Here is a 226,921-nt window from a genome sequence, read left to right as displayed (position 1 = left end):
CGTTGGCACTATTGAGTGCTTTGTGTGTTACATTCCTATTTGATAAAACTACTTGCATAGGTATAGTGTGAGTGACACAACGTGACATCTTGTACAGGTGTCCATTTTCTTCGTCAGTTGTACAAAAGAAAAGAAACATCTTTGTCTCTTTAATACGATTTAGACCTGGGGTGACCTACAGCTACAAGGACAACTGATGGTGGCTAATTTGGTTACACGTTGGTCGGTAATCATAAATCAAACGATGGACCTCGTCAAACATTCTAGATTTAATGATTTCTCAGAGCGGACATAAACTATTATTGTACTTAAAACGGATGGTTAATTGTCTAGTGGCCCTGACAAATCAATTCCATTTCATAAATTATCTTTTGGAACCGAATTAATTCCCTGCCATGTGCATCAATATCTTATCTGGCTGCTTATCTATGTGTACTTACAAAATTTTAATTCAAAAAACAAAAATAATATTCAAAGCAAATTATGATTATATTATTATAACAAGAGAATGCGATTATATATACAGTAGTTATAACAGTAGAGTCCGTTCAACATTTGTGGGCCTTTAAATAAGATGTATGGATACAGATAACAGTTGACCCAGAGAAAAAAAGACGCAGACAGCGTGAGAAATGGTGAAAGATAAAATATGCCCCCACAAATGACTTAGCATTCAATACTCAAAGACCAGTGCCATGACTCATTCGCGGAGATGTATCAGCATTCGTATAGTGTAATTAATTTAGACAAATTGTACGAGTTATCTTAAAATTATTAGTGGGATCTCGATCTGAATGGTTTGCTTAGCGTCAAAGTTTAGATTGAGATTGACATCCAAAGGAGACAAATAGATAGTCCACTCGATTTTGCATTAATCTAATTCTTCTTAGCAAGTTACTACCAGCATCTTATGGACACAAATTATCAAACGTTCATTATATGTTTTATTATATAACATGAATATTTCAATTTTTGTTCATATAATTAGCAGTAAAAAATAACAATACTAAGGACTTAGCATTTAGGAAAATATCAAATTGATAACTTGTAAAATATAATCGATTAGGTACTTAAAAGTTGTGTGTCACACACCCCCGTTCCTGTGACTCTGTATGAAGTGAGGGAAGAATAAGAAAAAAGAGAGAGAGAGAGAGAGAAGAGAGAAAAAGTAACATAATGTAATTTTTTCAAAAAAAGATAAACAAAAATTAATATCTTTAACAGATAATACCTATTCAAGCATGTTTAAATCTAAAAGAAAAAAAAAATAAAAAAGAGACACTGAAAAAAAAGAAGTTACATAGCCGATCTATTAATTCTACCTTTTGCAAATTATAATTTACATTACAACTGCTTAAATGTGCTTTGAACTTTGTATCCTCATGTGAGTAATTCTTCCTCTTTGATCTATTTTATAAGTTACCTTTAATTAAATTATACAAATTAATAAAATAAGTTAAAATTAGTTTATTTTTCATATATTTTTAAAACATATTATATGATGATTTTTATTTTTATCTTCAATTAATATCAATAATCTTAATTTCATTATTTATATTTTATTGACTTTATTTTTTAAAAATAAATACAAAAGTTTATATAAACCATAAAACATTCCATAAAAAGACTAATAAAATTTGTTAGAAAATACTGTTAAAAGAAGAAAAGAAATGCATAGGTCCAGCAGCGAATAACGTAAGGATATAATCCTGTGAGCGACATAATTAAATGTGAAATTTTATTTCTTTTATTGAAAAAGAAAAAAAGATAAAGAAGAAGAAAAATGATACTCCCTCTTTTAATTTTTTTATAAATATAAATTTTATTTTATAAATATCTATAATATAATTAATAATTTATATATTTAATAATATTAATAAAAAAATAAAAAAACTTAACAATTAATATATCTTAAATATATCATTTGTGAGGAAGTGGAGTGACCAAGTCAACAGAACCTAACCCGATCAATCCAACCCATACACATACACAGAAATTGCGGCAAAACCCATCCTTGCCCCAATTCAGACAAATTATAGAAGCAAGACAAGATAAAATAGACAGAGACATTAGCGGCTTCTTCTTCGCAACTTTTGCGGAAACCAACAGAGAGAGAAAGAGAGAAAGAGAGAGATCGATGTATTGCCATTTCATCGATCTCTACTTTGATCGACAAGAAATTAAATAAAATAAAAAATTCGATTCATTTATTCCTCTTCTCAATAACAACAGAATCCACAGGCGCAGTCACATTGCAACATGTAGAGCATTTCTTTCGCTATTTAGAACCGTTCCTTCGAAGATTTCTCGGACCGTGAGCATGGAAAGCGTTGCCGCGCAGCTGAAGCGCGGCATCTCGCGGCAGTTCTCGGCGGGGTCGCTGCGGAAGAACCTTTCGCGCCAGTTCACGCGGCAGGCCTCGCTGGATCCGCGGCGGAACAATCTCCGATTCAGCTTCGGACGCCAGTCCTCGCTCGATCCAATTCGGCGGAGTCCGGCCTCCGACCAGGCGAAGCTTACGGTCCCCGAGAATCTGGACTCGACGATGCAGCTTCTGTTCATGGCCTGTAGAGGTGATGTTAAGGGAGTGGAGGATTTGCTCGACGAAGGCATTGACGTCAATAGTATCGACCTTGACGGCCGCACCGCCCTCCACATCGCCGCCTGCGAGGGCCACGTCGAAGTTGCTAGGCTCTTGCTCACGCGCAAGGCCAACATCGACGCTCGTGATCGCTGGGGCAGTACGGTAATTTCATCTTCCCATTAAATATTTACTATTATTATTATTCCCGCTTTCTCTTTCTTGTCAATCCCCAGATTATTCATAGCTTTTTTATCGTGCAAAGCATTGTGTATGATAAACACTTACCTGTAATAGTTTTTTATTAAAAATTATAGAATTTAATGAAATTTAATATATTAATATCATTGAATATTATAATTTAAAAAATTATCATTAAATATTGTACTAGTTGTTTTTTTATTAATAAAGTGTGAAGAGGGCAAAATTTTGTAATAATATTAAATATTATATTTTTTAATAAAATTTATTATTTATCAATAAGAGACGTTTTCGGGAGATAACTCTAATTTTCAAATCAAATAACATGTGTTAATCGCTGATGTTTGGACAAGTTACTTAAATTATCACTAATATTATTATATTTTTATGATTGAAAACAAATTTATAATTATAATAATAATCTCTTGGATTTTAAAATTTTTTTCAGAATAGTAATTTCTACGTCGTCTTGTAAATCAAGACATAAATAATTATTACCGTTAATTTTATTAATAATTAGTAAAATTAATAATTTATTTTGAAAAAAGATAAATACCTTTTATTCTTTAAGATATTATAAGAATTGCAACTATCAATTTCACAGGATAAACGTGTCCTCTAAACCACCTTAAATTTGGTAATTTACCAATTTAGAGTCGAATTTTCAATTTGTTTAATTCGAATATAATGTGTCTTTTTTTCAAAATAAAAATTATTTTATTTTCTTTATTAATGTGTGATGTGTGGATATGCAGGCAGCGGCTGATGCAAAATATTATGGAAATACAGAAGTTTATTACATGTTGAAGGCCCGTGGAGCAAAAGTGCCGGTATTGCATCACCATTCTTTGCATGTCATGTTGTGCATAAATGGGTGTGTTTAATTGAGTTTAGAGGCTTACTGATTAATAATCTTTGACGTGGTTAGAAAACCAGAAAGACTCCAATGACTGTTGCAAATCCTCGTGAAGTTCCAGAATATGAACTCAACCCATTAGAACTACAGGTTCGGAAGAGTGATGGTATTTCAAAGGTATGCTTCTGTTTCTTTCTTTTGTTGGATCCCGGGGGGTTGATTTATCTTTAGTATTGTGGCATGTGAGGTTCACCACTACACATTAAATTAAATTTTAGCTTTGCCATATTTTGTGACCGATGTACTGATTTCTCTTTGGCAACGATCCGATCCCCAACCCCCACCCCCCACCCCCCAAAACTTTGTTTTTCCTGTTAATTTTTGTTGTTTGAGTTTATTTCAAGTGAATACCAGCAAAGTGGTATTTGTTGGTACTTGATGTGCTGATGCTTGTCTATTATAAACATTGTTGATGCCTGTTGGAATTGAGTTCATGTATCTATGAACATCTCACATTAGTAAGCTAAATATTAATAGTTTAATACGTGTTTAAATTACTTGCTTTTATAGTTATTCACCGTTGTTTGATCAATCAATCTATATGCAGGGAACATATCAAGTAGCAAAATGGAATGGCACAAAGGTTGCAGTGAAGATACTTGACAAGGACAGTTATTCAGATCCTGAAACCATGTATGTATACACCTCAGCAATTGAACATGTTTGTGTCAGTGTCTGGATGTTATGCTTCTTGCCAATCAAGTGGGTTGTTTGATGATGGTTGGCTATATTCTTGTCTGACTACATGTATCACTACTTTTCACTTTGATTTCTGGTCAAGGTGGTGTAGATTGCTGTTTGTTTCTATACTTTACTTGTCAGCCTTGGCTCTAAATTTTGACTATTTCAATAATTCACTCAGAAATGCTTTCAAACATGAACTCACAATATTAGAAAGGGTGCGACATCCTAATGTGGTCCAGTTTGTTGGAGCTGTCACCCAAAATATACCTATGATGATTGTGCGTGAGTACCATGCTAAGGTAACCTTACCCTCTCTGTCCCTTTCTATATTTGCAAAGTTGTACGTTTTTTGTATGTAACTCACTTTTCATTGCTCATATCCTTGTTGAATTTTCAGGGTGACCTGGCAAGCTATCTTCAAAAGAAAGGGCGTTTGTCCCCATCAAAAGTTCTACGGCTTTCTCTTGATATTGCTAGGCAAGTAATCATTTTAAGGAACTATGCTGTAGAAATATTTGTTAGTGCATCTTTGAAAAATTTCATGCCCTTTTCTTACTTTTTATTATATCTTATATCGTCATTGATTTCTAGTAGGTGCCTTTGGCCATTTTCTTAGCTTGCTAGGTTTACAATGCACCGAATGATTATAAATTTGTTAGACATTCTACCAGATTGTTTACATATCTCGATAATTTACTGTTAGCAGGGGCATGAACTATCTTCATGAGTGCAAACCAGATCCGGTTATCCACTGTGATTTAAAGCCAAAGTAAGACCACTTAATACAATCTGATATTTACTCATGACTGTGATATGAGTGCATTTTGAATTAGATTTTTTCTCATAAGATTACTGTTCCTTTAATATATGAAATTTGGTAAGGTGCCAGAAATATTTTGCTGGATAATGGAGGGCAATTGAAAATAGCTGGATTTGGCACTGTGGGATTTTCGCTAATCTCACCTGATAAAGCAAAGCTGGTAGAGCCCGAGGCTACCATTGACCGTTCAAGTACGTTTTTGAGTATTTCCAATTTTTTCCCTTGAATTTCATCTCCTTCAAAATTGATTGGAAGGTTTTTATTCTTCAGTGTCCCATTTTCTTTCATTTTTTTTTTATATTTGTGTTAAATGTATGGCATTTTGTACAAGCAAAAATTGGATATTGAAGCACAATAACTACGTAGATTACAGCATGTGAAACTGCCGTTATGATTTGAAGTTTCACTTATAAGCATCTCAACACCTGTGTAATTTTCTCCTTCAGTACTTCAATACTCACTCCATCTCAACTTGATGGTCCCTTGGCCCAACAAATGCAAGTGAAAGACAAAGTGCAAACTGCTGTTTTCTCCATATACCCTATTGCACTGAGTTTTATTTGAACTAGATCTGATTATACTTTAATATATATTTGAGTTGATTGAGAAGGTATCATGGTACAATGAATAATTAAATTCGAAGGCTTGCATGAAGGAGGAACTGTCATTTTAAAGAAAAAGTAAAGCAAATGGACAAGCATTTCATGAAAGATTAAGTGATATATTACATGTTAGTCTTGTAAAAATATGTCAAGATTAGAGTTGCTAGAAATATCTTTCATGATTCAATTTTTGACTGTATACATTGCAGGCTTGTACGTGGCACCGGAAATTTACAAAGACGATGTATTTGATAGAAGTGTGGATGCATATTCTTTTGGTCTCATTGTATATGAGGTACCAAACTTTTTAACACGCATAATGTTAATCTTTTATGAATTATGATGTTTCATATATCAGATTCAGAGTTTTCAAATTAGTTTTTTGTAGATGAGATTTTTGTTTTTATGGCTTTGGGCCAGTTTCTTGCCTTGACAACATGTGAGCCTGAGTTACATTGAACAGTGGCACTTAGGCTAATGCTCTTAAGTGGAAAAAGCTGTGTCCTAACTATTAGCTGTAGTTTTTAGCCTAGTGGTAATCACTCAATCTACAAGTGGTATTAGAGTTGAGACTTGAGATCAAGAATTGTTGCTCAGAAGGGCATGAGCTGGAGGTAGGTGCTGGGGGTTATGAATGAGGAATTTGATAATTGTCTTGACTCTTGATATTTCTTCATATGTTTTACAATATTGAAGTCACTGAAGATTATTGATGCACTTCTCTTTTCGTGAAAACACTTTTTAGTTATTCTAAATTCATTTAGATTTTTAAAATTTATCACGCTAATCTTCATTTAGTTGTCTATTAGTTGAAATTCAAGGAATTTCTTAATTTTATGTCTCTTTTATATACCCAGATGATAGAGGGTGTACAGCCCTTACATCCCAAGCCCCCGGAGGAGGCAGTGAAACTGTTGTGCTTAGAAGGGAAAAGACCCCCATTCAAGATCAAAACAAAACATTATCCTCCGGATTTGAAAGAGTTAGTCTATTTTAAAGTTAAAATTAGATAATCGAGCTTCAGGTTAATTTTAAAATGGTCTAACAATCATGGTTTATGCAGATTGATTGAGGAATGTTGGGATCCACAACCTGTTGTCAGGCCAACATTTTCTCAGGTCATTGTACGGCTGGACAAAATTGTTGCAAATTGCTCAAAACAAGGATGGTGGAAAGATACTTTTAAACTTCCTTGGTATGTTTCCTTGACTGATTACCTCCATATAGAATGCTGATTTCTTTGGAGGAATTCAAAATGGTGGATGTGTTCATATGTTCACCTTGAAATGCTAAAATCCATCATGCCTTGAGGTTGTTCGATTTGAGCAATGCTTGTTGCAAAAAGACTGATATCACTGTTCTACTTGTTATGAACTTTCTTTGCTGTCTTCTAAACTGGCATTACATTTCAATGTGTGCAGGAAATAAATATTAAGTTACATACCACATAATAACAATGAAGACATCAAGTTCCGGGTTGCATCCCCAACATCAATTTGTGAGCATCATGTTGTACTGTTAACAGCCATTGCAATTAATAATTTCGGAACTCGAATAATATTAACTTGAGCTTGGATTTGAGCATGAAAATGAGATTCAACGGCTCCACCTTTGTTCTCTGTCCACCAGAGGGTCTGGAACAGGTCCTCCTCGTAAAATGTACTATGAACGACATATATTATTTATTCTCAGAAATTTTCTAATAAAAATATGTATCTATGCTCATCGATCGACTACCACGTGCTCCAAGTTAGAAACGGGTGCTATTTGTGACTGTTGCACGATATATGTTGTGTGTTTTATATGGAGCTGGTTTTTGTCCCCCAATAGTCAAAGCCGCCAATGCCGTTGCTGTTGCTGTGGTGTTAGGCGAACGTTTAGTTGCTAAAACAATTCATTATATTTTGTGACATCATTCAAGCTCTTCAACGACCACTGCAGAAAAGTATATAACATGCAGAGTTTTTTGTGCTACAATAACTTTTGTGAAAATAGGTTTGATTATTTTTGCTGGGGGGATTTTAGTTTTTTCTCAAAACCCAAGCCAGTTTTACAAGATAGAGAAATTGGAATGTCGAAGTTCAGTCTCAGAATGCGTTCATCTCAGAGAGTGAATGACTCCTCCCGGCGTCGTCTCGTCTCGTCTCTTCTGCTTTCAGAGGCTTTGGAGTTTCTCTTTCGCTTCGTCTTCTTTTCTTCCCAGTCCTTTTGCTTCACATCTTCGTTGAATGCAGCAGAAGCATGTTCAGGTGTAGGGAATCATCTATCCAACCGGTTTGAGATTTGCTTCTCAATGCCGTGTCACGATTAGACAAAAACAAAATAAACATGCGTTTTGTGTTTTGTACTTTCCTCACTCTGCCAAACCAAATGAGCAATCTAATTAATAAAGTTTAAGTAATTTTTAATTTTATCCTAGATAAAGTTATTCAAAGTTTAATACCTTTTACATTAAATGTGCAAGTTAAGAAAGATATATATAAATCTGTTAAAAATAAAGATATTTATTACTTTTAAAATAAAATGCTATTTAATGTTTTTTAAGTAATTAAAATGTTAAAAAATGTATGTTTAATTTCTTTAACATGTATCAAATAGAAAAATATAAATGAATTAGATTGATTAATTTTTTATCGAAACGTCAAATAGGTATATTTTTTATTTTAATGAATTCAATTGTTGTTGTCATTAAAAATTATTTTCTCTTTTTGTGCTGTCAAATTTTATTTTTCTTATCGTCTCATCTAATTATTCTATATAATGTAATACTAATATATAATTTTTAATTTGTTAGGAATTTTTTTAAAAACATGTCTGAAAATGGAAAAATTAATATATCTAATTTATATATTAATAAAAATGATAAAAAATATTAATGCTTTCTTGTGTGGCCAATATTTATTTTAATTAAAAGTAAATATTATGAATTTTTAATTTTTAAAATTATTTAAATATATTTATTTTGATTATACATTTTAAATATACTTCTAAACAAGTTTAAAAATAATATGTTTTTCAAATTTTTAAAGTGTATATATTTTAAAGATAAAATAATAATAAATTGAATGAATAATGTGATAAATTTAAAAGAAATAAAATTTAATTAATATTAAAAAACAAAAATTTGATAATAAATAATTAAAATTTATATGAGACGTTATTAAATGAAAAAAAAATGAGAATTCATATAATAAAATTATTTAAACAATTTAATATAAATTTTCCCAATTAATGAGGACTTGATTAACAAGAAAGGTGGGGGATTGGAGCCCCCGAAATGAAAGGGAAGCGGTATGAATTCAAAGGGCAGAAAATGAAAAAGGTGTAATAAGTAAGGAGAAAGTGGTAATAAAAGGCAACCCAGTGTCCCCTCCCGCTGGTGGCTGCATAAGAAAGACGAACACCTTAAACCTCTCCTCTCCTCTCCTCTCCTCTCTTAGCACTCTTTTTCTCTATTGCCTCCGTCTTCTACGTTCCGCATAAGTATACTAAGCTCAATCACCACCTCACCTCGCAATAACACTAAGATCTAAGCAACACTAATTTCTTCATTCCTTTCTCATTTTCTTCTTCTCTTTGAATTCGTTCCACAATGGCATCCAGAGCGGTTCTGAGAAGAAGGACGAGTTTCATTCATCGATACCTCAGCAACACTAATCACTCTCTTGCACGTGCGATTCCTAACGCTTCTCCTCACATGCACGCAACGACGCCGTGCAGATTCGCCAGGTCCTCTCCTCGGGATGCTTTTTCGGGATTCAATGCGCCGATAGGTGTCAGGTGGCTCTCGCAGTCCGCTTCGGCTAAGCAAGCCGAGCCGGAGCAAGACGACGATATGGTTGCGAAGAAGCGGAGAGAGGCGTCTCCCGAGGAGTGCGATCAAGCCGTTGAAGGCTTGACCACCGCCAAAGCCAAAGCAATGGCTAAACGCTCGCAGGAATCTCAGAAAGGCGTGCAAACCGTTTTGCAGAGAGTGTGGGCCGCGTTTCTTGGAATCGGTCCTGCCTTGAGAGCCGTAGCATCTATGAGTAGGTCTGCCTCCTTTTCCATGCGCTTATTTGATATTAAATTGCAGTTACAGTTCCATTGCGATCGCCAAAATTGCAGCAATTTGCATGTACTGTTGAGAATTGCATTTGATTCTAATTTGAAGCTACGGTCGTGTTTCAATTATGGAAAGTGCAGAGAGTAGTGGTCATCTTTACAAAGACTTTTAAACTAGTGTTGTGGTTGCGATTTACGAATTCTAATTTCTAGTTTAAAACAGTTAAATGATTATTCGTTAATGATTGGTGATTTGGCGTTTTGGTTTGCTAATTCTTGCTGCTGTAGGGAGGACTGGGCCAAGAAACTGGTTCATTGGAAAGGGGAATTTGTGTCGACATTGCAGCATTATTGGTTGGGCTTTAAGCTGCTGTGGGCTGATGTGAGAATCAGTTCCAGGTTGTTGTTGAAGCTTGCTGGTGGGAAGAGTCTCTCCAGGAGGGAGAGACAGCAACTGACGCGAACTACTGCTGACATATTTAGGCTAGTTCCTTTTGCGGTTTTCATTATTGTTCCCTTTATGGAATTCCTCCTGCCTGTGTTTCTCAAGTTATTCCCCAACATGTTGCCGTCAACGTTTCAAGACAAGATGAAAGAACAGGTAATCACCAAGATTTTTTAGGCTGCTTGTCTGTTGTCTTTACTGACTATGTTAGTCCAAAATAAAATTTACATAAATATTTATGCATAAGTGATATATTTATTTTCTTGTTGAAAGTGACCTACTGTTAAAGGTCATTTGTTCCATTCCTTCAATACCAAGGCTAAGAGAAATTTTACAACTAAGCCACTACATGGTCTGTCCTAGCCTGTGTTGAACGCGCCCCAGGATTACCATCAACATAATGTTGATTTTTCACTAATCTTCATCTTTGGTTACAAATAGTGCATAAGCATGTCGTTATATGTGTTCTATGTTTTCTGGCAGCAACTGGTAGTGAATAGTGATGATCCTGATCACTAACTCTCTGTATTTTGAGTGTGCATTGATTGTTTTATTCAGCTAGTGTGAATGTCTGGGGTTAGATTACCCATCGTAGGGTGTTTGGGTGACTTAGTTATTCAATGTGTAGGAAGCATTGAAAAGGAGACTCAAGGCAAGAATAGAGTATGCAAGGTTCCTCCAGGATACAGTCAAAGAAATGGCAAAAGAAGTTCAGAACTCCCGTAGTGGAGAACTAAAGAAAACTGCCGAAGATCTTGATGAATTTTTAAACATGGTTAATAATTCAGTTTAAAAAATTGTTTATCTATCTTTCTTGCCAATTGAATTTCTTTTTTAGTTTGTCATTTGTACCCTTTATTTTCTTTCTGCAGATTAGAAGAGGTTCACGTGTTTCTAATGAGGAAATTTTGGGCTTTGCTAAGTTGTTTAATGATGAACTCACTCTAGATAATATAAGCAGGTTGGTCTTTTAACCTGTTTAACTTAAATATGTTGTTTTCCTTAGTTGTAAGGTGGTCTCATGACTTCTACTGTGTCTTAACTGCTTGTAGGCCACGATTAGTCAGTATGTGCAAGTACATGGGAATCAGCCAGTTTGGCACTGATGCTTACTTGCGTTATATGCTAAGAAAGCGTTTACAGAGGTATGATGCATTTTATCATACAAGTTTTTAAAACCTTTTTCTTACTAATTTTAATTGCAAGCTGATATTTTATTTAAAATAAATTGTAATACAATTTGGAAATTGAAAAATATATTTTCTCTAATATAAAGGTACCTTGTTATTGGAAAAGATTACCTACCCTTACTATGTCATTGGGGGAAAAATATAAACACAAAATGATTGAATACAATAAGAACATTCCTGTCTTGTAGCTATAACAACAATAAGTGAGACCTTATCCTTGCAGCCTTATCCGGCTTCATGTATCAAACAATGTCTTTGGACATGAAATTCCTGATGAATACACTGATGCAACACCTGATGGCCAAAATTAGGCTTGGGAATAGAATTGGGCGTACTTATTCATACTTTATGTTTGGATTGGAGTTTAGTGTCCCATTAACTTTTGAAAATTTTAAAAATTGGAATTATCATACATATTTTTTTTTTCCTTTTGTTTAAGCCTGAATCATTTGGCATAGTCTCTTTCCATTTGATTAAAGTTAAATCATTTGGAGAGGAATTATAATTAAAATATCAGAAGAGGATTTATTTCCTTTCATTATCTTGTTGGCCTGAACACTTTAGAAGCCATCTAATAAAAGCTTTGGACAAGGGAGGAAATGAATTTGAGACATCAGGTTTGAGCTCAACAAAATCTAAAATTATGGCCCCAAAAGATTTGGTATAAATCTAGGTTTGAAATTTAGGGCTTGTTCTATCTTAATTGCTCATTTATACATTGCTTCAAACTACTGTTATATGATACAGCATTCATTTTCAGGTGTTATGACTATAATTAGCATCATTTGTGACAAAAATTCAGCAAAATAGTTTACTTTTTCACCTTTTAAGATTCTATATTCAAATTACTATTTAACTCAACCAACCTAACAATTGCTTATCACATGCAACATATCCCCCTCTTGTTAGGATTAAGGAAGATGATAAATTGATTCAATCAGAAGGTGTAGATTCTCTTTCAGAAGCTGAACTTCGGGAAGATTGTAGAGAGCGAGGGATGCTTGGTTTGTTTTCTGTTGAGGAAATGCGCCAACAGGTTTTGTGTTAGGAACAAAGCATGATTGTTTGTGTTCTATTGGAATACTAGATCTTGATGCTGATGATGATATTGCAATCTCAAATTTTACTTTAGTATTTATATTCTAAAATTTGTCTACCTGCCTGTACAGCTTCGAGATTGGCTGGACTTGTCTCTGAACCACTCTGTGCCCTCATCTCTTTTGATACTTTCAAGGTAATTTTAGCAAGGCTTCCTCACTGGGGATAGATAATAACAATTAGAGGAAGAACCTACTTGATATGCATTGTGAAATCTTGCTTGATATCCTTTATAGGACATTTACTGTATCTGGAAGATTGAAACCAGAAGAAGCTGTACAGGCTACAATTTCTTCTCTCCCCGATGAGGTTGTAGATACTGTACAGGTTACATCCTTAGCCTCAGAGGATTCTGTCTCAGAGAGGAGGAGGAAATTGGAGTTCCTTGAAATGCAGGAAGAACTTATTAAGGTAAAATGTGGAATTCCATTGTTATTTATACTTATCCTGTTCAATGGTCTCATTGTTGCATCAGGATGACATTGACAAAGTTATTCTGTTTGATTAGTGTTTGATATTTGCTTTGGTTATATGATCAGAATCTACAAAAAATACTAAATGATCATATAAAGAACCATTCAAATATTTTGTTTGACAGAGTTCATTTGGAGTCTGATTAGTAAGGTTAAAGAATAAAGTGCTTAGTGTTAATTTGCGGAGTTCACCATAAAGTTCATTTTTTAAGTTTGAATAAGTATTGATGAAAATAAAATGTATTTCTTTTGATTCAAGATTTGATGGTTCCAAAAACTGCTAAATAACATAGTATTATAAATAAAATGTAGGAGGAGGAAGAGAGAGAGGAGGTGGAGCAAGCAAGAATGGAGAGTAATTCTAATCAAGATGATAGGGCCCTGAAAGAAATGAATATTTCAACGGCAAAAGAAGCCCATCAGCTTGCTAGAGCCAGAGCATTGGAAAACAAAGAGCAGCTCTGTGAACTTAGTCGTGCATTAGCTGTTTTAGCTTCTGCATCGGTGAGAATTTGATATTCCTTCAATTTGGTGAATTGCTTTTGATCTTGTATAGTCTATACTAATTAACAGTTAAACATATAACCTGTTTAATATGTGCTAATATATTCTACAACGGTGGCAGTCTGTAAGTACAGAGCGTGAAGATTTTCTCAGGCTGGTTAATAAAGAGGTATATTGGAACTTTCAGAATTCATCATTTGCTTTTGCAAACGATCAAATACCAATAAGATTAAATTGTTTGAAAAAGAAATGAAAGGTTTTTTTTGGTCCAAAACCAAAAAGGTGGAGGTTGCTAACATCCACCAATGAAGAATAAAAAAGAGGTGGGTGTCTGTAATGAATAAGTTTTTATAAGATGAACTTTTCACAAGATCTATTTTTGGATTGAAAGCTTGTGTCATGGTCATAAAATTTTATATTTGTTTAGTATCATTTTGGACTTCTCCATGGAATTGTATTAAAATTCATCTTTGATATGCTTTACAAATAAATGAAAACATTGACCTTTTTATTACAAACTTATTTTTGTTTAAATTTTCTATCATTTGGCTTGAAAGATATATTTCAATTTGTCATTTTTTTCCTGTAAGAAGTTGTTGAGCGGTGAAATCATGTAAGTGTATCAAATCTGGCACTGGTGTTAGGGACGACACAAACACTTGCTAGTGAGGCTGGTCAAGGATAATACATGCACACAATAAATAAATTTTTAGATATTGTTTACATAGAAAATATATTTATATAACTTAAGTAAAGATAAGTTTACAGTTGTTTCTTACACAATTTCTTATGTTTGATATTACTACTACTGACTAGTACTGCTTTCAAATATTCTTCTTTGTAATCTAAGAATCATCTACAAACAATTTATCTCTGACATTGTTAAATATGCAAAAATAAATCCTGAACTTTTAATGTATAAAAATGATTGATGTTATTACTTTAGTTTTATGATGTATAATTTATAAATTTTATATTACTACATAATTTAATGAAAACATTTTAATTTTTTAAAACAATTATTTTTAATAGTGATCAACAATATTATTAAAATTTATTAACTTTTAATAAATCTGTTAACACACTGGGGAACATGCCCCCACACCCTGTAATATGCATGCCTCTGGATGAGAACTGTGACACTAAATTGATGCCTACCCTCATTTTGTGTGTGGGTGCATATTTTTAATCCATTTGCCATCCTCATCTTTGGCTGTTTTGTATGTGTCCAGATAGAACTCTATAACAGCTTGGTAGAGAAAGAGGGTTCAAATGGTGAAAAGGATGCCTTTAAGGCATATAAAGCCGCCCGAGAGGAACATGAGCATGCTACTGAGTCAGGTGAAGGGGATAAAGTGTCATCAGCACTCATTGAGAGAGTAAGACCCTCTATAAGTTAGAAACTAATTCTCCACTCCTGAATTTGCGACTAATTGAAATGCTGTCAGGTTGATGTTATGCTTCAAAATCTTGAGAAGGAAATAGATGATGTGGATGCCAAAATTGGTGACCGTTGGAGGCTGCTGGACAGGTTTGCACTTGCAATTCAACATTGGTCTTTAACCTTTTATTTATTTATTTTATTTTTTTGGAGTTGGGGTGTGGGGTTCCTAAAGGAGGTCTAAGATCACGTAGAGAGGTACAGGTATGCTATAGTTTAGGCAAAGCAGCCTGGCTGAGATGGATCCTATGATCTAGCAGCTGTCCCTAAAGGGACTTGGTGCTTCTTGAGCCAAGGTTCTTATGACATTGCAATTTTTATAGGTCATGCTTTGTCTTGATCTTATCAAATCTCTTTACAATGAACTCCACGTTCATAAATTCAGTTACGTGAAAGTTGAACTATGATTGCCGCTGCATGCTTGAATATACTGTTTCAAGTAAGTTACTGAATAGGAATACTTGACTTAGTTGCTATTGATCACATTTGATTATTGGTTCGGAGCCTTTCATGCTTAGTATTTTCTCTTCCTAAGTGATTACAATTTTATGTGGAGATTTGTGGCAAGATATTGTAATTGTGTGAGAGCTGGGACCTTTCTTGGGTCAGAATCTGAAGTTGTAGTAAGATGAGAATCTTCTTACATGTACAAACTCAGTAAAATGAGTGTAGAAAGAATCCAGTGACTTTCCACCAAATGATACCATGCTGATCTTTCTCCTCCTTTTATTTACAAACCACCAAGCAAGGCTGTTTCCAATCCCATGAAGGCTTTCCACAATAATTGATATAAATTTCACAGTTTGCACTATTTTGTTGTGCTTTATTGTCTAGAAAAGGATTTGTATTGTATTATTGTTTAAGTTCACTAATAAAAGGGTAACTAGTAAAGATGTGAATATATTTTCATTTGATTTTGATAGTAGTTATAAGGTGCTGGCATTTGAATGGCAGAGGTATAATAGTTTGACTGCATTTTCCAAGTTGTAAGCTTATCAAACAACTCCCAAATGGGATGAATATATTTCTGTTAAAATTTCACATGATAATTTTGATTGGTCTTGTGCATGGTTTCTTTTTGTTTTCCATTTATACAAAACAGTTGTACTTTATTCGGATAATGTATGTTTGCAATGACATCTGTGCAAAGATTAAGAGTTGTTTTTGGGCCTTCTGCAGAGATTATGATGGGAAAGTAACTCCTGAGGAGGTAGCCTCTGCTGCAATGTACTTAAAGGATACATTGGGCAAGGAGGGTATCCAAGAACTCATCAGCAATCTTTCAAAAGATAGAGGTCTGTATTATATCTCTCACACACAGATATAGGTTTTTTTAATCATATGAAATTCCCGATTTTGCTTGCTCTGTATTACATTTAAAAATAGATTTGTTCTTCATTCAAATAAATTCCGGTGAAACTCATGGAATTTCACCTGTAGAGCAATAGGTGACTTAACAGTGTATCAGACCGATCAACCAAAAGTATTCCTTGAGTGTTAGGTTTGTGGTTATATATTAAATTGTTATTTGCAGTGGGTTATCAGAATAGTTTAAAAATTCCTTTCAAAATGATAGCTTGAGAGATTACTAAACCAGTATTTTAACATTACTTAAAAGTGGCAACTTGTATTTAGTTTTTGAAAGTATGGGCTTATATAAATTTGTCTGTAGATGTGTCAACTTATTAATAAGTGTAGCCATTAGCCAACCAAGTTAAGAACTAGTAGACAGTTTCATACAGATGAAAACTTTTAGGATCCAAAACAAATTAACTTTCCATATGTAGATCAAATTGTCTATTACTGAGAATAATGCTCTGGCTGAGGGAGGACAGCATTTTTAGTTGAATACTCTGGCTACTTATAATGTTTTTCTGAATGATTTATTCAGTGATTATATTTATCAAAGTTATCTATTCTTTATGAAGATTAGTTCATGAATACAATAATTACTGCAGTCTTCTTTTGTTGCTACAGATGGGAAAATACTTGTTGAGGACATTGTAAAATTGGGCAGTTGGAGAGAAGATGGCAATGCACCTGAAGATGGGACGGAGAGGGTGTGATCCGTCATTTGACTTCTAAATACATCTTGTTTGCGTTTGATGCCATAAAAAATGTTGCGCAACTATACTTTAGGCCATTGGGATCTTTTTAGTCATTGATTTTGCATTCATGTATTAATAAGTAGTTCAGTTGTAGCAGTTAGATTAAAATGAAGAGTGTGCAAGCTCTGTAAATTTTTTATAGTTGATCACACGAATATACTTACATATACACGATACAACACTTAAGCTTTGCTGATTATTGGGATACAATAACTGTACGAAAATTGAAAGTTAATCTCGTGAAATATAAGTGAAACAAAATATTATTTTTAATTACTTTATTAATTAATAGCTGAAGTACACTTGTTAAGAAATTAAAAAGAATTACTAAATGAAAGCTATATTATTTAACATATAGAGCACTAAAAAAACAAAAAACCCTTTATTTTGTTTCAAAGATGTTTCAAAGATGTTTGTTAACAATTCCTTGTGTGAACATTCGCGTCTCTGGTATTCTTGAACTAAGGTGAATATGCGTAACATTTGGTATGATTACATTTTTAAAATACTCACATCTAATAGTGAATATTACAAGACACAAATACAAAGCTAAATTAGTGGCAAATTAATTTAATTTAAATCCTTGAAGAGTTAGGCCAGACTCGTTAAATTTAAACAATGTTTACGAGACTCATTTTATTTATTTGAAATATCTTATTATAAATTTTGTTTTTAGATAGGCTTATAGGGTATGTTGAAATTATGAAAAATCAGGGCAAACTTTAAAGAATGATTCATATTAAGTGAATATGTTAGGCTTGGGTCTTTACTTTAAAAGCTAGGCCTAATTCTGGTATTGAAAATTTTTACTGATTTATATAATTTCTTTCCTAATCATAAATAAGTTAATGAGCTAAGTTTAAGTTCTAAAATTTCAGGTTAATTATCTTTTTTTATCTTTTAAAATATATTAAATTTTAATTTAGTTCTTATAAAGTTTTCTTTTAAGTCTCTACAATTTGAAAAAAGAGACTAATCTGGAGTTATTTAGATAAACTCTTCAGTATGCATTTATAAGATAAAAAAAATAAAGTTAATAAAGGAAATATAAAATAAAATAAATTTATTTTATACATTGAAATTAACTTATATAATAGTATTTTTAAAAGTTTGTTCATGTAATATATCTATAAGTTACATGAACTATTTTAAACATTAAAAAAGTTTATTGTTTTTATTTTTGAATCTATAAATACCCATTGAAAATTAGCTACAATTTTTAAATCTCGAGTTTTATGTTCATATTATATAGAATTCGGTCGCATATCTTCAGCAAGTTTCAAATTTATAATATCGGATGTGAAGATATGCCGCTAGTTAACTGTGTTTGTGTATATTATGTCTAGAAGGAACAGTGGAACCATAAGAATATTTAGAGCATGTTTATTTTTTAAAAAAAATATTTTTGTTTTTAAAAATAAAATAGTATAAAGTTTTAATATATTTTATTATTAAAAACAGTTTTCAAACACACTTCTCATACAATCCATAATCAACGTTACTTACAACCAATACGGATATTTAGTTTAGGGTCTCTTCAGATTGTTAATAAATTCATTGATATTGTTTGAACTGAAGTACCACCGTGACTTACTGCTTCTATAGCCAATTCCTTCCGTTTCATAACCTTGATCCTCATTTCTCTTCCATGGTTCCTTTCCATTACTTCCCTGATGCAATGCTCAATCTCTTCTCTACTCACAATGCCATCCTCATTTTCCTCAACTCTGATTCCCACCTTCCACACATCCTCAATAAATTTTGCATTCATGGGCTGGTCAGTCCATTGCGACATTGCAATCATGAGGACCCCCAACCCCAATCGTTCAAGTGTTGAATTCCATCCACAGTGTGTAAGAAAGCAACTAATATCTTGGTGTGATAGCACTTTCATTTGGGGTACTCAATTCACTGTCAAGCCCTTCCACAAGCACTAATTTCCTCCTCCAATGGGATTTTTTCTCTCTCAGGATCAGGATCACGCACAACAGATGAAACCAGTTCCCATTAAGCCCAATGCTATTTCCTCCATCTGCTCTTTCCCAAGGCAAACCATGACTCCCAAATGATTCATAAGCAACTGACCCAGTTGGCTTTTGTTTGAGTCAGTTCATGTCATTTGGGACCGTCTTGTCCATGTACAAGGATGGAGCATAGCTTTGACATGGAATTCACAGCCTATACATCAGTAAGAAGGAAAATTATGAGATTATAAATTGTTCAACCAAACATCAAAATTCTTTTTTTTTTTTTGTCATAAATCAGTTTAAAATACTGCTCAACCACGTTATTCAAGACCTGTAACTATTAATTTAGTTACTGCAGGATGAAATCGTATATATATTACCGATAATTTAGTCATTGTTCTTTTCTCATTTTTGTTACAATTATTGGCATAACATTTTATATCAAATTACACAAACTACTGCATAATTTGAGTATACATATACTCAAATAAAAGAAGAAGATGTCGATTAAGCTAGTGTCATTAAGAAAATAAAAGGCATTTATAAAAAATAAAGATTTATTATATTAACAATATAAATTTCATTTAACATATTTTTAAAAAATAATTAATGTTCTTTAATTTAGTATATATCTAATACTAATTAATTAATGTTCTAAAGAAAAGTGGTTACTACCCTCAAAAAAGTCTTTTGGAAGTAGGTTGAAAAATACCAAGTTTGACAAGAAAATAAAGATAAGATGACCCAAAAACCTGGTCCTCTAACTTGTAGAAGGGGTTGACAAGAAGGACATCTGCTTTGTGGATGTTAGAAAATTGATTCATGGCCAACTCAAGTAAGCTGGATAGAGTCCGGGCTCGAAAAACATGGAGGGTATGTCTTTTAGTTGAAGCAAGGAAAGCCCTTGAATAGAGAGAGTGGTGCTGAAGATATGGAGAGTCCACGGTGGACATATTATTGTATATGCAATTGTTTGTACACATTTGGGTGAAAAAAGCAGTTCCTACCAACCCAAATTCTTTGGCTACATTCATTACCCCCACTAACAAGGGATCATATACTACTCAATCTATGGAGTGATTAAAAGAGTTGTGTTTTTTGATGAGTTCCCTCAGGTTGTTGGTCTTCCATGTGAGATAGATAGGTTTGTATGCTTTCAGCTCGAGAAAAGCCACCTCGGTCGTAGCCATCTGAAATGGCATCAAATTGAAGGGTGCCTTGTAAAAATGGTTGTGAGCATGGTGGCTCTCACTCCTTTGCTACTCAAGCGCTTGCTGAATTGGAGCATTGGGTTTATGTGGCCTTGGCTTGGATATGGAATCACCAACACGTGCCTACTCCATCTTCTGGATGTACTGTTGACACGAGAGCAGGTGGCGATTAATAAACGAGAAATGTTAACACTGTATTCTCCTAAATCGATTGTTTTTTATGTATTTAAAAATATATTTAATAAAAAATTAATAAACAATACATTTTTATTATACATCTTTCGACAAACCTTAAAAATATTAAAACAACCGATTATTAATAGCATGATAAAAAATATATTTTAAAAAATTTACTATTATTCACATCAAAATACATTGTTATTTACTATTACTAAGCATATAGATAAGCTGAATTACTATAATTTTAAGTTTGAATTTAAATATTTTAAAAAAATTGTTACTTAACTTAAAATAAAATTATCTTAAATAAAAGATACTTATGATTTGAAAAAAAAACGCATACATTATTACTAATTACTAATTGAACAAGACATTACAATAGATTGTTAAATTGTCGACTACACCCTCAAATTATTAGTTATATTAATTAATAAAATAAATATTTATAGTATAAAATATGTAATTTTAATTGAAAATTGTTTATGATATCTAATATTTTGTAATAAATTTATTATAAAAAATACCATATTTGAAATTATATATAATTTAAAACCCCTACCGTTTGCAACCAAGCATTTTCTTACCCCGACAACATCGTACGACTCACAAATATTGACATCGTTTTCTATGTTTCGCACGTTGTGAAATATCAATTTACCTGATGAAAGAAATTGCAGTTCTACACGTTTTTCACCTGATGAAGCATAAGATAAAATCTTTATAATGAAAAAACAATTTATGTATAAATAGATATATTATTAAGATAAAGTGTAAAACTATTAATAGTTAAATCCACTTATTAACAAATTTATAATTATTGATTATTTTAAAAATATATATTATCATATTTAAAAAAATTAATATTAAATATTTTCAAAATTTTTTAATTATCCAATAAAATAATTTAACATTAATTAAATATTTAAAATTTAAAAATGATTATTTCTATATATATTAAGTAAATTTCGTCAATCCAATCATTAAATTAAAATGTCTTTTTTAACCAATCATGTCAATAAAAAATCATACAAATAAATTATTATTAACAATTTATATATTTTTTTTAATTTAATATATATATATATATATATATATTTTTACAATACAATGAAATATTAAATATAAAAAAACATATTTATAAATGTTTGATTTATTTAAAACTTTTATATGCATAATCAACATAAATATATAACTTTATTCAACAGTTAAATGACCAAATTCAATATTTATGAATTATTATTAAGTAGAATAACTCTAAAAATTATTTCTAGAATAACTTCATCTTGCTGAATATTTTTTAAGACAAATATTTTATCGAAATATATTTTAAGAGGGGATTGAGACCCATCCTTGATTCCCTATGTCACTATCCAACAGCAAGGGACAAGAAAGAGTTTGTTGTGAAAGATAGAAAGAGTATAAATTTCAGGTGAGTAAGTAAAAAAATGAGGGAAAGTTTCAGTGAGAATATGCAGAGTCAGGTACATTTGTATATCATTGAATTGTTTATTTGTAGTAACTGAGACCCACGTAATCCAGTGATTTCTGTATAAATTTCATTAAAAGAATGTTTTTTTACAAATGTGTCAGAAAAAAAAATGTTAAAAGAATGTGTTACAACTACGTCTACGTCCTCTTGCATAGAATCCAGCATCACTGACAGAAGGAAAATAAAATTTTACATACAATATATAATATTATACTATCAACTAGTTAAGCGTGTCTATGTAAGTTTACATACAATAATACAATATATAATACATTATCAACTAAATAGAGGCACCACTGACAGAAGGAAAATATAATTCTAATACAATCCAATTCCAAAGCCTCTCCATCAATTATAATTTTTTAAGGGAATCTATAATCAACATTAACTGAAACCAATAGGGATATTTAGTTTAGGATCTGTTAAGATTATTTATAAATTCATTGATGTTGATGTCTGAAGTGCCACCCTGACTCACTGCTTCTATAGCCAATTCCTTCCATTTCATAGCATTAATCTTCAATTCCTTTCCTAGGTCCTTTTCCATTACTTCCCTGATGCAATGCTCAATCTCTTCTTTACTCACAATACCATTCTCATTTACCTTAACTCTAATTCCCACCTTCCAAACATCCTCAACATATTTTGCATTTGTAGGCTGATCAGTCCACTGTGGTAATGCTACCATTGGCACCCCCAAACACAAAGCTTCAAGTGTAGAGTTCCAACCACAATGTGTAAAAAAGCAACCAACAGCGTGGTCTGATAGCACTTCCAATTGGGGTATCCAATTCACTATCAAACCCCTTCCACATGCATTAATTTCCTTCCCTAACTCTTTTGGGAGATTTTTCCTCTCCAGATCAGGGATCACCCACAAGAAGTTGAAACCAGTTCCCATTAAGGCCAATGCTATTTCAACCATCTGCTCTGTGCTAAAGCACACCATGCTGCCAAATGATATATAAATAACTGAACCTTTAGGCTTTTGTTTGAGCCAACTAATGCCTGATGAGTCTAATTGAAAGAGATTCAAATCATTGTCTGAGTCATTTGGGACTGCCTTGTCCAAGTGAAAGGATGGAACTGTTGGCCCAATCGTCAACAGTGGACATAGCTTTGACATGGAATCCACCACCTATATCATTGTTGATATGGAAAATGAAGAGATCATAAATTTTTCAACCAAACTCTGATCACAGTTTCAATTTTTTTGTCACAAGATTACTTTTATTAATTACAACTCACCATATTATTTAAAATCTATGACTAATAGGTATGTCTAAGTTATCTCATGAGATAAATAGCTCCATCTTAGGTGGACTACTGAAATTCAGACATTGTATTAAAAAGTGTATCTACTTTTTATTTAACATTTTATAGAGAAAGCTTTATTAATCCACGTAAGATAGGGTTATTTATACCATGAGGTAACTTATACAAATTCATGACTAACACGCATACTACCAATTTCCAGTAGTTGTCATTATTAATCATAAATAGGGACGAAATTATAGTTTTGGCTAGCTCTATAATACCCCCAATATTTATAAATGGCACACGATAACTCGTAAACACGTTGGTATGACATCTTTTGTTACAATCCTTTACACAAGATGACAAGAATTAATATCAAATGAATCATAAATTGCTGCATATTCTTGAAGAGTGAAAAATACTTTGCAAGTTTGACAAGAAATATGAAGAGAAGGAAGTGACCCAAAACCTGGTCCTCTAGCTTGTAGTAGGAATTGACAAGAACGATATCAGCTTTGTGGATGTTAGAAAATTGATTCATGAGCAAATCAAAGTAAGCTGGATACAAGCCAGGCTCGTAAACAAAGGCTGGTGTGTCTTTTAGCTCAAGCAAAGGAAGCCCCGGAATAGAGATTGGTGTTGAGGAAATGGGAATCTTTAAAAGACCATGGTAGAGATAATAATATATGTAATTGACTGCACACATTTGAGTGAAAAAAGCAGCTCCTAATAAGCCAAATTCTTTGGCTACATCCAATGCCCATACCAACACGGCGTCATATACTACACAATCTATTGGGTGATCAGAAGAGTTGTGTTTTTTGATGAGTTCCCTCAAACTGTTTGAGCCTATTGTTTCCATACGAGACAGATAGGCTGGTACGCTGCCAACTTGATCAAAGCCACCTTGATCATACCCATCTGATATGGTATCAAATTGAACTGAGCCTGGTATGGATGATGATTGGAGATGCATGGATTTGGATATGAAAATGGTTGTGACCATGGTGGCTTTTTCTCCTTTGGTGCTCAAACGCTTGCTGAATTGGAGCATTGGGTTTAAGTGGCCCTGACTTGGGTATGGAACCATTAACACATGCCTACACCTACTTACCCTCTCTTCCATCTCTTATTCTTATGTGTTGACACAAGCTATGCAAGAGAACTAATGATGGAGGTGATGATAAACAGCTCTATTAGTTGAAATCAATGATTTGGGTGCAACAGATCATGATAAAATCTCTCACTTTAGTCTTTTAATAATAATAATAATAATAATAATAATAATGATAATAAATTAAAGTTAGGTAAGAAATTTAAAATAATGATTTAATAAAGTCATTGATTAAAATGAAGAATGCATATCTCAAGAGCTAAAGTGCTAACTCATCTTGGGACAGGAGAAGGGAGAACCTCTATGATGAGAATCTACGAAGGCTAAGGGGGACCAGTGAGTGGGTGCATTTGAAACTCTTCTGTCCTATGATTTTGAATCGGCTGCAACCAAGTATTTTCTTATCCGCACCACATCGTACAGCTAATACAAACACTAGGCACGACTTTCTACGTTTCTCTCATATTGTACAATAGTGCCACCTCTTTTCGTCAAGGGTACTATTTCATATTTTGTTTAACTAGAAAAAATTAACTTAAATAGCATGCTAACAAGAGAAGTATTAGTCTTGTATCAGTTAACACATCAAAATCCATGAAATGATTGGAAAAACTCATCAAATAACATGCACATGTCAACAAATTTTAGCTAACAAATATTGTTTGATAAAATGTATTAATTGGTGTGTTATTAACATTTTTTTTTCTTAATAAAATCTTCAATTTTCAATTTCTTATAAAATTTTGTCCGTGTTTTATTTTTGTGTCCATATACGTAATAATCGCAAGCACAACAAATGACGAAAAAAGTATATGTAAATTCAAGTTGTCCCAGTTCAAGTAAGTAATGGATTCAGCTAGTTATCCTAAAATAAGCTTGCGACTATTCAAACCTCTAAATCTAACTTTATCCAGATAGTGACATTTATGCGAGTTGGTGTGCACAACGACTCCTTTTTATTTTATTTTTGGGTCAAAAAATGTTTTACATAGTTACACCATATTTTCAATGTAAAGATTTTAAAAAAACAACATATTCGATCCAATAAATTTAAAACAAATTAAAACTTAACATCGTCAATCCATCTAACATATTAAAAATAAAAAAATATCATCAATTAATCTAATAAATTTAATACAAATACTATACGTAGTCTCGATAAATATATATTGAAAGTAACTATATTCTACCAATCGAATGATTATCTGTTTTCTACCAATCGAATTTTCAGTAACTACATTAAAAAGAAAAGATAAGAATAAGAAAGAAAAAAGAACCTAAGAAATTTTGAAATTAGATTAGAAAAACATTTGTACAAAATTTTCCCGAATGTCAATAAATAATAGGAATCGATAATTGTTGATGTTTGTACAAATTTTTGCAATTGTCAAAACAGCAGCTGAATTTACAATCAGTCACCCAATGCTTGTTACTATACCATCCCCCACCTTCCTTCCGTCCATTCGAACCAGGTGTTAGTAATTTCCTACTTATTTTCAGCTATTTCTTTTCCTACTTTGCTTAAATGGTTACAAGTATACCCCTATAGTACCACTTTTTATGTACACAATAAACACCCCGAGAGCCCTCTTCAATGCTGGCAGAAGCATGGTTCAAGATGATGATGAATCAATCAGATTGAAAGACCAAGTGTTTATGCAAGGCTCTACCTCATCTCTTGAACAGAATGCCATATCATTGCCACCAGGAATAGTATCTCAATGCTGTGAGGCTGTCCAACCATGTAAGAAACTCAATCTTTAAAAGAATTATATCATCACAGGCTGTGAAAACATAAATAACAATGTTAGATGACACACATCTGAAAAGGATTTGACTCCTCTAAAAGTAATAAGTGTGTAAAGTAAAAGGGTAAGAATGTCTTCACCGTTAATTTGACTTAAGTGCCTCGCAAACTTAACTCAAAATCAACGGTACGTGCAACCGTGCTTCCTCACTTTACACATTCGCTTACTTTAGAAGAGCAACAAATCCATATGACTGTTTTTGGGGCAGAGAAGGGAGATTAAATAAAGAAAATTACCCAATTGTTCTAAGCAAGGCTTCAGCAGTGCAAATACATGTTCCCCCGAGAACCCAACCAGAGAAACTTATCAAGAGGACAAGATACAACATGTAAGCTATCCCTAGCCACTATAAAGCTTCCGCACTATAAAGCTTCCAGAGTTATTGATGCCTTGGTGAAAACAGAAAGTACAAATGGTGCTTCCTCCCCAGGGTGTATAGTAGTGGGAACTATAGTGTATCCCTTTGGCTCAGGTTCCAGAACCATTTCACATGATATTTCTCGAGAATTAACATAATCTGTTCCACCAACTGACTCATGTAGGTATATATTGAAAGCAGCACGTCTGCCACGAGTTTTGAGTATCCTCATTCCAATGTAAAACATCAGTGAATCATGGCTGGATTGATAATTTCTGAAACCAGCTGTTGTTCTTGAAAACCCCACGCCCTATAAATATGATGAAATGAAGTTTTAAAGAAATTTCTGGAAAAGTTATTTTCAATAAATGCACTATTAAATATCTAAAATTCTAAATACCATTTGTACCTGAGTTAAGGTAATGAATACATGAATTGGAAATGATGCATCTTGCCCAGTTGCAGTCAGTCTGAACTGTGGATTTTGATGCCAAGTATCATAATCCTGACAGCCCCCGGCACTGTAACCACGCCATTGACCATGAACAGAATGGCGCATCTCTGAGGGATAGACACGACATATATATATTGAACGAAAATGAATCTGAAAATCTTGCCAGGACATCCAGAATATGCCATCTTTTGACTGTCCAAATAGTGAAAAAAATAAAAAAAAAATTGGTTACTTGGGAGTCACAAATGTTAATAAAACTGGATGAGTGCAAATACTCTGATAATTCATAAAGAGATGATAACGAGTCAAGGACTAATCCATAGCAGGAAAGCCTAAACAAATACCTGCGGAACATGCTTCAACTTGTGCTTTATCCTATCTGTCCATTCAGGCGATGAGTCAGACCAGGGACCATTCCACTCAACTTCATTGGCCCATGGATTTCGGATCTGAACAAGTTTATGACCATCCACCTCTCTAACCTAAAATTGTACGAGACCAGTGACCATTAAAAATCATTAGGATTGTCAAGGACCAACTCTCCTTAAGGCTTGAGTTGTGTTGGGTGAAGCCGTGAAAGGCTCATAAGTCATGCATGACTATACAGCAAAAACACACACTCACACAAGAGCCTTTTGGGCTTAAAACGTGAATAATGCACAAATATACTGCCTTGTTATACAATTCAACTTTATTATTTCAATTAAGAAAATAAGGGTAGCAAGAATAAAGGTCCTGACTACTTGATCATAAGAGGCTTTGTTTCCATTTCAAGGAGCAACTCTCTTAAAAGCAAAAAGCTTAAGTTTTATATCTAACAATTACATAATAGAATATAAAACATTGCCCCATTACCTGCAGTATTGAGTATGCATGTCCTTGCACAATGCCACTAGAAGAGATGTGCACATCTGAACCTGAAGGACTTCCTGCACCTAGAAGAAAACCTTCTTGTTTGAAGCGTAATAATTGAGACCACAATCTACCACTCGCAAGGTCAATCTGGGCTTCACCGCTCCTCATGTCAATTTCCTCCCCTGCACCCCCAGTAAGATCCACCAGAGCATCCTGAACAAGCCCCCCTTCTAGTGCTTCATAAGAGCCATGCAACTTGGCGTATGCCTTCTCTAATATAGAGACCCAAAGTTCATAGCCCTTCTTACTAGTAGCAAATGCAGGTTTACCCGGTAATTCACAAGGAATCCAATCATCAACAACCACAGGGATCCACTCACCCTAGATATCATGAACCAAAATATGATAAATAACTAAGATGTCAAAATAATACAAAAAATATAGCATATCAGATAAATTTGCAACTAGAAAGAGGAAAAGAAGAGAAGGGGTCTTTTTTGAGAATTTGAGGTTGTATTGTGAGGAGAGACCAGGCTCACAGCCCATGGAACACAAATAATTCATTCTTTTTCTGTCCTTTCAGGCAGCTATTGTCTACAAAGGAAGAGCTTAACAATACAGATTCTATATTTTTGCTCCATTTACTGTCCCAGTATCTAACCACATCATAACAATTGTCAATCATTTATGTGATTCAACTCTTTTTATATGCTTATTACCTGAACACAAAAGCGAACGGTATAAATTCCCTCCTCGTTGTATTCTGGAGTGATTATTACCTCTGATATGCGTGAAACCTCTGTCAGAACAGCAACAGCACTCAAGAACCAACAATCACCTAAACGGCCCTGCTCAGTACACATAACTATTTATATAAATTGCAAAACCCAAATACTATCGGAATGAACAAGCATTTATTTCCAAATTCTTGCAAGTGAGATGTATAACATGAGACCTGACAAACATCTGAAGGATTTGGAGCTCCAGAAAATAAGCATGGATGACAGTCTAGATGATTCTGTCTGGCAATTTCACCAGGCCTCAACCACTCAGATACAACCTGTATATAAACAATAATAAGATTGTAGAGAAAAAATACAGTAAAATAAATTGAAGTTAATAACAAAGAGAAGGACCTGTAACTTTGAAGGGGGGTTTGCAGGGTCCACAAACAATGAGTGATCATTCGGGGGAAATTCCTGATCAGTAAAACGTCTCTCTCCTCTAGCAAAGAGAGCTTCTTTGATGGCTAATTCTACAGATAGCATCCGTTGATTAATCTCTTCTTGTGTTTCAATTCTAGGTTTTCTATATTTCCTAGAAAAAGAATCGATGTCCACCACCATGCCTTCTCGCTCTGACCTTCTTTTCCTCCCACTAGAATACTGTCCATCCCAATCTACGTCATCTCTGTCATACAGATCTACATCAGCAGGATCACTGTCCCAACCATCAACCTAGGTGCAAAATGTATTAAAAAGATTAGGCAAACAAAGTAAACATACTAGCTAAAACACCATTTGTTATGCATTTTTTACCTTTTCAATGGTACAGGAGACAGAATAGTATGATGCTTAGTAACGGTAAAGCATGATAAGAACATGTGCTATATGTTAGAGCATTTAACAGTATTAGGAGAACATCTTGTTTTGTTTCTGTATTTATACAATTTGTTCCATACAAAAAGGGAGAGGCAGGAAAGGAATAAGCAGCAGCATACCCTAGAGGGTGAATCAGCCCACTGCCAATTATCTTCAGGGAAATCAAGTGCACCAAAGTCTGCTGAAGCCATTGAGGTATAGAGAGCAGAAACCTCATCATCAGTTAAGCACCTTCCCCAGATAAAAGCATCCATAATATGCATCTTAGATTCAACTCCTTCACTGTCTGACCTACCGAAAGCATCAACATCTGTTGGTGGTCTAACACCAATCCACACTTCCGTCCCCTGTTCCCAAATGCTGCTACCCACACACAGTGGTAATCCATTCTGGTAGCCATCAAATCCACCATCTAAATAACATGTTGCTTCACCTAAATCAGCATCAATTGTCATTGTCACAATATGCCACCTGCAAGGTATTTATTTACACAGATGTTAGAAAGTACACAAGCTGTGCATTGAAATGACATGGTCTAGACATCCAAATATACCATGACAAGCACAAATCATATAAATATTTTGTTCCTTAAAAATCCCATGTATTAAATACTGTTCGAAGTTGCAAATTTACAACACCAAAATAGTAAATGTCAGAGCTAACTGCTAACAGTCTTTAAATGTAAACCTAGTTATCTTAAGCATCCCAAGCAATCTGGCAGAGAGAATGAAATTTTGACTTTTGAATACTTAATTATTGATAAAATTGTAAAACTTAATCTGGAGGGAAGAATTGCAAAACAAGTAATAAGAAAGACTGAAACTATATAATTACAAAATGCTTTTGGATAAAATTAGAATAACAAAATGTTAAACTAAACATTTCTGATAAATATTTGAAAATAAACATAAGATACATAAAATAAAGAGAAAGACCAACCTTCCGTCTGCAATACTAGTTGCACTGATACTCCACTCTTTTGCTACAGTTGTTTGCCTATCACCTTTAGTAATCAATCTAAGCCCAACTTGTCCAGCCTCAATACCTTGTTCAGATCCAGCCACAAGAATTTCCCAGCAAATCTTCTTCTGAAACTCAGTGCCCAACAGACAAACAGGACCAGACTCAGGTTGAATCATCAATGCAATGGAGAAAGTAACTTTTTGACTTAGACATAGACTAGAATCAATTTGACCACAATGCCTGCCACTGGCTGTTGGCTCATCATCAAGAACACATATGGCACCTGCCACTCCTGTCTGTCAAAGATACCAAACCAAAAGGTCACTCATGTCAGGACAACATAAACTAAGAAATCTCCAGAAGAGTTATTCTTATTAATTAAAATACGATAGACAAGTGCAGTCAACAACAACAATAGCCTTATCCCATTAGATGATGTTAGTTACATGGATCACACAATGCCACAAGACTCAGTCAAAAACTAAATAGTCAAATAAGGAAAATAAAAATTGTAGACTTTGTTAATGGATAGTTATATAATTATCAATCGGAAAAAAAAACCCATTTCTTTTAGTAACATGTCAGAGCAACATTCAGTAATCTCCGGGAGAGTTATCCTAATTAGTTAAAATATGACACCACAAGTTGAGTCAAATAAAAAATAAATAAAAATTTTAGACTTTGGTGATGAATTATTATATAAACATCAATCAAAAAAATAATATCCCTTCCTTATTTTCAGTGACTAATCCATCAGTCAAACATAAAGGTGAGCAGTGCAGAAATTATATAAATAGCCAATAGATGATATTTTTAGGAAAAAATCAGCTAGCTGAAACGGGATAGTGGAATGGAATGAGCATGCAGTGAATCAGAAGTTTACTGAATACTTTGGACATGAATAAATTTGCTTTAATAAATAAAATGATGTATTTAAAAACATATGTCTGAAAAAGAACACTATATTATAAAATTAAGAAACTTATTTTTTACAAACACGTGCTTCAAATATATTTTTAACTTAGAAAGCAATACTAGAAATTTAAATTTCATCAAATGAATATATTTTGTTTAAACAATAATTCCAATAAAATAACATCAGCTTTTACAAATCATCAAAAACTATAGGCAAAAAATTTACTTTATAACACTTTTTCCATTACAATCCTGCTAATTCTTGAAAACGAAAACTCAGAATGGAAATCATTCCATCAAATACATAACAGATGATAGATAAAACGAATGACCATTCCATTGCATTTTTTTGCTGATTCTTTTTCTATTCCCACTGAAATACCTCCACTAAACTAAATAGGCTGTCAGAAAAACTGAAAACTTATCCAACCAATAGCTGTCCAAATTTAGAAATAATATCAAAGACAGTTAATAAACCTGAAGTGCACGCCGAGATAACTGTGAAGCACGTATTCTACGTGCAATGCTTGAAACCCTCTCTCGAGCAAAAGAATCATCTAGAACTGAATCACCTCCAACAGCACGTACTGCTGCTGCCATGGCAGCAGCCTCTCTGCTGCTAGCATTAGGAATGGAGGAGAGCAGAGAAGCTTCTATCTCCTTCCATTTGCGTTCCTCTTTTTCAAGTAGAGCCTTCCTCCTTTCTTTGCCTCTCCCCTCCTCTTCACGCCTCTGCATGAAGATTTCTTCTTCCATCTCCTTTTCTCTTATGTAACTAGAAAATTCATTAAAAAAAAAATAGCATTTAAAACAAAACCGTGGAAAATATACTACACACATTTTAAATACTAATATCAGATATTCAGGATAATACCTCTCCTGAATGATTTCAAATTGTCGGTGATCTTCTGGCATCCACTTCTTTATTTTCTTAGCACTTAGGTCAGAAAATCCAATGCTATCAAGAAAAAGTCTCAAACGAACTTCATCCTACAAGAGAAAATGGATTATCATTGTCACATGAAAAAACAACATATCATACATTACATGCAAAGCAGCTCTGACTGTCTTTTTACCTGTGCTCGTTCTGCCTTAGATGTCAAACCAAGCAACAAGAGTAAATAACCACCAAACTTGTCCCACATGTACACCCACTCAGTATCAATGGCCTCTTCTAGAGCCAGGATTCGAGCATGAGCACACATTACTCTTCTATGATCTACATCACTGGTTGGCTCATGCCGAAATGCCCTTTGATATCTTAATCTACTAAAGAATGAACCTGCAACTAATTCTTCATTTCTCAAACGGTCTCTCAATTTCATGACATCAGCTCTGGGAAGCACAAAATTTCCTGCCCTATCACGCATAATGGTAGGATCTCCAATCAAAAGTGCAGCAGAACTAGCCGACCTCTGTGGTGCTGAGTAAGTTCCAGATAATGCATTTCTGGTCTGAAATGCAATAAATAACATTAACTTCAAGCTGAATAACATTGACACATGGAAAGGTAAGTTTTTTTTTCCCAACAATAACATTGAATAAAGTAATCAACAAACAAATAAAAGGTGAACAGATTCATTAAAACAAATTTTAAAATGTGAGTATCAAGATCACAGAGCACAATTCAAGTAAATAATGACTTCATAAGTATAGAGGTTAGTTGGGTCAAGGTATTGAAAGAGATATTCCTAATTTTTTTTCAAAGTAAATATGCATGCGCAAAAAAATGAAACACAGACTGATTGTTTAAAGAAACCTTATTTCATTGACAAGTTTCTGCTTCAACTACAAGGGCAGATAACCTATATTTCAAAGAGATAGGAGTTGCAGTTCAACTGAGAAAATGACAGAAGACAGAGATACTTGTAAAGTTTTTCAGCATATTCTATAATTCAATTCACACAATGAACTCGGAAAAAAGCTCTCATGTTTCTACTGACAGTTTTGATTCAGAACCTAGCATTGTTGTCAAGTCTTGTGTAACAAAATTAGCTTTTAATCAGATGTAACAGATTCTGGTAACAATGTATGAGCATAACATATCAAGTGATAATGAAGCAATTTTGAAACTGTTCAAGAAAACCACAATAGTTTAGCAAAGATTATGTTAGGAGTCAAGACATGGACTATTAGTTCAAACAGCAAAAGCACATATAATTATACTCAATGTCAATAATAATGCATAAGATAAAACCAAATTTATAGGAAAAAACAATAAAAATATCTCCAAACTCAGGATGACAGAGTACAAAGTACTTCAAAATAAATACAGTCACATCAATTTATGATAATCGGTGGAAAGTTCCGTGCATATATGGAAATATTAACTGCAGAGCAGTAAAACAAATTTTAACTAGAAATTTGTTTCCGTAAAAGTAGAAGGCCTACTACTACAAGCAATGCTAAGATCACTAGAATAAAAAAAAAATCGGTACAACAGGTTCCTGCAATCTCATCAGTGAATCTACACACCTTTGTAGCTGATCTAGCAATTGCTTGAATAACAGTCTCCTTACTGAGGAAATGTACAGCATCTTCAATCATCTATAAATTATAGAACAGATAGCACTTAGATCTTCCATTAGAAGGCATTTTCTTAAGAATTAAGTTGACACATTATTACAAGCCATTTTCTTAAGACAGATTTCAATGTAAATAATAAGTCCAATCATTAGAATTTTGAAGTAGCTTAAAAATTAAATCCAATTTGGTCACAATTACTTCACAAACCTTAAGAGTTAGGCAAGGACGAGATACAGCAAACCCAAACGAGACAACAAGTGTAATTGCTGATACAGCTGCACCAGCAAAGGGTGGATAAATCTTTAAACTTGCAACAACCCCCCATCCTTCAGTTGCCAGGGCAATCCCATACAGCATGAGAAAGGCCACACTGTAAATAGCAGATACAAGCAATGAAAACATAAAGTATTAAATCAGATAACATATAAATTCAAAGAAATAATTAATCAACATATTTAAAAAGATTCATAATCAAGTTTAGTGTATGGATAAACCTGACATTCTTTCCACAATCTGCATGAGCATCATATACATACACTGGCAAAACTCGAGGTGAATATACAACAATGGGATTTGAAAGTAGAACCTAAGGAATAGATAAAAAGGTAAAGGAATAAAACGTTTGAGCAAAACAAAGATGAAGCTTTAATGCATTCAAGATACAACAAAATGCTAGTTTTAAAAGATTGTAAATCAGAATGAATAACTCACTGTCAATGCCCGTCCAGCAAGAAGAAAAAGAAATGAAAAATAACCAACCGATGCTCCAACAAATGGTTTATCTGCAAAAAAGAGAGAATAATAGATAATGTTAATATATCAGCCACTTCCTAGTCAAGATATGCACATCAATGCCAATATAATGGATTTGGCTAGCACCTTCAAACCATCCAACAAGAAATGCTGCCAAAGCCAACAAAAAGGCAAGGAAGCAAACAAAGATCATCTGTGTCCGGCTCAAATAAAAATTGTTTGACGCCCAGTGATGAATGGCACCAATTGCTAATACCATAAGGAGAAGAACCAAGAGAAATGCTACCCCTATCTGCAGTAATGGGAAAGAAGTTCAGCCAAAAGGTTTGACAGGGGAGCAGGAATGAGATAAGTACACAGTTACAGTCAAAGAGATTAAATTCAACACAATGAAGTGAATTGCACTTACAGTCCAAGGCTTGACAACAACTATCAAAGCTGAAATAGCACCAAGCAGAAGTAAAAGACCAATTACAACAAAAATATATACACCACGAGAAAGCTTCCAATCATCATCCTTCCTACAAATAGACATTTTAAAAAGATCAGATACCTATCAGACAGCCAAGTAACAGTTATGTCAGTTTACCATAAAGATAAATTGATAATCCAAACAAGTTTTACCTACCACTTAAGTAATCCACAGCAAAGTGACAGCAATGCTGGAATGCAGACTAAAGGAAGTAAAGCAGCTAAGAAATCACCCTTTGTTGGAACTTGGTTATCCCGAGATTTGATAACTTCTAAATAAGACACACCACAAAATGCTACAAGGATAACTGCAGCCAGAAAAATAGTTTAAAGAAATTCAGATATCGGTAGCAAGAAAAGCAATAAATATACTCGAGTACATGTGTGCATGTCTAAGTGAGAACATACACAAAATGAGAAGATACCTGCAAATAGTCCAATAAAGATAGCAGAGGAAAGGGAGAACCGATATGTTGCAAACCATGAAATTATAGGAAGCACACCAGTAACAACTAACCCAATGGCAGATGCCATTGCCCAGCCAAGAAAAATAGACGATGTGTAAGGGGAGACCAAGCTTTTCTGATCACCATTCCATCCCTTGTATCTTAAATCATCTAAAGGCTTTGAAGAAGCAATTGCTCCCAAAGCCAGTACAGATCCAACAAAAACTGACATACAAATAATAAGAACTATACCCTGTAAAAGGAAACAAAACAAACTTATGGATGGACAAGGAAATTTAAGGTAAACATAAGATCATAAACTTATGCATAATAGTAGATGTTAAGAGAAGAGCTGAAAGAGAACGTTGACTTTGTAAACTACGAAGTTAAATTTGAGATTCTAAATCACAAAAGTAAACTAAGTTTCTTAAAGAATCATCAAACCCCCTAGCTTTAATGAATTTGATTAAATATAACTATCACAAAAGTAGAAATTAATCTAACTAAATACATTATTATTTTCTAAAAGAGAACGATAATCACCTTAAAGTAATTCACATTCAAGATAAATCAACAACTAAAAAGGGTCTATTTTGATAAGTTCCCAATTCTTATCCGTAATCAAACTATAATTCCTAGAAGCTTATTAGAATTTGAATTATTTCAATTCACTTAATCAAGTTATTAAGTCATTATTTTCATCTTTTCTATATTTCTTTATTTTGTCTTGTTGATTGGATTATTTTGATAGTTGAATTTAAATTATTTGGCACTTAAAAACATGATATTCTAGAAACGACTTTTTAATTATTTCACAAAAATTGTACACTAGCATCTTATTGCTCAATTAAAAGACTAACAGATTCAGCAAAATATTTTAATTCTAAAGAGATTTGATGATGATCTAGATACATCAAAGATATTTTGACGCATTCTAACACTCTCCCTCAGGCTAATGTCAAGGAAGAAGCAATATTACTAGAAATACACGATGTGGAATATTAACTAAACAGTTGAAGGACCTAGCACCATTTACCTAATAGAAATTCAATACAAGTGATTGTGCATTTATCTTGAGCAAAACAGAGAGATTTTTCTGTGTCTCCCCAAAAGGGAAAAGAATCCTTCAAGTTAAAAGACTGGCATAATAAGAAAAACAGGAGGAAAAAATAACGATAATACATTAAAAAAAGGGCAGATCCAAACAAGAAGGAAATGCATAATGATTATAGAACATATACAACTGGCAATAATAATTAGGTACATATGTCATTTTAAAATGGAAAACAAAGTGATGAAGCTAAGAGACACCAGAAAATATAGAATTGTAATACCCTTATAATAAGTAGGGAACTAACCTCCTTTGTGCGAGGAATTCGATCATTTCCAGCACTTCCAGTACAATTTACACGGGGAACCCAAAATTGGTAACCATTACAAATCCATATGGGAATGGCAACAGAAAGGCATGCCACCATTAGTGGCACAGTCAAAGATAAACCAAGGAGAACAGATGATTTGCTGCACAAATTATACAAAGAACAATTTATATAATGCAAACAAAGGCATAAGCACTTATGATGGTGGAGAAAAGGCATTCATATGCAAGAAGCCAAACAATGCCATCAAATGAACTGTATTACATGGTGGCCTGACTAGCAATAAACTAACTGGAACTTGTTTTTATTTACTTGTTAATTATACCTTAGATTGATGGTGACTGTCTAGACTGTAACCTATAATTAATGGTGATGTCTTTAATTTAGGTAATTTTTTATTTATATGTATGTAATGTTACATATTTTTTTTCCATTGTCTTCATTATCTGTGCGTAGTGTTACACTGCTATTAAAGATTGACAACCATGACTTAAATCATTTTGGACCACCATCAGTCTATAATCAGATTGTCATACTCATCCTTGGTTGGTCCGCTAATTGATAATATTGGCAACAGGCATGCATCAACCCAGATAAGTAAAACAGGAAAAGAAAGCATCAAACACAATCAAGCCATTCGAGTACTTAAAACTTGAAAACAGTCACCTTGAAAATATCCAAGACATGAAAGAACACAAAGCCAAGAGAGACCACAATGATGAGAAAATCACTCTTGACCATTCATAAACCTTATTACAAAATCCACTAAACCAACCGGAGACTACAAATTCCATACATTTGAAGTGCAAATCTCCCCAAACCAACTTGTGCACCACTTTTCATATGACAATAACAAGCAGTTATGTATGTAGTGAATACACAGTTAAGTATTCAATTGCAATCATAAGAATAAAAAAATAATCATAAAAACTGCAGTAGAAATTTGGTCACAAATTAAAGCTTGTAGGAATAGAAGGCCTTACCTCAAAAAGGAGAGCAACAATCCAACACAAGTGCTGAGTAGCCAGGCAATAAAACCATACTGAAGACAGTGAATAATGGAGAGACACATACACATATTATTAGTTATTCATTTAAACTTCAAACAAGTACTTCATTGCATATCATCCTAAAATAGTGTGCATTCACTGAAACAAAAGGTAACAGAGTACACAACAGACATATATAACCAGGCAAATATAATATTTGATGAACCTGCAAAAACAACACAAGGGCTAAAAGAAATCCCTCATTCTAGTTAACTATACAATAATTGTAGTAAAAATCACTCCCTAGGAAGGATGTCAAACACTTCTACTTGTAGCCTCAATGAATCCTAAAATTTTCATGGAGGCTCACAATCCCAATTTCACAGCACATAGCAAGTTAGTGGGATCAACTGGGACATGAACTCTTACGAACTGCTAATCTTCATGAGATGGGTGACTGACAACTCTGACAAGTTGGGAAAACATACAATTGAATTCCAACTCAAGTCCAAGTAAAAAAATCTAGATGCAAGGTTATCAAAATCAAAATCCTATTCAGGATTGAGTAGATAGTAAATTGATGATCATAAATTGTGTGAAAAAATGTAATATCCTACCAACAATTAAAAAGTCTAATTTAACATAAAAAAAATGATGATATAATTGAATAATACACATAATTGTACTGCTAAAATTCAACTAAGAAAAAATAAATATTTATGTTATAGTTATAATAGTTAATAACTCAATGTCTATTTAATATTATATAGCAATTATAGAAAAAAAAACACGAGAAAAAGGAAGGAGAAGCCAAAGATTCAGGAGACCTTTGCATTTCAAGATAGACCCAAAAAAAGCCCAAATCATGGGTTTAAGAAACCAAAAAAAAAAAAAAAAAAAACTTTGCCAGATCAAAGTGATCTGAGTCTTGAGGTAGAGTTGTAGAGGTTGATGAGGACTGAGAGAGACACAAGTCAAGACTCAAGAGTGACCAAGAGAGGGGTCAACTCTAAGAGAAAACAGGAAGGTCAAGTGATTCAAAGAGGCTAAGACAATGCGGATATAGGGATTTAAGGTTCTCAAATCTCATATCATGGATTGTGGTTTGCCCAACTCCACGCATCACAAAAAGGCTTGCTCAGTTGGTCAATATCTCAAATCACCACCATTAGCCAAGTAGACAAAACAAACATTAGTAGCTCAGCAAGCTAAAAACTTAATGATTTAGTCCATCCATTTCAGTAGAAGAATTTAGAATTCTTAATCCAAAAATAGCCAGTATCAGTACCTTCCTTGGCTTTGATGTCATGGTCATTTCTTCTGCGGTAAGTGATCGAAGGAAAGCCATAATTGAACATATGACAGGAGACAACAGGAGCACTGCCAAGCCAAACTCAAACTACATGCAATAAAGGTTCAGAAAATATCAAGATGAGTATTGTAACATTGACAATTAAATTTAAACAATCACCATCCCAAGATCAAACAAATGAAATACAGATAATAGGCTTCCATATACAAGTTTGCATATATTTAAATAATCGCCCCAAAACAAACTCGAAATAATCTGGGAAGAGACTAAGCACTCACCTGCTGGTGTGTTGCATTAATAATCTTGATTGTTTTTGGACGAAATATAGCAACAATGATGGTTTCAACTATGAAAATAAAACTAAACAGAACCCATGCTCGTTCTGGAGTACCCATAATGTGATGCAATACAAGTCTGCACAACTGAAGCCACTTTTCAAGCCCTTGTAGCCTCAGTTCTTCAGATAATGAAATTTGATTAGGCATGGCATTGTCAACACTGGTATTATCAGTATTTTCATTATGATATCTATCTGCATCCAGGCTACTCCTTTGCAACAATGCCAGGATGGTTGGATCTAATTCTAAGCTTTTCTCTTTTAACATCATAGCAAAATTTGGATCCAGTCCTTTATCCTGTAATAAACTACTAAGTTCTCGATCACCCTGTCTTGCCCTTCTTTTCAGCATAGTTGCAATCCTGGGGTCATTCAACCTTTCTTGGAAAGCAAGAGCCAAATTCAAATCCAATGTTTGCTGATTTGCAGAGTTTGATGCACTCGAGTCATTCCCTTGACTATCAAGACCAATACTAGAACAAACCACCAATGAATTATTGTGATACAAATTTCTATCATCCGATGATGTTCCAACTTCTGGCTCATGAACAGCTGAGCGACAGGAACTACTATGTAATGCTAAACTTGACCTTCCACTATCTATGCTTTTGTCACTGTTGATTCCATCTGGCAAACTAGCAGTTTGAGATGGGACATTATTCCAATTGCTCCCATCACCTGCAGTCATACCCCTACCAGTTTCAATGGCATTACCAAGATTACCAGCTTCAACACTACTACTCCGTTTCATACTTGAGCCACAGCCTTCAGAAAAGCTAGATGAACTGTTGTGCTCCTTTCTACGAAATCCTTCTCTGAGGCGAAGTACAGTGCTTTGTAAGGCATCTCTCCTTGCAGCCAATGGATTTGTGGCTGATAAATGGCGAGATACTGCAGCCCCTAAAAGTACAGAAGCCATTACAGCATAGCTGATACAGTGCCCTAAATACCTGTGAGCAAAGTAGAGACAAGCCAACAACCATTAATACATGCAGTTCTGGTAAAAAAAAAGCCACTTTCAAAATAAGGCACTAACCAATATTGCACTCCGAAACAGATAAGAAACACCCGAGATGTTCCAGCGACAAACAATGCTGCAACACGACTATCAAGAAGTTGAAAACCATACAGACAAGCTCCCAAATTCCAGTCTACAGGACAGGACAATTGCACAGAAAAAGAGCAAATCAAATGAACCGAGCTAAAAGTGCACAAGAATTATTCTGTTTAAATTAAAAAATGAATATAATTAACAACAGAAAGAGCTAAGTAAATCACCAAGAATAATAACAGCAACTGATGTAATTGCTCCAAGCCAATTTTCCTCCTTTGCTGTTAGACCATACAAGATGGAGTATACTAACAGAACAAATAGTGAGCCAAGATACAGCAGTACAAGATGTGAAGCCCTATCAAGACAAACAACAACTATAAGAAAATAAAAGCAAGCTTAATAAAGTAGCACTATACCCACATAAATATTTGAGCAGCATCAATATTAGAGATTCATCAATCAGCCAATGTCAGAAGAAAGGGAACAAATCAACCAAAACAAGATAATTAGACCCATTAAAGAAATACATGACAAAGTGGGATAAGAATAAGAGAAAAATAAATGTATGTCTGACTAACAGCTAATACTGAATGCCATAAGAACACCTTACAATTATTTTCTCTCTACTAGGATAGTCAACAGTGAGAATAGAACATACCTTCTAGATTGCCGAGGATATAACTCATTGGGGTCTGGAGGTTCAGGTAAACATGCCACAGGACCCACTTCAATACAATCAGAATAGGCAAATTTGTATGCCCTTCGCACATATTCATCCATATCCAAGCCATTCCCTAATTTGAATAATGGTAATAAGAATATTTAAATAACGAGAAAACAAAACAAAGAGAATCAAGCAAATAGTAGTTGCCCGTAAGTCCAACATGAAACCATCTATTATATAATATTATTTATTGGAGTTATAGCACAGCCAATGTGTTTGGAATATAGGGACCCCATATACTATATTTTTGGTCACTATGTTGTCATTTTTTAAATTGATCCTTATATTTTAGGATAACTCAATTTCAATACCACACTATTATAATATCAACAACTGTTGTTGGTGTGTGTGTTGGGGGGGGGGGGGGGGGGGGGGGCGCAAGTTTGAAAAGGACTGTATGTATAGAAACTAATTGAAAAAATTTATCATACAAGGACAACATTGAAAATGACTATCATGTATAACAAGCAAAAATATAACTTAACCTTTAATAATAATCTGGAGTAGCAATTTGCAACTGAACTAAGTGATTCAAAAGCATACCATTAAACACCATTCTGCAAATAAACAACATGTTGATTGCTAAAGCAATTGCAGAGACTCCAAAAAAGAAACCAGAAGGAGAATAACGGTCAGATGCCCGTGATCCAGTTGTAACATATACTGCACAAAGTTCATATGCACAGAGTAGAGCGACAGCCAAAAGAAGCAGGATAGCAACAGCCCCTGTCAAAGAAAAATGAGAATATTAGCTATAACAATTGTAACAACTGCCAACATGAAAATCAAACTTAATAAACCACATAAGATGCCAAAACATACTATATCTTTACATAAAACCAGGTATAAATATACTTTCACAACTAATCTGTACATCATCACTGTTCCTTGGTGATATCAATTCACCTTCTAGGTTTTTGCAAAAACTTTGGCACCCAAAAAAGTAACATTGAGAACAAAAAAGTTATGAGCAATATATGCATCAATAGCTTTGATCAAAGACCTAACCAGATAACATGTTCTGTGGCTTGTTCCATTATATGTAACATAATTCCTATTTATAAGCAACTTATTTCACTGCTGATGGGAAATGAAGAAGTAGGAACAGAAGCCCCACATCGTGTACAAGAAAAAATGTAAGGAAATATAAGCTAGGAGTGCAAAATCCAAATGGCAAACAAAAATTTTTGTTAAACAACAAATAGGCCAGAAAATACGTACTTGAGCTTTGCCACTGTGTTCTCCACCAGAGCATAATTGAATAAAATGCCAGTAGAAGAGCAGTGCCAGCCATTATTACCGCCAAACCAATCAAGTCTCGACCCAATATTACAATCAACCAGGAGCCCCAAACAATAACCACCAGAATTGGAGAAATAACAACCACCCATGCAGAAAGATTCAGGAAACCACAAAGCAAATGGAGTTGAGGACCTTGCAAGATATTTGGCCATTTCCGAGCAAAGATCCAACTGGAAATAGAATATATATGTGTATATATATGTGTGTAAAGATCCACAAATAGATAAAAATATAAATGTAAAGCCCAAAACAAGGCCAGAAATTAGAGTGCTTAAATTGCATGACAAAAGCAGCATAAAAACAACTTGTATTTCTTCTCAAAACATATGTTACAAGATGACATGGAAAGAGTCATCGATGTAGCAAAACTCACCCTTATTTGTTCTTGAAAAGCAGTAAAGAAGACCATAGTAAATATTATTTATTGCTCAACAATCCAGTAGCTATCACTAAGGGTGCAACACATTTTAAAAAACAATCATAACAGATCACATCAAAAGATGAAGTACAATTATCCAATTTTGGGAACAGGAATAGAGACTCCATTCAAATAAAGTAGCTCAAATCCTAGATATCAAGACAGGTACTTCTCATCATAGAAAATTTGAAATCTATATTATATTTTATGTTAACACTTGATTCCTTACTGAATCCATTAATAACTATAAAGTGGGGTTTCCTCAAGTGTCTCTAGTTGCAAAGCAGAACAGCAATAGAGATGAGAGGAGGGGATGTCGAACAGAGAAAGGAAGAAGAAAAACATGGGGAAAAGTGAGGTTAGGTTTGAAAACTAAGAAGACTATTTTACCCTTAAAAAAACCTCAAGAATGTATCATTTTAGGGGCAAAAAGGAATGTTCAGCTTATTTCTAAAAGATTAGAAGTCTTTTTTACCCTTAAAAAGCCCAAAAATTGCTTCATTTAGAGGGTAGAAAAGGAAAGTTGATATCTTTTCCTGTGGCCACAAATACAGCTGTGATGACTGCAACAGCAAAACGCTCTACTATGCTAGATCCGAGGCAGCCAACGGCCTCTCTGCCACACACTGCTCCTATTGCGCACTATTGACAACTGTGAATTCAATTATATTAATCCTCAATTTGGTCATAGATGCTCTAATATCATATTAAGGATCAAATCCCTCAAAAGATTAAGCAATTTGATGAATGCTCATAAATGGTTTTATATCTTAGTTATTTGAATTGGTGCATTTTCTTGTTTCTTTCAGTTGCCACTGTTATGGCTAGTTTAGGACAACTGCTAATCCTCTTGATTTGCACTTGATCCTTAATGGATTTCAGTCTTATCCAAACAAAGAAAAAATAAAAGAATTAAATGAAGGATCAAAATCCTACATCATTCAGAATCCTAACTAAGTGAATAAATTCCTATATCATTCAGAATCCTAAATAAGTAAAAGAGCAGCCTAATGTACAAGCAGCTACCATTGTAGGTTATGAGGAGGGTCTGATCTACGCAATCTTACCTCTGTCAGTGGACAGGTTGTTTCCTTGACTTAAACCATGACTTGGTATCGTGAGGCAGCCACCTTATTGTCAAGCTGAGCCTTACACTCCCAAAAAGAAGTGAATAGGCCAAGAAAATTTGGACATTGAGTGCAAGTTTGGTTTAATTTATTTTGAAGAAGTAATAGCTTATATTTATCAGCTTTGTGAGAGAGCTTTTGAAAAATGAACAATTATTTCTTAAAATTTAACTGTTTTCAAACATGCTCTAAAGGTGTTTGGTTCAGCCTTTTTTTTTAAGAAATTTGTTTTTGGCAACTTTCTCAGGGACTTTTGAAAAATAACCAATTACTTCCACCAAAATAATCGTTACCAAGCATGCATTAAATAAGTATTGGATAGAACTCTGAGTGGAAGAGAAACAACAAGCGGAGAGAGGCCTCTATATACCCTGTTCAGTAAACCTTCCAAAACCAATGCAAGAATCATTGCTGACCTTTAGAGGAAGCAGGGGCATAAAAGGCACATATCTTTGGGTAATTAATTTTCAAGAACTAAACTGAATCACAGGCAGCCAAATGAATGGATTTGTTACATCAACAGAAACAAAATTGAAACGGAATTTATGTAATAATTAATAGAAATCACATATGTCATATGTGGACCACAAAGAAGCGTGTAATCTGAAATCTATGATATTTCATCAATTATATTCCTTAATCAGGGCTATCATTTCAACAGACCATTGATACATAAGATTCCAACCACCATAAAAAATTATAAACCTAATATATACAACTATAAGTTTCTTGGGAATTTCCATAACACTGTTTGGATAGTCTTTTTTCTTCTACTATGAAGCAGTGGGAAATTCAGATAAGTATCCATTTTAGCACAAGACATCGATAGATACAACAGGTTATTTTCTAAGAAGTCCAAAAATATTGCATTGAACATTTAAAGGCTAGGCTTCTCATCTTACATTTGGCATCCATCTGGTCAACACTCCTAGAAACCGACACGCAACTTCATACGCAACCCGACAAAATCACTTAAAAAAAGCATAAAGCAAAAGACATCGAAGCACTAGGGATCAGGAAGCATCAAGCTCATGACACGCCAGCAATTTCCATGTATGGAATTTCTATGCTACCGGCTCACACGGTGAAATCGGCACTTAAAAAAAGCATAAAGCAAAAGACATCAAAGCACTAGGGATCAGGAAGCATCAAGCTCATGACACGCAAGCAATTTCCATGTATGGAATTTCTATGCTAACGGTATGGAATTTCTTTGCAACCGGCTCACACGGTTTGAAAACGGCTTGAAATCGGCACTTAAAAAAAGCATAAAGCAAAAGACATCAAAGCACTAGGGATCAGGAAGCATCAAGCTCATGACACGCTAGCAATTTCCATGTATGGAATTTCTATGCTAACGGTATGGAATTTCTTTGCAACCGGCTCACACGGTTTGAAAACGGCTTGAAATCGGCACTTAAAAAAAGCATAAAGCAAAAGACATCAAAGCACTAGGGATCAGGAAGCATCAAACTCATGACACGCCAGCAATTTCCATGTATGGAATTTCTATGCTACCGGCTCACATGGTTTGAAAACGGCTTGAAATCGGCACCAAACGACTACACTTAGCAGAACACCACAAGAAACTAAAAAGTACCTTAACAATTTACACTTAATTCACAAACTGATACATTTTTTGAACAAATGCAGCTATGTATTTCACTAAGCACACCACACAGCAATCAATGCCAGTAAATGTCGATTATTTTAATTCAAGTATCATTTTAACAGCAACCATATAACACATCAATTAACAGCAGGTAGCCAATTTGAGCTCAAAAACTATAAAAGCAAAGCACCAAGTCCAAATGGATAAACAGAAAATCTCAAAGGGATACCTATAAATTCGCCAGGGCCTCCAGTTCACAAACCAGAGTATGAAGAAGGAAGCCAACCCCAAAACCGAAAAGAGGGCTCCACAAATCACGCAAGCGAGGAGAACCCCACGGTCCATGGCTCTCTCTCTTCCTCCTCCTCCTCTCAAACGAAGCGCATGCACCTGTGTGAATTAGAAACAACAGTGATGATTGAATTCGATTATGCATGCGAAAGACGAGGGCTTCGGAATGCAGTAAGAGAATGAATAGAAGTTGCACTTACTTGACTACTGTGGACTGAAATGGCAACAGCATGATGGCGAATTCAGCATAAATGAAGCATGGTTCTGAAGCTAGGGTTTCAAAGGGAGGGTTGAGGGAAGCTAGGGTTAGTGAGAACGAAAATTGAAAGAAGAAGGGTTTGTGATTTTGGCTGTGTGTGTTTTTCTCACACTTCGATTGTTTGAGAGTTCAGAGGGAAAAGATTAGTAAAGATTAAAACCCTACTCTGCCCCCTTCTTCTCTCAGCTCTGTCTCTGTGAACTATATAAGTAAACATAAAAAAATTAAATCAAAAATAAATTTTTCTCTTTTTCTCTCTTCTGCGTATGACAGAGAAAGTAAAAAAATCTGTAAAGACAAACGATCTGCGAACAAAATGAAAAACAATTGCTGTTATGTTTTTTTATTACCCTTTCAGATTTCAATTTATACCGTTGACCAAAGCAGTAATCCACTTTTTTAACACGCTTTTCTTTACTAATTAGTGAGATTTATGTGACTTTTTACATAAATTTTATATGAATTTATTTTATAGTAAAATATATTTTAAAAATACAATAAACAGTGTATTGTTAATTAACATTGTAATATAATACCTTTGCTGATACATGTTTTCCGAACACTTGTTTAAGAATATATAACTCACTGTATTAAATGTTTTTAATTACTATAAGAATAATCATTAAATAATGTTTGTGTCGCTGTTATACTAAATTTCTTTACTTAAGCAATCTTGTTTTTGTTTTCTTCGTCAACGCTTGTAAAATTTTAGTTTGGACATTAACATTTTAAATATTATTTTTTACATTATGTGCGGTTAATTAAATATTTGCGGTGTAAATAGTTTATAAATAACTCATCAAAATAAAAGAAATAATAATAACAATAATAATATATTCTTTAAAATATATTTTAACATAATTTTTATTGTTTATTTATTTAAAAAGATAATTTTAACACGTTAAGTTTAGTTTAAATAATTAATAATATTAATATTTATATATATATATATTACACTTTTTATGATTTTAATGTGATAAATATATTAATTTTTAACAAAAAATATCATTTTTGGATATTTAAATTCATCTATAAAACTTGAAATTAACAATATCTTTTTAAAGACAATTAAACATTTGTTTTGTTAATTGATCTCTTTAAAAATTACTTACACTTCTTTAAAAACTAACAAATTATAATATTGTGTTAAAGAGTATGCTTACAAGAATTATTAATAAAACTCTAAAAATAAGTTATGAATCTCAATTTTTTATCCTATATACTTTATGGATATAATTAAATACATATTTTAATTAATAAATTATTAAATAAGTTTTTATATTACAACTTATGTTGTATATTTAATTGTAAAATTTATTGCAATAAATTAAAAAAATTATTTAAATAAAATATCAATAAATAAATGAGAATCATAACTTTTATAGAAACCCATCATTAAATATAAGTGGTCATCTTCAAATAAAATAAGACTTGCCCACGAAATCAAGAAGGTGACATGGCACCCATTCATAAATCATGTGCTCCTATTTTAACTAGTTGTTTTGAGACTGCCAGTATTCTTAATTATTGGAAGCCCCAGATTCTCATTTTTTTATTATTTCACTGTAAATATTAATTGAAGAGAATTATGTTTATCTGTTTATTTAATGATGATTATGTCATGAGTTTATTAAACTGTTTGTGTAAACAAACTGGTATTAAACTATAGTATTAATCTATGATTTTCTTTTGTTACAACTTGACTACATTTTGTCAACCATCGAATTATAAAACCATTTTTATTGTTAATATTTACGAGTATTCAGCTTTCAATGTTCACTAATTAACTGTTTAATTTCATTTAAACCGCAGATCTTTATTCTTCTGTTGGGACTTTGAGAATTAGCAATTGTTGGAAGCTAAAAATTTTTTAGTTATTTCTTATTTCTATATTAATTAACAAAACATTGTTATTTATAGTATTAATTTTAATTTTTTATATAAATTATTAGTTTAGTAGTTTGTGAAATGTATATGTATTTTATTTTAGAATGAATTGGACATATAATTTAATAAAAATAAATTTTTTATATATTTTTAAATATTTATATTTATAAAAAATTAAGATTTATTTTAACTTAACTCTAAAATTATAAATACTAGTATAATTCAAAATTTTAATTTTAATTTATTTTAAACCAGTCCTTTCATCAAATGATACAAAAAAATTATAGTTAAATGTCAATAATTAATTTTTATTTATATATATAATAATAATAAAGTAAAGTCAAGAAACATTTTTAATTTTTAAATTTTAGAATAAAACTAATAAATATGTGAATAAAAAAAACTATTATAATAAGAAATAATATAATTCAAACATAAAGATAAAGTTAAATCAGATTAATAAGTTTCAAAAAGTAAATATAATCTATTTAATAATTTTAGAGTTTAAATCTAACCCATTGTTTATCAAAAACTAGTTATTAAATTTGGTTTTTTTTTTTTTGAGTCTCATTTAATTTATTAATTTTTTAATGGTTTATTAACTTAAATATGACATATTTAATTAATTAATACATTTTGAAAAACTTAAATTTATTATAAACGGGTTAAATTAAACTCAACTTTAATTAAGTCAGATTGTAAGTTCATTTGAGACAATTTGATTTATTTATATATTATTCACAATCAAATTTAACGTTGTTCTTGTATTTTTTTTATTATAAGGTTGAACTTTTTCTAAGGGATAAAGAAAACTTTATAAATACTTAAATAAGAAAAGTTGAAAGCATATAAACTTTACATGTGTATATATATGTAAAGTTAAAAACAAAACTTGCAATTTTTATGTACAGAAATTAAGAAAGATTACGTTTGTAAGTAATAAAAAAATGTCATATATATTATAAGGAAAATTACAAAAAAAAATCAAAATATTAAAAAGCATGATATCCAATATAGCTTTTATTATGCACACTAAACATTAAAAAACGAAATTTCCTTTAAATATGTAGTATGTTAGAATTCCATTCATAGTATGAGTAATTCCAACCCTTTTTTTTTCTTCAAAGAAAGAGAAATTCACTACTCCAAATAGAAAGTAAAAAACTTACCAGAAACAAACAAGAGGATCTGTGCCTAGAAGAATGGTTTCTAGTACACATTGTCATGTTTTCCAACTAATAAAAACTATATTATTTGTGCACGAAATCAATTTCTTTAATCGCAACACACACATTTTAATTAAATTAATATATATATAAACTATATTAAATATCTTAAAATTAGTACTTTTATATTAATTTATCAAATAAAAATTAAAAAAATCAAACTTTAAATCAATAGACCTACAACTTCAGAAATATGTATTTTTTTCCACTATTTAATAAAAAATAGTCATTGTTCTTCAGTTGTCCATTGCGGTGGATACAGTGGTGTAACTTTATTTCATCATCAAAGTAACATGAATAAAGTTGGGATTAAGTAGTAGTGTTAGTATCTTGACTAACACTTCATTTGCTAACCAACATTGATTCAAGCACTATATATCCAATTTCTTTTAAGATATTGATTTCAAATATTGAAATAATTAATTTTACCATGCTGTGAATGTTTTAATTGTTCTGTTTTCGAGTGAAATAGAAGAAAACCTATGATATTAAAAGAAAAATTATTTGGTCACACCATTAACATCATGTCCATGTGCATATAAGCACAAAATATTAGCTATTTATAAATTGACAAGTCAATGGATTGTGATATCAAAGCAAAACATATAGGCAAGGACACAACTTTTAATGACTATGATATGGGTTGTGCTTGGCATCACCGACATGTACAAGAGATAATTTCTAATTCATATTAAGGATATAGAAAAAAAGATCACATCTTAATTAAAAATTATAATATTTAACTATGATAGAATGAGTATGGAAAGAATATAGTAGCATTGTATAAAAATAGAAAGTAAATGATGAAATCACAATAAAATATTGTTTTATGATATATGTTTAAGATATATTAGATTTAAAGTTTCGTAAAATAATATTTAAATATATTTTATTAATTCAATTGTTGAACTTAAATTTTGCATTTTGCAATGATTGCTTATATTTAAGTGCATTGCATTGTGTAGGTTAGGTTTTAACCTTACTCATTGCTTTGTACAGATTCAGAATATGGATCAGCAACGATGTGAATTGTGCCTCTGCTCATCACTGACTTCAACTTGCTTGTTATGTTAGCACTTAGCATCTTTTTTTTTTTCTGTGTTGCTGAATGTATGTGGATTAAATTTTAACCTTTCAAACACCATCCTAAAAGTGTTTATGAAATGATTAAGCATGTTAAAATTTTTAAAAAACTAATTAATACCTTTAAATACTAACTAAAACACAAATTATATTAAAATATATACTCATTTTTATGATTTTTGAGAACATTCTAAACATATTTTTAATAAAACTTTTTTAGTTATTAATTTTCAATCAGAATTCTAAGAACATACAGTTTTATATAATTTAAAACTCAACATTTTATTGTAAAATTGGCACTATTTTACTGCTAAATCATTTAAAATTAAATACAAATAATGATAAAGATAACATCACATAATTTAAAAATACAAATTAATATAATTTAACACCAAGGATCGATCTGACACTAATTTTACAAAACTCTGTCTGTATGACATCAATCATCACATTCATAAACAGCTAATCTAATCTCTAGTGCATGTGTAGATAAAATTATTTCCAACACAATAATCACTTATTTTTTTTGTAACAAATTATTATTATTTTGTAAAAAAAAAAACATATCCAAATATGATGATTTTTTTTCTTTTTTCAATTTAAGATGACAATAAAAATACAAGCAAATAAAAAAAAAAAGTGGACCTATGACTTTTGGGCAGCGCGTGTTAACAGGCTTTAATGGTATACAACGAAGGATTTGCAGATGGTGAAAGCGATTGAAAATGTGAGGGGGTGGAAGTGGGGCCACTTTTACAAAAAAAGTTGAAATGCAAACAATAGTACTGTCAGCCACTCACATGCAACCTTTTCTCAAGCATCTTTTTTTAAGGCAAAACACTATTTTTCATTGGTCACCATTACCTTACTTTTTTAATTTGACTGATTCTGCAGGCAGGGCCATGCCCATGGTTCCCATTCTATGATTAAAAATCATGGAACAACAATAGTGGACTCATTCTGAGAGCAATTTCTAGTTTTGGTAATCACAAAAGACTAGTTCCATTGCCATTGACAAACCCTCCTTTAGAGAGAGGAGTGGACAAACAAATAAAATACAAAGATAATGTTATAAAGGCCTGTTTCTTTAGGCTTTTGAGAAACTTGGCCACACTTCCCCACTAGTTTACATGGAGAATCTTTCAATATAAAATGAAAAACAGTCAAAACTTTCCACTACAGAAAAAGGGTATACAAGGTAGAAGGAGAAGAGCTTTGGGCTTTAACACTAGGGATTGAATGATACAAGAGGGGTTCCAATTTTTTTTTTTCTTTTTTCCTTCACTTCATCTTCTTTATCTCATTGACAATTTGGATTTTTACCAGGGCCGCCATAATAAAAGTAATGGCCCCAATCCCCATTACTACCTGTTTGGACATCATAACAGTTTGACTGTTCAGTGAAGGTGCCAATGCCTTTGGGAGCCTTGAGATTATTTGAGCTATCAACCACTTGAATATTCCTGAAGTAGCTTGCTTTGCCAAATCCCTCTTCAGGAAAATGACCACTACCCATTTGAGTTGAGGTATGTTGACCATCAGGTTCAGAATTAACAACTTCTCCTCCCCACTCAATCATGGAAGCACTATCAGCCAAATATGAGAACAGAAAAGAAGGCCAATAGCCCAATACATAGTCATTTCCAAATTGCATCCACCAGTGTCCCTCCTTCGGATCCTACAGGGGGTAAAAAAAACTTAGTACCAGTACCAAAGTTAAAAATTTCAAGTATTTTGTTTAGCAATACATTAGGAAATAACACTTTGTATCAATATCCCATGTTTTGATTCTAGAGAGGCTACCTTGAATTCTAAAAGGCATAAAAAAGAAGATAAAAATGCAAACATGTGCTTGACAGTAGGAGGAATGAGTACAAGCAAATATTGACTTTTTACAAATTTCCTGAAGGTTTGAGTTGTTTCAGTGTCCAATCATCGATTCCAATGGGGGTCCATATCAGAAGAGATCCCTAGGATCTGTACTAAAAAGAAGATTCTAACTATGGCGCCACTGCCACCAAGAACGCTTTCTACACTAAGTAAAAAGCTTTTACTAGCCAGTTAATAAGGGAAAATTTCAAGATTCCCATTCTAGCTATGGATCTTTACGTGTCATGTTTAATACAAATGAGAAGAAAGGTGAGGTTTTGCAGGATCCAAGCACTGGGGAGTTGGGACATCACAGTGGTCCACATTCCAAACACCTAGTTGGAGGAATGATGAGAAGAGACTCACGATACCTAAAAGTGGTTTATTTTTGCACATTAATAATGAGAATTCTTGGGATTTTACCTTCCAGATAAGTATACTGATATCGAACTGGGAATTTCGGTATGCAGATACAGGAGAAATGCTTGCACCCATTGCTATTTCACTGTTGACTTGAATAAACCCTGAGCAAAGAAGGTTGTAGCAGCCAGTAGCTTGGTATGCATCACTCTGCAAAAAAGCAGAAAATTAGTTTGATCGAAAGACTATTTTTGAACTAACATAAAAATGGAACAAAAGGCAAGCCATAACATATATATATATATATATACTTGGCACGTATAAGCTTACCGTCCAGTAAGTGAATAGCCGTGTGTTGTTATCACCGTATAAATCTGGGCTAACCTGTTATCATGCACATTGCGCATTACAATTTACAAGGATAGTACTTCAAAATTAAAGATGGAAATCTTAGTTTCCATGCTCGGAATAAACGAATACTGATCCTCAGTACCTGCCAGCCAGCTTCAATGCTGTTAAGATCTTGACCAAAAGAGCCACCTAATATCCAGAGCTGAGACAAGCTGAACTCATTAGCCTGCTGTATCTTGGGTTCCCATACATTAATAGTGGCTTTTGCTCCATAGTACTTATCTCCTTCAACATAAGCTATTGCATGCTGATCAAACAACAACCCATAAAGACATACCATTAGGAAAGCAGGCCAAAGACTACTTAAAAGATGAAACAGGAAAGCCTGATATAAACAACACTACTCTTTACATGGCACTCAAAACTATTATTCACCTGATGACCACTCTGGTTAATTAGATCAGGCTCCGCTGACCTGGGCTTAGGGATTGTTCTGTGCTTCTTCCTACCATATCTTTTGACTGAACTTGCTCTCAAAACATCATCCTCCTTTGTTCTCCTAATGGGTATTGTGTCCTCAGGGCATCTACCATTTACATGCCACAACTGAGTGATTGGAGGAGCATTTGCTTTTTCCTTGGGCTTTTCAGACAACTTGTTCTCATCAAAAAGCCCCTCAGGGTGGAAATTAGGCCTCGTCTATTTAACCAAAACATAGTGTATTAGAATAAAAAGAACTACATAAAAATGAAGAAGGGAGAAAAAAAAAGAGAGAACAGAAACACAAATCTTGAGTAGAGAAATGCACCTGAATCTTGTGATCTTTGAGAAAAGGATGATCAAAGGCAGGCTGCTTTGAAACATGCACACAGTCTATTATATCCCCATCTGGGCTCTGCAACAATGACAAACCATACCATTAACGTTTGAAATATTATTTAAACAAAAATCACAACTAAGTTAGTATCATTCTACTTTATTAAAATCCAGTAGCTCATTAAAAAATAAAATGAAAAGGCAAATCATTACATAGTTTTTTCTTTCAGTACTTTCTAGTTACTGCTTCAAAATCCAATCAATAGTTTCATCAAAAGGGTATGATTTTTCTTTTAAAGGGGGGGTATATGTAGGAAAAAATTAGAATATATAAATTAGAAGGCTTAAGAAATCAGAACATCAAAATAAAAGATCTATACATTTTATAAAATAAAGAGGAAAAAAATCACAAAATACTGAAAACCAAAAAGAAAATAAAAGAAAACAGTAGCAGCAGCTTCCAACAGAGGGTTGTTTGATTTTAAGTGAAAATGCTTGAAAGATACTGAACCATTTCAGCAACATCACACCTCCAGCAAACAAGAGAACAGGGGGCACCAAAACAAAACAAAAAAAAAAAAACTTTTTTTTTTCATTTTTTTCAAAAAGTAGGCCATTATATTGGGCACTAAACAGATTAAAACAAAAAACAGGAAAATGAGGGATGAATAACTACCAAAGAGACACACACACACATAAAGTTAAGAGAAGAGAGAGAGAGAGTTGAAGGAAGAACCTGAATGGTCTTAACAGCAGGTTTGTTCAAGCGATTCAAATGCTTGGTGACCTCAAGCTTCTGCCTTGAAGCACTGAGCCTTGCAGCAGAAGAGAGTGAGATCAAGAGACCCCAAAAACAGAAAACGAGAAGCAGAGTGACACCCCAACCTGAACCCATAACAACACCCTTCAAACCCACCAACAGAACAGAAAATGCAGCCTCAGCCTCAGAATCTGAAACTGAAAAGAAAAACAAGCTCACAGCTTCAAAACCCTTCTCCTTCCTTCTTCACTTGAACCACAAAAATCCAATGAGACTAGCCACTACCCCCCTTTCTTACTTTCTATGAAGAAGGGGTACCCACTAAACAGCAGCACTAAGCTAACCCTCCTTTGTTTTATTCCTCTCTCTCTCTCTCTTTCCACTTTCCATTATAGTATTATGTTATTCACATTAATTAATTAATTAATGAAAAACCGTCACTTTCTAGCTCCCTCTTTCTTGTCATTTTCCCTATCCTTTTCCTCCCAGTTCAGATTAACACATTATCATCCCTCTATATCATATTTCATTTTTAATCATTTTTATTTATAATTTTATAATAATAATAAAATTATAGTAGAGGTTTGCACGAGGGCGAAACCAAAAAGCGTGGGAAAAAGAATAATAAAAAGATGAAAATTCATTGTGGGTCTGAATTTGACGAATTCTGCAGTGTCCACACGCTAGTTTTGTCGTTTAAATAGACACACTCTGATGTCAATTGTGAAATTGTTCGTTCCTGTTCAACTTTGAAAACCAGTTTACCAAAGGAAATTATTTTTTTTATGATAAAGTGGGAAAGCTTTGTTCTTTTTTATTTTCAAAGAACATTTTTTACACAAACATAATAAATAGTATTATATGCAACATTAAATAGGACATCAGTTATTTAATGTTCAAATAATGAATTTGACCTTTCAAATTTGTCTACTTTTCACTTTCACCGATCTCTTCTTTTCCATTATTCAATTGTTATACTCGCATAGATTTACACTGTTTTTTTAATGTTTATTTAAGTACATATAATAAAAATTAATACTAATATAATATCCTATAATTTTTAAAATAAATTGCATTCACATTTTATAAAACATGCATTTTTATATTAATTTTCTATTTAAGTTTACATAACTCTCTTTTTAAAATAAATAAAATGTAAAATAATTTAATTTATTTTAATTTTTTTGTTAAACTTTTTGTAATGCATAAAATGGATTTCACTTTTTAAGCAACCTGGCCTGAAATTTTTCCTTTTGTAGGCAAAAAGACCAACTTTTGTCCAAAGTCCTGACCGAACTATCCGTTACCCTTCTATTTTTATATTCATCCCAAAATAAATATTTGTTTGAATTTATGTTTAAAAATCAATCATTTACAATGATTATAATATTATAAGCTCTAATTTTTATAATAAATTTATGCTAACATGTTTTAAATATAAACTACTGCCGATAATGATAATTTGAATTTATATTTAATTTCCACATTTTTACAAGCTTTTTCTTACTTTTAAAATTGACACAACTACGAAATCTTAATCATCAATCGTCTTAAATAAAAATTTTATATTAAAAAATCAATAAATAACTGAACTAGTCACACATTAAATAAAAAAATTTACTGTAACTTGTATATTAAAAAATCATTTTATACTTGGTAATATATAAAATAATTATCACTATTAATTTTAGTAAAATTAATAATCTCTCAATTTTACAAGTATAAATCACTTAAATTAAATGATGAATTGAGCGCTTCGATTGTTATATTCTAAAATATTTATTTTTCAGTAAATTTTATGATATTTTTGTAATTAAGATAATTTTATATTTTTTTACATGTAAAATAATTGTCACTATTAATTTTACGTTAGTAAACAGTAAAACTAATAATTTAATTAAAAAACATTAATACCTTTTTATTTTAAAAAAAATAAACAAAATCGTTAGACTAAAACTAATATAAAATTTTAAAAAAAAATTATGGATATAGACACTTTTATTTTTTCCACCGTATCAAAGAGGATAATGTTAATCAATAATTCATCATTTGGTAAATGAATAAGTGGGTCCATTTCTCAGTAAAAAAAACGATGGATTATGTTCAATGATTCGCAAGGGAATCCGATGAAAAATATATATATATCGGCAATATTGCATGCACATATATATAAACACACACAACTCTGAGAGTATCATGAGCTGCAACTTGGCGTCTCATCCACGATCATGTGTTTCGTTTATTTTATATTTTGTGTTAATCAAAAGACAAAGATTCGTTTGTTCCAATTCTAAAATATGTTTTCCTTTATTTTCCCTCTTTTTAGGAATCCTAGTGCAGTTTTGCCCCTCCAAATCCAATAAACAAAGCATCTCAATATATCATCATGCTAGCAACTGTCAACAATTAAAGCATTAATTTTACTATAGAATGTTGTAGCCTTTACAATGAGTTTATAATTTATGTGAATAATAATTTTGGATTACTATTAACTAGCAATGAATTAATAGATTAGTGTCTTAATTTTGTTGATTAATTTGAACTATGCAACTTTTGAGTTCAAGTTTATAAAAATGTCTGAATGATACAGATAAACTTGGTTGAGAAAAAGAGTAAGTTAGAAAAGTGACAGAGGTTTCGTCACGTTGCTTGGTGGTTAACGTATTGGAAGTGCACAGTGACCCTACACGTGTCCAATCACGCATCAGAGACGCAGGCGCACCCGTGACCGTCACCGAATCCACAGTGTACGGTACGAGGCACTCGCTTTTTTTGAATGGTAAATTAAAATAAAAGGAAAATGGGAATTACGCAACGGTTGAATCTTCCAAACTTTGAAATGGAATCCAATGCTCACTCGCTTTTTTCCCTCGACAATTGAAGCTTAAATTGTAACTTTAAGTAATGGTTCATACAACATGGTTAGTCATCAACATAAGTTTATGACCATAATTAGACATGACCCTGTGAAATTTTCTCAAAAAGACTAAAATTAAATGTGATTATAATAATAACGAGACCAAATAAGCCTAAATTTATAAGACTTTTACACCTAATCTTCGATGGCAAAAAGAGATACTCAAGTGAGAGTAATATAAATAAAACTGGGCTTCATTGTTATATTTTGGACAGGTTGAAGGTCCATTGTTGATCTTATTGAATCAAAGCAACTTTCTTTAACTTTCTCCAATTTCTTCTTTAATTTGTTCTTTTTATGTTTTTTTATCTTAGAATAACTTTCATTATTGTTCCTTTACACAAAAATGTGCTTTTATTTGTTATTGCACATTAAAAGATAGACTCTGCCTTTCAATGAATGAATCAGAAAGCGTTTTCTTAGAATAAAAATGTGCATTGCCAACAATATGTGGTGTTGGTTTTTCAACATCATCTATAATGCATAAACAGAGCATGTTCTTGTGTCAGTGTCGGTGTTCCTCTTGAAGGGCGCATTTCCATTACCCATCTTCATACAATATGAGATTCATATGAATTAAAATATGTCTGGTTCTAATATCCCAATATAAATGTGAGCCTCAAAGACAAATGCAACAAAAGATTGGACACAATAAAGAAAAGGCAAAGCCGTAAAGGTATTTATACAAAATAGACTTCATCAAATTATTGCGCTTTTAAGGTCCTATAATGGTGGGCAAGTGGGAAACTTTTACTAATGGTCCTAGAAAGCTTCTTGATAGGATTGAAATAACTTGTATTAGAGGTGCATATGGTATATGCCATATGGAAAAAGGGTAGGAATACATGCTGGAATTTTTCATCCTTTTAAGGTTCTTTTATTGGTAAAATCTTTTTAAGTTTGCAAATGATCGCTTTACCCCCCACATAAAATAAAAAGGGTCCATAAGGAATCATGATCACAGTGTCTTAATGGGTCAGCTCTCACATGATGACTGCAAAATGCATAGACTTCTTTTATGGGTACTAGATGGATTATATGTTAGAAAGTAGCAAACCAATTCAACAAGGTGGGATATCACTTAATCATTAACAAATATGGAATATTTGGTTGGAAATGAATGATCTATAGAAAAGCACAGCGAAATGGGATATTGATAATATACTCTTAACTTGTAATCCCCATGAAAATTTTTAATCAAATGCAAGTGAAAAAACAAAATATAATGTAAAATATTTTCATTTTAATATTACATTATTTTTCATGGGGTATGATGGAATATGAAAAGGCATGTAAAGATATGACATATTTTTGAAGGTTGTGGATACATTGGCTCTCTGAATAAACATGTTAGACTTCGGAGCGTAATTTAAGGGAGCTTTTCTGGCAACACATATCCACAAAGGGAATACACACAACAGAGTCAGCAAGACTTACCCCACCATCGCCAAAATTCTTACTCAAACCAAAAACAGAGAAAAAGCAGAAGCCACACTCAAACCATTAACTTTTGACAATTATTTTTTTTAAGCTTTTCTCAAAAGAAAATCAGCATAAAATATATATTTTCTTTTAAATAATCTAAACTATGCAAGGACTCAATTTCAATTAACACCAAGAAAATGATGTGTACTATTTTGTGATGTGATGCACTAGAATCTAGAATCCCAACTTTATATTTAGTATGGTTGCATGTGCTTTCTCTTCACCTACCATTTTTCTTTTAATATATATATTTTTCAACATTCAACTCTACCTATAATTTATGGTTTAGGTTTTGTGCTGCATTGACTTCTATACGTGACATGGATGAATAGATGATATAATTAACGTCAGCAATGATCCAAAAGATTAAGAAACTAGGGTAAGTATTACTTATCTTCTCAGGGTTCTTATTTTCAGGCAGCCGTATTTTTATTTTCTTAAAATATTCTTAAACCATTTTCTTTTTGCAGTTCTTTTAAGTTTAGATTGATTTTTATTTTTTTTGCTTGAATGAGATTTTAATTTTGTATGTTCATTCATTCAGTTTTTCATTTTTTAAAATAATTTTAAAAAAATTATTTTTTATTCTCAAGTCTCATAATTTTTCTGTTAGTAATTTGTTAATTTTTTCTATTATTTAACTATCTAAACATTAAGTTTGATTCTTATAAATTGATATAAAATTTACAAAAACAAGAACAAGGTATGTATACTTTTGTTCTTTTTATATTGGCAAATTTTTAATTTTATAACTTTCAATTTTATTTAAAAATATAAAAATATGATATTATTAATAAATTATATAAATTGACTCAAATAACATAAATGAATAATAAAATAAATATACAATTGGAAAAAATAAATAATAATTTTCGAAAGATTAAATTGAAAATAAATAAAAAGGAAAATTGCATTTTTTTAAAAGTCCAAAATCTCGATTAAATCAACATTTTTTTTATTGTGTCGTTCACGGTGATAAATTTCAACATACACGACAACGTCTTTTATTTTAATAAAATATTAGGTTTAAATTTCGACAAATTAAATTCACAAATGATGTTTAATGAAACTTTTTTTAAAAAATTAATATATTTTTATTCATAACTGTTGTGTACAAATTTTATAAGAGGTTTATAATTTTGAAAATGATATACGATGCTAAGTTGTTATATAAATCAATAAAAAATATATCGAGTAAAACAATGAGAGATAACAGTTAAATTTTTTATAACGTAAAAAATTAAAAAATATTTATTTAAAAGCATGAGATTAGGAAAAAAAAAACATAAGACAATTTCCAAAATCATTAATATTTTAATTATCATCAATGATCAAGTTATGTATGAGGATAATAATAAATATTCTTAAATTCAAGAAAAACATTTTTATTATATTGTACAAGAATAAATTTTAACTTTAAAATGTTTTTAAATTTTGTGAATGTGATTAAATTTGATTTGTATTCTTATTTTTTTAAAATGACATTTACTCATCATTTAGTCATAATATAACATGCATTCGTATATGTTATGTTGGTAATTATTTAAAGGTAACATGCATGTTGCGTTATTAATAAGTGAAAATAAAACTATTTCATTGTAATAACATATTTTTTAAAGTACGGTGAAATCACACATATACACACGTGTGTATATATATATATATATATTATTTATTTATTTATTTTTAAGTAGGTTTTTTTTTGGGTACTCGTCTATTAATACTGATTTCATCTGTTCGTGCTCGATATAATGAAGTTTGGGCTACTTATTCGTTGGACCAAGTGCAGTCACACCCACAGAGAGCTATTACAGCATTACTGCAGTGTGTGAATCTTACAATGTCCATGATAACGATTTTAAAATCCCTCTCAAAATGCTGGGTTTAGTTGCTCTCGTCTCTCATTAAAGTATGTATTTAATTTGAATTTGGGAGTTGCAATCAAGTGTTAATGAAAACTTAACCGTTTAATTTTTTTATAAAACACTTGTAGCAGGATGGCTAATTACAGTTAAGAAAATAATTTTAGGTTTGTAATTTCATTTTGTTGTATTGGTTTAATTTAGGTGAACAAGGTAGTATAAACTAAATATATTCTGTAAGACTTGCTCCATTTAAGATGAACACTGCACATGCTGGTTTTGAATTTAGCTACCATTTACTCTTTAGCTTCATAAGCAAATGAGCCTCCCAAATCCCAACGACATCATGTTGAATGAAAGAAATAAGTATGGAAAAAAGCCAAATTCTCAGAAATCTATGTGATGATCGAAGGTATATACATATACAATACAAAGTTCTGTTCTGAAGTAACTTATATCACAACGCTCCCTTTCAGGGGCAGTTTAAAACTATATTACCACTCACAAATCACTCTTTACAATGATATAAATTGTGAAGATATCAATCAATCAACCACAATAATCTAAGTGTTAAAAAGATGCTTTTATACAACGGAGGCAGCTTAAACACTACTGAAGTCTTCGGTGTCATTCTGCAAAGACGCTTTCGTCATACTGAAAGAGAAACCAGAGACTGTAATTGAGGATCTCATGTTTGTCTTACAACACAAAGTCTACCATTACATCATTTCATGAAGATAATTAGCAGGGAAATTCCTATCAAAAGAGCATTAAAGCAGAGTCATCATAGACGTAATATTTAGCAGTAAAATATTACGGATCATGCATGACAGCAGGTTTCTTCATTCTCTCAGAATTTGCAGAAATAACAACCACGAATCCTTACTGTAACTTCTTATAATCCCAAGTCCAAAAACAGAACAATATTTCAAAGAAGAACTAATGCTAAAAGAAAGTAAAGCACTCGGAATTTGTAGCATAACTAAAGTTCCAACTTCCCAAATTTTGTTTAACTGCAGGAAGAATCATAAAAGGTAGAAGTTCAGATCTATTGAGTAATCAATCAAGTTGAACATGTACTGCAGAATATTTGACAATATTTTCAAACGAAAAATAGCAGCTTTTGTGATTCAATAATAACATCGATAACACTAGGGAGGAAGAAATTGTATTCTTTGGATTTCTATCTGAACAATTTAGCCAAGTTTTGGTTCACTAGAATGGTTTTGACAAGGATGTAAATGGAAAGAAAAGGAATGAGATCATCATTCCTCTTATCATGTTCGGTATGGCCTGGAATAGAATTGATTCTAAGTTCCAAGAGTGGTGGTGGCAAAAGATGTTTTCCTTATCTTACAAAATAAATCGGTGTAATGCCCATTGAACAAAAGTTTAGCGGAATGATGGCCATTCCCTCCTATTAGGATTCTCTCATTTTGAGAGAACGACACTCTCAAGAGTCAAGACAATGACCAATTCCTTCCTATAATTGTTAACAAGCACGCTTATAGCTCTTTCCAGAAAAACCAACTGCCAGTTTATTGAAATACAAATATACAAAAAGTTATTGCATCACTCACTCACTAGATAAATTTGGGAAAAAGAGGACAAACACAAGCCAAAAAGGGACACAAAGGAGGCCAGGAATAGGAGGAAATACTAATTTCAAAATAATTATCGGTCTGCGAAGGCCATTGATGAAGAAGGACTAACTTCATCTTTAGATCGGGATAAATCAGGTTTTCATGGATTCATAGTGCACTTAAAATTCTTGTGCTTACTTGGGCTTCATAAATATTTACCGTACAGTAAGTAGATGTTTATTAATAAACAAGGCCTAACTCCCTAAAAAAAAACTAGGTATTGCCTAAGCTTAATAAAGAGTATTTTGGCCATATTCCTAGCTGGGACATCTTAACTACGTTCTATCCTAAAATTCATTAAAACAAACTCAAGTACATAAAATCTAGCCAAAGGATATTCAGAATGGCAAAATGAATAAACATGTAGGTATGGCAATGCAGAAATCGTTCTTCATATCGCACCATAATCACAATAATAAGCATTGTAGAGACCTTCTAAAGTGACATGATTTTCCTTGCAAACAAATAACAGACTTTGTAGATAGTGAATCATGACATGGAATTTAACATCAGCAATAAATACATTAGAAAAGATGGTGAATTGCATCCAAGATAATAAATCTAAGCAAGCAATAAGAAAGAAAGAAAGATGAATACTTTCGAAGAATCGAGTAGAGAGTGAGTTCAGTCGGAATGGGAGTGGTAGTAGTAATCGGAAGAATCATCGGAATCGTCAGAGTCAGAAGAAGGGAAATAGGAATAGGGATAGTAGGAATCGGGTTGAGGGAGGCAGAAGAAGGAGCAGAGACAGAGAGCGAATCTACTCAGTTGATGGAAAGGGAAACAGCAAATCAGATCCAACATCTGCTCGCTGCTCAACGCACTTTCCCTATTCCCAATGCATGACGCCCACTGCCACGCTTCCGCCGACACACGCGCCACCGTCAGCACCACCATACTGTTCAACACCATCTCTCTCTCTCTCTCTCTCTCTCTCTCTCTCTCCGCGTTTACACTTCCATGGATTTTCCTCACTTTTCTCTACATAAATACGCCGATTAGAAATTTCCTAAAAAACGCATTTTTATTCTACCTTAAATTAAAACTCTAATTATAAAGCATTTCTTAATTTAAGATTTTTTAATTTAAATTTTGACAATACTCGTTTAATTTCTTTTAATTTTTATTTATATATTCTTTGACTAAAATTTATTAGAAAAAAATTGACAGGGGTACTGCTTAGCAGAGTGGATAGTGTATTTCAATGTTCATTAGGGTTGTGTGATATTAAATATCATAGGCCAGTCAACTCCAGTTAGGCACTTGGCAATTTACATTAAAAAAGTAGCCCAGAGCCCAGCCTTTGTTGACTTACAAATCCACACAAAAACTTAAATTTTCTCTTCAATTTCATTCTGTGATTGAAATTGTGGAAAACAAGTGTAAGGGAGTGAAAGATATTGATGGAATCACAAATCTGTCACACAGGATGTTTCACATACATTTTTATAAAACTTGACGTTTAAAACACTTCCCAAATCCCTTTCTGCTAGTCATTTTCTATTGCTCATTTAAAACATCTAAGGTAGTACTTGAATCTTTATTTTGTAGATTGTGGAATTTGCAGGCTTTGAAATTAGAGGATTGTCTATGTCTTCAAATGACAACAGTTGGTTGAGGGTAATTGTTAGAATCGTAGATACACATGATTTTTTAAACTTGGATTATATCAAAGGATACCTTGATTCATGATCCAATAAAGTATATAAAAGCATGTGATATTCTTTGAGTAGATTTTTGTCTATGACCGGCTATTTTAGAAGACATCATATTCAAATAAGGTTGTTTTAAGATTTGTTTTAATGTGTGTTTAAAGACAACATTAAATATATTCTATCATATGTTTTAGATTACCATAAAATATATATTTTTAATTTTTTTAAATGATTTTAATAATTGAATGGATGATAGTGAACCAGTCCCCACTCCAAAAGAACATATGGAAGGAAGACTCCTATTTAAACAGTTATCCCATATTTAACAACAATTGTTATTTGTTATGTTTTCTTTATCATGTTATCAAACTTTACATTAATGTCTTTTTTGTTTATCCATGTGATTAAGTAAGATAATTAGTAAATATATTAAAAAAAAGCTCTAAGGTAGATAAATGAAAATATAACCCATCCATTTATCATGCCAAAATGTTTAAAGATGTTAATAGGTTTGTATATTAACAAACAAATCGTCATGCGGGGATAGCTCAGTTGGGAGAGCGTCAGACTGAAGATCTGAAGGTCGCGTGTTCGATCCACGCTCACCGCATTTTTCAATTTTTTTTTCATTTGTTTTTTTTTGGTCCAGAAATGCTTTGTGATCACTTTTTTTTTGTTTGTTTCTCTATTCAGATTGCAAAAGTGGGACTTGGGCTTTTTTCTCTTTATGGTGATAATGTTGTTTTTTTGAAAGCTTCTTCTTGAAGACCAAAATATTTTTTTTTTTCTGACCCTTACTTTCTTGCTCTTGGGCCTTGTGGCTTTGTAACGTTATCATCACATTTTTAAGCGGCCATGGTCGTTATCATCATGTGCATCGCATTAATTGCTGCATGCAATGAATGAGTTCTCCTTACTAAGCATGAAATTGGAGAGGGGACTATACAGGGCAGAGCTATAAAATTTTATTGGGGTGGCCAAGTAGATAAAAGATTATTAAAGAAACAAAAGGTTTATATATATAGACATATAACAAAGGAAACAATTTTGGGAATATAGTTTTCTTTGAGTTACGTACAACTTTTTTATACCATGATTTTGATTCCAAATTGATTTAACTCCTTATTTTAGAAAACAAAATCCTAAACTCAAATTGGAACAAGTCAACCAAATGATTTTTCACCGCACAAATTGGAAGGAAAATTCCATTTAATTTTACGTTCATTTCGACACATTTCCTTTTCTTTGGCACATAAACTAATATACAATGGTTTACAAAACCTTGGGTGTGGCAGTGATGTTGTTGTTGGTGGTAGCTGCAGGTGCAGACCCAAGTGACAAGTTACTCTTTTCTGCTTGTTTGAAAGAATGCATGTCCATGTGCATGAAACTAACGTACTCAAAAGATTCACAATGCCAAGAGGCATGCGCTATGGGATGCCACCAATTGCAAGGCCAAGGTTCTGTGCTTTTTACTAAGACAAGTAACAATCCATAGATAGCCCATAATAATGTATTACTTTCATAATAATGTATTACTTTTGTTTTATGATTTATTTCTATTATGGATTTCTAATGCCTTTTTGCTGCGTCTTTCATCATGCTTTTTCGACTCACAACCATTGTACTCATACAATCCTCAGATCAAAATGTGTTAAATGTTTTCTTTTACAGAAAATTTCCACATTATCTTTTACTAATATTTTGGATTACAAATTTAAATTACAATTTCTTTAAGGCTTACAATTCCTTGAGTGGGTTATGATTTTTTCACATCTAACAATTTGTTTCTCTCCATCTTTCTCATTTGTCATTAAACCAACCCTTTTGTACATAATTTTTTTAATGTATATCTCATGAATTAAGCCCCCAAAATGGATGCAAAAGAACAATTACTCATTCATAATAGTGGAGAGAATTAATCCGTATCCATACAACCCCACACCTCCACCAGATAATGCTTACTAAGCATTAAGAAAAAGTTGGGAAGGAATAAAACTTAAACGAAGCCTTGAAAATAGTCTCAATAGTGGGGCAGTAGGTAAAGGCACGCTATTGTGGAAATCCAGATTTAGTACCTGAATTGTTGCTTGAAATGGTCATATTCCCTAATTAGACAAATGATGAGAACATGAATGGATTATATTTAGATATTTTAATAAAGCTTCCTCCAAATTGTGAAGATAATAAGAACATTTCTTCCTCACATTCATGATGTAGAGATTGACACGATACCATTTGTTTAAGATAAAACAATCTTAATCACACAGGTTTCAATGTTGAACAATATTTTCAAAACGAAACTACTCATCTCTTTCTCGCCGCCTTTGACTAGGAACAACTCTAAGAGCCTCATAACTTCATCGTATAATTTGATTCAATTTATAACACTTCCACAATCATTTTATTGAAAAGAATCGGAATATATACTAAATTATTCACGTTGGAAAAGACAAATCACTTGTTAAGAATGTGGGTATTTTTGCAGTTTTAAGGTTAAAACTACAATAACACTCTATTTCAATCCTTTGAAAGAGGTTAATTTAACATTTAAAAGTGAAAAAATATCTGAATAACGACAAAAGAACTCATCATGATCGAAAGAGAATTAATACTCTTCACCATTTTATGATAAAGTCAACCGCATTCTTGAAATTTTAAAAATTTAATATTATTTACATAATGACTCATCCCATAGAATTTGAATCGACAGAATTAAACAGGATTGAACCTGCAATTAGGGGCTAATTACGTGTGTGTTGGAGATAAAATATAAAATATTTTAACACAAACTTTGAAAATACATTTTTATAATTCTTGAAAGCCACTGCTATTTTTATAAACAATAAGCTTTATTTTCAATAAAGTTTTATTCTCAAATACTTTGGTTATTAACATAATTGTTTAATTAAGACGTAATGAAAAGGGTTTTAGAAAGAACAAATAAACGAGATGATGAAATTATTTATGGATTGAAACAATTGTGTCCACTTCATTTATTGCATGAAATAATGATTCAAGGTTGAAAATAGAATACCGCAAAAACAAAGTATACGAATGAACACAAGCTAACACCACGTATCTTTACACCACCAATCAATATCAATATGACATGGTTTCACAATTTTATTTTCAATACTTCAATAATATGCACTCTCTTGTGGATAACCACTCTTTCATGTTTTCATTTTATCTCATTCAATTTTTTTAAAACTTCCAACCTTTTATACAATTGTTTTTTTTTTTCCAAATAAATAAGTGTGCATAACTTAGTTCGTGTTTAATTTAATTTATTTTTAAAAATATTCACTTTTTTTTTTGTAAACTTTTGAAAAAAATTATTTTTTTTGTTATTATCCCCTTAAAAAACTCTCCCCAATCTGCACATAAATTTTCGTTAATGGCTTAAATAAATAACTATTAGTTTATCACAAAGGTTGGTTGACAATGGATTCAGCTAAAAAATGAACTAATCTAACCTGACTCATTTTATAGTGAGTTAAAAAAATGTCAACATGACTCAATTGGCTTGTCAAATAAAAAACTTAAAATAAAAAAATTAAAATAATAATATCTCATAAAATTTAATTATTGTCGCTCATAAAATATTTTAAAAAGTTAAAATAATATTAAAAAAAAGAAAATATAACCTATAAATTGACTTGACTCATCACAAGTTAGCTCACCTGGTTCAAAGACTGAGTGAGTTGGATAAAAAATAATTTGAGATTCTTGTTCATGATATCTTTTTTAATCTGACTCATCTAAAATTTGTAGGAAGTTAGATTAACTCACGAGTCATGACTCATTTTGATAGCATGGTTTATATATATATATATATATATATATATATATATATATATATATATATATATATATATATAATCTATTGCAAGTTTTTTTGTATTAATTATTTTTTTGTAAAATTATTTTTAGAAGAAATAAAGCAATTAATTATATAAAAACAGTATCACAGCGAGTCCAAGAATTTTAATGGTAGTCTTGAAAAAATTATCTAAATTACTAATAAGTTTAATGTCATTAATAAAGATAATCACATTTCTTAATTACTGATAAGTAGTTAAAATGATATTATATTTAAATCAAATATAGTAAATTATATAATTTATAATATATTATTTTATACTAAAAATTACTCTTAATATTTTTAATATTTGTTAAATTAAAAAAATAGTTAATATTAAAATTAATTTAAAAGAAAACTCATGATAACTATCTCTTCCTTATCCCCCTGGCCCTCTAATTTGGGGAAAATTTTATTTAGAGTGAGTCACATCATTTTATCTACATTTCCTTTTCATCTTTCCTCAACAAAATAGAAAACAAGATTTAGGTTAATGTGTAGATATCTTTTTCACCATACATCTAGTTAGGAGGTTAACATCAGATGTGGATCCTCTCAAGTGAAGAATTTTCAGTCATTTTATTTAAATATTATATTTATTATTTTAATAAAATAAATTAAATATTTAATGGTCTTGATTTTATTCAGTGGTTCATTCACTAGAAAGGATCTTCTTCCGTTTAAAATCAGAACACTCCAGATGCGTTTGTCACCCATTTGTCCACATCAAAACGTGTCCTTACATCTTTCACTGAAAAAAAAAATATAAAACTAGATTTCATAAAAAAGAAGAAACTAGCACTATTTCCTTCTGTTTTCCCCTTTTTTATGCATAAACAGTGTAAAATAACATATGCAAATTTAGGTATAGACTACAAATTATTCACCACTACACATGAAATTGATTTTAAACTGTTTTAATTGAGATACATGCATAAATTAATCTGAAGTACAAATTTTATTGAAATATGTACTTTTCGTTAGAAAGTAAGATACTTAACTTTTTTTTAACTTTAAACTAAACAAGTTATTGTTATTACAAGTGGTAAAAAAGCAATTTTTCTTCTTCTTCTTCTTCTTCTTATTATTATTATTGCTGCTACACAAGGTTATGGTATAGCATTCATCACATAAAGTGTCTAATGGCAATGTTATATAGGATACCGTCCCAAGAAAGAGATAAGTGCATTCGTGGCTGTGTGTTATGTATCCCACTAAGCCTTTGCTACTGTTTTATATATACCCCTTTTCCTTTAGTGCTTCCATTTGTCGGTTCACTTGGAGTTGGAGATCTTATATCCATATATACAATACAACTTTGGTAACGTAATGTTTTACCTTCTTAAATTATTGACTGAATTTCACAATACCAAAATTAATCAGTGCTTTAGGATACTGATTTAAAAAATTAAATTTATTTTTGTTTATTCATTGCTTTTTATATTATCATTTGTAGGCCATAAGTTTTATGACATTAATACGAAAGTGTCACTTTCATGAGGCGTACCAAATATTTTGTTTTAAAAAAATCAGGATGAATAGAAAATGAAAGAGAATATGCTATAGTTGTTCAGAGTTTGAAGGCCTTTTAAGTCTTCCTTGTTGATTTATATACAGTTTCGGTGGTTCAGTCTACAAAGAGCAAACTCGCTCTGTATTTCATCCATCTTAAACCTCAGTTTTGCTGGTTCCTAGATTTGTCTCTAGTTTGTCCTTTTTTTTGTGCCCTTCTATCAATAGTTAAGGACTATATACTAATATAGGCTAGCTATGGTGGTGACCAACCTTGTAGTCTTGCCAGCAGTTATACTATTCCTTGTCCTTTGTCTACATTTCATCATAAAAATTGTCAAATTTAGAAAGCATGCAAACCTGCATCTTCCTCCCGGAAGTTTAGGATGGCCTATTGTTGGAGAAACCTTTGATTTTATGCGTACATGTCTTGATGGAAGCATGTTAAGGTTCATAAAAGAGAGAATGGACAAATATGACTCAAGGGTGTTCAAGACTTCAGTGTTTGGAAATCCTATAATTGTGTTTTGTGGTGCAGCTGGGAACAAGTTCTTATTCAGCAACGAGAACAAGAATGTCCAAGTGTGGTGGCCTAGCTCGGTGAGGAAGCTGCTGAGGTTGTCTCTTGTTACTAAGGTTGGTGATGAAGCAAAGATGGTGAGAAGGTTGCTCATGAGCTTTCTTAATGCAGAAACACTCAGAAATTACTTGCCAAAAATGGATAGCATTGCTCAGCGCCATTTAGACAAACATTGGGAAGGTGAGAAATGTTGTTGGGTAGGTCATATGAGAATTATGTTAACAAAGATTTTCAATTAGATTAATACAAAATGATACTTAAATGATACATTATTGTTTAAATTTATGAATCAATGATCAAGCGAAAGATTGGTAGCGTGATTCCACTCCGTGTCAGAGGCAACTTGCTTTTGGTGCTATTTATATTAATCAAAATTATACTTTCACCTCAATAATACATCCACATTTAATATTATCTCATGTTACAGATGTGAAACTCTAATTTTGATTAATAAACAACACTAAAAACATAAAATGAACCAGTTGAGTTTTGGCCTTTTTCAAATCTCTCACATCTCCCACATATCTTCTCAGTCTGAAACAAAACTTGACATATCTATCGATATAATAAATTAATTGTCCTCAAAGAAATTTGGGTTACATCCATCACGTGTAACTGCATATATTATTAAGCATTAGTGGGTAGGTACATAATGATTAAGCATTAGTAGACAAGTAGAAAGGGTTCTTTTACAAGCTAGTAAATTTTGCTTTTCACATTTATCCTAAAAAGAAAAAAATTATTAGATTTCTAAATTCTTAGATCAGAACTAGTCATAAGAGGGTCACCTGATTGATGCACAAGTTTTTTTGTGATGAAACAATGTTGATTGACTATACTATTTTGCTTTGGCTACTAAGATTGGTTATTCATTAGAAATCAAAGGGAGAAATAATATCATGATCAATGGTTTAATACTTTTGTTACTTTGCAATTTGAAGGAAAGGAGCAGGTGCATGTCTATCCCATAGTACAGCTATACACGTTTGAATTGGCCTGTTGCTTATTTTTAAGCATCGAAGACTCTATCCAGATAGCAAAGCTTTCATTAAAATTTGATGAATTTCTGAAAGGGATTATTGGCTTCCCCATCAACATTCCTGGAACAAGGTTTCATCGGGCAATGAAAGCTGCAAGTGCAATAAGGAAAGAAATTAAAATGATTCTAAAGAAAAGGAAAGTGGATTTGGAAGAGAAGAGGGCATCACCAACCCAAGACCTTCTATCACATATGCTTGTTACGTCTGACACCAATGGAAGGTTTATGACCGAAATGGAGATAATTGATAACATACTTCTTCTACTTTTTGCTGGCCATGACACTTCTAGGTCAGTGTTATCACTGGTCATGAACTATCTAGGACAGTTACCTGAAGTTTATGAGAATGTGTTGAAAGGTTAGCAATAAAATCCTTGAACTTGTCTATTTTTCTAATGTATAAAATTATGGTAGCATGCTGTATACTCTTACCAAAAACATGTTCATGATGATGTTGAGGTTGTCTTTATGACAGAACAACTTGAAATTAGTCAAGGGAAAGAGGCAGGGCATTTTTTGCAATGGGAAGATGTTCAGAAAATGAAATACTCTTGGAATGTTGCATCTGAAGTCATGAGGCTGTCGCCACCTGTAGGTGGTGCTTACAGAGAAGCTATAAAGGATTTCACCTATGCTGATTATAACATCCCTAAAGGGTGGAAGGTATGTTTCATCTCTTTTGTAAAGCTTTTTTAAACTATCATCATGCTTTCTGCGCTCTGCATTCATTGGAATCACAACTTGTGGCTTGAGAATATTTCTTGTTCCTGATTGCTAATGGCCAAATAATTGCCCATCTGTAACTTTTATTTCACATTTACGCATTGAATTTGTATTTTCACATACATCGTTAAGCTCCAAGTGTATCATAACATATTTGAACATCAAGCCTACTGCCAACTATAAGTATTTGCTTACATCTGACCAACAACTTTTTTAAATCAAGCCACTAATTCAGTTTCTAGAAACTTTTTCATTAAACTTCTGCAAAAGCTAGGATGCATAACTTGATTTTTAGAGAAATTTTATTCATTTTCCTCCGCTTCTTCGCTTTCAATTTTTGAGGAGGTTTAAGCATACTGATTGTTGGTGATAATAGCTACTTTCATCGTTACTTAAGGCAATGTTTCCTTACAAATCTAAGACCGGTAAAACAGGAGCATGTGTGCTAAAATGATAGAACCTTGTCTGATGTTGCTCTGTCATATAAAATGATTTTTTGGGCAGTTGCATTGGAGCACTGGTTCATCACACATGGATCCAACACTCTTCTCAAATCCTGAAATTTTTGATGCCTCAAGATTTGAAGGAGCAGGGCCTACACCCTTTTCATATGTTCCATTTGGAGGAGGACCGAGAATGTGTTTGGGGCAAGAGTTTGCAAGACTAGAGATACTTGTGTTTATGCATTACATTGTGAAACGGTTCAAGTGGGATCTGGTGAATCCCAATGAGAAGTTTAGGTATGATCCCATGCTAGAACCAGAAAAAGGACTTGCACTTCGACTTCACCGCTGTCATTTCTAGCCAAGTTCCTTCACCATTCACATAGTTGAATTTTGTTTTTGTATCTGCTTCCACATGTTCTACAGTCTAGTAGCTTCAATAGAACTTCAATTATTTTGATATGTACTCAGCATACATAGTTCATATCTATGCTTTCTTAACATTGGTTTTGCAGGAAGGAATAATAGAAGCAGTTAACAATGTGTTTCTGTTGTGTTGTCTTTGTAACTGTGCACACAGAAGTTGATAAATGATTTTGTTTGGACAATGATTTGGCAAAAATTAGATTTTGAGTATCATATCTCAACAATATCGTCATTTCGATGCACAAAAGAAGATTAGAGTAATTTTGTCGACAGCAAAAAAATAAAATAAAATTGAGCATCAGATCCTAACAACAACAAAAGCTACATATTATGCCTATGCATTTCATAACCATGTTGTTGTCATTGGACTAAAGAAAATAAATCCCTTGATTCAAGCCTCCAATACCTGGCCGCTTCTGAGTGAACCGAAGAAATAATATCCAACAAAGTAAGAGGAAATTGACAATTTTATTGATCATAAGTTTCTTACAATATAACTTTATTATACTAAGCCACTAGTACATAAAACAAGATCCCAATGAAGGGACAAAAAATGAGGGACCTGTGGTTAACTATAAAGTAGTTATACATTGGAAATAATTAGCATATTGCTCAACCAACTCCTTAGTCAGCCAAACTATATGCTTGTGTCCACGTAATGGGTTATTTCTTACCAAATCCAAAAAGAGATTTAATGGCATTGATGGCATTCTCATTGATAAATGATTCATCGAATCTTTTCAATAGTAGGTCAAAATCTTCTGATGCCCTTACTTTAGCCAGATCAGGATCAGTTCTCATTCTCTGTTAAAATAACAACAATGTTAGATCGCTTGGCCAAAATGAAAAATTGATAACGTAACTTGCCTTGGATTGATCACCTTAAAGTCTTCAAAACCAGCATTCAGAGCTTCTTCCAGTGAAGAAAGTGCTGCTTGAATCTATTAGAGAAATTTATTACCCCATCACCATGTTAACAGATAGAGAAATCATAGATCAACCGAATCGTTAGCTGACAAGAATAATGGAGTAACAAAGTATACTGTCCTTAGTAGCATAAATATGGACATATAATACAAATATATATACTAAATTTGATGCTTTAAAAATAATAATAGTAATAAAATTGAGGAATCAAATACTTCCTCAGGGACTAATCCAAGACCAAATTTCATGTTTCAAGCAGTGAAAAGCATCAAACATATACCTGGTCTAGCTTAGAATAACAACAAGCAACATTGTAACTTGCAACTGCTGCTTCCTCAGGTTCTGGCTTTGATCCCAAAACAGACTCAAATTTTTCTAGTGCTTCCTCATATTTGGCATTCCTTCAACATTTAATCCAGGAACAGAGTGTATAGTAAGAAAATTGGTGACATAGGATCAATTCTTTTTAGTCCTTTGATTGATATATAATGCAAATTGAAGCTTTTTCTTTAATCATTTAAACATTTGTTCCCACCATGTCACTTGTCAAACAAAAAGCAAGTCTCCTGTCCCTAATTTTATATTTTTAATTTATATGCAACTGAGTTATAAAGGAATAATTTACTTAATTTAGCACAACCTTGAAGAATATACTTGCATTATGAAATGTGAAGGGATAGAAAAAAAAAAAAAGGAATACAGGACAAACGAAAGGGGATCAAAAGAAAATGATTTTGAATTGCTAAGTCATACTTATATAGTCGTAATCCTTCTCTCAAATCCCTTGCTCTGCGCTCTTTCTGTTCCTTTTTCCTCAATGCATTTTGCAACTGAAAATTTTACAAGTTTGAGAATTTACAGTGGCGTTTGTACCCCAATGGAAGTATAAGTGACTTTTTCTATAGAAGAGAAAAACTTACTTGAATTTCCCTCACTCTGTTACTGATTACACCAGAGTTCCTCTCAGCTCTGATAATCTCCTTTTCAGATAACTCACCACCACTATCTATACTCTTTCCTATCAAAAAGAGCAGCCATGGCTCAGGGATCAGTGAGTAAAGTTCACAAGCACTTTCAGGACACAGAAGAATGAACTAACCATATCTCTTCTGCATTCTCATAAGTAATGGGCCAATTCTTTGGCGAATAGTGTACATTGTCCTTCCATATTCCGCAGCTGGCCAAATTTCGGTCCCAAAAACTGCGCTGCAGATTTTGAGCACTTTGATCATATCTCAATCATCAAACATAAAGTACATAATTTTACTTTTCAAATTTCATATCACATATATAAAAAGACAACCCATAAATAAACACAAGATAATTTCCTGACCATACAGAAACATGAATTGCTCTAATATGCCTAAATTATTTTGAACTTGAAGTACTGAAGTCATATTCAAAGAGGTAATTCATCACAAGATTTTTAATGCAATATCAAAATCCACAACCTTAAGCCAACCCTGATTAAATATCTTGAGCGTCACATGCTAGCACTAATCTCCAAGTTATACTAGAACATCTATAAAACTTCCATCTAATTTTCCCAAGAAAGAAACTTGTGGAAAGAGCAAACTATAATGAAAATAGCATACCTTGTGGCAAGTACTTTATCCCCAACAGCGACCACTCCAGCCTTATCAGCTGATCCTCCAGGTGCAATAGCATCAATGTAAGTTCCACCATCCCTACCCTTTGCAAATTTGAGTCCAAAGGGCTGGTCCAATTCCACCTCATACTCTTCATATGGTTCCTCTTCTCCCTCACTGTTTTCACTCTCTTGTTTGGATGCTTCTGACCCAACCTCAGATGAAGAAGCCTTAACCGCCAAAAGGAAGGGTCTTGACAAAAGGGTGTTTGAGAAACAGCAAGAAACAGCCAAACATGAGTGGTTTCTGGAAGAAAAGAACTTGCTTGTGGGAAAAAACAAGGTTGGGTGGATTTGGGTGGTTCTTGGCAATGTAAGTGCAGAGTAAAGAGATGAGTGACCACTAGTGGTTGTAGATAATGACATGGTTATGCACAAAATCTTTGCTAGTTTCTCTTTTCAGCTCTATGAATTGTTGAGAGTGGTGAGTGGAACATCCTTTGACGATTGAAGTTGTGCATAGTTAACAATGAGAGCCTCAGTTGTCGGGGCCACAAACACTTGGATGAGAGGTTGTAAATGGAGATTGCTGAAGTGGTTTCGAAGGCACATCCACTCAGTTCACTAGCATGATGCCACGTGTACTTTTTCGATTTTGCTATGTTTGAGACGTGGCTGTACCGCTACGGCTCCAACAATTTCGATTAGGGATTAAGAACATTGATCAGGATTTGTCTATCTTTTCATAGACAATCATTAAAACTTTTTTAAATTTTTATTCATATTACATTCTTATGCAATAAGATTTTCTAGGAATAATATTGAGTTTACACTTGTAAAATCTTTAATAATTTGTTTTTACTTAAATCATTTTGATTATTTTTTAAAGAATTTTATTAATGATTGGTTTAAGAAATTTAAAATTTTGCTTTTCTCCGTAACAATTGCTGCTGTCTTTTTTATGTCCTAAACGTTTGTCAAACAAATCGGTCCAAATGCTAAGAAATTAATAAGTCCTTGTAATTGTTTTATGTTAATATGATTAGTGCGTTTTAAATTAACTACTTATGGTCACTACAACTTATTGCCTATTTTGATTAGTTATTTACTCTGGATTAACACAAAAATTAACTATTTGAAAGAAAAGTAAAACAAGATAGTTCAAATACATATTAAATATTTGTAAGTTAGATTAAAAGGGTTAAAATATGATTTATTTTCTTAAATCATTTTTAATTTATTTTAGATTTTACTTTAATTAAATATACACATTTTTATATTTTAATTCATATATTAATATTTTTAATTTAAAAATATCTGTGTAATGTAAATTACCTGCTAGTTTCACACACACCCAAAATAGAGAATTAAAATCAATTGCTTTAAACTTCTGTTCCAATCGATCATCAGTATGGTAGGTAGCGCTTTTTGGAAGAAATGGTGTGGAAAAAGTACCCAAAAATTGTATAACATGAAATTTGTCATATACATGTTCATATGCAGCCACTCCCAGGCTAGGTAGCCTCCAGAAATCTGTTATTTTATGCAAGAAATATTCAGATAAGATATGGACATAAAAAAATTGTTTTCTCCAAATATATTGGAAAGATATTAGATTTAAATAAAACAAAAGGAGGCCTAATAATATATCATGTTTTGCTGCTATTGCTTGTTTGTTTCTGTTTAAATTGACATCATCAGTTCAAACAGTGATCCAGTTGCATATATGTAACAACCATGTAGAAAAGCAAAGAAAGGGGTAGAATAGAAAGAAATTGCCTATATGTCATGTTAATAAACACAAGAAGTTAAGGCAAAACCTCTCCCTATGAACATGAGAAGGGAAATTGATAACCTACAACAATACCCAGTTTCAGTCATTTTGCATCTTTCCTTTTCAAATCAGCATCAGGAACCTCACTGATTATGGTCAATGTTTTTTCAATAGAGATCTCATTGTGTGCCTGCAAAGGCTCCAATGAATCTACAATATCTCGCATTAGAGGCCTTGCTTTTGGATTGCGGTTCAAGCAATGATATGCAAGCATTGCAGCCTTGTGAACTGCCTTAACTGGATAATCACCATCCAGCCTTGGATCTATAATGTTTAGAAACTTCTTCTTTTCCTTCAGCAAAGGAAGAGCCCATTCTGCAAGGTTCTGCTCTCTAGCCGGCCTTAACTTCTCTAAAGATTTTCTTCCTGTGAGAAGTTCAAGAAGAACAACACCAAAACTGTATACATCACTTCTAGGAGTTAGATGACCTGCACAACAGATAACTATGATGTCAACTTATATTTATATTGAACAACCACAATTTGTTTTTAAGGAAAAATGATTTAATTTTTGATTGATCTATTAGTGTTCGTATGATTCATGTAACTAACCTCATTCAATGCGTTAAAGCTTAGTTGTTGTTAGTTGTAACCACAATTGCTCTTATTAGAGACGAATCATGCTTAACTCACTCTCACAAGTAGTTTAAGAGAAAATGATTGCTCAAGTCTTAATCATAAGGACTATTCTAGTCAAACTCTAAACTAGTATATTTAACTGACATTGAATAATTTTGCACAAATGAGTACTGAATTCCACCTTCAAAATTTGCTTTACCTGTCATTATGTATTCAGGTGCTGCATAACCATATGTTCCCATTATTCGAGTAGAAACATGGGATTTGTCTCCAACTGGTCCATCCTTAGCAAGGCCAAAGTCAGAAAGTTTTGCATTATAGTCCTGTTTTTGAAACACAAAATGATTAGTTAAAAGCTGACTTATTTTGGAAACATTGTAGCCTTTTCTGTACAAGAGTAGAAACTAAAACTTACTATGCAAAAATTAGGCATGTATATAGCATTATTTTGCACACATTGTGCTATATATTCATTATAAAATAATACCTTGCTAGGGTCATCTTTCTTAGCGCATGTGTGGTTTACAATGAAAAAATATGACAACACAAACTACAAGTATGATCTATTTTTTATCTTGAAGAACACTGCATCATGACCTCAACAATAACTTAATAGTTTTTAGTGGCCTTATGAACAGTGAACATCAGTGCATGTCAAGATTACCTATTCTGTGCTAAATCCAAAATAACAAGCAAATTATGGAAAAATTTATATTATACACCGCCCAAAATATGTTAAATTTTAATTGTCCATCTGTCTACATATTTTCATTATATAAATACATATTCAGCGAAAGAAATTGTATGATTTCTTGAAGTGCACTGACCTGGTCCAATAAAATATTTGATGTCTTAAAATCACGATAGATGACAGGTTTCTCTGCTTCATGAAGAAATGCAAGTCCCTTTGCAGCGCCAAATGCAATCTTCATTCTTATGGACCATGGCATGGGAAGCAGAATTTCTGCAATATTTAAGTAAAGATACATTAGATAAAAAAAATCTCTTGTTTTGTTCAATAAAGACACACAGTTTTGAATATAACTAGTGGACTTTATGATCCTATCATGGAATATTAAACCAAAAAACAAAAGCATTTAATATTTAGAGACTCCATAAAGCCTTTAATGCCTTTTCCATTAGTTAATTAGAAGGATTTAAAATTTTTCATCAGCTAATTAAAGGGTGAGTCTTAACGTAGCGAGGTCATGATTTCACAGTCTCTTTTACTTGTAATGATAAGAATTTTTTCCTAATTGTGAGATGTTCTACGTGTGAAAAATGACATGACCCATGAATTCCTAAGAGTGAATGCTAAGTGTGACAATGAAAAGTATTTATAGTGGAAGCGGTGAAGGACTTCAAATGATCCCCACAGTCACCAGTGGAACCATTGAGTCATTTTTAGGTATAGTTGCTAGAAGATAATATTCACTTTACCACTCATTTTGATTTATGTGTTATATCAATTACCACTCATCTTTGTAATTTAAAGGTTGTGGATTAAAGTTAAACACATTGACGATCCATATAATTGAAATGGCATACATTGAGTGGTTCAATGTAATAATATTATCTTACTTAGATTCATTAAAAATGTATTAAAAGATAGTTTTAAATTTGACTTGATTTATTACAAATTCCTAAATTATTATTTGACGTGTAAAGTTGTAATTTGTAAGAATTATAATAAAAATGTACTTAAGGTATTTGGAATAGTAACTTATGTGGGAAAAACTCTATTTGAAGTCCTTAATGGGCCTCAGCAAAATGGGGAATTCGAGCCCATAAGAAAACACTTTTGAAAAGGTGCCTTGGACCATAAACAGAAAAAGGGTAACTCGAACAGGAATCTATCTTCTGACCAAAAACAATAAAGAACAACAATTTATCTACCCTTGGGCTTTTTCACTGATGATCTTTTGACCCAAAAAAAAATAAAGAATTAATCTTTCATTAAAAAAGTTTTGTAAAACCGAAAAAGTTCATATTACTACTTGGCTCATTGCAATGATAGACAATGGGGTAGAATCTACCTATTTACAGTTAGAAATCTCAGCTACTCACGGAGGTAATTTCAATGATCAAATCATAAAGGAATTTTGAGTTGGTCAATTAGTCACAATCTTCTATTATATTGACATCTAATAAGGTTGTAGTATATCTAAATAACACTTTTTTTCTTCTGTTGCTATCAAACTAACGTCCTTATCAAATCCATCTAAATTAGATGTCTTAAAGAAGTGACAAAGAACCATACGTCTTAAGCAATAACTGGGCATGTTTCCACGAAGCTACAAAATGAAACCAAAATCGTTTCATATCTTATTTTCTCTGTCAACATTGTCGGAGACAACTTAAAGAAGGAAAAAAGTAAGGGGAGATGTATCTGCCAAAGCAAAATAACAAATTTCTAGACGTTGTGTAATTAAATTCCTTGTTAACCATGGTTATATAATATATGTAATGGCACCCTAGTAACATGTTCCATCAATGTCCTAAGCTTTAATATCAAAAAGGGTATAAAGAATTTCAATATACAAAAAAAAGTGGCATAACATACTTACTGGAGAACAAATTGTGTTCCACACTTCCCCGGGACATGTACTCATATATTAGTACCCTATGCTCGTCTTCGCAGCAGTATCCAATTAATTTCACTAGATTTGGATGTGAAAGCTGCCCCAAAAATATGACCTCTGCCTAGAAAGCAATCAAAATCTTAATTAATCTTACAACACCAATAATATAATTTTATTGTTACATCAATTTACCAATATTAGAACAGTTATAGCATTATTTTTCAATTAGATAAGTTCATATAAAAATAATGTACATAAAGACATAAACAATTAATACCAGCCACTCTCTGTGCCCTTGATGACTGTTGTCACCATCATGAACCTTAACAGCTACTGCAAGAGTAGGAAGGCCCTGCCTTAACTCCTCAGAAATAAACCCTTTATAAACACTTCCAAATCCTCCTCCACCCAACACACGATCTGGCCTAAAATTTGCAGTGATTATTTTAAGCTCATCATAAGTGAATGCAATCAACGGATTTGCAGCTGAGTCACGCCTTAGGTCTTCTACTTCTTCAGGATTCGATGGTAATTTACTATCATCATTCCTTTGTTTCGTTGCCTGGTTTTGTTCTTTTGGTGAATCAATAAGAGAAATGAGAACAAATTATATGCACATTTAAACTCTTAATAGAGAATATTTGTGCCCATTTATACTCATCAAAATATTATCATAAAAACCAAGTTAAAAAACCAAGGAAAACCAATAGGAAAGGCGAAACAGTTAATCTAATGGTATATTATACAGAAAATTATCATCAAGCTCACCACCTATAAATAAAAAATTTAAACTTTCATGGTGGGAATATATTATAATCGTGAAGCAACCAATTAAAATTTTAAAACCCACCACCAGTTTTCATAGAAAGTTTAATTAAGATAATACTCAACGCACTAGAGTTAAGAGGTTTCCACTATCCACGTGAGAACTACAAGCCGACCCACTTTTGAAGCAGACACATAAGGAAAAGGTGATCAGGGGTCATATTAACGGGTTCTACATTCAAGTAACTTTAGAAAAGTTTAAAGATTTGAAGACAACATGTAACTCATATATGTAGATTTCTGTTTTAATGTTCTCTTTGTCTTTTAATGTTTTGCAAGAATATCTACTTGCCTACAAGGATGAGATATTTGAAGCTATCACTAAATTCAAATGATTTAATAACCGTAACATAAAATTTTTCAATGGAATACTACAAAACATGAGAGGCTTAATAATAACATCCATCAAAGACAAAATATAATTAAAAAAGAAGAAGAAGAAAGCAAGAAGAGATGAATAAACCATTTCAAGAGAGAGAACAGAATCCAGAGGAGGAATACAGGATCTATAATCAAAGGTCTAACATAACGTACACCAAATACACTAATTCATCCCAGTCAATGATAAATAATGGATATCAAACTCCAGATAATCATTGGATGCAAAGAAAGTCAAGTTTTTTGGCAAGAAACCAACCTGATTTTGCATTGGATGAGACTCTATAATCTGATGACTCCCACCTATACCAGCAATTACCCATTATACCAAATCCAAACACAGCCTTGTTGCAGCATGTACCAGCTCCTTTATCAACACCCCATCACAAAAAACATAACTTCCTTTCGTTAATTTATTTTCCCTGTGTCGTTTTCTCACTCCTCAAGAAACATGATTTAGATTTAGGAGCAAGGAAGAGAAGAGAGACAAAGACAACAAAAGCAAACAAGTACAGATGAAAAAAATAACATGGCATCTAGTGGTTAGTGTTATGATCAAATGTCCATTGACAGCAGTGTGAAAAGGGACATGTCTTTTTATGGCAGAAAGGGAAGAGTGGAAGATAATTCAGTGATGGCAATGATGGGTTGAGTGTGAAGTGTTGATGAGGTGGGTGTTGGCTTGGCTATGGGAGAAGATGGAAGGGCCCACAACGACTGGGATGTAGTGATTCAAAATATGGCTTGGTGCACTTTGATGTTAGTGCGCATAGAAGGTGCATGTTTTTGATAATGGATATCCACCAATCTTTTTCCATCACTCTCTATTCCAACACACTTTGTTTAACTTAGCCTTTGCCTATTCTCTATTCTCTTTGTATCTGTTCTCACTTCTCTCCAATCCTTTCTCTCTACACACAAACTTGCAATTGCAACCACCACATCCAACCCAACCACTCTTGTTTTCATTCTTAACCTTTTCGTTTCTTCCTTAAAATATTTCCTTCTTTTCCTCCTAAACCAATTAAAAGGGTTATAACCAATAAAGTGAGTTTATTTGGTTACAAAATCATATTAGAATAACTATTAGTGTCACAACTCTTACTAAATGCAGAAAAAAGACATATGTCCACTAATTATGATGATGAAATTGTATTATCTTTTTTACCGTAATTATTTAATTAGAATGCATCCCTTAAACCATATACCTAATATTATTTATAAGCATCCACCATAGAATAACCACCTATAATTTTTTATTTTAAATATGATAATATACGCATAATCCAATAATAAACGGAAAGAACAGAGAATTGAATAACATTATTCGATTGGAATAATGTTGTTTATTCTGCATGACATTCTCATGAAACATTTTGCAATAACGAGAGAAGAGATTTAAAAATATTGTAAAGAAAGTGTTTGAATTTTTTAAATATTATATTATTGGAATTTTCATCCACTTTAGACATTGTAATTGTATTGATCAGACGAAAAAGAAAATACTGGCACTGTAATTTTCTTCCATTAACATAATAACGTAAACTTCATACATTACTTATCAATTTATTTTATTTGTATCATTAAATTAAAACAAAAATCATTAATGCATATATTGGCGCTGCAATCTTGTTTTAACTATTAAATAGGGTGTATAAGCAAAGACCTGTACCAATAAAGGTATTTCAGCACCCAACCATTAGGTTTCATCTGAAGTAGTAGTCACCGCCACATTTAACAATTTTTGCCTAATGCTTCTCCTTATGGTAAGTGGTTAATTATTGATCAAATTGTTTAAGGAGAAAGAAACCCAAGATTTACATAAGAATGATTGTATCTCACCTCAATGAAGCTAAAGTTCATAATTTTGTATGACTGAATATCGTCAAACTGATTTATTATTGTGTTTGATTGCCTCTTTTTATCTACTAATTATAAACTTTATATTACAATTTTATTTTTTTAAATTTGAGTCATTACTATTTTAGATAGCCCCTTACTTGCACAGCTGATAAAGTTTGAATTTGTATAAAGTGATAAACATTAATTAAATCAAGAAAGCAAAAAAATAATAATAATTAAAGCTCGTGCTAATACAATTATGATGTTAATAGAACTTGTCTTACTCTTGACCATCTTAGTTCACAAGTCGGCAGGTGATTCAAATTCAAATAAAAATGTAACCTTTAAATTGGGTCAATGTTATATACATATTTTCCAATGCTTTATCTTCGTCTTAGAGTTGCTATCAAGTAGGGTGGAATTTTATTGGTAGGTGGGAAGTATAGTCTTTTTGTCTCTCCCTCCTCACTCTGTTTCTTGCCTTTTGCATTCCCAAATCTTAATCTTACCCAGAAAAAGTCTCTTCAGTTATGGTAAAAAGGGTTGGGGTGCCCCCCTTTGTACGGATAGGCAATGTTTAAAACAATGAAAATACAAAATAAAATAAAACTAAACAATAACAAATTTATTATTTATATTAATTCTAATAAGATTACTTGTAACAAAATTTAATAAGGATTTTTTTTTATTTAACACTTTTTATTCTTTTTTCTAAGTTATTGTTTAGCTTAATGTTTTTCTTTTTTTAACGTTATAAGCTATTCAAATTTACTTTTATAACATTTTGTTTATTTAAACTATAAGTTTTTTTTTAAATCACATAGTTAGATCAAATTATTGTAAATATTAAAATTCTTTCTCTTTTATAATAAATTATAATTTTTGAAACTTTTTTTTATAAAAAATATAACACAACTCATTTAGCATTCATATTTGTTAAGGTTAAACTTAGCTTGGGTAATTAATGTCTGAATGTTATATTTAATTGGCATTATTTTTTATGGGATATTTTTATCGAAAATATAATACTCATTTAGCATTAATATATTAATGCTATCTTTAATTGGAATTTTGGAATATAAGTTTGGAAACTGAAATATACATTAATATAATGCTCATGTAACGTTATTTTTATTTAATTATGAATTCACCTTTCAACTTTTAATAAAAAAACCTGAATAATGTTTATTCTATTAATTTGTGTATGTTTCACTGATCATACATTAAATAGTATCTTTTATTATTATTTAATAATAAGAGATACTACTTTTAAATTTCATGGAGATTAAATCTAATAAAAATTAAAAAAAAATAATTTAATTTAATCATATTTAAAAAATAAAAAGATACAATTAATCCATATATAATCTACTCAAAAACATATATTTAGATAGGACCATTTTATATACTGGCAGGGTTGAATACCCTGCTTACTAACTAATTAGATGTGGTTATGCTAGTCAGAAAATCATGTATTTATTTAGCAAGAATCCAACTATAACGAGTTTCTCATCCATCCAAAGTATAAAAAAGGCAAACTACAATAAACGATGAAGCAGTAGAATAATTTATGGCAGGGAGCTATTTATAAAATTGCACTGGTTGCACCATCAAAGTAATCAGCCAAGTTCTTCATCATATCTTATAATTTATTTATTTTTATTAACGAGCTGACCCATTAATTTGCAAATTCACACTGAAATGAACTGAAATAAAAAATTAAACCTACTTTAAAAAATAAAATAAAATAAAATAAGCTGACACAACACTAATATGAGTGGGGAAAAATAAGGAGAGGATGGATTGTTCTCTCTCTCTCATCTGGCTAGCCTTTGAAGAGACACTATCATTGTGGAACCAGGATGGTATCTCAGTGCTATTTCACCTTTGAAATGCTTTTAATTGGATGCACATGCACTGTAAATCTAGCAAAGACAGTTGAGTCAACCTGTGGGACATCATAAGTCAACGCACCATAGAACACGATACATATTATCCTTTAACCTCATGTCTTTGGATTGGTTCCTATCCAACCGTGTGATTCTTCCAACGTAGATTTCACTGTTATCTGGGCCTCCTCTCATTTTCACTTCATTTTGTTCAATCAAACATCAACTGCTCAAGTAAAATTATTTCCACCAAATGTTTCATCATGTTTTTGCCCCCATCTGCAGCAACAATAATATATCTTCTGTTTGAGCCACAACCATATTCACAAACTCATTTTAATATATATACTGCTTTCTTCCAAAACTTTGTTATGCTGACGTTACATTATATATGGGCATGCATTAATTGTATATATGATATGTTATATGATCACATGCTTGTTTGACACTTGGGCTTGATTTCAGGATCATGTTCTTTAGTTGTTGCATACACTGTGTAAGAATCCTATACTACTGCTGAGATAAATAAGAAAATAAACTTATGTTGTTTCTCTTAATATTATCTATCCTCTTGGTAGTTGTTAATTATCCTGTGCACTTATTTATTTATTTATCTTTTGTTAGTCATTTTTCTTGCTGTGGGAAAACGCGAAAGCTATAAACTCGACCTTTTCTTTCTTGGTGTGGGCTCAAAGCATGAAATGACAGATAAAGCTTTTGAGTCAAGTAAAATTTGTTTCTTAAATGAGCTTTTATTTAAACTAAAAATTGGAGAGAAGAGAAAACACAGGGTAAACAAAGCGATCAAATTCTGAAGAAAATCGCAAAGTCTGTTCTCAGAAATGTGCCCAATCAAAATTTTTAGCTTAAATAATCCATTTTACTAATAAACATTTACTTTTTTAAGTAGCTATAAATACTCAGTTATTGATAATTTGAAAATGGTTTGAATCGGAGAACCAATGAACAAGACTATTACTGTATTAAGATCTATTGAACATAACCTGGATTCTATTGTCATATGGTCGAAAATTCTTGTTTTGTTATTCTTATCATAAAAATCTGCATGAGCATGATCCACTATATAAGTAAAACTTTGCAAGTCCGTTCAATTGCGTACATAATAGCCCAACTCGATCCAATAAAACCTTTATATACTTGTTCATCTCAATGCAGGTTTCTAGAAGTTTCTTCCTTTAACACATTACACTTTTTATCTGTGGGAAAACTATGCTTCTCTACATGAACGTCAACAATGGAAAAGACAAAAACAAGTTTTGATATGAATGCAAAGATTAGCCTTTTCTTTTCCCTCTGCACATAAAGATTAACGTCAATTAATTAACAGACAATAATAAATTTATTTTGTTTGTTTCGTTGGATGAAAAGATAATATAAATGTTGAGACTATTTTTTATCTATAAATATGGTCTTATTAAATAGAAAAGAAAAAAAATGTTATTTGAATGGATAAAACTATTTTTGTATTCACTTTCTCTTATATATAGAAACATTTAGACATATAGTTATATATCTTATTTTTCAACTCTTATATTTCTGTATTCACTTTCTCATATATTTTTTATAATTGTGTCTATCTTTCTTCTTTTTTTTATTTATCATTTCATACTTTTCTTTCTTTCTTTGACCCATTTTACACTCTAAAATGAGATATGAAATTAACAAAAATATTATAGATTTTTTGGTAGGCCCTAAACCCAATCTTGCATTTTCCCTCTCCCTCTTTCTTGAACTATCTTCTCCTGAGTCTCCAGCACCTTCTCCCTAGACCTGAAATCTTGACCATACATTTCATTTTCTTTCCTTGTTTGTAGTGTAATAATCAATCCAACACTAAAAACTTTGTAGAATATCAGCTAGACAAAACAACAGAAGATGTGAGGTGTCTCACATACCTTCTTTTTCTCCCTCCTTCTTCCTAACTAAACACGCCTACTATCTTAGTAGTCAATAATCACATTTCATCTCAAAAAGTCGTGGCAACATTTTCCCACTTTCTTTTTATGGTTATCACAAAAGTTTCGTACCAAGTTACCTAATTTTAATAATTTTTTAGAAGTTACATTTTTTTATAGATTAAAACGAACCCTTGTTTCTTTGTTTTCTTATAAATTCTAATAAGTTATTTCGCTTAGTTTTTTTAAAATCTGAAAAAATAAGTTATTTTTATTTTATAAAAAGTTTTATTTATTTTTTATTTTAATTTTTTCTTGTCTAAAGATTTGTCTATAAATTTGCTAAAATTATATGATAATAACTTTCCTTTTCATCCACCTTTAAACTAAGAGATTAATTTAGTTTATAATCTATTATAAAACAAATTAGATGCAAAATTTGACAAAACTCATACAGAAAATTGAATAAAAAGTAAAAGATAAAGGTATAGATAAAGCAAATAAAAGCAGATGAAAGAAATTTAAAGTAAATAATAGATTTTTAAAATGTCTACTTTGTGTTTTGGATGTTTTAGAATGCTAAAATTTATTGCAAAGTAATTGGCACGAATTTATAGTATATACATTTGTTACATGACGCGTAACTATAAATTATTATAATAATAAAAAGCATTGGTTCTGTGATTATTAATTTAAAAAATACATCTAGCATGTATTATCGTTGATTGAAAATGTAAATACTATTACTATGAGTCTATGATAGTACAATATTAAAACTAAACTTTAGTGGTTATCAATATGTTTATGCAAATAGTTGTTTATGTTAAACTTGTTTATCTCATCTTACTTTCCATAATCCCACACTTTATGACGATGTAAAGCTTTGGTGTACAATAATGGTATGGTTATATAGTTGCCATGTTAGCTAATCTTTGATATTTGCTTCTCACTGATATTTAAGATTTTCTCTTCATCTTAGCTTGAACATTTAATCACAACTTCAACTAGCATATATGTTATTCTCCAATTGATTTTGATTCTCAACCATACTTAACATGTAAAGGTTGACAAGGAAACTACTAATTTTAACTCAATCTTATATATAAAACAATTTTCAGTGACAACATTCAAATGCATATTAATATAGTTATAAAATTGTTGTTTTATATAAGTAACTTAGTCAGAATATTTCTATTGATTGCACTTGTATCTTATGATTAAATTACAACAACATAAACTTTATTTGTTACAAGCAATTAAATAAAAAACATATAAATTTATTGTTTGGCTGTGTATTCGAAATTGAGTAAACACGTGAAATTTGTTTGTATCATTTTGTGATGGATGTCATACGAACACAGTGTAATATTTTTAAAATGATATATTGATATAATATTCTTATAAACACATGATATAATAATATTTTTTGTTCGTATGAAAACATTAAATGTTTCCTAAAATAAAATTTTTACCTATATAAATTTTAAAATTTTTCAACGTCTCTAATTGAAAGTTCTATTGATTTCTGTATATAAAAATATAAAATAAAAGTTCAAAATAATCATACAATGAAAAAGATGATTACAAGAGATGACATTTGTTTAATGCATCAATCACGAGCATTTACAATTTATTTCAAAGGAAATAGATGAAAAGAAAAAAAAAAGTTGGCAGTGTTTTTGTTAACAGATAATGATTTATAAGGTGATTTATTCATAATAGATGGATTTGATTATATTTTTTCTTTTTCTTGTCAAATTTAAATTAAATTAACTCAATTAATAACATTTTATTTTGTTTGAAATACAGAGTTTGGATGACAATCTCTTTTAGTCAAAATGATATTATACTTTTTTTAGATAAAAGGAAATCGGATTTTACTTATTAATAAAAATAAAACAAATGAAGTTTAAGAATTAATTTGAAAATTTTATAAATTAATTTAATAATTTTATCAAATATATATTTTTTAACTTGTCAAAATAAAAAAGCCTTCCTCGCACACGCGCTCGCACATTCGCACTCGCGTGCCTTCCTCCTCTTTGGTAGGATACTTTGCTGTTGGCGTTCATTTTACTTGTAAGATTAAGTCTTAACATTAAACTTTAAATCTTGTGATTAAATTTATAATATTATTTTAAAAAATGTTTAATTAAGTTATACATTTAAACACATGCAAAATTATTCAGTAAAAACTTAAGATTCAGTTTAAATTTGTTGGTATAACTTATCCAAATGAGTTATTTAAACTAATTATAATAAGTTTTTTTGTTAATTTTGAATATAAGTAATTGTTTTAAAAGGAATGTATTGAATAAACATATAAATAAGTAGTTATTTAAGCACACCAGTAATCAAGTTTTAAATTATTGAACCAATACATTAAACTAAATTTTCAATTATTTTGGTTAGGCAAAAGAGACAAACATATAAAATAAACTTAAATTATTTTATTTGATTTTTTTTAGTGTTCATATTGGTCTGAATCAATGGACCCTCCTAATAATGTATAGACTAGTTTTTAAATATTATATTCAAATTATTACTAATAAAATTATTGTTATAAAATAATGTTTCACCTCTGTTTATAAATAAAATAATAATAATAACAATAGAGTAGAGCAAAGGAAATGGTTATTTTTTCGCCCGTTCTATCTTCTGCACAGTAAATGAATTATTAGCAATAACATTTTTACTGTATTAAATCTCATTATTTTAAAATATATTAATATGATATTATTTAATTAACTAATATAGTTTAATGGTTAAATGTAATTCTCCGTATTGAATATGACACTTAAAAAATATTTCAATTTCTACTATAGATATATAATTATAATTGCAACAAATAATAATATATTAAAAGGTATTTACTGAATTTTAAACTTTTAAAAATGCAAAAAGAAATCACATCATATGTTACAATCTTGTCAACAAATGGTGGAACACTGGAAGCCTTACAACATTTAAAATTATTTTTAAATAATATATTAAATTCAATTACATGTTTTATCATAATTAATTTACATAAATGTTTATTACATGGATAATATATCAATTTTTCATATTGTTGTTATGTGTTATTTATTAAAAATATAAAATGAATAAAAATTTCATATATATATATATGTGTGTATTGGTATGGGATATCTATCAACAAGACATGTATTTAAATGTCCACCCCCTCTATTTATGAAACTCCCACCCCGAAAGTTCAGATAGGTATGGGATCTGATCTTTCTTTTGCAATTTCTAAAAGAAATATTAATATTACGACTCTATTGTAATTTAAAACATTTTTTAATTCATTTATATTAAAAATAACAATATATTATAAATTTATAGTTTACTTTAAAAAATTCACAATATTAATTAGTATCTTATATATTAAATAAAATAATTTCTTAACTTATAGAGATACAGAATGAATATATTATTAGCACAAATCTATATATTAAAATTATTTTTTATATTATAAAAAATATATTAATATTTTTTTTTTATAAATATGATCAAATTGATACTACTCTTATATAAATGTTTATATATAAAATATAATATTTTATCAAATCATTAAATCAACAATATTATTATTTAAATAAAAATTTAAATGAATAACAATAGTATGCATATAAAAATGATAATAAACATTCGTTGCATCGGTACCTCGTACTGTATGATAATATTAAATTAAAATACAATTTTAAATATATTATATAATCATTTAAATTTTATAATGAAAAATTATTATTATTATATAAATAAAATAAAATAAAAGAGATAAAGTTTTTCAGATTCAGAAATGAGTTATGGGAAAATTAAAATGAAATTGAGATAAAAAAATGCTGAAAAAGTCATATGATATAATAAAAAGATAGAATTAAAAATTAATAAATTATTATTTAAAATAATTTTTTAAATAATTTTAAAAAGTGATCGTATTAATAGATATAAATAAAAACAAGGTGAATATATGGGATTGGAACTAATCAGGTCCTCTATATATATCTCTCTCTCTCTATATATATATATATATATATATATATATATATATATATATATTCGATTTTTAGTTAATTTAAATTTTATTTTTGTAAAATTTCCATGAATCAAATACAAATACCCAGAAAAGTTAGCCTAATCAATTGTATGAGTTCTCTAAAATGTTTTTTGATATACATAAAAATATATACCTATATATAATTTAAACAAATAAATAGAAAAAATAGATTTAGAATAAAATTATGTGAAGTTATCTGTAGTGTAAGAAAAAATAAAATTACAAAGAAAAAATAATGAGTAATGTATTGATAAAGATGAATAAAGAGGCGATATGTGGTGGAGCACATGACAGAAGAAAAAACCGAAGAAGGGTTACCACAAGTCCAGCTGGACGAGGACATCCGTGTCATTTTCTAATTAGGGTTTCCATCTTTTGCCCAAAGGCCGCATCTACAAGATTCACAAAAGGAAAAACTAACCCAACTCACCGCCTTAAAACAGCACCCACAACAGACCAATAGTAACGCAGCAATTCAAATTATTTAAGTGATACTGCGTCCAATGGAGAGACACCACGTGTTCGGATCCGCCAATGAGGAACATGCAATGAGATCACGAGGTGACCCGCGGGTGAGATAGGGAGAGTGCGAAAAGAGAGCGTGGTGGTGCTATTTGAATCACTGCTTTTGAAGGAACAAAACCCTCTCTCCCCAAAACCCAAACCCTTGGCGGCTGCGAGACCCGTTGTGTTCTCTCTCTTTCTATACCCCTTTCTCTCTCTATTGCTTCTTTTAGGGTTTCTCAGCTCTTCGATTTGGGGCTTAAACCCTCGATTCAGATTCGGATTTAGGGGTTCTGTTTTTGGATTTTGCATCTGCAGAAGAACCAGATCTCGTGGTTGATTCGACATGGCCACCGTTGCTAATCCCGCAGATCGTATCCTTCTTTGCTCTGCAATTTCTCTGCCTTGCTATTTCTTTCTTGATCTGTTTTCGTCAACTGTGGATTAGATCCGACGGATTTTTGTTTCTTATTTGAATCTTTGGTTTATGTGAAGGGGTGATCTTTTAGGGTTTGTTCAGTTATTTGCTGGTTGATTTATTGATTTGTGCTATGTGCGTTGCGGTGCTTTTCTGTTGTTAATCTGCTTGAATTTTTTTATTGGTGTTGACTTTATTGCTCGAAATCCTCTGTGAATTGAGTCGTCTGAGGTTGGCTTATTAACTTTGATTTTTGTGAGAGGTTTGTTTTCCTTCACTGTCTTGTTTGCACAGAAGCAACTGATTTGCTACAGAAGCTATCGTTAGAAACTCAGCCCAAGGCCTTGGAAATTCCTGAACCTACAAAGAAGGTAAAAACTGGTGTTTTTTTTTCTGGATGTTGTTAGAATTCGTGATTGAACTCACTCATGATAGTAGTATAACTCCTGACATGTTACAGAAGTAGCAACTGACATTGAAGGGAGACAATTTATACCTTGTTTTGTGTTTTCTTGTGGATTGTGTGGTACGAAGTTAATTTGTTTAATTCTGTGTAGGCTACTGGCAATCAATATGGATCAGTTGATTCGGGAAATGCTGCAAATGGCCAGATCCCTTCTTATGACCGGTCTGTGACCCCCGTGTTACAGGATTTTATTGATCCCACCATGTGTTACCTCCCAAATGGTTACCCGTCTACTGCCTATTATTACGGTGGTAAGTTTTTGGACAAATGCTGCTGAAAAGTGACATGTAATACCTGTCAGAAAAAAAGTTGTATATGCAATGTGAACATTGGCTGAATTGTTTGTTTCTTGTAGGTTATGACGGTACTGGTAATGAGTGGGACGATTATTCCAGATATGTGAATCCGGAAGGAGTTGATATGACTTCTGTAAGTTACTTTCACTTTTTTCCAATTTTTTAATACCTTTTGACCCCATTGCTAATGTTTTAATTTTGCATTGTTTTTGACATCATGTCAGGGAGTTTATGGGGAAAATGGGTCTGTACTGTATCACCACGGATATGGATATGCACCCTACGGGCCCTATTCACCGGCAGGGTCTCCAGTTCCAACCATGGGAAATGATGGTCAATTGTATGGCCCTCAGCACTATCAGTATCCTCCCTATTTTCAACCGCTAACTCCAACCAGTGGACCATTCACGCCTACCCCTGCTGTCCTCCCTCAGGGTGAGGTTTCTACCTCTGTAGCTCCTGATCAAAAGCCTCTTTCTGTTGAAGCAGGCAATGGAAATTCTAATGGAGTTACAAATGGTGGAAATGCAAAAGGTAATGGTGCTTGTCCTTTTAAATAGGCCTGTTAGGATTCCTCTGTTAGTATCTTTACTTAATATGAAGTTGCTACTGTGCCAGGTCGTGGTCCTACTTCAGGTTATCAGGATCCAAGATTTGGTTTTGACGGAGTACGCTCCCCTATCCCATGGCTTGATGCCCCATTATTTTCAGATGGGCAGCCAAGGCCTGTAACTAGCACAACAATCTCCTCCTCAATATCAGGTGGCAACAATTTGACTGCCTCAAGGAACCAGACTTTCCGCCCTAATTCTCAATTTATGGTATGCGTAATATTTTGAAGTGTCTTTTGTTAATTCACTCACCTGTTCAATGGCTTTATAGTTTAAAAGATTTGTTACTTGTTCCATCAGTTGTGAGGGAACTTTCCACCCTAATATATATTGGAATGTTTGTTGGCTAGGGCTTGCACCATCCAAGACCAATGCCTGCCATGGGAGCTGCCCATAGCTTCATAAATAGGATGTATCCAAACAAGTTATATGGTCAATATGGGAATGCTGTTAGATCTGGAATGGGTTATGGAACTCATGGGTATGATTCTCGCTCAAATGGACGAGCTTGGTTAGCTGTGGAGAGCAAATACAAAACTAGGGGAAGAAGTGGTGGCTACTTTGGCTATGGCAATGAAAATGTAGATGGTTTGAATGAACTGAACAGAGGACCTAGAGCCAAGGGTGGTAAAAACCAAAAAGGTTTTGCACCAACTGTTCTGGCAGTCAAAGGTCAGAATTTGCCAGCAAGTCTAGGCACAGATGAAGAGAAGGACAAGATTAGTACTGTTCCAGACCGTGATCAATATAACAAATCTGATTTTCCAGAAGAATACACTGATGCCAAATTTTTTGTCATAAAGTCTTACAGTGAGGATGATATCCACAAAAGCATCAAGTATAATGTTTGGGCCAGTACACAAAATGGCAACAAGAAGCTTGATGCTGCATACCAGGAGGCACAGCAGAAACCTGGTGGCTGCCCTGTATTTCTTTTCTTCTCAGTAAGCATCCTTTGCATTGTGTTGATTGAATTTCCGTTGTTTATTATTTTGTAATTTTTATCTCATCTATTGGGTGCCTGTGCAGGTTAATACCAGTGGGCAATTTGTGGGGCTTGCTGAGATGATTGGTCCTGTTGATTTTAACAAGAGTGTTGAGTATTGGCAGCAAGACAAGTGGAATGGTTGTTTTCCTCTTAAATGGCACATTGTTAAGGACGTTCCTAACAATTTGCTGAGGCACATTACCTTGGACAACAATGAGAACAAACCTGTCACTAACAGTAGAGATACACAAGAGGTAGTTATGTTCTATGCATGTTCTTGTAAATTTCGCATAAAATGTTGTCTTTCCATATGATCAACCAAAGTTTATGTTTGCAGGTAATGTTGGAACCAGGGCTGAAATTAATCAAAATTTTTAAGGAATATAACAGCAAGACATGCATTCTGGATGATTTTGGGTTCTATGAGGCCCGCCAGAAGACTATTTTGGAGAAGAAAGCAAAGCAACAATTCCCAAAGCAGGTAAGACACATCTCAACTGGTATAGTTTTGTGAAACTAAACCAATCTTGTATTTTTAAGAATTTTTTCTTATTTTATTTCTATTGATGCAGGTATGGGAAGGGAAACCTACTGATGAGAAGATAGAGGTAAATGGGGAAGTTAATACTCAAAAATCGGAAGTTAGCTCAGAATTGCTCAAGGAGGCTACCCTTGCTGATAAGGATAGTGACGACCATAAAGTACCTGAGAATGGATCTGTTGCAAAAACTGGAGATGCCCCAAAGGGTGCTAAACCAGTTGTTTCTGAGAGTAAAATTGTAGCCAATGGGGTGGTTGCTAATGGTTGCTAAGCTGTTCTGTGTTTAAAGGTGGCGGGTCCAATCCATTTCAGCGGCATATATCGGTCCTTAGAAATATATTACTCAGCAACTTGGTTCCGCCTGTTGTGATCTGTCTTGCCTTCTCATGCAGTCTGAAGATAGTGATTGGTTGCCTAGTGAAGATATAGATCTGTATATTGAGATTGGCATGGCGGAGTTAGTTAATAGAATGCTAGCACCAACCCCTTTTCATTGGGTTTTGTTTACAAGTGGTTAGCTCCTAACAGGATTTACTCCTAGGGTTTTTGGGTTTTAGGGTTCTGCTTAAGATGCTTATATCTTTTGGGTTTTTGTCCGGGCTTTATCCTTTTCTTTGCCTTTTTTTCTTTTTCTCTTTTTTTACTTGGTTGGTCGTTTCCTGTCTTGTAAATTTAGATCTACTTCGTTGCAGAGCAGCTTACTTTGTTACTTTCAGCAGGGGTAGAAGCAAGGTGGGAAATACTGAAATATAGTTGGCTTTTTAAGTTTTTGAGTTCTTCGGCTTAATTTAGTCTTGTTTATTTTCTATCTGATGATTGACTTGGGCATACTGGAGAAAGAATTACATTTGTGGACAATCTATTATGTAATTGGGTGTTTTTCTGGCTATGAAGGTCACCATATTGTTTAGTTCGATTAGTCTTCCTGCTCTTATTCGACCATTTTTCATTTATTTTTTTCCTTGCAGCTATTTTGTCAACTTCATTTAGGTTAAATACAATTGCAGATAAATGGGCCTAAAAATTCTTCCGTTTGGCTCAATTTTTATTTTGTGATCCATAGTAACGTTCCTAACAATAAGCTATACACATTATTAATGCGTCCCTAACGAACTACCCTAGGTCGTGAAAACAATCCTGCCAATAACATCCATTTATTTGAGAAATTTTGCATTGGTGCATGGAATAATTCGTGGAAACAGTTAATTAATTAATTAGTGAATCAGTCGAGGCAGGTTTATCAGAACAATTCATTGTATTTTTTGTTACTTATTTTAAATTTACTGTAATATCATTCTGTTGACTTCGTGCTATACTCGCAAACTACCTACACAAGGTTATTAGCAAAATTAAATGGACTAAATATTTTGAAATATTGTGTATGGTCAAGAAAAGCATATATTACACATAAGGAAATATAACTTCATATCCCGTCTTTGTTCTCATGTGTTTCAATAACAGCAGTAGTTACTTGGGCAGTTCCAGATCTGGTCTCCTATCAATCACTTCTCTAGCTGAGTCTTCAGGAAAGGCGTCAGGATAGGTTGACATGATTTTTGACTTCATACTTCTGCGATAAAGAGTGAACCAAGTTTTAACGTTTGTTTTCATAGGCATATAGTGTAAATAAATAAGAATGTAAGCCAATTTCATTACCTAATATAGAAATCGCCTATACTTTTCTAAAATGAAGATAAATTCATAACATCAAAACTTAGATACTGTCAGTCTAGATTAGGAAACTGTGCTTGTTAAAAATTTGAAATGACACTTCATCTCTTCATTTATTAGGAAACCTGTGCTGCATTAACTTCAGCAAGGAGCTAAATGGCTTGCCTTGCATGAACTAGAAAGGTGTCCCTAAGGCTACAGAGTATACACTTCACTGAAGGAGCGCCTCAACCTGCAAGAGGTGCTGACCCCTTCAGGTGCCTTGCCTCAGCACCTTTGGCGCCTTTGACTACAGCAGGAAACATGTAAATAAAGACATGCATTGCTTGTTTACGTTTGATAACAAACATTATAGGGAGGAAACAAATAAAAAAAAAACATGTCTTTCTGTACACATGACGTCAGGTGCTGAGGAGTTTTCATTCATATGTATTATATTAGGAGTTTTCATTCATAGAAAATATTTAACCATATCCTTTATTATATTCCAAGCATTATGTTATCATTGAACTTGAACACAGATCAGGTGCATAGATATTTATAAACATGCATAGTTGCACAAACATTACACATGCACATACTACACTTGAGTATTTCTCTCACCACCTAAGTAGACCCTGGCCATTTTTTCCTAAAATCACAGCCGCTGATTGGTTACAGTAAGTTAGTTAAACCTGATTTAGGGGCACTGCTCTTTGAAACTACTGACCAGCGCCAGCTAACTGTTAAGCCAGATCAGGTCCATCTCAAGAAAGTTAGGAATCAAGTAGAGAGAAGGGAGTGTTGAAACGGTGAAACCAAAAGATACATCCACTATATGAACAAAAACTGAAATAGCATCCATTCCCTTAAAGAATGAAGCTAAGAAACCTTAGAAATACAAAATTTTAAAAAAATTCAGTGCAGAAGGAGAGAAAGAAACGGAAATCAGGGAATAAAATAATTAAAATAAAAGATATAGAAATCTCAACCACTTAGGAGTCAATAAAGAAGTGGAGAAGCCTCATGCTTATGTGATCACTATCAAAGTCCCCAACTCGAGTATAACAATTCAACTAAATTAGAATGTGGGATAGGGACATCATTGAAATTTATTAAGAAACTAAACTTAGTTGTTACACAACAGTAGGAGACAAACATGATTTGCTAGAGACCACTACAGGTGTAATAACAGGAGGTAGAACAAATAAAAGAATATCAACCACAGGAAATAAGAGGGACCACTACAGCGGTCTATAGTAAGGAATTTCTTTTCAGGCATCTGAAAAAAGATTATCCGAGTAAAAGGGGGCTATGATATGTTGATCATGTTTGCTTCTTCCTCCTTTCTCTCAACGATCATTTTCAAATCCCGCGTGTTAAAATTGATAAAAAAAAAACTTGAAAAGAGATGAAACAGAGCAAAATGGTACTAGGTTCCACTACTTGAAAAAACTCTGCACTCGATTGATCCAATTTTGCTTTCCCCTATCTCATCATAAACATATCCAAATAACAAAATAGCCATTTCATTTTCACTTACCATTACATATCCAAACATAACGTGTCAGATGCGAAAATAATGAACGCATTACGGAGTAAAATCAAGGAATACACAGCAACAAAAAAACTGAATGGAAAAAGAAAACCTGAGTTTCTGAAAGATATAATCAAGGTCAGATTTGACAGATTTCACGACACAAGTGTTTCGAGCGATGTCGCCAGAAATCTCAGCATAGCAATGCTGAGAGAAGTCATTGAAATGTGACAATACCGCATTGCTATCTTGCAACCTTCCCAATCTGAACCACGAAATCAATCAATTAACATTCGTACATACACATCAATTAGTTGATTATAACGAAATTTGATCGCACGAAATGACGCGTACATGGTGTTCTGCATGTGATTGAGGGAATTTAGGTCATCGGAGCTAACTAGGGTTTTGAACTCGCGTGATATCTCTTCCGAACCCAATTTCCTCGATTCTGATTCTGATTCTGACATTCTCGTCTTACAATTCTGCACCAGCCCCGTGTCTTTCGTTGCAGAACATAACCACCCAAAACGCACCGTTTTATTAGCACAATTTAATGGGCCTCTGGGCCTAATAATGCAGAGGCGGTAAATAGTGTATATGGTTTATTGCTTCCAACCTCTATTTTTTAGTGTGTAGTTAATTTAGTTTATTTTAGCTTTTTACAAAAAAAAAGAAGGTTGGTTTATTTCAAACACAACTACTTTTTTATTCCTTGGAAAAATTATTTTAAAAAAATAAACTGATCCTAAATAAAGTATTTTAATAACTAATCAGCATTTAGTTAAAACATTTTAATTGAAGGCTTATACATGTATAACAATAATGACATATATGTGTGTGATATGTTACAATTCAATGTAAATATTTAAGATTAATATTTTAATTTTGAAAATATTACAAAAAAATTGTCTCTTTTAATTATTGAACGTTGGTCATGAAAATATAATTAAATAGTTGATGGTTGCTGAATGCTTATGTACATAACGTGGATTCAAGAATCTGTGTATCTGTTATATTTAAGTGAAACCTCACAAATCACAGTTTTCTATTTCTCTATAGGCCTCAACTGTTATAGATTTCTAACATATTTAATTGTTGTGATTTTTGGTGACTAGTTAATATACGATATAAAATAGTGAAAAGTGTTAAAATAAATGTAACTAAAATGTTATAGTAAAAACTAAAAGTTGATATGGTGACTTTTCGAACCGAAAATCCCAAAAAAAAGAATTTTTAACTCTACAATCCAAACAAACGCAACAATCCAAAAAAATCAATCCATGGCATCTTACAATAACAACTCACCAATTCTCACTCTATCAATCACAATCAACACATATTTTTTGACTTCTCCATCCACTTTCCAATTTTTACTTTTAATAAAAAATACACGTTTCTCTATAAATTTGTAATGAAAATTAATGTAAACATAGATTTTAATCACATGACCACTGCAATAAATTACAAGATGAAAAGAACAGACTCAAATTAAACAGAAAATTTGAGGAATCATTTTTATGTGTGATGCTTTTGGGAGCAATCCTTTTGGGAGCAATCCTTAGGTAGATGCTGATACCCTTGTTGTAAATAGCTATAATTTATTTTAATATTATAATATCAGACTTATTTCAGTAAAATTATATATGTATCTATATAAATATAAAAATATTTATATTTTATAACATTTAATTTTAACACACTAATTTATCTCTCTGTGCTCTTTCTCTGTAATTTCTACACCCTCTAAGCCATCACAACACTTTTCTTGGATTTTGAGATGCTGAAAGATCTTTCACACTGTTGAGGAACCAAACACAAAATCCTGCTCATTTTGTTTTTTGATATCTCACTATTTTAATCTATTAATATTGCCAATTATTAAAGTAAGATATTTTAAGGTGTGTTGTGAGGAAGATAATTGGTCAAAAACATTACCACAAAAAAACACTATGATTCGGATTTTGTATGGAAAACAAAATTTAAAACATCTCCTGTTTCTTTGTATTTGTGTTAAATAATATATTGCTATATTATTTTAATTTTAGTTTGCACTATTGATATTGAATTGTATGGTATTATAAAAAAAATATTAATGATACACCCAAATTAAATTCCTTTTTAGAATAAATTAGTCTATTTATTTAATTGGAAGAATAATGAGATGGTCAATTTTATTCTTAATTTCAGCCTTATCATTAATAAAAATAACAATAAACTGAGAGAAATGTTTCAAATAATTCAATAAAAATTAGTTTAAATGTATTTGTTTGCATTTATTATTATAATTTCTAATAAGGTTCTTAATTTGTTTATAATTATTTTATACTACAAAAATAAGGTCCTGTAATTAAAAGAAATAAAAAAAAAGTGCAGCTACATCATCGATTCATCATACATGATAATATAGAATGATGCATGGGGTGTTTGTGACATGCGCATGCATAAATATATGGGGTAATGGTACTTAAAATGGCTGCTATTACTATAACTGCAGCTGAAGGGTGAAGATCCAGTGGGGCCCACTCCTCGGTTCAAAATCTTTTTTGCATTAAATTTAATTAACTTTTTGTGGCAGCTAATGCAGATGCTGCATTCTGGGTTCAGGAAAATTAAAAATGAATTAGACACTTATTTTTGCCTAAATAAATATGATTGTGTTATGTTTTTGACCATATGAAAATTATATATGTTTAATTGTGATTGACTTGCTAAATTTCTTGATCTAAGTTTAATTTGATTTGTTTAAATTTCCCTATTTATTATTATTAATGTGTTTAAAGTATATTAATAATATGTTGTCACTAGTTTTAATCAATGTTAAGGTTCGAATTGAAATACTATTGTGGTTCATATGTAAGAAAGCTCTTATTCTAGTTTTTTTTAAGTGTGTATAGTAGTTTAAAAACTTCTTTTATTTTTATCAATATTATTCTTAGGGATGGCAATGGGTAAATTACCCGATGGACACCTGCAAAATTTACCCACAATGGGTAGGGTATTTACCCGCTATATGGGTACGGGTATGGGTGTGGGTAAAAACTCGCAAATTTTAATAGGGATGGGTGCAGGTATGGGTATCTAAGTACCCACCCTGCCCCATACCCGCATATATATATATATATATATATATATATATATACTTGAACTTTATTCTACAATTATGAATTGATTTTATGTATTATTATATTACTTATGTGAAGTTATATAAGATTAATATAAAAATATATTTAATAATAAAGTAAACCAAAAAATTTATTTTGGTTTATATTTTTAATAGAAAAATTTATTTACTATTTTATATCATTTAATTCGGCTAACACAATTTAATTATTACATAGTTAATATGAGATTGACTTTTTTTAAAATATTATTTATATATGACACACATAAAATATTTTTACACAAATATTTTTGTTAATAAAATTATATTGATGTTTCAATCATAAAGTAAATGATAAATAATAAATATATTATAAATATTTTATAAATTTTACAATCACCTACTATTACCATAAATTTATTATTTATTAATAATATTTAAATTTTATTTTTATATTTTAATTTAAAATAATAATTTTCTATGCAACATATGTATTATAAGCACAACTATAATTTATTGAATCTAAATAATATTATTCTTACTATTTATTCACATTCAAAGAAGTTTTTGAAAAGATATAAATATAAAAAATTATTGTTAATTTTTATTTGTTAATTCTTTTAAGATAAAAAAGTATAATTTTTTAATATACACGTATATTTCTTTATTATAAAATTTTATTGTAACTATTTATCTTTTATTCATATCCTTTTTTTTTAATTTATATACATTAGAAATATTTAATTCACTAAAATAATTTTTCAAAAATTTATATTTTTGATAAAATACTTTCGTATAGTATATGAGTTAAAAAATACTAGTATTAATATATATATATATATATATATTCATTATATTATATTATTTTAATTAAATCTATTATTTTTCTTACAATTTCAAATTCAAAAGTTAAAAAAAATATTTTATGTATCAACTTTCTATTGTTAGTATTGAACTTCTCTACTTTAACTCTATTCTCATTCTCAATGTATGTCTCACTAAAACTTAATAACTATGAAATGTTATTCATTAGAGTTAGTTGTTAATGCCGTCACAAGAGGTTACTAAGTGATCCCACACGAAGAGACAACCATTGTACAGATCTATTGCATTGTTGTTCTGACATTACCAATCAATCAAATCTCACACAAGATAAGATTATCACTGACAAATAACTTGTGGGTTTAGTTTTGCTTATTGTTTCTAAAAATTTTAGTTTAGAAAATTATTATATTAAGATACATTTAACATTTATGATCTTTGAATATTTATTTTTTTATCTATATTTGTACCTTGTTCGACAACTACATATTGAATTTTTGTATTATTATGCTACTTATGTAAAATTATATAAACATATTTTTCTTTATAAATATTTTTTTCTCAAACAAGCGCGGGTAATGGGTACAAGACGGGTATGCGGGTACTCAAAGGGTACGGGTACGGGGATTAATGTTCATACCCACGCGGGTATGGGGCCAGGTACGGGTATTTTTTTAAAACGCAGGTATGGGGATGGATACTGTAGTACCCTACCCATTGCCATCCCTAATTATTCTAATTTCAAGTTAAGATAGAATTTGATTTAATAATTATTTTTTAAGTAAAATTTAATTTGAAGTGAAAACAAAAATTAAAACATTTATTTGAGAAGTAGACACGAGTTATGTTTGGGGCTGAACTAAGATAGACCAACTTTTCTATTCATCTTCTATTATTTTATTGCATTCATATTATTTTTACATTATAATCTAAGGAATCAATTATATGATGATAAATAAATGCAATAAAATAACAGAATACAAATTTATTGCAGCAAGAATTTTCACCATTTTGTTTTGTACAACACAATACAAATTTTGGGTATTTTGTTTAATATGATATTTGAAAATATTTTATAAAAAAATTTAGAAAAAATTATAAAAACATGAGAACTGAAATGTTATCATTAGTAATTTTTATATTTCTTTAGTTTTTTACAGTATATATATATATAGGAGTGGGTAAAATTTAGTTAAAAAAGTGTAATTATTGAAATAAGGTAAAATGCTGAATTTTGGAGGCATCGCATCACAGCCCAATGAATATTGTCAGACATCACTGTACAACTAAGACCGTAACAGTAATGATATGTAAATAAATAATTTTATTTGTAAACATATTTACACTTTGTTGTGCAAATTGCAAATTTGATAACAAAAATAAGAAAAAAATTATATGAATTTTTATTCTAGTGAATTTTTTATGTACTTTACAGATATTCTTAAACTAAATTATTTTAAAATAATGATAAATTGTACAAATAAACTTAATAATTTATTTGAATTTAAAATTAATTATTTTAATATTTAACGATAAATATTTTATAAAATCAAATTTGAGGAAATAGAATATTTAAATATAAAAAATAAAAAACTTTAAATTAAATTAAAAATAAACATTTAATATAAAAAATGACATGATATAATAAAAAAAATAACTCTTTAAAATATTTTACTAAAAAATAAGTTTTGAAGAAAAATAAAATAAAATAAAAAGTACCAATTTTGTAGGATGGAGGGGGAGATTCTATGGGCTCCACAAATCTCTGGCTATGCAGGAGCGTTCAAAAGTCAAATTCCAGCACTGAGAAGTTCGTGTTTCTTCATAAAGTAGATAGTGGTTCGTGTAATAAATATATCATATAATATTATATACATTTTATAAATTTAAACTCTGTTGTTAATTTTATTTATTTTTTTAATTAGGAGTAAAAAATTAAATTAAAATATTACATGTTTAATCTTAAGATTTTTTTGTCCTATTTTAAACTTTTAGTTTTACTTGAATGAATAATTTAACGAATTAGGTTAATAAAAGAGGGACTCATTCTGGTTCGTGTAATTTTTCTTCACAAATTACGATGATTAAGATTCGAATCTCAGCTCTTGAAAATCATCATATCCCAATTAAAACATTTAATACAGTAAATCTAGTAATCTTAATCAACACTTACCATGATCTTTAAAAATTATGTTTGATGTAAGATGTAACTTGAAAAAATATTTCATTACATTAGCAGAATCTTTTTTACATCGAATTAAATTTTTTTAAATATATATTTTAACATGCAATGTGCTGATTACACGGCCACCATTATTAGCCACTTTACCATTCCTTGCCTCCAATTAATCGTGTCATTAAATTTGGATCAAATTTCTTTACCCCCAAAGAAAAAGTTGGGTAATGGTTATCAACGTTGAAAATACAAAGACCAAAATAGTACAATTGTATTTATATGAGTGTCGAATTATAAATACTAATGATTTATTGCAAGAAAAATTAGTATGATTGTATATATGAGTTATCTGACAAGTTAAAGGGTTCATATTTAATTACATAATCCACTGACAGTGGACTAATTTTACTTGCATGAAAAGAACGAGCGATGACAGATACTTTAAAATGAATATTTTGTGACTGAAAATAGAGATGAAAGTGATAAATGTGTAAAAAGTTAGTCATAAAACATTCCTTCATAAGACCTCATTAGATTTCTGTTGAAACCAAGGCACACTTGCTTCACAAACAAGTAAAACACAATCATGACATGTTTGGGGAAGAATAATAAAGCAATCCTGCTGGATCTGTTGTCAAAATCAAAACGCCTCTCAAAAGTACAAACACAAAAAATCTCTATCAAGACATTACACCTATAAATCCAACATAGCAAGTAACCTATTCATTAAATCTTGCCCCTAATTTTAAATCATTTTCAGGCACCTTTTCCTAATATATAACTATATAATGCAATACATTTTAGATTCCGAATATAAGTTTTCTAACTGTTCAACCTGTGTATTTATACTTCTTGCATCCATCATTTAGGCTGGCGTAGATAAATTGGCAGATATAAAACCAAACTGCTAATGAAGAATAATTTCTAGGATTGAAGACCCATTTAATTTAAAGTTGAATAACATTATTTTCAAATGATTGAATGAAATTAAAATGTTCGCATAGATTTAACAGTCACATTTTACACTAAAATGTGTGCGTAATGGTGAGGATTTGATCCTTGATATAAAACAAACAGCTGATGGTTAAAAGGGAATTTATAATGAGAAAGGTACACACTGGAAAAAAGCATAAAGTAAAGCTGACGGCACACGCAACCATGCATTCATGGAATCCAGACATTAGTTACATTTGTCTGCGTACAGTATCTGACAGTAATAAAGTACTGAACATAAATTAATAGACATAAGCATTAACAATGATGATTTTCTCCATTAGACAAACGACCAATTCATGAACATGAAGGCTAAGCAGTGATTGGAATCATCATCATCCAAAACTTTCCATGCAATTGCTTGCTCATAGGACACTGGTCTATTCATACTGGACACACACATTCCTGCTGGCAGATATGCAAACCCCTGAAATGAAAAAAGTGCATAAGAGTAGTAATAATTACATTTATGGCTCTTAAAACATAGTTGTTAAGAAGAGAAAGATATGCTAGAAATCGCATATTCTAATGGTCTATTTGAAACTGCACAATTCACAAAGTTGACCAGAGTTTCCAAACATCAAGTATTATAATTGAATTTGTTCAGAGTTGGATGCTACAATAATGCAGAACCATTTTCATTTCAATCCAGCACTCATAAGACTATGGCTTTCACCTGTTGCATTATTTTGGAGAACTCAATGCAGAGAATCTTTCTTCCAGCTTCATCAAGAACTTTATCAAGCATTATATCTTGAAGGGCAACTAGGGTGGTTTCAAGCATGTCGAGTCCAGCTTGGTTTGCAAAGGTGAACACTGGAGATGCCTGCATTGTTTTGCAAGTCAATAGATTACTTAATAATAGAGTTTATGGGCTAAAGACAAGTACTCTGAATACTCATTGGTTAAGTGTAGGCTTATAATGAGACTCGGTGATTACATTTGTCTTAACAGAACAACACAATATTGCATCTGAATGGTGCCAAAGTTGCTTCAAGATTGCATCACCAGCTGTGGACTCTACTCGAAAAAGCTCTGTGCAGGTGAGGATCCTGAAAGAAACATTATTTAATATCAGACCTGACACGGGGAAATTTTCTCTTATTAGATTCGTGCAATTTGTGTCTTAAACTGAACCTTTTCCAGACATTAAAAGAACACAGTTAAATGGCAAATTGCAAGTTGTCTATAAATTATGACATTTATAAGTATTATAACTAGCCTTCAAGATTAAGAAAATCAAAGCTGTTGAGGAAGCTACATTAACCACAGAAAAATAGGCTAGCACTCAAAATTTACAGAATACAAACCTGTAGCTTGTACAGATCCATCGGGCTAAAGTAAGAGCCTCTGGTGGACCAGGAAGTGATTTTGGCCCCAACTGGGTACTGAGTCGAGAGGGAGCAATTGCCATGGCAACCCTCTGAACAGACCGCACAACACTACGCACATATTGGCGGGCCATAACAGCCACATTGTCCCGCAAATGGTTCTCAAAGGTAAATTGGAATGCAATTGTAAGGACTGATCTAATATTGTAGTCATTCAAATCACCTTCACCAGCTGGACGAGTATTACCAGATCCTATTTCCAGCGATGATGCTAAATCCAATGTTCTACTTGAAGCTGGACCATCCTGAAATGCAAAATATACAAAAAAAAAAAAAAGGAATCTTGTTAGCCAACATATGCATATAGGCTTGTGATTACCTAGCCAAATCACTTTATTGAAACAAATACAAACTAAAACTTCAAGATATGAATTGCAAGAAAGAACCATCAAGCCATGAAAAATTTAAATTTTCATAACCTGGATAGTTCTAGATTAAGACCCTTGTGTTAAGTCACTAAGGTAGTAAAATGACAATGAAATATTAAAAAGCAATCTAACAAAATAACTTCACGACCAAACTCCTTCAAAACTATTAAGTCACTAAGAAATGTCACTGAACTGCTTTTGTATCCAACGGTATGACACGGAAACCAGAAGGCAGTGAGAGAGCGTCATCCGCAAATGATTCATCAATAGGCGCAAACACAAGCTGTGCACATGCTCCAATAGCATTTTCATCAACTCCACTGCACAGCTGCCAAATCAAATACCATAATGAGAAAGTTAAATGACAATCATCCACAGGAGATAGGCAGACCAATGGCCAAGACATACACATAAACGACTTTACCTGCAGTAGAAACATATCACGTGCCGAAGTCACATCTTCAGGAGAAAATGCATGACCCTCAATACGAACTACCTCCAAGAACTGAATCATTGCAGAGAGCGGCAAATGAGCATGTGTAATAGGAATATAAAATAAACTTCAATCAATCACTTAAAAGGAGTAATACCTCCTCATGCTCAATAGTATGAGCCAGTGGTAAAATGACCTGGCTGCTGGGGAAGCCACTGGGTCTAGCACAAGGAACTGCATAAGGACTAGCCTTATGACAAGCTGCAGAGTATGCATCAACCCCATAATCAGCCCACTCTGAACGATGCTCCCTCAAAAAACGAACAAGCAATGGGGGAGGAACATTCTGCAGACCACCATTTTATAATTAAGAACAATGAAGATAAAAACTACGAAAATCCAGAAGAATCTGGCAAGTAGAGACACGAAAGTGAAAGAAGGGAGAGTTATTGGAATTGATTGCTATTATTCTACAGTTAATTTAAGACAAAAAGATAATTTCAACCCAGATTTGTTAGCTTAGGAAATACCTGCAACAGCATCGATGCCTTGGCACACAGGACCCCACCTCCAAAGGCTGGAAGCATTGATGAATTGTAATGGGAGCCAAAAAACTTGTTAAGAGAAGAGTTTATGGCTAAGGTCACATCTTCCACCCCATCATTACTTATCAGGGACCAACCATCATCCACAAATCCATTGACAGCATCATTGAACCCTCTAAGAATCAAATATAAAAATAATTATTGGTCAATAAGGTATAAGGATTGAGGAAGACAGAGTGATTACTCAAAAGCCCAACATAGCAGTGATCCTGGACACTGTATGAAGGGGCCTTACCTGCAAAGTTTCTGACTAAATGTCCTCAACACAGCAGGCTGACGACCCCCACCATAATGAACTTCTCCACTTGATTCTTGAGCAATTTGTCTCACATGTCGCAGGGCCTGTAAAATATAATATGAAATGTTAATCAACAAATTTTGACACGGTCAAATATATATAAATGATGTGACTAGCAAGAAAATGTACAGCAGTAGTCAATTTCTGAGCCAAGAATTTTGATGATTCATAGAGTGGCCTCAGTACTTCAGGAACACTCCAAACCTACATCAATAACAAAGTAAATATAGTTGGAAGAACAAAGCTCAAAGTTACGTAAACTTCAAAAATGATTTGAATTGCATAATCTCCCTTACATCTAAATCAACGTGATCAACAATGTGAACAATAGATCCACCACCATCACAGGATCTAATTAGATAGCCACTAGGAAGCATTTCAGCTCTTACGAAGTTTGATGCAGAAGGCCCTGAGGGGCCACCAGTTGAGGAAGTCAAGGATCTCTCACAAATCTGCAAGGCAAATAAAAGATATATGTCATTTTGTCAAGGACAATACTTGCTTAAAAGAAGCCACATCCTAAACCAAGAAAACACAACAGTGAAGATTCTGCTCAGTACCACAAGACTTCCATCTTCTAAACTTGTAGTGTATCTTATTGTCCAGAAATCTCTTGCTGCTGCCAATGTTGTAGGTGCATAAGTCTGATAAAAAGCAAATTTGAATATCAACACAACAGAGCAAGGAATTAAAGAGCAATTTAAACTGCAGTTCAACTTCTTTTGTAGATTAAAGTAACCATTAGACCTGCATGTACATGAGCTCTATTGTACCCCCATTTCCTGTGGGGACTATGCTCAATACATTGAGGCATCGACAGTCACGATACCAAGATGGGCGATCTTTAAGAATCTCGGCTACCTGAGACAATTCAGTATGCATTGGTTTCATTTTTTGGCAAATGAAAATAAATATGCAATAAACAAGCATCGGTACAGCTACTTACCTTCGTGGGATCTAGGCTCACAAGGCCACAGGCTCTTGCTGCTATCCCACTACAGTTGCGGGAAACAGCGATGATTCCAATAGAATCCGGACCAGGCTGGATAAGGTAGAAAAAGTGACAGAGAAAATATAAATATACAAATTTATAATTACTACAAGCAATGACCGTGAATAACTATTGGGTAGGTCATACCTTCATCCCAATCATTTGGACCCAGTTGACAGCAGTTCCAGTAGCTTTGGAAAGGAACTCTGTCAGGGTCTCCTCAGCAATTGAGAGAAGACTGGAATAATAAAGAATTAGGGGATCATAACACAAGTAAACAAATATATATTCAACAAAATTTGTTTGCATAAACACTTACCCAGCTGGATTGTTGGCATCCCACTGGGGGTGGGACATTTTTGGGTTTTGCTGTTGATTCTGACCACTCATTACTACAGACTCACAGCTATTGTCTGTAGTAGTAGATGCCTGTTACAAAACCAGTAAATGAGATTCACCAATAACAATATATACTTGTACAGTATATAGATAGAATGGTGGCATCAATGAGCATTCAGAATGAGAATTGAGAAGAGCAATCACCAAGAGGTACTTACAGTCTGTATTTGTTGTTTCATGTATCCATTTTCATAAACCAACTGTGAGACCTGTTTCTGCAGACGGTCATTCTCTTCCATCAACAACTTATTCATTGCAGTCAGCTTTCTATTAACTGTCTGCAGACGAGAGGCTTCCTTTCGCTGCTTTTCCCGACATCTACGGAAGAAAATTAGTGATATCAGTCTCATTAAAAATAAAAAATAACGTTGAAGGTTACATGCAGCAATTAAATTTCCATTAGGAAAAGCATGCCATGTAGTTACTCTTCATCACAACACTGTATGACAGTCATTCATTTTTGTTCTTTAAGTTTCCCACTTAAGTTTGGATAAAAATTAAATCAAGTCATTTGTATTCTACAACTTAGTTCTGAAATCAAACACGTGAATATGTTTTTTTTCAAAAAAGATTACGTGCATTGTTTGTTTTGAGATGTATGTGTGTGTGTGTTGGGGTAAAAACAAAACAAAAATTTCTCTGTTCTATAATTCAGAAGGAGAAAATATTAATTAAATGAGAAAAAAATATTAAGGTTGAAAACTAATTAATCTAGCGCGGAAAAGTCATCCACATCAGCTGTCATTATTATCCTTCATATTATCCAAAACCAATTCCACCCCCTTTCCAATAAAAAAAATCAAATGATCATATGGAAATTTCTGTTACAGCATCTTTCACAGAAACATCATAAAATGGTCTAAATAATGTTAGCTCAGAAGAAAGAAGATGAGAAAATAGTTCAACAACAAAAGTGATCAACTAGCTGTCATTGTCTTCCATTTTACTCTCAATTCAAGAAAAGAAAAAGCTTTGTGAGGAATAAAAAAATCAATAACGATCGATCTTGACAACTAGGATATTTAGAAGGAAAATGACAAAATTAAGTACCTTTCCCAGTAGATTTTTTTTTCTCAAGAGGGAATGATATCCTCTTTTCTTTCTAGCAATTAAGAACATTTCTCTAAAAAACTGAACCCAAAGAGCATATATCAGAAAAACAAAAGGGAGGGGGGCGGGGGAATGAAACACCCCTTCATGACATCCCATGTTGCAAAAGGGATAAACAAAGCCAAGAAAAAAAAAACTAAATAACAAATATACTAGTTGGGAGAAACAACCCAGATAAAAGGATAAAATACTTCATGCTAAGAAACTCAACCTCACAAAGAAAAAGAAGCTCAAAAATACCCTTTGAGCAAAAGGATACACAAGGAAGAAAAGAAGAATGTCATCTAAAGAAACACACATACAAAAACAGAAAATAGTTGTGAAACCAAATAAAAAAAATGAATGGCAAGCACTATCTAAGTCTTTACCTGCGATTCTGAAACCACACTTTGATCTGTTTTGGTTCAATATTAGCAAGGATGGGGCACTCCCTAACGAGTTGTTGCCTTCTAGAAGAACATGGCTTGGGACATTCAGCATACACTCTCTCCAAAGCTTCCACTTGTTCAGGTGTATACCTCACATACTTGCTAGAATCCATGTGCTTATTTGATGAAGAATCTGTGTGCATAGAAAGTGCCATAACAACAAAGTGAAAATGGAAAATGGGATTTCAGAAAGAAACTTGTTTTGGGCCCTCTTCTTCTTTGGTGTTAGTCTCTGGTTGGCCCTCTTCCCCAAGAGAGCCTTCACTCTCCTTCATCAGAAGATACTGAAAAATCGAAACTTGGAAGAGAGTTTGAAGAACGAAAGAGATGGGGTTGCTATTGTGACCTTTTATCTTGTTACTCACCAATCTCGAGACAGTGAAAGAGATTGAACAAAGAGCTTTTTGTGTCACAGTGAATGCAAACACGAAAAAACAAACAGCCACTACAAAATAGAATAGTATAGTTGTTGTGTGGTGCCTCCTTTTCCTTCTTAAATTCACTTGGATTTTCTGCAAAACCGCTCTATCTATTTTTGCTAGTACCTTTCTCTCTTTCGTACTGTGTTATGCCAAAATGAAAAGCAACAACTTTCACGAGAGAAAAAAAGGGTATTATTTTAATTATAAGAAATATAATTTTTTTAAAATTAATTATTTATATTTATATTTATATTTTTGTTTTATTGTAAAATTTTTATCAAATGTAAATTTTTTATTTTTATTTAATAATTTAATATTAAAAATATTTTAAAATATAATATAATTTTGTGACATATTATTATTTTTATTTTTTGTATAACTAAATAAGATATTTTTAAATGTCTTTTCTTTAATTTAAGATGTATTTCTAAAATACATATATGTATAATATTATATACGATGTAAATCTTATAGTGATTAAAAATAAATTATGAAGTACAAATTAAATTTCTTCTGTCTTGATGATTATGTATCATTTAACATGTATTACTTTTTTTAATACAGCTAAAATATAATTTGATTAAAAATAATAATGTATAACACAATTAGGATAATATATACGCAATAAATAAATGGAATAAGAAAGCCAACAAAAAAAAAAGGTTAACATCATCTACGAGCAAGTATGTTGTCCATCGACCAAAAGCAATGGTGAGCACACAAACATTCACTAATTCATTAATTAAAGATGTTAGGTAAGTAGTTAACTCAAGAGTGTGAATGTTAACAAAGAAAGAAAGAAATGGAAGCATAAGAATTAAGGGTAATTGTTGGATAATATTAATTTATTAATGATGATGTGGGATGCATGCATGAGATGGAATGGTATGCAACTATGCATGCATGCATGCATGAGATGGGATGTGATGTGATGAGATGAGAGAGTAGTACGTTCAGCGTGGAGGGAGATAGCAGACAGGAAGATATGGACAAGCGTTTGGTATGCTGGTTGTTGCAGATTGCAGAGTGCAGAATGCAGATTGCAGAGTGCAGGTTTCCAACCTTTGACCCCCAAACAGCATCTACCCCTTTATACATACCCCTCCATGGAAGAACACCCCACAATACTTAAGGGCTAATTATACAAATTTTTCTTTTAAAAGTATCATACATATAAATTTTTACTTTTTAACCCTATAATAATAATATTAAAAATTATAATACATATAAATTATAAAACGAAAAATATTAAAAATAATTTATTTTGAATACACTTTTATTTGATGGATGAAACTTATAAGAGAAATCTTAAATAGTACGAATTATAATATCAAAGAAGTTATATAACGTAGCCATGACATGATTAGAAACTTAATAAATTCATGATTAATCACATTTAAACGTAAAATTTATAACTTGTAACATTGAAATATATATCCATTTTAAGTGTTTACTTTTTCTAAAGCATCTAACCCATCATTATAAAATCAGTAAACTTCTGTGCTGAATTTATATTCGTATCATATAGCAAACCTTAAATTATAAAGAAAAATACAACGAAAACCTTTTGACGACTTGACCAATAATTAAGATGATAGAAAAAAAAAATTATTGACATTTTATTTTGAAGTGTGAAATGGATGAACAAAGATATATATAAAGATTAAGAATGGATGGCAGTTTTAGACCAAGTTTATGAGACCAAATTTTGTTGTTACAACAATTTAATGGAAGACAACTTCACAATAGCAGCGTTGTATGTTTATAAAACAGAGAAGGAAAAATCTGAAACCCAAACATTAGATGCGAGGTTGATGACAATAGACTCACTTACTTTGAAGTATGGAAATCTAAAGGATTAACATTCTGTAACCAAACTTAGAAAGCATAATAATAATCTAAAGCTGCTCTACTCTCTGAAACAGCTTTCAACCTCTCACGAACGTGTCCAAGTTGAGTCTCAGCAGCTTTGAATCGTTGCGCCCAATATTCCAGAGACTTGTTAAGTACACCAACATTCTCCCTTAAACGTTCCTCGGAGCTCACCACCTCCTGCAGAGACTGAGCATCAAAACAAGATTCAGCAACAAGGCGTTGTTCAACGGAATCCAACCAAGGACCACTGAAATCGTAGAAGATCGGCAAGGCAACAATAGGCATTGAGGCGCATGGTCTTGGAGGAAGGATCTTTGTCATTGTAACGCAAACATGCTTCAGGATGGGAACAAAGGAATTGTGACACCAAGCGAGCATCTTCCACAGGTAAGAACTTTAAACAATCATCGCCATCACTACCGCTGCACACCTTACCTAGGGTTCACAACTGCACCCCATTTATACATCTTTCAACTAAATTTCTCCATCAATTTCAATCAATTAGTATTATTGTCCAATTTCTAATATATTTAATAAATTAATATAACTAATTTAATGTGTATATTTAATAATTTTTATATATGTAATTTATTAATTAATCTATTGTTAAATGAAACATGAATATTATAAAATTTATTGATCATTTTTATTATGGATTTTCAAATTATAAGTCGATTTTTATTTGTCATGCAGGCGATTTTATGAAGCTTCGAAATCTGTCCATTTGGCTGTTATACTTCATAAAAATGACTCAACAGAATAGCTGAATGTATAATTATCACGCCCTTTAAATTAACTTTACAGGAAAATATCAAACAATGTTTGATAAATAACAAAAACTAATTCACACCAAGGCATGATTACATCAACATCTATAAAATACCCAATGCCTTTAAAATAAAATTATTATGAAGTACCACCAATCATTCCAAAATTTGAAAAGCAATAAAGCATTTCGGCTCAGTAAAACTATTCTTCCCAAAATACTACAGTTGTTTACATAATGTGTAGACCCCTGGTGGCCTAAATTAGATAAAAGGAACAGCAAAAGATAAACCACGAGAATTCTGAAATTAGAGGAAAAAGAACTGAATATTTGAGGTCTCGGAGAGCAAATAAGGATCCACATCAGTGAAGTATCTAAGATCCTCAAAGAAAAGTTTCAACTAAGAGATGTTCTTGAGAAGGAATAATCACCAAGCAGGACTAGTCAAGAGAAGATTACATTTGTACAATCGTGAGGAGAACCATGACTAATCAAATGCATTCAGCATTGAACATTGTTGCATCCAATACTGTATTACTTCATCGAATTCAATAAATAAATAAACTGCACATTGCATTTCAGTCCATTCGCAGAATTTGAAATGCTAGATCATAAACAATTAAATGCCAATAAAAAAGCATTGCTAGTATTCATAGAGAGAAATTTAACTACAGGTTTTCATAAACTATGTGTGCATTTGAAGATGTTTATAATGATATTGAAGTTGCCTATCTATATTTGACACACAAGATCCCACCATGATGAGAACCCCGAACATTTGACGGGCCCTTGATAAAAGATTGCAGTTACAATACAATATCTTCTTATTTTGTTTTTCCTTCTATCCCCCTAGATAAAACCCCATGACGAGAACCCCGAACTTGAAAAGCTACGTCATAAATGTTTTTTCTTATTAATTCGTGAGTAAACATAGTTCACATACAATACCTTATTCAAATCTGGAAGCAAAATATGCTTTGCCTATATAAGGCAAGAGCATGTAGTAACATGGTAGACATAGCAGAAAAAGAAAGGAAGAAATAATAGAAAAAGGAGAAAACAAGTCTTAAGCCAATAGCATATATTAAGATGACATAGTTATACACCAAATGACCAAAAGTTTTCCCAATCGAGCAAGGCATATTGGCCTGTTCATATTCAGGTATTTCTCAGCAAAGTAGTCCAAGACATAATTTCAACCAGGTTTTTATGTTCAACCAATAAACAAAAGTTGTAGTAGTAAAGTAAAATGAAATCAGGAATACGAACAAAATCTGACATTAACATTATTCAAACATAAGCTAATGAAACAATCATGAATAAATTCCCTGTAGGTTCCATCTCAATTCGGTACAATTTTCAGGCACATAAATGCACTGAAATATGGCAGGAGATATAACAGTCTAGACGAAACTGAATAAACTCATTATTTAAGAAAGTCGTGAAAAGAAGCAACATGATATGATAAACTCATACTCTACTTCCTTAACTAGTAATGCAAGCTAAAGACACAATTAATAGATGGAATAATTCTCACTAGCCCCAGGCCAGAAGTTTTTATAGATAGCCCTGGCAATTGGCAGAATAGCAAGAAGGGCAATCTGAACCTGGTCTGAGCTACTTGTTCTCACAGTAATCTGTCCACTGAGCTTGTTGTTCAATGCTGCACGAACAGCCATCTTATAACTCCGCCCAACAGAAAATTGGGACTGAAGATTGGCCCCCAAAGCCAGGTCTCCTCTCCACTTGACCAGAGAAAAGCTCAATGCAGACTGATCCTGGCCAATTGGAAAATCAGCTTCTCTCAACCTCACTTCAAAGTTGGCTCCACAAGCAGAATCAGTTTGAGACCGCACAATCCCTGTGCTACCCACTAATACCAAACGTTTCCCGAGAGCAATCTGATCCTCAACTTTCAGCCCAGTAGACACGTTTTCACCTAAGAATGTCATAGAAACCCCAGCAGCAGTTTTATTTCTTTTGAAATTTTTGAATTTAGTCTCCCCTCTTACAATGTATGCTAGCTGCTTTCCAATATTTTGAATGTCAAAGCCTGCCATGGCCGATCCATTGTCTGCAAGTTTTGCAGCAACTGAGGAATCCAAGTGGATGCTGAAGTCTTTCTTATCCTTTGTTACCTGAACCGTAACAGCTGCTGGGAATTGATTGATAATGGCTAGACTCTGTTCAATGTTTACACCATCATAACCACAATCATGGTCCCAACCATGGTTGTCTAAGACTGGCCTTGTCAGGAGCTGGGAAGTTGGCTCTAAGAAACGGTATCTATAGGCTGGATTGTCACTGTCAAAGGATGGTGGTAGGACCATATCAGGCAATGGAACTGGCACTGCAGCTGGAGCTCCATTCTCTTGATCATCTTCTTCCATGTAACCATAATCACTTACTTTGCTCTTACCTTTTTTCTTCATATCTCTCATCCTTTTCAACTCCTCTCTCCATTGCTTCTTCTGTAGAAGTTTGACCCGATAATCATACTCCTCAAAATATGCTTTCTTCTGCTCTCTATTAAGCTTAGCAATCTGAGATTTCTTCAGAGGCTTAAATGGTGGGAGCTGGTCATATTCGTCCTCATCTTCATCTAGATCAGAATCAGACAAGTCAGCCATTTCAATATCAGAATCACCATTGTCAACCCCACCTTGATCAGCAGGGAGTTTTGGGTATGTACGTGACTGCAATAACCAAGACAACAAGTATGGAAGTGGTGGGGAGCGAGAACGAAAACCGAACAGCCTGCGGTGATCAAATGATGATTCTTGAGATTTTGAAACGTTACCAGCTTCAGAGAGAATTTTCATAGAGTAGCATAAGAGCAACAAGAGAGGTCTCCAGCTTTGACCATTAGGAAGCACCTTCTGGCCATCTCTGTTTTTTCTACAAGAAGGATGGTTTTCAACAAGGGAAACTGGATTCATTAAACTTGGATTCATAAGTCGTAGGTCACCAACAGCTTGTCCAATGATCTGTTGAACTATATGAGATCTTTGAGCAACAAATACATCATAACTCAATGGAGCACCGGATGGCCCATCTGGAGGAGCAGAGGCACCATGGGTCAGAGTGACTATAACATTTCGCCATATTGATGGACCCAGGGCACTTGTAATTGATCTTAACATTGGCAGATCATTCATATCCCTAGTTTGTAAGTCCAGGCGATCCACATAGAGGACAATATCAGGGGGAGATTTTTTAGTCAATTTCTTCACCATAGACAACACTTTTCTGTTGGAACTCTGTTCAAATGCAGAAGACTTCAGGCCCGGCGTGTCAAACATCCTTATCTTCACTCCATCAACCACCCCAACAATTTCTGTCACAGCAGTAGTAGCAGGACCATATGCATTAAAGCTGGTCTTTGTTTCACCAAAAATTGAATTTATTGTAGCACTCTTGCCCACACCTGTTTTCCCAAGAACCAGTATATTTATAGAAAAATCAAAATCCTCTCTTCCCTCAGCTTCAAGCTGGGAAGCAGTCTCCTTTGCAGCATCTAGGCTAAATAATTGACCAGTTTGCCTGCCTGCAACAAGTGACAAGCGGTACAGCACCTGTGCTGCAATTGATTCATCTGGAGTAAAACCGAGTCTATGAACCAGTCTTAAGTATTTTATCCTAATCTGCTGCAATTTCTCCAGTTTCTTTTTCTCCTCATCAGTCAAATTGCTATCAGAAACAGCACTAGCTCTACTAATGGAAGGATTAAAAAGACTCGGACGATTTGGCCGCACGGCAGGTTTACCTGACTGGAGTGATGATCCCAAACCAGCCGGGCGCTCAACAGAGAAAAGCCTCGATCCATCCTGAGAGGTTATTGTGATACTGCCACCATCCTGGTCCGCACCAGATGCTGCTTTCAAAAGAGCTGCCAAGGTAGCAGTATCAAACAGCTCCTTGCCATCTCCCTCATCATCACTCTCCTCTTCCTCATCCGAGTCAGTAACAATCTGGCCATCAATTCTCGCATCCTGCAAATTCCCACCGCCAGCCGAGTGCCGTTCCAGCTCCTCCAAGTACTTACTAGCAGCATCAGAGCTTCCAAATACCACTCCTTCATCCTTCCCATCCGACATGGAACCATCAATCTCCCTGTCACCACCATGAATAACTTCCTCTTCATCATCCTCACCAGCAGCCTCAACCTCCAAATGGCTCCCAATTTCCCCCTCAACCCCATGACCCTCCACCTCCATGTTTATCCCATCTTCCTCATCCTTCATACTCCCACTAGCAAATTCTGAACCACCACCTTCTTCAAGAGGAACAATGTCACTCTTGTGTTCATGTCCATCATCAACACCAACGTCAACATTTTGACCAGACTCATCAACCTTATCAATAACACCCTTCTCAATTGGATCAAAACCGTTATCCAAACTCACCCCACGCGGCGGCGCGTCCAGCCCCTTAATCTGAGACTCCTCAACATCCACCTCATCCCCAACAACAGCAACCCCAGAGTCCAACACATTAACCTGCACGCTATCAACAAGGGAATCTCCACCATCAACAGAATCCGAATGATTGGTTCCACCATCACCCGCATGTGAAAGCTCAATGCCTTGCTCCTCAACAGCATCCTCTTCTTTCTTCGTTGAGTCGTGCAATTCCACACCATTCTCCACATCAACCCCTCCTCTAGGCTGAAACCCTTCACCATCGTCGTTCTTCAATTCGACGCCGTTTTCCACAACAACAGGTCCTTTATCATCGTCAGCAACGCCGGAAGCCTCAACGAAAACGTCGTTAGTATCACCGAAATCAGCGTCAGCACCTTTCTCTTGGACGGCCTGGCTGAGCTTCTCTTTCTCATCGTCGGCAGTAACGGAACCGTTATCATCGTCTTCGTCATCGGCGGTTACCTTGGCAATGGGCCTGTGGGCCTGGTCGTCGAGAAGAGGGTCGTCAACATCAACGGGGGATTTGGAAGGAGGGTAAACGAGAATGGGCCGGGTGGGCTCAGGGTCCAAGTCACCCTCTTCGCCGCTGAGAAAGCCATCGCTCTCAGAGTCGGTAGCAGCAGCACCGTTGTTCTCGTGAATTTGGGATGGCTTAGTTGATTGGTCAGAGATTAGAAGCGAAGTTTGGGAAAGAGAAGGGTCAGAATCCATTTCTGAGATACAAAGGTAGAGGAGATAAGGTTTTAGGATTGGGTTGGGTTGGGTTGTGTTGTGTGAGGCGCAGTGAAAGGGTTTTAAGCTGAAAGCAAAACTTCGTATGCAGCAATTGCAATTCCAATATATATCTCTTAGTGTTATCGAATCCAATCGCCCAACCATACAACACTTTCCCCCTTTTATTTATTTATTTATACACAGATATTTTAACTCTATCATTATTTCTAACTTTAACCACCCACTTTTTGTTATTTACTAATAAGGTATTTGGCCCTTGTACATTTTTATTTTATAATATCATAGTTTTATTGATAAATTATATATTAAATAATAAATATATCTATTTATTTAAATAATGAGTGATAAACTAATGAAAAGTAAACTCATCTCAAGTACAAGAGTCAAGAGCTTTACACTTTGCAGGCATCTTCTTAAGGATTGTTACTCAAGAAGTATGTAATTTTGCATCTCAGCCTCCAATATTTTTATGATGTTAATGTGATTACCAATAATCACTCATTGTGTCTTATGTTTGTGAATTACCGCTGTTGAAGTTATAAAAAAAAATTTGTGAATAAATAGCTATAAATGATAAAAGGAAAATGTATAGTTAAACAAATTATTTTTAAAAAATTATTTCGCCTGTGATAATAAATAAATAAATAAATTATATTGCAAAATACACATATCTAAACTTTAAATTTTGAATAAAATAGAATATAATTTAATTAATTTGTTAAGTTTAATGATTTACAAATATTTCATATACTTAATGTTAATCGAAAAATTTTGAATAATGATTGAAATTACTAAAAAATTATTTTTTTCTTATTAGATAACTAATTGAAGAAAAGTATAATGATTTGATAAAAAAAAAAAAAAAACTCATAAAATATGTGCCAATAAATAAAGAAAAATGTGATAACATAAAAGTAAAATTATAAATAGAGATCATATCATCTTTAAGAAAGAATTCGATCTTATAATATACTAATTAGTATATTGTCAATTTTACAAATATTTTAATTTGAGTAAAAAGGAAATTGTTTCGTGGTATGAAAATACAAACATGAAAAATTGATACGAATTCAACTACCCTTATTTTTGCTTTTATTTTTAAATTTATAGTTTTCATCTAATGGAATATAAGCAAGTTCTTTGCACTCTATTCGTGTGGAACATTTTTTCTACTAACTAGCATTGCTCAAGTGCAAACGGTGTAAGTATATTAAACATATAAAAAATAATAAATTTGAAATTTAAAATAAAATATTTTTAAAGTATTATTAAATAAAATTTAAAACACTATTAAACACGTAAATCAATCAATAAAATTTGTTCTAACTAATAACATTATTGAGTTCGAGTAACATTATATGTAATTATTTTAAATATTTGTAATAAATTAGTAAAAAAAATTCTAACTTAACATCTAATCTTAAATTCAAATATTATTAAATATAGCTGTGTTAAATAATTAAAAATACAATTTATTACTTAAAAGTAATTTTACCAACTTGATCATGATCGGATCAGAATTGTGTTCTTCAGTTCAAGTTATTCATTTGAAAATAAGTTATCTTTCAAAAATCTTAAAATGTTAAATTCAGCCATCTGATTTAAAATTTGCTTGGAAAATCGTACCTTCAACTTGTTAGAAGATTAAAGCATATAATAATTTCATGTAAAATATTGATCATAACACAATAGAGTGTTATTGTATAAGAGATTATTACATAAATTTGAATTAAAATTTATTAAAATAAAATTTAAAACTTATTTTAATAAGATATATTAAAAAATTATAACGGTAAATTTAAAAATATATATAAAAATTATAAATTGCTTTCATAATCTCTTCCAAATATCTTATATATCAGTATTCTTAAATTTAATTAAAATATAAAAGATAAAATAAAAATTAATCTAGAGAAAATTATAAAATTAGAAAAGAGATTGTAATTATTTAAAGAAATAATAAAAGATACTTTGAAAATTAAATTACTCAAAATATGCATAATTAATTTTAAAAATTTATTTTTTTTAAAAATAAAAAAACACTGATATTATATTTTTCTTACACGTTTGTCAAATACTAAATTATTGTATCAACGAAAATTGTTGGCTTTATTGATAATTAATTTAAAATTATATTAAAAATACATTCTAATCGATCAAAATTTAAGACAAGCTGATTAGAGGAGCTATAATCCTTCACAAGTCACAACTCATCCCAATTCCACATCTCGTCACTTCCATAATGTGCCCACAAAATTTTATAAAAACAAGTTTATAAGTAAAACTTTATGTTTAGTATATTCATTACATGATTTAATTTAATACTTGTCGATATACATTTTTTATATTATTAACTAATTCAAAATTATTATTGTTTTAATTTAACAATAAGTTAATGTAAAGACGTCATTAATATATATTTAGTTTTTATCAAATTTAAATAAAAATATATTTTATCAAAAGATCTTTTAATAAGATTTTAATCACAAGTTATTTAATTAAAAAAATAATATGAATAATGTGTTTTATAAATTAAGAAGGTATTTTATGTCTTCTTACATATGCATCAATTATTATTGTTAATTTTCATTAATAATTTAATTTTTAAAATATATAAATACTCCTTAATATCCAAAATATAAAATAAATATATAAAAATAAACTTTAGTTTACGAATATTTTTAACATCAATAATATACAGACACTTGAATAAGCTCCTTTTTTCTTGGTTAATGTTTCCTTGGATTTGTCACGCAACCAGAAAGAGTAGAATTTGGTTTATGTTTGGTAGCGTAGAAAGGATAACGTAATGGATGTGATTTCTTATGGAAGTTTTGTTTTGATATGTTTGTGTTGTTTTTTTGGGGTTCGTACGTGTTTCTGTTTCCTTCCTCTTATTCCTCATCCTAATTGAAAGGTCAAAATTATATATTTTAAGAGAGTGTAATTACATTAAAGTATAAATTGTAGGAGTTGAGCTTTTCTTTAAAAAAGGGAATTTTGTTCCAATAAAGATTTTTAAATTAATATTTTTTCTAAACTAAAAGAAAAAAAATGATAAACTATCATAAATTTAATGTTTAATTTTTTATTATCTTTATAAACTATATAATTATCTTCATTTAAAAATAAAAAACTCGTTCTCTCTCTTTCAAAACTTCATTCTTAAACATGCTACTCAATTGTGCAGAGTCAATGAATTATTTATTCAAATTACAAATCGACTAAAATGTAACAAAAGCATATTAACTGAACACTGCTATAATGGGACAAGAACATACTTTATTTTAATTGCATGAAATATAATTCTTATATATTTGTTCAACGAACGTACCTATTTATAGTTTTTGAAACATAACACGGTGGTATTAATGGGCTTGGGTCCAACAACACAATCCAGGAAAATTTGGCCCATGGATCAGAAGTTAGAGAATAATGACAATGGGCCGAGTCTAAAAGTATATGGAGTGTTTGGGAATCTTGTAGGTTCTCCAGGGCATGCTTCAGTGCTAGTTCTGGTTGTGGAGCCAATTAACATAATTTTAGGACATATACAACAAATGCCAAACTATCAAATGTGTTAAGCCTAGCCGTTGAAAGAACTGAGAGTTCGGTCTCAGAATTCAAGATAAGTTTATCATGAAGAAACTGAGTTTCCTTATTGTAGGAATTTGCTTCTTGTTGCATATGTAAGTGATAGTTGATGGATGTAATAGTTAGAAGTCATTTGAGTTACAGAGGAGGGTAATTTAAGTTTTCAACGACAGGGTATTCTTTCGAAGGAATGTAAACTATATCAGTTTCAATGATATAGATTAGGATTAAAAAGCGAAGAGATACATTCTAATTCTGACCAAAAACAAGATTCATTTCAACATCAGCAACACATGTGAACCTTATTTATCTTTCTATCAGCTATTGAACAAACAACTACCAATATCCATCATCAATCTGGTTGAAAGTCTATAGCAAGGTATAAACATGATCCAAACAAACGTGGCTTCGGACAGTCTCTAATCTCTCTGCGGTACCAAATACAAATAAATGCTCACAAAAAAAAAAAAAAAAAAACCGCCTACCAAAGGCTAGAAAAGACAATATTTCATAAAATTACTTCAATTTACATTTTACCTGCATCATGCGATATCCTAACGTTCCTATTACACAAAACCTATGGGATTGTACAAAGCCAGAATGAAGCACTAGTGAGATATCTGAGGCAGGTATTATTGATCTTGGGGCATACAGTAGATCCCTGCTGTCTAAGGTATCATCATTTCAGCAGTTTTAGGATGTCCTATCTGACGAAGTAAGATCACTTTTATCAGAATTGAGATTGATATTCGATTGTGATTTATCTGGTGATGCCACATCATCATGTTGATCATCATTTTTCTTTGAATTCAGAAACCGACCACCACATCCTCTTGCTCTTCTCAGTGCATGCAAGTGTCGAGATTCATGCAAGTATGGCTGCAAGATACATTATAAGAACAAGTAAATACCACCACAAGAGGCAGGAGTGGATGCATGAAGCATGCGGGTGTATTAATCTATGGAGACACAATTTTGATATTTATTAAGAAGCTAGCAGCTTAAAACAATAACACAACTTTGGAGATCCTTCATCCCTTTTTCCTGTCTTTATATTTTTCAATTTTCTTAATCAATTTTTGATGTCATTGAAAAGATCCATAGCCGATACAGAGAATGATATACCTTCCGATTTCTTATAACTTTATTTTCTGATTCAGCTTTGGCACGCGATTGTCTACGCCTTAATATACCGTGATATTGTTTTGCATTAACAAACACAGGCTCCTCAACTGCATCAGTTGGCAGAGGAACACCAGCTTGCTGAATTCCCATTAACTGAAGATGGACCTGGCACAAGATATCGTTCAATAATTAGAGGATCAGAAAAGGACACAAGATGCCACCGCAATATAATAAAATCAGTATTGAAGAATTAAAGCAAACCATTGGCTGTCCACCATAGGTTTGTGGGGGATAAGATTGTGTATCATAGGGCGCAAAGATGCTTCTGTAGTAAGGATCTGGATATGGATACACAGGTGGTACCTTCATTTAGATAAAAAGCAATATAAATTGGTAAATGCATAAAAAGTTTACATTACAATATTAAATACCATGAACAATGTCCAAAAGAGTTTAAATCCCCCTCCTCCCCAGGATGCTTACAGTAATTCAATGGCGTGACAAAGTAAACCAAACTCCAAGCTATAATTACTGGTGCAAACAATGATTCTGAACAAACTTCTTTAATATCACATCTAAATAACAAAGTGACACCAGTACTTGCTTGGGCATCTATTCATTTACCTTCAACAGCCACAAAAAAAAAACTCTGGTTTCTTAAAAATCAATGTCAATTCACCAAACGCAACTTCTGAAGAAATCTTTTTTATAAGAAAAACTTCAGATTGCAATGTAACTCATCACTATTTGTCACACCTACTGGTAAGAAACACAAAAGGTAGTATTTCATATAATATAACTACTTTTAAAATAACTTGTGGCACATGAAAAATACCCACCTTCAGGGATAAAAAAAAATGTAGTAGGAAAGCCAATTTATTCATGGATTAGAGGAAGAATAAACCTGGGAAAATTTTCATCATGATTTGCTAATTGCTTCAATGATAAAACAACAGCAATGTATGTCTATCTTATATACCTACAACAGGTAAGACGCATCAGATGGTATCCAATGGATATGGCCTATACAAAACAAAACATTCCTCAGTATTTCTGGAACTAATTAAATATTAGGATGCTGATTCAATGAGGAATGAGGATGTCAAATCATTGAAGAACCATGTTTTGTTTTTTAAGAAAAAAAGTCAGAAGAAATCCCAAAGAAACTTGAAGTTCATACCATAGCATGCCCAGTTCCAAGCTGGCCAGGTGTTGCATACTGAACTGTCTGCGTACCAATACCTGGATCAGAAATTCCATTTGCAGATGAGGACTGCATTTGTGATTCTGACTGCTGCTGCCCATCATCTTCATTATCTGAATAAGCATTTTGCCACACACATTCAGTCATTCACAATTGTGCTTCGGATGGAGTGAAGGAACAAGTAAAATGCACCAAATAAAAAAAAAAACACCAATAGGATAGCAAACAAGCTCAATCTAAAATTAGCTTAAAAATGAATCTAGAGAAGCTAAATTTGAAAATAAATGGTTACAGGATAAGAGGAGCATGGGACATGCTAAATTTGAAACAAGGGAGTTTTGAAGTTCAAATTATGAAGCTAAAATATGATACTTCAAAGATAGAGTAATATGTAGCTGTGTGCAAAAAATCTAAAATCTAGGATATCTTGATTGTAGTCCCTGGGCATGACATCAAAAGAAAGATGCTTCTAAGAAACCCTGAGCAAACACAGTTACAAACAACATCAAGTTCCATGAGGTTTATAAATATGCCAAAAAAAAAAAAAAAAAAACAAATCATTACATGCAGCTTCTTTGGAAGACTGCAAGAGTATGAGCTCAATGACTTACATGATTAAGAAAAACTTAGGCTAACCAAAAAGATGTGGAGTCTACTCTACAATCCTGAGTGGTCAAAATATACAAAGAATATTTTTCACGAGGCAACAAATACAGAAAGGGGCCAATGAATTGCAGCCAACATTAGAAGTTACTGGACAGCAGTGCAAGAAACATGAGTTTTTATGTGAATTAAAAGCTCTAAGTTTCTGTACCAGTAAATTATCATTTTTTTAAGAAAGGCACTTTATACCATATCTTATGATTTTGACAAAAGGATAAATTCCATCACACATTACTGCTCTCACAACAGTAGTTATTCATCTCTTCCATTTTCAAGTTAACGGATTTCTGTTGAATAGAAAATTCTCTATTAACAATTTCATTAGAGACAAGAATACCAATGACATTGCTCCATAGGCTGTTAGCTAAACTTGCAATATGAATGTAATTCACTCATTATAAATGGAAAGATTACATTAAAATAATAAATTGGATCAAGGAATTTGTTTGTGTAAAATACCAGTAAGGTCATGAGCAGAGGTCATGATTTCCTAAATCACATGCAACACCACGCCCAAATCTGGAAGCAGAACAAAAATTGTTAACATAATTGACAAGTATTCAGCTACATGCTACACAGAGAAAACAGAATGGTAGAAAGAGAAATGAAAACAAAAACTCCAGAAGCCAATCAATAGCATTTACAATTATAGTTCTTCAACAGAAAAAATGTATTTATGAATTAACTATACCATATGTTAATATATCCACAAAGCCAGAATACACACACATGTAGCCCCACATGCGTGCACACATTTATGGGCGTAAGACAAAAACAAATATCAAAGATGGGATGGACAACGAACAACACAAATCAGATTACAAACAAGATGTGGGTACGGTGGAAAAACATTGATTGACAGAATAATATAATCAATTTGCTACTATTTGTCATAGTTGTTTGTTAACTCTTAGCGTAAGTAGAAGGAATAAAAACATACAGATTCCAAATAAAAATAAAATAAAATCAGATAATGGAAAAAAATATAAAAGACACAGGAACATACAACAAAATGTTCCATTAAAAATCTTCGTAGTTCTAGATACTCATTTGCATTTATTATGCATGCCACAATAACAAAATGGAAGCATATAGAATTCCTTAATAATGGCAATCTAATTTAAACAAAAAATGACATTACTTTGCAATTATATCCTATAATCTGGTTTTCAACTACTTGAGATGAAATGAAATGTACTTCTTGGTTGGAGTCGCAGCTCAAATAACATCTTTTGGAACAAGAATTCAGAACTTGTTGGCAGAAAAGTATAGGAGGGCATTCAAATTTCAAACAAGCTGAAGGACTAATGGTTTACAGCATCATAATCCATCAACTTAAACCTACCATCTATCAACTTCTCTGCACTTTCACAGATAACTACGCAATATTTTAGGTCTACTGAATTTCTAATTCCTTTACTTCGCAAAGCAAGTTTGACTACCAAAGCCCAAGCATGCTTTTGTCTTACCTCTACAAGATTCCTGTAACAGAAATATTCAATTATCAAAAAGCAAAGTATATCCCGGTGCATGTGGCTCAAGAAATACATTGGCATGAGTAAAGACCTGGAAGCATGCATGCATCTAAAATGCTCAACGTTATATACTCTGATTGTAGCATAGTTGTTCCATGTACGTTAAGAATAAGAACCCTCTTGCCACACATTGATGCATACAGCATACTTAGCAATCGTTCCCAATTGCCAGGAATCATGAAGAATGTATCTATCCAACACAAGAGGTGAAGGAAACTTTTTCACAACATCCCAAGCATAAAAGCAAATCAACCTTGATTCTTCACAGTAAGTTTTAACCTGATAAAGTAAAATCAGGGCATAGACTTACCAATCTCATCACAACCAGAGACAGAAATAACAGAACATCCTAAACAAGGGAATCCCACTAAACAAACAGCGAAGGTCAAACACTGTAAATGAAAACTCAGCGATTTGGACTCCATTACCAAGCACCCAGAATTTCAAAATAATAATTAAAAAAACAAAATAATAATAAATAAAAGGTAAAGAAGAAAGACAACAATAATTCTAGAAACAAAAAACTTAAAAGAAATCGAAAATGGGAAAACGTAATATCTTTTGTGGTTGCTTCAGCTGAATTGGAGGAGAAATAGGGTTTAGGAATTGGAATTAACCTCTTGATGTTGGAGCAGCTGAATTAATGTTGTTGAGGAAAAATGGGTGTTGCGTAGCGAGGAGTGAACCAACACTGAAACTGCTACTACGCTGGACCCTCTCTAGTCTCTATTTCTCTAATCCCTAATCCCTATCCATTCCCACCAAATCCTCCATCTTTCTTTCTTTTCCTTCAATTCCCGGAAGATTCTTTTCCTTTTCCTCTCTCTCTCTCTCTCTCTATCGCTGTGTGTGTGTGTGTGTGGTTGGATCGATGCTCCAAATCCCAAACAATATTCTCTACGAAATAACTTTTATCGTTAGGCTTAAAATTTGCATTTGACGGTAGAAATATGCAATTTTTTATGCCATAGTAAGTTAATAATAATGTGATATTGTTCTAGAAAATAATAGCTATAGCTAAAAATTATAACACTATTCTTTTAAATTTTGACAAAATTCAACCTTAACTGTTTTGTCTTAAGTAAATATCTATAAGTAAAGGCAGAGGAAAAATCATATTTAATTCGACAGAAAAGGGCATAGGGGTGTATTAAGGTTCAAAATACTTTAAACAACATTAATGTTTCACACAAATTTTTTTTTTGATAATTTTATTATTTTTACATGCACATATTTTTAAAAATTATATAACAAAAACTGTGCTTAGCTTCAACACCAATAATTCTTTATCAATATTCGTTCTATTTATGGTTCATTTGAGCTGGATCAATCAAACTACCAAATATGTTAATTGCACTTAGCTTAAACATTTGTCATTTCAGCAGCACATTTTATTGATCAGTTATTTCATTGCTAATTTAAATATCATGGTTTACATGTTAAGCCACACTAAAGATAAGGTTGAAGTGTCATTTCCTTAAAAATAAGGACACTATTCTGTGGTTAGTTTGGAATACAGATTGAATTTGAGCTGTTAAATGAAACCTTAATTATAAATCAGCTGACATGACAATTGGTCTTACTGTTTTGTCCATCGTAATTTTACACTAATTGCAAATGTGGATCTAATGGGTGTAGGATATAGAATAGACAAGTTTGATGGGACTAGTTACTTGTATAAATTTATAAATATTAAGCATATATATATATATATATATATATAATAACTTGTAAAATCTCTTGCACACTCAGCTGAAAATAATATATAAGACAGAAATGAATAAACAACTCTATAATTTTTATTTAAATTTCTCAACAAATTTAGTTGAGTTTCACTCTAAACATTCTTTGTATTAATGTTTAGGAATACAGGTCTTCTGTAGGCTTAATTTTATTTTTGTTTAAATAAAAATAAAAAATAATTTTTTTTAAAACAACAACAGAAAAAATGTTTAACCTTTTCTTTTTTTTACAAAAAATATACAAAATTTTATGTAATTATTTTTATTTAAATAAAAATAAAGCTAAACATATAATTTTTATTATAACAGAAAAAATTCAGATCAAATATTTAAAAATTTATATATTATTATATTTACAATCGTTTAATTTGTTAGTTGATTAGTTAAATTAATAAATTTATATATATATATATAAATTATCTCATACTAATATAAATTGAATTTGAATTTTTTTTTAATTTATATATAACAATGAGTCAATAAAATGATTAATTATAATCTGTTAAATATAAATTAAAAAAAATAAATAAAATATAAAATAATTTAAATTAAACATACGTCACTTTAAAACGCTATCAACATCTTACGATTCTTATCTATCTAAGTGACATATGCCTAATTCATGCTAACATAGCGACTACTTTCCGTATGAAAAATTGAACATCGTTTATCCACAAATAATTTTGGGTCTGGAAACTACCAAATTAAGCTTCGTCTGTGAAAGTGGGCCCCAACAATATGCACTCACTGCTCATTTCGTATACTAAAATGGAAAGCTTTATAATACTTTCATTATAAATTTATATAACAATAAAGTTTTATCCTTTTTTTTGTATATATAACATTTCTCCGATGAAATAAATAAATAAATTTGGTTAATAATATTTAAAAATGTCAATAAAACAGTCGTGTTCTTCTAAGCTTGTTATCTCATTCTTTGGTTTTATTGCTTTTGTGCGACTTTTATTTCAGCCGATTTCTCACTTATCTTTTACTTGCAGGAAATATATTTAGTATTTTTAAATATTCTATTTAATCTAATAAATCATAACAAGTCAATAATCTTACTCAATCTCGAATAAAATTCAATAGATTTAGTCTCCTAAAGTGACATAATGTTATTTTTTTAAGCTATTACTAATACATATTATTCTACAATTTATGTTGAAATTTTATAATATTTATATAATTTTGATCTATATTATATAATTAATATTATTAAGATATGATATTTGATATTAATTATAAGTAAAAACAGGAGAAGTTAGCATTTGTCTCTTGAACTTTTAAGATAACTACTAAGTAATTATTTTTAATAGTTACTACTTAGTAGTTATGTTGGTAACTATTAAGTAGTTACGTTTCATGATCTTTTCTAATAAGTTTCTCTATACATATAGAATTTATGTTATATTATAGATAATAATAAAAATTATAAATTATTGTTATTAATCTTCTTTTTATCAGATACTTGCGCTCTTATAAAAAATAAAATATTATTTTTAAAAAATATATATTCATAATCATATCGTTAAGTATCAATTATTATAAATATTATTTTCTTTATTTACTTAAAAGTTCTAACAATTTATTCTATTTTAATAGTTATGAATATTGTTTAAAAGTTAACTTACAAGATTATAATTACTAATTAGAAAATAAAAACAAAAATTTATGATTTCATAATTTATTTTATATATTTTTATAATTTAAATTTTATCTTAAAAGTACATATCTCAACTAAGGTGAGTTAAATTTTTTTTTTTTACGTTGAGACGAGGTGAAATTTAATAATTATGTACATTAAAAATTATAATCAAACCTTTTATTTTTCGTTTATTTTTCATTGCGCTTTTTAACTTTAAAAATATGTTGTTTTTTTAATATACAGTATTTGGTTAGAGAAAAATTGAGAAAAGATAAAGATAGGAATTTTATCTTTATTTTTTGTTTTCTTTAAAAAATTTTAAACCAGGAAAATAGCCGACACCAAAATCCTGTTTTAAATTTGACTTTTCAAATGTTAAGATATTTTTTAAAAAAATGAGAAAGTAAGTTTAAACTATTTAAAATATATTAACGAAATTATTTATATGGTTTAATCCTTAAAAATATTTTAAAAGTACAGTAATAAATTAGTTTTATTTTTCCTTCCTTTCTTCCCATTTGTCCAAATTTGATAATTTTTTTTATCTCCATTAAAATTTCTCTCCTCAGCTCATTTCAATCAAACTCTCGCAAAGATAAATAATAAATATATTATTAATGCATGGGTTCAAGCGATAATACCAAAACACAAATACCCATCAAAAGATCAAGGAACTTAAAAACATAAAATTGTCAAATTCTTTTGGATAAGACATTGACATACACTATGTGCTATATATAGGCCTTGCTTTGTTCTCTTTTTATCTGATGTACTGCAAAACAGTGCCTTTTCTGGTGCTATAAAGTGAACATTCTGTGCGGACAACCAAATTTTCTGGTGCAGCTACCTCTCAGCCCTAACAAAGTTTCCATCTACAAGCCAAACCAAATGGTGGTTGAATTAGAAAGCATATAGAAATAGTGAGACAAATGAATGGTAGCTTGGACATTTGGTTAATTTGAAGTGGTTGCAATCTGCAAGTGAAAAGCACCATCATCAAATAACAACAACATTACTTCCTTCCATGCACATAGAAACAAGGAAACAGCATCATGGAGAAAATGCATGGCAGCTTTAATTATGCTTCCCATGTGTTATATAATCAGCATTCAGCAGCATATGAGGTTTATACGTGAATATATATATATATATATATATATATATATATATATATAATGCATCATAACGAAACAAATCAATGCTCTTATATGTTGAGTGATCGTCACCCAACCAACAGTAATGATTGTTTATATGACTATTTCAGTGATGTTTTGTCTCGTTATTTATTTATTTATTTATTTTGCTGTAAATTACAAGTTTCTCTTTGATTTTGACAATTTAATATTCAACACAGGCTTATTGTTAAACTACTTGGAAAGAAAGAGTTATTATAATTCAAAACACTCGTTGAATGCACGAATTACTAACTAGTAAATGTAAAATGAAATAAAACCATATATTCATAAATATATTTATATTCTGTATAAAATACAAATTTTCCGTTAATTATAGCTTTATATTTTTTAGTTATTATTGAGTTTTCATCATTTTTGTTTGAAAACTAAACATTTTTAAAATTTTAAAATAAGTAATGTAGTGACTAAAATAAATCGTATAATATTACACAAGAGATTTTATACTAAAATAGTAAAAAATATTCTTATTAAAGTATCAGAGATAAAAATAAAATAAAATGTAAATTATAAACTATAAGTTTAAATATTACTTTAAGTAATAAATTTTGAAATATACTTGCTTCTCATTATTTATTATGATCAAAATAAATTTGTTAATTAAATAAGTTATAAAATAACTATTTAAATATATATTTTTTGTCCTTATGTTTTTTAAGTTTTAATTTATCTAATAATTTTTTATTTTAAATTTGACACAATTGATTATTTATTAAATAACGAAGTGACTAATTGAAAAAATGACTATACATAAATTTTGTGTGAAATTACATCAATGAAAAAGCCTTAAGCTTAAAGTTCATAAAGATATAAAAACTAAATATATAATTAAACTTGAATTAATTAAAATAATCTCTCAAATACACTCTAAAATCATGAGTAATCATGTAGGGAGAGAGAGAGAGTCATGGAGGCACCCACCACGGATCAATTCTTTATTTGATACTTTTTAGGGGTACATGAACACGGATCCATTGATGATGTGGTGTAGAGAGAAGAAATGAAGAAAGAAGAATGAAAGAGCTGGTGAGGAGGCAAGTGGAATAAAGGCCATAGACATCTTTTATATATATGAAGCATATAATCTGCAAAAATACTTGATGACACTAAAACTAGTGTTGTTGAACTTGGGAGTGTATCTTCTTTTCTATTTTGTTTGATACATGTATTGTATCTTTTTAATTCATATTCGAATATGGCTTTGCTTTGTTACTTTTTCTTTTTTATTTGTATGTTCTTTTATCTTTTATACTATTCCTTCCTTCCATAACTTTTCTTCACAAAAGCAATTCTATAACAGGAGTAAAACCCGCCAGCATCTTAGGAATTTTCCTTTGGAATTTATCGTCGCATTCTACCTTTACTTTTCATATTTTTCCCTCTTTCCTTCTTGGTAGGTTCACACTTTCTTCTGGTCATGGCTGAAACTCATCTTCCTTACATTTTTCATCCATATGGTATAAGAAAAAAGTGCACACTTCAATTTTACTTTGAATCTTTATTTTTGTCTGTTCGTCCAGCTGGTAATCTTTTGATGCATTGCAAGAAACAGATCTTTTGATGCATGGCAAGAAACGATGGCAATGATCTGCTAACATGTGATTCAAAATTGGTAATTATTCGTATGTTATATACTCGTATTTAAAATTTTAAAAATATATTAATATAATTAAAAGTATAAACTAAAGAGTATGCATAATTAATTCAAGTAAAACTATAAATAAAAAATAAAGTATAACAATGTATAGTTAATTTGTTTAGTCAATTGCACTAATCATAAAAAACAACCTTCAACAATAGAAATTAGTGATGGCTCCATCCATCCAATTTAGGAAATAAAAGTAAATGGATTGGATAAATTGAGTTATTGTGATCATGTATATGGCTAATGGTCCATTCTCTTTTATTTTTCAATTCATTGAATTATTAAACTATTAAAAATGAATAAAGTATTTCTTGTCTCTCCATTACTATATATATGATTCATTGAAATATAAAATATAACATGCTTTTAAATGAATAGATTGAACATTCATTCATTTTTAAATTGATTAATAAATTGTTAATGGTTTCAGTTAAATAAAATTTAATCAAACATGGGGTTATTTTTCAATTTCTAAGGGATCATAATAAATTATTTTCTACTTACCTAAGCCAAACTTTATCTAAAGCATACAATTGACACCCCTAGCTGAAGTGGTCTTCACCTTCATACTCAGATAAATTGGTCTTCAAATAAGAAACAAAATGTAAGGAGTCAAAAACCAAGTTACGTATCATATTCTTCATCTGCCCCTCCCACTAACTCGTTGGTTACTGTTTGTTTTACCTTTTTCCTATAACATCGTTCTTTAATGTAGAGGAGGATGCAACGATTTTGGCCTACTGTGACTGCAAATTTTTCCAAAAACACCATTTTTATGAGGCGCTTAATTACAATATCTAAGTTCTAACATTCGTTGCAGTCACTGCTTATTTAGGTTTCACATGCTATTCCATTCACTCATTTGTTTTGTATTATATCCAATGTTTATAAAACAATTAACCTGACCATCATGGACCAAATTTCAACTCTAACACATCAAAATCACCTAAAACATCTAGAGTAGATAAATTGCTATTCAATATTTTAGAGGGGAAGGATGAGAAGAATATATTTTTTAATTTTTAATTAAAAAATTATACATGATGACAAATGCATGATTAATATATTAAATTTATGTCAATATATCAATTTATATCTTTTATTTAACAAAAAAATTAATATAGAGATTATAATAAATAAGATATTTCAATGCTTATTCTTTTTAAAAAAAATTAAAAAAATATTTAAACATAAATTTATACTAGCTTGGTAGCAACTTAAAATTTGTACCTTTACCTACCAAGTACATGCACACACATGAATTCATTAACTACAATTTTTAGTTAACAAACTAATAAAATATAAGGGTTCGTAGTACTCATTTATGAAATTTTATTAGTAACTTACCTGTATATATAGATCCAAACCATTTAATAAGCACAGTTTTATTATTATGAATATGTTGGTTTATTAAAAATGTGTGCTGTAGTACATCAAAAGTTTTTTTAATTATATATATATATATATATATATATATATATATATATATATATATGTGTGTGTGTTAACATTATATAATGGAAGATCTAAAAACAAATATCTTTTTGCAATATATAAAAAAATCATAAGAAATAAAAAGTCAAAATATTTTGATAAACTATGTGAGAATATTTAAGCAACTGAGCTTAAAGAGAAAAGTGAAGAGTAAAAAGACAAAGGAGAGAGCGGCGAGAGGAAGGAGAGGACCAACCTTTTCCTCCGACAAATTGTCACACAGTTTTCCATATTCAAACAAAACGCACTGTTCCTCTTTGACGTTCGTTAAAACCACTCACTCATCACACTCTCGTCGTCGTTCATTTCCAAACGACACCGTTTTCTCCATCAGACTTCTTATATATGTATGCTTCCTCTTCCGCTGACACTCTAAATTAACCAACCCAGCTTCATTCTTTAATTTTCATTATGCCTGTTCCCTACTCCCTCGCCGTCTTCGTCGTGCTCATTCTCGCCGGAGACTCCTCCGCCAGGGAGCTCCGGCCATCGGATCACGGTCTCACCTTCCAGACACTGTCCCCGGCGGGGGCGCATTCCTCGCCGGAGATGAGATCCTTCTTCAACAGCGCGAACTCCTCGCCGACTATGTCCTCCTCCTCCGACGTGGCGCTGCCGAGGGCCATGGATTCCGGCGAAGCCTCGCCGCCGTCGTGGTGGAGATCCGGAGGCGGAAGCGACGGAAGAGACCACGTCGGAAAGGCACTGACGGTGGCGAGCTTAGTGTGTGGAATTGCAGGTGCGGTTCTGCTTGTGGCTTCGGGTTTGATTTATGCATTAAAGTACCGAAACAGAAAGCAGAATTTAGACGCAGCGTTTTGCGGTGAGAATGGGAACGAAGGTGAGAATGACGATGACAATAACAAATTGCAATTAGTGGTACGCAACCCTTAATAGTGAATAGTGTTCTTCGATTTTGCATTGTTTTTTATTTTTAGTGTTCTATGATTCCACGTTGCATGTAAAGAGAGTAGCGCTTTTAGATTTATGATTATATAAATGCGTTATATTTATTTATTTATTTCACTTTTCTTTTTCTATTGATCTCGTGCTTCTTTTCTTTAGATCAGCAAAACGGTGGTTTGTTTAAAAAATTGGGTCACGGGGTGTCTTGTATTGATTAGGTGAAAATATATTTACATTTATAGTTTAAAATTAATTTTACTTTACCATTTTAACAAAGTGAACTAATTCTTCTAATTTCACTTTTAAAATGGGTTACTTTTGTTAACGGTGATTATTATAAGATCTTGAATTTAAAACATTCAAAGCCTGAATTTTAAGTTACTCGACCTGTAAAGTGCATTGCTGATGAATCCACACTTTGTTTAAATGAACTTTTGTTAATAATACGATATTATATGATGATTGGATAGTAATAATAAAAGATTTTATGTAAATTCATCGGAAATCAAAGTAAAAATTCAATTGTAACAAAGTAATTAAATTTTCATTTCATATATGGACCAAAATTGCTAACTTATGCTCCTGTTCTTTCTACAGTTTGTAGCAAATAAAAGCATAAATCATATCTACAGTTTTACCTAAAAGAGGCATAAACTTGAAACCGTGTCAATGTAAATAAATTTATGTGAACGGTTGATGTATATATATCATATTGATTGTTTTATTTCATGTTTTTATTTATCTCTTTGTATTTCAACTTTTACTGTAAAAAAAAAATAATTATAAAAAAATATTTTTCTTTGTCAAAGTACCATGGAAAATGGACAGTGTAATCTAAGTAGATGTAAGGCACGTGTCCCCGTCACATGTATTATTGTAAAGGAAATTGATGTTATGACACCTTAAAACAGAGTGGAAGAGGAGGAAAATAGGAAAGCAAATAAAAAATAAAAATAGAAAAATATAAGTACGCTATAATAAACTCTCAGTTGTTGTCCAGCATTTCTTTACAAAACATAAGATTTTGCAACTGCTGGCTTCAACAAAGAAAAATTACAAATCTTCATACGATATTTTTCATCAATTTTTTAAATATTTAGATGAAATATTATATTTTATATTTTAAAAATATCGAATATGTTTTTTAATAAAATATTATAAAAATATAAAACCACATAGCATTAATGTAAAAAAAAATAAAAATACGTCAACACTATCAATCATTTCGCATTTTATATGACTATGATGAACCGTAAGACCATCAATCTTAGGAGATTTGAATGAAAATTTAAAGTCATAATTATTTTTTGTCAACAAATCTTTCTTGATGTGGATAATGTTGTTGCCCACCCAAGCTGCAACTTGCAAGTATAAGGAGATGTAAACAAATTTGATGTGGTAATGAACGTCGCAGACAATGTCGGTTAAATTGAAGCTGAAAAAATGAGTTAATCCAACCAACACTCAAGACAACTTTGTTAAACGTATTAAAATATAAAATTTGTACTTTATTTTGTTTGAATTATTTTTTTTCAATTCACTTATATCTTTTCAACGAGTTCAAATTAGTCTAATTTATTTAAATCTAACTCCAAAAATTTGATTAAATATAGGTTTTTCAGTCCTTATTCGTCAGAATCAAAAGTCTTGAAACAGGTGAATAACTTATTTTCACTGCTCTTACTAGTTATTAATACATACTTTCACGTTTATACTCGAATCACGTGTTCATATTCCGACCAAAAAAATCAATCGCGCGTTCCTATGAAAATGGTAGTTATTTAGTCAAATATTTCTCAAAATTAAAGATATTCAAAGATTTTCTTAATCTTTTAAAAATTCATAAATGGCTAATATTTTGAAACAAAAAAAAAATTACGAAGCAACTTTGGGAGAAACTGAAAATAGTGTCCTAAAAGTTTTCATATTTCACTCAACATAAAACATGGATTAAAAAATCAAGTGTAATATAATTACAGAATATATCATGGTTTTGATTGAGAGTTAACATCATATGTTTTTTTATATAGACCAATTGAAACAGATACATGCAGACCAGCACGTGCGCACACAAGTTTGGTCGAATAATTTAATTGTAAAAATTAATTAGAGAAAAGGACATAGAAAGTTTAGTAATTCATTATGGGATGATAGGCCAAAGTGGAATAGAATTAGATAAATTTCTTTAAGAAAATGGGTAGATTAATAACAGTAATTTGCCTAATGAACAAGGGGTATCCACTCGAGTTCTAAGTCTAATTCTCCACATTCGACGTTTTGGAGCTTAAGTGACATCTCTTGTTTAACCTTACCATCAATAATATTGACTGAGCTATCATCTATAAGTGCATTGTCATGGGATTTCAGCCATTTTCCTATCTGCATATCATCAAACATTCCAGCATCTCCAAATGCCAAAGCAGATGTAATCAGGGGCTGAAGATCAATATCTGCTTCCCCCATTATATCATCAGCTGAAAACAAGTCATGATCATACACTTTCTGCAATGCAATGCAGCCAGCTGTTAAAATAAAGTACCCTGTTCTCATACCAGAAATTAATTTTGTATCTTTTCGTAGCCAAAAATAACAATAATAAAAAGAAACACACACAAAGACAGACAGAGACAGCTAGCCGCATCACACATGAAGATCCAAATATCCAACCACCAAACAAGAAACCCAACAGGAGGCTATGAAGAGAAACCTAGCTCCAAACTAAGAATTTGATATCCAGGAAAACTTAATACAATTAAGGTAAGATTTTCATTGAATACAAGCTAGAGAAAAGTGAAACAAAAAAGAGGCATGAAGTCGGAGGTTGTTTTAGTAGTTTGTAACTTTTGTGCTTATTATTTTCTTGGTTTTTTCAGACATTTGAGCATGTTTATCTTTAAATTAGAAAGTGGTCAAGTTATGTAAGAATGTCTCAGAGTATTTTATAATATCTTAGTAAATCTTCCTAAAATCTTTAAACTATATAGTGAAATCAATTATTTATCTAACTGAGGAGGCAATTTTAGCATTTATTTGTAATTTCACTATGTTTTATGGTTTGTGTGCTTATTTGACTAAGGGATTAGGTTTGTACAAGTGCCGTGTGATCCATATAATCGACCATAGTCAAATAAGGCTTGGTGGTGGTTGTTAGATTTGTATCACTAATTCTAGATTAGTATTTTTTTTTTTTTTTATTATTATTATTATAAATAGTAATATAAGTAAGACCATAGGGTTTGAGGATGGTTGATGAAGAGTAGTTACTTGATAGCCAATGTTGAGAAAGGATGTAAGAGAGAAGCATTGAATAGGGTTTGGTTTAAGTATATAATACATGGATTTGGTCTTACAATCATAAAGGTGTCATGCATCGTTGAGGAATTGGGAAGGCCTAGATTTTCTTCAGTGATTTGGCTGTATATAGCAGGATACATAAACAATTTGTTTCTGTTTTCTAACAAGATCATAAAATTCAACCTTACCAAATTTAATATTCCATATTGCTGAGGTACGGACAGCACAAGTTCCTCATTCCAGACTGGATTCAAATTACTCTTTATTACCGTTGTCTGAACAATCTGAGGGCATAGCACCAAAATCAACTCAGAAATAAAATTATCAATGTCTATTACTATTCAACTAAAAATAAAAGATAACGAGCAAAAGTTTCCCTAGAATATATGCCAATGAGAACAACCAACCTGTTGGCCAAGATTCAAGATAACATATGGATCACTTGTCATTATATCTCTGATAGCTAAGTCTGTGCCTTTGATCACTTTAACCTTCAACGTTCCAATAAATTCTACCATTCCTTCCTGTTTTCACCGTAGGTAATCAGTCAAACATCCATGAAAATAATTTCATTGTATTTACTACCAAAGTAGTAAAGTTGGATGCATACAGCAATCATCGTTTAAATAGAATTATCTCAATTAGAAGACTTTCATCTGGGTACAACATCAAATTTACTCTTTGGATTTCATTTATATGCTAACTCAACTTATGGTAAACAGACAAATACATCTACTCTTGAAGGAACTAAAATATAAAATATAATTACCATATTCTGTGAACTACTAGTACTTCGAAAACCAACCACAATCCCTTTGGAAAAACTTGATGAGGTATTGCTTTTTCCTGACACAATGCGCAAACTAGGTTTCAAAAATTCTTGTTGCTCATACTTTGATCTGCAGTCAAAATTGTCACAGTTAAAATGACACTCTTAACTTGAGCATTGATAAGATTGGTATCATTGATGATGCTACCATGAACAATATCTCAATGCCATGCTGATTAATCGGTGGTCAACCAAGGACAAAGTACTGTGATTAAAAAGAGTAGCAGAAAAGAGCAGAAACTCAAGAAAATAAATGACTCAAGTAAAGCCCATTGGTTAAAAAAACATGAGAAGAAAAAAATTGTGTCGAGAGCACAGAAATTCATATCAATATCATCCAATGTTGCCTACAGCTTTACCCACTTTGTGATGATTAGAAATATAATAGATTTCTAAAACATGCCAAGTGATGCTAAGTTTGGTAGATTACATACAGTGCAAAGTGGAGATGAAAATATATCTAACCGGATGAATTTTGCACGCTCCTCATGACTGGCATCTGGTCCAGGTTTTGTATATCCTTCTGGAATATAAGCCTCATAAATTGAATTGGCAGAAGAATTTCCTCCAACTTCAATCATTCCATCTATTTCATCAGTTGACCAGTCATCCAATGTCACAGACAAAATCTGAGTGAAAAAAAAAACATCCCAAGGCTTTAATGCATGACAAGACAAACGTAAATAATAAAGTTCTGCATACTATTAACTTGATATACACAACTTATTAAAAAGAGAGTAGGGGTATAATGTGATCCAAAGAAGCTCCTTGCACGTTGACTTAGTGGTTTTGTTACGCCTTTTGGCACCTTTGACTTTATTACATTCATTATATGAAAATGTTAAATCAGGAGTGAAAAATTGGAAGGGCTGTGAATGCACCGGGTAGAATGATGGTACTACCAATCATTTGGTTATGTGTGAAGTTTAATTTGGCCTAATTTCATGTCACACAAGCTGAAATTGAACTGTAATTGACATGACAAACTTTCTTAAAATAGTCATCAAACATTTCATAAAAAATCCAATTCAATAACTTCAATCATCAAAATAGAAAGTTTACTTCTTACCCAAGAATTACAGAGAATCCTTTCTCACTTTTCACTTATTACAGCTAGAAACTGTACCTAGTAGTTGAGTAGTTCTATATGCTTTAAAATAAAAATTCACTAGCACCTTCTATTGAATGAAAAGTGGACACACTCAGCATTAAGATGACCTAGTTTGCCATATTTTTATTTTCACACATAAAGAAAAATATGCATATTTGACAATGATACCCCCAAATTTCCTTTGTATAATAAAGACCAAGAGAAACTCAAATAGCAAAATCCAGTCGCAGAAGAGCACAATAAATTGAAATTTCACATTTCACTATAAAATATATTGGATATACGGGCCTTCAAAAATTAGACATGATGAGTTAAAACACCTTTGATTTTCAAAGAATAGGCATGAGAAGAGACGCCTTCCTTGTGATAATTTAAGTTATAAATAAGACATTATTTTCCATTCCTACCCTTATTTGCAAAGTTTTAACTTCAAAACTCATAGATCACTAATTTAGTGTTTCTTTTGTTTAAATTTCACAAGATATCACATGTCAATTCGGGCTAAGAATAGGCTGTACATCAAGCATGTGCAACATTAAAAAAAATGCACCCAAACACAAAGCGTTCACTAGACTATTTCATGGGTATAGACATATAAGAGTGATTAATTCTTTCTCACCAAATCAAGCTGAACCAATTTCAAACACGTTATAGAAAATAACTCACCACAAATAAAGGTTATTAATCTTTTGATTTGTAAAATCTTCTTTCTTAAGTAATTGGATCATGAATGGGGCTACCTTTGATATATGAGTACCAAGACTTCTGTGCACACCACAACATTTTAAGCATACAAAAACTCCAATATTGGCTGACCTGAAGAATCAATTAGAAAAATGTATTCATAAGAGGTAGTATGCGCATTTTTCATCATAGTACAATTCATGTAGCTAGTTCCTACAAATTAATTACAAGGATGTCTTATAAATCCTTCACCAAAACACTAAACACTCCCAAAATATAAAAGTGAAAAGGTGAATAAACTTACGCCCATTTAGGATCTGGAGAATTACAATCAGCACAGAAGCGATTATCTTTTTGAACCAATAAATCCTTCAATCTTCTTTTACCTGTAAGAGACCTGCCAATCATTCAACTTCTCAAGAAAAAAAATTGAAAACAACTTTGCATTCACAATTAGACATGGAAATAAGCAAGACAAGCTTTGTCTTTAATGGATTGACCAATTTTTCAAACATAAAGCTTGAATACGGTTTATTATCAAATACAGGCCTTTCCTTTAAGTAAGAAAATGGGCCTAAGCGTTGGTTTTCAAGATATATAATAAGTTGAATTATTTTTGTAAATTGTAATAATATGTTTTTGATTAATATAATGAACATATAACGTGTTGGCCCTTGAGCGTAAAAAGATACATTAGAAGGCCCAAGGCTTAGCCAATTTAATTAAATTGTTTTTCTTTTTGGTTAAAAAAGACTAAACCTGATTTGTTCAGTAAACAGGGTCAAGCCAAGCCTATTGCATGCCAAGCTATAGGCTTATCAGTAGGCCCTTGACAAGCTGTCTAGCCTATTTCCACCTTTGTTTGCAATATCTCTTTATTTCTATTTAAAATTCTAAAGAATCATAAGCTGCAATGCTTAAAATCAAGCTCACTGTGAGTCCAAAAAAACAGTAAGACCAAATATCCCCAATAAAGCATGGTATCTCGTCTCTGGATGCAACCATCCAGTCATTATTTGAAACCACATAGGTATGCACAAAATATAAAAAATGGGCAACCACAAAAACAACAGCAAAATGCAACCTAATAGAAAAGATGGGAAAATCTTGTTTTTTAAGTATTCCCTCAATGGTAGGGTGAAAAAACACTCATCAAGGAACGTGAAGTTTGTCAATAACTACTAAATAAACCAGACAAAAAACAATATCAAGGCATATGTCATCAGAAGAACCAGTGGTGATTGAAACATCATACCAGGATGAATCATTCCCAATTTAATAAAGCTAGAAAGTAGTTGTTTTGAGATAGCTATAATATTACTGTCAGTACTGAATTAAAACATGTTGATACAAATCCTCCAAAACGAGCTTATCTTTAAACTTATCAAGTAAATTTACACTCACTATTGACTTAATTTAAAGTGCATCATAATCTTATCCACTAAATTTCTTAGTGCAAATACCCTTATTCATTCAATTTAGAAACAAACCCAATCAAGGTGAGTTCTTCCCGAAACATAGTACTGCTTTTTTTAGTTCTATTTTTCTTTTTTAAAATTATTGTCATTCTGGATTACCAATGAAGTATTGATTATTACTTTTTCAGTCTCATACCCATATTTATTCTTATCCTTAATGAAGAGGGAGAGCGAGTTAGTGGGGAAAAAAATAAATTACATGTAAATGAGTTTAAATTGACTTTAAATAAGGGTAAATCAAATTAAATACAAGAGAGAATCAAATTAAGTATCATTGCATACTTGAGACAGGCCTCCCAAATTCCAACCGTTTATTACTCATTGCCACCGTTGAAGCCCACAAGGATCCAAATGGACCAAGCTGCAGCTCCAATGATAACAGCCAAGCTAAACTACCTGGAATGAAAGAAATATCTCGTTATAGACTAAAAAGATAAAAGCCTCATGAAATCCTATAATAATAAGACTTTTCTATTACAATAGTCCTTGGTTACTTAATCCCCACCCCCAATAAATAAATATTTGAATAACTATATGATCAATAGAATAACTCCTTGCAGATTAGCTTTTGAGGGGAAAACGATTGATAAATGATAAATCAAACGTCCAAAGTGAGAGTTGAAAAAACAAAATAGTCAAACTCTGGTATTATCAGCAGACATCAAAATTGTAATGTCGTATAGGTGCAAAATATTCAACCTTTTTAGATATATACACGCATTTGGATACATTAATCATTCAAAATCAATAAATAAAAAAATATATTTCAATGAGGTACCATCCATGTGATGAAAACCCCAATTTGTTCTAAACAAAATACTAAAACCAAAGCTACCATAATTTTTTCTCAGCAACCAAACCTTAAATTTGAGATATCTTCAGTAGGAGCAAATTGAAGAAGAACGCAGATGCTTGTAAAACTGTCAGAAAATGTTGGATTCTGGTGTTAGTAAAAGAAAAAAGATACATTGACGAGAGCGAAAAAAAATTCAAATATCAACGTTGGCATTAAACGCAAATGTTCACGTAAAGAAAGGAAAAGGAAAAGGATGAAAGAGAGAGAAACAAACAATTGGGTGTCAGGTAGAGAATACAGAGAAAAATAAAAGAGAATGAAAATTGGGGGGAGTGAAAGAATTGAAGGGATGTGTTTTAAATGCAGAGAGAACGAGACACACGAAGGTGGCGATGCGTTTTTCTCATTTTTTTTATGTCAGAATTTGTTGGCACCAACGTGGAAACAGATAGCTCTTTTTTTATTTGATTTTAATTAGTCTTGTTAATGCATGTTTAAAACGGAATAATTTCGATTAATGACGATAATTTTTTAAAGAATCTATTATCTATAATACTAAGCAAATAAAAAATGTAATATAATCAATCACATAATACAATTACGTTTGGTCGTTTGTATAATGATAATAAAAATAAATAAAATTTTTAAAATATTAAAATGTTAAAAGTCATTAATTAAATTTATTAAAATGTAACTTGTTTAAATATATTTTTATTTCTTATTAGTATTTTAATTTTAGTCTTTTATTTTTTAAATTTACTTTTGATCCTAGTATTAAGGTACATCATCAATAAAAATCAAAAAGTTGAATTTTAAAAAATTTAACACTAAAATTTAAACAATTTTTTAAAATATTAAAATATTATAAAATTTTAAATACATTTTAAAATTTTATAAAAAAATTAAATATATTTAAGTTAAATAAATATTACTTTTTTTTATATGTACATATTTTAACTCCTCATGGAGATAATGTGTGCTGACAGATCCTTAATTGTATCAATAGAATTAAAACTTTCGTCAAATATTTTTTTTATTGAAATAATGTCCATACATGAAAATAAATTAAAATTATGCTCACTTGTACTTGTAATAAATATGTAATTTTGCAATCTCAACTATGTAAATAAGTATTTTTCATTCACGCAATGCCACACATATTTTATTAAATATTATTAAACATAAAACTCAATGTATTAAAAATATTTTGCAACTTTGTATTCTATTCTTAAAGCCTAATGAAAATGTTTGGTCCAATAGAAAAAGAAAAAATGATATTACTATTATACACTTATAATAACAAGTAAATTATAATACAAATATTCTCATAACTTTATCGTACAACTCGAGGCTACCAATTGTATGTCATAACTTCTATCTTTTGTTTTTATTGATAGTTCAAAATTATTGTCACTCTTATTTCATTTTTTTTTCTAAATTTATGTGGGTTTATCTTTATATTATATATATTTTTTGTATTTATTTTAATAAATAAATGATTAATTTATTATTGTCTTAAGTCATCCAAATAAAAAGAAGGAAAGGAAGATATTTTCATATTAAATTATATTTTTATTGATTTGATGAATAGGATGCTGTATATATGTTCTTCCAATTAGACCAAAATTCAGTCAATTATGAAATCGTATAACAGGTGAGAGAGAATGACATACTGCACCACCCCAACATGTTATATATAAAAAACAACTATTGTTACAATACATTTAAGATAACAAACGCATTGTGTTAATTATCTGTTTAAAAAATGCACAACATTCTTCTTATTGCGGTTAAATATTCTGAACCTTCTAATGGTTTGTGGTAGCCAGATAACTTTGCATCATCTCAAATGACCTCCACTATAGGACACTTGATCTCTCATACTCCATTAACATTCCACTGTGAAGACTTTGACCTTGTTCATGACACTAATTCGTGCTTCTCATCTCGGATCTTCTACTCTTTCACATACAATGTTCTTGTTGTTCTTTGCATAACTAATAATCATATCTCTTAGTTAAAGTTCAGACAATTGACAAAATGTAATAGGGAATTTTTCTCTCCCACTTTGTTATCAAGGATCTGCAGAGCAGAGCAAACAAATATTTCATAATTTTTTTCCTTAGTTTTTTAAGAATTATGATGCCCCCGGCGGAATAAATTATCATAGTGCTTTGCATGAATAAACGATGTTCTACCAATAATCCCCACAAGAACATGTTCCATTCCTAAAGTGATGAAAGCGGTTAGAGTCTCTTACTACAATCTCACGGTCAACAATCTTTGCGATAAGCTTTATTGCATTATGACAATCGCCACATACACGTAGATTTTTCATTACTGTAATTGTACTGCCTTCCACCGTGCTAAGCAACCCAAATGCAATTGCAAGCCTTTCACTATGGTAAGACAGCATTTCTTCTTTTTGCTCAATTTCAACATCATGTAAAGTGAATTGTTGATCAGGAACATAACCTAATTCTTTTAACTTCACTCCTAACCAGTCTAGCTTTTGATAAATTTTCTCAGTAAGAGGATGTGACCTATCTGCTGAGAGAAATTCATGCTTTAGTCCTTTTATGGTTAGCCAACTGGATCCTGGTTGTTTTACAACTCCATTATGTTTCATTGTTTTTCGTATCTGAGCCACCTCAGCCCATCTGCCTGAAGATGCATACAAGTTTGATAGCAACACATATGCACCACTACAACCAGGCTTCATTTCGAATATCTGTTTTGCAGCTCTTTCAGCTATATCTAAATTAGAATGAGTCCTGCAAGCACTCAGTAAAACCAGCCATACCATTGAATTTGTTTTCACAGGCATGCTCATCACCAGTTCTTCTGCTTCCTCCAGCTCTCCGCAGCGGCCAAGTACATCCACCATACTTGCATAATGCTCAATTGTAAGCGTAACAGATCTTTTCTGGCTAAAGTATCTGTAGAAGCACCTTGCTTTTTGTAACATCCCAGAACGGCTACAAGCAGAAAGCAAACCAGTTAATGTTATTTCATCTGGCTCAACCCTTTCACGCAACATTTGGTTAAAGAATGCTAGAGCCCACATCCCGCACCCATGTTGTGCACAACCAACAATGACTGAGTTCCATGAAACAATACTTTTCTCACTAATTCTCTTAAACACAGACACCGCATCACTAACATAACCGCATTTACTATACATGACAACAAGAGAACTTCCCACATATGCATCAGTTTCCAAACCCATCTTAATTCCTGCAGCATGGATCACTTTCCCCCTCTCAACATCCTCTAATCCACAAGAAGAATTCAAAGCACTGGTGAAGGAAGATTCATTTGGAAGCATCCCGATTCTCATCATTTCTCCAAACACCCTTAATGCCTCATGATGCTTATCATTGAAACCATACCCCGTCACAAGAGCTGTCCATGCCACCACATTCTTACAAACAGTCTCACTAAAAACCTGGCGCGCTGCCTCCATTTGTTTGCAACTTGCATAAAACGTGACAAGTGAAGCAGAAACAAATTCATCAAAACACCAGTAACCCAGCTTAAACACAGAACAATGAATTTGAAGACCCACACGCAAAGCCGATATTGAAGCAGCAGCAGATAACCCACAAACCAAGCTAGTAGAAGACAGGGCGACACCGGAAGCAACCATGTCACAAAAAAGAAGCAATGCTTGTTCACTCTTCCCATTGTGGTCAAGTCCAGCAATCATGGAAGTCCAAGAAATCACATCCCTTGAAGGCATTTGGCGAAAAAAGCGCAAAGCATCATCAACTCTACCATTGGTACAATACCCATGAATCATGGCATTCCAGGCAGCCACGTCCCGATCCATAGGTGGCATAGCCCAGAACAAGGTTTCGGCTTCCTTTACAATTCCCAAGCGCAATAACCCATCAATGAGGGTAGTCCAAGACACAACGGTTGGGAGGGGCATTTGGTCGAACAGTTTCCTGGCGGTGACGAAATCACCGCAATGGAGACACCCCTTAATGATGGAGTTCCAGGAAACAATGTCCTTAGAAGGGATTTGATGAAAGAGGTTTAAAGCTTCGTGGAGTCTATGGTTGCGTGCATAAGCAAGAAGCATTATAGTGTAGAGTGACACATGAGGAGAAGGTATTTGGTCGAAGATGGCACGTGCTTCGTCTAACCTTTGATTTTGAATGTGATGAGAGAGTATATACTTTTGGGATTTGATATTGAAGGAATTTGGGGCGATGGTAGTGAAAAACAAGGATCTTGAGTTTTGCATATCTATGTGAACCGGTTGTACCCTGCTAAACGGTGTCGTATAAGAGTTCGACTTGGTCCCTTGACCAAGGACAAACAGTGGAAGCACGAATCGTGTTTTAGCATTGGACATAGAAGAAGAAGGTGAGGTTCTGGTGAAGCAGGATTTGATGTGTGCATTTGTAATTCAATGGCATATTACATTTTATTAATTGGTAGTTTCTTTAATATTCTAATTTTATATAATTTCGTGGGAATAACTTACCCTAATATAAAGAATACAAATTCTTCTATATAAAAAAAAAGAATACAAATTCATCAACCGAAGGGCAGTATTGGAAATTTGAAAAGATAAGGCCTTTATACGATTTCTCCCACGCTAGCGACTGGCTTCGTACGTTCGCTTTGCGTTTATCCCGCGACTCCATTGACTTGGCTTGTCCGTTCAGCGTTGGCGTTCATAATTTTCATTTTGTATTTTGATTTTATTGTTTGCTTATCTCTTCCGTAAAGATGAGGGTTAAGATCCGCATAAACTTTCTATGATATTGTTATTTACTTATTTTCATATATATATATATAGCAAATCTGATATTTATTAGCTTTTTAATTGTTTGTTATTATTCATGGTATAAATTCTCAGTTTTAATTAGTAAATTTATATACACTTTTTCATGCTCTAATCTATCTGTTACTCTCCTCAGTCTTATCTTCTAGATTTCTCACTACTTAGTAATTCAATCCGTTGACATGATTGCTACTCAAATCAAGATCTAATCTAATAATCAAAGTTGACCATGATTTAGAGAACGGTTCTATCATGATGCAGAAGAGGAGACATCTCAAGCCTTATACAGGTGCGTAGATTCTGGTATTTATCAAGTTTATCAGCTATAAATTTAAGACATATTTGGTTATTAGGTTACTATTTTAATCATAAAGCCTGGATTGTTGCATAAACTAAATAAACATGTAAGTTTAATAAAATAAAATTTTGAATTGTTGTAAGTAGAATTTAATTATTGTCTAATTATAGTTCACAAATTTCTATTCTGTAAAATTTCTTTAGTTCATTGTAAAATTAATGTTTTCCTTGTGTTGTATTTTTCTTCTTTTCTTCTTGTAATAAAACGATACGGCGAGTTTCTAATTTAAAGATAGAGATTTTTCTATAAATATTCTATCAGAAATAATAAATATTGTGATCGTATAATGATTATATTCACGATCCGCATGAAAATCTATCATCATTATCATTGATATTGTGAACTAGTTTTTCAAGGAGGCTCGACATGCAGCACATGAATCCCTGTCTGGGGAAGGCACGTGATTTTCTCAAAAAAGAAACAGAGGGAACATCGACAATAAAAGATGAATTTTCATACAAAGAGGAGCTGTTAAGTTTGATGAGGATAAGGGATTTTATAAGCCTGTTGTTGACTTACCCAGTCAAATTCGAAGAGGAAGGTATATTAAAGGCTTGGACTAATGCATTTTCTGAATGGAAAGCACAGTTATTGTCAAATGATGACGATGCAATGGTTAAAAAACCATGGCGGGTATTGACCGAGAGGGCACTAACATTTATCGAAGGGCTCGTGCCAGTGGAAATAACGAGTCAAATAAAACGTGGGGAGAGATACATCTTCAACCATAATTATGCAGTACCAGAATCTGTTCGTCATTTAAGCAGTGATCTCGCAGTAGAGCAACTGATTCAAACTTTGTTTTCTGGAGATGATTATGCACGCAGCATGCGCCATGTGAGGCTGTCAACCAGAAATTTTGCTGAAAAAATGGATGTGGTGAACAAAATAGCGCAAGCCTTAGAAGACAAGCACCACAGGTTTGGAATTGATAAGGATTTTCCTAGAGCCCTGTGGATCTATGCCTCAACATATGAGAATGAGAGTAATGCAGAGGATCGAATTCAAGAAGAGATCAGTTTGATGATGACAGAAGAGATGGAAAGCAAAAGAAATTTGGTGATTCTAGTAGACAGAGAAGGTGAGAAAAAGCTAGACCTAGACCCCCAAAAAATGTGTTTTCCCCCTGGAATTGTGGTGTGGATAACAACTGAAGAGGAGGGTAATGAACTTACGAATACAGTCACATGCATGATGGATTTGAATATCAGGACCCAGGATCATCTATTGCCTTGGGAAGTCTCCTGTTACTATGTGGGTAGAATCACAAGCAGATTTTCATCAGGGATCATTCCCTTTTTGGCATGTGAAATAGTTGAGCTATGTGGTGGCCATCTTCTTGCCATTGTTCTTGTAGCTAAGTCTCTAAAGAATGTGGAAAATCTTCAACAATGGGAACGTGCCCTCCAAAAATTAGGGAATCCTTGCTATGATTATATTTACCATTGGAGTGATCGAATTGGCATTAGAAGAGTAATGGTCAATGCATTCGTATATTCTGTTTGGGAAGGCATTAACAAGACACAAAAGCTTTGCCTTGAACTCAGTTTGTTTGTTGACAAAATCAAAATTGGGGTGCCAAGTGAGACCTTGATGTTTAATTGGATTAGTACTGAATCAGCACACGTACAGGAAACGGCACAGCCTTTCTTCACAACTGATTCAGATGATGATGAATTAAAATCCACAAAAGAAGCAGATAATCACATGAGAGAGTTTCTGGATCGTTCTATCTTGTTGCAATGTGAAGGTAGCAGCAATGTGCGTTTGCCGATAGAAGTCTATAATATAATAAAATGGTTACACATCTTCAATCCTTCCATCATAAGGTGTGGTGCATCAGCATTGATAGAGCTACCCTACATTGGACGATGGCGTGATCTTATTAGAATTGAATTGATGGACAACAAAATATGCGAGCTACCACTATCCCCAGATTGCCCCAAACTCAAAGTGTTATTGTTGCAAGGCAACGTTGATTTGATGGATATCCCAGACTCATTTTTCGACCACATGCCTCTGCTTCTATACTTGGACTTATCCAACACTAGTGTAAGGAATTTGCCTCCCTCTATCTCCAAATTGACAGAGCTTAAGAAACTTTATCTCAGAGGTTGTGATCTCTTTATGGAACTTTCACCAAGAATTGGACAACTGAAAAAGCTTGAGGAGCTTGATCTTGATGGGACTTTGATAACATATCTGCCAAAAGAGATTCGAGAATTGATCAACTTGCAAAGGTTGAACCTCTTCTTTGATCGGGAACTTCGTCATGAAAAAGGAAGCAAGCAAATTTACAAGTCAACAATTATTCCTCCGGGAATAATATCAAATCTTACTCTGTTGAACTACTTAAGTATCAATGTTGATCCCGAAGATGAGCGATGGAATGAAAATGTTACTAACATTCTAGTTGAAATTTTTGAATTGGAGAGGTTGGAGACGGTCAATATATATATCCCAAAGACTGATTTATTGGAGCTCATACCTGCACACAAACCAATTGATTTTAGATTGGTAGTTGGTCATCACATGCGGCGTTTCATATCGCGTGTAACACCCAAAGAGGAGGAAAAATTTAAACAATGTGACCGTAGTTTAAAATTTGTGAATGGCGAAAATGTACCAAATAGAGTGAAAAAGAATCTTGGACGATTCAGGGCTTTATACTTGGACCGACATATGACAATCAAGAGTCTATCTGAATTTGGTTTGAAGAATTTACACAGGTTGCAAGTATGCTTGTTGGGGGAATGTAATGAAATGGAAACAATCGTTGATGGAAGTTACTCGTACGATGGATATGCACTTCCAAATTTGGAGTTTCTGAGTGTATTTTATATGAAGAGTTTAACAAGTATTTACAAAGGGCCTCCTCGAATGGATCCTTCCTTTTTACATTCCTTGAAGTTTATGGCACTGCACACTTGTCCCATGTTAACTACCATCTTCTCCTTAGATTTTCTTGACAACCTTTCCTTATTGGAGGAGCTCATTGTCGTAGACTGTCCAAAAGTTACTACTCTGATTAGTTATAACTCAATAAAGCATGTCACACGTGTTTTCCTTCCTAGGCTGAGAAATATATCACTTCTCTATCTTCCTGAATTGGTCAGTATTTTTAATGGATTGCATGTTGGAGGGGCTTTGGAAAAAATGGGATTTTATTATTGCCCAAAACTCCGAAGTCTTTCAAAGACGGAGTTGTCAAGCAAATGTTTGACAATCATCAAAGGAGAAAATAGGTGGTGGAAGTCATTAAAATGGAAAGAGGCTGAATGGGGTGCTGTAGGTAGGCCTAATTTTCTTGATCTGATCTTTTCCCCAATAAATGATGATACTGACATAATGACCCAATTAGCTACACGTAACCACGAAGACCGGGTAATTACTCTTTCCCTTCCTTTTATTTATTTACTTTGAAAGGAAAATTTATTTTTATTTAGTAAACTTCCCTCTAAAAAGAAATAAAAGTTTTACCTATAAACTTTCTCCTCTTATGTTTTCACACAGGGTTCAAAATCCATGGCATGCCAAACAAAGCAGAAAATCCCAGAAACCCAGGAAGAGGTCTTGAATTCTACTAAGCAGGCCTTCGAATTGGTACCAAAGCTCCAGAAGTTTGATGTGATAGTCGTACCTGAAAATAATATGGTAAGTGGTTGTGGGGATGTGGAAGGTTCAGATAGATCAACGGTGCCTGAAGGAGAAATGCAAGGAATAGAATCATCACCCTCGCGACCAAGCAAACGGTATGTAAACTTACTATTATTATTACTGCAATGATGGTGAATTAATCAATGCAATTTTCTCTGCATAATTTTTTTTATTTTTAATTATTTGTCCAGAAAGGAAAAATTATTTATTTATATAAAAATTTAAAATGATATTAACTATTATTATTCAATTAGTATTTATCTTTTCATTTTAATGTATATCCAGAAGTGCACACACAATAGAAATCAATAAATAATAATCTTTTATTAAAAATTACGATGTAGTAATAGTAATACATATTATATTTTTAATATATATTAAATACATATTAAAAAATTGATAAAATATTTATACTATTTGAGTAAGTTAAAAGTAAAAAAGAAACCTATTAATAAAAAACAAATCAGTTAAAATGTTTATCAAATAATTAAATTATTTAATTTGTATATTTTTTTTCTGTGTGTATAAATTAGCAGCAAGAATAATGATGAGGAGAGAAAGATATTGGTTTGCGCACCGGTTGGAAGCACAGAGATACCTCCGGAGGATGGTTTCCCTTGGAGAAAATATGGCCAAAAACAGATACTTGGTTACAAGTTCCCAAGGTATATGATTAATTAATTACTCGATACCAAAACTGGACCCATACTTGCCTATGATCACATGAATGGTTGAAAACATATACTAATTAGTTAGCAATCTACTGCAAAGTTACCTTTTATCTTTCTTTCTATTATCGAGATTTCTAGCTCAAGTCTGAAAACGTTGACTGGTTATGTGCATTTATTTTAGCCTCTTCACCTCACTAATTAATCAGTACATTGACTACTTGGTTAACAACTAGGCCCATTTTTAATTACAACTAAAAACTAGAAGAAAAGAATAAACGGAACAAATGCATTGCTGATGTATCAATAAATTAATTGATTCATGATTGTTCATCTTTTCTTTATAAGAATTAACACATTTTTTATTAGCTTAATTATGTTTTTTGTCCCTATAAATATATGTCATTTTGTTATTAGTCTCTACAAATATTTTTGTTAAGTGGTAAGTAATTTAGAAATTAGTCTGCCGTTAACTCCCTTTCTGTTAAGTGCTGAGCTGACTAAGAGAGAGTCAGCTCAGCACTCTATATAGCGCCACATGGTCATCTTGAGGTCCAGACATAACCTACGTGACATGTTACGTTATTTATTATTTTTTATTTAAAATTAAAATTTACAAATAAATCCCTAATCTATTTTATATAATTGCATAAATTTATTTTTTTTTCTATTTCTTTTTTCTTCTATTGGCACCTCTCTTCCACCCCTACCCTTCCTCTATTCCCCCATAGCCATTTCCTCCCCTTCTCCTTCCTTATGCCGCTACTCTCTTCCCGTCTCCCTCTTTGCACCCATCACTCCTTTTTTTTCCTCCCCGCACTCTACCTTCCTCACCCCAATCCCAATCCCAACCTCCACTCCCCCCTCCTCTCTCACTCTTTTTCGACACTTCTTTTTCTTTCTATATTTTTACCTTTTTTGGCAATTATTTATTATTCTTACCCTTTTCTTACCTTCACCCAGCACCCCTACTACCTGCATCTAGTTCACCACCAAAGTGAGTGAGTACCCAAGCTTCTCTCGCACACCAAACATATTCCAAAATTGATTGCAGATCCGTGCAGAACCTCTTGTTCTCCGAATGCAATCAAGATGATTAATTATAGGTTTCATTTCTCTTTTCCCTTTTCTTTGACTTTTATTTTCGAGACAAGGTAAGGGGTTGCAGATTCAGAATTATAACATAAATTTATATTTTTATGTAGTTTGATTTAAATTTGTGCAACTGCCATATGAATATAGTGCCCAAATCATCAATCATTTGATTTGTAACGTGAATTTATACTTACTTTGATCCCATCTCGTGTATAGTTATTAAACTATTAACATCTGTCTTTGGACATAGCAAGTGCTCCTTTTGCAAGGCATGTGTTAATGATGAGGGGAAGCATTTGAGGATTGGGGTAGATGCAACTGAGATCGTGAAAAAAATACTTTTGCTCAAATCAAGAGATGTAGTGTAATTTATCACAAACATGATTGTAACAACTACTAGAATAATAGAAATAAGCAAGTAAAATATCCATCTGAGACCCTTTTCAAATTCATCTGGTAGCTTCTTCTTCCAACCTTTTGAAAACATGGTGCTCATGTAAGTATTGGATCCAGTTAATATAACTAAGCCTGTTCTGGTACCCGATACCACGTTTATGCCTTGTAATGTTCACAGCTAATCACTCTGATTTTAATTTGGCGTAATGATAGTGGCATGCTTTTCTTCCCAAAAGAAGGAAGGTGAGAAAGGAGAATGGAGCTTTTTAAGTGTATTTTTTAATTTTATATCTTTCTTGTCCATAGTTATGATTGAAATGTTGATTTGTTTGTTTGCGTCATGTAAAATTGAAATTTTGAAGTTGAAAAAGAAAGTGCAGAGCGAAGGAAGGGAGAATTAAATTGGAGTTGAAATAAATTACTATTTGCTTGGGATATTTCTGTGAGCAATGAAACATTAGTCAGGATTTACGGATGGGTTTCAGTGGAGGTACTACAATTTGTCAGCTATCACCTCCTCTTTACTACTTTCTTGAGGCCACAATCTTACATAATCTAAAACAAAAACTACAAAATGCTAATTCCAAGCTAAAAGTTCTTAGCTTTGTGCATAACCTCATTTGGACACAAGCTTTTGCAACAACGCAATCAAGTAAATTTCTTCATTTTTTGACAGCACTAGTATCGATTTTATTCCTCATTGTCATGGGGTGTGAGTGAGAGAGTGTGGGTGAAGGAGAGGAGTGATGGTGCAAGGAGGAAGAAGGAGAGGGAGTGGCCATGGAGGAATGGAGAAGCGGTAGAGGTGAAAGAGAGGTATCGGTAGAAGAAGAAAAGAATGGAAAATAAGAAGAATTTTTATGTAATTATATAAAATAAGTTAGAGATTTATTTGAAAATTTTTATGTAATTATATTAAATAAAAAATAATAAATGACGTGGCATGTCACGTAAGTTATGACTGAGCCTCAAGACGGCCACGTGACGTTACGTGGAGTCAGTTCAATACTCAACATAGAGAGAGTTAACGGTAGAGACCAACTCTTAAATTACTTACTTTAGAATGACTACTTTCTAACAAAAATATATATAAAAACTAATCATAAAATGACATATATTTATAGAAATTAAAAACATAATTAAGCATTCTTTATAATTATAAGTTGGTATTTATTAAAACATATAAAATTATGTGAAACTCATTTAATGAGTCTCATGTGATTTTGTAAGTATTGAAAAATTTTAGTCAAATAGCAATGAGAATGTGCTAGCATCTATATCTTTCTTTCTTGTTTTGAAATGTTTCTATTTTCCAGGAACTACTACAGGTGCATCTACCGATATAAATGTGAGTGTCTAGCCCGGAAGCTGGTACAACGACTTGACGATGATCCTAACATGTTTGAAGTAACATACCGAGGTGAACATACCTGTCACGCGTTATCAACATCAGCATCATTTCCATTAATTACCACAAAGTTAGGTAATATCTCAAAGGACATGACTCAAACTCAAAGCACCAGTTCTCAAGAACCATTTAAGAGAGATTGTCCACAGCAACAGTGACGGTGTTGATTCCCCTACTTCAAAATGTGGTACTGATTATTTGGGGACTAATATGGCTGGTGAGGTGCTCAGCCTAGATAACAACATAGAATCTCTCTTTCCTCCAACTATAGATGAAGGGGAAATAGATGATGAGATGGGAAGCTGAAAAAATTGTAATTAATTTTAACTATAATTCACTTTCCAAGGATTTTCCCTTATTAATTTATAGATATACCATGGCTTAACAAGTAGGTCAGTGTTTATGCTATATATGTTTGTGTTTAATACTTGACCAATACATAAAAGAGATAAACAAAGTTGGGGTTTACAATTTTTTTTACTCTCATGTAATATTTAGTATTTTGCACAATAAATACTATATGTATTTTAGACAGTTTATACTGACATTAAAATGATTAGGGCAATATCAGTTTATTATTATTATTATTATTTTGTAATATTGATTTATGAACTGTTATTTTATTTTTAAGTGTTTTGTTAATCTTTTAATCTTTTAAAACTTAAAGATAAGTAACTAATAATAGTAAAATTTTAATAAAAAATATTTATTATATTTTTATAATTTTAATACAATAAATATGTATTTTCATAAAAAATATGTTTATGAATATTTAAAATAAAAAAAATCCTATTTTTAATACTATTTTAGTGTTTTTCAAATTTTATATTACTATAATATCACTGTCTTATTATTTTTCATGATTTTTTACAGTACCGAATGACAGTTACTTTTTTTTTTTGTAGGCATAAAATAAATGACGCTATCGTCAAAATAAATTATTATTTTGACAGTGTTTTAATAAAATATTCATTAATTTATACAAAATTATTGTATAATTATAGAAATAAAATATAATTTATAATATTTTAATAATATAATATTATTATCATATATTATATTAATTTAGCATTATATATATTACTATAACAATAAATTAATATTACAAGATCAAAATACATTCATACTTCTTGAAATTTAACATTTTTTTACCCTACAGAAAATCCTTTTAATTTATGTAATACATAACGCTACATATCCTTTTTATTACACAAAATATTCCTAATTTCTTATCCAATTATATTAATTAGAATAAGTTAAAGTGATGGAAAAAAGAGAGAAAGATTTAATGAAATTTTGTTAAATTCGTGAAAATTTTTTAAAGAGAGCGAGAGAAATGTATAAAACAACAATGCTTTATTTTTTATACGAGAATGTGAGAATAAATTTTAATTATTGAATGTTATTATAAATAATCAAGATTAAAAACATATAAGATATATGATTTTTTTTAAAAATTACTAGTATTTTTTTATTTTAAAATTGAACAAAATTAAATCACAAACACACTTGAAAAATATTATCCTTAATTAGATATTAAACACTACTTAAAGTAGTGACTAAGTTTATAAACCCTCTTTTTCTTTCATTTTTATCTTTGTTGAAGGTAAACTGTGTACGTCGTTGGCTAGTCAGGGTCTTTGGCTTGTCAAGCGGGGCTTGTCAAGGTCTTTGGCTTGGTATGTACGTCGTTCTATCAGGAAACATTGTTGATCTCAGAAAAAAGATGGCTTAAACTTACATTAGTGGTATTGTTCGCTCCATCCCAATGACTGTAACTTAAATGAAGATCTGATATAGTAATCAAAGGGGAGCATGATTTAGGAACCCCTTCATGTATCTGATTGATACTCTTTTTTGTACAGGGAGGCAATCTGCAACTTGCTAAGCTTTTCTTCTACTCGGTTTCGTTGATGACGCAGAGGAACTCATCTCAAGTTTAAGATAAAGTGAGTAGATCCTTTTAATACCACTTTGAAGCCTTCAATTCAAAGCTATCAAATTCTGTAGATGGCCCATTTTTTCTGCTATTAAAGAGAATTTTCAATACATTCCAACCCAAGTTTTCTTTCTCTTCTTCAACACTCGTTTACTTTAAAGTTAAATAAAATTAAATTTTAGTTATTAATATATATATATATATATATATATATATATAATTTAGATCATATATTTTCATTAAAATGTGTATTTTTATTAAAAGAAGATGAAAATCTTTTTTTTTCCTAGCTTTTTAACAAATTTAGAATTCACTATTTCCCTATTGTGATCCACAGTTTCTCAAGTCATTGATCATTGGCCGAAGACAGTGGCGGTTTGAAATTATCAATTCAGTGCGATAGAAAATAATTAGTGCTACTTTATTTCAAAAGTAACATTTCAGGTGTGTGTTACCCTAAATTTCTTTTTATGAATATCTTATCAATTTCTTTTTATTTACATAAATTTGAGAAATAATTTTTTTTAGTATAAATTTAAAAATTTTTACAATCAATCTGAATCTTTCATTTAAAATGGTCATTGAAATAATAAATTATAACTTATTAAATTTAAGTTAAATAAAAGATTCAGATTGAATGTAAGCGTTTTTAAATTTATAACCAGAAAATCTTGCTTATATATATATAATTGAATTTTTTATTTTATTTTTAAATTTTAATTTGTTTAATTTTTATTGTGTTTTGTTTTTATTTGATGATTGAATGAATCTTTTTAAATGTAATAAATATAATATTTTATTATTTAAATATGTCTTAATATTATTTATTAAAAATTTTAGTATATAATATTCTAATAATTTTTAAAAGTACTACAAAATTTATCTTCGAATAAAATGTGACACCAAATAATTTTTAATTAAATTAATTTTAAAAGGGTAACAGTTTTAATAATAAAAATTAGCAAAAGCAAAAAAATAATTCTTTCCATTTTCATCGTATGGTTCCATATTAAAAAACATTTTTTTTTTGTGAAAGATAGGATAGTAAATAATCTAAAAAATCTAAAATAGTATTAATAGTTATAAATATTTGTTCCAAAAAGTGAAAGAATTAAATAAAAATAATTGATTGTCAATTAATTAGTAATTTCAAAATTTGTCATACATAGGAAGTAGTAAAGTTACATCATGCTGTTAGTGCATACTGGGAAAAACTCATTCAAGAGGGAAGACACTCTGATCTAAATGTGTAAGGGATGGTTAGTATTAAAAAAATTAAAAAATAGTATTAATTAATACTCTATCCTAAAATTAGTATTAGTAATTAGAAATATTTGTTATTAAAAAGAAAGAATTGAATTGAATTGAAAAAAATAAGTAATCAAATTTAGTAATAATAACAATAAATTGATAAAGTTTTAGTAATTATTAGAATTATAATTATCTATATTTGTTTGAGAAAGGAAGAGATTAAATGGAAATAAAAATCAGTTAATATTTTCTAAAATTGTATTTATCATTCACAAGTAACATACTGTAAAAGACTCTAATTTAATATATAAAGGTTTAGAGGTATTCGTTTCCATCATTATTTTCATTTTGTTTTGTATTTGATGGGTTAATGAATTTCTCAACAAATGTAGTGCTTTGATTTTTTATTTTATTTTTTACTTTAATATGACATATAAGACAAATTGATATGGAATATTAAATTTATAAAATATTATTTTTAATAATTTTTATTACAAATAAATTTATTAATCTAATTATCAATTTATATATTATAAATAAGAGTTAATCGTTTAGAAAGTGAAGTTATTTCTATTGTTGGAATGAACTTACTTTTTGCTCATTTTATTAATTTCGTTCTAAATTGTGGAGATTAAATTGTTACTTAATCTTCTGTTATTATTTTATATAAATTTTAATATTTTTTTTGTGAATACTTAATTTTACATCTATAAAAAATATCTTCATTTTTTTAAATTTAGTTTATTTTTATATTAATTATTGACATTTAATTTTTTTTTTGAAATTATACCTTAAAAATATTTTTTTAAAATATCTAATTTTTATCATTTTGATATATAAGATTCATAGTTATAAAGCTAAGTCAAATTATCATTTTCGATATTTTTTATCCTATATCTATATAATTATTTACAAAAATATAGAATTTTATTATTTTATTATTAAATGATATGTATATTTATTATAAAACAAAATACTTGTGAATTGCACGGTTACTAAACTAGTTAAATATAAAAATTTATAAAGTAAATTAAATTTAAAAAATGTTATATAATTGGAAATTTAAATTATAAAAAATTAATTCATAATTACTATGATAGTATTACATAATTCTTGATGGATAAAATTTATTATTTTAATATATAATATATATTGTATGTAATAGGTAGTTGTTAACTAATATGCTCAAGACATTGTACAAGGACTGGATAAAATAGAATTGGAAATGCATAAATGATCAATTCAAGAGTGGTAAAAAGTAATGATTAGCTTTTTATATTAACTAAAACAGATATATTATGTATGGTTCAAAGTTCTATAAAGCTAATGTCTAAATTTGTATATGTTCATTTGGTCCATTATATAATTGTAACCTCCTCTCTTTTTTTTTTTTTCTTGTTAACATGTTATAGCCTTGAAGTATCACAATGTCTGGGATTGAGCTTGTCGTAGACCCTGTTCTAGCAAAGGTTGCGGCATTTGGTGCTGCAGAACCATTTACTAAAATTCGTGACAAAATTGCATCTTCGATCAGCTTGGATAACCACTACAACACTTTGGTCGAATATACGAAGAAACTAGTTGCAATGAAAGAGGATAGAGAGAGGGAAGTTCAAAGGCAGAACCATAAAGACACCACCAGTGCTTACAAACTGTGGACAAACATGGTAACAGAGGTTGCAAGAGAAGTGCAGCAGTTGAAAGTTAAATACGACGCAAAAAAGCTACCTTGGTGGTGTATCCTACGTCGCTCACGCTTGAGCGAAGAAATGGCTGAAAGGTGCAGAGATATTTATAAACTTTTGTACGATGAAAATTCAAGAGATTTTCTAGTTGATAAACCTCCAGAGTGTGTCCTAAAGCAGTTAAATGTTCCACAGATAAATGGATATCCAACCCTTCAGAGTGCCTTCGAAAGTATTCTGGGTTTCCTGAAAAATGGTAAGATCAAAGTCATTGGTGTGTGTGGGACAAAAGGGGTGGGGAAAACAACAATCTTGCGGAGCCTAAATAACAATGAAGAGGTTGCTAAACTGTTTGATATTGTCATTTTTGTCAAAGTTACAACTGATGATCATAAGCTTCAACTTCAAGAGAAAATTGCTAATCGATTGATGCTGGACATAGAAAACATCAAGGAGCAAAGTGATGATGTCGCAAGAAGAATACACAGAGAGTTAGAGAACAAGAAGTATTTATTGATTTTGGATGAGGTTGAGGACGTCATTGATTTAGAGCTGTTGGGAATTCCAAGTAATAAAAATGGCAGCAAGGTGGTGATTGCCACTCGATTACCTCGCGTTTATAAGTTGAATAAGGTGGAGAGGGTGATCAAAGTGATGGAGCTATCTCACGATGAAGCATGGAAGATGTTTAGAGAGACAGTTCGTGCCATTAGTCCTGTGGTCGATTCCCTTGATATTCAACCTATTGCAAAACTTGTGTGCAAAAGGTGTTCCCGTCTTCCACTTCTCATTCACAAAATAGCAAATTGTTTTAAATTGAAAGAATCTGCTTCTAGTTGGTGGTCGGGACTTGAGGATCTTCAACCATGGCCAGAACTTCAAAATCAAGGTTTAGAAGAGTTGTACTCATGTTTGAAGTTCTGTTATGACGATCTCAGAGATAAAAAAAAGCAAAAATGCTTTCTATATACATCATTGTATCCTGCAGATAGCAAGGTTTACACTAGCTATTTAGTGGAGTGTTGGGCAGCACAACGCTTACTTGGTGATATAAATGATACAAGGCGATACCAAAGTGCACGCAACTGTGGTGTTGACATACTGGAGCACCTTGTTAATGTCTCTTTACTGGAGAAAGGGGAGCAGATGATGTATGTTAGTATGAATGATTGTACGAGACAATTTGCTTTACACATATCATCTAGAGATCCTGAGTGTAGTTTTTATCTCCAAGATGGTGAAGAGTATGAAAGTCATCCAAATTCAAGAGCTTGGCATGAGGCTAGGTGGGTCTCCATGGTTCACAGAAAATCACTTGATTTACCAAGGCAAGATTGTAGCATGGTTTTGACATTGCTGTTGCGCAATAATTCAAAACTAACTACAATACCACCAACTTTTTTTGAGAACATGAGTGGTCTACTTCTCTTAGACTTGTACAATACCAGGATTGCAAAGCTGCCATCGTCTCTATCAAAATTAACTGATCTAAGGGGTTTATTTCTGAACAGCTGTGAGTTCTTGGAATCATTACCATTTGAAATAGAATCACTTCAACTTCTAGAGGTACTTGACATTCGAGATACTAAGGTGACTTTCATACCTCTACGTATCATGTGCTTAACTAATCTAAAATGCTTGCGAATTCCATTCATTACAAGTGACGAACACAATGAAGCTCAAAATGTTCATGTGATTTCAAAGCTTCATAGGTTAGAAGAATTAACCATTCAAGTCATATCCTATGAGCGATGGTGTAGGGATGCTATAAATGTCCTACAACACGTGGCTTCTTTGGAAAATCTGACTAATTTCAAATGCTTCTTTCCCTCTGTCATCATTCTTGGAAATTTTCTTTCGAGAAGTAAGTCATGGAGAAGTTGTAAGCAAAAAAACTCATTCAAATTTGTTGTGGGATGCCAAGACTCAAGACAATCTCAAATACTTGAATGTTTTGAGTATAAAATTTCTAATTATTTGAGGTACTGCCACGGTGGACAGAAGGATGACTTGACAATCAGTGAGATACTACCAATAACTGATGCATTTGAATTAGTTTGCCATAAAGATATCAAAAAGTTGTCAAATGTTGACATTAAGTGTCTGGAACGCATCCGTGGTCTTTTGATTAAAAGATGCAACAGAGTTTCAGCACTTGTGTCAGGCAGTACAAGTGGCAACCGCATTAATGGAATTCAAATTGAAAACAAAGCCATGTTGCCTAATTTGGAGCAATTATATTTAGAAAATTTGCTCAGCTTAAAATGTGTTTTTAGTGGTCCTCTGCCTGGTGGAACCTTTTCCAAATTACAGACTTTGTCATTGAAGAATTGTCCATCCTTAAGTAAAATTTTTAAAAATGAAGCAATTCAACATTTTTCAGAACTACAGAAGCTGACAATTGAAGATTGTTCAAAAATTGAGGAACTTATCACCTTGAGAGGAGACACTGAAGGAGAAAAGGAAGTGCTTCCAAGGTTAGAGATGCTTCAGCTGGTTAACTTGTCTAGCTTCAAAATCATATGCTCAACCCATACATTGGCTTGGTCCTCTTTGGAGCAATTAAGGATACATAATTGTCCTGAGTTGAAAACTTTACCGTTTGACACTGCTAATGCAGCCAACTTAAAGTACATTAAAGCTAAACAAGAATGGTGGGATGAATTGGAGTGGACAAACAATGTGGTGCATCAGCGATTACAGCCCATATTTGTTGCCTCTAATGAGTATTTTCCTTAGATATTATATTTCATGCTTGTAATAATTAATGTTAGATGTAAAAATAAGATGAGTTTGTTGTCTTCCCTTAGCTTATTGCAAGAAACTAAAGAAAAAATGGCTTGGATTGCATTTTTCTTTTTATGGTTTGCTGTGTTTTACAAAAAGTTTGTTGTAACCTATATTTGTATACATGTGTTGTTAATATGATATATTCTGCTCGTTGGTGCCCTTCCTTTCATATGACATGAAGACTTAAGGGAGATTCACTGTTCAATATTCAAGTTTGGATTGTTCAATATTAGAAATCCGATTTGAGAAAGGATTGTATTAAGTGAGAAGTGTGAACATTAAATTTTTGTCTAAATAATAAAAAATATCTCAAAAATGAAAATTGAAAAATAGTTAATCATTGATTAATCAATTTGCATCATTGAAAAATCCCATCTTTTAATTGTTTTTTAGGTGGTGCCCACCTTGGAAAATTTAACAATTGGTAGCCACTGACTCTCTGCAACAAAGCTGCTTTCTTTGTTCTTTTGTGTCATTGCCATGTAGGATTTTTTTGTCTGTATAGGGTTAATGGAGAAACAAATTCTCCATATGGGGCTCTTTTATAACAAATTCTGTGTTTAGGGTGGAGAATGACAGGTGAAAGCAAGGTCGGAAGATACATGGCCGACACAGGAATTATTTTTTTTTTAAATTAATAGTGTCGTCAAACTTAAAACTGATACTTTAAAAAATTTTAACGGACAAATTTTTATAACACTAATTTACGGCTGCGAATTAGACACATAGAAGATCTCCAGTGTGTTGGACGGCTCAGATCCAACTTTAGTGTTGGAACTGTGTTTGACAACACCAGTGTCGGCATGTTCAGGATCGACACACGTCCATTAGTCTACGTGGCAATCTTGCAGGAGTAACGCCGCTCGCCCCTCCATTTCTCCCACTTCTGCTGTGTTGTTCATCTTCTTCATTGTGCAACTGTAAAATTTTAAAAAATTTGGCAAAACGAAAATGCAAAAGAAGGGGCGAACGGTTTTGGCATTTTTAAAACTTTAAAAGGTAAGAATAAAAGATCGTTTTGTATATTAGATAGAAATATGAATATTTTTTTGAAGAAAATATAATTTGTTGCATACGTTTTTTGTTCCCATTTCAGGAAGATTGCAACTTGCGAAAAGGGACTTTGGGTGTGGTCCAGCGTGATCCAGGGTGGTCCAGATTCTCAGCTCAAAGGTTAGCAAAAATTTATATACTAATTTTATGTATGTAAAAAATAAGAAAATACGAAAATAGGTAAATAGAAAAATAAGAAAATATTTAAATTAAAATATATAATTTTATTGTTATTTATGTAGAAAACTGTATTTAAAAGTAAAAATAATGATGATATTATTATTGTTATATAGATATTATTATGTTAAAATAACAAAATAATAAAATTAGAAAAATATATAAATATAAATTAATTGACAAATATAAAAGAATTAAATTAGATAAATATATGAAGAAGAATTATGTGTGATTATTATTATAAGGTTAATAAAATGTAAAAATAATTATAACAAAAAAAATTGAAATAATAAGAATGAAATATAGTATAATTAATAAATTTATATTATTGAAAATCTTATAGTTGTTAAATTTGTAATAATATTTCAACAAATATTATGTCACATAATTAAGAAATAGTAAATAATTTAACATTGTGAAAGATAAAAATATAGTTATTCATCACTTAATTATAAATTGGTTTAATTTGAGAAAAAATTTAGAGTAAAAGAATAAGGAATTAAATGAAAAAAGATGAATATATAAAATTTTAATTAACATTTTATTGAAAATGTTATTTTAAAATAAAAATGACTGAAAATAAAAATATTAGATTAATTATTAATTTAGACATTTGAATATTTTAAAAATTTTGTAGTTATTTATATGATTTTAATGAATAATAATAAATTTGTAATTTTATTCAAGCGAAAAAAGATTTAAATACATTAGTAAGAATTTATAGGTTAAATTTTCTATAATGATATTTTGAAAATATAAATTTTGTTGCAAGCTATTATTAGAACATATACTGTAAATGTACTAATTGTAGATAAATTTAGTTTGATAGAGTATATTTTAAGGTACAAATTGTTTAATAATAAAATGAAATTGTTTTTATTAAATTTTGTTACTTATATTATAGATTTGAAGTTTATTAAACAAATAGTAATAAAAAATATTACAAAAAAATTAAAATAAAAAAATTTACATTTATATTTTCAATAATATTATATTAACATTAAATAATTTAATTAATTCCTACAAATATTTTTAATTTCATCTATTTATAATAATATTAAAATTATTAATTCAAACTTATTTGTAATAATTAAAAAATTTAAAACAATAAATTAATAAAATTCTAACTTGAAATTTCTTCTACCAGACCTTGCTTCAAATATTTGCAACCAATACATATTCGTCTTGCTATATATATACATCTTAATTGGATAAAGACTTTTGGATAAAAGCATGTCTTTTGTTTTGTTCGCTGGATGAAAGAGTGAACGAGATATGTGTCGGCATCAAACCAATTAACACAGAGTGAGTGTCACCATTCTTTTAGCCGACACATGAGTGTCGCCAAAAACATAACTGACACATGTGTCAGACCACTACCAGCGGACACATGTGCCACGTGGCATAATTTTCAATTAGTGTCGGCATTTTCATTGACGACACTTATCAATGTGTTGTCACCATTTCTTACGACACTCGTAAATCATCCCAGGCAGCAAATTTCTTACCAAACAATCCCTAAAAGAGAATTTGTTTCTCCATTAACCTTATGTGGGCAAAAAAGCCTTGCCACATACCTCTGCGGTCCTTTCTTGCAGTTTTCAGTGTTATAGAAAATTGAATCAAACTATTTTTAAATCACTAAATTCACCAAACATAAAAAATCAATTAAACTAAAAATTAAGTAAATTTAAAATAAAAAGCCACATTTTATATTATGGATTGGTAACCAAATTCAACCAAATTATATTTATAATAAATTTATATTAATTCTTATCATTAATATAAAGTTATTTTTTTATCTAATTTTATTATCATATTATATAAATATATCGTACATCACTTTTATTTACTTTAAATTCTTAATTTTTTAATTAAATATATTTTTATCAATATTTTTATTTGTTTAATTATTATTTTTCTCTATTTTTTATTTTTTAGAAATTATTTTAATTTTTAAACTATTATTTACTCTAAATTTAAAAATAGATTAAAATTCATATAATAATAAATAATTTTGAAAATAAAATAATTTAGTAATAAATAAAAACTAAAAAACTTATCTAAAATAACTAATATTTTACCGTTCAGTTTAATTTTATTTTTAAATTAAATTAAATCAAATTACATGCTACTATAATATATAATTCAAATTATTTTTTTACTGAAAACATAACTAAAGCGAACCGCAAACACTCCTAAACCAATTAATGCAGCAAAATAAGTAAAATGAAGGTGGTAACTGAAGAGATAAGCAGTAAACAGTAAAAAAGAAATAAAATTTAAAATTTCTTTCTCCACCATTTTTCAACTTTTTTTCCTCTTCTCCAAAAATCATATTCACAGCACCCTAAATTTAATATCAAATCAAACCATTTTTAAATTATTAAATTAAACTAAAAATAAATAAAAATTGATCAAATTGAAAATTAAAACATATATTTTATAAAATAATTTGTTCAATTTTAGAGAGAAATTTAAGTTAAATTATTTTTTTGATAATTTTTTAATTTAATTTTGACTATCAAACATATGCATTAACTTACTGGGCTTATTTCTTTACAAACAATCACTTCTTATTTATAATCCATTATATGGGCTACCTGCATATGGGCTGAAGGGTTAGATCACAAGTTGCTCTTACACTGTTTTTTTAAAGTGAATATACTTTTTGAAATAATATTTATTTTAAATTAATTTTTTAAAATATATTTTATAATATAATTTATCATCATAATCAATATATGATTCTAAATTATGATAATGAAAATAGTAATGACGGTAAGAGTGAAACAATTATAATTGAAGAAATAAAACTTTATTAATAAAGTTAAATAATTGAAATGCTAGTTGGAATATTTATTTTAAATATTTTAGATGACTCAGAATATATTTTTTAATGATATTTTTTATTTTAAATTTATTGGACAAATATTTGATATTTTAAATTATAATATACTTAAAAATATATATATTATTAATGGTGATGTAGTAAAAATAATCCTTAAAAAATATTTTTGAACGAGTCTATATTGAGAAACAGTTCTAAAATCAGACCTATATTAGTAAATAAGTTAAAAATTGACTTGTGTTTTATTATTTTTATGTTTTATTGTGTTTATAAGATTTGTAACAAAAAGTTTGTATAAGTTTTGAAGACTTTAGAATTGTGAAAAAGATAATTCCAAAGATTTTCCAAGAAGCTTTAAGCAAGTATAGCAATGAAAAATATATGAATTTAGTGAAAATAGAACTGAATTCTAAGTGATTAGCTCCATCTTCAAACAAATATTTCTGCAATTAGGAATGTAGTAGTTCTTGCTAACACTTCCAACATTGTTGAGTGTTGACTCAGTCTGAAGGCTTTCGTCTAAGTAGATCAAGCAAATCAAGCTTATCAATCTTAGCAGCAAGAATGAAGTCATTTTCTGTCAGTCCCCCTGCACCAACATGAATCTGTTGGATGAATGTCCCTATATGATGAACTTTAGCAAAATAAATATTAAAAAACAACAAGGACACATGCTTGATGGAGAGAGCAAATTAATGTTAATCTTGAAATATTGTATGGTTAATCTATAACATTGTAGAAATCATCTATTACATATGCAAATGAGTTGAATACATAGCTACACTCAAAAGCTTTGAGGAGATACACATACATATGAACAATATTAAAGCTTTTAAGCAATCCATCCAAATTTGTTGTAACATATTATCATTTACTACCATCTATGCTACACAATTTTAAATTTCCACCTAAGGTATACAGGTGTTTTTTCTGCACAAGTTAAATTAAAAAAGGAAAAAAGAGGCAAAAAAAAAAAAAAAACCTGGTAAATTGTAATTAGCAACCATTTCTGTTCATTCCTAATGAAATATTTCTACCCAATTACCCAGGACTGAGATGAAATTGCATAATACTAAGGTGAGATGAATACAAATATCCAAAATATGTAATTTTGACCATTCCTCGTCTTCATTAATCTTAAATCCAATATACCATTTGATCTCAGATTATATTTTCTAATTTGTCTTCCCTTCTCATCATTGATCATCCACTATGAAATTTCTCTCTCTCTCCAAAGAGAGGGAAATTCATTTGCTTTCCACAGAAGCAAGTGGTTAAAATTAGAATCCTATGCAAGTATTTGGGCTAACATCTTTGACATCTTGAAGTTAAATCCAATGGTTCCATAATGAAAGATAAATTGGAACGAAGTTAGAACTGTGTTGTTGAATTAACCCACAATGTTATACGCATGCTAGGTTTCAAATTTTTTAAATGAACAATCTCTTTTAATTTCATTGAAACACAATGCTGCCGAATGCATATTACTATGATACTCTTTCTCATCAACCAACTTTTTATCAAATAACTTGAACAATGAATAATAATTCATACCAACAGCATGAGTCCAAATCTCAATGGTAACATTATTCCAGCCAGCAAGGTGTAGATCAGGATGATGACCTGCATTATAAATTTATTGTTTACATTTTGTAGATACCCTTTAAAATCAATCAATAACAAGAAAAAAAAAACGTGGTACCTTCATTTTCAGCAAGAACAGCTACTTTCCTGAAAAATTCCAATCCTTTGGTAAAAGTCTTTACTGTCCATGATCGCCTTAGCTTCATGACACCATCTTCATTTACCAAATTCCACTCATCAACCTAACCACCCAATGTCAATATCCAAGGCAATGAGACTTTAAAAACTTTTTTTTGGCTCAAAAGACTTAAAAAGCTTGATTTGACAGAAACAAACCTGTGGCATTAGAGTGTGAGCTGCACCCTCAGTCATGGGTCTCAATTCCTTTAGATTGCATGGTACACACTTCTTATCTGTCAGACCTAAAAGAATTGAGGAAAATTTATTACACTGCAAGAACTATGAGAATTTAGATTTGAAGATGTGAAGAGCAAAGTAAAAAGGAAAATGGTTAGTTAGACACGATCGAACAAAACGGGCACTTTATTCTAATAAGCAACATCAACAACACAAGGCATGAAGAGAAAATAAGCAGTTCAATAGTATCTGTCTGGTTCACACCACTAGGACTACAGTACCCACTTTTTCTAGACATGGTAAGTACAGTAACTATAAGCAGGTTATGAGTATTTTCAAAGAGTTAAACATTCGTGACAGAACCATGACAAGTGAAACCCATAAACCTTTGAAAATAAGCATTCCAAAATGCATAACACATGGAAAAAAAAGAAGCAAAAGTGATAAACTAATTTAATGCATGAACTAACATGAAGGCGAGAAGGTAGAACCATCCATGATTGGAGAAAAAAAAAGTAACAGTAGGTTGGAGAGAGGGGAAGGAGAATGAATGTATAGATAAATTGATTTGATTAAACAGATAATTGCAGCGCATAATGTGCCGCTTAAATTTGATAATCAACTAACTATATATTGATAGTTTCTCACGGGAATGGATTTTTATTATTTGATTTTGTTTAAAAACCAATGCATGTGTGATTATTAACGTTTAAAATTTATTATATAAAAAATAATCTTGATAAAAATGATATTGTTTGGATGTGCAGATAATAATAAACTATTAGAGTTTGTAATTTTAGTCAAACACACTCATCTAGATTGGCTGTTGTTGGCTAATGTGTTTTTAGATTAGGCTTAGCTAAGTTAATTAATAATTAATAATCTTCTTTGTGGATGAACATGTGGGTCGACTTGTTTTTTCTTTTCTTTTTAATTACTTCACAGTCATACAGATAATATAATGAATTATTACTCACTAAAAAAAAATGATTTTATTAACTATTATATTAAATATAATGATTTGAAAATATAATATTTAGTGCTATACCGATACATTTTTGCTATACTTTATGATAGAAATTATCTTATAAATATTTTATCATATTTAATTTCATAAAAAATACTTAAGAGTTCTCAAATCAATCCTTTTATATTGCTATTTTACTCATTTACGAAAATAAATATGATGATGTTTTAATTCCTTAAGAGATTAATTTATTAAATACAAATCTTTAAAATTTTGATATGGTGATGGATTGACCTTTTAAAGATTGTTTTCGTAACAAAAATATTTGAAGACACATTTCAATTATATCAAAATAAAAATATATTTGAATAAATAACTTTTGAATTCTCTTTTCATAAAATTGGTTTTTTAAGTCCAGCTAAGTTTTTCTGCCTTGGAATATAATACCATCCTCTTATCCTCAAAATGTTTTTAAAAAATTAATTATCTTTTAATTTTATGATTATAAATTTAGGGTCAAACTAACCAATAATTAAATATTTCTTAGTATTTCACCTGGCATTAATATTATTTAAAATGTTTTTATACTTATACACCTTAAGTGACCGCCAAAGCCTAAATTGTGTGAGAGGTGGTGTAGGCTTTACTAGTAACAAATATGATAATGCTTAAAAGCATATGCATGTTTAAAAATTTATGAAATTAAATCATATCAACTTTATTTACGTTTAAATCACTTATATAAAGATCATTTTTAATTATTAAATTATATTTAGTAAAACACAATTGATAAATTAGAAACTATTGTTAATTTCTAAAACTGTAACATTAAAAAAATTAAAAATTAATCAGAAGATAGTTAACGTTTTAGCAAAAATATTTTATAAAAGTAGAAACAAATACAATTTAATAAAATAAAATAATAAAAAGTACAATTGTTATAAGAAAATTGTATAATATATCAAAATAAATTATAATAACATTAATTTATTTTTTTCTTTAGTTGTGTATGTAAAATTCAAAAGTGAGTATATTTTACCTACCATTGTAGTCAAATAAAGTAAAAAATAACTGCTTGAAATGTCCAAATTAGAGTAATAAGTTTTTAATAAAATTTTTAATATAATTTATCAAAATTTAAAGCAAACATAAATAAACAGTTATTTAAATGTATTTTAAATGCTAACTTGTTAACTCTACCCAAAAAAAAAAAAAAAAAACTAACTTGTTAAAAAATTACATAAAAAGATTATATAAAAGTAAAATAAATAACATCAATTTGTTTCAAATAATTTTTATTAAATTTAATATTTTAAGATATATTTTTTAAAGATGCACTTCAATTCATTAAAAAAAGTTGGCAACATATTTTATAGAGTGAAAAGAAGCAAAGATTTTAAATAAAGGTAAAATTTACCCTACCTGATTATTGAGGGAGCTTTTATTGTAAGATTTAAATTTTAAAAATGAATATTAGACACGACTTGTTGTTGGTCATCTCCTCTTCTACACCGCCGTTATCTCCGTCTGGGTCTCCATTTTGCAATTAGGGTTTATAGTTGGTGCTTGAACTCTTCAACTCAGGGCTCGTTGGTTTTGTAGTTCTAACAAGTGAAAAGCGGTTAAGGGTTAGCTTTGGACGACGACACTACTCCGCCATGGCACTCGTTGCGCAAACCCCTGACATTGCCGGCGAGCGACACTCCGGCCAAGACGTTCGCACCCAAAACGGTGTCGTCTCTCTCTCTCTCTCTCTCTCTCTCTCTTCCGCAACAAATATTGAAACGACCATTTCTAATACGATTGATTCTGTGTGAATACAGTGGTGGCGTGCCAAGCAGTTGCTAACATTGTCAAAACCTCATTGGGCCCGGTGGGCCTTGACAAGGTAGCGTCTCTCTCACTCTCTTTCGTTCTCGAGAGATAGATCTTGTATGAAAGTTTGCAAGTAATGTGTGTTTGATGCGATTGTCTCAGATGCTTGTGGATGACATTGGCGATGTCACTATCACGAACGACGGTGCAACCATTCTCAAGATGTTGGAAGTGGAGCATCCTGCTGCTAAGGTCTATCACGAGTTCCTCTCGTTCTTCGCATTTTCTTCTTCTCCATGTTACTCACTCACTCGTGCGCTTTTTTCAGGTTTTGGTTGAACTCGCCGAACTTCAAGATAGGGAAGTTGGAGATGGTACTACTTCTGTCGTAATTGTAGCTGCTGAGCTTCTCAAAGTAACTGCGATTTTCTCTGTATTCCATTTTATTTTCATTTTGTCTCAGATACTCAGGTATAACTTTTTTTTGGGTTTCTGCAGAGAGCGAATGACCTTGTTAGGAATAAGATTCATCCCACCTCAATTATTAGTGGATATAGAGTAAGTTTCTTTTATTTATTTTCTAAATGTGTCTGCAATTACGAAATTTGGATTTCTGGCACATGAATTGGAATTTTGGATAGTTTAACTTCTCTACGCTGATTATTTTTTATAGCTTGCTATGCGAGAAGCTTGTAAATATGTAGAAGAAAAGCTAGCAGTCAAGGTAAGCTCTCCTAAACATACCTTTTCTTTTGCATGTTTGTGTATATTTTGGGCTTAAGTTATCAATGCAGGGACTCTACTTTTTTTGTCTCGCTTCTCCTCTCTCCCACTCTTGTTAGATTGTCAATAGATATTTTTGAAAGGCAAAGGTGCAGTCATGGCTGTGTAGTGTCATTGTATGCAATTGGGCAAGAATATCATACTACTTATATGATATCCTTGTTCCGGTCTTCCATTTTATGTCAATGTTAAAACTGTAAACTAATGTGACAAGAAGTTTGTGACATGAATATGTATTGACTATTGATGAAAGCTTTCATCTCTTGGCTATTGGTTCTTTGTCTTGTTTTCTGAGAAGCATGCTATGGGTCAAGTGGCCGTTGTTTGGTCAAGGTTAATGCATTTGCAAGTTGTTGCGTATCATGTATTAATCAATCGGATTGTTCTCTTGACTTGTAGGTTGAGAAGCTGGGAAAGGATTCACTAATTAACTGTGCCAAGACCAGTATGTCCTCAAAGTTGATAGCTGGTGATAGTGACTTCTTTGCCAATTTGGTATGCTTGTTATTGGAATGACTTTCTATTGAATGTTGAGAGTGTATATCACATTGGATTGATGCACACCATTTCTACAAATAATAGTTAGTTCATGTGCAACTGTATAAAACTTATATGCATTTTTCTGTTTCATGTCTCAATATATTCAGATTAGTAATTGAAATACTCAGTTCAAGTCTGATTATTTTTATAACAAAAATATCACATCACATGGCCTTCTTACTTGATATTATACTTTCTTTTTGCTTGAGAGGAAAGGATTTTAAATATTTTCTTGGTTTAATCACATTTTCTACTGTGTGATGAGTGCATAAAATTGTTAATTGTTGAATGTTGACCATATTGGTTTATTCACATTGAATATTTTATCGTATGTATTGAATTTCTGTTTGTATTTTGGTGTTATGGTCCATGTGATTTTCAAAAGTTCTGGTTCTTATTAGATGGTTTATTGTTTTGAAGATATTGATTAGTTGTGAACAGGGAGCTAACTGTTATTTTTGAACTAGTTTTTTGTCTGTAGGTATAAATACTCATCAATTTTTTCAGTAGTGAAATTAATTTGTGTGTAATTTATACAGGTTGTTGATGCAGTGCTAGCTGTAAAAATGACAAATGCTCGGGGTGAAGTCAAATATCCAATCAAGGTTGGTAGTAGATTCCTCTGAGATCAGAAGGTTCTTTTCATGGACGAAAGATGTCTATTTTGATTAATATGATGAACATCTGTAATATGTAGTTGAATCTTACTTCTTACCTGCTTTAACTTTCATAGGTTTTGAATGGGTTTAATTCTGTTTCTTTTGTGACTCGCATTCCAGGGAATCAATATATTGAAGGCTCATGGAAAAAGTGCTAGAGACAGCTTTCTGATGAATGGTTATGCTCTAAATACTGGCCGTGCTGCACAAGGAATGCCTCTTAGGGTTGCCCCTGCAAAAATTGCGTGTCTTGATTTTAATCTTCAGAAGACAAAGATGCAGTTGGGTGTTCAAGTATTAGTTTCTGATCCCAGGGAGCTAGAGAAAATTCGTCAAAGGTGCTGTCAGTATGATCATATGGCTTTTATATTACTATGATACCCAGCCTTTCTGGATCCATTTTCCTTAAATATAATGATAATAAATCTGTTATGTTATTGAAAATAATCTATGAAAAATGGGCATAACCTGAAATATTCTGGATGATAGGCATGAAGTTAATCCAAAGCCCTGTCAAGCAAAATGCTTGAAATACTATGGTAAATTTTTGAATTTGTAGTTCGTACAAAAGAATACTGTTCTAAGTGTGTAAGCCACCTTGTGTTAAGTTTCATGGTGGGAGTTTGCTTTTGCTTGATCTGGGAGAACTCTCAGCCCATATCACCTTGCAAGATAAAGTAATATGTTTATTATATTTTAACAAATAGTCATTCTTTTCTAATTTCAGAGAGGCGGATATGACTAAGGAACGCATTGAAAAACTACTGAAAGCTGGAGCCAATGTTGTTCTGACTACTAAAGGAATTGATGACATGGCACTTAAGGTATATTTCTCTTTGTTACCTTTTTAATGGTATCTTTTTTTGAGCAAGAGGATTTTAGTTATAATCTTTCATTTTAGCTTTCAAAGAAACTGTTTATCTTTCTTTCTGTTGACTGTTGAGTATGTCATATTTTGATTCTTATAGTATAAACTACTCATCTTGATATCCGATATAATAGAGCAAGCAAACCAGTGGACCAACACTATGGCATCTAATTTAAGTGTTTTTTTAATATTTCTGCTGATGATATCAGATCTGGTTATGTGACAAGATTGAATGATGTAAAAGAATTTGGATTTAGGAGACAAATTAAATGAGGCATTCAACCAAATGATCATGACATGCCATATCAGCTAGGTTTTTACTGAAAATTTTCTTTTTCATTCACTGTATATTTTTGGATTTTGTTAACCTTAGCACTTAGAGTTGAGTTTAAACATCCAAAATTAGTAGGTTTTTATTAGTTGCTTAAACTCAGTCCTAACCTCAATTCGTAGGACTCATAGGGGTTGAGGTTAATATTTTTCTATATATATATTTTAAATTTCTAGATGTGTCACTATTTGTATTAGACTGTTGTTAAAATTGAAGACCATGTAGTACACAAGGCTCGGGTTGTGACAAACTTCTACTTTGATGAAACAAAACTCCAAATATGATAGCTTTAACCTCACATCCACACAAGGCCTGTTTAATCTGAATTTATTAACTTACTACAAAATGATAAAATTATTAATTACTAGACACTATGATTAGAACCCCAATACTGAAGTTACACCAATCCTGTGACATCGATGGATCTTTGAAAATGACTTGTGCTTTCTGCATTAACAGATGTCTTTGTTAAAACTGATGGATGTTGTGGTTACTGGCATAAAAATTCATGAATTTAACTATTTATGTATTTCTTTCTGACTATTTGGTCATGTTTCAGTACTTTGTTGAGGCTGGGGCAATTGCTGTAAGACGTGTGCGGAAAGAGGATATGCGTCATGTTGCCAAGGCTACTGGTGCAACATTGGTAGGACTTTTTATTGATCTAAATTGCGATTTGAGTAAATTTGCAGTTAATCTGAAAATTTATCACCCTCAAGTTTTGATTGACAATGCAGCATTCGTTCTTTCTTATCTCCCTTTTTAGCCAAAAAGAGAAAAGTTGACTATTTTATTAACAATTGCCAGGGATGAATTTGTCATAAATAAATACTACAATGAGTCAAGTAACCATGATCCTTATTTCTAGTTGTTTCAATTTGCATTTACCCTTTCCCCAATTGTATCTTACCTTCCTCAAAATTAATGCCAAACTTCAAGGTTAAAACTCGATTTTATATTTTCTTGTTTCATATTGCATCAACAATGTGTTAGACTATTTTAGTAGAACGAGATGAGATGCAATTATTTTTGAACTGAATTTTGTAATGCTCTTGTTTTGTTGATTGGAAGGATGGAACAGTGTTTATGAGGTGGTATTCATTTGGGTTGGTATGAGTAAATTTTATTATACACACAAACTAATCATAAAACTTTCCACCTTCTTCATGATTAAAAATTTAATGTATTAAATTCATGTGTAATGGTCTAATGGAGAATCTCAAAATACCGTATTTCAAGAATGTTGTCCGTCTAATGAATCTCTTGCATCCTATCCCTTTACTATGCTGATTCAAACCACATTTTTCTTTCTTGTTTTTAATTTAAGCATCTTTATTCATTAGATATTTAGTGATGGGCTTTTTTCTTTTTGTTAAGCAACATCTGTCTTGGTCAGAATACTTTTTTTAATAAAAGTTTTTAATACTATTTCTCTTTATCACTTTGTGTAATTGGCCTTGATTTTTACTGTGATTGGTTCACACAGGTCTCAACATTTGCTGATATGGAAGGGGAAGAAACATTTGAACCATCTTTTCTTGGATATGCTGATGAGGTTGTTGAGGAGCCTGTAGCTGATGATGCTGTAGTTATGATCAAAGGGACTAAAACTACAAGTGCAGTAAGTGACTGTGTTGAACTTGAGTTTTCTTTTTCTATCTTTTTTTTGGAGTTTGGGGGGGGGGGGTGATAAAAGAATACATTCATCAAGACAGATAAAACAGAAGGAATTTGGAGGATCAAGAATTCTCAATTGCCTGAAAAAGGAGACCCAATCCCTTTGTATTTCTGTTAAGAAACTCCCATAAAAAGACCATATGTTTAACATCAAATTGAAGCCAGTTGCCTAATCCTATCACAGATTAAATTGCATGGAATTCATATGCATGCTCATCCAGGTACAAATGGTGGGCAATCACAGTTTTTTTAAAAATTGGATACAGAAAATAAAACAAATAACTAAGATAAATACCATTTTCACAATATTCTAACTTCAGACTATTACTGACATCCATAAAATACATTCATTAAGCAAGCAAAAGATGACACAACCTTTGAAATGGGCCTTCATAGTTTATTGGTGTAGTGTATTACATTTTCGTTAACAAAATAGTAGCAAAATGTGGTCTTGTACTTTGGTCATAATTTCCTCATTGTGATGGCAACTAAGTTGTATCAATACGAACTTGATAGAAGTTTCTTTTATCTTGATGAAAGTCTTTTATGAAAAACAAGAATATAGTCAATGTGACCCAAAATGAATCATGTTCACATAATTCCCTATCATGGGGGAACATTGTAGAAAGTGTGGATGGGAAAGTTATCTGAGTTAGCAAGATGATATTAATAAATTTTGAAAATTATCGGTGATATGGCCGTGAGAAAATGTTTACTATCTGGTGCTCATTGTGGATGCTTATATTTTCACCTAATCCTGTGTTATTCTTCTATAGGTCTCTTTGATTCTAAGAGGTGCAAATGATTATATGCTTGATGAGATGGATAGATCTCTGCATGATGCCTTATCAATTGTCAAGAGAACTCTTGAATCAAATACGGTAGCCAGCATTCTCTAGCTTTCATCTTACTTTGGTTGAATTTGTTGTTTCTTTAGATTCATTTTTTCAAATGTCTTTTTATTTTGTTGTAGTTGTCTTGATATGATTTCTCTTATTTGTTCTTTTATGGTTGACATTTTGTATTCTTGCATGCTTGTACTGTTGATCATTTTACTAAAATAGGTCTCTTTATTATATTGTGAATGTAATATTGTGACTCTGGGTGATGAGAAATAAATTCTCAATTGAATATACACAAAAAAATATCAAGATGCATATATAAAACCAATTTTTTTGAAAATGTGCCCAATCCTGGTGGCTTACAAAAAAAATATTGAAAAATTGTTTTTATGTTAACACTAAATTGAAAATATAGCTTCAGAATAACTACTAATTTTGTAAGGGTCTCTTATCATTTGGAATGTGGCAAATCATTGGTTTGAGAGAATCCAGAGTGTGCTACAGTAAAGTCAACTAATTAATTTGGTTACTTAAAATTATTGCAACCATTCCAAAGTACACTATATGAAATACTAGATTTAATTGCCTGAGAGTCAAGATTACATTTCCATTCATAATGAATATTTCAAAGTGCATCCTATGTTTTTCTGGGGTTTAGGCCAAACATGTTACCTAACTTGAATGCATGGACCATATGAGACTAGACAAGTAATTTTCAAGTAGATTTGTGGTGGAACCATGAAAGTTCAAGGATAAACTTTTATGCCAGCAATTAGGTTTTATAATTTATGAAATGTCAGCAACAATGAGGATTTTGGGTATAGGTACTCCGTCTTTTTATTTCCTATTTCATCTGCCTTGGGCTTGATCTCTCAACATATATAATTCAGGTGGTAGCGGGTGGAGGTGCTGTTGAATCAGCATTATCAGTTTATTTGGAGTACCTTGCTACAACTTTAGGATCTCGGGAGCAATTGGCTATAGCAGAGTTTGCTGAGTCTCTGCTAATCATTCCCAAGGTAAGTTACAAGCTAAATTAGTGGCTCAAGGTTTTGGGTCTCTTATTTTACTTATAATTAGGGTGGTAGGGACTTGTTGAACAAATGGTGTAAAGTTTGATCGTCATCCCCAGTTCAATAATTAAATTTTAGTATATAATTTTATGTAGTGTCTGCACAAAAAAGATAGTTTTCTGTAATTTTTATCCATATATATTATCCTAGTGGGCTTTCATGTGGTGTTAATGTGATATGACAATTAGTTTTTTGTCTCATTATTAAACTTTAAATGTCTTGTCTTTTGTGTTAACCGGGTTTAATAGACAAGATAAGTTCTTGTTTCCTACCAATTTAGCACTAAAAATGTATGTATTGGTACACCTGTTGTAGGTGCTTTCTGTTAATGCTGCTAAGGATGCCACTGAGCTGGTTGCAAAATTACGGGCCTACCACCATTCAGCACAAACTAAAGTTGATAAGAAACACTACTCAAGGTATTTGCTTATGAGTAATAGTAACTATAGTTTCCTTAACTTTTGTGTATGTCTTCTTCATAGCAGTGGGGCAATATGTAGAATTTATCTGTTATGACTTATGCCATATGCTGGATAATGTTTTTTTGTTTGTGTATGAGCACATGTACTGTTTCAAGTTCTAGCATTGCCAATTTTTTCTATTCCATTACAATTACAATAACGTTACATTTTTTGCTCTTTTTTTTTTTTCCAGCATGGGTTTGGACCTTTCACAAGGACATGTCAGAAATAACTTGGATGCTGGAGTCATTGAGCCTGCAATGAGCAAAGTCAAAATTATCCAGGTACGTATTTAGTTACATATCATCAGTGGTTGACTTCCAGAAACAGCTTATACAACTGTCTGAGCAAAATTGCCCATCTCTATTTATCAGTTTGCAACTGAAGCCGCCATTACTATCCTTCGAATCGATGACATGATCAAGCTTGTGAAGGAAGAAAGTCAAAATGAAGAGGATTAGAATATAATTGGATTTAGAAGACATCTACTTCCCAGTCTTACATGGCTTTTGCAGGCTGAGCCGGTGTGGATTTGAAGGCCCTTGATCTTCTTGAAGGGAGAATGCTGCAGTAGCGTTTATTTTATTTAAATATTAACATTTTATATTCCTATAAATTAGCAGCTAATATTTTTGGTCATGCATTGGCTGGTTGCATGTTTGTACATGTCTTTCTGAGGCAGTGTTTGGGTTGTGGAATTTTGATATTTCGTTGGTGACTAGGGTTTTAATTTAAGAACTAAATACATGTGCAAATGGGATTATGATGTCATTTATGGGTTCTAATGGGTCAATGTTTTGCAATTTGCTCTCTTTGCAGTGATAGTTAATTCAATGAAGGAGCGTGGTGAATACTTTTTTTTAATAGAATTTAATTATTATTAATTGTTGAAATTAATATATATATATATATATATATATATTTAAAATTTTAAACAACAATAATAAAAGTTTTGTTTTACTAGACGAGGATGATTAAATTTTCAGAAATACTTATCATGAGTTTTTACCCGTGAATATGGGTATGTTGTTCGAAATCACTAGGAGAAAAAAAATTAGAGAATGCTATGTAATTGTTATCTACCTCTATAATATTAAGGTGAATATAAGAATTAGTATTTTTAAGAATTGTTTTAAATAAGTTGCTCTTAAAATGTAATTTTTTTCTCATTATATCGTCTGTATTAATTTTATAAATTCAATCTTTGACTTAAAAAATTTTATTTTATTTTTTATAATTTTAAAATTTCAATGTCGTTCATTTAATATAATAAAATATAAAACTGGTCATATTTCTCCAATTATAGGAAGTTCATTATTCAAAGCAAATGTATGTCCACGGAATGAAAAAGTGGGCAGAATTTGCATTGTGAAGTGCAAATGCAGCAGTTACCATTGAACACTAAATTAACTTGAAGCTTAAGAAAGTTACCATTTATCACCGCTATCTTAACTTGAACCTCAAGAAAGCCACGAAGAGTCTACTCATGCATGACAGTGACAGAGAGTCACCCAACTTTCATGTTTCAATATATTAATTTTAGATTATAAATTTAAATACACGTTATAGAAATGATCATTTACTAATTATCCTTTAATTTTAAAAAAAATTATATTAAAGTTTTCTCAGTGTCGAAATTCTAAAATTTCAAATCTTAACTTTATTAATTTTGATTTTTATATCTTAATTCTTTTTTTTTTATTTCAAATCAATTACGTTACTATGAAATTTTTGTACGATAAAAAAATCTATATTGCTATGAAATTTATTGTTTTCAATTTTCTCTTTTTCTCCTAAATCAATCTATTTATATTTTGTCACCTAAATTTTACTTTTCAGGTTTAAAATTACACAACTGAAAAGAAAGATTATTTTAAATTGAAATTATGAAATTATAAATATATTTAAAGATAAGAAGCATAGAATATTTTAGATGGCATTTTTTTTTCCTTCTTTTCTAGTCATGGAGAGGGCCACAACCTCACAAACCAAACCGTTTCTTGATACAGTTAGCAATTTCAGCACGGAAACGCCTAATCTTGTGCCCCAAGGTTCATGCTCGTTTTCAAACTACATAAATATTCAACACTTGCTTTCTTCCATTGCTAATACCATATTGAGATTGAGGAGGTACAAGTGCACTGCACAAAACTAATATAACTCAATTACATAAACCATCTTATTTTAGAGGAAATTAATAAAAAAATATGCTGCCAATAGAAAATTTGGTTAAAAAAGGGCTAATGAACATAGAAGAAGGGAGAGATGAATACCAATTCATTAAGAATGGTTTCTTGAAGGGTATGGGATTTATGGGGCATGCCACAATGGTCATGGCTCTTTACAAGAACAATGTTTCCTTTAGTTTGGCAAGGCAAGCTCGTTGGGATTCGTTTAAGATTTTCTCTGAGGCGCTGGCAATTAAATGTGGTGGGGATGCCAATGTGAGGTATGCTTGGTATGGCGGCTCATTGGATGAACTCATAGAGGTTGTCTCAGTTGGATTCAGTGGATGCAAAAATCATGATAATGATAATGATGAGTGTCATGGTGTTGGGATTTCCTTATTTTCTGCCAATTTTTCCATTGATAGGTAAGTGTAATAATATTTTCTATGAACTGATTCTTTTTTTTTCTTTGATATACCAGTTTTATATGACAAAGTTTCTGCTTTATGATAAAATAGAGTTAAGAATTTGTTCATTTCATTCACAGTGCTATGTCTACGGTAGCAGATGAACATGGTTTGAGGCATGTGCTGCTATGCAAGGTAATATTAGGGAATGTAGAAGCTGTTCCTGCAGGGTCAAAGCAGAGCCAGCCTAGTTCTAAGCAATATGACACTGGGGTGGATGATATTTCAGCACCTAGAAGACATATTATATGGACTGCTTTTATGAATTCACACATTTATCCAGGTTATATTCTAAGTTTCAAGTATAATTACATGAAGGGTAAGTGGGGTGACCTTTTTCATCTCTAGCTTTAACTCTTCGAGGATGTATAGTTCATATTCTAACAAGTGCTTGAATCAAAGGATAATCATTTCTTGGCTTTGGTGCGCAGATCAAGAGATAGATGGGCCACTAAAACCTCGATCGCAATATGTTTTGTTTCCCAATTTAGTGGCAAGAGTTTCTAACCATTTGAAACCATCACAAATGTCTCTGTTACTAAAAAGCTACCGTATTTACCAAGTAATAGTCAATATTCTTATCATAATCATAATAATTCTTTGCTTTCAGGTTCTTGTGTTTGTATCTTGTATGAACTGTTTTATCGTGTGAATTTGCAATTACTGATTAACATTAATTGTATTGTTTGGGCTTAGGAACAAAAGATTTCACGAGAAGTATGGATACATAAAGTGAGATTGATAGTGGGGGACAGATTGCTTTATTCAGTGATCACAAATGCGTAGCTTCTTTAATCCCTTTTTTGTTGTTTGTTACCAGAAATTTCTTGGTTTTCTTTTTCCTCTCCCTTGTGTGTGTGATTTAGTTTCATTTTTATACATAGAATACAAAAAGTTCACAGGAAAATTAACGTATAGTAGATATATAGAATGAAAGAACCATAGGAGGAGAGGACAAACTAACAATGTATTTAAATCGTGTATATCCTTATACGTGGTTTCTCTCATCTGTTCAAATGCATTTTTATCCTATCTTGGTCCTTAAAACTTTTTAAAGTAGTAGCTTAAATTGGTCTTCTTCTCTATACAACTTTCATTTCACCGTAATATACTCTACCTGATCTCTTTGATGAGTACCAAAAAGCTTTTTGAAATCAATTATTAAGGATTATCTCAGGATTCACTTACAAAATGACAAATCATTTTATTAATAAGTGACAATTTTTTTAAAAAATACTTCCCTAATTTCTAATGTTATAAATAACTTAAAGTGAAATTTTTATAAAAAATGAAATGAAATTTGAAATAAATAATATATTTAATAACATATTTAAATCATACTTCTATTTCTAAAATATTTCCCTCTTCTCATACCATAAAAGGATATCTATCAACGAAGTCCTTGCTAACCCCAAAAACCAAAATCCATTTCAAACCATTTTCTTTGGTCCACCCTGAGAAACCCACTTCTAATCCTTGACCAATTTTACTGTAAGGGCAAAATCTTTGGTCATTGCTTATTTCTGCAACATGTCAAAATAAAGGAGCTGTAACAAATTCATGTTCCAAACTAAGCGGATCCTGGTACCACAAAACGCTTTTGTTTCAATCAATGTAAAAATGTGCCTAGATTCATTTTCTCTATATTTGATATGGAATTTTCTGATATAGTGGGTTGCTTTGCAGGAGTACTCATACAAACCATGACTTTACGTATTTTGCTTATTGACCAAGAAAGAGTCTTTGAGCCTTTATGAACGGGTTACAACAAGAGGGTTTTAGTCAGAATTCAATGAAGATTATTTTTCAGAACTTTGATCTGGTGAATTTCAGATAAAGTTTGTTCTACCTCTTTCTCTTGTTAGACTGCTTGCATATGTAGAGAGGAGTATGAGAACATGAGTTTCTGTTTCACTATTACATATACATGTCCATTTATAAATATAAATATATTCTTATTTCCTTACTTTATACACTTTTTTTTCTGTGAGGTATGTAGATTGGCGTTTTTTTGGTTTCTCAAAAGAAAAAAAAATTGTCACACTTTGGAGGTGCAAGTCCTATGCATTCTAAGTGCTGGATAACATCCATGAGCTTCTCACCATTTGTACAACAAGGAAGTAACAAGGGGAAATTAAGTCATACAATTTTGCTAAATCTAGAATAATTTTTAGATAGCCATTATTTATCATAAACACTCAAATCATTATGTGAAACATAAATTTATTGGAATTATAATAAAAATACAACTTACTGTATAAGTATTTTCGCATATACAAGTCCATAATTATTTGAGTGCCTATCATGGATAATGTAATATATAATTAATGCCTATTTAAAAATTTCTCCTAAATCTACCCACGGCGAAATCAATATGTTCTTGCCGTCCTATAGAACCAGGCATATATGCAAACCAAACATTAATGTCATACATAAGTCATAATTAAAAAATTGTGCCATGGCCATGGGGGGTGCCAAAGCCAAAAGGGGACCCATATATATATATATATATATGAAGCCTTTAGGCTAAGAGCCAGAAATTTCGCTGAGTTTTTGTATTGAGAACATAGCCTCCATTTTGACCCTTTCTCTGGACAGCAACACAGGTGCATGGGCTGTTCTGGATCAAATACTCTGCTGTGTCAATCGCTTTTATCCCTTTCATTGATCCTCCTGTGGGTCGCTTGTATCTGTCTCCATGCATTCAAATATGGAAGAAATCATATTATGACATCTATAAATCTATCTCTTTAATCAAACAATTTATTCTTGAGAGATGAAAGAAATGATATTAAAGAAAATATGATAAGGCACTGTGACACACAGGCAAGAAATAATACCATGCAAAGTGAAACACAGAAGAAAATGAATGAGTATACGGACCCTAATAACGCTGAAGAGAAACTGCGCTTCTGGCCTATAACTATGACATCAACAGCTTGCGTTTTGCTTTGTGAAAGGATAGTGGTAGCTCTATCTTTTCCATCCATTTCCACCCTCAAAGAACGCACACGAATTTTAGGTTGAGAAACTTTGCATACATTCTTCATTTCTTCAAGAAAATCAACCCCTTCATTATCAGCAGCAGCAGGTCCTCCAAACTCAAACGATACCGTCGCTGAGCTTCCCAATGAAGGCATTTTCAAGAACGTTGAAATAGTGTTACGCCAAGAATTTGGGTTCTCAACATGCAACAGAATCAATTCATCTTGCTCAAGCACTGCATGTGAAAGTGCGTATTGCAATGCACCCGCTGATTCCCTTGTTGGGTCAGCCACCACCATTACCTTGCGTGCTTGTGCACTACGATTATTTGCCATGCCTATTCAGAGGGCTAAAGAGAAAAAGGAATATCAGAACCCAAATATTATTATATGAGACGCTCATTTTTTTGTGATCACAGTGAGCCACCGATAACAGCTAATAAATTCGTTAGCTTTTTTATGTTTTGATTCATAATTAGATCCTTTCTTTGTTTTCATCTTCTATGTTTAGGATGTGTTGTTCTTGTTAATCACCATCCTTCAGACTCGGTCAAATCTCAAATGCCATCGTTAATTATTCATTAATTCATATATTAACTCTTAAATTTCATATAAATTTTGTTAACACATTTTACCAATGTAACTAATCACATCAGACTTTTATTATACACATTAGACTTCCATTTATAATTTAAGTCACAGTGATAGTTTTTAAAAAGTTCTACAATTAAATAACCTTTTATATCTAAAAATCAGCTTAAAAATTAGTGTCAAGTATACAAATTAAATATATGTTTAATTTATTTTATTAATGTTACTCTATTTATTTAGGATCTCTTTCAATAAATACTACAAAATGAAAAAAAAAAAAAATTAGAAGAGAGAAGATAACATTGGGATGAACTATATAATTTGGAGCAAACACACAAAAATAAACTCACATTTTGAATCAAACGATGTCCTGCCCAACTTTGATGAAACGATACTTCTAATATTTTTTTTACCACAAGTAAGTTTAATTAATTTAATTTTTTTTTATAAAAAATGAATTGAACAATTAAATTAATAAAAATTATTTATAAATAATTTTTTTAAAATCATATTTTATTAAGAGTATACTTTGATTTTTCCTTATATATACACACACATGCTCGTAACTATAATTAGATTAATCCTTCCTAAACAATAGTTTAGATAAAGCAGTACAGAATATTCCTTCAAATAATGTTGAGTTGAGATTTGTTGAAGTGCCAACTCAACATAATATTACAAATAAAATTTATCTGAAGTCAACTCTCTTTGGCTGTCACTGTTATATATATATATATATATATATATATATATATATATATATATATATTTATAATTTACAATGCAAAGATAATTTTTTAAAAAACATAAAAATGTCAAGTCAAATCTAAATTTTAAAAAAATACCACTCCTACATCACCCATGTTTATAAAAATAAAGCAAAAGACATGTTGCTGTTTGATAAATCTCTTAATTGCAACAAATATCTTATATTGATTATTATATCATAGGGTGATTTCAATTAAAATGTATTGATAATATAAAAAGTTACATTATTATTCAATCAAATATTATTATATTAATTAAAAACAATTTTTAAATAATTTAAATTTAATTTATGGTATATTTTAATTGATTGCTGATATAAAATTTAATACATTTAATAATAATATTGCATTGTTTTGGCAAACATATATACTGAAGTTAAAAATCATATATTATTTTAAAGTCTTGGTCCACCTACATGTTCTGATAAAAGAAAAAAAAATGAAAAGGTGTAACTGAAAATAAAAAAAGGAATTCCAGAAAAAAAAAAGTCAAAAGCACACTTTAAAAAAAAATAAAAAATTACTCTAAAAAAAAAAGAGTAAAATTACTAGCGTCATTAGTGTCAATATTGTCAACTAAGTTTTGTTTAAATAATGAGGATTGAGGATAATATAGTTATTCCACTAATTATTATATTTATTGCTTTTTAAAATATAGAAAAATATATGAAAAACAAATTATTTTCTCTGAATAACGATGAAAAAATTGATTGTCATCGTCTCAAATATAAATAAAAACATATACACTTATTACATCATTATGAGTATTATATTTATTTTACCCATTCATATTTTTTATATCTATTTTTTTACTAAATTTCAATCAAAATAATAAAAGAGAAAACATTTTTTGTTTACTTTTATTTTTTATATAATTAACTTTGAATCATTAAAAACCATATTTTAAAATTGGGAAAAATGACATTTGTAAGTGTAGATTCTGGTCAATGGTTTGAAATTGGGATATCCAGAAAGTTGTTATTAATTCTTTTATTTATAAAATATTTCTGTACGAAACCGTACCGTTCCGTACTAACTCCGTAATAATTTTTTTTTCGTTTAATTAAACATCAATTAGAACTTTTTAATGAAAAAAGTAGTTAGGTAAGACAAATTAAATTCAAAGGATTAAATTTCCATTGACCCGGCAATAATTTTAGTAATATATTGATTTAACGTTTTACAAATTTAAAAAGTAGTTATTATTGTATTGTAAACTTGAGTAATATTGTATATTCTTTTTGAATTAATAGTTGTAATTTTTATAATATTTTAAAGATTAAAAATATATATTTTTTAAAATAAATTATTAATTTATTGTCTATTAATATAAAACTAACAGATATAAAATATTTTTTAATTTATAAGATTTAGTAAAAATTACTAATTTAAAAAATATCTTTTTTATTTCAGATATATTTGAAACATTTGTACATAAAATAATAAATATTAAGATTAAATGAGACTAACTGTCATGTCTAATAATTTTTGTCCAAAGTAAGTTTGTATTCTTGTAATAATAAGTGTATATAAAATTCTATACAATTTCAATAATTATAGATATGTAATGTAGTTATAATTATTTACTTACATTTAAATAATTTATCCTCTATTAAAATACAATAAAACAATAAGATATTGATTAATATTTAAATTATATAAAATTTTAGGGACTTAATCTCTCTTATAAAAATTTTAAATTAATAAAATTAAATTTAATGAAAATTGTTAAAAATAATATTTTATACTTGATGATATTTGATTTTGAATATTTTTATATTTAAATAATAAATTTGAATAATATATGTAACCTACGTTTTTTTTGTCTTTTTGCTCTTGCATTGAAAGGTACATATACGATGGTTGACGATACAAGGTAAATTTTTTATTAATATGATAAGTTTTAGCATTCCACATTGCTTTGATGACACCTTAAAAAGGGGTATTGAAGGCCAAAATAGTATGGTTATGACATGTATTATGATAAACAAAGTGTATTGTGCATAATTTAATAATGAATAATGAATTGGGAAGCAACAAAATATGAGTTTTTGTGGCTATAAAAAGGGAAGCAAAGTGGAAACCTAGTACAGATGAATTGAACAATTAAGGTACAACCATGGAAGGCACATTGAAGAGTGACAATGAGACAGCATCATATTCATGGGCAAAGGTTGGTCATGTTGATTCCCTCAATTTGGAGGCTGCAAGGATTCCCTCGTCCAAAACCCATTCTCTTAAGGTCTGGTCATCTTCTTACCAGAGGGACAAGTTTCTTAATTTTTAATTGCATGTGTGCATGTGTCTATGAAATTATATATATATATATATATATATATATATATATATATATATATATGGGAATAGATTTTAATTATTATTAACGATAAATAATTAAGATTGCAAATATTAAGTTACAAAACATTTCATTATAATTATTAAATATTTTTATTTTAGTATTGTATGTATAATTGTATGATTATTATTTTTTATTTCCTAATTTTCACACACAAAACAATGTATTGGACTATAATCACTAAACAGCCAATATAATGCTATGATTTAAACTTTTTCGTTGTGTTGGGTCGTTATGACAGCATAAACTGGTAACGTTCTACTCTCTCTCTTTTCTTAACATTGTACTTAAATGCATATAAATGCATTTACCAAGTGCAAAAGTGTGTATTGTTGAACAAGAACGTTATTTAATTTAAATATAAGATTTTATTAATTTCAGCCTTTAGTGTTGATTTTAAGTATTTATAAATTAAAAAAATTATAAAAAAATATATAATTATTTTATTGAAATTATTAAAATATAATAATTTTTTTAAAATAAAATTTTATTATTATTAGCTATTTATTCTCTGTCTTAAGAGTTAATTAATAAAACCCTTAAATATATTATAAAAAAAACACACACACAAATTTATAGGTCACATTAAAATGTTTATTTAATTATAATCAACAAATTATGTTGAATATAAAAGAAAATGAAAATAAAGTTTCATGGAACGACATTTATACTATAATTAAGAATTTTAAGTGTACACTTGATTTTAATTCGTATATAAAATATTGATAGAATAAGTAAAAGTTATTTACCTACACGTAATTGATATTTCTTAATGAAATTCAATAAAAACTTACGTTTTATTTTTTTTAAAGTTTAGTCTTATTTACTTTATTTAAATAAAAAATTTAATTTAAATTTTTTAAAAATATTAATTAATTAAATATGTTATACTTGATTTTAAAAAAATTTATTAAATTTAATAAAATGACTTATTTAAGATTCATAAATTAATAAATTAAATTTTAAAATAAATAAAATATTAAATTAAAAAAACTAACTTTATTTGTTAGAATTAGAAAATACCCTTATTATTACATGCCCCGAGAGAAAGATGACGTCATATTTGTTTGAGTTTTTTATATTATCATTGTTTGATTTATTTATTTTATTATTATTATTATATTTTACTTTGTAAAACTTTTGTTATTTGTGTATTTCAAATTTTTATTTGTTATTAATTTTAGATCAAACTTATTTAGTTGTATTATTATGTTTATTAATTTAAGGTATGAAATTTTATACTACTAAATTTATTTTACTAAATTTATTTTACTTAATGATTTATAGATTAGTGTTATTTTAATTATGTTTATTTTATATTTAGTAATTTACTTACTTAAATAAAATATGTAGTTTGAAGTGATAAATAGAAATATATAATTTTATTATAAATATTTAAATTATTTTTTATGCCATATTTAAATATAAGATTTATGATCTTTATAGAGACATATCTCTTTTAATGATGTGATAGTCTATTTATTAAGAGATTTAATAAACTATTAAAGGTCTCAATACAAAGTAAGTAATTAAAAAAAATTAATAAATCAATTTATGTTTTTAAAGTTAGACTATATATAACAACAAATTTATGACAATTAATAAATTATATTTAAGTTTTAAAATTATTAAATAAGATATACCTACTCAGTGCAAATCTAGCTTATCATAACATTATCCCTACCTAAGATTGCTTTCATTTTGACTATCAAAATGCATGTTACTCCTAAATAGTTAGCTTTAGTCAACAAATAAGGAATAACTCAATTAATATAAAAAAAAAAAATTAATTTAAGGGTTGAATATGATTATTTATTGATGAATTATTCTTAGAAATTTTTCTATATATGTACTTCTATAAGCTCTTGATGAGATTTCTAACATGTTCCAACTTTAAAAATAAATGGATCAATTGCTGTTCTATCCCGTAACTTAGATTTTAGAAAGGTAAAATTAACACTAACTTTTAAGGTTGATTTTATATATCCAAAAATAGAAACTTATTAAAAAAGTTTATTATATACATAATATGATAAATACTTTTTAAAATAAAAAATTATTACTTTTAAGAAGTAATGTTAATAAAACCGTTATTTTGATTACAAAAAGATCATAAACATTAGAGTTTTGAGCTGTATAATTTTGAATGTGTAACAGCCAAATTGGATTACGACACTGAGCTTAGCGTTTCAAAGCATCGGGATCATATATGGAGACTTAGGAATTTCTCTTTTGTACGTCTATGACAGCACCTTCAGTAATGGTATTCAAGATACTAATGACCTTCTTGGATGCTTGTCTCTCATCATCTACACCATTGCACTCATTCCATTCGTTAAGTATATCCTAATTGTTTTGTGGGCTAACGACAATGGCGATGGTAAGTTCACCCATTCAATTAATATATGTATCATTTTTATCATCATTTATGTTAATACTTTTGTATGGAATATTAGGTGGAACATTTGCACTATATTCTTTGTTTTGCCGGTATGCCAAGGTCAGCTTAATTCCAAATCACCAACCAGAAGACAGACAACTTACCCATTACAAACTACACATACCATCCAACCAAATAAAGAGGGCACAAATGATTAAGCACAAGCTAGAAAATAGTAAATTTGCTCAACTTCTGCTTTTTCTTGTCACTATCATGTCAACCTCTATGGTTATTGGAGATGGAATTCTTACACCTTCCATTTCAGGTAAAATCATTTGATCCTATTATCTAATAAAAGAAAATTCTTTTCAATGAAGTACAAGCATGTCAACAAAATGCATCTGTCATGAACAAAATTTCAGTCTCTTATATAATGTGATACAATTGTTTGCTACATTTGCAGTACTGTCAGCAGTGAGTGGCATAAAAAAAAAGAGCCCATCACTTGACCAAGGTAGATGCTTTTTTTAACCTAAAAAATGCATAGTTTATTAACTTGCAACAGTTAATTTTTAGAAATATGCTAAATGATATGAATGCATTTTCGTGGAATGACTTGAGGAGAAATTTTGTTGCATTTTCAAATCTTATGTAAATATTTCTTTAATTATCTTTTATTTAAGTTGCAATTTAATCAAAACTACATGAGGTTAAAATAAATATATTTTTCTAAACTGCTATTGAAACTTTATTTGTAAGTAACCCTAAATGAAAAATGTTTATGATCTTAAGTGTGAAATATCTTGGGTGCTACATTTACATTCAATGTTGTAATATCATGACATTCAACATGTTCAGGTGCTGTTGTCGGGATCTCAATAGCAATCCTGATCGTTCTCTTCGCTGTCCAGCGATTTGGCACAGATAAAGTGGGATTCACCTTTGCCCCTATGGTGGTCGTGTGGTTTTTATTCATCGGAGGCATTGGTCTTTACAACTTGTTCAAATATGACATTGGGGTATTGCGAGCTTTCAATCCTAAGTATATTGTTGATTACATGAAAAGAAACGGTAAAAATGGATGGATTTCTCTAGGTGGAATTTTTCATTGCATTACTGGTTAGTACTAATTATGCTGTCATCATGAAGTGTTTTGCTTGTATGGCTTTTTTACGTTCTTTATGAGTCTTGTTAATTATGATGAAACGTGGAATTTTGTTAAGAAATTAATAAATATAATGTTTATTTTTATTAAAAATACTCTAAAGATGTATTAAAAATTACGATAAAAATTCTCTAAAGATATAAATTTTCATGAACCAGGGAGTGAGGCCATGTTTGCAGACTTGGGTCACTTCAACGTGCGAGCAGTTCAAGTATGTAAATAAATGTAGTACGATACTCCGAGCAATATATCATCACGAATTAATTTTTGTTCATGTTGTTATTGCAGATTAGTTTCTCTTTTGTTACGTTTCCTGCACTAGTATGTGCATACAGTGGACAAGCAGCATATCTTAGAAAGTTCCCGGAACAGATAGGGAATACTTTTTATAACTCAATACCCCGTAAGTTTCTAAGAAAATGATGCTAGCTCTTGCTGTTTAATCGTGACAATCTTTTTAATAGTTTTAGGGAACCGTTTTTAATGTATATATATATATATATACACACACACCACACAAAATAAAAAAATAAGTTCAATTTTCATTTGCAGTAATCATAGAGATTCTTGAATCATTAAGTTAAAAAATAGTAATCATTAAAATCACTTGTAGATCCAATATTTTGGCCAACATTTGTTGCGGCGGTTGCTGCTTCTATCATTGCAAGTCAGGCTATGATTTCAGGGGCATTTTCCATTATCCAACAGTCTCAAAGTTTGGGATGCTTCCCTAGTGTTAGGGTCATACATACCTCTGCAAAGTATGAAGGTCAAGTGTACATACCTGAGATCAATTACTTTCTTATGATTGCTTGTGTCATAGTCTGTGCCGCTTTCAGAACCACAGATAATACTATTCATGCTTACGGTATGCTTTTTTTAAGAACTTTAACATCTCTACAAATTAAATACTACAAAATCAACCCATTATTTTATTTACATGTGTTACTTGATTACTTTTCATCACAGGAATTTCTGTGTGCATGGTAATGCTGGTCACAACATCCATGGTCACTCTTATAATGCTTGTTATATGGAAGACAAGCATCTTGTGGATTGCTCTTTTCTTTGTTGTATTCAGTGCAATAGAGATTGTGTACTTATCATCCTTGCTAACTAAATTCGTTCAAGGAGGCTTTCTTCCATTGGCACTTTCTTTGTGCTTGATGTCCATAATGGGCATTTGGCGTTACACACACGTAAAAAGGTACTTGTTTGAGCTAAACAACAAGGTCTCTGGTGAATATCTAAGAGAACTAGTAAGCAAAAAGGTTATATCTCGAATTCCTGGAGTAGCACTTGTGTTCTCAGAGCTAGTAGAAGGAGTTCCACCACTATTTGCTCATGTTGTTTCCAACATACCCTACATCCACTCTATTGTTGTGTTTGTTTCCTTGAAGTCCATCCCTATTGGCAAAGTTGAATTGCATGAGAGATTCCTTTTCAGACAAGTTCAACCAAAAGAATATAGAATCTTTCGCTGTGTTGTGAGGTGTGGCTATAATGATGTCATTGGAGAACCAAAGGAGTTTGAGGAACACTTAATAGAACATCTAAAAGAATTTATACGCCATCAAAATTTTACTCATGTGGTAGTAGTAGAAGGGGTTGATATTGAACAGACAGACTATCACTCTTTTAAGGATGGAAGAGGTTCTTTCAAGCAAATAACCCCATTACCTTCTTCACATCAAGAAGTGGAAGATGAAAGGGTGAAATCTCAATCTGCTCGACTGCATCCAAAGTCTAACACTGCTGTGAATGTGTCACGTGCTTCATCAGATTCTATTCAGTCTTTCGGAGTACTAAGTAGAATCTCTAACCCGCATGTGCAGGATGTAGAAGAGGAGATAGCTTTTGTGCAGAGAGCAATGGAGAGAAGTGTGGTGTATATGCTGGGAGAAGCCGAAGTGGTGGCGGAGCCCAACTCATCTGTGCTTAAGAAGATTGCTGTTAATCATATTTACAATTTTTTGAGGAGAAATTTCAGGCAAGGAGAAAATTTAATGGCAATCCCACGTTCAAAGCTTCTCAGGGTTGGAATGACATATGAGATATGATGGCACATTAGGAGAAAGGTACAGCAGAGAACATCGTTAGTAATAATACACATGTTGTGCGTGCCATTGGGGTTACATATAGCTCACTTTCTCTGTTTTACTCATCAAAGTTGATTGATTTGGATGCGAATGTAGAGTTCTCTGTTTGCTTATATATGATATGTAATTTTATTAAAGAAAATGCTAACATCAATATTTAGGACTGATTTTAAGTAATTAAAAGTGGTAAGATTTTATTGAGGAAAAAAAAATTATTACATTACAAATATAAAAGTGTAATAATTTTTTTTTCTTAATAAAAACTCGTTACTTTTGAATAGTTAAAATCACTTCTAAAATATGGTGTCAACAAAACTAAATGTTGTAGTTAAGTTGTAAAATGTTTGATTGGTGTGGAATAATGAGTATTCAAGTATCATTTCATTTACTAAATTCTTGAAATTGACATAAACATTCAAGATTAATTGTCCAACTACCACTAACAAGCTCGTTCACACTGAAATGAATTGAAATGTACCAGACTAATCTCACAAGAAAAGAGTAATTTTTAAGATATAATTACTCTTTTTGTCTTATCCTATGTCCGTTATCCAGTGAATAATATAACCTAGAGGGCTAAATTTTTGAAGCTGCTAACGGCATTTTGCATGTTTTAAGGAGCATGCTAGAGTAACAGTTGGAAGTTCCGTAGTTCGACCACCTGGCTAAAACGCTGTCACTGGTTCCAGGCTGCAGCATACATAAGCGCTATGAATATGCGAAATCTTGATCCTGGTGTACAATACTGAATCATATATATACTTTTAAAAGCAATTCTATTTTCTTGTTTAAACAAAAACAATTTTCAACTCATCAACAAAAGCGATATATGTTGACTGCATAACAAAGAAGCGCAAGGATAAAAAGGAGCAAAATAAGAGACAGATTAAGGTAGTTAGCATCCAACAAACTTTCCACTATAACCAGATGAGAAGAATGTTGCAAAAAAAGGGTATTGTACGTTGTACATAAAATTAGCACACTTAGTACCTACGTTAAACATCACGAGCATAATTATATAGCATACAACGCACAGGGCAGCGGCCTTCGGACCAAACAATGGTACATTAAATTATTAGACCGCGGAAATGCCTGTGATCGGTCGCTTTCAAACTCACATCAAGACCCTTAAAAACCGGGAGGTGAATAAGATTAGTAGCTGTTTTGCCATATTTGTTGGGATTGCTTAGGTGGTTGGTTTTGAGAACCAGCAAGGGATGCTTCCCTAGGATTCTGCTGCTGATGTTCCAGAGAAATCCCAGTCTGAGAATGGTAGAAATTAGGGTACCCAAGGGGTCCAAAATGCTGTGAAGGCTGCTGGCTTTGCCTAAATCCACCTGGTTGTTGATTCTGTCCCTGGAAGCTGTAATACGTGCTGGGAGGAACTGCAGACATTGTTCGAGAGCTAGGTCCCTGAACCCACATGGGAGAATTCTCATTCTGACAGAAGAAAATACAAAATCAGCACATTCCTTATTCAATATGATTAAACATAAAAAGTGGCACCATTCCCTATTCTTTCCTCATCTTGTGTACTCCATTCCCTCACGACATATGAATGGGAGTAAATTCGAGGACAACAAAATGAACCACATGATACACATCTTAAGTAAAGCCTCAAATTAGTCATCGAGATTATATAAGTCAAGCATTTAAATTTTAAAAACCCTTTAGTAGTCTCTAACTTTGTAAAATGACATTCACTTTAATTCACTTCAGCACAAATGATAGTAAAAAATAAAATGAAAAAAAGACTAAATCAAGTGACTTTCAGCAAGGTCAAAGACTAACTTGAGGGTTTACTCCATCTTAAACCTTTTGTTTACATGCCTTTAAAGGAACCATGGCTTTTTCCATGCATAAATATAAAAAATTCACAGATAACTCCACCCAGAAAGTAAAAAGAAAAAAAAAGGTTGTACTATTGACACCATATTGGCTCAGCTCCTAAAAAATTGTACAAAGAATGAAAACAGTTAATGTGTAAATTAAAATGAAGATCATTCTACCTGTTGCAGTGAAATAATATGATTGTTGTCCTTAAACTGAGAGTTTACAACATCATCATATCCAATGGTTGTACTAGTAGGCGCAGCAGGTGGATTCAAAGGATAATTTCCTCCAGGAATGCTGGTGGAACTTCCAAAACCATATCCAGATGCAATAGCAGCAGACTGAGGCAAGCTACTGACAGAAATGCTATTTTTATATTGTGGAAGCATGGCTGCCAGAGATTGGTGATATGTACTATTTCCAGCAAAAGCCTGCTGAAATGCTGATGGCATGTAGGTATAGCTCTGTGGCATGAACGGATAGCTAATCATATTAGCAAAATGTCCCAGAGGAAGAGTAGGCTGGGAATAGGGATGCACAGTAAGGTGTTGAGGAAGTGCAGGTCCAGTGGCAACATTTGCACCAGGCAGAGCTTGCGGATTAGGCTGAGGTGTCGAAATGCTATTTGTTCTTAGAGCCTACACATTGACAAATAAAATTATCCAGACTAAATTTCCATGTTCTCCCTCTTACTAAACAATAAAATCAAGATACAAAAATAACAATGAACTATGCAAAATAATCGTTGCCAAATAATGTTGATACAAAATACACAGCGCACATGTAATGCAGAGACACTCTCTAGTTATCTATATTCAATACTGATTACCAATAAAATACATCTTCAATTATACAATTCAACACCCTCAAAGTACTTGCAAACCTCAAGTTTTACATGGACTTGGCAGAGGGTAAAAAGGTGAAGCTTGAGTTAGGATAAGATAATCACATGTAGATAATTTTGATGTAATATTTTCATATATAACCACACTAGGATCTTAATATTTTCAAAAAGACACAAGCCATTACAGATACAGTACCTGTCAACATATAAATACATATATTGATCATAAATTTTTCACCCCCTTTTTAAGGGCATACCAAACTGACTAGTAATGCAAAAAGGACAGATTTGTCTAGTAGTATAATAACTTTCCAGCAGGTAGATCAATAGCAATCTATCAGGCAAAGGAACAAGACAGCACTGCATAAATACTTTGATCAAATCAAACACAGAATTTACACAGGACATGGTTGATGCTGACAACTACACAAAAAATCCAAACTCCCTATCTAATAAAATACACCCTCTTAAGTTGATAACTATTTAATATAAACTTTGTAATTTCATATGAAGAAAAAAGTGATTGGCAAAAGATCAGTTCATACCAAAACATTAATCAGTAATCACTCAAGTAGCTCAAACCAAAACATGCAAAATGCCTTTTTGACATAAGTGATTGAACAAGGATATCATCTTCTCCTTTGCATTAACCACTGTATATAGGGCCAGAGCTTTAACTAATATCACATGGTGGTCAACTGAACAGTTGGTATGTAACACATACAATACCACCATTAAAGCTTACTGTTAACCAAAATATCAGTATGTAAACAGCAGCCCTCAAATATAAGGTACATGTGAATTCCATTACACATTTCTTGACTAAGAATAATCAAACATTCTGTAAGCCATAATACTAAATTTAATTATGATTCAACCTATCTCAAGTTTGAATATAGCAAAACTAAAATAAGCTAGAGCAGAAGCATACCTCTGACATGTTTATAGCAGGACCACCAATTGAAGAAGCAATGTTGCTATATTTTGCAGGCATTGATTGTGTTTCAGGGAAGGGTGAGTATGGAATATCTTCTCTTGCTGTTTGAACATTCGAAGCCAACAGAGCACTGGGCAAGGAATTGGTGTAAGCCTGCTAAAAAACAGCACCATAAGTTTGATGTAGACAACAGAATTGATAGACAGTATTAATATTAGATGATAAAAGAAACTACATTGATATCAGTTGTTAGTACTGCACTAATACAATGAATGGTCAGCACAGTACTGCAGTTTTTGGGGAAAAAATTACATAGTAAAAATGGTATGGCTCATTGTCTTACAAGTTTATTCAGTAAAGCAACTGAGGAGTGAAATTTACACTCAGCTCAAATACCTACACACTGAAATATCGTGGAGAAGGTATTTATATCCCTATTTCTCAATTCCATCATAAAATATACTGTAAATTTGGCCATTCAATAAGTAATTTTAGAATAAAACCGTACTCAACCACATGTTCTTTTGGAGAAAATAAACATGATCTACTCTCAAAGGAATGGTTAGCATCACAGAACTGACCATCCCCTAGTTTTTAGCCCTACATGAGCTAAGATCATTTTAGAACTAACTCTGATTGAATGAACACCAAATGGAAGACCCAGCCTTGAAAAACAATATATATTGCAAATCCAAAGATCTAGCAATTCTATGTATTACCATTACACTAGAAAAGGGAGACAGGTTCTGGATCTGCGAGCTTGTCTGTGAATGAGGATATGTAACATCTGGCTGTTGGACATTTTCATAAGTAAACTCGTGTGAAGAAGAAGGAAATGAATATTGATTTTCCTGAGCAGTTACAGGGGGTTCAGATTTTAAGGCCTCTGATTGTGGAATGGAGGAATGCTCGTATGTCCCAGTATCCACACCAGTTATATGAGTTAAATTCCCATCCGAGGTAGTAGTTAGATGCTCATCTCCGTAATAGTCAGGATTTCTGCAAAAATAAATAAATAAATAAACACATACTTAAGTAAACTAGGAAAAACGAGAATGTTGTAGCAAAGTATATTGTTGTCTAAGCACATGCCTAGCATCTGAGGACCCTATTGTTGAAACATCAGTTGCTCCAGATGTATCCTCCAAGTTACTTTTCAAGGGCCTAGATGCATATGGGCCTGATCCAGAAAGAGAAGCATTGTTTGCTGATCCAAAACTTCCAAAGCTCAGATTTAAGCATTCTGGAGAATGAAGTTGAAGGTGATTTGGAATTACTACAGAAGAATTTTCCTCCTCTTGTTCTGTCCCTCGATCATCAGTGTGTAAATTTAGGTGCTCTAAGTTTGCAGCCACTGATGAATCACCATCTTCAGCTGAAAGGAAGATGATAAGACATTAAGACTTAGAAACTAATGTATGAAGGCATATGTCTGATACAATCATGAACTTCAAATAAAATTGGTACAAATTACAATAATGCTCTCTAAACCATTAGAGATCATACACAGGCACCTGACTATATTAGTAATACAATGATTCCTTCTAAACCATTCACATGTATGGAGGATGAGAAACAAAAACAAAAAGAACCAATCAGAACAACAAGATAACAACAATGATGATGATGATAATGATGATGAACACATCAGATTGACTTGTCAAAATGATATCACAATAATATTTCATTATGCTATTTCTCTGATTCAGATGATTCAAGGCAAATCTAGCACATGTAATTTTAAAACCACTCACTTAGACAACAAACATAACATGAAAATTGAAGAATTTCAAATCCAATATATGACGGCACTGATACCATCAATCTAATTACACGATAATTAAATGAATTTATGGAGAACATGTGTTCAATAGAAATTAAGTCAAAAGACCTGCAAACCGATAAATATCATACTCACCTTCATTATTATCAAATGGATGCCCATGAGTTTGGTAGGAATTCATGTCCTTGTACAAGCTACCATCAAAAACAGAAGTATTTTCTGGATTATCTTCAGATATACTTTTAGCAGATATAGATGCAGGTCCAACATTATCTGGATTCTCAACAGGACCATCTTCAGCTACAAATTCACTTGCATGGGACTTCAGTTGCTGATTAGCTTCACCAGAGTTAGATGAGTTTGTATGGTACTCAGAATTTGGATGAGCATCTACAACAGAGGATCCGCGAACAGCTGGTGGGTGCTCAATAGATGGCCATTCATCATTGTGTTGAACGTTGGAGTTAATAGCAAAGCATTGATCACTATTTGTCTCTGACACCTTGGAAGCATGACCTTGCACTGAATGCAAATTGTGATGTGAAGCCACAGGAGGTGTAAAAACATTCTGATGATTACCACTGTGAACAGAAGAATTAGGCACAGATGCCTTGGCCTGTGGCCTACCCATCCTGACAATGTCAGCCATCGACACTTGACCCGAGTTCACTGTCCATGCAGATTGCAATCCACCTTGTTGTGATGAAGAAGAGAGTCCATCACAGACACGGATGGAATCACTGCAACAGTTTTTGACATTTCATGAGGTGCTAAAGCTTAGCATACATACTAAATGTTTTTTTGTATCTAAGTGCTTACAGGCACAATATCATTTGAAAAAAAAATAGACAAAATGAGTAAACACTTGGCCCCTATAACTATACATGCAATATTATATTGGTGCTTAAACAATAATTGATGTCATCAGATTTGTCATCAAAAAACCAATTTGACAACAAAAATGTTGGTTTGAAAGATTAATTTGATGTTACATATATCTTCAGAGCACCAATTTAAAAAATATTTATAAATAGAGGGGTTATTTTATTAGTTTGGTGTCTATACAAGAACAAAATGGACATTTACTCAGTTATAAATTCCAGGCCACGAGAGATAAAGCAGAACCATAAACCAATCCAGTGAATCAATGGTACAGAATGCACCAACTCTTTGAGAAAAGAATAAAAGTGAATATACATTGAAAAAAGCTTGCAAAAGTTGGATGCTTTAACAAATTACAATTGACTAGCTTTACAGAGAAATTTGAGAAACTGTTTTTCATAAACACCAGAAGATAATACAATTGAATTTTACGCTAAACAGAGGTGGCCATATTTATTTTCTCTTTAAAATAATCAGGTGTCATTCACAAACAGATCATAACATAATCACAAGAATTTCTTCAGTTCTACTCCAATTGTGCAGAAAAATTTTGACGGAAAAGATACCTGTAGGATGGTGGTTGCCTGTTCACATTATTCTCCAACACACTCAATGAAGAAACCGAAGAACCTCCATAAGCAGGTGTTCCGTTTTCCTTCTTGGATATAGGTTTTCCCTGCATCAGACCATAATCTGACCTCCAAAAATAGGTCAAAAAATTAAATAATAATAAAACCAATAGATACATTCATAAACTTGATAGAATCCACAACATTAGACAAATAGCAAATTATTTATGACATTCAAATTAACAAACAAGCATCCACATACCACTACTACTACTGAATTGGATGGCGCCCCCACGCCCAGCATAGCGGTCACTGCCAGCCCTAACACCACCGCCGCCGCGGCTAGAGGTATTGTTTGTCCCACGAGACCTGGAATCTGCCGTGTCCTTACTCTGAACATTCAAAAAGAGCCGAGAAATGAGCATAAGAAGCAAACAAAAATAAAAGCAATCACTAACTCCTCATAATATGCATCTACAAAAAAAGCTTAACAATAGTGACGAAACGAACTCAACAAAACAAAAAAAACGCACGCACGCACGTACCTCTTTTTTCTTCTCTCGTTTGCTCTTCACCTCATGAAAAGGATCTACACAAAGAAGAATAAAGTTATATAAGATTAAATATATGCGTAAAGGAAAGGAGAAGAAAAGGAAAAACCCTAGTATACCTTGGGAGAGAAGGCGACTAACAGCTTCGTTAGGGTCCATGTTACAGTCTTTGAGGGTGGCATAGATCTCGTTTTCAGGGATGTTGCTCACTATTTCCTTCAGACTTTGAACCATCTTCCGACTCGCCGGAGGAATCCCTGCCTTCTGGCCGCCACCGCCTTTGCCGCTCATCCTCCTCACTCTCACTCCGATCTGCCACCGCCCCCGCCGCTCTACTCGCTAGGGTTCCGCCGCGATGTAAATATCTACGCGCGCTCTCGCTCTCTCTCTCTCTCTCTCTCTATGGATTTGCACCCGAACGGAAAGGAAACAAAACAAAACCCCTCCTCTCTTTTTCTCGCTTCTGAGTTTCTCTTTTTTTCCTTTTTTCGCCTTTTTCTCTGCAAACAAATAACCATTAATCAATTGTTAAAATCTTCATCCATGTAAATCACTGATTTCCTTCTGCTTTTTAACATTGATAAATTGATTCATGCGTGTCCACCCTATCTTTCTCTTTTATTTTATTTTCAAACTTTTTTTTTAGAGAATCGATATCACTGTTTATTCTGAGTAAAATATAATCACTTCATTTAATCCGGTCGTAATCTACATGAATAGCTTCATTTCATGATTTTTCAATTTAATTTGCAAAAATCCATATAAAACATGGTAATTAAGTTGGTCTGAAGGATTGTAAAAATTTGATAAATGAAATCGGATATTGTATTTTCTTTTAAACTAATTCTTTATTTGATTGATATCTTTTACAAACAATTGTCAAATTGTTTTTCAAACCATTTTTTTTAATTTTAAATAATTATTTTTAGAAACTATGTACATAAAAGATAAATACAATTGATATATTATTCAAATAAAAAAATATTTGACCTTAATATTTAGGGATGACAATGAATCATATATTTGTGGAGTATTTATTAAAAAAGTCATAATAAATACGGTAATTATTTATTTGATAAATTTAAATTTGTATATGAATAAATATTTACAAAAATTGATAGACACAAATAGGCTTATTATAGTATATGCTTCTTGGTCATATTTTTGTACGCAAAATGTGTGTAAATAGAATCATGATTGTGTTGTGTTGCTAAGTAGTGGCCTGTGCATTTATTAGCGTAGCTCTAAGGTTGGAGCTGAACAACCATGGGACTGTCTCCCTTTGATATAACTGACATGCTTCTGCTTGAACCATTTATGGTTTGATTCATTCCGTGGCCAAGGTGGGGGCTTATTTCTAAACACCACCTGATATGGGTTCTCACTTGGATAACTTGCTTGTACCATTTTTCCCATCAACTTCTCAACCTTTAGTATTTGTAAAGGCACGTGTATGGGTGTTAAGATAGGTTGAAGGTGGATGGGATGATCCACATGATGTGAGGTTGGCAATAGTTTGGTTGGTTCCATGAATACGAATATGACTCACAATATGGTGATACCTTCAAGTGGTGTCATACACTGGGTTGGTTGAGTGGTTCTATCAATGCATTATTATGAGAATTCAAGTTTTAATCTTTGTCGCTACATGTGGGTTGCCTCCTCCATTCAGATTTGGAACACATTAGGATTACCAATTCAACCACAACATGTGGATTGTTTATGCTATTTTGAACAAACTTATAGAGTATTGGGAGTTGTTGCCATGTTGTTGGTGTTAAAGTTGTTTTTTGAACCATTGTTGTTTGGATCACATTTGTCATTCGTTGTTCCAGCCTTTGGTGGAGGAGATTGGATAGGTGTTGTATGGAGTCCTGAATCTTGATGAATTACGCATCATACATTGTTGCCATAATGCCAATCTTTTGGAATCCAGGTTGTGAACTTGTTCTTCTAGCCATGTGCAGACTTAGGTGTTGAAAATGAAGAAAACATGCGAAGGATCTATCACGCCAACAAGAAAATATGAAAGAACCAATGGATACATACAGGAAACAAAGGGAAGAATAGTAAGAGAAAAAACGAGGAATATTTTAGAGAAGTATCACTCGAGCCAATGATTATTCTACTACTCTATATCCTCTAAATATGCATGTACTATTGCAACCAAAAGTTATCCAATATCTGTTACGTATCAATTTATTATTATTGTTATGCTTTATTACATCGCGTGATTCGTATCTTTGTGTGTGAATGTAATTATAAAATGAGAGAAAAATATAATATATAAAATGTGTTGCCACCTCACTCTTTAATGTGAAGATTTAAATTTATAATATTGTAGTAAATTGTAATCATTTAATTTTCTTACTATTAAAAGTGAATATTAATTGGATTAAGTTATGCTTGATAAAGCATAGATTTAGCCTGTTTTCCAAAATAAAAATTCAAGTTGAGCTTATTTGATACAGACTTATTTGATATACTAATAATAATAATAATATTATTATTATTATTACTATTATTATTATTATTTTAGTTAAACTAGTTTATTAAGCTTGAATGTCTTTTTAAATAGCCTAAAATCAGTCCTTTTAAATTAAATATTTTTTAAATGACTTTATTTAGTAAGTAAATTCACATTGTCATACAGGAAGACAACTGATTCATAAAATTTAAGAAAAATTAAAGCATTTGAAAAGTTAATATCAATCACATTAGAGAAGCTAATAAATTTGTTAATTTTTTTGCTCACTTCAGTTTTACTAATAGATCAGGCTTTAGGGTAATTGTTTTCCTCCTTTAGAAATGTCTCAAGTACCTTTTTGCTGAAGTATTAGGAGTTTCTAATCATCGCTCTATCTCATGTTAATTTTCTGTTTTTAGGCTTAGACCCCCTTTTTTGTTACAAAAAAAAATCACATCAATTTGAATTATTCTTGAAATACATTCACATAATTTTCCCTGTATTTAAATATAAAAGCGTATAGCTGCAAATAACCTAAGCATTGCTACGAAATAATAAAAAAATTATAAAACAATCTACGAAAATATGGTTGTTAAACCAACTTGAAGATAGGGTTTGTACTTTGGTCATTGAATAATCAGGAGTGGGTTTCAAATATTAGGCAAAGGAGTAAAAATGCAACCCACATGAATATTAATCCACGAAGAGTACAATAATGATTGATGCTATTATATTTATTTCGTATACTTGACTATCTGCGGAAAGCCCATTACTCAACTGACGCTCATACGTCTCCATTTCGTCTTCTCTATTTTTGGGTCGTGAATTTTGGGTCTTGCATTATTATGACTGCTGCTATCATCTGGCTCTACATCCAAACGAGATAACTGCAGCCACATTTGAGTCTTGAAGTATACTTTTCAACGTAAGCATTCAGGCATCAGATATTTTGTAAGATAAAGGCCTGCTTTAAAATACAATTCTGATATATAAATACCCGTGTCACTCATGTGATATCTCTCATCTATTTCTATTCTTCTTAAATCACATCATAAGTGTTACATCTATCACTTTTCCCTCTTCTCTTCTATTGTTTGCATTCATCAGGGACAAGGATTTGGAAACCTTGAATGAATCTTGTTAATTTCTTCTATTACTTCATACGAGAGCTCGATCTTGCATGCATTTAGAACCTCTTGGAGCTGCCATGATTTGGTTGCCCCAAAAACAGCACTAGCAACAAGTGGGTGTCGCAAAACAAAGGCTGTTTAAAGGGAAAAAAAATAAAGGAACATGATAAATAAGACAGGAAATCTGATACAGAAGAAGGGAATAAACAAATATTCCGGAGCTCCTCACGGATAAGCTCACGGACCCCAATCAATAGCATGGACAATGGACTTGAAAAAAAAGAAAGAAATGAATAATGAAATGCATGAGCAATTTGCAAATGATGAATAAAATTGCATTATCCGTGTGTCATCAATGACTCTTCAATGCTAAGATCACACTAAATTAACCATTTTTTGGTGCCCTTTTAAAAGGGTAAGATATAAAACTCACAACATTCTTTTTTTTTTAGAAAGAGAAGCAAATGCATGGTATCCGACATAAAAAGTAAAGGAGCGATAACTTCAGCTTTGAAGCTACGACTTGTACGAATTTACCAAACCTCTATCAGTATTAACAGACTGCGTTATTGAATTCTACATAAACAGCGATTACATGTGTGTTTTAGTTAAACCAAATGCATAGGATTGAAGAAAAGCAATGCAAACGCATGCGCAACTACCAAACTACTTAAGCTGTTAGCATCCTCTCCTTGTATATGGACGATGTCAAACAATATGGCTGGCCACCATATGATTTAGGATTGCTAATAACTGAGCTATAATTATCACACTCAATTAAAAGGGGGAAGGGGGTTGCGCATGAAGATACAGGAAAAGATTAACAAACCTATAGCCAGGGATACAGGATGAAGACCATACGTTTTTGCAATGTTAAGGTACTCCTGCAAAATGGGAAAGATACAGATATCGTGATTAAAATTATTAAACAGAAGAAACACGAAATAACTTGGAAAAAGAGATTCCAACTAACAACAGTCACCGTAATGTTCTGTTTTAAATGTCCACATCTATGATAAATCAGCATATCGTGAATAAAAAGGCAGAAGAAAGCTGGAAGTCGATATATTCTTAGACCAATAAAAACAGATCAATTCATTCAAATTTCTCACTCAAATTTGGTAACAAGAGTGTACAAAATTTCTCAAATTTTAAATGATAGTGCCCGGCTAGTGCATGTTTTAAGATCTAACGTGATTAGTCCAAATTAAACAATTTCCCTCGTTCAAATAGCATCAAATGCTCCAAAATTAGGCAAACTTTAAATATTCTAATCAGAACAACAAAAATGTGCTTTACAAAACAAAGCAAATATACATTCACATTCCAATAAGCTAATAAAAATATTAGCATTGCAACAATGTTGAGGAGAATCCACTTACCACAGTAGCTGCCTTTATAACTCTATTGGACAAGTTGTATCTGGACTCTCCTTCTGAGTACTTCCCTGTTAATGATGACAATAGTATCAGTTGGATAAACATATACATACCATGAACTTGTCTTATTTTTTTCCCTTTCTTTCCTTCTTTCATGTTGGGAAGGATGATAGAGGGTGAAAAATCTTGATAAAAACAAAACATGTCTCACAAAATGTCAATCAACCTTTAAAAAGATTTAATCGAGCATCTGTTGGACCACCACCGGGGGAAAAATATTTCCCTGAAAGTATACCCATTGCCAGGGGACTGTAGGCCAACAAGCTAATGCTGAAAAGAGAAATCAATTATCCAATGATGAGGCTTTCCAATGCACGAAAATTATTTAGGACAACAAATGCAGTAAAATTTATAAACAAGTTTCCATCCATTAAGCTTTCATTGTTCCTTCCATTCAAATTAAATAAAATTTTACCACTATGTTTCTATTAAAGCTGATAGATTTAAATAACTGTTATGAACCAAATATTCAAAAAGCTTAAATTGTTGGTTGAAGGCACATGAATGATTTTATATCTAACAACCCTTATCTGCAACCTTTGGGCTTAAAGTGTGAACAATGCACCAAGCCTCTAGAAGAATAGTGTCAACACAGATCGAACTCTAGATGTCTTAGTCAGAGGCTCGGATAACTGGGAACACCAACTATCCCAGAAGAAAGTTTTCGGGTGAAAAAGTAATATTAAATACCTCTCCTGATGGCAGCATTCAGCCATTGCAGAATCAAAAGTTCTACATAGCAGGCTATATGAATTCTGTCACTAAACAAAAGAAAACTAGCATCAGAAGTAAACTTTCATAGAGGGAATTGTAGGTCACGTGAGGTTTCCATACTGGAAATAAAACAAATGAAACCTGCAAAGATACTATCTTCGGGCATGAAGCATATTTTTCAGCAACTTGAATAAACTTCATTAAGCCATATGGCGTTTCATTACTAAGACCAACATATCTGATCTGCAAAGAAAATGCAGCGATTTTCATACCCATGAATTGTGATATTGACAGGTTGACGATTGAAACTATTTAACAATAAAACTTACCTTCCCAGCTTTCACAGCTGTGCCGAGAGCTTCAAGTTGTTCATCTATACTGATTGAAGAGTATTGTCGGACTGGGTCATACTTGGTTTCCCCGAACATTGGAACATACCTACAAAGTTTGGTGTAATATTTCAAAGTTAAGTTCTATATAGGTATATGCTCATCTGGGAAAAAATTAGAAAGCTGACCCCCACGTAGTAACGGAAACAAATATACAAAAATTTAAGCTAACAAAAACATACAAACCGATCAGGCCAATGAATCTGATAAAGATCAATATAATCCATTTGCATCCGCAACAAACTGCATAAACTCAACAACAAACCCATCAGACTTTGATACCAGACAGATAATCATAAAATGCAAACTTAATATCATATCTCTTCCAAAAAGGACAATCTTGATATAAAACAAAATTATCATAACATAAAAAATAAAAAAAAATAAAAAAAACAAGGATGTGAGAAAGAGTGAAGAAGGAGAGGAACTATTAACTAACCTATTATCTATGGCTTCAGTAATATTGGTTGCATCCAAACATTTAGGACCCCCTCTAATCCAAGTCATTTGGCCCGACGGGCCAGCAACCTGTGCAAAGTTGAGACAATAAAAAACATAAAATAATAATTCAACTAAGATATCTGTTGATGCATAGAAGAAGAGAACCTTAGTTGCAATTACGAGACGATCCCTAGGGATTTTTCGGTGTCGAATCCAACGGGCAAGGTAGTCCTCGCTCCTGCCACACGTGTGAGAGCGCTGAGGCACAGGATACATTTCTGCAGAGTCGAAGAAGTTGATGCCGGCGTCGAAGGCTTGGTCGAGAATGCGAAAGGATTGAGGCAGCGTGTTCTGCTCTCCAAAAGTCATTGTTCCTGGCAATGGCAGATCAATGAATGATTGATTCGTTCATTCATTGAATGAATGGTTAGAGAATGAAAAAGGTACCTAAGCAGAGCCTTGAGACAGTGAGATTCGGAGCCAGGTTGAAGAGAGGAACAGCTGCCATCTACACTTACAACTACAATCAAACAGAGATGAGTAAATGTGAAGAACATATACACAACAATACGGGAGTTCACTCCAACCAAACCGTTATAGATAAAGTAACCCAGGAATTTTCTGAATTAAATAAAATTTGGATAATTAAATTAGAAAAATAAATTAAGAATAGTAGAAGAATATTTTTTTTTTAAACACAGGATTTGAAATATATATATATATATATATAAACAAAATATGGTACTTTTAAAAAAATTACAGAAATGTAAAATTTAAAAATTATTACTGACAATTTTTTAATGATACAATGAAAAGTTATGAAGTTTTAAAATTTTGATATTTTTTTAAAAAATATATTAAAAAATAAAAAAATAAAAATTGCTATAATAATTTTTGAAAAATAAAAAAATTCATATTTTTATGTTTTTTTAAAACACTATATTTTAATATTTTTATTTTTTCCCATAAAAAATGACCCAATAGTGCTACATTGTTTTAATTAAAATACTTGTTTATACTTATTTAATTTTAATTTATTAAATATGAAAATTTATTATTAAAATCACTTAAAGTAAACTGTTACTTATATCCTTATTATTTTTAGGATTCATCAAAATAAATTTTGAATTAAATAAAACATCATTTTAGTCTTAAAGATTCTTCAAAATAGTCATTTTAGTATGCAATATATGTATATATGTATTCATTAATTATTATTTTTTAAATAATTTTTAAAATTTAAAGTATAGAAAAACTAAATTAATTAATTAAATATTCTTTATATTATCTTTTAATGCTATATGTCATATTTGCTTAGTATTTTGATAAACTGTCAAGATTAAAGAGACTTGAGAAAATTAAAATGGTAAATTGGCTCAATATAAAGATTATTATGATGAATTTTTGAATTAAAAAAAAGATTTTATAATTTAGTATTAATAATTTGAAATTACTATGGGTGGTGTGAGAGAATCGAGGAATGGATACGATGTTAAAGAGGAAGAGTAGTAGTTGTTGTGATGAATGAATGAGGAGAAGATGAGTGGTTATGTGTATCTGAAAGCACCTTCACCTCTCTGGCGACCTCATCTTCATCTTCCCATTCCAACGCTTCGCAACACTCTCCTCGGCGCTGCACTCTCAGGTGCCATTCTCTTCTCTTTCCCAGTCCCCTCTGTCTCTGCTCTCCAACAACCGCCAACTCTTCATTCCCAAACATGTCACGACGTCGACACCATGCTTCCCGAGGTTGTCACCAACGATGACCTTGTCGAGGAAGCATGGCAGATTGTCAACGATACTTTTCTCGACACCGGTCGCCACCGCTGGTCTCAGGACACGTGGCAGCTCAAGAAACAAGCTTTTTTCAGCAATTCCATTAACACAAGATCAAAGGCACACCATGTCATCAAACGAATGCTCGCAAGTTTGGCCGATCCTTATACGCGTTTTCTTTCACCTGAGGAGGTAATTCATTCTTCAATTTTTCATTCTTCAATTGCTGTGCTTCTCGTGTTTCTTACACAATGAGCCGATGACAGTTCTCGAAGATGGCGAGGTATGACATGACTGGTATTGGACTAAACCTGAGGGAAGTTCCAGATGAAAATGGAGACCTTAGACTGAAGGTCCTGGGAATCATATTGGATGGTCCAGCTCATTCTGCTGGTGTAAGACAGGTACATAAGTGTGAAGAAAGAACTATTTTGTATAATATAATAGGTTTCATTTATTGTTCTATTTCTCTGCTAGGGGGATGAAATATTGGCTGTGAATAACATGGAGGTAAAAGGAAAATCAGCATTTCAAGTATCTTCCCTGTTGCAAGGCCCTAATGGAACATCTGTGACTATTCAGGTTTTGGATCCTAATTCCATGTTAGTTTAGCACCTGCTCTAGCCTGTGTTTATAACTTTTTTTTATGTTCAAGTTTATTATTAGCATTACTACTGTCAGGTCAAGCATGGCAACTGTGGACCTGTTGAATTAATACAAGTTCAACGGCAACTTATTGCTCGTACGCCAGTCTTCTATCGGCTGGAACAACCTGACAGTGGTGTTACACCTGTTGGGTACATACGCCTCAAAGAGTTCAATGCATTGGCCAGAAAAGACTTGGTTATTGGTAAGTGGTTTTACACCCTTTTTGTTTCTTTAAACTAATGTTGCTTCTCAGTGAGAGCAATTTTTTAATTGGTATTTGGCTTTTAAAAGGAGGGGAAAAAATTTACCAATCTTCTGTTGCTAATTCTTACTCTTAGTGATGCTATATTCTTAATTTTGAGACTAACTGATACTGAGATATGTATTCTGAAACTTTGATGAGAGAAAAGATAGGATAATGCTTATAAAGGATGGAATACAATATTGATTTATATGGGAAATCAATGATTTGAGTGAATATTAATTTAGAAGCCAATGCAAAATTAGTCAAATATTTTAATGTTTTCTTTTTCTAATGTTAATGCCTTTCTTAAGTAAGGTGTGAGCTTTTTCATGCTTCTTACCTCAAGGCAATGAAATCCCAGCACATTAAGGTTGCCTTTCTCTTCTCACTAACTTGACCATGATCTGCTGGGGTTCTTTTATTTACCTTATTGGTTGGTAGTATAAAAATTTATCATCTAGGGTGTGTAACTCATGCAAGAATAAATATCATACAATGTTAAAAGAATAGTTGAACGGTAAGACTGCTGCTCTTTTGGATCCTTATATCCCCTTTGATGATGTTATTAGTTCTGGATTCTTTCATTAGTTATTTTCAGTTTTTTATGTATGACACCAGAATGAATGAGTTTTGCAGCAATGAAGCGACTTCAAGACATGGGAGCCTCATATTTCATATTGGATCTCAGGGACAATCTTGGTGGGCTAGTACAGGTTGCTCTTCCATATAATCCTATCTACCTCTTCCATTCTGATTCATTTCTTTGACATTGACTACATTTGAGTTCTTATATTGTTTTCCATCCTTAAGTAGAGATAAACTAAACAAAGGTGCCTAAGGCTTCTATACGGTGGTGTGTTAAGTGCAGATTAGAACGGAGAGAATAGACATTTATTGGCCTGCTTCTATTAATGCTAAATGGCCAGATTGTTTTTGTTCTCCAAAAAGTATGCATATAACAAAGAAATATCCAAAGAGAGTCCAGCTCATGTAAAACACGTTTGTTAGCATCTTTTCATAGAAAAACCTATCCAAAGAAGAAAAATGCATTGGAAAAAGGTTCAGTATTGTTCACGTCTAAATCTGGACACATTTGAATTTCAGATGTTGAAGTGACTCTTGTAAAACCATAGAAATACTTGAGAACTGATTTGGAGCTTTGAAGCTCTTTACTTTTGTGTTACTAATTTAGTAGCTTTGAGGTCAAATTGAATATATTTCCATTCACTTGTATTATACATATTTGCCTATTTGCATGTGTGGATAGCTGCTTTTGCAGGAAGGTACTATGACATGGTTACAAGAATTATATTTTCTTATTTTCAGAAATTTAAGTAAATTTGTATTCTTCTGTCAAGTTGTGCTCACATCACATATGCTTTGGTTGATGTAAGATGATAAGAAAAATGATGCCTGCATTCTATTGAGTGTAGCTTTTCTTTTCTTTTTAAAATTGCCTAATTTAATTATAACTTTTAACTCATTCAGGCTGGAATTGAAATTGCAAAGCTTTTTCTACATGAAGGAGACACGGTATGTCAATTTCATGCTCATTACTGATTGTAATGGTTTTGAACTCATTTCTGTTTCTTAATGCAGACTTGTTCTTTTCTAATATCTTCATGACAGGTGATCTACACTGTTGGGAGAGATCCTCAGTTCCAGAAGGCTATTGTTACTGATACTTCCCCATTGATTCAAGCTCCTGTTGTTGTAAAAATTTTCCTATGTCTGAAAATTTTTATCATTGAATTAACTCTAGGAATTATTTCTACTTCTCAAATTCATTTTTGGTTGATCATCAGGGCAGGAATTGTCCAAAGATGTTTCGTTGTCTGAGATTTGAATGAAATTATTTATTGTTCGACTGGCAAATGGTGATTGTAGATGCCCTTTTCATAAACTTTGGTAATGTGGACATTAGAAATAGCACATGACACCTTCCAAGATTCAAAGATAAAGATTATGTTGAGGTGGATTACTGACTTGCAAGAAATTATAAGATTAAGAACCAGTATGGATTTGGGATTAGGTTGGAGTGCCCATTAAGGAGATGATAGAAACTTGTCCAAGATAGTTGGGTAATGTGAGGACTGGGGAGAAATAACATATGACTCTTCGCAAAAAGTGGATCTAATGGAAGATAGGCTGATAATAAAGGATAGACGAAGACTGGAAGAATTTAAGAAAGCATTCAAAAAGATCTTATAAATGAATTTATTGAAAATTTTGTTTTTTATTGGTTCCAATACTTCAATAGCATTATTTGGTTGGATCTAGTTTTCTGGATATTTTCATTCCCCCTTGTACTTGACTACCCAAAATTTTGAATTAAGATGAGATATTTTATATGTTTGATCATTTAGGTAGCTGATCCTTGGTGTGTGATTGAGTGTTTTGAGCGAGGTCACACAAGCAAACTTTAAAATATTCTCCTTTTGAATGGCCTATATATGTCACTGATCAGTAGAATTTTCATTTTGTGGACTGCATGACAAGGCTTATGATTCTTTTTGGTTTGAACCCATGCAGATTTTAGTAAATGACAAAACTGCCAGTGCAAGCGAAATAGTGAGTAGCTCAATTTTGTAATATATTTGTTTGATTTGTCACGCTTAATTCGTATAATGCCAGTATAGGTGTTGTACTTATTTCAGGTTGCTTCTGCACTTCATGATAATTGTAGAGCTGTTCTTGTTGGAAAACGCACATATGGCAAGGTATATGAATTTTTTTCCGTGGCTGCTGCATGGTTCAAACAATGTAGACTTCGATCTGAATGTTTGTTTTGAAAATCTCAAATCCCCATATTTGCAGCTTTACTTCATGGTGTATAGTATATAACTTTTTGAAGGAGTACTGCAAAGACAGTGCAATTTTAAACTTTTTTTTTCTTTGGCATGGCCTAATTATCTCTGTTTATATATATATATAAACGGGCTTCTTCTTTATTCTGCCTCTCTTACTAAACGAAAGATTATAGAAGAAAATCGTATTGATGTCTTTATTTTGCTTGTTATATTTGCAATGGCTGTATTGCTCTTACGCATGTATAATTATCGGATGTCTGGTGTAGCTTTAACAGGCTCTTCATGACTCCTCCATACTTGTAACAGGGTCTAATCCAATCTGTATTTGAGCTTCACGATGGATCTGGCATAGTTATCACTGTTGGGAAGTATGTAACACCAAATCACAAGGACATAAACGGCAACGGAATAGAGCCTGATTTCCAGAAATTTCCTGGTACAATTATGTTTACTTCTTTCCTTTTTCTACTCTGTAGTCAAATGGTAATACTAACATGACTCTTGTGATCTGAGCCCATATTTGCAGCTTGGGATGATATCAGTCAACATCTTAAAAAATGCAGTATGCCTCAACAAGGATAAAACAGTTTCTTTGACATTCCAATTCAATCTTAATCTTTGGCTTTATCATTCAATTTGAAAATTTTGAAGAATCTGCTTGCTGGAAGCTGTGTATATCTCAAGAATTCCAGGTTAATATAGGTATATGGCAGCATGGTCTGCGTAGCCTTCTTGACTACAATGACATTTAATTTATCATACACTGGCTTAACACCCAAGATTAGTGTGCAAGGGATTGGTTTGGAACATTTTTAACTGTTCCATCCAAGATAAATTGAATAGTGGACATGCACCCAGGAACCATGCAAGGGTTTGTATCCAAGAAGTCAGTGTAGAAGCAACTTCTTAATACTTACTAACATAGAGAAACTGTGTAACATTTTTATGAACATTATGATGATACATGTTTCTCTTTCTTCCTTACAAGTTTTTCCTCCTCCCCCCCCCCCCCCCTTCCTTTTGACCGAATTGAAGTGTATGATAATGTATTGAAAATTTCCACCTTATTGGTAAAGAACTCATTACCATATTACTGCTTGTATTTTAACTATTCTGCACATTATTCTTGATGTTAACACGTGCTTTTACTTGCAGTAATGTCACTATCAGCCATTTAGCATATAGTGTTGAAATGTATAACATAAAAGGGTTAGAACATATTAACACAACTGAAAGTCAGCTCATGTTTTTAGTCACAATGGAACATTTAAATACATTCCCTCCCGCTTAAGATGGGAAGTTTGATCTGTGAAGTTTGTAGAACTGAATATTTTCTGGTAACTCAACAAAAAGATTAAACATGTCTTAAAATCATATTAGAAAGTAATTTTAAAGGAGGAAGATTGTCTAAGTTTTATAACAAATATCTTGATCATATTTTTATCTAATGTAAGACATTTTATTTGTAAACTATCTTTATGACTCAATTCTTATTATATATATATATATATATATATATATATAGACATTTGAGAGACTAATTATTTCTATATATATTGAAGCCTTTTTGTTACCGAGAGAAATTCATTTAAATATTAGGAATATATACATAGAAATATTTAATATAATTTTTTGTGGAAAAAAATAGCATAAACCTAATCCACTTTTAATATTGAGAGATTTGGATTATTTGAAATTAATTAGCTTCATGACTCCATATATTAGAAAAAGATAAAAAGAAATTTTTAAGTTTAATGTCTTAATTAATTTTCAATTGAGAGTCTGTTTTAAGTTTTTTGTCATATTTTTAAAAAAAAAAATCACTTTTGAAATTTTTTATTGTGTGAAATTAGAGAAAAATAAAATACGGGAAAAAAATCAAATTTCTAGTTATTCTAAGAATCTATTTTGAGTGATTTTTTTAGAAAAAAGCTGAGACTGTAATTTTATTTTATTTTTTTGCTATAAGAGGGGGCCAAGAGCCCAAAAAAAGCTGATTGTAATTACCTTTTAAAATAAAAATATTTTCATAATTTTAAAACAAAGAAATTACAAGTTTTATCTTTTATTAATAATTTTTATACATTTTTAAATTCATTTTTTTAATAGCAACAAACAGCCTGAATGAAAATAGTTTTTTGATCATGTTAATGAAAAATTGATTATGCATAAATGATAAAAGCATTCAGAATTGAATATTTGGATGGTTTGAAATTTATGAGTCTATTAATGATGAAAAAATCAGATAATAAATATGCATTAATTTTGTGATGTAATAACGATTAATACTAATTAATTAAAATATCTCAATTTAAGAGATTAAGGATGTAGAATCACGTATTCCTACGGTATAAATAATCTGAAGTGAGGGGGGGAAATTGTAGACAGAAAACACTTCAAAATCCTCAAACTGATAAACTTCAACGTCTCCTCTCTCCGCTTTTTATAGTAATTTCCCTGCAATTCTGTTTAACGTTTGTTTGTTTTTTTAAAAAAAAAACAAAAACTCTTTTTTCCTCCCCATCCTTAAATTTTATATCAATTCCTCTGCATTGTACTATTTAGTTTAAACTTATAATAGTTACTCGTGAAAACAAGTCTTGAAAATAATTTATATTATAAATTTATTTTTTTTAAAGCTTAAACAAAGAGGGCCTAGGAAAATAAAATTCTCAGTATCAATGGTAAAAAGAAAAACATTTCAATTCCATTTCATTCTATTAAACGGAGACTCTGATATATATTGTATTATATCGATTTTATATATATACCTTCTATTATAAATTTAGTTTTTATTTTTAAATGACAGTATTTTAAGAGTTATTATCATCTTTATTAAGTTATTTAATTTCTCTTACCTTGAGCTACTTATATTTTGTTTATTCTTTTTAAATATTATCTCTCAATTTTAATTTATTATGGTTTAAATATTAATATATTATATTAAATTGAAGACATGTTTAAAGGTGTCTCGTTGCCAGTAAACTTCTTATTTGATAATGATACGATTACCCCCCATGACTTCTCAATGAGGTATTATTTGTAATATGTTGGGAGTTTGATACACTTTACTGCATTATTGAGAATCTTTTCAGCTTAAGTCACTTAAGTTCTGTAATAGACAACTTAGATTTTTTAAAATTTTTTGTTACAATAGACAAACTAAGATTTGAGACAGGGTAGCTTAAGCATGACAAGATTATCCTAAGTTCTTGTTGGACAAGGCAGCGGTCGCATAACTTGAGTTTCTTAGGAAAGGAATCGTACTTCAAAAACATTCCAGAGGAACTACTTATTCAGAGAAAAGAAAATGGCTTGTGTATTAAGAGGAGAAGGATAAAAACAATATAAGGGAGACAACATTCTTCATTACAAACCCTGAAAGGGAACTAAACCACAGTGCACAGGCTTTACCTTTTGGTTCATTCCCATAAAACAGTAGAAAAGAGTGGCACAAAAGAGAACGGGCGTTGCAGAGATATCACCGTCAAATTAATTACATATATATACTGCAGCCCCAAGCATCAGATTTAATGAAACGGGTCACCCTTTTGTCTTTTTCCTTTGCTATGCACCTTTTTGGCCCCCTGTTTGCACCTTCTCTTGCTTGCTTATTTCAACTATCCAATGCCTCCTTTCTCAAGTTTGCTTATATTCTTCCTTCTCTCTTTGATCCAAGAAAGCTATGATTCTTCAAGATTTTATTATATATAAAATATAAAAAGATGTGGATTAAAAGAATGAAATTCTTCTTAACAGGAACTCATAAGGTGCTGCCCTTGTTTAATAAATCTTAGCTTGTGAACATTGATCCAAATCAAGAATGAAACACCGGCAATCCAAGCACAGAAGCCAACCTGCAGTAATGGGTGCTAGAAGTTGGCACCTTGCGTTGTTCTCCATGTGTCTTTTCTTTGGTTCAGGTACCACATTAATAAGGAGTAACAATGTAGTTATTTATCCTTTCCCATGCATTTATAACCAAAAAAAAATAAAAATTATGCATAAGATATATAATTGAAGCCATTAAGAGCTATAGAATCGTGGACAAGCACAGTTTTAGATTCAACTATAATGAACTTGATTAGGTGCAATTTGCATAAATTGATGGTAAGTTTAGAAAAGGTATATACACAGCTCGTGCATCTCTGTCACATCAGTTCATCCATACTCTGTCACCTTACAGGCAATTGTATAGGAAAAAAATGGGTTGGCTAACATGAATTGAGTTGGTCAATTTCAGTAAATTATTCCCATTTGTCCTATTGAAGAGTTAAAAGGATCTTTTTCCGTTTCTTTTCCAGGTCTAGGTGCAGCCAAAATATTAAGAAATGACGAAAACCAGGAAATCTTCTCATCATCGGAATTGGGTACTCAGTTGGATGACGTTCCTGTCGTCAACCCCACAAATCCAGGCACAGGAAATCCGTATCCTACGGGAAACCCTACAACTCCTCAAGCACCTGACACAGCAGGGCAAAACCCCACAACCCCAAACACAAACCCAACAACACCAACCCCAAACCCAACAACACCAACCCCGACCACTCCTTCATCATCAGGTGGTCAATGGTGTGTTGCTAGCCAAGGAGCTTCAGACACTGCTCTACAGGTTGCTCTTGACTATGCTTGTGGGTATGGAGGTGCAGACTGCTCAGCAATACAAGCAGGAGCAAGCTGTTATGACCCAAACACACTCCGTGACCATGCTTCCTATGCATTCAATGACTACTACCAGAAGAACCCAGCACCTACCAGCTGTGTATTCGGAGGAACAGCAACACTTACGAGCAATGATCCAAGTAAGAATTTCGTAGAACTTAAAAAGCACGATTATCTTCTTGTGGTCATTTCCTTCGTTGTGACCACGGTATTCGATTGTTTTATGCGCCTTAAACAATGGACAAGAAAAATTTTGCGTTCAAAATCTTTGGGGCCGTGAGGCAGGGTAAACGATTCCTTGTGGGCTTCGTTTATTTCATTGTATTTTTAAGGGGAATGGATTAAACAATTCCTACTTGATTCTGTCTACTAAGTGTGCTTTCTACCTTAACAAAGAACATAACATCGAACACCATCGCAGGTAATGGGAACTGCCATTATGCATCACCCAAGTCAACAAGGTGAGAACTTGCATCGCCTATATCTCCTTCACCTTTCAAAGAATATAACATGAAGATGCAATCCTATACGTCCTAATATATATTATCAATGCAGCACTAGTCCGCCAACATATGTCAGCCCACCGAGTCCACCAACTCCAATAATGAACCCCCCAACTGAACCAGGCATGACGATGCCCGGGGGACCAACCGGCTATGGTTCGGAACCAACAGGAAGCCCCAACACTGCGACATCTACTTTTTGTTCCTTGATGTTGTTGTTAACATGCGGCCTCTTGGCTTCACTTCAACATCTAAATTGCATCTAGACGAGAAAAAAGGTCCAGTCATTCTTTATGTGATACGCTGGAATTCACTCAGTCTTCTGGCAGTTTTTGCAAAATTTCAAGGAGTCTAGGTCAACAAGTCTTGCAATTAAAATTACTTTTACCTTTCATCTATGTATGGCTATTAGTTGATCATAAAGCCTAAAAAAGTAATCCAAAAGGATTTATAGGTAGTAGACAGTTTTTCTGCAGCTTTAGCTTCTTACATAGAAAATCTTTGTAATTAATATCAGCTAGCATGCCATTTTATATACTAAACAGAATAAATTACATTAAAGAACTTTAAAAATCATCGTGTTTGGTCTAAAATAAGTTGTTGAGACCAGGAGATGTGTTCACGCAGCATAAACATAGCTTTGCCATCTTTGTTAAACAATTACATACGACCTAACAAATTCAACAGTTTACACTTAAATGTGCTCATTCCGTACAATCAAATGCTTAACTTGCCACACTTAAACAGTAACATTCATTTTTTAATATCGCAAGATGGTTCCCACAAACATAAAACCCACCAACATATAAAAGTGGTCAATTCCTCTTTCTAATTCTTAAGGTAGAGTATACGTGGAACTGCCGAACAATTCAAAATAACTTCCAAGGTGTTGCGTAATGGAATAGACAGACTTTTTACTCTTGCTAGATCAAGACTTGTAATTCCACAAAATATAAATCCAGAAGCTTTTTCTAGTCTTCATGGAACCATCCTTATGGAATAGAATCAGGATACAATCATTTCAACTACGAAATGGTATAATTTTAAATTGCCATCAATAAAACAAAAGAAATTTCAAAGTAACAAGTTAACCCTTCGTATAAAAGATGGTACTGCATAGGGTGTAATATTTTTAATTTGAATGATATGAATACGAAAGAAATGTCAAAATGAATAACCAACAGAGAGACAAGTTTCAAAAATGATAATTTTGAATAATAATAATAATGATGAAAAAGAAAATGTTAAATTGATTAACCTAATTTCAACACACCACTAAAAAAGGGTGTTGGAAGATGATAGCATTTCACCACTTTCTAACACATTTAACAAGTGTTGAACCAAGTCTAAATAAAACAAAATTTTAACATCATTTTTCCGTATGTTCCTCACATAAAAAAGCAACAGCAGAGACAACAATTGAAGCTTATTATGACAGGATATTCTGGAATCCAAAGCCAAAAAGCTAGCTCCAGTCACCAGAAAATTTAAAGAACATCACATTATATATACAAATTTGTATGACGAAAACAAATTTTAACTTCATTATTTGAATTAACAAGTAAAAAGTACAAGATTGAGTATCTAACATAATCCATATCATTTTTTACCCTGAAATATATCATCATTCCAACAAGTATTATTTTTATATACAACATACTGTAAGTGTTTATCATTTCAAGATCAACTCAGATTAGAAGTAGCAAAGATGAAAGAGTGATACAAATGACAGCTAAGGTGGCAACAATTGAACCTTGGTCAAATGATTGCCGTAAGCTTGTTCTTGAGAAATGCTGGAAAGCCAAATACGCTGCAATCAATACTGAAATTATTGCACCTTCTTTTGTGTCCCTGACAAAGAGAGATGTTGGAAGAATTTTATTTTATTTTTATAATATAGGAAAAAGAGGCAACAGCTCAACAACCTAAAAAATATGGACTTTCTTACCTTAATTTCATAGCCTCATAAGGGGCCACCATCACCAAGAGTAATGCCAGAAATGGCAACTCAAGCTCACCTGGAAATAAAGAATATCCAATAGAAAAAATTCCTTGCTTCAATTAATATTCAACCAGTGTGACGAACAAAATACACAATTTATTCGTATTATTAGACTCCACAATCAGGATTTTCCTTTCTTTCTTGTATTTCAAAGTTTATGCTATGAGAAGACAAAGAGCCCATCTTGAGGTTCCAAGAACAATATGTTGATTTACACCAATTTCACCGAGGGCTATAGTTCTTTAGGTCTACAGTATCCATTGTTTCTCCTTCAAGATTTCCTAAATTTCACCTGCCCGCGTGCATGAAGGATAAGAGGACATACCAGGAATATAGAAGAAGAGACGAACCAGAAGTGCCAAGAATGCTGCCCACACACCATATCTACCTCTACATGTCCAAATTTTGTAAGAAAATTTGACCATAAAAGAAAACCGTTGATAAGGGGAACAATACTCTACGAAATTTGTTCAACAAATAGAAGAATTGCTAAACAATTCACCATATAACTGAACAAGAAAACAAAATAAAAGAATTAATGACATACTTTATCCAGGCAACGACACCAGCAGGTGCTTGCAATGCAAACAACGGAACAATATATGACTTCGGGACGGCAGTGCCCTTTGCCAATATTAAAACCCTACAAGATTCTTAATATCCATCAGCCACTTCTCAAATTTTGCATTATTTAGCAAATAAAGAGCGGGAGTAAAAAGCACAACTATAAAATTAAGCTACATGCACGAGAAATCACGACCAGCCAGACCAAATAATTAATATAAGAAATGAATTTGCAGGATTAAGAACTAAAATAGAAAAGAGGACATGATTGTTCGACAATATGTTTCTTTCACTCATACAAAACAAAAGAATAATTAACAAATTAATATATATTAAAAATGTGTATGTGTAGTCTACAGCTCCATCAAATTCAAATTTCCAAATAGTAATAACGTAATTGAAAAAGAATAACAAATTACAGAAAAGAGAGTGAACTGACACGGAGGAAACAGTAGAGATCCATTGCAAATTAGGAGGGGTGAGAGGAGCAGGAGCATAGCAAGACACACGAAACCCTGCGTTTGTGTTGCTGGTCTTGGATTTCACCGTGCTTCTGATTCCGCAGCGACCGATCGAATACCTTAAATGAAAGCAGAATCTAAAAAGAAAAAGGAAAGAAGAATGAGAGAGACTGAAATGAGAATGAAAATACAGTACCTAAGGGGATTGAAGGTGTAGGAATAGGATAGCGATGGCGACGATGAGCGAGAGAGAGAAGCTGAAGATAGAGTTGCAATTGCTGTTGCTGCTGAAGAAGACACACACAATGAAGACATTTCTTATTTCTCTTCTCTTTTCTTTCTCTCTCTCTCTTTCAATCTCTGATCTCTCCTCTCTACTCTTATTTTCTACTTTTCGCATCATACAGTAATCTACCAATGCCACCAAGTGTCTTAAACCAATTCAGTTAAAAATTTTAGAATAAAATATTTCATTAAAATCTTAATTAATAAACATTTAATTATACTAAGATCTTGGTAATTTTACTAGATCCTACTTATCGGGTGGAAGCAACTCCGTGTTCACCACACCCTACAATTATAAAAAATAGCTGTAAGAATATCGACATTATCTCCTACAAGCATAACGATTCAAATTATATTGTTAATGTGAAGATTTTATGAGTAAATAATGTGCAAGTATTTTTAAAAAAAAAATATAAATCTAAAATTTTTTGTATTTATCTGATTTTTTTATTTAACTCATATTTAACAGTGGACTTAAATTAATTATAAAAGTTTTTATACTTATAAAAAGATCTTACTCCATTTTTTTTATATGAATTAAAGTTTTTCTTTCTCGTCATTATGAAGTTCGATCTTGGTTTGATCCGATCCGAAACGTGGTGTTGTTATGCAGATTTGAAAGGGAGAATTAATGAAAGCATAGTTGACCAAAAACTGATAATTTTCAATGACGAGTCTTTCTCGATTTGCTTTGGCTTTGTCTACAATATTGTGAAACATCTTTTCCTATGATCTTGTTGGCATCTGCTTGTGGAAAGAAAAATGGTTTGATCAAAGATCAATAGAATTGTGTTAGCTCACGTAAGAGTGTTATTTGCTCCTTAATTTAGGCATAGAGGTGGTGATGGTGGTTGCTATCGAGGGGTCCATTCTGAGTTATGACACCATCCCCAATGCCTCCAAAGGTGGAGCCACATTTTTATCGACTTTACATTTCTACTTGTCAAGGTCATTGTATTTGAATAGGGATACATTAAAAAAATTTATCTTCTAAATAAAATACTTTTTTTTATTTTTAAAGAATAAAAAGCTTCATTCTAATGCATTAAGGTATAAATTCATATAGTGCAATTAATAAAATATACGGTAGGTATAATTTTTAATTTAATTATTGTAAAAGTTATGAATTTTTTATATAACAATTTATTATTTTAAAAAATATTTACACTATTAATATATTTTGTAGTATCTTATTTTTATTTATTTATTTAATTATAAATTGCTGATTGATGATGTTAAATTTTCATTTCCTAAAGTAAAATTCTATTTTTTTATAAATATTTATTTAAAATTTTATAATATTTAATATGTGAAGTTAATATGATGATATTGTTTTGTATTTTTTGCCTTCTTAATTATTATAACAACCCAATTAAAGTCTTTAAAGATTGATTTTACGATTTATATCCGATGGCATAATAGTCTACGTGCTAATTCTTCCAATTGTCTGCATTTCATATATCCAAAATATGATGATCAATGAGTAAAACAATAATTTTATATGATAACTTATATCATTTATTTATTTTTATTTAAACTTCAAATATAAAAAATAAATTGTATTTAGAAACACATTATAAATATTTCGAGTATTGCTTTTCAATTAAAATTAAAGTTTTATATAGATAATATGTTAATTTTTATTATATAAAATATTAAAATAAAATTTTAATTTAATTTAAAAATACCTATAATAGTATACCGTAATTTTTTTATTCATTTAAATATTAAAAAGAGAAATGTTATTCTATTATCAATATTACCGTTGGCATAGCAAATTTTGTCATTTCCTCTATGGTGGATGAAAACATAACATCTGTTTTTCAAATAAATGTGTTTTTGAAACAAAAAAATTCTTCAAATTATTGATTTTTTTTTCATATTTTAGATGTCTTAAAAACAATATTAGCATAAATGTCACGTTTAAATCAATAATTTAATTAAAATATACTGACAGTGTAAAAAAAAATTACACTATCATCTAATTACATACTCCACCAGTAAAAATTATTAATTTTTATAACAATTAATTAAAAAAATCATATTTTTCACAAACAAAACGTTCAATTCTGCATGCTTAGAAGACATCGATCCATGTAAAGATGAATTAGAGAGAAAAAACAAACTAATAAATCTATGGATTGTCGAAGTATTTCGTTTAGATGAACATACTTATCTTAATAAATTTTAGGGTGTTCTTTAAAACAAGGAGTATTCTATATTAATTAGTTATATAATAAAGTTAGTAATTTATTTTTAAAAACATAATATTTTTAATTTTAAAAAAATACAATGAGTACAATAGCAAGCATTATTTACTTTTGACATGAATAAAGATATTATGGATTTGAACTTGAGTGACATTGAAGATTTTGTGCATAATAAAATGAATATATCTTAAAAGGGCTAATAAAATAAAATTGTTAATTTGTTTGTGTTATTAACCTGGCACATCATCATTCTTATTATACATGCTCTATTTAAATCTGGACCTACACATTTTGTTGTTTCATGTATTATTCTTTAGCCACTGTCCACACACTCGTGTTTAGAGTGTGACATAGTTGTCCATACACGTCTTTTCTAAAAGTTGAAAAACATTTTACTCACTACCACTGTTGTTTGAACAGATCGTTGTGAATGATACAGAAATTTTGACAAGGAGATAAATGGCATCTTAAGCACTAAGTAAAGAAAGGAAATCACTCAACAGAATTAAACTTTGAAACTTTCAAATGATTTAATAGCATTAGATTTGTTTAATATGATTCAATCAACCTATCATGAATGTTTTGATGAAAGTCAAAAATTGAGATTTTTTAAAAATATATTTTTTAATTTTGTAATAAATAAATCAATACAAATATACTTATAACTAAATAACAAATTTAATATTTAAAAAAGCATAAATTATCTCAAATTTAAAAGTGAGATGAATGGACAACATTACATGCTGCCCATGCAACAGCTTAACGAGCAAGTTCAGTGAGAAGGCATGAAAACGTACAGTTATATACGTATTTATAACGTATCAACATATAGCTATTTATTATTGCCGTAATAATTATAAATTGAAAACCTTGCCTTCTCACTTCATTAATTATCTTATTTCAAACTTTTAAAACTCACAAGTAATTAATATATATAAACATTACTAAATAATACGAAGCGTTTCGTACAAAAATTTTACGAATTAAAAATGACCAATCAAGAAAAGTGTGTCAATGGGAGAAAAATAAAATATTGTTAAATAATTACTGATCAATAAAATTTAATTGTGCAGTGTGAATTTATTTTCTTGCCAAATATTTGGTAAGTACAAAATTTTAAAAATAAAATATTATTTAATGTTTTGAATTTTTATAATAATTACAGAACGAGCTTTTGTTACTAACTTTATCAAAACTTTATTTATAAAAAGGTTAAAAGACAGAA

At 31.7% G+C, this 226,921-nt stretch overlaps 29 protein-coding genes and 1 non-coding gene across 55 annotated transcripts; 13 read left to right on the top strand and 17 right to left on the bottom strand.

Annotated features, from left to right (window-relative positions):
- The first annotated feature begins 2,062 nt into the window (after positions 1-2,062).
- LOC113857978 (integrin-linked protein kinase 1-like) lies at positions 2,063-8,208 on the top strand. Of its 2 annotated transcripts, XM_027490345.1 has the most exons (12): positions 2,063-2,746; positions 3,538-3,612; positions 3,711-3,815; positions 4,246-4,331; positions 4,561-4,681; positions 4,780-4,859; positions 5,089-5,151; positions 5,272-5,393; positions 6,014-6,099; positions 6,662-6,786; positions 6,868-6,999; positions 7,226-7,526. In XM_027490345.1, exons 1-12 carry the CDS (start codon positions 2,321-2,323, stop codon positions 7,230-7,232), a joined length of 1,428 nt encoding a protein of 475 aa, XP_027346146.1. In that variant the 5' UTR covers positions 2,063-2,320; the 3' UTR covers positions 7,233-7,526. The 2 variants fall into 2 exon arrangements, with proteins under 2 accessions (XP_027346146.1, XP_027346145.1); XM_027490344.1 differs by having other exon boundaries at positions 2,083-2,746; positions 6,868-8,208.
- A 970-nt stretch (positions 8,209-9,178) lies between these two features.
- On the top strand, positions 9,179-17,376 carry LOC113857977 (mitochondrial proton/calcium exchanger protein-like). The gene is made up of 14 exons (XM_027490343.1): positions 9,179-9,836; positions 10,137-10,449; positions 10,922-11,068; positions 11,166-11,254; positions 11,346-11,438; positions 12,393-12,519; positions 12,653-12,717; positions 12,818-12,992; positions 13,367-13,558; positions 13,680-13,727; positions 14,791-14,937; positions 15,007-15,089; positions 16,179-16,294; positions 16,977-17,376. The coding sequence occupies exons 1-14, from the start codon at positions 9,397-9,399 to the stop codon at positions 17,063-17,065; spliced, it is 2,124 nt and encodes a 707-aa protein (XP_027346144.1). The 5' UTR covers positions 9,179-9,396; the 3' UTR covers positions 17,066-17,376.
- A 1,163-nt stretch (positions 17,377-18,539) lies between these two features.
- Positions 18,540-20,428, bottom strand: LOC113857980 (UDP-glycosyltransferase 74F2-like). Its single transcript, XM_027490347.1, has 2 exons — positions 19,827-20,428; positions 18,540-19,285 (listed from the first exon to the last, which is right to left on the bottom strand). The coding sequence occupies exons 1-2, from the start codon at positions 20,106-20,108 to the stop codon at positions 19,223-19,225; spliced, it is 345 nt and encodes a 114-aa protein (XP_027346148.1). The 5' UTR covers positions 20,109-20,428; the 3' UTR covers positions 18,540-19,222.
- A 1,650-nt stretch (positions 20,429-22,078) lies between these two features.
- On the bottom strand, positions 22,079-24,650 carry LOC113857979 (flavonol 7-O-beta-glucosyltransferase UGT74F1-like). The gene is made up of 2 exons (XM_027490346.1): positions 23,681-24,650; positions 22,079-23,092 (listed from the first exon to the last, which is right to left on the bottom strand). Exons 1-2 carry the CDS (start codon positions 24,335-24,337, stop codon positions 22,367-22,369), a joined length of 1,383 nt encoding a protein of 460 aa, XP_027346147.1. The 5' UTR covers positions 24,338-24,650; the 3' UTR covers positions 22,079-22,366.
- A 949-nt stretch (positions 24,651-25,599) lies between these two features.
- On the bottom strand, positions 25,600-46,476 carry LOC113857976 (calpain-type cysteine protease DEK1). Its single transcript, XM_027490342.1, has 32 exons — positions 46,221-46,476; positions 45,959-46,119; positions 42,492-42,742; positions 41,814-41,996; positions 41,205-41,340; positions 40,771-40,901; positions 40,529-40,643; positions 39,434-40,442; positions 39,132-39,242; positions 37,838-37,896; positions 36,834-36,996; positions 35,455-35,728; positions 35,187-35,337; positions 34,968-35,079; positions 34,685-34,850; positions 34,517-34,587; positions 34,300-34,391; positions 34,013-34,175; positions 33,755-33,826; positions 32,356-32,733; positions 32,154-32,269; positions 31,757-32,054; positions 30,341-30,660; positions 29,521-29,872; positions 28,937-29,257; positions 28,756-28,860; positions 28,520-28,648; positions 27,801-28,181; positions 27,290-27,427; positions 26,901-27,137; positions 26,370-26,801; positions 25,600-26,109 (listed from the first exon to the last, which is right to left on the bottom strand). Exons 2-31 carry the CDS (start codon positions 46,072-46,074, stop codon positions 26,496-26,498), a joined length of 6,456 nt encoding a protein of 2,151 aa, XP_027346143.1. The 5' UTR covers positions 46,075-46,119; positions 46,221-46,476; the 3' UTR covers positions 25,600-26,109; positions 26,370-26,495.
- Positions 46,477-51,456: 4,980 nt separating this feature from the next.
- On the bottom strand, positions 51,457-54,994 carry LOC113858205. The gene is made up of 7 exons (XM_027490723.1): positions 54,608-54,994; positions 53,864-53,950; positions 53,491-53,754; positions 53,198-53,362; positions 53,035-53,088; positions 52,768-52,914; positions 51,457-52,153 (listed from the first exon to the last, which is right to left on the bottom strand). Exons 1-7 carry the CDS (start codon positions 54,764-54,766, stop codon positions 51,776-51,778), a joined length of 1,254 nt encoding a protein of 417 aa, XP_027346524.1. The 5' UTR covers positions 54,767-54,994; the 3' UTR covers positions 51,457-51,775.
- A 6,273-nt stretch (positions 54,995-61,267) lies between these two features.
- Positions 61,268-63,542, bottom strand: LOC113858643. Of its 2 annotated transcripts, none has more exons than XM_027491361.1 (2): positions 63,136-63,542; positions 61,268-61,549 (listed from the first exon to the last, which is right to left on the bottom strand). In XM_027491361.1, exon 1 carries the CDS (start codon positions 63,448-63,450, stop codon positions 63,163-63,165), a length of 288 nt encoding a protein of 95 aa, XP_027347162.1. In that variant the 5' UTR covers positions 63,451-63,542; the 3' UTR covers positions 61,268-61,549; positions 63,136-63,162. The 2 variants fall into 2 exon arrangements, with proteins under 2 accessions (XP_027347162.1, XP_027347161.1); XM_027491360.1 differs by having other exon boundaries at positions 61,280-61,651.
- A 1,188-nt stretch (positions 63,543-64,730) lies between these two features.
- TRNAF-GAA lies at positions 64,731-64,803 on the top strand. Its single transcript has one exon. It is a non-coding gene; the product is annotated as a tRNA-Phe (tRNA).
- Positions 64,804-69,587: 4,784 nt separating this feature from the next.
- Positions 69,588-72,902, top strand: LOC113857703 (beta-amyrin 28-monooxygenase-like). Its single transcript, XM_027489840.1, has 4 exons — positions 69,588-70,330; positions 71,092-71,547; positions 71,665-71,852; positions 72,417-72,902. Exons 1-4 carry the CDS (start codon positions 69,829-69,831, stop codon positions 72,714-72,716), a joined length of 1,446 nt encoding a protein of 481 aa, XP_027345641.1. The 5' UTR covers positions 69,588-69,828; the 3' UTR covers positions 72,717-72,902.
- A 330-nt stretch (positions 72,903-73,232) lies between these two features.
- On the bottom strand, positions 73,233-75,858 carry LOC113857869 (protein MET1, chloroplastic). Its single transcript, XM_027490116.1, has 7 exons — positions 75,304-75,858; positions 74,808-74,914; positions 74,629-74,726; positions 74,462-74,538; positions 73,989-74,109; positions 73,663-73,722; positions 73,233-73,585 (listed from the first exon to the last, which is right to left on the bottom strand). Exons 1-7 carry the CDS (start codon positions 75,720-75,722, stop codon positions 73,445-73,447), a joined length of 1,023 nt encoding a protein of 340 aa, XP_027345917.1. The 5' UTR covers positions 75,723-75,858; the 3' UTR covers positions 73,233-73,444.
- A 1,102-nt stretch (positions 75,859-76,960) lies between these two features.
- LOC113857634 (probable serine/threonine-protein kinase PBL16) lies at positions 76,961-82,126 on the bottom strand. 2 transcript variants are annotated; one of them, XM_027489719.1, is made up of 6 exons: positions 81,754-82,126; positions 80,569-80,864; positions 80,277-80,412; positions 78,537-78,673; positions 77,909-78,032; positions 76,961-77,559 (listed from the first exon to the last, which is right to left on the bottom strand). In XM_027489719.1, exons 1-6 carry the CDS (start codon positions 81,815-81,817, stop codon positions 77,174-77,176), a joined length of 1,143 nt encoding a protein of 380 aa, XP_027345520.1. In that variant the 5' UTR covers positions 81,818-82,126; the 3' UTR covers positions 76,961-77,173. The 2 variants fall into 2 exon arrangements, with proteins under 2 accessions (XP_027345520.1, XP_027345521.1); XM_027489720.1 differs by having other exon boundaries at positions 80,569-80,878; positions 81,756-82,126.
- A 9,716-nt stretch (positions 82,127-91,842) lies between these two features.
- On the top strand, positions 91,843-95,938 carry LOC113860078 (YTH domain-containing protein ECT4-like). The gene is made up of 10 exons (XM_027492703.1): positions 91,843-92,079; positions 92,418-92,494; positions 92,681-92,840; positions 92,945-93,018; positions 93,110-93,419; positions 93,504-93,706; positions 93,847-94,440; positions 94,526-94,738; positions 94,822-94,965; positions 95,057-95,938. The coding sequence occupies exons 1-10, from the start codon at positions 92,052-92,054 to the stop codon at positions 95,294-95,296; spliced, it is 2,043 nt and encodes a 680-aa protein (XP_027348504.1). The 5' UTR covers positions 91,843-92,051; the 3' UTR covers positions 95,297-95,938.
- A 525-nt stretch (positions 95,939-96,463) lies between these two features.
- On the bottom strand, positions 96,464-98,690 carry LOC113858994 (kxDL motif-containing protein 1). Its single transcript, XM_027491811.1, has 3 exons — positions 98,567-98,690; positions 98,325-98,477; positions 96,464-96,595 (listed from the first exon to the last, which is right to left on the bottom strand). Exons 1-3 carry the CDS (start codon positions 98,680-98,682, stop codon positions 96,493-96,495), a joined length of 372 nt encoding a protein of 123 aa, XP_027347612.1. The 5' UTR covers positions 98,683-98,690; the 3' UTR covers positions 96,464-96,492.
- Positions 98,691-105,325: 6,635 nt separating this feature from the next.
- Positions 105,326-111,917, bottom strand: LOC113857681 (homeobox-leucine zipper protein ATHB-14-like). The gene is made up of 18 exons (XM_027489802.1): positions 111,270-111,917; positions 109,950-110,109; positions 109,712-109,821; positions 109,540-109,630; positions 109,348-109,443; positions 109,149-109,262; positions 108,962-109,045; positions 108,698-108,853; positions 108,531-108,605; positions 108,339-108,445; positions 108,029-108,218; positions 107,656-107,844; positions 107,490-107,570; positions 107,259-107,393; positions 106,617-106,942; positions 106,247-106,358; positions 105,983-106,132; positions 105,326-105,733 (listed from the first exon to the last, which is right to left on the bottom strand). Exons 1-18 carry the CDS (start codon positions 111,482-111,484, stop codon positions 105,587-105,589), a joined length of 2,538 nt encoding a protein of 845 aa, XP_027345603.1. The 5' UTR covers positions 111,485-111,917; the 3' UTR covers positions 105,326-105,586.
- A 3,742-nt stretch (positions 111,918-115,659) lies between these two features.
- Positions 115,660-119,689, bottom strand: LOC113857743 (translocase of chloroplast 159, chloroplastic-like). The gene has a single exon (XM_027489918.1). It carries the CDS (start codon positions 119,525-119,527, stop codon positions 115,907-115,909), a length of 3,621 nt encoding a protein of 1,206 aa, XP_027345719.1. The 5' UTR covers positions 119,528-119,689; the 3' UTR covers positions 115,660-115,906.
- Positions 119,690-122,617: 2,928 nt separating this feature from the next.
- Positions 122,618-128,604, bottom strand: LOC113857579 (nuclear transcription factor Y subunit A-7-like). Of its 7 annotated transcripts, XM_027489622.1 has the most exons (8): positions 128,290-128,604; positions 127,983-128,064; positions 127,704-127,888; positions 126,597-126,656; positions 125,513-125,587; positions 124,532-124,633; positions 124,271-124,435; positions 122,618-124,024 (listed from the first exon to the last, which is right to left on the bottom strand). In XM_027489622.1, the coding sequence occupies exons 4-8, from the start codon at positions 126,606-126,608 to the stop codon at positions 123,839-123,841; spliced, it is 540 nt and encodes a 179-aa protein (XP_027345423.1). In that variant the 5' UTR covers positions 126,609-126,656; positions 127,704-127,888; positions 127,983-128,064; positions 128,290-128,604; the 3' UTR covers positions 122,618-123,838. The 7 variants fall into 7 exon arrangements, 6 of the variants coding, with proteins under 6 accessions (XP_027345423.1, XP_027345421.1, XP_027345425.1 ...); XR_003503269.1 differs by lacking the exons at positions 127,704-127,888; positions 127,983-128,064 and adding an exon at positions 124,754-125,249 and having other exon boundaries at positions 125,451-125,587; XM_027489620.1 differs by lacking the exon at positions 127,704-127,888.
- A 7,200-nt stretch (positions 128,605-135,804) lies between these two features.
- On the top strand, positions 135,805-136,288 carry LOC113860082. Its single transcript, XM_027492707.1, has one exon. The coding sequence runs from the start codon at positions 135,806-135,808 to the stop codon at positions 136,286-136,288; it is 483 nt and encodes a 160-aa protein (XP_027348508.1). The 5' UTR covers position 135,805.
- Positions 136,289-138,520: 2,232 nt separating this feature from the next.
- On the bottom strand, positions 138,521-147,121 carry LOC113857377 (ADP-ribosylation factor GTPase-activating protein AGD12-like). Of its 4 annotated transcripts, none has more exons than XM_027489185.1 (9): positions 144,553-144,617; positions 143,979-144,088; positions 142,523-142,604; positions 142,275-142,350; positions 140,889-141,052; positions 140,364-140,493; positions 140,002-140,118; positions 139,783-139,878; positions 138,521-138,802 (listed from the first exon to the last, which is right to left on the bottom strand). In XM_027489185.1, the coding sequence occupies exons 2-9, from the start codon at positions 144,016-144,018 to the stop codon at positions 138,521-138,523; spliced, it is 987 nt and encodes a 328-aa protein (XP_027344986.1). In that variant the 5' UTR covers positions 144,019-144,088; positions 144,553-144,617. The 4 variants fall into 4 exon arrangements, with proteins under 4 accessions (XP_027344986.1, XP_027344988.1, XP_027344987.1 ...); XM_027489187.1 differs by having other exon boundaries at positions 144,015-144,088; positions 144,553-144,603; XM_027489186.1 differs by lacking the exons at positions 143,979-144,088; positions 144,553-144,617 and adding an exon at positions 147,085-147,121.
- A 1,699-nt stretch (positions 147,122-148,820) lies between these two features.
- On the top strand, positions 148,821-157,350 carry LOC113857376 (disease resistance protein RPS2-like). Its single transcript, XM_027489184.1, has 6 exons — positions 148,821-148,866; positions 149,529-149,579; positions 149,996-153,032; positions 153,162-153,400; positions 153,842-153,970; positions 156,781-157,350. The coding sequence occupies exons 3-6, from the start codon at positions 150,015-150,017 to the stop codon at positions 157,028-157,030; spliced, it is 3,636 nt and encodes a 1,211-aa protein (XP_027344985.1). The 5' UTR covers positions 148,821-148,866; positions 149,529-149,579; positions 149,996-150,014; the 3' UTR covers positions 157,031-157,350.
- Positions 157,351-161,363: 4,013 nt separating this feature from the next.
- Positions 161,364-164,563, top strand: LOC113857891 (disease resistance protein At4g27190-like). The gene has a single exon (XM_027490161.1). The coding sequence runs from the start codon at positions 161,490-161,492 to the stop codon at positions 164,484-164,486; it is 2,997 nt and encodes a 998-aa protein (XP_027345962.1). The 5' UTR covers positions 161,364-161,489; the 3' UTR covers positions 164,487-164,563.
- Positions 164,564-169,118: 4,555 nt separating this feature from the next.
- Positions 169,119-171,057, bottom strand: LOC113860010 (pterin-4-alpha-carbinolamine dehydratase 2, mitochondrial-like). Its single transcript, XM_027492644.1, has 5 exons — positions 171,030-171,057; positions 170,539-170,624; positions 170,321-170,444; positions 170,173-170,241; positions 169,119-169,207 (listed from the first exon to the last, which is right to left on the bottom strand). The coding sequence occupies exons 1-5, from the start codon at positions 171,055-171,057 to the stop codon at positions 169,119-169,121; spliced, it is 396 nt and encodes a 131-aa protein (XP_027348445.1).
- A 1,810-nt stretch (positions 171,058-172,867) lies between these two features.
- On the top strand, positions 172,868-181,435 carry LOC113857754 (T-complex protein 1 subunit alpha-like). 2 transcript variants are annotated; one of them, XM_027489939.1, is made up of 18 exons: positions 172,868-172,932; positions 173,129-173,257; positions 173,350-173,414; positions 173,504-173,593; positions 173,670-173,756; positions 173,840-173,899; positions 174,015-174,065; positions 174,524-174,619; positions 175,204-175,269; positions 175,444-175,661; positions 176,051-176,147; positions 177,082-177,168; positions 178,009-178,143; positions 178,976-179,080; positions 179,932-180,060; positions 180,430-180,533; positions 180,769-180,859; positions 180,950-181,435. In XM_027489939.1, exons 2-18 carry the CDS (start codon positions 173,185-173,187, stop codon positions 181,034-181,036), a joined length of 1,641 nt encoding a protein of 546 aa, XP_027345740.1. In that variant the 5' UTR covers positions 172,868-172,932; positions 173,129-173,184; the 3' UTR covers positions 181,037-181,435. The 2 variants fall into 2 exon arrangements, with proteins under 2 accessions (XP_027345740.1, XP_027345739.1); XM_027489938.1 differs by lacking the exon at positions 172,868-172,932 and having other exon boundaries at positions 172,955-173,257.
- Positions 181,436-182,679: 1,244 nt separating this feature from the next.
- LOC113859315 (probable inactive poly [ADP-ribose] polymerase SRO2) lies at positions 182,680-185,229 on the top strand. Of its 2 annotated transcripts, none has more exons than XM_027492125.1 (4): positions 182,680-183,168; positions 183,291-183,493; positions 183,642-183,772; positions 183,907-185,178. In XM_027492125.1, the coding sequence occupies exons 1-4, from the start codon at positions 182,783-182,785 to the stop codon at positions 183,994-183,996; spliced, it is 810 nt and encodes a 269-aa protein (XP_027347926.1). In that variant the 5' UTR covers positions 182,680-182,782; the 3' UTR covers positions 183,997-185,178. The 2 variants fall into 2 exon arrangements, 1 of the variants encoding a protein (XP_027347926.1); XR_003503539.1 differs by adding an exon at positions 185,210-185,229 and having other exon boundaries at positions 182,767-183,168; positions 183,291-183,772; positions 183,907-185,048.
- LOC113859317 lies at positions 184,973-187,038 on the bottom strand. The gene has a single exon (XM_027492126.1). The coding sequence runs from the start codon at positions 186,528-186,530 to the stop codon at positions 185,961-185,963; it is 570 nt and encodes a 189-aa protein (XP_027347927.1). The 5' UTR covers positions 186,531-187,038; the 3' UTR covers positions 184,973-185,960.
- A 2,633-nt stretch (positions 187,039-189,671) lies between these two features.
- LOC113860009 (potassium transporter 5-like) lies at positions 189,672-195,513 on the top strand. The gene is made up of 10 exons (XM_027492643.1): positions 189,672-189,794; positions 192,066-192,288; positions 192,365-192,613; positions 192,752-192,802; positions 193,147-193,407; positions 193,612-193,664; positions 193,742-193,856; positions 194,067-194,321; positions 194,423-195,150; positions 195,199-195,513. The coding sequence occupies exons 1-10, from the start codon at positions 189,672-189,674 to the stop codon at positions 195,511-195,513; spliced, it is 2,373 nt and encodes a 790-aa protein (XP_027348444.1).
- Positions 195,514-196,416: 903 nt separating this feature from the next.
- LOC113857410 lies at positions 196,417-203,606 on the bottom strand. Of its 2 annotated transcripts, none has more exons than XM_027489267.1 (10): positions 203,071-203,606; positions 202,946-202,989; positions 202,663-202,792; positions 202,398-202,524; positions 201,085-201,689; positions 200,259-200,541; positions 199,886-200,165; positions 199,161-199,319; positions 197,562-198,023; positions 196,417-196,992 (listed from the first exon to the last, which is right to left on the bottom strand). In XM_027489267.1, exons 1-10 carry the CDS (start codon positions 203,240-203,242, stop codon positions 196,705-196,707), a joined length of 2,550 nt encoding a protein of 849 aa, XP_027345068.1. In that variant the 5' UTR covers positions 203,243-203,606; the 3' UTR covers positions 196,417-196,704. The 2 variants fall into 2 exon arrangements, with proteins under 2 accessions (XP_027345068.1, XP_027345067.1); XM_027489266.1 differs by having other exon boundaries at positions 199,161-199,322; positions 203,071-203,545.
- A 2,644-nt stretch (positions 203,607-206,250) lies between these two features.
- On the bottom strand, positions 206,251-210,085 carry LOC113857412 (protein tas-like). Its single transcript, XM_027489268.1, has 11 exons — positions 209,979-210,085; positions 209,697-209,905; positions 209,530-209,618; positions 209,277-209,333; positions 209,031-209,139; positions 208,843-208,944; positions 208,678-208,742; positions 208,154-208,257; positions 207,931-207,995; positions 207,378-207,432; positions 206,251-206,682 (listed from the first exon to the last, which is right to left on the bottom strand). Exons 1-11 carry the CDS (start codon positions 210,037-210,039, stop codon positions 206,522-206,524), a joined length of 1,077 nt encoding a protein of 358 aa, XP_027345069.1. The 5' UTR covers positions 210,040-210,085; the 3' UTR covers positions 206,251-206,521.
- Positions 210,086-210,996: 911 nt separating this feature from the next.
- LOC113857487 (carboxyl-terminal-processing peptidase 1, chloroplastic) lies at positions 210,997-216,098 on the top strand. Of its 9 annotated transcripts, none has more exons than XR_003503257.1 (11): positions 210,997-211,499; positions 211,574-211,711; positions 211,785-211,889; positions 211,989-212,157; positions 212,836-212,912; positions 213,688-213,732; positions 213,829-213,912; positions 214,732-214,770; positions 214,857-214,919; positions 215,285-215,445; positions 215,536-216,047. XR_003503257.1 is itself a non-coding variant. In XM_027489439.1 (11 exons), exons 1-11 carry the CDS (start codon positions 211,056-211,058, stop codon positions 215,589-215,591), a joined length of 1,350 nt encoding a protein of 449 aa, XP_027345240.1. In that variant the 5' UTR covers positions 210,997-211,055; the 3' UTR covers positions 215,592-216,096. The 9 variants fall into 9 exon arrangements, 5 of the variants coding, with proteins under 5 accessions (XP_027345240.1, XP_027345238.1, XP_027345237.1 ...); XM_027489439.1 differs by having other exon boundaries at positions 215,316-215,445; positions 215,536-216,096; XM_027489437.1 differs by having other exon boundaries at positions 214,839-214,919; positions 215,316-215,445; positions 215,536-216,080.
- Positions 216,099-218,582: 2,484 nt separating this feature from the next.
- LOC113858079 (DNA-directed RNA polymerase II subunit RPB1-like) lies at positions 218,583-220,780 on the top strand. The gene is made up of 5 exons (XM_027490531.1): positions 218,583-218,652; positions 218,769-218,932; positions 219,314-219,811; positions 220,093-220,132; positions 220,227-220,780. The coding sequence occupies exons 2-5, from the start codon at positions 218,833-218,835 to the stop codon at positions 220,438-220,440; spliced, it is 852 nt and encodes a 283-aa protein (XP_027346332.1). The 5' UTR covers positions 218,583-218,652; positions 218,769-218,832; the 3' UTR covers positions 220,441-220,780.
- On the bottom strand, positions 220,459-223,635 carry LOC113858080 (cold-regulated 413 inner membrane protein 1, chloroplastic-like). 3 transcript variants are annotated; one of them, XM_027490533.1, is made up of 7 exons: positions 223,398-223,576; positions 223,180-223,320; positions 222,724-222,819; positions 222,502-222,566; positions 222,123-222,192; positions 221,928-222,025; positions 220,459-220,496 (listed from the first exon to the last, which is right to left on the bottom strand). In XM_027490533.1, the coding sequence occupies exons 1-7, from the start codon at positions 223,514-223,516 to the stop codon at positions 220,489-220,491; spliced, it is 597 nt and encodes a 198-aa protein (XP_027346334.1). In that variant the 5' UTR covers positions 223,517-223,576; the 3' UTR covers positions 220,459-220,488. The 3 variants fall into 3 exon arrangements, with proteins under 3 accessions (XP_027346334.1, XP_027346335.1, XP_027346333.1); XM_027490534.1 differs by having other exon boundaries at positions 220,474-220,493; XM_027490532.1 differs by lacking the exon at positions 220,459-220,496 and having other exon boundaries at positions 221,699-222,025; positions 223,398-223,635.
- Positions 223,636-226,921: the final 3,286 nt, after the last annotated feature.

This window comes from Abrus precatorius, unplaced genomic scaffold (assembly GCF_003935025.1).
Source record: "Abrus precatorius isolate BTA unplaced genomic scaffold, Abrus_2018 Scaffold2, whole genome shotgun sequence".
Lineage (NCBI taxonomy): Eukaryota > Viridiplantae > Streptophyta > Magnoliopsida > Fabales > Fabaceae > Abrus > Abrus precatorius.
The sequence above is the reverse complement of the archived record's forward strand: the minus strand, read 5'-3'. Positions and strand labels throughout refer to the sequence as shown.

Excerpts from the sequence above, each read along its gene's own strand:
- LOC113857978 (XM_027490344.1), top strand. The coding sequence starts at position 2,321 with ATGGAAAGCGTTGCCGCGCAGCTGAAGCGCGGCATCTCGCGGCAGTTC. Across the intron at positions 5,152-5,271 it reads CACTGTGATTTAAAGCCAAA|AAATATTTTGCTGGATAATG; the intron begins GTAAGACCACTT and ends GTAAGGTGCCAG. Across the intron at positions 6,787-6,867 it reads TATCCTCCGGATTTGAAAGA|ATTGATTGAGGAATGTTGGG; the intron begins GTTAGTCTATTT and ends TGGTTTATGCAG.
- LOC113857977 (XM_027490343.1), top strand. The coding sequence starts at position 9,397 with ATGGCATCCAGAGCGGTTCTGAGAAGAAGGACGAGTTTCATTCATCGA. Across the intron at positions 11,069-11,165 it reads TTGATGAATTTTTAAACATG|ATTAGAAGAGGTTCACGTGT; the intron begins GTTAATAATTCA and ends TTCTTTCTGCAG. Across the intron at positions 11,255-11,345 it reads ACTCTAGATAATATAAGCAG|GCCACGATTAGTCAGTATGT; the intron begins GTTGGTCTTTTA and ends AACTGCTTGTAG.
- LOC113857980 (XM_027490347.1), bottom strand. The coding sequence starts at position 20,108 with ATGAATGTAGCCAAAGAATTTGGGTTGGTAGGAACTGCTTTTTTCACC. Across the intron at positions 19,286-19,826 it reads TCTACAAGTTAGAGGACCAG|GCTGTGAATTCCATGTCAAA; the intron begins GTTTTTGGGTCA and ends ACTGATGTATAG.
- LOC113857979 (XM_027490346.1), bottom strand. The coding sequence starts at position 24,337 with ATGGAAGAGAGGGTAAGTAGGTGTAGGCATGTGTTAATGGTTCCATAC. Across the intron at positions 23,093-23,680 it reads ACTACAAGCTAGAGGACCAG|GTGGTGGATTCCATGTCAAA; the intron begins GTTTTGGGTCAC and ends ACAATGATATAG.
- LOC113857976 (XM_027490342.1), bottom strand. The coding sequence starts at position 46,074 with ATGGACCGTGGGGTTCTCCTCGCTTGCGTGATTTGTGGAGCCCTCTTT. Across the intron at positions 35,080-35,186 it reads TGCTGTGGATTACTTAAGTG|GAAGGATGATGATTGGAAGC; the intron begins GTAGGTAAAACT and ends GTCTATTTGTAG. Across the intron at positions 29,258-29,520 it reads GGGCTGATTCACCCTCTAGG|GTTGATGGTTGGGACAGTGA; the intron begins GTATGCTGCTGC and ends TTTTGCACCTAG.
- LOC113858205 (XM_027490723.1), bottom strand. The coding sequence starts at position 54,766 with ATGGGTTCAGGTTGGGGTGTCACTCTGCTTCTCGTTTTCTGTTTTTGG. Across the intron at positions 53,951-54,607 it reads CTGCTGTTAAGACCATTCAG|AGCCCAGATGGGGATATAAT; the intron begins GTTCTTCCTTCA and ends TCATTGTTGCAG. Across the intron at positions 53,755-53,863 it reads TCAAAGATCACAAGATTCAG|ACGAGGCCTAATTTCCACCC; the intron begins GTGCATTTCTCT and ends TTGGTTAAATAG.
- LOC113858643 (XM_027491361.1), bottom strand. The coding sequence starts at position 63,450 with ATGGTGTTGAACAGTATGGTGGTGCTGACGGTGGCGCGTGTGTCGGCG.
- LOC113857703 (XM_027489840.1), top strand. The coding sequence starts at position 69,829 with ATGGTGGTGACCAACCTTGTAGTCTTGCCAGCAGTTATACTATTCCTT. Across the intron at positions 70,331-71,091 it reads TTTAGACAAACATTGGGAAG|GAAAGGAGCAGGTGCATGTC; the intron begins GTGAGAAATGTT and ends TGCAATTTGAAG. Across the intron at positions 71,853-72,416 it reads ACATCCCTAAAGGGTGGAAG|TTGCATTGGAGCACTGGTTC; the intron begins GTATGTTTCATC and ends TTTTTTGGGCAG.
- LOC113857869 (XM_027490116.1), bottom strand. The coding sequence starts at position 75,722 with ATGTCATTATCTACAACCACTAGTGGTCACTCATCTCTTTACTCTGCA. Across the intron at positions 74,110-74,461 it reads GAAGGATTACGACTATATAA|GAATGCCAAATATGAGGAAG; the intron begins GTATGACTTAGC and ends TAAATGTTGAAG. Across the intron at positions 73,723-73,988 it reads GTTATTCTAAGCTAGACCAG|ATTCAAGCAGCACTTTCTTC; the intron begins GTATATGTTTGA and ends TTTCTCTAATAG.
- LOC113857634 (XM_027489720.1), bottom strand. The coding sequence starts at position 81,817 with ATGGGTAATTGCTGGTATAGGTGGGAGTCATCAGATTATAGAGTCTCA. Across the intron at positions 78,674-80,276 it reads GGAACACAATTTGTTCTCCA|AAATTCTGCTTCCCATGCCA; the intron begins GTAAGTATGTTA and ends TAAATATTGCAG. Across the intron at positions 77,560-77,908 it reads ACCTGAATACATAATGACAG|GTCATCTAACTCCTAGAAGT; the intron begins GTAAAGCAAATT and ends TCTGTTGTGCAG.
- LOC113860078 (XM_027492703.1), top strand. The coding sequence starts at position 92,052 with ATGGCCACCGTTGCTAATCCCGCAGATC. Across the intron at positions 93,420-93,503 it reads AAATGGTGGAAATGCAAAAG|GTCGTGGTCCTACTTCAGGT; the intron begins GTAATGGTGCTT and ends CTACTGTGCCAG. Across the intron at positions 94,441-94,525 it reads CTGTATTTCTTTTCTTCTCA|GTTAATACCAGTGGGCAATT; the intron begins GTAAGCATCCTT and ends GTGCCTGTGCAG.
- LOC113858994 (XM_027491811.1), bottom strand. The coding sequence starts at position 98,682 with ATGTCAGAATCAGAATCAGAATCGAGGAAATTGGGTTCGGAAGAGATA. Across the intron at positions 98,478-98,566 it reads AATCACATGCAGAACACCAT|ATTGGGAAGGTTGCAAGATA; the intron begins GTACGCGTCATT and ends TTCGTGGTTCAG. Across the intron at positions 96,596-98,324 it reads TATATCTTTCAGAAACTCAG|AAGTATGAAGTCAAAAATCA; the intron begins GTTTTCTTTTTC and ends TCTTTATCGCAG.
- LOC113857681 (XM_027489802.1), bottom strand. The coding sequence starts at position 111,484 with ATGGCACTTTCTATGCACACAGATTCTTCATCAAATAAGCACATGGAT. Across the intron at positions 106,943-107,258 it reads TACCGTTGGATACAAAAGCA|GATGGTCCAGCTTCAAGTAG; the intron begins GTTCAGTGACAT and ends TTTGCATTTCAG. Across the intron at positions 106,359-106,616 it reads TGGATCTGTACAAGCTACAG|GATCCTCACCTGCACAGAGC; the intron begins GTTTGTATTCTG and ends TGTTTCTTTCAG.
- LOC113857743 (XM_027489918.1), bottom strand. The coding sequence starts at position 119,527 with ATGGATTCTGACCCTTCTCTTTCCCAAACTTCGCTTCTAATCTCTGAC.
- LOC113857579 (XM_027489618.1), bottom strand. The coding sequence starts at position 126,621 with ATGACCTCTGCTCATGACCTTACTG. Across the intron at positions 125,588-126,596 it reads CTCTGCTCATGACCTTACTG|ATAATGAAGATGATGGGCAG; the intron begins GTATTTTACACA and ends ATGCTTATTCAG. Across the intron at positions 124,436-124,531 it reads CCTATGGTGGACAGCCAATG|GTCCATCTTCAGTTAATGGG; the intron begins GTTTGCTTTAAT and ends ATCTTGTGCCAG.
- LOC113860082 (XM_027492707.1), top strand. The coding sequence starts at position 135,806 with ATGCCTGTTCCCTACTCCCTCGCCGTCTTCGTCGTGCTCATTCTCGCC.
- LOC113857377 (XM_027489185.1), bottom strand. The coding sequence starts at position 144,018 with ATGAGTAATAAACGGTTGGAATTTGGGAGGCCTGTCTCAA. Across the intron at positions 142,351-142,522 it reads TCTCCAGATCCTAAATGGGC|GTCAGCCAATATTGGAGTTT; the intron begins GTAAGTTTATTC and ends TTGATTCTTCAG. Across the intron at positions 138,803-139,782 it reads AATATGGAATATTAAATTTG|AAAGTGTATGATCATGACTT; the intron begins GTAAGGTTGAAT and ends ATTGCATTGCAG.
- LOC113857376 (XM_027489184.1), top strand. The coding sequence starts at position 150,015 with ATGCAGCACATGAATCCCTGTCTGGGGAAGGCACGTGATTTTCTCAAA. Across the intron at positions 153,401-153,841 it reads CCCTCGCGACCAAGCAAACG|CAAGAATAATGATGAGGAGA; the intron begins GTATGTAAACTT and ends ATAAATTAGCAG. Across the intron at positions 153,971-156,780 it reads CTTGGTTACAAGTTCCCAAG|GAACTACTACAGGTGCATCT; the intron begins GTATATGATTAA and ends TCTATTTTCCAG.
- LOC113857891 (XM_027490161.1), top strand. The coding sequence starts at position 161,490 with ATGTCTGGGATTGAGCTTGTCGTAGACCCTGTTCTAGCAAAGGTTGCG.
- LOC113860010 (XM_027492644.1), bottom strand. The coding sequence starts at position 171,057 with ATGGATGGTTCTACCTTCTCGCCTTCAT. Across the intron at positions 170,625-171,029 it reads TTCTACCTTCTCGCCTTCAT|GTCTGACAGATAAGAAGTGT; the intron begins GTTAGTTCATGC and ends CAATTCTTTTAG. Across the intron at positions 170,445-170,538 it reads CTCACACTCTAATGCCACAG|GTTGATGAGTGGAATTTGGT; the intron begins GTTTGTTTCTGT and ends TTGGGTGGTTAG.
- LOC113857754 (XM_027489939.1), top strand. The coding sequence starts at position 173,185 with ATGGCACTCGTTGCGCAAACCCCTGACATTGCCGGCGAGCGACACTCC. Across the intron at positions 173,757-173,839 it reads TAGCTGCTGAGCTTCTCAAA|AGAGCGAATGACCTTGTTAG; the intron begins GTAACTGCGATT and ends GGGTTTCTGCAG. Across the intron at positions 180,860-180,949 it reads GCAAAGTCAAAATTATCCAG|TTTGCAACTGAAGCCGCCAT; the intron begins GTACGTATTTAG and ends TCTATTTATCAG.
- LOC113859315 (XM_027492125.1), top strand. The coding sequence starts at position 182,783 with ATGCTGCCAATAGAAAATTTGGTTAAAAAAGGGCTAATGAACATAGAA. Across the intron at positions 183,169-183,290 it reads GCCAATTTTTCCATTGATAG|TGCTATGTCTACGGTAGCAG; the intron begins GTAAGTGTAATA and ends TTTCATTCACAG. Across the intron at positions 183,773-183,906 it reads AAAGCTACCGTATTTACCAA|GAACAAAAGATTTCACGAGA; the intron begins GTAATAGTCAAT and ends GTTTGGGCTTAG.
- LOC113859317 (XM_027492126.1), bottom strand. The coding sequence starts at position 186,530 with ATGGCAAATAATCGTAGTGCACAAGCACGCAAGGTAATGGTGGTGGCT.
- LOC113860009 (XM_027492643.1), top strand. The coding sequence starts at position 189,672 with ATGGAAGGCACATTGAAGAGTGACAATGAGACAGCATCATATTCATGG. Across the intron at positions 193,408-193,611 it reads AATTTTTCATTGCATTACTG|GGAGTGAGGCCATGTTTGCA; the intron begins GTTAGTACTAAT and ends TTCATGAACCAG. Across the intron at positions 193,857-194,066 it reads TTTTTATAACTCAATACCCC|ATCCAATATTTTGGCCAACA; the intron begins GTAAGTTTCTAA and ends AATCACTTGTAG.
- LOC113857410 (XM_027489266.1), bottom strand. The coding sequence starts at position 203,242 with ATGAGCGGCAAAGGCGGTGGCGGCCAGAAGGCAGGGATTCCTCCGGCG. Across the intron at positions 200,542-201,084 it reads TCCATTTGATAATAATGAAG|CTGAAGATGGTGATTCATCA; the intron begins GTGAGTATGATA and ends TCTTCCTTTCAG. Across the intron at positions 198,024-199,160 it reads CTGCTATAAACATGTCAGAG|GCTCTAAGAACAAATAGCAT; the intron begins GTATGCTTCTGC and ends GTCAATGTGTAG.
- LOC113857412 (XM_027489268.1), bottom strand. The coding sequence starts at position 210,039 with ATGGCAGCTGTTCCTCTCTTCAACCTGGCTCCGAATCTCACTGTCTCA. Across the intron at positions 209,334-209,529 it reads ACTGAAGCCATAGATAATAG|TTTGTTGCGGATGCAAATGG; the intron begins GTTAGTTAATAG and ends GAGTTTATGCAG. Across the intron at positions 208,258-208,677 it reads GAATGCTGCCATCAGGAGAG|CATTAGCTTGTTGGCCTACA; the intron begins GTATTTAATATT and ends TTCTCTTTTCAG.
- LOC113857487 (XM_027489436.1), top strand. The coding sequence starts at position 211,056 with ATGAATGAGGAGAAGATGAGTGGTTATGTGTATCTGAAAGCACCTTCA. Across the intron at positions 211,712-211,784 it reads ATTCTGCTGGTGTAAGACAG|GGGGATGAAATATTGGCTGT; the intron begins GTACATAAGTGT and ends TTTCTCTGCTAG. Across the intron at positions 213,733-213,828 it reads TTCTACATGAAGGAGACACG|GTGATCTACACTGTTGGGAG; the intron begins GTATGTCAATTT and ends TCTTCATGACAG.
- LOC113858079 (XM_027490531.1), top strand. The coding sequence starts at position 218,833 with ATGAAACACCGGCAATCCAAGCACAGAAGCCAACCTGCAGTAATGGGT. Across the intron at positions 218,933-219,313 it reads GTGTCTTTTCTTTGGTTCAG|GTCTAGGTGCAGCCAAAATA; the intron begins GTACCACATTAA and ends TTTCTTTTCCAG. Across the intron at positions 219,812-220,092 it reads ACTTACGAGCAATGATCCAA|GTAATGGGAACTGCCATTAT; the intron begins GTAAGAATTTCG and ends ACACCATCGCAG.
- LOC113858080 (XM_027490532.1), bottom strand. The coding sequence starts at position 223,516 with ATGTCTTCATTGTGTGTGTCTTCTTCAGCAGCAACAGCAATTGCAACT. Across the intron at positions 222,820-223,179 it reads ATCTCTACTGTTTCCTCCGT|GGTTTTAATATTGGCAAAGG; the intron begins GTCAGTTCACTC and ends AGAATCTTGTAG. Across the intron at positions 222,026-222,122 it reads TATGAGGCTATGAAATTAAG|GGACACAAAAGAAGGTGCAA; the intron begins GTAAGAAAGTCC and ends TCTCTTTGTCAG.